The sequence below is a fragment of the Balaenoptera borealis genome (assembly GCF_965194805.1).
Source record: "Balaenoptera borealis genome assembly, chromosome: 19".
NCBI lineage: Eukaryota > Metazoa > Chordata > Mammalia > Artiodactyla > Balaenopteridae > Balaenoptera > Balaenoptera borealis.
In genome coordinates this window covers 280528-558058 of record NC_138878.1, presented here as the reverse complement: position 1 = coordinate 558058, position 277531 = coordinate 280528, and the positions used below count along the sequence as shown (strand labels likewise).

General features: G+C 54.6%; 12 protein-coding genes and 3 long non-coding RNA genes across 75 annotated transcripts in view; 8 read left to right on the top strand and 7 right to left on the bottom strand.

Annotated features, from left to right (window-relative positions):
• Positions 1–59315, bottom strand: part of ANKRD11 (ankyrin repeat domain containing 11) — a 164436-nt gene extending 105121 nt beyond the window's left edge. For 13 of the 15 annotated variants that reach the window (XM_082369566.1, XM_082369561.1, XM_082369553.1 and 10 more), the window contains exon 1: positions 59009–59315. Coding sequence is in view for 2 of the 15 variants with exons in the window: in XM_082369558.1 (XP_082225684.1) it covers positions 39280–39305 (26 nt within the window). In the remaining 13 variants the exon portion in view is untranslated. Of the gene's footprint in view, positions 1–39279; positions 39321–59008 lie in introns of those variants that run through there. The other 2 variants (XM_082369558.1, XM_082369559.1) reach the window with 1 other exon arrangement.
• A 13563-nt stretch (positions 59316–72878) lies between these two features.
• SPG7 (SPG7 matrix AAA peptidase subunit, paraplegin) lies at positions 72879–102794 on the top strand. Its single transcript, XM_082369495.1, is given in 18 exon segments — positions 72879–73096; positions 75281–75383; positions 76555–76644; positions 83107–83348; positions 85627–85766; positions 86767–86869; positions 87974–88099; positions 88366–88528; positions 88759–88932; positions 95050–95174; positions 96298–96400; positions 97010–97120; positions 98354–98469; positions 99603–99759; positions 100268–100434; positions 100961–101038; positions 102471–102621; positions 102624–102794. Coding segments are annotated over 18 exon segments (2379 nt in total). The 5' UTR covers positions 72879–72913; the 3' UTR covers positions 102671–102794.
• Positions 102795–108992: 6198 nt separating this feature from the next.
• On the top strand, positions 108993–111332 carry RPL13 (ribosomal protein L13). Its single transcript, XM_082369549.1, has 6 exons — positions 108993–109127; positions 109304–109424; positions 109550–109691; positions 109893–110066; positions 110559–110615; positions 111149–111332. Exons 2-6 carry the CDS (start codon positions 109321–109323, stop codon positions 111305–111307), a joined length of 636 nt encoding a protein of 211 aa, XP_082225675.1. The 5' UTR covers positions 108993–109127; positions 109304–109320; the 3' UTR covers positions 111308–111332.
• A 2118-nt stretch (positions 111333–113450) lies between these two features.
• CPNE7 (copine 7) lies at positions 113451–123022 on the top strand (the record flags this gene model as incomplete). Its single annotated transcript, XM_082370206.1, is given in 16 exon segments — positions 113451–113643; positions 114329–114603; positions 117030–117104; positions 117274–117348; positions 117858–117941; positions 118377–118445; positions 118449–118466; positions 118693–118791; positions 119049–119212; positions 119398–119569; positions 120202–120286; positions 120289–120521; positions 120525–120800; positions 121709–121939; positions 122457–122532; positions 122535–123022. Coding segments are annotated over 16 exon segments (2172 nt in total). The 3' UTR covers positions 122582–123022.
• A 3388-nt stretch (positions 123023–126410) lies between these two features.
• LOC309617357 lies at positions 126411–132394 on the top strand. The gene is made up of 5 exons (XR_014237948.1): positions 126411–127652; positions 127837–127874; positions 128338–128434; positions 129257–129524; positions 131550–132394. It is a non-coding gene; the product is annotated as an uncharacterized lncRNA (long non-coding RNA).
• A 4266-nt stretch (positions 132395–136660) lies between these two features.
• Positions 136661–142436, bottom strand: LOC309617356. Its single transcript, XR_014237947.1, has 4 exons — positions 140892–142436; positions 138036–138147; positions 137613–137725; positions 136661–137044 (listed from the first exon to the last, which is right to left on the bottom strand). It is a non-coding gene; the product is annotated as an uncharacterized lncRNA (long non-coding RNA).
• Positions 142437–142574: 138 nt separating this feature from the next.
• Positions 142575–156225, top strand: DPEP1 (dipeptidase 1). 3 transcript variants are annotated; one of them, XM_082369534.1, is made up of 11 exons: positions 142575–142664; positions 150289–150452; positions 153767–153899; positions 154114–154246; positions 154397–154547; positions 154692–154761; positions 155080–155256; positions 155346–155430; positions 155504–155579; positions 155712–155847; positions 155925–156225. In XM_082369534.1, exons 2-11 carry the CDS (start codon positions 150349–150351, stop codon positions 156090–156092), a joined length of 1233 nt encoding a protein of 410 aa, XP_082225660.1. In that variant the 5' UTR covers positions 142575–142664; positions 150289–150348; the 3' UTR covers positions 156093–156225. The 3 variants fall into 3 exon arrangements, with proteins under 3 accessions (XP_082225660.1, XP_082225658.1, XP_082225659.1); XM_082369532.1 differs by lacking the exon at positions 142575–142664 and adding an exon at positions 146538–146786 and having other exon boundaries at positions 150289–150417; XM_082369533.1 differs by lacking the exon at positions 142575–142664 and adding an exon at positions 146557–146786.
• A 2615-nt stretch (positions 156226–158840) lies between these two features.
• Positions 158841–165647, bottom strand: CHMP1A (charged multivesicular body protein 1A). Of its 2 annotated transcripts, none has more exons than XM_082369551.1 (7): positions 165518–165647; positions 163737–163756; positions 161978–162055; positions 161229–161375; positions 160847–160975; positions 160458–160645; positions 158841–160211 (listed from the first exon to the last, which is right to left on the bottom strand). In XM_082369551.1, exons 1-7 carry the CDS (start codon positions 165522–165524, stop codon positions 160190–160192), a joined length of 591 nt encoding a protein of 196 aa, XP_082225677.1. In that variant the 5' UTR covers positions 165525–165647; the 3' UTR covers positions 158841–160189. The 2 variants fall into 2 exon arrangements, with proteins under 2 accessions (XP_082225677.1, XP_082225676.1); XM_082369550.1 differs by having other exon boundaries at positions 163737–163783; positions 165518–165640.
• SPATA33 (spermatogenesis associated 33) lies at positions 165523–175364 on the top strand (the record flags this gene model as incomplete). 3 transcript variants are annotated; one of them, XM_082369547.1, is made up of 5 exons in its annotated part: positions 165523–165850; positions 166107–166274; positions 167526–167917; positions 168114–170775; positions 175144–175229. In XM_082369547.1, the coding sequence occupies 3 exons, from the start codon at positions 165523–165525 to the stop codon at positions 167825–167827; spliced, it is 798 nt and encodes a 265-aa protein (XP_082225673.1). In that variant the 3' UTR covers positions 167828–167917; positions 168114–170775; positions 175144–175229. The 3 variants fall into 3 exon arrangements, with proteins under 3 accessions (XP_082225673.1, XP_082225672.1, XP_082225674.1); XM_082369546.1 differs by lacking the exon at positions 168114–170775 and having other exon boundaries at positions 175144–175364; XM_082369548.1 differs by lacking the exons at positions 168114–170775; positions 175144–175229 and adding an exon at positions 173325–174230.
• CDK10 (cyclin dependent kinase 10) lies at positions 175354–185530 on the top strand. Of its 9 annotated transcripts, none has more exons than XM_082369539.1 (14): positions 177327–177444; positions 179428–179531; positions 179661–179733; positions 180382–180453; positions 181274–181376; positions 181516–181597; positions 181698–181765; positions 182628–182680; positions 182849–182918; positions 183544–183603; positions 183991–184114; positions 184190–184329; positions 184567–184619; positions 184821–185530. In XM_082369539.1, exons 4-14 carry the CDS (start codon positions 180435–180437, stop codon positions 184925–184927), a joined length of 879 nt encoding a protein of 292 aa, XP_082225665.1. In that variant the 5' UTR covers positions 177327–177444; positions 179428–179531; positions 179661–179733; positions 180382–180434; the 3' UTR covers positions 184928–185530. The 9 variants fall into 9 exon arrangements, with proteins under 9 accessions (XP_082225663.1, XP_082225664.1, XP_082225662.1 ...); XM_082369543.1 differs by having other exon boundaries at positions 177389–177406; XM_082369542.1 differs by lacking the exon at positions 177327–177444 and adding an exon at positions 177474–177931.
• Positions 185531–185536: 6 nt separating this feature from the next.
• On the bottom strand, positions 185537–189911 carry SPATA2L (spermatogenesis associated 2 like). 3 transcript variants are annotated; one of them, XM_082369528.1, is made up of 3 exons: positions 189776–189911; positions 189248–189551; positions 185537–187543 (listed from the first exon to the last, which is right to left on the bottom strand). In XM_082369528.1, exons 2-3 carry the CDS (start codon positions 189548–189550, stop codon positions 186464–186466), a joined length of 1383 nt encoding a protein of 460 aa, XP_082225654.1. In that variant the 5' UTR covers position 189551; positions 189776–189911; the 3' UTR covers positions 185537–186463. The 3 variants fall into 3 exon arrangements, with proteins under 3 accessions (XP_082225654.1, XP_082225655.1, XP_082225656.1); XM_082369529.1 differs by having other exon boundaries at positions 185537–187378; XM_082369530.1 differs by lacking the exon at positions 189776–189911 and having other exon boundaries at positions 185537–187658; positions 189248–189381.
• Positions 189912–192268: 2357 nt separating this feature from the next.
• Positions 192269–204225, bottom strand: VPS9D1 (VPS9 domain containing 1). 18 transcript variants are annotated; one of them, XM_082369504.1, is made up of 17 exons: positions 204021–204223; positions 202665–202740; positions 201632–201682; positions 201214–201306; positions 200589–200751; positions 199155–199347; positions 199018–199080; positions 198586–198638; positions 198395–198482; positions 198188–198273; positions 197274–197782; positions 196064–196193; positions 195665–195873; positions 195315–195564; positions 193941–194045; positions 193569–193654; positions 192269–192405 (listed from the first exon to the last, which is right to left on the bottom strand). In XM_082369504.1, the coding sequence occupies exons 1-17, from the start codon at positions 204117–204119 to the stop codon at positions 192377–192379; spliced, it is 2283 nt and encodes a 760-aa protein (XP_082225630.1). In that variant the 5' UTR covers positions 204120–204223; the 3' UTR covers positions 192269–192376. The 18 variants fall into 18 exon arrangements, 17 of the variants coding, with proteins under 17 accessions (XP_082225630.1, XP_082225641.1, XP_082225646.1 ...); XM_082369515.1 differs by having other exon boundaries at positions 195315–195418; positions 204021–204221; XM_082369520.1 differs by having other exon boundaries at positions 195315–195399; positions 204021–204220.
• A 29-nt stretch (positions 204226–204254) lies between these two features.
• Positions 204255–245972, top strand: ZNF276 (zinc finger protein 276). 7 transcript variants are annotated; one of them, XM_082369524.1, is made up of 11 exons: positions 204255–204364; positions 209698–210001; positions 210261–210307; positions 210400–210846; positions 211803–211881; positions 213075–213158; positions 217419–217529; positions 217610–217685; positions 217857–217974; positions 219086–219185; positions 219253–219805. In XM_082369524.1, exons 2-11 carry the CDS (start codon positions 209718–209720, stop codon positions 219491–219493), a joined length of 1587 nt encoding a protein of 528 aa, XP_082225650.1. In that variant the 5' UTR covers positions 204255–204364; positions 209698–209717; the 3' UTR covers positions 219494–219805. The 7 variants fall into 7 exon arrangements, with proteins under 7 accessions (XP_082225650.1, XP_082225648.1, XP_082225649.1 ...); XM_082369521.1 differs by lacking the exon at positions 204255–204364 and adding an exon at positions 204890–205244; XM_082369522.1 differs by lacking the exons at positions 204255–204364; positions 219086–219185; positions 219253–219805 and adding exons at positions 204878–205244; positions 218117–218328.
• Positions 218368–219374, bottom strand: LOC309617358. The gene is made up of 2 exons (XR_014237949.1): positions 219236–219374; positions 218368–218905 (listed from the first exon to the last, which is right to left on the bottom strand). It is a non-coding gene; the product is annotated as an uncharacterized lncRNA (long non-coding RNA).
• FANCA (FA complementation group A) lies at positions 219527–268673 on the bottom strand. Of its 9 annotated transcripts, none has more exons than XM_082369485.1 (43): positions 268418–268673; positions 267477–267586; positions 267024–267117; positions 260999–261141; positions 260813–260908; positions 259081–259154; positions 253845–253957; positions 252463–252545; positions 252112–252145; positions 251601–251667; positions 250114–250226; positions 249278–249354; positions 248868–249009; positions 248425–248558; positions 247068–247250; positions 246132–246227; positions 245979–246038; positions 245095–245183; positions 244410–244470; positions 244270–244319; positions 239120–239193; positions 237696–237809; positions 235900–236036; positions 235493–235563; positions 235051–235147; positions 234455–234642; positions 233060–233156; positions 231969–232145; positions 230985–231058; positions 229492–229620; positions 227203–227287; positions 225780–225943; positions 225213–225318; positions 224323–224379; positions 224088–224192; positions 223307–223419; positions 222476–222614; positions 221510–221572; positions 221117–221219; positions 220645–220720; positions 220353–220506; positions 220124–220216; positions 219802–219940 (listed from the first exon to the last, which is right to left on the bottom strand). In XM_082369485.1, exons 1-43 carry the CDS (start codon positions 268578–268580, stop codon positions 219833–219835), a joined length of 4506 nt encoding a protein of 1501 aa, XP_082225611.1. In that variant the 5' UTR covers positions 268581–268673; the 3' UTR covers positions 219802–219832. The 9 variants fall into 9 exon arrangements, 8 of the variants coding, with proteins under 8 accessions (XP_082225611.1, XP_082225615.1, XP_082225610.1 ...); XM_082369489.1 differs by having other exon boundaries at positions 247068–247178; positions 268418–268640; XR_014237945.1 differs by adding an exon at positions 219527–219663 and having other exon boundaries at positions 219800–220506; positions 268418–268625.
• Between the last annotated feature and the right edge of the window lie 8858 nt (positions 268674–277531).

Below are 277531 nucleotides of genomic sequence, written 5' to 3'. Positions count from 1 at the left end.
ATGAAATTAGAACACTCCCTAACACCATACACTAAAATACACTCAAAATGGATTCGAGACCTAAATGTAAGATGGACACTATAAAACTCTTAGAGGAAAACATAGGAAGAACACTCCTTGACATAAATCACAGCAAGATCTTTTTTGATCCACCTCCTAGAGTAATGGAAATAAAACCAAAAATAAACAAATGGGACCTAATGAAACTTAAAAGCTTTGGCACAGCAAAGGAAACCATAAACAAGATGAAAAGACAACCCTCAGAATGGGAGAAAATATTTGCAAACGAATCAACGGACAAAGGATTAATCTCCAAAATATATAAACAGCTCATGCAGCTCAATACTAAAAAAACAAACAACCCAATCAAAAAATGGGCAGAAGACCTAAATAGACATCTCTCCAAAGAAGACATACAGATGGCCAAGAAGCACATGAAAAGCTGCTCAACATCACTAGTTATCAGAGAAATGCAAATCAAAATGACAATGAGGTATCACCTCACACCAGTTAGAATGGGCATCATCAGAAAATCTACAAACAACAAATGCTGGAGAGGGTGTGGAGAAAAGGGAACCCTCTTGCACTGTTGGTGGGAATGTAAATTGATACAGCCACTATGGAGAACAGTATGGAGGTTCCTTAAAAAACTAAAAATAGAATTACCATATGATCCAGCAATCCCACTACTGGGCATATACCCAGAGAAAACCATAATTCAAAAAGACACATGCACCCCAATGTTCACTGCAGCACTATTTACAATAGCCAGGTCATGGAAGCAACCTAAATGCCCATTGACAGATGAATGGATAAAGAAGATGTGGTACATATATACAATGGAATATTACTCAGCCATAAAAAGGAACGAAACTGGGTCATTTGTTGAGACGCAGATGGATCTAGAGACTGTCATACAGAGTGAAGTAAGTCAGAAAGAGAAAAACAAATATCATATATTAACGCACGTATGTGGAACCTAGAAAAATGGTACAGATGAACCAGTTTGCAGGGCAGAAGTTGAGACACAGATGTAGAGAACAAACGTATGGACACCAAGGGGGGAAAGCCGCGGGGGGGTGGGCATGGTGGTGTGACGAATTGGGCGATTGGGACTGACATGTATACACTGATGTGTATAAAACTGATGACTAATAAGAGCCTGCTGTATAAAAAAATAAAATAAAATTCAAAAAAAAATACCAGAAAACAACCCTCGAATTATTAATCCATAAAACAAGGGGATTAGGTTTGATAATCCCTAAAACACCTTCCATTTGAAAAGTTTAAGGTTCTTCGATATCCAATGTAAAATTGTTTCCTTTAAAAATACATCATTTTCCCGGGCTTCCCTGGTGGCGCAGTGGTTGAGAGTCCGCCTGCCAGTGCAGGGGACGTGGGTTCGAGCCTTGGTCTGGGAGGATCCCACATGCCGCGGAGCGACTGGGCCCGTGAGCCACAACTACTGAGCCTGAGCGCCTGGAGCCTGTGCTCCGCAACAAGAGAGGCCACGATAGTGAGAGGCCCGCGCACCGCGATGAAGAGTGGCCCCCACTTGCCACAACTGGAGAGAGCCCTCGCACAGAGACGAAGACCCAACACAGCCAAAAATAAATTAATTAATTAATTAATTTAAAAAAATACATCATTTTCCCTAAATGTGTACTGCTCTTTTCATGGAGAATGTGAGCTCACACCAATAATCTGTACAGCTTAACATCTAAAATGCAACGAATGTGATTGGGGGGGCGGTGTGGAGCAGGCAGGGATGAGCAGCCCTAACACCACAAAACCGAGATGCAGCGGGGTCAGGCGGCCCAGCACAGAACAAGGACAAAGTCCAGGAACTGCTGAATGGACAACTTAGTACCAGGTGTCCCACACCGCAGGCCCCACCCCAGTCCTGCTGGACAGTCCCACTCTCTGCAAGTTCCACCAAGGCACCAGCTGCCCAGCCAGGAAAAAAAGGGACAGCACCCAAATGAACTAAACAGCTCTCTTCAGACAGACAGAAGGCAGTGCGCACTGTCTGGAAGCTCTCCAGCGTCTCTGTGGAGATCAGCACGGGAGCCGGTGCCCACCACACCTTCCCACGTTCGCGGGCATCACAAGCAGGGCACCTGCAGCCGCTGGGCAGGGAGGTGCAGGCGGGAACCCGGCCCCAGCCCAGCCTCTCAGGAGAGCTTTCCTGACGGCGGACTGACACCCAACTCTGTCCTCCCAGGAACCCGCAGTGGTCACAGAGCTCTCGAGCAGCAACGGTGGGCGGAGGGGCCAGCTGGCCACGTGCCTAGCATGTCTCTGTGCCGTCCGCACACACTCTGGCACGCGTCCTGCACAGAAGGGTAGCCCTGCCGCCTCACAGCTGCCCACCCCTGCCCTGCACCTGCTCTCCCTACACTGGCTCATTTAACCCTCATGACAACCCTGACAGTAACAGGATCGGGCTCCTTTTTTCTGTTGAGAAACCAGATTCTGAGATGTTGAATCATTTGCCTCAAAGTCAGGATCAAAGTCAGGCTGCAGAGCCTGTATCCACGAAGGTCACTCACACTACCACCTCCAACCCCACTGTGCACTCACAGCTTCTGGGACGCAGCTGAAGTCTAAAAGTGACCAAGCCCTTCTGACCCAAAATACCGACACAAGGCTGGTATTCACAAGATCGTTCTCAGCTCAGAGACCCAGGGCACGCTGAGCTCCTCCTCCCTCCAAACCAGGATCATGACTGATGCTGCCCTGCCTTGGCCTCCGGGCAGCACCCATCCCGCCGGTCAGCACCCCACCCAGCCTCTCTGCTGGCACCCCACCCGCTCCTGCGGTGTGGGTCTTCCCAACTCTCCCGGGGCCATCCAACCTGCCTCTGAGGTTCTAACAACCATATGGGTAGATCCCAATTCCCGTTCTCCAGCTCAGAGCTCCCCACTGAACTCACAAAGTCCAGCCACACCACAGACACATCCACAGCACACACAAGTGCACAGATGGAGCCCCAAGGCAATTATGACTGTATTTCCTGCCCTGGTTTAGGGTACCACTTTCTAGACGATCCTCCAAGCCAGCAACCTGCCATGCCCCTCTCACAATCGAAACCCAGTCCATTCCAGCTCCAAATCATCACTCTCTCCCCCTCCCTCCGCACCAGCCCGACTCCTGACTCAGGCGCAGTATTTCTGCACCTGTGTCATCACAACAACTTGATTCTCTCCACTTCCCACCACACTGCTGAGGAGTGAACGTGGCACGTTAGATTCACCCCTATGCACACCTCACTCTGCCCCCGGGTGTCACTGAGCTCATGAGGAACAGATTCGTGTTCAAACTTCAGACCCCATCATGGCACAGCACACGCGTACATGCACACACACAGCTGAGGAAAAGGCCTCACGGGACAGAAGCTCCGTCCTGCACGGCAGGCACCCCAGCGTTTCCTGCCGCGCTCCCAGAGCTGGCGGGGGTCGGCTCTTGCTGCAGGCGCACCCACTAAAGGTGACCTCACAGCCCATCAGTGCCACCACCCTGGTGGACAGCCCCAGGGACACAGGTGCTGAAGGATGCTGTCCCCAGCTGCCGCCGTGGCAACTCCAAATCTCGCCAAGTTTCTTGGAAACATCCCGTCTCACTCACAGGAGGCTGCCTCTCCCCTGCTGCCCATCTGGGCAGGTTCCTCTCCACCCTCCAACAGCACACTCAGGCCCCTCGCTTTCTTCCTTAACCTGTCGCTACTGTCCAGGCCGGCTTTCTGTTTTTACGTCACGTCACGATCATGCTGCAGGCCCCACGCTGCACCCTGGTCACCGGCAGGCACGTAATGGGAGGCCCCATGTGGAGGAGACCCTGAGCCTCAGGGGCACCAGAAGAGCACAGCTGATCAGTGGGCAAGCGGGTGTGGAAAGGAGGCCACTTCCCAAAGGCACGGTCAAGTGCTCGGCCCCGCACCTCCAAGCATCTGTGCCCTTTCAATCCACCCAGCTCACAGTCACCCTTTGACACAGATAAAAATTCACCTCAAATCCACGTGGTTTACGGACAAAATTAATCAGAGGTAAAAATACGGACAATAAGAAGCCCTCCCCGGCCAGCGTGTGTCCCTGCGAGCCCCAGCCGAGCGGCCATGCCTGGTGGGCTCCTGAGCAGCCACTCGAGGTCGCTGGCTCGGCGCTGCCTCACCTCCAGATCAGTGCGCGTCCAGGATGAAGTGTCCACGTTCTCCTTTCCATAGTCACCAATTCCTGACAGCACCGCACAGCCCTCCCTGTATGCCACCCCACACACTACATTCCTCCTCCACCTCACTACTGCCATGAGCCTTTCAAACTAGATTATCGAATGCAAAGCAAGTTTTGTTCACTAGCCCCAATTCAAGCAAGATTAAGCGTTCAGATTGACAGCTGTCCCTCAGGGAGCAGTGAGGGGTGGTGTGAGGCAAGGGGACACCGCCTCTGGCTCAGCCTGCAAGGACTGGGTAAGAAAACAACTACTTAATATATACCTGGTCTCTTCTTTAACCACAGTACCTGGGGTGAATGACACAAACAGGACCCTGGCCTCTAAATGCAGGAGTCTCCGCTCCCACCACTTACACTGCGTCTCACCCACCAGGAATTTAAGATCCTACCACCACCTGGCCTCTTCCACACTCCAGGTGTAAACACGTGGCCCAGAAGAAAGAATGGGGCTGCTCGGAAGATACGCCCTTGTACTTCAAAGACTTAAATCACCCGTGACTTGTCTCCTACACATTCCCACCCCCGAAAGATGCTTCAGATTCTGTGTGTCTGCGGTAAGCGTTGCAAAACTGTACTGTTTTATCTTTAATGCTTTCCAAGCAAATCTAATAAATGATCACTGATCTAGTCTCATTTGCCCATCCAAACCCCCAATTACAAAACCATGGAGACAGTCACCAGAAAGCGGTGTTTCTCAGCCTTGAGAATTCTTACCACCCTCACCCTCTAAAATAAGTTGGAGAGAACTAGTTTAAGAAGGAAGACCACAGAAATGAGAAGGTTCCACAGAAGTCACTGAAGCAGGAGTAGCAGGGCTGTGAGAATCCACACACCCACAGAGCCCAGGCTGCCCCGAGCTCAGAGGTAACCCACAGCCCCGTTTGTCAACACAAGGACACAGGGCTGCTAGTTGCTGGCCCACCAACCATGCTGCTTGGCCAAACAAAAGCCTATCCAACAGCCTAACACTATACGTGCCACGACAGACATCTCCTGGGCCCAAAACCTGCTTTGAGGGGTAAGATCCAATCCTTCCTTATTAAAGGGTAGAATGTGGATGGGCTAAATAGACTCCTTATGGCCAAACCACTCATGTGAAGTTAGGACTTGAATCGAGATCAACTTTGGGTTTCCAGTGATTCAATGTGTGATGAGTGATCTATGCTATGATCCCGGGCATGAGAGGGTGTCCCCACCCTGACGACTGCACAAACACACAAGCACAGCAAGAGCACCCTGAAACACCTCTGCACAGGGCTGCAGGGTGCGGGTGTGGTCTAATCAGCAGGTGTGCGCGTGAGCAGGGTGACCTGCCCCCGGGAGCCCAACACCCTCCCGCCAGCCCCTGGTCGCCATCCCTGCACAAACGTGCTTTCAACTTGTCAAGTCAAGGAGTGAGGGGTCTTTCTCACTTCAGTTTCTACGTTTAATTCAGTATGCTGGCAATGTTCTTCACCTCTAAACCACCTCTAATTTCCAGAAGAACAGCTCTGTTCCAGTGACAGTGCTGAACTGTTAAAGTGATGTGCTCATCAGCCAACAGGTCCTGCTACCAAGCAGGGAGACGCTGGCCCTCGCCCGCCACCCCAGTCTCCCAGGAAACCCCTCAAGCAAAGAGTCTCCATTCTGAAAAGTGGAGTAAAATTCTGTTCTGTTAAAACATAAAAATCCAAGTTTCTTTCCTGGTAGATGACCCTCATCAACACGAGAAACTCCAGTAGAAAACACACACTGTTTCCTGACAACAAGTATTACTCAGACCTCAGGATGATCATCCAGCAAGAATAAACCTACAGGGACTTCCCTGGTGGTACAGTGGTTAAGAATCCGCCTGCCAATGCAGAAGACACGGGTTCGAGCCCTGGTCCGGGAAGATCCCACATGCCGCGGAGCAACTAAGCCCGTGCTCCACAGCTACTGAGCCTGCGCTCTAGAGCCCACGAGCCACAACTACTGAAGCCCGGGTGCCTAGAGCCCGTGCTTTGCAACAGGAGAAGCCACCACGATGAGATGCCCGCGCACCTCAGCGAGGAGTAGCCCCGGCTTGCCGCAACAAGAGGAAGCCCACGCACAGCAACAAAAACCCAATGCAGCCTAGAATAAATAAATAAAATTAATTAATTAAAAACAAAACAAAACAAAAATGACACTTACGGATCCTGTGAGCGAGAATACAAGAGAAAGGCCGCCCAAAGTCTTCCATTATACACCGACACTGGAGCACTGTTTGCCTTGGTGCCTGCCTTCCTCCCCAGCAGCAGGCACCAGGCCCGGAAGTGAGGCGCTTCCCCCAGGGCCTCCTCCCAGCAACTGCTCTCTCCTCCACTAGCCCCCACACCTCCCCACCAAGTCCCCACTGGCACCTCTGAGCAAGCAGCCACTCCCGGGAGGTCCCAGTCCCTCCCAGTCTGGCTACACACCTCCACTGGCTTTGCGGACGCAGAGCTCGGACCCAGGCCTCCTGGCCTGTGGGCTTCACTTCCACAGCTCTGCTGCCCCTGACACCTCTGTGGGCACCAGCTTGTACCCTTCCTACAAGTCGCCTTCCGATGCCCCTTCATGCTGCAGCCAGCTTAATTTCCTGAAGATCAACGTGGGGCAGTGCATGCAAGCTCAGACCAGGGACAGTGGAGCGTGACGGCCGTCGTTAAAATTCTGACCCTGCCACTGTTTTGGCAGTGACCTTTTGGTACATTCTAACAGCCTCTGTCATTCTTAAGTTTTCTCATCTGTAGAAAGAGAAGTTCCTGGATACAAAATATAAAATGAATATACACAAGCCAACTGCATTTCTAGACACCAGCAACAATCAAAACTTATGATGAAGACAGGGGACAGTGTCACCAGGATAGACAAGCTGACCAATGGGACACACAAAAGCTCCAACACAACGTGGGCACACATGGGGAGAGCTGATTCATGACAGTAAGCAACGCAGGTCAGCAAGCAAAGAACAGTCCACTCACGGACAAGGCTGGGCCAGTTGGCTTCCGCAGGGAAGACTGTGAGCAATCAGCTCGTACGCAGACATCAGTCTGGGACAGATTAAAGGCTTAGGTGTAAATAGCAGAAGTACAAAATTTTCAGAAGGTACAGGAAGCTATCTCTATGTCCTTGGGACAGGAAAAAATTTCTTAACTAGGAATGATGGTTCATGATCCACAGTTTGAAGACACTGTCCTAGAGGATGTGGCACAGATCCTTCTAAATAAAAGGATTCAATATCCAGGCCACAAATCTAAGTACATTTTTCTGTTCATCTCAGGGGTAAATATCACGACAGAACATCACCTTAATGCATGACCTGTTGTTCAAAATGCATGTATATGCACAACAACAACAAAACTCTTATCTTTCCTCCTCAGCACTGAAGGTTCAAGTAAGTCCCATTGTTTTTGGTAAACAGAAAAGATTTTTGAAAAACTGAACAGTATTTAGGTATAAGCACCTCTATGTATGAGTCATGAGCACAATTATATATGACCTCTGAATATATAACACTAAGTTAATGGTTTTATTTCTAAGAAGACAGAATCAAATACACAGGCCCTTTTAGTGCTAAAAACTGCACCAAAGGGAAAAACCAGTGACAAAGGTCTCCATGTAAAACAGTGATTTATGGATATAAGTGAGGGGAATTTCCTGGAGGTCCAGTGGTTAGGACTTGGCACTCTCACTGCCGGGGGCCCAGGTTCAATCCCTGGTAGGGGAACTAAGATCCCATAAGCTACGCAGTGCCAGGGTGGGAGGGCGGGGTTTGGCTGCTGGCCCGAGTTTGTGTTGACATTGTTATTAAATTGTTAGTAATAAAATTTTAAAAAGCGGGGGCGGGGGGAATGAGAAAACTCATCTAAAATGCAAAGCAAGAGGAAGTTGAAACCTACAAGAGAGAGCCTCAGTACCCAGGACTGTGAAAATGACCACCCCGCCCACAAAGGAGTGCCTGCCCTACTCGGCACCCACATCAGCCACACGCAGCACCAAAGGCAAACCCAGCCCCGTGCAACGTCCACGCCACGTTGTTACACACGGACCCCAGGTAAGCTGAGCAGTGACCGCGGCAGAGGTCAGCTGGGTCTGGACCCACAGCCAGCCTGAGGAGGCGGGCTGGGAGGCACCGCACAAGGCTTTCAGACACAGCACCACGGCCCACGCCCTCTGCTTGTCCTTGGTTTGGGAGCTGAGTCAAGTCCACCATTTCAACTCTGTGATCTGTGACTCTACTCTCAGAAAAAGAGGCGCAGAGGGATTCACTGCAAACCAGGACCAAGGTCCGCAACGTAAAAGTACCCTCACTTCCAGCCCTGCGTTCTTTCTCCTACACCATTCTGCCAGCCTCCTTCTACTCTCTGGTCTTCAAGGGGACAATGGAATGATTCACACCACAGGCCTCCTCCAAAGAATCCAGCGTGCTGCTGTTGAACAATGGGCAGCTAACAAATACATTAATATAAAATGTCAATGGTCCTGGGGGAGGGGCAAATGGGAACAGGAGAACTGAGAAAAGACAACCACCAGACCAACAGCAAGCCGAACTAAGGGCCCGTAGAAGTCGGACCCAAATAGCCACAGGGGCAAAGCCCTGGAGAGGGCTGCAGGGGCCAGCAAGGGGGCTACCCATTCTGGGGGCTGCGGGTCCCGCCAGCACTTCCTGCAGTCTCGCCAGAGCACTGTGCATGTGCTAAAACTCCCTGGGAGGCAAGTCCTAAAAAATTTAAATGAGTTTTCATTCTGAAAAGACTAAAGAAATTCTCAAAACAGAGTCTATTACAGATTTTTTTTAATATTTTTCAAACCCAATGTCAGAATACATTCTGCCACCCAATAACAAATGCAAAGTCATAAAAAAAAATCAATCTTCAAACGAAGAATTATTTCAAAGATGTGCAAACCTGATTCTAAAAAATTAAACCTACCCTGCATAATTAAACAGAAGCTGCACGCAGCAATCTATGTAACCCAGTGTTGCCATAGTGAGCCCTTGGCGCTGGCCAATTACAGCCACTCACGGAAAGCTGCCTTTCCCACATCCTCCCTGCAAAATGCCTTCCTAAAATCAGCCGAGATCTCAGTCTGACAGTGCATTTGTTGGAAAATTTCAAAACAATTTATTCTAGTTTAAATAACTCCAAATTAAAAGTCTGTCACTTACAAATCCTTGCACTGGAAGCAAAATCAAGATGAGTTGTGACTAAGATCCTAGAAATACACTTTTTTTAAAGGTAATAAGCATTAATTCACCGATCTGTGAAGGGTTAGATAGGCCTGAATGTCCTTGGTGGACACCACGAGGGCACAGCACAGGACAAGGGGTGCAGGCACCGTAAAGGACAGAGCAGGGAGGGAGGCAGCTGGGCAGACGCAGGGCCCAAGTGACACCCACAGACGGTGGTGCCTGGGGAAGGTGCCAGGCCCTGCCTCCGTCCTTCTCACAGGGGCTTAATCTCAACAGTCTACATTCTCCTCTAACTCTTTAAAACATAATTTAAAACTATGTTTTTGGACATGATAGATCTTATCTAGACAACGCTTTGTAAACTATCTCAGAACGCTGCCTGTTAACAAGAGACCAAGACTTCTAAGACTCTTCCTTTTCCTTTCCCTAGAGTTTTGCTCAAAACTGATGCTGAATATAGAAAATTCTAGGGAATTCCCTCGTGGTCCAGTGGTTAGGACTCAGTGCTTTCACTGCCACGGCCAGGGTTCAATCCCTGGTCGGGGAACTAAGATCCTGCAAGCCTGTCTTCATCTCTCTCTCTCTCAATTCCTCTAGGTTTTTGGCCAAAACAAATCCATTTTTACTGAGCTGGAGCGTGTCATTCAGAAGCGGTTTTACATACCCTAAGACTTGTTTCCAAAAGACGTTTGTAAGCAGCTCGTGGAGAAGCCTGCGTCTTAAAAAGGGCAGACTGGGGCTGCTTCAGCCCCTCCCCCCACCCCATCTACCAGGAATGCTGGTGGATTCCAGATTCTCACAGGAAACCCGCTCCTGCGGTGCTGGGGTGTGCCCGCGCCACCCCACCCCTGGCAGCACGAAGGCCTGGGCTCCCAGCAGCCTCCAAGCTGTCACCACCACTCCCCCCCCGCTGGCTCCTGGCCACTGTTCGCAGCACTTCACCACAAGAGCCAGTCTCTCTCCCTCTTTCACTAGAAAGATAAATAGGAATTTTTACTCTAGCCAGGAAATGTGTCAAATGTGAAGCATTTGATACGAGGCTTGTTCTTAGTCAGCAAAAACAAACAAGTACCTGGCACACCAGGGCATCAGGTGCCCTCCAGTCAGTGGGGGGATGACACACAAGGAGCAGGTGGGTCCCCAAGGCACACACACTTCCCCAGCACCACCCCGTACGTGTGTGAGGATGCAGCCACACACCCTACCTGCCCACTGCGCAGGGAAACTCTGTAAGCAACACCCTCCCCACACAGGGCCTACCAGACCTGTTAAGACCTTTCAACAAGTTTTGCAACCAAGAGAAATGAATTAAGGACACTGGAGGGGTGAGTGAGAAACACCCTTTTTTACACGTAAAGATACACAAATCCGACGAATTAAATGGGGGCACAAAACAATGACCTATTACCTAGACAAGTTCAGAAGCAGGTCTGCACGTGTGGTGAGGGATGGACCTCGAGCCACATGGGTGCAGAGTGAACGCACTTTGAGAACAGAGGTCTGTCCCTGGAGGACAGTATGAAGCAAAACTGTGCTAACGTGTAACTGCGGTGCAGGGAGTAAGCAAGGACACAGCACCTGCCAGGCTGGACAGGTGATCAAGTCTCAGGGTCAGGTACACAGCCTTACGGGGACATTCAAGGGCCCCAAGGCTGGGTCAAAAGTTGATGGAAAGTTTAAATCTGAAATCAGTAATAACTCGCTTAGATATTTTACCAAGGAAAGTAGTTAAATAAGCTTTATACTCCTGCGTGAAATAGTAACAAGACTCGAAAAAGATAAATAGGGCTGTGCAACTTTTAAAATTACAAACAAAATAAACACACTGTACTGCAAGCCTCCACGTCAAAAAGCAGTGAGCACAAGAATTTATCAGTAAAAAAGGTTTTCATGCCTAGAGATACTCTAGTTATAATTCCCCCCTGAAATATAACTCTGAACAGACGGAAAACTGCAAGTGGCTGCTTGCCCGAAATTTGTTGTGCATAAAAGGCTTTCTGCTGGAAAGGGCAGCTGAGCGTGAAAACATGCTTTCTTCAGACAGCCTACTTCTGAGAGGGGGTTGCAGGGGGGCCAGCTGCCAGCATCAGCAGCTTTACCCACTACGAAAGCCTGGATCTCGGCCCAGAACCCCATCCGTCTCTGGACTGCACCTGAAACCCGACCAGACCGAGAGCACCAAAGGAGCCAAGCAACCACCCTCTCTATCACTGCCTCTTCTCCCAAACGCAGGAAAAGAGAAGGAGGCCGGTCGGTGTGGGCCGCCAGGGGACTCACCAGCATGCAAGCCCTCTTTCCCGAACTCTAACAAACAGAAATCAACCACGGAGCACCGACCAGAGACCCCGGCTAGACTTGTCCCTGCAGGGCACGCATCGGGCCGGCCGAGGGGGTCCTGGGGGCGTCCACGGGAAGACGGGCCCCGGACCACGCAGGCACCCGCACGGCACATGCCAGGCACCGGCCGAGCTCCGAGGCCGGGACGCGTCACGGGGCGCCCAGGCACTAGCTTCCCGAACCTGGATCTCTGCACAGTGGGCTGGGCCCAGCGGAGGAGACTGCAAACGACCGACTCCTCCCTGGAAAGCTGAGACCCTATCTGTGTGGCTTGCTCGCCAAAGGAAACCCGGCTGCTTGGACAGGGCGAGGAGCACCACGATTCCACCAGACACCCGGCGCCCGCTTTGGCTCGAGCGCTCCAGCCGCACAACCCCACGCCCGGAGCGGCGGCCTCGCAGGCCCACGCGCACAGGAAGCGCGCACCCCACACACGCCTGCGCACACACGGCCAGACCGCCGCCCCCACCACCTGCCAGCTGGGGACGCACCTCCCCACACCCCAAGCAGCGAGAGCACAGCCTCTTCGGTCGAACACGGGGACAGGCAGCGACCCAGGTGGACAGGACGTGGGGCAGACGCCGGGACACAACATGGGGAACAACAAGGGGAGTCACGGCGGGAGGCCCCGGCAGAAGACGGCTCCGGGGCACCAGGGCCGCCATGCAAGTCCCACCGCTGACTCCGCAAGTCCAGGGAAGAACCAACCAGCTCTGTGGAGCCCAAGATGCTGCCCCCTGGAGCCATGGCCTACCACCCGCGGGCAGCCCTAACCCCCCAAGCCTCCCTAGGACCAGTGCCCGAGCCCCCAGTGATCACCCCCACCTCCTCCAACTGCCAGAAACAAAAGAGAAGTCATCACAGGCACAGTGACGACACGTCACCTCACATCCCATCCCCACTCTTACGCTGATATCCTGACAGCCTCTTGACTAAAATCAGTAAACAGGTGTGTATATGTATGCATGTATGTATTTTGGCTGTGGTGAGTCTTCGTTGCTGCACGCGGGCTTTCTCTGGTTGCAGCGAGGGGGCTACTCTTCATTGCGGTGCATGGGCTTCTCATTGCGGTGGCTTCTCTTGTTGCGGAGCAGAGGCTCTAGGTGCGTGGGCTTCAGTAGTTGTGGCACACGGGTTCAGTAGTTGTGGCTCATGGGCTCAGTAGTTGTGGCTCATGGGCTCAGTAGTTGTGGCTCGTGGTCTCTAGAGCACAGGCTCAGTAGTTGTGGCACACGGGCTTAGGTGCTCCACGGCATGTGGGATCTTCCCGCACCAGGGCTCGAACTCGTGTCCCCTGCATTGGCAGGCAGATTCCCAACCACTGCGCCACCAGGGAAGTCCCCATTTTTTTAAAAAAAGAAAGATTTTTTAAAAAGATTTTTAAAAAGGAAGGACTAGCCTAACCTAGCATATGTTCTGCAACAAGTGAACAGCAAAGAGAACATGAAGTTTTGTTTTTAAGAAGAGTCTACCTAAAACCACTGTCCTGAGGAACAATGCCCTTACAGCTCTACAGTAACTTTCAAAGGGCCTCCTAACCGCGTTTGTGGAGGAAGTCAGAAGTGCATGGTCAGCTCCTAGTCAGACGTGATCTCAAAGAATGCACCGCCAGGACGGAGAGCCAATGGGAAGCAGGCAGAGGCCCCCCAGGCTGAACTGACCCTGGAGGGGGCACCGGAAGCCAGACCTGAGGTTTCCAGGTACAGCAAGGGCTGAGATGTAGAAAAGGTCCAACACATGAGCTCTGAACAGTCCCCTAAAGCTTGGGCCAGAATCACGAGTGGTGAGAATAAGGAAAAAGAGGTGAGGTTTTTCCTTGGCACTTGCACCTAAAAGGAACTTTTAAGACAAAGTCAATCCGGCAACCAGGTCACTAAGGGCTTCAAGTGAGCTCATGAAATCCTCTGGCAGGAACCTGGAGGTACACTGAGGGTACCCCTGAAGCTCTGCCCAGGCGGAGCCCCCCCACACCAGGCCCTGCACGCGGCCTCTGCCCACACCCATGCTCTGCACCTGTGCGCGCACGTGTGCGCCTCCAGCGGCCCCTCCTCCTGGCCCCCGTCCTGGTTAAGGCCTCCGGGGAGCAGAGCTAGGGAAGAACACAACGTGAGGCCCGGCCCACAGTCCAGCTGCCACCGACGACAGCACCCGACTAGACCTAGCCCCAGCTTGGCCTGAGCTGTCCCCACAGGAAGGGCACGTCCAGCTGGCCACCTCAAGCTCCGTGCTCAACTCTGGTGACCCGCCCACCTCCAGTCCACGCTCCTGCCCTCCCACCCAGCACCCCCCATGCACTTTACCCCGGGGGACCCTTACCAGCAAACACCCTGAGGTCTCCCCTGCCTGTCACTGAACCGGCACGAATGCCAACAACGGGGCCTGGCAAAGGGCTGCAGGAACATCACACAAGTGCAGACTGCAGTGTCCACACCGTGCGGGCGCCCACACAGCAGGACTCCTGCTGGCCCCAGGGCCCCTGTCACGCCTCAGCAAGTCCCAGAGGCGTCGCCCTACTCGGCCCAGGCACCGCCTCTTCTCCCTCTTCCTAAGCAGGCAGCATGCAGGCCCCCGGCTTCCATGATGGCTCGCCCTGTGCTCTTCCAGGAAGGACAGGGACCCTTCCTGCCTTAGGCCGAGCCTCCCCAGCAGCCTTCTCTGCCAAGCTTTGCCTTCTGTACCTCATGCTACACATACACTACCCTAACACGTGGCACCAGGGCCTCTGTAACTAACTCCATCCTCTCCGCAGTCCTCAGAGCCCGCTGCTTTGCCTTGTGCGCCTCCCCCGCCCACCAGCACCCACCCCCCCCGCAGCGCTCACCACACTGTCCTCTTCTCCATGCTGACCAACCTTGGTCCCTTTGCATGCTTAGGCCCCTCGGCCATTCTGTCCACTGGTCACCTCCTTACTCATCCCACAGAGCCCAGGTCAGGAGCCCCTTTCCTCAGGACACATGAGGACAGCCCCTGAGCTGAGGCGATCGCCACTGCCTTGGGCCACGACTCTGCCTCCTGCTCATTTCTAGGACGTTTCTAATGTCACACACCACACTCATCTGCCTGAAGATTCCATCGAGGATGTGGCTGCCAATCAAGGGCAACCGTGCCCTCCGGACGGTCCCGTTGAGCCTCTGCTCCCCTCCCCCGCCCCGAGGGAAGCGGCTGTCCCCTCCTGTCCGTGGTGGTGGTCCTGGGGTGTCACGGGCACTCTTCAGTTACAAAGTTCAGCAAACATTGGTTAATGGGTTCCATAAAGCACTCAACTGCTGCTTTGCAAGACACAGAGAATTGCCGTCATCAGGCCATGCTGCCCGGTGCCGTGCTGGCAGGAACCAGGGCCTTTCTGCACACACAGGAACTTCCCACTTCCAGGCCGAATCTTCGTGTCATCTTTCAGAAGACATTCCAACATCAACTGTACCAAGACTTTTACTACCACAATATACATAACAACTAAATTTAAGCAGTTTAAACAGCAATGACGAGGTCCAGCCAAGTGCAGGGAATTACAACTAGTTAGGACCGCTGCCGATGTCCAAGACATCCCCTTCCAGAGTTGTAAAACATCACACATCTTGGAATCAACATGAAAAGACAGCAGTGATGGATTTATAAAAACTGTTTTCTGATAACAGGCAAAGAGTTCCTTAAGGGCAGCACCTGAGCACTGTTGCCCAGGGCCTGGCACCTAGGGGGCTTTCAGTACATACATGATGAGAAGCTAAGCAAAGCAGAATCTCAAGAGGTGGAAAGTCCCTTCAAGGCCACTCAGACCAGGAGCTCTCATACTTTTCCACACATAATCCATGGTGAGGAACACAACTGACACCCTGACCCAGGATATACCACACCCAAGCAAAACAAAAACACAGTATTTCCATATAGTATGTGTGACACGCTGATGTTTTCTAGTCTATTACCTTAAATTTTTAAAAACTGCCAAGACCCACTCGGCTGTGCTATCCTCTGCCCTACGCAGTCAATGTTTGCAAACTCACTCATCTAGGTACCGTATCCCTAAGTTTTTGCCATAATCATGCATTCATTACCCATGCCACCATTTATCTACTATTTTTTTTTTTTTTTTTTGCTGCGTTGGGTCTTCGTTGCTGTGCACAGGCTTTCTCTAGTTGCGCCGAGCGGGGGCTACTCTTCGTTGCAGTGCGCGGGCTTCTCATTGTGGTGGCTTCTCTTGTTGTGGAGCACAGGCTCTAGGCACACGGGCTTCAATAGTTGTGGCTCGTGGGCTCCAGAGGGCAGGCTCAGTAGTTGTGGTGCATGGGCTTAGTTGCTCCATGGCATGTGGGATCCTCCCGGACCAGGGCTCGAACCCGTCACCCCCACAATGGCAGGCGGATTCTTAACCACTGCGCCACCAGGGAAGTCCCATATCTAGTATTTTCTTTAAATAGAATAACTTTCTTATCTTAACGAAAGTAACTTTCCTTTCATAAGCGTGCCATGATGAATGGGAAACGAGCACCACTCTCTGTACAGAAACGGAACTCTACACTGTGCCGTGCGCCTCACCTTCACAACCGCGCCCCCTACTTGGCAGCAGCCCTGAGAGCCCTCCCGTTCCCTTCAGGTGAGCCCCTCGGCCCCAGGCCCCAGCACCTCCACGCCCCGGCACGGCCTCAGCATGCTCCAGAGCTGCAGGAAGGAGTGCAGGGCTGCTGAGCCCTGGGCCCCCATCACCACCACACACAGTGCCCAGGTGGCAAAGGCATGTGGGCCTCCAAGACTCACCCACCCGGCCCAGGGGTCCCCACAGCCCTGTGCACGTCTCTCCCCATCCTTCCCAAAACTTCCAGCTGTCTGGTGTCAAGGGCATCTCCACAGGCAGGCGGCCAACTCCTGCAGGTGGAGAACTGGGCCTCCCCTCTCGGCGGTCCCCACACTGAAGCACGGCGCAGCCACATGGGCCTGATGCCCCGCTGCACGAGTCCAGGCGGGCCCACCGACCGAACATCCACCCTACAGGTGCCCAGGAACTCACGCCGGGTTACGTTTGGACTTAGGTAGCAAACACGTGCATATTCTGCACAGAAAACACAAACAAGACAGTCTCCTTAAGACCTTCTCAACCACAAAACTAACATACACAGTCCTCTCAAACCAAAAGTTGAAATTAAAAATATATATAATAATATCTAGAAAATACTAAATATGGGACTTCCCTGGTAGCGCAGTGGTTAACAACCCGCCTCCCAATGCAGAGGACACGGCTTCGAGCCCTGGTCTGGGAAGATTCCACATGCTGCGGAGCAACTAAGCCCGTGAGCCACAACTACTGAGCCTGCGCTCTAAAGCCCGCAAGCCACAACTACTGAGCCCGCATGCCACAACTACTGAAGCCCACATGGGTAGAGCCCATGCTCCGCAATGAGAAGCCACTGCAGCGAGAGGCCTGTACACCACAATGAAGAGTAGCCCCTGCTCAATGCAACTAGACAAAGCCCACACACAGCAACGAAGACCCAATGCAACCAAAAATAAATAAATAAAACTGACTCATGATAAAAAATAAACTGATTCTTTTTAAAAAAAATAAAACTGTACACACATATATGGTACATATACACTCACATATATGTTACATATATCCCACATGTGTTCCATATATACGCACACGTGTGCTACATGTGTTACATGTGTTACATATACACCTGCACACATTGTGTGCCCACACATTACGTCATGTTACTTGCACAGATGTGTTACATGTACATCTGCACACGTGTTACATGTACACCCAAATGTTGCGTATACACTCACATTGCATATACACCCCACACACGTATGTCATATATACACCCACAAGTGTTACATAAACACTCACATGTGTTGCATGTACACCCACACACGTGCTACATGTTGGGAAGGAAGTGAGCGTCTTTTAAGGCACAGCACGTCTCCTGCACAAGGTCAGTCATGAAGTGAAGCAGAGGGAGCAGTTGGCGGGTTCAGTCCCAGGGACAGGCCGACCGGGCTGCGTGAGGAGCCCTCCTGGCTCCCTCCACCTGCTGACCCACAGGGTGACCCCTGCCGTGGGGGTGGGGAGCACCTGACGGCAGGCTTGGTCCACACTCATGCATTTATTCCCTCCTTGTTACAGGGAAAGCGCACGGCTGATAAAACAGTGGGCGATTCTAACTTGATCCCTTTCCTCTTCCCCTCCACGCCCAAATCTTGCATCACACCATCACGGCAGATCCCTCACCGTGACCCAGCCCCCACACATCTCAGTCACTGAGCTATCATGAAAATTTCTACCTGAAGGACATGAAGTAAATTATTTTTAATCATTTAAAATTCAAATACTTAAAAAATTCATCCAAAAGTTACACTGTTACATATCAAACTTAAACTTATTACAAACACTGTGGGGCCGGGATCAGGCCTCAGTATCTGTCAAAGCCATTTTTTAGTTCCATGCATCACTTTCCTGTTTCCTTGCATCATGGGTTCTACATAACTTACCTCTAGTTCACTGATTAACAGTAAGATAATCCCATCTTATTGCGCTGACAGAATCACAAACCTTCCTCACTTGCGCTGTCTTCCTGGGACAGTCAGCAGCGATTCTAAGAGAGGATATGCTGGTTGATGCCAGAGGACCTACGAGCAGTGCACACATCACAAAAAGCTCTACTTTGGCGAGGAGTGGAATCAATGAAGATGCCCAGGATGACTACTTATGCGTTTTTATAGAAATTCAGGTATAGATTAAAACGGATGAAGATCACTTCATCTTCTTTTCCTGTAGTTCCTTAGACACAAGAAGTTATCAGAAGGGAAAGTTAAAATATTTGAATTGCATCAGAATATAATTAAATTCTGCCCCCAAAGAAGTCCCAGAAAATCCCAAAGCAAGTCTCAATTCTACAGCACACAGCCAACTGCCCTAAGTCCCACCCGATGCTGCATTATGCATTAAAGAGCAGAAATAAATCAAAGTCAGTCAGAAAACCACCCAGGGCTCTAGTCACAAAGTGGAAGCCAACTTACACAGGGTCCTCGCTGTTAGTGATACTCCCAACGTCCTCCGAACGCCACATTAAAAAAAACAAAGGCCAGAAACCTAACACCCTGAGATGATGGGGGTGGGGGGGCGGGAGACAAACTCGGAGGTCTACACTCTCACTTCACTTCCACCTTCATCAAAAACCTCTCTATAAACACGGCTCAGCAAAGCACTCCTGCAGGAAGTGGCTGCAAAGAGCCCCAGCACCTGGGAAAGCGTAAGCGTGTGCATTAAAGCGTAACTCATGTCCCATGGCCTGTGTGTCCCAGGAGCCACCAGGCAGGGGTGGGAGGATCACAGGGTTGGGGAGACCTCCTCAAGGACCCAGTTCCCTGCAAGCAGGGGTCGCTGCCCCAGCACCTGCCATGGGAGACACTTGTGAGGTGAGGAGGGGCACGCTGCACTCCCTGACTTTAAAAAAATCATCCTGTTTTTAATGCTATCCTGGGAAACTTCTGTATTCTTTCCTCAGATCCCAACTGAACGTCTAGCAATTCAAGATGTGGTGAAGAGATGTGCACGATATAGTAAGATTGGAAAAAAAGAGAAAACAGGGTGTCTTAACATACAAAGGCCTGTGACTTTAGTTCACATTTTTTAACTTACATTTTAACATATACACACACCTGTTCTCATAGGCCCGGGACGGGCACTGCAGCCTCCATAGGAAGACAACCAACCCCCCTCTGCGCCCTCTGTGGTGGGACCACGTGTGCACAGCCGGTGTGTGCAATATACGCCTCACTGTTGCTCACAACACAGCACTTTCACAAACTGGAGACGGGAATTTTTCCACTTTATAAAAAAGTAAATATAAACTGAAGCCTCTGAGACAGACCAAGAGCACACCCGGCTGGTGGGGCAACTCCCACAGCGACGACCCTCCCCCAGGAAGAGGGGCTGCAGGCCCAAACCCACACTTGACGGCACAGAAGGGCTTGTTCTCCCAGTTAAATGTGACTAAGCAATATTCAAAATTAACAAGTTTTGGGGACTTCCCTGGCGGTCCAGTGATTAAGATTCTGCGCTTCCACTGCACGGAGTGCGGGTTCGATCCCTGGTCAGGATATTAAGACCCCATATGCCACATGGTGCAGCCAAATTAATTAATTAATTAATTAATTAATTAATAATACAATTAACAAGTTTTAAGTTCCAAACCCATTCATTTTCACATTTACTGCTGATGAGTGCTTATGATCCTACAAAACCCAAATCCTTTCTCTTATCATTTACAAATTCTCTTTCTAAAACTTACTATACATGCACTCTTTTTTTTTTTTTTTTTTTTTTTTTTTTTTTTTTTTAATTTATTTATTTATTTTTATTTATGGCCGCGTTGGGTCTTTGTTTCTGTGCAAGGGCTTTCTCTAGTTGTGGCAAGCGGGGGCCACTCTTCATCGCGGTGCGCGGGCCTCTCACTATTCCGGCCTCTTGTTGCGGAGCACAGGCTCCAGACGCGCAGGCTCAGTAATTGTGGCTCACGGGCCCAGTTGCTCCGCGGCATGTGGGATCTTCCCAGACCAGGGCTCGAACCCGTGTGCCCTGCATTGGCAGGCAGACTCTCAACCACTGCGCCACCAGGGAAGCCCTACATGCACTCTTAAATTCCTCATTTCTCTGAATCGTCAGGACCATCTAAATTCATGCTTTATCTTCCCAGATATCCTCACATTTTACGCAATTTCATATATCCCCCAGAAACTAAGTATGCTCTCCATCAGCCACCAACATGTCACATGACTGCAGAAAGGTCCAAGCTCGGCTTCTGCAGGAAGTCCCGCTGGCCCATCCCATCTTGGGCGTGTGACCGCGATCAGGGGGAGCCAGGGCCTGGCTCTGTAAAGGGTTTTCCTGGAACACGGCCACACTCATTCCCTCCCCCGTTACCCATGACTCTTCTCGTGGTTCAGCAGCAAAGCTGGGTACCTTTGACAGACACCTGTGGCCCACAGAGTCCAAAACACTGAGCATCTGGCCCTCTATGTCAGATCCCAAGGTCTTACTCAACCAAAGATAAAGTGTGTCTTCAGACAGACAACTGAGGAAGGTGCTACTGCTGCTTTTAAGGGTGTTTAAGGGTTTTCATTTTTAAAGTTAATTATCTGTAAAGACAAATCTATAGAGATGGGAAGTAGACTAGCAACTGCCTGGGGGTGGGGGCAGAAACAGGAACTAACTGATCTTACTCAGTAAACTCAGGAAAAATCACTAAATTATACACTTAATATGAGTCAATTTATGCTATGAAAATTACAACTCAATAAATTAAAGAAAAATTTTAAGTTAGTTATCTGTATAACCATGCTTTTGTCATCTAAGACTGAAGCTCAGGGTGCAATTCACAGTAATTCTCTACAGATTCCTCCCAAACATGTGTCCTAAACCGTAACCCTGTGACAGCACGCAGCTCACTGTGGCTGGAGGGACAGGAGCCACGCGCGCCCTCCTCCCGGCCAGGCAGCCTGCGCATGGCCCACGCCGGTGTCCAGTGCCGCCGTGAACCCCCAGTTCTCCACCCTCCACCCACCCGAGTGCTCGAGGGCTAGGGTATCCACGTTCTGGACCCAGCTTAACCAAATAACGCCTCGCTCTTAGTAACCACAGAGGTGAACACAGCCGTTTAGCTGTCACAAGTCAAGAATACTTCGTCAGGAGAAACACATCTTCAGCACATTTTAAATATTCTCTACTATGTTAGTAGTTAAAAAATCATCCTTTGTCATCAAATTTTGTTTTACTTTGCTGACATCAATGTTTCAAATCTAGGAAATAAGATGATTATCATTAAAGGTAAATACTACACTTTTTTTTTTTTTCTTTTTGGTCACGTTGCGTGGCATGTGGGATATGGGATCTTAGTTCCCCAACCAGGGATTGAACCCACGCCCCTTGCGGTGGAAGTGCGGAGTCTTAATCACTGGACGGTCAGGGAAGTCCCAATACTCCACTTTTTTTTTTTTCCTTTTTTTTTTTTAAGTCTTTATTGAATTTGTTACAATATTGCTTCTGTTTTATGTTTTCGTTTTTTGGCCGCAAGGCATGTGTGATCTTAGCTCCCCGACCAGGGATTGAACCCACGCGCTCTGCATTGGAAGGCAAAGTCTTAACCACTGGACCACCAGGGAAGTCCCCCAATACTCCACTTTTATATCAAAAAAATTCTAACTTAAAACTGAAGCAGGCCCACACCTCTACGGTCAATTAACCTATGACAAAGGAGGCAAGAAAACACAAGGGAGAAAAGAGAGTCTCTTCAGCAAGTGGTGCTGGGAAAGGTAGACAACCACATGTAAATCAATGAAGTTAGAACACCCCCTCACGCCATGCACAAAAATAAACTCAAATGGCTTAAAGACTTAAACATAAGACATGACACCATAAAACTCCTGGAAAAAAACACAAGTCAAACATTCTCTGACACAAATGGTACCAATGTTGGGACTTCCCTGGTGGTCCAGTGGCTAAGGCTCCGTGCTCCCAATGCAGGGGGCCGGGGGTTCAATCCCTGGTCAGGGAACTAGATCCCACATGCATGCCACAACTAAGAGTTCGCATGCCATGACTGAAGATCCCGAGTGCTGCAACTAAGACCCAGCGCAGCCAAATAAATAAATAATTTTTTTTTAAAATTTGTCCAAATGTTTTCTTAGATCAGTGTCCCAAGGCAAAAGAAATAAAAGCAAAAATAAACAAACTTGACCTAATCAAATTTATAAGCTTTTGCACAGCAAAGGAAACTGTAAATAAAAAGAAAAGACAACCTACAGAATGGAAGAAAATATTTGCAAAGGATGCAACCAACAAGGGCTTAATTTCCAAAAGATACAAGCAGCTCATACAACTCAATAACAAAAAAAAAAACAATCAAAAAATGGGCAGAAACAACTACTGAAGCCCGCCTGCCTAGAGCCCATACTTCGTAACAAGTGAAGCCACCGCAATGAGAAGCCTGCATACCGCAACGAAGAGTAGCCCCCGCTCGCCGCAACTAGAGAAAACCCGCACACAGCAACAAAGACCCAACGCAGCCAAAAATAAATAAATAAATAAAATTTAAAAAAAAAAAAAAAGGGCAGAAGACCTAAATAGACATTTCTCCAAAGAAGACATACAGATGGCCAAGAGGCACATGAAAAGATGATCAACAATGCTAATTATGAGAGAAATGTAGAAAAACTACAATGAGGTATCACCTCACAAAGGTCAAAATGGCCATTATCAAAAAGTCTAAAAACAGCAAGTGCTGGAGAGGGTGTGGAGAAAAGGGAACCCTTCTACACTGCTGGTGGGAATGTAAATTGGTGTAGCCACTGTGGAGAACAGTATGGAGGATCCTTAAAAAACTAAAAACAGAGTTACCATATGATCCAGCAATCCCACTCCTGGGCATATATCCGGAAAAAATGAAAATTCTAATTTGAAAAGATACATGCACCCCAATGTTCATAGCAGCACTATTTATAATACCCAAGACATGGAAGCAACCTAAGTGTCCATCAACAGATGAATGGATAAAGAAGATGTGGTATTTATACACACGATGGAATATTACTCAGCCATAAAAAAGAATGAAATAATGCCGTTTGCAGCAACATGGATGGACCTAGAGATTATCATACTAAGTGAGGTCAGAGAAAGACAAATACCATGTGATATCACTTATATGTGCAATCTAAAAATTAATAAAGGGACTTCCCTGGCAGACCAGTGGTTAAAGACTCCGAGCTTCCACTGCAGGGGGCATGGGTTTGATCCCTGGTCAGGGAACTAAGATCCTGCATGCTGTGCAGCATGGCCAAAATTAATAGACTGATTAATTAATTAATACAACTGAATTTGTTTACAAAACAAAAACAGACTCACAGACAGCAAATTTATTATTACCAAAAGAAAAGGGGGGGAGGGATAAATTAGTAGTTTGGTATTAACAGATACACGCTATATATAAAATAGATAATCAACAAGAACCTACTGCATAGCACAGGGCACTATATTCAGTATCTTGTAACAACCTATAATGAAAAAATTCTGATATATATATATACATATCTGCATCACTCTGCTGCACACCTGAAACTCACACACTACTGTAAATCAACTACAGTTCAAATAAACAAACAAACTGAGGCAGGAATCCCTCAAACAGCACCTATATCCCTGTTAACGTTTCTAAGAAGAATTTATAGCTGAGTTAAAGTCCTAATCAGCCCAATAAAAGTTCTCTCCCTCTATAGAAAGACCCTTCTACAAGCCAAGCTGCCTTCCCCTGAGCAGGAACCGGCTGCTGAGGACCCCCTGGGCCAGTGTCCCCAGCAGCTCAGGGCAGCAGCACCGGCTACGTCCACAAGCACAGCCAACCCAGGAGCCAAAAGAGATGTCATGTTACTTCAGTAAGAGCACAAGTCGTCCTTTCGCCAGCAAGAGTGTAAGTGGGAAAGCACGAGACCACAATGTAGTGAGAAGACGTTCACTCGGCGCTCTACTACCTGCTGGAGATACAGCTGCCAACACAACATACGGTATTTACCTGTCCAGAACAGTGCGGGGAGGGCGGTGGATTATCACAGAACGTGGCCAGAGGTGGGGCTCCGGAGCCAGGCTGCCCAGGGCCCAATGCCGGCCTTGCTACTCATGACCTGTGTAACCCCAGGCATGTGGCCCAGCCTCTCTGTGCCTCGGTTTACTCACCTCGACAACAGAGAGATGAGTAGGTCTACCTATGCCTCAGGAGTTACCAGGATTAAATGAGTTGATCTTGTGAAGCACACAGAACAGCACCCGGCAAGGAACGCATGTTTTATAACTGTTCCTTCAATAACGAACAGAAATGATGTGCTCACTAAATGCACAAGGTACATCGCTTCACAAAGGCCTGGACGCAAGCTGCCACGCGGACACACGGAGAGCTGCTCTCAGGCACCCACATCCAGGGGCCAGAGGTCAGGACGTAGCGCAGCGCCACCGCGGGCAGACGGAGCAGGCGGCACCGCGGCCCCGGCCACAGTGTGGGGAGCGGGCCTGCACCTGGCCCGGCACTGGCAGCACCTGAGAACCGCACTCCACCCAGACCAGAGCCCGATCCTTCCATGAGCACTCTTCACAAACCATAAACCGACCTGCTTAAACCAGCCTCTACAGAAAAACGCTCCAGGCAAGACTCCTCAGCAGTGACCAGGACCACAGGGTCCTCAAATCGGCTCCACGTGAGCCACACAGCTATGTGTGTCTCCTCAACAAGAAAAAGTCGCAAAGTACTAACACAGGCGTGTCTCAGAACACAGGCCAGGTGAAGACGTCACCACAAAGGCAGAACAGGGAACCCCACAAGTCCCTCCCTCAAAAGAAAGCAATGGACAAGCTGGCAAAACCATCAGAATCAACTTCTTCAGAACTATGTAACCATGGGATCCCATCAAAAGCTTCCACCTATGGGGACACATACTGAGAAAGCTCCTGAATTTCTGTGGCAGAGCACTGACAGTGGTGGGACTGACCCGCTCACCACACTCTTCGTGCAGGCGGCTGATGCCAGACAGGGCACCGCACACCCGATCCCCAAAGGACTGTGGTTGTGCTTCTGACCTGTATGGTAGGAATGTAAAGCCGTGCAACTGTTGTGCAAAAGAGTTTGGTGATTCCTCAAAAAGTTAATAACAGATCTAGAAAAAATAAAAAAAAATTTTTTTAAATCACTAGGGACACTTCCCTGGTGGTCCAGTGGTTAAGACTCCACGTTTCCACTGCAGGGGCTGCGCGTTCAATCCCTGGTCGGGGAGCTAAGATCCCGTATGCCACTCAGCACAGCCAATAAATAAATAAATAAAAATTAAATTAAAAAAATTAATCACAGGGCTTCCCTGGTGGCACAGTGGCGAAGAATCCGCCTGCCAATACAGGGGACATGGGTTCGAGCCCTGGCCGGGAAAGATGCAACTGCTCGTGGGGAGCCCAATCTGACTCCAACAAACAACTGACAAACTATAGTTTTTCAAGTAAACAACTGTCGTCAGTATCTGCTGTCAAGTATAAAATCTAAGCTTTCAAGCAAAAAATATTAAAACTCTGGAAAATTTCTATCCCAGCTTCCACTCTGACCAAGATGGCATAAAAGGAACACATTCACCATCCCCTTAGCCCTGGACAAAAGTACGGTTTCCAGACTCTGGACACCAGGCGGTGAGGAGTGACCCCCCAACAGATGAGAAGCGGGGAGAGGGAGAGGGCGCGGCATGGGCAGGGGAGCCTGAAGAGGACGGAGCCGGGTCCAGGTGGGCACGTGGGGGACCTATACAGGGACAGAGCTCCAAGGAGCAGAAAAACCAGCTCTGGACTGAACGCTGCTCTGGTCCCACCTAGCAAAGCTGCAAGTAAAGAACTGAAAGAAGCAACTGCTTCAAAGGAGCTTAACTACCCCCAAGAACAAAGCTCAAGGATGTTTACAGTAACACAAAAATATCCAGCAACGACAAGATACCATTAACAATGCCTGGCACACAATCAAAAATGACCAAACGCAGAGGAGCAGGAGAGTGTGGGCAACAACAGGGGACAGCAGCCACACACAAGTGAGAGGACAGCCACGTCGGATGGACACGGACCTGGACGCTGAAGACCCACGTGCTGATCAGACAGATGAAGGTCTAAAACGACCCAAATCAAACTTCTTGACAAAATAAAACTACAATGTATGAGGTAAAATTTTCTGAGACAAGAATGTGTGTCACAGTAGACATCACAGAAGAAAAGCAGTGAGCTGAGAAACACAGTGACAGAAAGTGCCCAAACTGAGAGAGAGGGCCCGGGGCACCACCGTGCTGGGTGACATTTTAGGCAACCCCATAGAAATGAAAGTGGAGTCTCCAAAAGAGAAAGGGAGGGAAAGAAAATTATTTGAAAAAATAATGGCCAAGAATTGGTGGACACTATAAACCCACAGACCCATAAAGCTCAACAAACCCCAAGCACAAGAAACATGAATAGAACTGCTCTACGCTGCATCAGAAACCAAGAGACGTGAGCTCTCAACAGCTTCAGAGGAAACAGCCACATTCCACACAGAGGACTGAGCACCAGAGGGACAGCAGATTTCTGGCTGTAAAGAGTACATGCAAGTCAGAATCAGTGACGTGACAGGACTAAAGCACTCGGAACACAAGGCCAGCCTCCAAAACACCTCTCAAAACAATGGCAGAAGAAACACACAGTGAGGCAGAGAGAAGCTGGAAGAGCTCGTGCCTGAGTCCACTGTGAGAATACCACAGAGAGGAATGAAGAACACCAAAAAACAGAAACCATCCAGTTTCTCTGCAGTTTTACTCCTGAAACTTACAGACCTGAAAAAAAAGAAACCATCCAGTTTCTCTGCAGTTTTACTCCTGAAACTTACAGACCTGCGAACTATACCCTATGATTTAGGTTATCTAAAAAACTTTTCAAGTCTAGGTTTTAAAGTTTTTTCAACTTATTATTTAAATTTAGAAGAATATTAACAATTAAAGTAAAAATAACGTAGCACGTATTCTATAACATGTAGAAGATGTATCACAACAATAACACAGAGACCTAGAGGGGAAGAATGAAGTACAGCACACAAGAAAAGCAGAAGCACTGCTCACAACACCGACGGCCCAGGGATGGACGACAGACACGCTCCACGCGGTCCATCCGCACAAGGGAACGGTATTCTACAGCCTGGACGAGCCTTAACGACAGTACACTCGGTGAGGCGAGCCAGACATAAAAGGACGATGCCGTCTGACCCCACTCACACAAGGTCCCTGGAGGAGTCACGCTCACAGACGCAGAGCAGTGTGGGGGCCGGGGCGGGGGGCAAGTTAACAGTGTCCTGGGGACAGAGCTTCAGTCAGGGAAGATGAAAAAGTTCTGGAAATGGAGAGTGGTGATGAGAGCTGCACAACAATATAGTGACACAAAACTGTACACTTAAAAATGGCTAAGGGCTTCCCTGGTGGCGCAGTGGTTGGGAGTCTGCCTGCTAATGCAGGGGACACGGGTTCAGGCCCTGGTCTGGGAAGATCCCACATGCCGTGGAGCCACTAGGCCCGTGAGCCACAACTACTGAGCCTGCGCGTCTGGAGCCTGTGCTCCGCAACAGGAGAGGCCGCGACAGTGAGAGGCCCGCGCACCGCGATGAAGAGTGGCCCCCGCTTGCCGCAACTGGAGAAAGCCCTCGCACAGAAACAAAGACCCAACACAGCCAAAAATAAATAAATTAATAAATTAATAATAAAAATAAAGGAATTCCTTTAAAAAAAAAAAAGATTCCCATGGGTAAAGGAAACTGGAGTCTTTAAAAAAAAAAAAGGCTAAAATGGGGCGTCCCTGGTGGCACAGTGGTTAGGAATCCACCTGCCAATGCAGGGGACACGGGTTCGAGACCTGGTCTGGAAGGAGCCCACAAGCCGCAGAGCAACTAAGCTTGCGAGCCACAACTGCTGAAGCCCGTGCGCCAGGAGCCCATGCTCCACAACAGGAGAGGCCACCTCAATGAGAGGCCCAAGCACCGCAACGAGGAGTGGCCCCCACTCGCCACAACTAGGGAAAGGCCAAGTGCAGCAGTGGAGACCCAATGCAGCCAAAAATAAATTTTTTTTAAAAAAATGGCTAAAATGGGTTGTGTTACGTGTACTGTACCACAATAAAAAGAAAACTCAAGTTGGCAATAATCCAACTTTAAGGCAGTTTTACTAAATAAAGAAAAATTCACAGAACCATGAATGGTACCATCCTAATTTAGTTGCCTAAATTCTCCAAACTTTTTCCCCTAATCTAGGAAAATAAGGACAAATGCCTCCTCTAACTAATTACCATGGTCATTTCTACTACACTATAAAGCTGTAAACACTAGGGCTCTCCTCTAGGCCATGGTCACTGACCAGCAGTGCAGCTCCTGGATGCCAGAGGACCAAGTCCCATCCTCTCCCCCACCGCCGTCCAGTCGTGAGGCGCCGCCCAGGATGTGCAAAGGCCCCTCAGCATCTCTGTAATCAGTGAGCTACTCCGCTCATCACAGCTTCACTTCACAAGCAGCCTCATTAGTACCAACTCAATCATCATAAATACTTCATCCCAATGTGTTACTCCACAGCAAAGTGTTCAGTTCACATTTAATTCAAAATTAATTCCTTAGGCTGGCATACATGCATGATGACTGTTATTAAGTTTAATATTCCCACAGCTTTCTACTTAAGGAAAAAATTCATTTCTTCTGTACAAGTCAAAACGCACTTTGGGAAAGTGCTTCCTGTTCAGAGCGCAACTGTGTTTACAAAAAGATCAATACTAGTAGATCACGATGGTGGAATGTATCCCCTTAGCCTAAAATTTCTTAAAAGTGACAAACATCTTTGAAAAAATAAATCTAAAACAGCACTGAAAAACAATGATGTATCAGTAGCTGACCAGATCAGATGGACAAATAACCCACATCTAGGGAAACCACAAATCAAACTATACAGAAAGACCAAAGTCAAGACACTGCTGCAGTTAAAAGAAGGCTGCAAGGACAAAAATCAGTGAATTTATGCACTTCCAAATTCAGCTGGTATGACAGGGCTCAGCACACTGAGGCCAGAAGGCCAAATCTGTCCCACTGCTGTTTTTGACACAGTCCACAATCTAAGAATGTTTTTATATTTGTATCTGATTGAAAAAGAAAAGAATATTTTGTGACAACAGAAAATTACATGAAATTCAAATTTCAGTGTCAATAAATAAAGTCTTCCTGGACCACAGCCAGGCTCCTTTGTTACGTATGGTCTATGGTTCCTTCATGGCAGAGCTGAGCAGGGGTAATGGAGACCATGCAGCCTCAAAGTCTGCAAGTTACCATCAGGCCCCTTAAAGAAAACCTTTGAGAAATGAATGAAAAAAGACAAGTATGCATATTCAAAGAGCTACTAAATACTGACCAAGATGAAAAACTCCAATCCAAACCCTAACAAATTAAATGAAATTTCAGACTCCCACAAAAAGGCAGAAAACCCTACAAATTACCATAAAATCCTAAAAGATTACCTACAAAGGATCATGGATCAGATTGGTGTCAGATGCCACATGGCACAGAACAGGGGTCTGGAAAGCTCTGACGTTCAGGGCGCCGGTGCTCAGCCACTCGGACCGCACAGCCGCGTGCTGGCCCGGAGAACAGCTGCCCCAGCAGGCGGGCGGGCGGGCGGGCAGCCCTGCTCCTGCCCCACGCTCCTCCAGTATGCCCGTATCCAGCAACAACCACACGGCTCCTGGTGACAGCTCCAGGCACCAACCACACTCTCAGAATGTCAGGATGCCGACGACAGGGACCAGGACCAGAATGAGCCGGTACCTGAGCCTGGCAAGATGCCAGCAGAGCCTCCCGCTGGCCGTGGGGCAGCCACATCATGTCACTACACAAAGGACACCCTCACGCTCTTTCTGTAACGAGCCCAACTTTGCTGACAGTTCAATTGTCTGAAGAAGAAATGATTCTCTGATTTACCTAAAACCTGAAAGCCTTACTCCTTAACCTCTTCACTAAGCCTCGGTTTGGTCATCAGTCAAGCAGAGACCATCCTGCCAACCACACAAGATCATCGGGGGATACAGAGTACTTGGACGATGCCTGGCACACAAACAACTAAGCACCTGACAAATGCTAGCATTATGTGCTGGCTAAAAGCTAAGTAAATTTTGGAAGAAAATCACACTGACATCAAAGGGAAAAAAACAAAGCTTAACTGCTCCCTAAGCTTAAGAGAGCCAGACCAAGGCCCTCAATGAACATTCTGACCTCAATAAAGTCAGCATCAAAGCAGCTATCAGATTAGGAGTAACAGTGAGCCTTGCACAGGGCCATGAACAGCGCCTGTCCCCACCAGCCCACCTGCACACACACACGTGTGCAGACATACACATATCCACACATGGATACACACATGGATACATAATGCAGGATATTACTGTATGTTTATAAAAGTCACACACAACAACTGAGTTACTTACTACCCATGTTTTTTTGGCCATGCCGTGCGGCCTGTGGGATCTTAATTCCCCAACCAGGGACTGAACCCGGGATCCAGCAGTGAGAGCGCCGAGTCCTAACCGCTGGACCGCCAGGGAAGTCCCGCCAACCCATGTTCTTTAACACCCCTGACTCTGTAGTCAGGAAACCTGGCAAGAAGGAACCGTTAGTGTAGTGTTAACCTGAAAAGGAAAACCAAAGCAGAGAACTAGACAGATGTTAGGAAAACTACAGCAAAAATGAGAGGATCTGGGTGTGGGCCGTCGAGACGACTGTGCCCCACAGCGGACTGTGCACAATGCACCTTCCCTGCCTCGCCATCCACACCTGCAGGGTGACTCCCAGCTCCTCCCATCAAGAGGCGGCGTGGGGGCTTCCCTGGTGGCGCAGTGGTTGAGAATCTGCCTGCCAATGCAGGGGACACGGGTTCAAGCCCTGGTCTGGGAAGATCCCACATGCCGCGGAGCAACTAGGCCCGTGAGCCACAACTACTGAGCCTGCGCGTCTGGAGCCTGTGCTCTGCAACAAGAGAGGCCACGATAGTGAGAGGCCCGCGCACTGCGATGAGGAGTGGCCCCCGCTTGCCACAACTAGAGAAAGCCCTCGCACAGAAACGAAGACCCAACACAGCCAAAAATAAATAAATAAATAAATAAATAATTTAAAAAAAAAAAAAAAAAAGAGGCGGCGTGGCCACAGCTATTTCACACCCCTTAAACCTGGGCTGGCCTCACGACGAGCTGGGCCCAGCAGGACGGGGCAGAAGTGACATCATGCAGCTCTGGGCCTCGGGGGTCACACCGTGCCTGCCCTCTGGTCCACTGTCCTGGGCAGCGTGATGAGAGGCGCAGCCCGGTCACCCGTCAGCCAGCCACCAAGATGGCCTAGCAGCACACGGAACCAAGGCTTTAACCCTAGAATACAAGACTGGTTTCATGCTCAAGAAACAGTCCATGTTATCCACAGAATTTACAAACTAAAGCAGCAAAATCTTAGGACCAACTCGACTGGTGCAAAAAGTTTTTGCTAAAATCCACCATTCATTCCTGATGAAAACTCAGCAAATGTGGAATAAAAGGGAACTTCCTCAACCTATGAAAACCGTACAGCTAGTATCCCAGTTAATGGTGAAAACTGACAGCTTCCCCACAGTCAGAAACAAGCCTCAGACGGGAAGCTACTCTCCCCACTTCTTTTCATCACCACACTGGAGGGTCTGTTCAGGGCAGTCAGACCAAGAGAAAAGAAAGAAAAGGTATCAGAGTAGAGAGGAAGGAGTAAAGCTGACTTCACGTGTGGACAGCACCATCATCTACGTACACAGACAAGCCAAACAAACCTAGCAAAGAAGCACCGGAACTAACAAGTAAGGTTTAGCATGGCTGTAAGATACAAGGTTAATAAAAAATTTTTTGACATCTCTACTAATACAAAATGTAGAAATTTTGGGAATTCCCTGGTGGTCCAGTGGTTAGGACTCCACGCTTTCACTGCCAAGGGCCCAGGTTCGATCTCTGGTCGGGGAACTAAGATCCTACAAACCGTATGGAGCAGCCAATTTAAAAAAAAAAAAAAAAAAAAAAAAAAAAAAGAAATTTGTTAAAAACAACATTTATGGACTTCCCTGGTGGCGCAGTGGTTGAGAATCCACCTGCCAATGCAGGGGGCATGGGTTTGAGCCCTGGTCCGGGAAGATCCCACATGCCGTGCAGCAACGAAGCCCGTGCGCCACAACTACTGAGCCTGCGCTCTAGAGCCCGCGAGCCACAACTACTGAGCCCGCGTGTCACAACTACTAAAGCCCACGTGCCTAGAGCCCGTGCTCTGCAACAAGCCACCACGATGAGAAGCCCACACACCACAACGAAGAGTAGCCCCCGCTCGCTGCAACTAGAGAAAGCCCGTGCGCAGGAACGAAGACCCAACGCAACCAAAAATAAATAAATTTATATACATATAAAAAAAAAAGTCCTACAACACACAAGACAGCCCCGGCAGCAAAAAAAAAAAAAACCATTTACAGCAGCATCAAAATATGAACAACTGTAGGGGAAAATCTGACAAAAGATGTACAATATTCTAACCCTGATGAGTGAAGCCCCGCTGAGGGAGACAGCAGGACAGAGCCAGCAGAGAGAGACCAGTGTCCAAGGCCGGGAGACTCCGGTCTGCTCACCCCGAGAGCCAATGCGACCCCAACCAAAACCCCAGCAGGCGGGCTTCCCTGGTGGCGCAGTGGTTTTGAATGCGCCTGCCAATGCAGGGGACACGGGTTCGAGCCCTGGTCCAAGAAGATCCCACATGCCGCGGAGCAACTAAGCCCGCACGCCACAACTACTGAGCCCGCGTGCCACAACTACTGAGCCCGCGTGCCACAACTACTGAAGCCCACGCACCTAGAGCCCATGCTCCCCAACAAGAGAAGCCACCGCAATGAGAAGCCCTCGCGTTGCAACTAGAGGAAGCCCGCGCACAGCTACGAAGACCCAATGCAGCCAAAAATAAGTAAATAAAATGAATTTTAAAAGAAAAAGAAAAAAAAAACCAGCAGGCTTCTCTGTGCAATGTGACATAAGACAGAAAATAACCAAAACAAGTCTGAAAAAAGAAAAACGAGTCTGCAGTACTGACACCCCAGGACGGCAGGCCTCACTGTACACCTACAGGAACCGTGACGGGTGCTGTGGTGCAGGGACAGACGAAGAGATCAATGTGACAGAACAGAGTCCAAAAACAGACCCACCCACACACAGACAACCAATTCTCTACAAAGATACCGAGTCAGTGAAGAAAAAAGATTACATTTATATTAAATTCTAGAATATGCAAAGTACTCTACAGAAAATCAGGAGCAAGGGAGGGCTGCGGCGGGGGGAATTATGAAGGGGTCCTAAACTTTGGCAGGGTGATAGATACATCCGTTATCTTGAATGTGCCAAAATTTATCAAATTGTACACTTTAATAAGTACAGTTTATTGTACGTCAGTAACACCAGACTAAAGCTGGAGAAAAAAAAAAAAATAGCAGTTACCAGGCATCAAATGTCACCCTTGGCCAAGCAAAATGGGGGGAAAATAAGTAAAATTATTGTTTAGGGCTTATGTGCTAGTCACTGTGCTGGCTGCTTTAACAGTCATCAGCTCACTGAATCAGAGAAAAAAAAAAAAAAGCCCTGAGAGGCAGATGTAATCTCAATTCTCATAAGAACAACAAGAGAGATGCAGTGACTTGCTCTCAGTCCTGGCTCTGACCCTGCCTCCAACTCCTGCAGAACGCCGAGATGCCACACGGCGTGCACGCGGCACAGGGCAAACACGCGCCGCGATTCCAGCCACAGCTGGCGCATGGCAGTCTTAGGACAGGGCACCGAGTGGCCAGGCTGTGGACAGGCAGCCATGGGCTTTGTGTGTCCAGACTAAACGTAGGTAAGGGAAACTGGTTAATCTACGAGATGTAACAGCAAAGGCAGAATATCAGCCTCTAAGGACCAATCGTCTCTCCTCTACATCCTAAATTTAAAAGCACTATTGAACTCCAAACCAGAGACTCTGTGGAAATTCTAACAATTTCCATATCATAGCCTTCGAGCAGCTGAACACAAAACTTAAAGGACTGGTAACCTGAGTCCCTGAGTATCCATATTTCATACCCTCAGAAACACAAATCTGAGAGAGGTGATTACAGCAAGTCAAGGAAAGCTCAGAAGACAGCAAGAACGCACCAAACTGGCCCAGAGGCCTGAAGGAGCCCTGCAGGAAGGGACTCTCTGCCAGAGGCTGCTCTGAGCAAAGCGTGCAGTCACGATGAAGCCACCAGGGAGGTGTTAGAGGTACAACTCATCATCCAAGTCACACACTCAACTCCCACGCAGCACCGCACAGAAGAGGGAAAAAGGAGACACTCCTCTTACCGTGTATTTTAAGGACTTGGCACCCTAGCTGCCGGTCTCTGTCCACCAGGTGCGGGGCAGCTGGCGGTGTACACAGGTCCCTGCCAAGTGCTAGGACACTCACTTTATCTTGATTTTTATAATAATTTTTCTTAACTAATTTATTTTATTTTTTGCTGCACTGAGTTTTCGTTGCTGCATGCGAGCTTTCTCTAGTTGCAGGGAGTGGGGTCTACTCTTCGTTGCAGTGTGTGGGCTTCTCATTGTAGTGGCTTCTCTTGTTGCGGAGCACGGGTTCTAGGCATATGGGCTTCAGTAGTTGTGGCTCGCGGGCTCTAGAGCACAGGCTCAGTAGTTGGGGCACACGGGCTTAGCTGCTCTGCGGCATGTGGGATCTTCCCGGACCAGGGCTCGAATCCGTGTCCCCTGCATTGGCAGGTGGATTCTTAACCACTGCGCCACCAGAGAAGCCCTATCTTGATTTTTTAAAATCTCTGCCAAAAAGTAGCTGAGTGGTAAACTGAAAATCATTAGCACTGTTTCCCACTTACCAGGCGTACGTCATCACTCACAGAAAGACAAATCTCTGTAAAACAAGAGGCCGGAGGACCCAGGCTGAGGCCTCCTCCAGCTGTGCCATCTGCCCAAGCAGGAGTGAGCATGGGGATGGGGACAGAGATGGAAAAAGGCACCTGGTGCAGATCCAACGGCAGGTTTCCCACCTTCTTTCTGAGGCTGAAGCTGCCACGTGAACACACCCAGGGCACAGAAGCGACAGCTCAGCAGGAAGCCAGAAGGCCATGTGCTCCCTTCTCCACGTGCCAAGTCTGAGCACAACACACATTCTTATTTTTGCACAAAAGCGGGAAGAGGGTAGCAACATCTCTAAGTTGGGCGCAATATTTAGAAGATGCAGACGATAACTAAAAGAAGAAATCATTTTGGACTCACACAGCAAACCCAGCAGTGAAGCAAGGAGCCTAACTGACACACGAAGCGAGTGAGAGGCAAGGCGGGTCCAGACAGCCAGAGCCGACAGGCACAGCAGCTGGCACGGCCAGGAACTGCAGGAACCCACCGTGCTCGCCAAGACAGCTTCCTCGGGTGGGAAGACAGCTAAGTAAAGGACAATTACAACATAGAACGATAAACTATGACCAGAGAGGGGAGCAGAGATGTCCCCCTGGAGACGGAGGATGAGAATCTAGCCAACAGGGGCTTGGGCACACCCGACAAAGGAGCAGCCGTGAGGTGGAGAAGGCTGCCTGGGGAGCTGAGGCCTGTGGGTGAGCGGGCAGCGCCAGGCGCCAGGGAAAGTGGGGAGAAGGGACTCCTGGGCAGGAAGCGCCCCATTTAAGACCTGGAAGAGGGCAGTTTCCTTAAGGAAGGGCGTAAGAGAGTCAAATCTTCGTTTTAGAAAATCACTGTGGAAATTGTGTGGAAGTGCCAGCGACTGGTGACAAAACGGAAAGAAGGACCAACAGTAACAGAGGGACGATGGGGACAGACCTAAGTGGACAGACGGGAAGGAAGGTGTTTACGAGGGAGAACAGAGAGAGGCCTCAGAGAACGCCCCGCGCCGACCCCAGCTGGAGGAGCGGGAGGTCTGAGAGCCACAGCCGGGCAATCACCCTCCACTGACTCCGGAAAAGGACCAACCGCAGCCAGGAGAACAGAGGAGGGCTCAGTCCGGAGCCCCGCCCGGGGTTCCCTGACACACCCCATCACCCACCCGTCTCCACCGGCCCTGAGAGGTGCACACTCGAGCCGCCCAATCCCACGTGTGCGAGCAGGCCCAAGAGGGCGGTGAGAAGAGGCACCAAGGCCACAGTCAGATGCAGGGAACCAGATTTCTCGAAGGCCCCCATCGCAGGGGCCACCAGGGGCAGACAGCCCAGCACAGGGCCGGGCCTGGTGTGGACTCCTCCTGGGGCAAGGCGGCTGGCCTGAGGCTCGAGCCAGGGGCTCGGGACGGGGCTCCAGGGCCAGGAGCCTGCAGGGAGAGGCGGCACAGAAACAGGGACTTCTCAGACACAGGGAGGGGACCGCTCCCCACACTGCCCAGCCCGTGACCAGGCGAGGCCCAAGCAGAGGACCCCAGACGCCGTGCAGCAAGCAAGCCAGTATCTGCAGCTGCCACCTCCTCACACACACAAATGACCAGGCAGGTGCTGCCAGAAGCGGGCGGGCCTCTCGGACGCAAAGTTCAAGACCAGAATGTCAGAACCAAAAGTATTCTCGACAGCCTGTCATTCAAAGGGAGACCAAGGTCTTTACAAGTGACCTCGTGGCTTCCAATGGCAACCACACCGCAAGCTGTGTGTAACGGAACAGAACACTGCTCTCCAGGAGGAAGCGGGCCACCACCTCCAACCACAGAGTGACGCGTGACGGGCCGAAATACACACACCCGCAGTCCACAGAAACCCCAGTGAACCCAGCTTACGTCTCCAGTGTAGCCATGCTGGCGCTGTCAGGCGGTCTCCCCCACCGCCACCCCCAGCAGCGCGTGAGGCCATCCCTGCCCTCGCTTCCTGCCCGCTGCTGCAGTGGCACAAGGACCTCAGTGAGGGCTCAGCAGGGGAACCTGCACAATTCAGGACAGATGTGAACACTTCTTGTTTGAGCAGTCACTTTCAACAGGCCCTCCTGAATGCTCCCTGGGAAGCAATCTTCCAGGCCAGGCCGAGAGGCTGGAGGGGTCTTGGGCAGCAGGTGGGGTCGCACAGATCGACTCAGGTAGGAAGGAAATCCATGGCCACTCAGCTGAAGAACAAAAGCCTCTGGCACTTAAGCTGGAGGGAAAGAAAGTCACGCCGTTCTAACCTCCAGAACCTGATGCTCTCGTGACCAAACAGGAGAAGAACAGCGGACAACCCAGGGCCCTCCCCGCGGAGCTGCGCCATGGCTGCGGAGAGCCTGTAATGAGGGCCTAGCAACTCAGCACTCGACGAGTACTCACTACCAAGCTGGACTGTTTCCACAGCAACCAGAAAGGAACTCTAAATCAACCGGTTTTACATGGAAATTATTCTCCATTACAATAAAATGTTGCAGTCAGGAAAAGCATTTTGACAAACAACTAGGTAGGCAACATCAATAACATTAATGCTAATTATTTATTCACCATCCGTACAACTTTTCCTTAAATTCTAAAATTACTTTATATTATATTATTCACACCAGAAGTTTGAAAGCTATTTTATGAGCACTAAATATTACCATCAATAAAGCACGATGGGTCTTCCATCTTTAAATCAGGAGAAAGTGGCAGAAGATATCACAAGAGTAAGTCAACAAGTACAAAAATACAATCAAATCAAAGTTCTGATCTTTGCTCTAATATCTACATCAAGCAAGAAATGCCCTCAGAAGTCTGAAGAAAGATCAGGAACATAAAAACAGCTGAGCAACACAAAGATGAAAAGATAGAAACAAATTCTGAGAACAAAACCACCTTAGCCAAGGCCTTCTCACATCAAAACAAACAAGTTACAAATCCAATTGAGGCGCATCAACCCATTTTCAAAAACTGGAATCAAATTCAAAAGCCCCTGTCTTCGACATCCCTAAAGCTACCGCTAACGTGTCACAATCTGAGGAACTCAGCACAGTGGGAACAGTCACGCTGCCCTGGAGAGAGATGAGAACGCTAGTATTTCACAGTATCCTCTGTTCTTAGGTTGTTCACAGAACAGAAAAGGATTTGTTTTGTAATGATAAAATGATTATTTACATGTTAACATGAGGAAGAAATACAAAGCAACACCTAGGCACACCAGGAAAGGGGTCCAGGCCCTGCTGGGCCACGCCTGCCTCCAAGCGGCCCTCCCCACCGCGGCGGCTGACGGGGGACTGGGCGGCCCAGAAAGACTCTTCTCCCCGATCCCCACCGATTCTTCCGGAAAGAGGCTCTAGCATCTCGCCTGCCAACAGCACCGTGACCACTGCCAGTCCTCACACAGGCCACAGAAGAGGCCAGAGCCACCCACAACCCCCTTACCAAACACAAGGCCCACCACCCCTCCTTGACTGGTATTCCTCCCCCAGACCCACCTGCGCTTCTGGAAACTCCCTGACCCAAAGAGAACAAGGTACCTGCGAGATGCCTTGCCCTTCCTCCTGACCGACAAACTGGTTTAAAGGTGACTGAACCTGGGAGGGGATGAACCGCACGCCACTCACCATGGTCACACGCTCTTTGTGGTCCAAAAGGACTTTCACGATCTGACACATGTGCAGATGCTGCCAGGCATAACTACAAACTAAAACCATGACAACTTTTAATAAGATTAACTGTCTAACCAGTAACTTTTTCAGCCTTTTCTAGACAGAAAGAGAATCTCTGTAAGATACAAACACCCACCAAACAGCACTCCCTCAATGTATGAAAGCTTTCTACCTATTCAGAAAGGCTGGCCATCCTGACGCCCTTCTCAAAAGGTCAGAACTGTGCTGCTTTAAAAGCAAATCAAAAGCACTCAGACCTCATTGGTGAGTGTGAGCCAGCACAGTCTCAGCAGAGAGCAAGCAAAACGTCAAATGCCCATAACCCTGACCTTGGAATCCTAGGGACGGAACCAACAGATGACACTTACACCAGAAGGATGCATAAGGATGTCATTCTGTCACAGTGAGATGCTGGAAACAAGAAAACGTCCGTCAGGAACAGGCAGGTTAGCTAAGTTGTGGCACATCTGTATTATGATGATGGAAAAACTTGAAGCAGCTCCACAAATATTAACACAGAACAAACTCAAAGCATAAGTGGAAAAAAGCAAAGTACAGAAGAACATATATCTGCCACTCATGTAAACCACTCTGCACAGACCCATACACTTGTACACGCAGGGCCACCCCTGCAAGGACACCCAAGGGAAGGGAAGGAAGTGGCCTGGAGCTCGGCACTGGGGGCCAGGAGCCAAGGCTTCCCGTGCCAGCCTACAGAGAAAACCACTGTTTTCAGTGGAAAACCAAGCATAAAGACAAAAGCAAAACAAAACTGTGGGAGGATAAAAGAATGTACAGTTTTAGTCATCACAGCAGGATCAATCTACTCCATTACCATGGATCTTAACAGTCCGAAGCAGAGAAATTTTTGTTTTCTCCTCTTTGATCTGAAAACCCTAGCCAACCTCTATCTGTCCAACTGTTGGAGTTCCTTACATGTTCCCTCTAATGACACACCTGACACACACCCTGGAAGTGTCCCCAGCTCTTCACTCACTGTGCTCACAGCAGAGCAGGCCTCAAGTCCCGGTGAACCGGGGTCTCTCAGGGCATTAGCAGAGCTGGGTGGAGACCAAATGTGGGTATGCACTTCAGAGTCATTCATTCATTCATTCATTCATTCATTTATGGCTGTGCTGGGTCTTCGTTGCTGTGTGCAGGCTTTCTCTAGTTGCGGCGAGCAGGGGCTACTCTTCGTTGCGGTGCACGGGCTTCTCATTGCGGTGGCTTCCCTTGTTGTGGAGCACGGGCTCTAGGCTCGCGGGCTTCAGTAGTTGTGGCACGTGGGCTCAGTAGTCGTGGCTCGCGGGCTCTAGAGCGCAGGCTCAGTAGTTGTGGCGCACGGGCTTCGTTGCTCTGCGGCATGTGGGATCTTCCCAGACCAGGGATCAAAGCCATGTCCCCTGCATTGGCGGGCGGATTCTTAACCACTGCGCCACCAGGGAAGTCCCCAGAGTCTCTTTGGGCAGACACAACACGCACGCACATGGGTGCACAGGCTGGCAACTTGCACCACACGAAGCCAGTCAAACGGGTGCAAGTCTGCCCCATAAGTGTCTTCCCTGGCCTCCTCCACCACAGAGGGGGCAGCAGGTCAGCACAAAGGACATCGCAGGATGTGGACGCAACATGACGTGGATGAGCGTCACCTACAAAGGGCTTTTCCAACACGAGAGGCCAGCAAGGCCCACACACACACAGCACAGTCCCCTGCCAGACTTCCCCACCTAAAAATCATGGGGGCAAAGAGTAATCTACAAACCACGAAATCATTCTCACACCTAAGCAGATTAACAATTCCCATTACCACCTGACATCTGGTTCATATTTATATGCCCAAGTGTCCCCAAAACACTCTTTTAAATTGAGATCTGACACACAGCTCAAAACATTTTTTTAAAGCCCTTTTGTCCGCTCCCTCCAAACCAGGATCCAAGCAAGGTTTCCTCACTGCCTGTGGTCACTAACACAGATGCAGGTTAAACATCAGTTAGAACAGCTCATAGACAAAGCCGTGAGTTGGCATTAGTGATGCTGAGTTAGATCACCTGGCTAAGGTGGTACCAGCAGGTCTTCCTACTATACCGACACACGAGTCCTTCTACAACCAAGAAGTCATCGGTGGGGTGACCCTTTGTCAGTACATGAATACTTTGAACCAAAAATTTTACCCACGAAGGTAAAAAGGTTTAATCCAACTCTAATCCAGCCTTTCAACCTAACTTCCAGTTCACAGGAAACACAGGACAGAGGAGGAACCAGTTAAGACCCCAGAACCCGGACAAAGCCAGACAGCTCAACAATGCCCTTCCATCTACGGTGACTGGTCTCAATTCAGGAAGAAGAAACAAAGAGGGAGGCTGACGCTGAAGACCCAAAGGAAAGGTGCGAACACAGGATGGAGTCCGCCAGGACCTGAGCGCGGTCCCGCAGGCTGTCCCACGGCGCACAACGCTGCTGCTCACAGGAGACTGTCATTTTTTGAAGGCGCTCCTGAGGGGGACGTGTCAGGAGGCTACATCTTGCTTCCAAATTGTAGGGTAGCACGCACACCCACAGACGAAGCAAACAGGGCAAACTTAGCAAGCGCTGAACCCAGATGGTAGCATGTGGGTGATCACGGTGCTCTTCCTGCCTCTCCATAGTTCTGAAAATTCTCATGTTAAAAAACTGGAGAAAAACTAAAACCTTCATTTTTTGCGCTCAAGTTTGCTGGACTAATAAGAGGTACTTACAAAATCAACTAAAAATACTCTTTACGCTAGGTATGAGGGACTTCCCTGGTGGTCCAGTGGGTAAGAATCTGTGCTCCCAATGCAGGGGACCCAGGTTCGATCCCTGGTTGGGGATCCCACATGCCGCGGGGCCACTAAGCCCGTGTGCCACAACTACTGAGCCCTCATGCCGCGAACTACAGAGCCCACGTGCCCTGGAGCCCACGAGCCACAACTAGAGAGAGAAAACCCTCACGCCACAACTAGAGAGAAGCCCGCATGCCGCAACTAGAGAAGCTCGCCGCAACTAGAGAAGCCCGTGCACCACAACGAAGAGCCTGCACGCTGCAACAAAAGATCTCGCATGCCACGACGAAGACCCCACGTACCGCAACTAAGACCCGACACAGCCAAATAAATAAATACATATGTATTCAAAAAAAAAAAAAAAAAGACTGTGCTTCCAACGCACGGGGCACAGGTTCAATCCCTGGTCAGGGAACTAAGATCCCACATGCCACGGCGCGCCCAAAAAGATTTTTTTAAAAAGGGTAAAATACTTCAACAAAATAATAATAAAGCAAACATGGCAAAATGCTAACTATTAAATCTGATACACGGGATGTTCACTTTACCATTCTGTCCTCTTTTCTGCACTTTATAACAAAAAGTCAAAAACGAGTGTTCCTTTAAAAAATAAAAGTGTTACTGGTATAGCTGCTGTGGAAAACACTCCGGCAGTTCCTCAAAAAGTTAAACATAGAATCACCATATGATCCACCAATCCCACTTCTGGGTGTGCACCCAAAAAACTGAAAGCAGGAACTTGAAGAGATATTCGCACACCCATGTTCACAGCAGCATTACAATAGCCAAAACATGGAAACCTAACCATCCGTCAACGGAGAAATGGATAAACAAAACTTGTTATATACATACAGTTCAGCCTTAACAAGGAAAGAAATAATGCTACAATATGGATGAACCATGAAAACATCACGCTAAGCAAAAGAGGCCAGGCACAAAAGGGTAAATATGCCGAGTCCATGTCCAGGGGTCTCTGTGGACAGACTGCTTCCGTGAGGGAAGGTGAAAGAGTTCTGAAACAGATAGTAGTAATGGTCATAAGAACAGTGTGGATGTAATTAATGCCACTGAATTGGACACTTAAAAGTGGTTAAAATGGTCAATTTTATGTTATTTACATTTTATCACAATAAAAGAAGGATGAGAAAAGTTTAAGAACATATAGATCAAGGTAACACCCCCAACTCTACATCAAAGAGTGCCTAGAGAGGACTGCAGCTAAATATGAACACATAAAAGGCAAACTCAACACAGTATGCAAGAGCTTCCTAAGCCACTCCCAGAAAACACGGTTCAGTGCTACAGTACCTAAGACGAGGGTCCCCCCTTTCCTAACAAGCTTGTTTCCACTACAGCTGAAGATACCTCTTCACTGAATCCACATGCCAGATACAAAGTGCTTACCCACGAGTAAGAAACATGAAAACATCCTTGATAAGGAGGACCAGGAATGACTGCCTCCAATTACTGTACCCTGACCTCCCTGGATGTAGGGGAACTGTGGGCACAGAGCCAGAATTCCTTTCTCTCTCCAACTTGCATTTCTTTTCTTTCTTCCTTCACCAAGTTTTCACAACACTGGTGATTGTACATCTTTGAATATGATTAATTGTGCTCCATGGGAAAACAGGTCACAGTAAAAGAGTTTCGGAAATATTAAATATGGCTGATATATTTTAAATGTTAAAAATTAGACCTCGGGCTTCCCTGGTGGCGCAGTGGTTGAGAATCTGCCTGCCAATGCAGGGGACACGGGTTCGAGCCCTGGTCTGGGAAGATCCCACATGCCGCGGAGCGACTGGGCCCGTGAGCCACAACTACTGAGCCTGCGCGTCTGGAGCCTGTGCCCCGCAACGGGAGGGGCCGCGATAGTGAAAGGCCTGCGCACTGCAATGAAGAGTGGCCCCAGCACCGCGATGAAGAGTGTCCCCCGCTTGCCGCAACTGGAGAAGGCCCTCGCACGGAACGAGGACCCAACACAGCCAAAAATAAATAAATAAATAAATAAATAAATAAATTAGACCTCATATTTGTTTCTTGGTATGTATTCTTCTATTTCCAATTTATTATGGCTTCCAAAGAATCTAAGGGGGGAAAATGGCTTACTATGGGGAGCGCTTGATAAGCTGATGCTGCATCTGCCCCTTTCGGGAAGAGTTCCTAACTTAAGTTCAGTCTTTATCAGGACACCCAGGACAGAGCACAGCAGCAGCGGTGGCCTGCTTGGCCAGCCTGCATGTGGATTCTGGGGAGCAGCACACGCGGGGCTCTCAGGGCCGGCAGGTCCCCATGACTTGAGGACCTTACTTTTACGGCCAAGTCTGACAAACTGGAGGGCACATGTGAACAATCACCCTAATGCACACTCTAACTGCAAAAATGAAAGAGAGGGATAGACAAAAACTGGAAGGTAAGTAAAACCAAAGTTCTGGAGTTGATTTTTCTTTTGAAATCCCTCAAATCTGTCTAAAAATAAGACATCTTATCCCAAATACCTCAGTAGAAAAGACAGACCCTACACCCTTAACCAACTTGCTGCCTGCATCCCACATGGCAACTCACGGCCTGGCTGCCCCCTGGAAGCAACCTGGATGTCCTGCCCCCACGAGCAGCGAGCAGCGTCCCTGCTGACAGGACAGTCACACCGGCGGGGGGCTGCACCCTGGCCCACTCCCTTCCACCGCGGCTGGTGGAGAGCGGCGCTCACGTGCACCCACTCCTGGTAAAGTCTGCCAACAAGCAGCAGCTGCTTCCTACCTTTGTCATCAACAATTCTGGATGCTTAGTGAAAACCCCTTATTATAACTATAACTGTAACCTCAAAGGACCACACCTCAACAGAACGAAACCTTGATTATTCTGAAGTTTTCCAGGATGAGGTAGCCTGGAAAGCTCAACGTGCCTGAACTGAGACGTCCCACAGTGACACACTTGAGCCCTTGCATTCAATGACTCCAATCAGGTAAACATCCCACCACTGGTAACTGCATGGATACCGCGTCCCCTGCTCCCCATGTGTCCCCACCCAACACTCAGTCCCTGGAGGATCAGTCCTTAAGGGTTTTGGTGTCAGATAACCAACCTCGGGAAAGTGTAGGGTCACTAGAAGGCAGGTTTGCTCCTGCAAGAAACAAATATGACCTGATAACAAAAAATATCTCACTACTCAGAAGTGACTTTTAATGAAACTGAAGGCTATTTAAAGCAGCCTACTTCCCTAGATTAACCAGCACTTGATATTTGCTTTTGTATAAACGCCGTTTATGAACTATTTGTGTTTACCTTTTATCTTTTTAAGTGAATGCATGTACAGACATACTAACATGCCAGCAACAAGGACTGGGCAGGGGCAGAGTGGTCGTGGGGCACCATGGGGACGGTGGGGGGCAGCAGAGCGCTGAAGGGCCTCACCCTGTGCAGGAGGTTTCAACGGCACTCCCAGACTAGATCTTGTAGTGAACTTCTGTATTCTTTTCCTGTTTTACTGAAAAATAATTGACTTCCATCACTGTATAAATTTAAGGTGTATAGCCAGATGGGTTGATGAACATACATTGTGAAATGATTGCCACAGGTTCAGCTGACATCCATCTTCTCATACAGATACAATAAAAACAAAAGGAGAGAAAAGGAAAACAACCTTTCTCCTTTTCATGAGGACTTAGGATTTAGTCTCCTAACAACTCTCCTGCAGACTGTTCAGCAGTGGCAGCTATAGCTACCAAGTGGTGCACCACACCCCCAGGACTTATTTGTCTTATAGCTGGAAGTTTGTACCTTTTGACCACCTTCCTCTAATTCCCCTCTCCTCACTCTCTGCCTCTGGTCTCATCTCTTTTTCTGAGTTTAGTGTTTTGTTTTCTTTTGTTTTAGATGCCACATGTAAGTAAGATCATACAATGTTTGTCTTTCTCTGACTTACTTCACTTATATAATACCCTCAAGGTTCATCCATGTGGTTGCAAATGGCAAGATTTCCTCCTTTTTATGGCTGAATAATATTCCATTGTATATATGTACCACATTTTCCTTATCCATTCATCTATCAACAGACATTTAAGTTGTTTCTATACCTTGGCTATTGTAAATAATGCTTCAATGAACATGGAGGTGCATGTATCTTTTCAAACTAGTGTTTTCATTTCCTTAAGATAAGTACCCAGGAGTGAAATTGCTGGATCTTATGGCAGTTATTTGATTGACTGACTTATTGATTGATTTAGATCTTAGTTGCGGCACGCAGGATCTTTTACTTGCGACACACAGACTTCTTAGTTGCGGCATGCATGTGGGATCTAGTTCCCCAACCAGGGATCGAACCCAGGCCACCTGCATTGGGAGCGCAGATTCTTACCCGCTGGACCACCAGGCAAGTCCCCATATGGTAGTTCTATTTTTAATTTTTTGAGGAACCTCCATATTGGTTCTATAGGGGCTGCACCAATTTACATTCCCACCAACAGTGTAGGAGGTTTCCCTTTTCTCCACGTCCTCACCAACACTTGTTAGTTGTCTTTTTGATAATAGCCACTCTGACAGGTATGAGATGATATCTCACTGTGGTTTTTTTTTGTTTGTTTGTTTTTTTAAATTTCATTTATTTATTTATGGCTGTGTTGGGTCTTCATTTCTGTGCGAGGGCTTTCTGTAGTTGCGGCAAGTGGGGGTCACTCTTCATCGCAGTGCGCGGGCCTCTCACTATCGCGGCCTCTCTTGTTGCGGAGCACAGGCTCCAGACGCGCAGGCTCAGTAGTTGTGGCTCACAGGCCTAGTCGCTCCGCGGCATGTGGGATCTTCCCAGACCAGGGCTCGAACCCGTGTCCCCTGCATTGGCAGGCAGATTCTCAACCACTGCGCCACCAGGGAAGCCCTCACTGTGGTTTTGATTGGCATTTCCCTGATGATTAGTGATGACGAGCATCTTTTCATGTTATCTGTTCGTGATTCATTATATTCTTTGGGAAAATGTCTACTCAGGTCCCTTCCCATTTTTTTATTTGGGTTATTTGGCTTTTTGCTATTGAGTTGTATGAGCTCTTTTTTGTATTTTGGATATTAACTCCTTATCAGATACATGGTTTACAAGTATTTTCTCCCAACTCCATAGGTTTTCTGTTCACTTTGGTAATGGTTTTCTTTTGTTAATCGAATTATTAATATAAATTCACTAACCTCTAGAACGAACTTGACTTTTACATTTTACATCCCAAAGAGTAGTTTTCGTTATGTAATCAGTTTGTAACATTTGCAAGAGAGGCCCATGGGAATGAAACCTACCAGCACCGCCTCACCCACACCACAGTTCTACCTACCTGGGCCCCCAGCGCACAGGGGCCTCTGGGCGAGGAAACTGGCGTGCTCTCCCCTGTGAGGGGGGCCAGGAGAGCCTTTTCTCCCCTTTGATGCAGTGACAATACCAGGAGAATCTATTCAGCAGACAGTATCAACAATTAACAATGAGGGCTTACTTCTCTGAATTACATGCTAGGCTTCCAAGTCAAACTGTGAATTTATTTCAAGGGAAAAAAGTCATGCACGCTGAGTCTCATCTATGTGACTATCACCTCTAAATCTTATTAGGTGACAAGTTAGTTATATTTTCAGCAGTAAAGCTACAGTTTAGGAAATGTAGCCACTAACGAAAGATACTATTTATGTGGGAAGTTTAGAAAGTACCCTAGCTTTTGATGAGGACACAGGTCCTCGTTCCAACTCTCAAGTGGCTGCCCTGTAAACAGAGGTGTGGGCTGGAGTTAAACACCCAGACACCAGGCCACGCAGGAAATAAACTCATCAACATTAGTCTGTTTGCTACAAATCTCTCCGCCTCCTTTTAGAGGCCCACAACCCACTTCCAGTCTCCCCTAAGAGGGATGCGGTGAAGCTTGGCCCCCCCAGTAGTAGATACCTGGCACCCCTGCAGCTGTTATTTACTGCTCTCAGGACTGCAACCTGCAAGCAACTCAGAAAGAACAGAGTCTGAGAATGAGGGGAGCACAGACTGTTTCTCTTCTTAAACCAACAGCCCACTTGCAAACACCTGGAAACCAAGTAGCCTTCGCCCATTAATCTTAAGTTATTTTTACAGAACCCTCTTAGCTCTCAAAAGCATCCCTGGACAAAGAAACAGTACCAGGCCAGCCTCGGGGAGGGTGAGAAAAGGCCAGAGAGTAGCGAAGCCACTTGAGTCCCTGCCCCATCCCCGATCCCCCATCCCGGTGGTAATGGGGCAGCCATCAAACACTGCAGTCAGGGTCACAAAAACAACTATAGCAACTTGTTCTCTCCCTCAGGTGCAGGGCAGTTGTCAGCAGGTGAAATGCTTTAATGTTATGGAGGGGTGGTAACAAAGGGACTTGGGAGAGCTACGAGCGTTTAAGTGAGAGTGAACGTTCAAAGCCAAGCACCACACAGCCAAGCGGCCCAAAACATCCACTTCTGCTCTCCGTTTATCTCTCCATCTGCAATTAGACTGCATGCAATTCAGGGCCCTGACTGTACTGCTGGCCCAGTAAAGCCTAGAGACCATCCCCCGCTGAAGGCTCCAGGGCCAGACGCCCTGAGCGTAACTGCTGCCGCCCACAGTCCAACCAAAGGACAAAGTCCTCGTGACACAGCACATGACAAGCATGCAGTGACAAAGCAGGACAGAGGCTCCGTTCTGAAGGGCTGAAGCAAACCGCACCTACTCTCAGGCGAGCAGGCGCACCTTCACTGGACGACGAGCTCCAGGCACACAGGGCTCTGTATCTCCTGCCAGGTGCCACTCCTTCCTCAGCCTAGAGCCTAACTTTTAAGATCCGTCTTTCAGGCAAATACTGACTAGGTATCTGATCATACATGCACAACATGTGCATAGAACTATGGGAAATACAAAACAGACGTGCAAGAAAAGCCTAAGATATCGTGGCCTTTCTCCTCTCCACCCACCCGCCTTCACGCCTTCACCGAAGGCTGCTTCTCCAGCTTCAAGTTCTCTAGCCCCTCCTACCCAGACTCAGAGCTACTCTCCTTGGCCTGCAGTTTAACTGTCTGGGAATAAGACCTGTAGGAGCCAATCACAGGCTCCTGGGGAGCTGCCCACTCCTCCCTGCAGGGGACAAGCACCAGAGACTGGGGTGCCTGGGTCTGTCACAGCTCCACAAGGCAGGGGACCTTTTATATAACTGGCCATCCCTCTCAGCTGACCCTCAAGTATTTACATCAACACTTGTCAGCAGGGACTTCCCAGGTGGCACAGTGGATAAGACTCCGCGCTCCCAATGCAGGGGGCCCGGGTTCAATCCCTGGTCAGGGAACTAGATCCCACATGCATGCCGCAACTAAGAGTCCGCATGCCAGAGCTGAGGAGCCCGCCTGCCGCAACTAAGAAGCCCTGGAGCTACAACTGAGGAACCCGCCTGCCACAACTAAGACCCGGTGCAACCAAATAAATAAAGTCTTCACATCTTGTCCAGGCAGCCCACTCTCAAGATCCCCAGGTGCTCTGAGGGCGGCCTCGATGGGAGGCCCTCCCAGCCTCGCCTCAGGCCAGGCTCCGGCAGACACACTTCACTCCTCAGTCACTTCCCTGGGACGGCATCTCTGCCAGTCATTCGAAGTCAGGCATCATTCCTACAACAAAATCTCAATCCCATCACCCATTTCTACTGCTCATCATGCATTTCCCTAGAAAATGGTGTTCCCACTTCTTGTAACAGTTTCCACTAAGACCTTTCTAAACCAGACATCATCCAAAAGCAGAGGATGGTGGGGCTGAAAGAACAGGCCAGAAGACAAGGCAGGGGCCCCTCATGAGCAGTGGCCGCCCTGGCTGGCGCTCACTCCCTCCACCCAAGCCCTAGACGCCACCCCTCTCCTGGCAGCCCAGATTCAGGCATCGCCAGGCCCTGGCCTTCTGCTGGCACCAGCAGACCCCACGCACGGCCTCTGCCGTCCCTCAGCAGGCCATGGCCAGGGCCCTCATCCTAAGTCCCACACACTCGGGCTGTACTCCGTTTCCCTGGCTTCATCTGCTACCATCTCCTTTCATGGGCTCCGTGTTCAAACAGGCCAAGCTGACATTTCTCACGTTACAACCCGCCCTCCTGGCCCTTGTCCAGAGCCTTCCGGCCTGACCCTGCCCTCTGCACGCCCACCGACGCCCACCATGCTTCCAGAGCACTTCCTGCATCACCCCCCAGACCCGGAGCCAGAAATGCCCTCGCCCCCGCGTGCAGTTCCTGCCCCACACCTTGCCCTCATCTTTGCGCTTCCCCCACACAGCCCTGCACACAGTGAGCAACCAACAAACATCTGACTAAGTCAGTGGGACGTGGGGAAAGCTGTCTGTTTAGTCTTAGAAGCCCCTCCCTAAAGCATGTTACGCATTCCAGTCACAAAAAGACACCAAACTGTTCTCCCCGTATACAGCAGGCCACATTCAGGAAAGCAGTCAGAGAAACCAGAAGTCAGCTACACAACTGCCTATACACAGTTGCTTTACAACTGTGCCAAATGGGTGAATGGTTACAAAGACAGAAAAAACAAAGACTGTACTCTTCACAACTGCCAAGGTCATGAAAAACAAGGAAAAGACCGAAAAACTGTTACAGATAGGAGGAGACCAAGGAGACAGGCAACTAAATGCCATGTGTGATCCTGGAGCAGTGAAAGGACGTTAGTGGGAAACAAGTGAAATCTAAACGAATCTGGGATTCAATTAACAGTATAACGCATCAATGCTAATTTTTCTTTTTTTAATTTTCAGCCACGTTGGGTCATCATTGCTGTGCACGGGCTTTCTCACTGCTGTGGCTTCTCTTGTTGCAGAGCATGGGCTCTAGGTGCATGGGCTTCAGTACTTGCGGCTCGCAGCCTCAGTATTTGTGGCTCGAGGGCTCTAGAGCACAGGCTCACTAGTTGTGGCACAGGGCTTAGTTGCTCCGCGGCATGTGGGATCCTCCTGGACCAGGGCTCAAACCTGTGTCCCCTGCATTGGCAGGCGGATTCTTAACCACTGCGCCACCTGGGAAGTCCCAATGCTAATTTCTTAGTTTGGCCAACCTTACCACTGCTACGTAAAATGTTAACCTTAGAGGACCTCGGTAAAGAATATAATGGAACTCTCTGTACTACTTTTGCAACTTTGCTGTATATCTAAAATTATTCCAAAATAAACATTTATTTAAAACAAGACCTTGGGACCTCCCCGGCAGTCCAAAGGTAAAGACTCCACAGTTCCACTTCAGGGGGCGTGGGTTCAATCCTTGGTCAGGGAACTAAGTTCCCCCATGCCATGCAGCGCAGCCAAAAAAATTAAAAATAAAATAAAAATTAAAAAGAAAATAAAAATTAAAAAATAAAACAAAACCTTGTCCAGGACATGTGTTTCCACCATATCCACTAATCCCCTATCAATGCCAAATTATGCTGGCTGATGGACGGCACTGAGTCTCTCCAAGAGCCAAAACAGTTCTGGGGAACCAAGGCCAAGCGCCAGAGCCTGCTGCACACCGACCTGGCCCCACCTCACGTGTTACGACAGCACCGTGGACTCCCGGTGTGGCTGGCAGAATAACGTCCCCAAGGGGTCCACGTCCTAACCCCCAGAGCCTCTAGATATCTCAGGCTACTCATCAGCAGACGGGGGATGAGTCTGCATCATCCAGGTGAACCCCACAGAATCACAAGGGTGTTTCACAGTGGAAGATGGAGGCCGAAGAGAGTCAGAAGAGAGCTACGTTCTTAGCTGTTCTTTTAATTCTTTAATTTTATACGAAGGTTTACATAACACTAATGAATGTACCCACTAAGGTAACAGAATGAAGATATTGACCTGTGATAAGTTCCAATGAGTTATGAAAAGTAACAGTTTAAATAAACGTGCTGTGTTTTAAAAACAAAACAAAACCACCTCCGAAGAAGGTCAGAGAGACACAAGGTTGCTGGCTTCAAACATGGAGGAAGGGGCCATGTGAAGAGCCTCCAAAAGATGGAAGCGGCAAGGAAATGCAGTCTCCGTGGAGCCTTCAGAAGGAACCAGCCCTGCCGACACCTTGCCTTCAGCCTAGCACGATCCATGCCAGGCTTCTAAATTGCAGGACTGTAAATAAGAAAAAATCTGTATTGTTGTAAGCCTTTAAATTTCTGGTCATTTGTTATAGCAGCCATAGAAAACAGTGACAGCACTGAAATATAAAAACCACAAGGGTTTCTCCAGATTGTGAGAGAGCATGTCTTCCTTCCAACCTTCACACCCTCCTGTGGTACCTCTTCAAATCCCCCATCTCCCTTCAGTTTCCCATCTCCCTCTGGACAACATATTTGGAGCCCAGAAGAAAACTATCAAGGCGAGGAAAACGAGATGCTGTGGGTTAAATTCTAAGAGATTCCCTCCCCAGTGTTCTAAAACTTCATTGTGCCCTTAGTCTTTGCTTAAATATCTTTTTTTTTTTTAAAGATTAGAGTTATTGCTTAAACAGTCTTCTTTAAAAAGTTAGTCATCTGATGAGAACCCAGGTTCAGCAGAAACAGATCTGATCACTTCACCAAAGAAAAACAAAGTTCACATGTAAATCTCCTTAAGGTTATATCTGCTGAAAACTACTTCAGCTGTGAGTGAAAGCACATATCACTTTTCTAAGCTTCATACTAAAAGATAAGAGACACAATTCAAAGATCACCTTTCCCAAGTATTTAGGGAAAATTTTTCCCATAAGAAAACATTCTGAGCTTTAGCATATTTAATATATTAACCTCTAAACTAAAACACTTCAAATTCCAGATGGACTCTTCTCAAAGTAATAAAAATACCTATGTAGGTAAGCTAAAGCTAAACGGAAAAAATCATACACCTCAGCAAAGAAAGATTTCACAAAGTCTAAAAATTCTTTGAAATCAGAATCACCTGAGGGCTATAGTTTCAGACCCCTAAAGACTGGCTTTTCAGGACTTCCCTGGTGGCACAGTAGTTAAGAATCTGCCTGCCAGTGCAGGGGACATGGGTTTGAGCCCTGGTCCGGGAAGATCCCACATGCTGTGGAGCAACTAAGCCCGTGCGTCACAACTACTGAGCCTGCGCTCTAGAGCCCACGAGCCACAACTACTAAAGCCCGCGCGCCTAGAGGCCGTGCTCCGCAACAAGAGATGCCACCGCAGTGAGAAGCCCACGCACCGCAACGAAGAGTAGCCCCCGCTCGCCGCAACTAGAGAAAGCCCGCGTGCAGCAACAAAGACCCAACGCAGCCAAAAATAAAGTTATTAAAAAAAAAAAAAAAAGACTGGCTTTTCTCCTCTGTAAGCATCCAAAAAGGCAAGATTTCTTATAGTGTTCTGCACATCCTTTAATTAGTCAAGTGTTTTAGTAATTTTTTTTAAAGTTAATTCCTTCAAGAGTGCTGCTTTGGGGTTTTGTTGTTTTTTTATTTTTACTTCCTGTTTTACAGGATGTAAAACCGCATTTAGAAACATGGTACATACCAGCAAGGCTTAATTTCTTAAGAGTAATAAGGTGCTTCTCTGCTTTTCTCATGCTCTCTATTTTCGATAAGTTTACACAGTACAGCCATAATATTCTCAAGTCTACATTATCACCGAGAATTAAATGAAAATCTTTTTTATTTTACTGGATATGAATGTAGTTAAAAAAAAAAAAAAACAAAAAACCCACTATTCATAACTTTAGCCCAAACCTTATGAACAAAGCACCTTCCCAAAATGTTCTCATTATTTAGAAACGTTCATTATTCCAGGACATTCGCATTCTGGGTCTGAAGACTGCCACTGGAAGGGGGAAAGGGACACTACTAATGAGCTGAGAAAAGTCTATTTGCTGCATTTTAGATGAAAAGTCATCTCTGATATCACAAAGCTATTAAGCATTTACAAGTTAAATTTCAATCCCAGCCATTCTTAAAGGTCACATTTTTTTTTTTAGTTAAACAGGTAACTGAAGAAGGGGGGATTTTATGAATTTTATTTAACCCTGACAAAATACTTTTCTTTGACCTAAGTGATCAAAAATGTTTTAAGTTGAGCAAAGGCCAACATTCTTATTTTGTGAAGAGGTGCACACTGGTTTCTTTGCAAGTGGAGAAAGAGCACCTACAGATTTTCAGGATAATAAATAATTCACTGCACAGATGCCAAAGGCAGGACTGGACACGTGGGTCTCGCCCTCAGCCAGTAGCAAGGACGCTCAAACTCAGACAGCACCGCTCCCGATGGCCACCTACCTCCATCCTGGCTGCGGAGGGGGCATCACAGAAGGATTTTCAGTCCTTTCAGCCTCGGAAAAATCTGAGCTATATTAATAGACCAGACTTCTATTTTCATATTGAAAACCCACTTAACTCTTTATTCAAAGGACCAGAGTTTGAACTGCAGGATATCTCAAGTTCTAGAATGATGTCTTTAAACGTTTTCAACAACCACCAATTCCCCTCACTCATTACCACCTAAAATGTTAAAACCACACAAATCTACTGTTATCTAAACCAAGAACTCAAGTCTTTATCACCCAAATTATACCCACGACTAGGCTTTTCAATAACAACCTTTTCCCAAATATATGTTTCATCTTTTAAATTTTAGAGAACAGAAACATAAGGGGGAAAAAAATAACACACAACTCCATTTTGGTGTATTCCCCCCAAAGAGATTTTTTTTTTTTTCTTCATTAAAATGCCAAAACTAGGGACTTCCCTGGTGGCGCAGTGGTTAAGAATCCACCTGCCAATGCAGGGGACCCGGGTTTGATCCCTGGTCCGGGAAGATCCCACGTGCCGTGGAGCAACTAAGCCCATGTGCCACAACTACTGAGCCTGCGCTCTAGAGCCCGCGAACCACAACTACTGAGCCCACGTGCCACAACTACTGAAGCCTGCGTGCCTAGAGCCCGTGCTCCGCAACAAGAGAAACAACCATAAAGAGAAGCCCGCGCACCGCAATGAAGAGTAGCCCCCTCTCTCCCCAACGTAAAGCCCATGCACAGCAACGAAGACCCAATGCAGCCAAAAATAAATAAATAAAAATAAATAAATAAATAAATAAATATTTAAAGTGCCAAAACTGGGCAGGGGTGAGGCAAAAATGTTAAGGGGCCCGCCTCCATTCTGGAGAATTTATATTGCTTTGGCCTTTTTTATTACAAGCGCTTAGGAAATAGAAAACATAAATCAGAAAATGCTAAACCTTTCAAAAGACTCCATACTGTTCACATGACACGTGGCCAGAGGTGCTTGAAGTTCTCATCACCACGAGCTGCAGCAGCAAACTACACTTGGCGAGCCTCTGACTGTGGCCCCCACACGGCAGTCCTACTAAAGCTGCTTTCACAGAAAGCATTCTTCTTCTTCCACAAAGACAACCGTTCGTTTAATTATTTCCTTTCTCTCTCGTCCTGTGCCAATTTTAAAAGCCATGCCCCACACCTTTCGCAAGTAAACTTGTAATAACAACAAATAGGAAAATGGCTAAAGTGTACATAGCGTAATTCCTAGTCAATCAAATAAATGTTCATGATCCTAAGTATGTCCTTTCAAAATTTCTCAAACACTTGCATACATTGCCTTTAAACAATTCAACAAATACTTCCTGAGCCAATTCTAAGCCCAGAGTTATGCCTAGGCTGGGCCCTGGGTGACAAAGAGACCGTGCCTCTCTTCATTCAGCTTAGAGCCCTGCGATCACACATTTGATCTACTGTGTTGATGTCGGGGGGAGGGGAGGGGAGGATTTGCAAGGGAGACAACGATGGACATTCAGCAAGACCCTGGTCCAGGCAGAGGGTCACCTAGGAAATGAAAGGCCAATGGAACCGGAGCATGAGAAGTTGAGAGAACTTGAGTGAAGGACATGGGGTGGGGGGGGTGGGCGGGGGGTCACACAATCAGGGTTAGGCCAGTTAATAATCCTTTGGGACACTTTCATAAAAATAATACTTGTAGTTCTAACATATATACAAAACACTATTTGGTTGAAAGGTGAATTTAAAGAAAATTTTAAATATGGGGAGGGAGGAGTGGGAGTTAAGAAAAGCACAGAAGAATACTAACAAAAACATACACTTACGTACACAGCTGAGTCTGACTCTGGCAAAGATATCAAGAATAAGATGCATCAAACAACAAAAAAAAGAACCGCTTAGAAACAGAAACATCTCTATAAGAATTAACAGAGAGTTGTTGAAGTGGATCATTTCCTAAGCCTTTTTAAAAAGGCTTTCTGTACCGATTATCTCTAACTGCCTGCGTTCCAGGTGCTAGCGATCGACGCCATCTTTCACAGAGTTTAAGATAAAACTGAAAAAGTTGAATTGCACAGAAATTCCATTTGAAATTCAAATTAACAGAACACACATGAAAACATTTCAAGACAGTAACTTTTGTGTTCATTCGATTTTTTTGTATAAAGTTTATCAAACAGGCCAAACTCAGTCCCCACAGAGCACTGACTGAACAGCAATAGTGAACTGACCCAGCACACAGCCAGGCAGTAAGCGCAGTATCATTCGCACCTATTAACTAGCAAGTATCTTGTTATACAAGGAAGCTCCTCCATTATACTTACATTTGAGAGATGAAGGGACTTACATGGACGAATGGACAGATCAAAACACTTATTTTGGCAACAAATGCAGACCATGCTCTGAACCAGCATTTACTGACGCTCTCTAATTATGTTATTTAGTTGATGATGGGCTCATTGCCATCCTATGCAAAGTAACTCTCCTCTCATATTGGATGAAACGTAACCTTACTGTGTCAACTGTACTTAAAAACTCAAGGCACGCAACGCAACGCCTCTTGAAAAATCTTCTCCAGTACAAACAGCACAGCTTCTTTAACTCTATTTGTAGAAAGTTCTACTTGTCACTGTATCAACACTGTAATTAGAGCTAAGATGACAGCCACTAGTCACAAGCAGCCCATCTGGTTTGGAGAGATGAAAGGCCTGCTGTGCAGTGTGATTATCATGGCTGGCCCACAGCACGCCCAGAGGAAAACATCCAACAGTGGCAGCACAAAGGTACAACTGCAAAGGAGGAATTCAAGGCTATGTGACACCTTTAAAAACAAACTTCTGGTAAATTTTGTTACGTATATTTTCCCACAATAAAAAAAAACGTTTAGAAGAAAAAGATCTTTTCAAAGTTTCAAAGCTGGGTCAAATCTGGCACTATCTGTGGGTAGCTTTTTAACTAACTCAAGAGGCACACACAAAGAGCAGAGGAAAATGTCACAGCAACTTGGTCTTTGTTTCCTCCGTTCAGAGAGCCAGCCTATCAAAGGCAAGCCCGCTCCTGAGCGTGACACCACAGAGGGAGGACAACAGCTGAATGGAGGGCGGGGGATGAAGGGTCACAATCTAAGTTGAGCAAGATGTGTTCCCTTTTTCCTTTCTAACTACAAAGTAATACCAGAGTACTTGTGCAATCATCCTAAAAAACACAAACAGAACTCCAGGTCTTCCAGGACAGCAACACTGAGTAAGTGCAATCAAGGTCCTAAAGGCATCAAACACAGTCTCAGGGTCTCTGATTTAGAACTATCCAAGTTATGCCATTGACTGGGTTTGCACAAACCAAAAATAGTAACTGTTTCAATGGCACTTCTTCTACAAGCAGTATCATCTTACATCTTTTGGCTGAGAGCATCTCATCACCCCCCCAATTCAACAACTGCGCGCACTCTCACTGCTCAGTGGAAAAGGAATGTTAAGGACATTGTGCAAAATCACTTCAGAATACCCTCTCACCATCTAAGAAAGCCTGAAATATGACTTCTCTGCTGAGAAGTCCTGTTCTTGCAAACGAATATAAAACTTCTCATAACCTACAGAAACCATGAAACCTAAGCCTGCTGCATCTGAACTGTTAGAAAGAAAATGGTTTTGAAAGCAAGGGGCCCTCTTAGGACAGCTTCATCTCCCAAAGCCTCTTCCAAAACTCTTCGGAAGTTTGGATACGAGACTAGCTTTCAAAATACAACAGAAGCAGAAAACCTTGATGGGACACCAGGAAAAGAGCAGCTCTCAAGAAAAATTAAAACTCCCCCCAAAATGGCAGAGATAACAAGATTCAACAACACAATCCCTCTTTGAAAGGGGACTGAATCCATGTGGCAGGGCCAACCCTACATACATACATACATACATACACATACACACACACACACGCACGCACGCACACACATACACACTCGCTCTCACAGCTACCGCCCTGCCAGGGAATGATGAAATGAGGAACGGAAATTAACATTTCAGGCAACGTCTCACATTGTTCCTTGAGGCCAAGGGCTGCTGTTGCAGCCGCCGCCGCCTCTTCCCTCCCACCCGCCCCCCAGTCCCGCCTACCCTCCCCCCGAAACACCCCCGCACCGCTGCCCCGCATTCCTGCCCCTCCGCGGGCCCACGCGCCTCCTGCGGCCCCAGCGCCCCCTCTCCCTCCAGGGCCCCGGCTCGCCCTCCCCCTCCGGCTTGGAGCCCGAAGCCGCCTGCTCCCATTTCAAAACAGCGATAATAATAGGACGCTGGGAATAACAACTACAGCCTACACCGCGAAGGCGCCCCTCCCGCGGGTCAGAGGTCGGCGCCCCACTCCCCAGGTGCCCGGGGCCCTCCACATCCCACGGCCGGCCTCTCAAGGCTGCCCGGGCCCCCCAGGCCCGCCCGGAGCCCCCAGCGGCCCGCCGTCTGCCCCTCACTGCTGTCCCGGGACCCCAAGGTCCCCACGCCCACCCAGAGCGCCCCGTCGGCCCCTCCGGCTGCCCAGGCTCACCCAGAACCCACCCTCAGCCCCCTGTCGGCCCCCCAGGCCTGCCCGGAGCCCCTGTCGGCTCCTCAGGCCCCTCGAAGACCCCCGTCGGCCCCCGCCCGTCCAGAGCCTTCTCTCTGCCCCTCAAGGCTATCCCAGGACCCCGGTAGGGCCCCCAGGGCCCGAGGCCCACCCGGAGCCCCCCGTCGGCCCTCTGGGCCCCCCAGGCCCACCCAGAGCCCACTCTCAGCCCCTGTCTGCCCCCCAGTCCAGCCTGGAGCCCCCCGTCTGCCCCCGGCCCCCAAGCCCGTCCGAAGCCCGCCGTCGTCCCTCCCGGCTACCCCCCAGGCCCTCACGCCCTCAGGCCCACCCGTATCCCCCCCCCCCCGCCACCAAAGCCCGCCCGGAGGCCCCTGAGGCCCGTCACGGCTGCCCCGGACCCCGGCCCCCAGGCCCGCCGAAGCCCGCTGCGCTGCTCCGCCCGGCGCGGAAGGCCTGCAGGCCGCAAGGCCACCCCACGTCCCGCACTCGCCCCGACCCCCGCGCGGCCGCGGCTCTCACCGGCTCCGGCTCCGGCTCCGGCCCAGGGCTCAGCGGCGGCGCGCGGGCGAGGCCATGCAGCCCCGGGCCGTCCCCGGCCCGCGGCCCGAGCGGGAAGGCGGCGCGGGCTCCGAGCGCCGGTGCGGCGGCGAGGTGGGCAGAGGCGAGCCCGCCCTCGGCCTGCGCCGCGGCGGTCGGGCGCTCACTGAGGGGGCGTCGGGCCGCGCGCTCGGCCGCGCCTCCCCGCCTGGGGCCCTCGCTCCATCGCGCTCCGGCTCGGGCGGCCTCTGGCTCCGGGACCCGGCGGCGGCTGCGGCGGCGCGGGCCGCATGAGACGTTACCTCCCATTGGCCCGCCGTATCCGCCACCGCCATTGGCCCGCCGCCGTCGGGCACAGGGCTGCGCACGTCACGGCGTCGGGAAGGAAGTGCGCGCGGGGCCACGGGGGACGACGAGATTGACAGCTTCTAGCACAGGCCGGGGCGGGACCAGAAGCACGTCCCGGGACGGATTGGGCAAGGTCTTGCGTCTAGGCGCACGGGACGCTGAGGTAGCGAGCAGCTGGATTGGCTACCTGCGTCGCGGAGGGGGCGGGTCTTTTGTTTTCGGACGTGACGATTGGTCGTCCCAAGTGCCGGAAGCGGCGAGGGCAACGGTCGGGAGCGGGTCTGGGCGGAAGACTCTGGAAGGCGCGGTGTTGCGGTGCGGCCGCGGCGCCAGCTGGTCCGGGGGCGCGCCCGCGAGGACAGGGCCCGGGGCTGGGGCCATCGGTTCTCTGTCCGCTCACAGCGAGTCCGTCCTGTGTTGGCTGCACCTGCCGCTGGCCAAGGGATGCTGGACCAACCGTCCGCCAACCGAGTCAGCTCTCAGACCTGCTTCTTTACAGGAAACTAAGATCCGCAAGCCGCACGGCGCGGCCTAAAAATCAAAAAGAAAAACACTGATCTCAACCAAATAGAGAATTTAAAGTAGGAAATACGAAAAAGGAGGCAATTTGCCTTGAAATAATCTGAAAACATACTAAGGCAGAAGCAAAGCGAAGTTCCACAGAAGCAGAACCCATGGGTAAAAATATACAGTAGAGAAAAGGAAAGAATTAAGCCATTGAATACATTAATTCACAAATGTTTACTGAGTGTCTGCTATGGGCCAGGCACTGAGAACGACCAGGAACAGCAGGTAGTTCATCAAATAGCCATACAATTATCTAATTACAGGCTGTGATAAGTGCTTTGAAAGAGAAGTATAGGGAGTTAAGAATACTGAGTGAAAATCAGGTCTTGTCTGGGGAGCGGCTTGCAGGTTTCCCTACTTAAGTATTGACACTCAAGGTGCTGACAGAAGGTTAAAGAAGAACTACCAAGTAAGATGTGGTGGAGAACATCCAGTGAGGCCGCCCCAGCCACATGTGACAAGTCCAGGTTGACATGGGCTGTGAATATAAAATACTGGATTTGGAAGACTTAGTACTAAGAAGAAAAGAATGTAAAAAAGTAAATTTTTTGTATTTACAACATGTGGAAATGATAGTATTTGAGACAGTTGCATTAAATAAAATATAGTGTTGAAATTAATTTTACCTGTTTCTTTTTTCTTTTTAATTGTGGCCACTGGGGAATTTTACATCATACCCTGGCTGCATTCTATTTCTGTTGGACAGCCCTGGGCAAAGGGGCAGCCTAACCCGTGTCCTTAAGGTAGAGAGAGGGACAGCACCTCTCCTCCCGTGGTGTCTGGAGAGATAGCACTCATCGGTTCAAAACACACTGAGGGCTTTTAAGTGCCTACTGTGTGCCTGGCACCATTCTAAGGCCTGTATTAAATGTGGAGAAATGAGGGCTGGGGAAGGACTCAGATAAGATGACCTTTGAGCTGAATCACAGAGTGAGGAAGCAAGGCCAGTGGATTGAGGAAGAGCACCCCAGGAGGGGGCAGGAAGGAGCCCCGACAAGCACAGAGCAAAGTTGGAGCAAATGAGATGAGGGAAGTGGCTGGTGACGGTCCCAGTTCAGAGTTGGGATTTCACTCTGAATGAAAAGTAAGCCACAGCAGGTCCCAAGGAGGTGAAGGGACCCACTGTTGAAAGGGTCGCCGGACTTCCCTGTGGTCCAGTGGGTAAGGCTCCGCGCTCCCAATGCAGGGGTCCGGGTTCCATCTCTGGTCAGGGAACTGTATCCCGCATGCCGCAACCAAGACGCCCACGTGCTGCAACGAAGATCCTGCGGGCCACAACTAAGACCTGGCGCAGCCAAAGAGAGAAAGAAAGAGTCTCTCTGGAGATGATGGACAACAGAGGAGCTGGCAAGAGGTGGCAGTGACGTCTGGACTGGTGAGACAGTATGATCTGGCATGTGTTTTGAAGATAGAATAGGCAGGATTTTGTGGGCTGTAAGAGAAAGGTGTCTGGGATGGAATCGACATTGGCTGGAAAGACGTGGCGGGGGAGAGCTTAGTTTTGTACAGTTAAATCTGAGATGCTTTGGCCTCCTTGTGGGGCTCTAGGGGGACAGCAGCAGAGAGGTGGCCAGGGCCTGCAAGGCGTCCGGGCACAGGGGTGTGTCTTAGCCTGCAAGCGGCCCCTGCAGTGAAGGGCTAGGAGCAGCGCTGCTGAAACAGTGTGAACAGGACAGGAGGCCAGCAGGGAAGCTCGCATAGTGGTTCCAGAGAAAAGAGACACGAAGAATGACAGGGACCTAGTGAAGGCGGACGATGGCAGGGTGGTAGGGCAGGGGTCAGGGGCCAACCGCCTGCTGGGCCAGAGCCAGCATTGCCACGTCTTCCAGTTTTTTATTGGAAATTAAATCTTTATTGGACATTTCAACAAAAGGAATTAATTTGCCAAACATCGTGTGGCCAAGCAAAACATTAGATCTACAAATTCCTGATCTTGATACCTAAAGGGTAGTTCTCCAGCCCTTGCCTGGGAAGCCTGCTTTCCTTAATGCAGTTACCTGCGCGCACCCCAAGACTCTGACTCGGAAGCTCTGGAGTGAAACCCAGAGCGTGCACCCACGTAGTCCAGGGGCCATCCTCCGCCCCCAGAGCGTCCCCCAGCCCAGTCAGGAAGGCCTGGCCCCGACAGTGCCTGTGCTTGGACATCTTCTCTGATACCGCTCCTCAATTGGGTTCATCACAGCCCATCCGCACCCCACCCAGAGCTCCTGGATTCATCTTGCAAACACTCGTACAGGGCCTACTGCTTGCCAGGCAATGACCTGGGAGCTGTGGATTTAGCCATGAACAAAACCAGGTTCCTGCCAAAGGCACTCACGCTCCAGCATGTCTGTGTCCCTGGAACCAAAAGGAGCTGATTGTTGACCAGACACAAGCCATTCATGGCTCCAGAAAGGCCCAGTGATGCTGGATGCCCTCCCGGACTAGAAATGATGCGTCCTACCTAGTCCTCCCCTGGGCGATGGCACAGAGCACCTTTCCACGCTCCCCTGCCCGCCCACACCCCTGTGCCGTGGCCTGGGAGAGCCGCGGGGCTGCTGCACCTGCTGGTCTCCTCTCTCCCTTGCCGAGTGGCCAGAGCAGGCCCACAGTCTGGCGCCTCCCTTCTTTCTCTTCCCTGCGGCCATGTGATAAGAACTGAAATCTGGGTTTGGGCCCAGCTGGCCCAGCCTCAGCCCTGTGCTCGACCCCAGCTTGCCAGCGTTCTCAGCATTAGAATTTGGAACCCAAGCTCATTTCACAGTAAATTATTACGCGTTTTGCTTTCCAGTTACCATAGCTCTGTGGTGTGTTTTCCCCAAAACCTCAAGAGGAGGAGGAACTGTGGCAGAAAGCCGTATTCAGATATTCCTGGGGCCCATGACCTTGGGACCACCAGAACCACCCTCCAATTTTTAAAGCTCTGTACCCGGTACTTTTCCTGTAGTCCCACCTGCTTTGATGTCATGTTAGAGTCAAAATGTCATGATGTATTCTTTTTTTTAATGAATTCATCACAAATCCGACTAGGAAGCTTGAGAGTAAAAATGTCTTCCTAAGACTTTTTTCCTAGAAAGGCTGTCCCACACTTGCACAATGTGTTTTATGTGATGAATTTCAGGCTGCAGAAGGCAGGGGCCTTGCTCAGCTGGGAGATGAACGTGAACTCATTCAGCAAACGATTGGATGCCTGCTGTGTGCTGGACAGTGTTACAGCCACAACAGAACATGAAAATCTCTTAACACTCACAGTCAGGACTTGAAGCACCGTTTTGTGATAAATGTAACTGGAGTAGAATATGCCAGAAGCTTTGCTAGGCAGACACATTCAAGTAAGTGACATGACACCGCCTGCAGCCCCTCTCCTTGGATTTGTGCAAGAGCCACAGACGTCCCTTCGGGGAGGCCGTGCTCCTCGCCGTCCCTGGAAAGCAGCCCTTGGAGATTACAGCTGAGCTCTGCTGGTGGTGGTGGATGGGACAGCAGCCCTCTGGCTGGTACCAGTTCTGCAACTAACTACAGTGCTTATTTTCCAGGATGGTAAATTCAGAAACTTTTAGTAATGCTGAATTCAGTAAAGACTTTACATTAAAAACAAATTCCCCAAATTGTCCCTTGGTACTTGAAGTTGTCTTAGCTGGAGAAGGGCCCAAAAGGAATAAACTTTTTTTTTTTAATGGTCTTCTTTTTTTTTTGAATTGAAATATAGTTAATTTACAATGTTGTGTTAGTTTCAAGTGTACAGCAGAGTAATTCGGTATACATATATATACATATACATATTCTTTTTCAGATTCTCTTCCATTAAAGGTTATTACAAGATATTTTATATACAGTAGTGTGTATGTGTTAATCCCAAACTCCTAATTTATCTCTCCCTCCCCCCCAGCCCCTTTGGTAACCGTAAGTTTGTCTTCTATGTCTAGGAATCTTCTTTTCGTTTTGTAAATAAGTCTATTTGTATCATTTTTTAGATTTCACATGTAAGTGATATCACATGACGTTTGTCTTTCTCTGTTTGACTTACTTCACTTACTATGATATCTCTAGGTCCATCCAAAGAATAATCTTGAATCTAACTTCCCTTGTTAAATGTATGATGCTCATGGGGAATTCCCGGGTGGTCCAGTGGTTAGGACTCCGCACTCTCACTGCCCAAGGCCCGGGTTCAATCCTTGATCAGGAAACTAAGACTCTGCAAGCCACGCGGTGCGGCTAAAAAAAAAAAAAAAAATGTATGGCACTCATAGATAACTTTGGTAAAAAAAATAATTCTAGTTGCATAAGAATTGCCATGTTTACTTTAGACCACAGCTTGCAAAGCGAGGTTCAGGGGGAGGTCCCCAAGACCCTCTGTGGGTGTCAGCAAGGTGAAACTCTCTTCCTGACAATACTAGGAGGTGTCTATTTCCCTCTGCTCTTGAGTGCACACGCATGACGCGGGACAGCGACGTCCCTCTGACAGCTGAGGAACAAGCCTTCTTGTGTCTTAAACATTTCTCAGTTTTGATATGAACATGGTAAACATCAATAGACACAACCCACGTAATCAAAAAGTCTTGGGCTCTTACGTAGTAGAATCTACATATTGAAAGGCTTAGCTGGAGGCGAGGGTGGTGCAGCTGTGAACGTGCCAGGCCTGCACTGACCAAGCACCAGTCATGCCAAGGTCAAGTCCCGAAGGATATAAAAACATTTTAAGATAATGCATAGGGACTTCCCTGGTGGCGCAGCGGTCAAGAATCCGCCTGCCAATGCAGGGGACACGGGTTTGAGCCCTGGTCCAGGAAGATCCCACGTGCCGCGGAGCAACTAAGCCCGTGCGCCACAACTACTGAGCCTGCGCTCTAGAGCCCGCGTGCCACAACTACTGAAGCCCGCGCGCCTAGAGCCTCTGCTCCATGAGAGAAGCCACTGCAACGAGAAGCCCACGCACCGCAACGAAGAGTAGCCCCCGCTCGCCACAACTAGAGAAAGCCCGCGTGCAGCAATGAAGACCCAACGCAGCCAAAAATAAATAAATAAATAAATTAAATAAAATACTGCATAACGTGTATTTAATACATGAACGGCAAGATGACCATGACTACGGACTCCAGAGTGGGCGTGTGCTCTGTCTTTTGTAGACAAGGCCCCACGGATCCCTCTCCCACGACAGTAGTCATTAAGAGCACACACTCTGGCACCAGACTGCTTGGGTTCAGACCCCAGCTCTGCCCCCTATTAACTGTGACCCGGGGCAGCACGTTCACTCAGGGCCTCGGTTTCCCCACCTGCAATGGGGGATGAGAACACCTACCTGGCCGGATTCTCAAGAAGAATAACCCACCCAGCACGGTTCGCACAACGCAACCGACACCTGTTAACCGTGACCACAAACCTAAGGAAATGCTCACATTAGTGCTGGGAGTGCGCTTCTGTATTTGATTTCTAGAGTTACCCTGCATCAAGCTCCAGCTCTCGAATGCCCACGGGAGTGAGCAGGGTGCACAGATGCCAAGGAGCCTGGGGGCCGTGGCTGGGCTGTGGGGACGGCTGTTCTCAGAGCCCTGGGGTCCAGAAGACGGAGCTGTGTGCCACCAGATGGGCGGGCGGGAGGACAGCAAGGAGGGAGAGAGGAGGCTCGGCCTTGGAGATCATGGGGAGATGGGAAACGGTGAAGCAGCGCATAAAGATGGAGCTCGGCCCAGCCTCAGTGGCTCGTGGGCTTGCACATGGCCCCGGAGCTGTCCTGCATGTCACTCACGCACCTGCCGATGGGTTTGCTGTGGAGGACGTGCCCTGCCCAGGCCCGGGCTGCAGGGCCTGGACGCCAGCCGCCCAGCTCCTGCCCTGACCTCAGCCTAAGAACCGGCCCCTGCCTGCTTCTCGGGGTCCTGGGCGGGTGCTGTGCTCGTGCACCTAACTCCCACGATATGGTAATCTGGGGACAGCGTGGGCATTCGGTGTTACAGGAATTAGTACAGTTTGTCACTGAAACCCAGATTTACTTCACAACTTTAAAGGGGATTCTAAAAGGACAGCTGTGCATGTAGAAGCACTCTGGCTGCCCCTGGGCTCCTGTGTTCGGGGCTGTGACCCCTCTCGCATCCGCCAGCTCCGGCCAGGCCAGCTTCTCCCCGTCCACCCTCAGGGTGCTTCAGTTCTTCCCTTCTGCCAGTAGAGACGATTGTAAACACAGTCTACGGGATTTGTTCTGTTTATTCTGTTTATTAAACTGTAACCTCATATAGGATTGCCTTAGGGCCCAAGTAACAAATAAACTGTCAAACGAAATAAAACATAAAGCAGCAGGGGTGGAGACGGCAAAACCCAAACTGCACACTGCGATCTGAGGCATCTGTGAAGCCAAAGTATCCTCCTGTCTCCAAATAATCTCCAACTTGACCTGATCAACTCTTGTGCCCTCTCCAACCAGGGCTGGCTGGAGGGGGCACAAGAGGAATTCCAGAAACACAGGACCCCTTGGGGGAAGCTGCTGGGAGATCCTGGTGCCCAGCCGCCTGTGCTGGTCTATCTTTTCAACGATCCACGGGGGAGGGGGGAGTATGTGAGCCATGGTTGAAATTCTATGTAGAAGCGGCCACCTCTTCCTCTGTCAAATCAACCCTGTCAATCACAGAGAAAAGGCAGCAATGCCTGCGCCCCGGAGCCTCGTGGCCGCTGCCGCCGCAGCCCAGCCCTCACTTTGCGCCGCATCTGCGCTGAGGCTGTCCTGTGTGCTGACCCTGTGCTCGGCCAGCCTGGCCTCCCTGGGACTGCGAGGCAAGCCAAGCGGCCCGCCACTGGGGGAAACTGGAAGCTCCCCAGGTTTCCAGGGCCTCCTGGAGACCAGCCCCTGTCACCGCACCTCCCCTCCGCCCACGCAGGGTCTTCCTGCTCTCCCCTTCCCCACCTCCCATCTGTCTAGAGTCTGCTCTCCACGAAGCAGTCCAAACCATGCTTATAAAACAGAGCAATTGGGCCTAGGCTCAAAACCCTCCAGCCCCTCCAGCCCCTCCAGCACAGAGGAAGGGTCCTGACCACTGGGCATTCTGGCCCTGGCCTGAGCCCAGCCCTGCCTCCCTCCCCTTCCCTCCACCCAACCCGGCCACAGAGCATCTCCCACCTGCACATTCCCAGCTTCTGCCTTCCCTTCCCTTCCAAGGGAGCAGATTTTATGTTATGCATATTTCACCACAATTTTTCAGATGTTCCCTTCTCTGTGGAGTCTGATCACCCCGCCTCAGGGTTTGTCACTAGAACAGGAGGCCACTGAGACCAGCCATCACTTTGTTCACGGCCGTGTCCTCAGCACCCAGGACACAGCCATGCAGTAAACATCTGTCAAAGGCAATTTCAGTTTATACCACAAAAATCTCCCTTTCTCTCCAGTTCCTTCCTTCTCTGCAACTGCTTTGGAGGCCTCTCACCAATCCCCCCCAAAACTCGCCCCCAGAAACTCCAGCCTCCTACCCCATCTCCCCATCGCTTTGCTTTGGACCAGTAAGAGCACTGGTGTGTCTTCCCCATCCTCTGCCTCTTTCATCCTTTCTTTAGAGCTATTTTTGTCCTTTGTCTTTCTGTTCTGCCCTACAGAGTATCGAGAATGGGCCAGCCACCTCCGAGTTTGAGGGGACGGGACAGGAGGTCGGAGGGAGGCAGGTTTTCCTCAGTGGGCTGGCAGGAAAGGCCAGGACCTCTGCAAGCACTTGCTCGTCACTGTCTTTTCCTGTTTTGCTGTCACTGTCCAACTTCAATGTGGTTTGTGGAACATCTGCAGAGGCAGGCCCACCACTGATGTGCTGATAAATCGTTAACAGCCACAGACCTCTGGGGTCCAGAAGCAGCCAGCCGGTGGCCACTCTGTTTCTTAATATGGAAAAGCACAAAGGCCTAGGACCATCCTCCTTCCGGTAGACGGCATGCTCTGTCCAGCGGGTGAAACGGAGCCTCTCTGTGACAGCTGCTAGCTGTGTGTTATGGGCGCACAATCTGACTAGTGGCTACAGGACCCAGAGCATCCTGTTGGCTACAGGGCACGTCCAATGGGGATCTCCCGGGAGACCAAACACAGACGAGCGAAGCCTTCCTTCTTTCCTTATCTTATCATCCCCCTAACAGGTAACCCGAGGGACCAGAGACATACCAAGCCTGTAACTTTCAGATACTGGCTATAACGTGGACATCCAGACACGATCCCTCTTTCCTGCCAGCGGGACCCAAACAAGGCTGCTGAACAGGTGGCAGGGCGTGGAGGTGAACCTCGGGTGTCTGGCTGTGGCTCCCCAGTGGCTAAAGGACCTGGACAGGCAAACCCCAGTTTGAACAGACAGAAAACCCACTGCAAACTCGCACTGTAGGAAAGGGGTTGGCCCCTGACAAGGGAACGATGGGGGTGCCCACTCACTGTGACTGGATCTGGCGCGCACACCGGGCTGTCTGGAGGCCCCCTTGCAGCCTCCCCCTTTGCTGTGGGCGCGCCCACTCCAACCACAGCTCGGAGGGTGCCGGCAGCACTGTCAACTCACGCCTCTACTCCGTGAGCCCAAAGGCAAAGTCCTCTCCCCGTTTGCAAACACGAGTCCTAGGAACTCCCTCACAGTCCAGTGGTTAGGACTCAGAGCTTTCACTGCCGGGGCCCAGGTTCAATCCCCGGTCAGGGAACTAAGATCCCGCAAGCCATGTGGCTCGGCCAAAAAAAACACAAACTATGAGTCCTAAGGAAGGACTTGGGGGATGACTGTCCTCTCCCTGAACTAACCAATGTGGTGACTAGTGTGACGCTACAAAGGGCTAGGGCCACACGATGGGCAGTGAGGAACCCAGCGGATGGGCTTTACTGAGCAGGTATGAACAGCAGACATCTTCTCCAACCATCACTGCGGGCAGCAGCCTCCAAGCTGGCCCTCGATGACCCCTGCTCCCTGGGATTCATACCCTTCGGTTGTCCCTGCCACGTGGCACCACATTACGTGAGAAGCCCATGGAGTCACACGGTGAGGAGCTGCTGCCACCTGCCAGGAGCCAGGCAAGGGCGTTACCGTGGACACTTGGCAAGTTTCAAGTGACCACAACCCCAGGTGTCACCTGCACTGCAGCCTGGTGAGAGGCCAAGCACTCTGGAACCATGTGGCAATAAACACTGGTTGTTCTAACTTGCTGAGTTTAGGGTAATTTGTTACACAGCAATGGATAACTGATATAATCAACAGAGCAAGTGGTTAAATTAATGAATTTGGCATGTGCTGTCCAGAACTCTGGGTGTTAACACAGACCTGCCCTTTCCAGGCCCCTCCTAAATGTCTGTCCAGAATCCCACGCCCACGTCTGGAGAACTATTGAGGAATACATAGCTACTTAGTCATGTGCGAATTCCTGGACAGGTTTTTTGCTAGTAATAATGGACTTTTCCCCTTTCAAGAACAAATCTGATATTATGAAATCTTGTTGTATGTGTGAGTAAAACCCAATTAGTGAGCCATACGAGAAGAAATCATTTCCTAAGAAAGATGTGCAGTCCAGAAACAAAATTTACCAAAATTCAGAGGGATGATGACTTTATTCAAACATTCCACAGGGGAGTGTATTTTATAGATGACAACCTAATATTGGCCAAAGATCTAGGTATAGGCCAGGTCATTCAAAGCTGCAAGACAGCCTCAGCCCAGCAGCTCACCATTATGGGAACAGTTACAGTCATTACCTTATGCGACAGCCAAAGGGTTCCAAAGGTCAGGCCCAAGTGTGGAGTCACTATGCTTTTTAAAAAATTTTTATTGAAATATAGTTGATTTACAATGTTGTTAGTTTCAGGTGTACAGCAAAGTGATTCAGTTACACATACATATGTGTATATATATATATATATTCTTTTCTATTTTTATTTTTTTAATATTTATTTATTTGGCTGCGTCGGGTCTTAGTCTTAGTTGTGGCGCTTGGGCTCCAGAGCCCGCAGGTTTAGTTGCCCCGAGGCATGTGGGATCTAGTCCCCCAAGCAGGGATCGAACCCCCATCCCCTGCATTGGAAGGTGGATTCTAAACCACTAGACCACCAGGGAAGTCCCTATCTATTCTTTTTTTAGATTCTTTTCCATTATAAGCTATTACGAGTTACTGAATATAGTTCCCTGTGCTATACAGTAGTTCCTTATTGGAACTGTGATTTTTTAAAAAAAGTTTAGCACTTTAGTTGCAGCCAAGCTGCCTAATTTGCGAAGAAGCAAATAATTATTTGCTCTGATATTAATAATGAAGCTTATATCTTAAAACCAAAGATGGCCCAAAAGATCAACCTCTGTCCCAGACTGCTAAAGTGTTATTCCTATTTTACAGACAAGGGGACGGACAGATGTCCTCAGAGCAGCTTGCCTGAAGCCCCTCGGCTGACAGCTGGCGGCACAGGAGCCCAGCAAGGGTCAGAGGGACAGCAGCAGGACGAGGCGCCTTGCTCCCCTGCCCTTCCCGCCTGGTGTCAGGGAGGTGATACAGAGGCCTAGACAAGCCTGGGCCGCAGCCAGTTCACCGTGATTGCCTCTGACACAGTTAAGGGAAGCCAAGACCAAAGGTCCTGATGTGCACAGGGTTCCGAGAGCTGAGGAAGTAGAACTGAGTAAACACAAGTCACAAGGTACAGAAAGAACAGAGAGCAGGTGATGGACAGGAGTGGCTCAGGAAAGTGAAGGCGGTGCCTCAGGAGTGCGGCCCGGGAGGAGCCGGGTCTGCTAAGGCCACCCCTCAACCCCAGGTCCTTCTCTTCCAGGGTCCAGGCCACTGGGCGTCTGAATTCTCTAACTGAACCCCCATCGCCTGAGGCCACTGCAGTGGTGGGACTGAGCAGGGCGGGGTTCAGAGTCAAGGTTCACCTCTCACCCGAGGCCTGGGTTGCAGCCAGTTCTCAAAGCACAGTAGTTCAGTAAATGTGTTTGGATGAGTGAATTAATATTTCCCAGAACCTCATTTCCCACGACATCCTGGATGTGGACGGCTTCCCAGCTGACGAGCTGCTTTCGTGTATTTTTATTGCATTTTATCTTTACAACAACCCCGTGGGACACCCAATATCAGCCTCACTCTGCAGATAATTTTATCCCCATTTTACTGATGAGAAAATTGAGGCTTGGAGAAGGTAATCACTTGCTCAAGGCCACAGACTCAGAAGGACAGAAGCCAGCACTCCTTCCCCAAAGCCCAGCTCCTGCTATCACCCTGCACTGCTTCCAAATGAACCTCCTGCAAAGAGCTTAGGTTCCAGTAACACTTTTTACTTCAAACAATGTTAATAGGACTGCATCTTACACTCTCCCCAAACACGTTCAAATTTGTTAGAGGCTGTGAGTCACAAATTCTCTGTGCTGGGTGAGGAGGGAACCGGGTGAGGGTGGGGCTCAGCCACTTCCTGTTAGGGCGGCGTTGCACAAGCTTTGATAGGGTGCAAGGGGGCAAGAAACTACTTGGAAGCCTGGTCACGGTTACGGCACTGGTCTGGGGAGAGTGGACAGCATAATGTGGGTGGGACAGTTTAACCAGTGAAAGAAAAATAGTGAAGGAGGACACCGGGGAGGATGGATGGATTGTTCAGAGAGAAAGTGAGAAGGCAGGCAGTCCAGCTGTGCAGGTCAGGGGCAGCCCCCTCTCCACAATCAACCACACTCAAGAACCTGGCTGCCAGAGCTGGGACCTATAATCAGGACACTGCATTAAAAAAAATGTCCCTAAACCTTTGTAGCTTCAGGACCGAGGCGGGGAGCACATATGACCTTTACAGCCATAGGGCAAAGAACACAGGCCCTGAGACCAGTCAGACCATCTCTGAAACTCTGTGCCATTAATTCTTAGCTGCGACCTTGGAAAGGTTACTTTAAAGTGTTCTGAGTCTGTTGCCTTATCTGTAAAATAGATGTAAAAGCACTTACTTCGCACACTTGTGAAGATTAAAAGAATGTTTGATACATAGCCAGGCACTAGCTGGCACTCAGTAAGATTGGTTATCGTATAATGACCTTAGGAATTTGGGGATTACAGAAAAACACACAAACAAACTTAAGTCACCATAACACAATCAGCAGTCTCAGAGCTAAGGGTTCAAGCACCAGACCTCCCGGGGACTGGGAAAGAGGCCGGGACCCTGGGGTCCGGAATCCCAGGGATAAAACCACAGACTCCCCCACCCCCTCCCAGGGATAGAGCGGACTACGTCCCCCGGGCTGTGATCCTGGTCTCCAGAGCTGGGCACGACTTCCAGAGGGAGTCAGCCTGCCTCCAGGAGAAAATAACAGTGGACGAGATGGTTACCTCTCCAAAATTAAGCATCTGTAGGCCAAGATTGCCAGCCGCCTGCGCCGGGGGGCTCAGCTACCCTCTCCTGAAGTCCTTGCTCTTACCCTAAGCCCCTTCCTCGTCCGCTCCGTCCGCAGGACCCTCCGGGCACACCCGGGCAGGCTCTGCGGCCAGAGCCCGGACCAGCGAAGCCCTCCTCCCCTCGGCAGCACCCTCTTAGCGCCAAGACCGCGCCGGGGTCCAAGGGTCGGAGTAGGGGTTAGGGTCCAGGTCTGAGGGTCGGAGTCGGGGTCAGGATCCGGGTCTGAGGGTCGAAGTCGGGGTCAGGGCTGCGGGCAGCCCTGCCATCTGCGCACGCTCCGCGCCCCTCGGGCTCCCTCGCTCGCTCTGAAGCCCCGGGACCCGTCGCGCCAAGTCCCTACGGGAGCGGCGGCTCGGCGCGGCGTTCCGATGCTCTCCTTGGCTGCAGCTCTACTCGAGGCGCTCCGCACGAGGTGGCACCTCAAACCGCTAGAGAACTCCAGTCGGATTAGGGGCGCAGCGGACGCCGCGAGCGGCGCGGGAATCCGCGAGCAGGGGACTGAGGCTTGGCAAGCTTGACCGCTCAGGTGCCCCAACAAGGCCCGGACCGCGCAGGCGCCCCGAGGAAACCGCCTCCGCCCCCCCCCCGCCCCGACCGCGCAGGCGCCCCGAGGAGGCCCCCGACCGCGCAGGCGCTGCTTCCGGGTCAAGATGGCGGCCGCGTTCTTGTTGCTTCGCGCTCTCCGCCTGGGTCCCGGGCCAGGGCCTGGGCGGCTGCGGGGCCCTTACTCTGGCTGGAACCCAGGCAGCTCCGCCAAGACCGGGTGGAGGTGGCCGTATGTTGTCCACAGGCCTCTGATGGGTGTCGTCGGGCCTGGAGGCCGAGTCCTGCAGGTAATGTGCGGGGAAGATGCCCTCCCTCCGCCGGGTCTTCGTCGTCCGAGAGGCCGCTTCGGCCGGCAGCCCGGGGAAGGAGCGGGGGCCGAGGCGGGCGGGCAGGCAGCCGGGGAAGGGGCGGGGGGCGAGACGGGCGGGCAGCCCGAGGGAGGGGCGACAGGCGAGGCCGCACAGTTCATGCTTGGACTTTTCTAGTCCTTGTTTCGTGTGTTGGTATTTTCTGCCCGTCTTCCTGGCATTTTGAAATTGAATCGAGTAAGAGTTTCATCCATTTCTGGCAGAGAACTATTAGCTCATATAGATCAGATCCCACCCAGATGAATCCCAGCACCTTCCAGATGCTCTAAGTGGGCTGTCAGAAAGTTTTTTGTGTGAGCAAATTACCTTGTAACTGTGTTTTACTTTTGTCGTGTAGCTTGACATGTTATGGATTCAAATTCATAGACCCTCGATGTGAAGGGTGTGTTCCAGGCACTGTTAATGTTAACATTTCACTCTGAAAACAAATACCCTAAGTTCTAAGCTGAAAAATCAGCTTTTTTTGCTGATTTTTTTTAGCCCTCTCTTAGGACCTCGACTCTCACATTTTAGGTTATAATGTATTATTGTTATTGTATTTCACCATAACTTGAGGACCAATTTCATATCCTAATCCTATTCTAGATTCCTGGCCACCTTTCCTGAGTCTGAGGGCAGCTAAGGCTGCATTACACTTGTTTTTGTTTTTGCTGTTCAGTTATGTTGAGAAGGAAAATCATAATTTATTATTTTTAATCAGATTCTTTGATTATTCTACGAAAATAAATAAGGACTGAAGTGGGCAATTCACACATACTTGTGAAGTCTAAACAGATAACCTCACCAGTGGCTATAATAGTAATAAAACAAAGTCATCTGGTTTCAACAAGCAGTGTTCAGGGCTGACTTTGAAGAATGCCTTTTTTTCCCCCACTGTATCTAACATGGTGATGTTTCTCAGTTATTGGGCCCAGTCCACACTCTGTGGTCCTCCCTTATATGCCTCCTGGTTATCCCTGAGCCAGGAATAGTAGTATTAATTAAATGGGACAATAATTCTATGGACGAGGAATTTTTAACCTGCTGCTGACAGGAAACTACATGTAACATACTCCTTTGGTAAGGAGTTACTTTTCTCCGTAATAACAGCAGACCAGGGATGAACTAAGGGAAAAAAATTAAAACTAAATAAGTAAATAAAACAGAAATGAAGAAATTGCCACCACAGAGATTAGAAGAAATTAAGATGGACCGTTGACCATAACAAAACACATTCAAGCAGGAAACTGGTGGACTACCTGGGAATGTTCTACAAGGAATAGTCGTCTGGAGTTGTGGGGAGCAAAGGGTCTGGGCAGCCACTGTGGCCTTTGCTCCTTGGGTCCTGCAGGAGGGTTGTGAGCCTTGGCTCACAGAATGGCAGCCAGTGTTCTGCACCTTGAGTTCAGCATTTCTTTGACTTGCTCACTTGCTTTTAAGGTTTTTTGTTTTGTTTTGTTTTTTTATCAACATCCCCATTTTATTTTATTTAGTTTTTTTTTTTTTACTATTTTTTTAAACATCTTTATTGGAGTATAATGCTTTACATTGTTGTGTTAGTTGCTGCTGTATAACAAAGTTAATCAGCTATATGTATACATATATCGCCATATCCCCTCCATCTTGCATCTCCCTCCCACCCTCTAGGTGGTCACAGAGCACCGAGCTGATCTCCCTGTGCTATGTGGCTGCTTCCCACTAGCCATCTGTTTTACATTTGGTAGTGTATATATGTCAATGCCGCTCTCTGACTTCGTCCCACCTAACCCTTCCCCCTCCCCGTGTCCTAAAGTCCAAAAATTATGGAACGCTTCACGAATTTGCATGTCATCCTTGCGTGGGGGCCATGCTAATCTTCTCTGTATCGTTCCAACTTTAGTGTATGTGCTGCCGAAGCGAACACTGCTTTTAAGGTTTTGATGTTGTTTGTTTTTTTCTTTTGATGTTATGTTAAAACTTTGCAATAATGCTCAGACTGTTGCTTGATATTTCAGGACAGTGTAAATATTACAAGTAAATAAATGTCAGAGCTTTTAGGAAAGATTTTGCAGCAGGGAATTAGTCTGCATTGCCTGGGCGCGCTGTGGTGTTGGTGTGACTGATTCTCTGTATTGCTCTTTTCAGAGTTTCCAGTTGCGACTGCTAACCCCTACTTTTGAAGGAATCAGCAGATGGTTGGTGAAACAGCATCTCGTCCAGAATCCAGTCGGACTCTGGAAACTTCTAGGTGTGTATCTTTTGAAGACAGAGGTGACAGGCAGAGCCTATGGCATTTGTGAATAAATTCAGAAAATGTTGCTTGTTTGGCATCGTCAGAAAAACGAAATCACGAAGAGGACCTTCGGCCGCTACTCATTGTGAGCCCTCAGATGCTCTGAAATGAAGTTTATGAGGAGGAAATTTGTCTAAGGTCTGAACAAGCCATTTTTGCTTCTTTTGAGTTGTCTCTCTCTTTTTTGTTTTTAATTCTGGTAATAATTGGGCTGCTTGACAAAGGTTTTTCATGTGCTGTAGCCAACTCTAGGAACGTTTAGTAAGGAGCTACAAACTGGCTGTGTATGTCTTACGTACAGAAGGCAAGTAAACACAGCCTACAGATAACGTGCTTTTACACTGGAGTTGCACCGTTTAATGAGATCTTGTGACATCCTGCCATCTCTTTTGATCTTAGGTCAAAGGACCATAAGCGTTGACACCTGTTCTTTTACTCCCCCCCCTTTATTCAGTTGGAACAGGGAAAAAGTGAAATCTCCCACTGCTACATACGTGCCCACCCCGGTCACGGCAGCCTACACGTGCCCCCAGTGGCACAGCCGTCACCTCCAGACACCCCCGTGTCAGGGGGACATCGAGGCAGTTTTATTTGTGATTCTCTTAATGTGTGTGAAGAAAGGTGCAGCCCAATCACGTTGTGAGACGCTTTCCCCGTTTTAAGCAGTGGTTGTTTCAGACCTTGGGCGAGTTAGAGCCTTTGGTGTGAGGAGTGGTCCAGGGGCGCGTCTGGGTGAAGGTGGTGGCCCGGGGCTGCTGTTGCTGCATCGTGCGGAAGCCACTCGCCGCTGTTCATTTGTTTAAAGTCATTTAAAGTGACTGCATGTCTTGAAAGGGCTGTTCTCCAACAATTTCATGACACTTTCTCAAGTTTGTGTTCATCATTTTTATTTCCTCACGTTGGCTAATTTAAATTACAAAAACACGTACTTCAGTTGAAGTAGTTCATTATTTATAATGAGTAGATATTAGAGTAAGAATGACTACCCCAGCTTCTAGATCCTGTGCACGTATCTTTCAGATAGTTTCTGTTTTGTTTTGGTTGTCTGGGAATACACTCTTCTCCTAAGGGTTCTCTTGTAGTTGCAAACCTGTTTGTTGTTAAACACTTTCCCTATTCCTTGTAGGAGGCACGTACTACTTTAACACCTCAAGGTGGAAGCAGAAGACTAAAGGCAGTGATAAAGCCAAGGGGAGGAGCCCTGAAGATGATGAAGGTATATCCATCAGATCTTAAGCGATGGCTGCCTTGGTTGTCTGCACGTGTGTGCTCTAGTCTAAGGAATAGGAAGTCCGTCCTAGGATCACACCTGCCCCCGTCCCTAATGCAGTTGCTGGATTCTTCCTGCCCATCCTTTTGGGGACGGCTTCATCAGTGCCTGTGTCCCGTGTTCAGAGTACCTGAAGGCGGGTGGGGTTGCTGTGCTCTGTGTGGAGAGGGTGGACCTCGGATCCGCCCTGGACTCAGAGCTCTGGGGGAGGAAGGCTCCAGGACTCCCGGGCCGAAGCCCCGCTCTCGTGCGCACCTGACTGGTGTTGGCATTGCCTCCAGGCCTGAGGAGCAGCCCCAGAAGCCAGGATGGTACGGGGCATGGCCCTGGGGAATGAGTGGGGCCCCAAGCCCTGGGGCACAGCGAACTCGCTTGCAAGCCTCCTCTCGACTCTGGAATTAGGACTCGATGATTGTGTGAAGGGGAGGGAAGTGAAAAGGGAACTTTGGACTGAATTGACCTCTAAGATGACAGCTGGCTGCGGGGAGCTGATACACATGGAACTTGCTAGGCCTTAGGAGTGCTTGGAGCGTGTGCTCAGTGATTTGTGCGCTCCCTCTTCAGAGTGACCCCGTCACTGGCCCTTTCTACACACGAGGACGCTGGATGCCTGCTCTGTGCCAGGTCCAGGGAGGGACACACGCGTGGGGAAGTGGCGCCGATTTTGACGTGGCTGCAGTGGGTTGTGGTGCGGGACCCGAGGCCCGGGGGCCCTGGAGGAGGTACTTTACCCAAAGGCCAGCCATGCTCAGAACCAGGCTCCTGTGAGCCCCAGACGCCTCAGGGGGGACGGCAGCCTGAGAAACGCTTTCTTTATCGGACCCGGGGCCTGTCACAGAACTGCACACAGACTGGTCCCGTTCCCCAGGCCCCATCTTTCCAGAGGGGTGCAGCCATCCTGGCAGCTTAGTTGGAACAAGACGGCTTCCCAACCAGGTTTTGGTAACCGTGGGGAGGACCTTCCTCCCTAGTCTGGTCCAGAAACGTCTTCAGGAGCTGGGGGTCTGGAGGTTCGGCCCCAGAGCCCACTGGTTATGGGGTGAAGCCCCTTGTGCTCGACTTTCTAGGAGGGGCTGCGTTTTCCTGATGCTCACGTCCATTCTTCGCTGGCGGCCCCTTCGTTCACCTTGAGAGGAGCTGTAACTTTCCATTGGTCTTGACTCCTGTAGTGCCCTTGGTTGGGTTCAGATTAGACGTTTCTGGTTGTCGACCTCCTGGCCGCAGGCTCAGGGAGTGTGGGTGCTGCAGGCTTCCTTCATCATCACCCTCGGGGGAAAGCCCCCAGGGGACTTGGCTCTTCTTTTTTTTGTCTTTTTATAAATTTATTTATTTATTTATTTTTGGCTGTGTTTGGTCTTCGTTACCGCACACGGCCTTTCTGTAGTTGCGGTGAGCGGGCTTCTCATTGAGGTGGCCTCTCCTGCTGCGGAGCACAGGCTCTAGGCCCGCGGGTTTCAGGAGTTGTGTCATGTGGGCTCAGCAGTTGTGGGTCACGGGCTCTAGAGTGCAGGCTCAGTAGTTGTGGTGCACGGGCTTAGTTGCTCTGCAGCATCTGGGATCTTCCCAGACCAGAGATCGAACCCGTGTCCCCTGCATTGGCAGGTGGATTCTTAACTATTGTGCCACCAGGGAAGTCCCCCCATGCATTCTTAAACATTTCACTGCGTGACCTTTGACCATGGGTATTTTTCTTTATTTTTCCTACTTTTTTTTTCTCCTGGCCTCACCGTGTGGCATGTGAGATCTTAGTTCCCAGACCAGGGATCGAACCAGTGGCCCCTGCACTGGGAGGGCCAGGGAATTCCCTCCTACAATTTTTTTTGATATAACTTTTTTATATTTTTCCTGCAGTTTCATTGGTTTTGTTAGCAGTTCCAGGTCTCTTACGCCACACGTTTCCACGTGAATTTACTTTGCAGATTGTACTTCTTCTACCTTCCTGGGGTATGGCACTGGCGATGCCAGTTTTCCCCGAGGTTTGTCGGCACCTGACTGTTGAAGGGGATCCCGGTCAGGAGCCCTCTGCTCGGCGCTTGGCAAGTAGCACTTTAATAGTGATAACTTGTAGTTTGTCACCGAGATCATAGTTTTCCTTTAAAGCTGATTGTTTGAACACATGTGTCTTCATGTTCTGAAATATGTGATGTGTCTTCAAGTGTGTCATTCATTTCAGAGACATTCTGAGCTGGAGGAGGAAGGTGAGGGCTTGCTTGATGAGAAAATACGCAGGGTTACGGAACCCTGAGGAGGCTGATACTGGCAGATGTGAACATTGTTTCCTCCCAACAAGTCAATGCTGGGTCCAGTAACACATAGATTAATGGAACAAAGTAGGAAACCCAGAAGCAGAGTCTACTTTGTCTAAGAATTAGCAAGTAACTAAAGTGGCATTTCACACGGTGGCAGAAAGGGTGGATTGTATGAGAAATGGTTTGCAACCATTGCTTAGTTGTTTGGAAAGAGATTAAATTAGACTCTCATTCCATGTACCAACATAAATTCTGAGTGGATTGAATCATTAAATTTAAAAAGCAAAACCGGAAAAGAATTAGGAGAAAATAGAGGGGACCATTCCTTAACTTGAAACGGGCAAAGCCTTTAGAAGGAGAAGGTAGGTGGGCCAGAGCAGCTTCTGCGTCTGCCTGGCCTGTGGCCCGTCGCTCAGGCTGGTGCATGGTCCTGCGGATACTGACTTCTGGGAGGAGTGGCCATGGCCACCTCCTTTCTGCAGCTCCTGACCTGCCGTGGCTGTGGACACGTGCTCCCCCCGCTGAATCCCGTCGCAAGTTACCATCAGGCACTGTAGCGCCGGGGACCAGAGGCAGAGTCAATCTGGAGAAAGGGGCGCGCTGGCTCCTTCCGTCCGCCCGTGCCGCCGTGCGCACCTGGTGCACACCTGGTGCACACCTGATGAGGCGGCGGCCCTGGGGCGGGTCTGCGCCTCCCCGCCGCCTTCACGTGGTTGTTGCATGCTTGTTCATTTTAGGCTGAACTGTAGCTTGCTTTGAGAAAACGGGATAAAGTTCATGTCCGTTAAATTTGCATTAGACGATAATTGCTTGGTTAAGCAAAGATTTTTTTTCCGTGAGGGAGTCTTCTGGACTGTGAGGGAGTTGACTGGCCCGTGAGCTCTCAGCTCTGCAGACTGCGTGCAAGCAGCACAGCCCAGCGTCCCGCTCAGACCTGCCCTCTGAGAGCCTTGAATGAGAAAGGCCAGTCCTGAAAGGTTATATACCGTTCGATTCTCCCAACACAAGATTACGGAGCTGGAGAACAGATTAGTGGTTGGAGTGATGGAGTTGTCGTGTCTTGACTGGTGATGGATACGCAGACGTTGACCTGGGACGAAATTGCACAAAACTAAAACCACACAGGAGCGCGGGTCACAAGGGGTGGCTGTGTCAGTAGTGTCCACGTCTTGGTTGTGATGTTGTTTCCGGTTTTGTCAGATGACTGTTGGAAGGCCCTGAGCCCAGTAGATGCGGAAGAGGGGCCTCTGTTACTTCTCACGAGTCCGTGGCGCCTATAGTTACATCGTCGTGAAAGGTTAACAAACAGTGATGGCTGGCATTTCCGGAACACCTTTTGTGGACGGTGCCCCTTTATCCTCTGCGAGGTGCACCTCGTCTCCATCTTCAGGTTTCCCTCCAGGCTGTGGGTCAGGACCAGCCCCGTGGTGGTATTAACGAGAGCCGGGGTATCGCCGCGTCCTCCCAGTGTTCACAGCACAGTGCTCACGGCTGGGGTGAACACCTGGAGGGCTCCTGCAGTGCTCTCCTGCACGTTCAGCAGTGTCGTAACTTGTTCATTTGTCTTCAGGTGGCTGGGTCAGGTGACTCACCGCAGCAGGTGACATCCTCCGACCCCCAAGAAGGACTCGTGGGACCATAGTTTTCCAGCGGGCCCGCAGGCTGCTGTCCAGCGGGTAGACAGTCTAACGGCTTAGGAGGCAGCAGCCTTTCCTGGGTGCTCCGGGCAGTAGAGAGTTTGGGGTGACCCTCAGCTCTCCGCGAGCTGGATGTGGGAGGAGCTGTGCTCACGAAGGCCGGTTCACCCCCTGCAGACAGAACACGGGCACAGGCGCCGGTCGGCAGCCTCGTGTCCCCGAGCCTGGAGGGATGATGGACTTGGTGGGAAGGAGACAGCGGGCCTTCGGAGTGCAGGGAATGTCCTTTTTGCCCAGAGCGTTCACGTGCCTTGTCTATGTAGAGTCTCAGGGTCAGATCTTGTTTCATCTCTTACACCTCAAGAATCTTCCATCTGTTTAGCCGATCCTGTGTCTCACCTTCGTATCTTCCCTTATTGTTTCCCGTTGTCTTTCTTGGAGCGGCCCTCATGATTCCATACCTGATCAGTACTACGGATGTATGTCTTGTTACATTTGGTTTCCTTATGTTAAAGTTTCAGAAATAGAACTAGTTCAGCCAGTTCCGGCTGGCGTGGCAGGGCTGTCGGGAAGTGCGGCTGCCAGCGTTGATGGCCCCCCGCTGGGTTGTTAGCGAGCAGGGCTGAAGGTTAACTATTTGAGAGAGATGGCTTCTCCCCTGAGAACGTGAATCTGCTGTCCACAGTCACAATAAGTGGTCGCCTTTATGAGCTTGAAATATCAGATACACTGTTATAATCTATCGTAAGATAGGGTAATACCTAAAATGTACCTTCGTGTTTTCTAAATGGCTGCTGCGACAGTCTTCTCAGGCTTCAGGTTTTTACTTTTATTTATTTTTTATTTTTTAAATATTTATTTATTTGGCTGCGTCGGGTCTCAGTTGCGGCACACGGGATCTTCAGTTGCAGCATGTGGGATCTAGTTCCCTGACCAGGATCGAACCCGGGTCCCCTGCATTGGGAGCGCGGAGTCTTAACCACTGGACCGCCAGGGAAGTCCCTCAGGCTTCAGGTTTCTAAACCGATTTAAAATGCTTTCGAATTCCTCCAGGCCGCCCGTTGGAGAAGCAGGTGGTGTGTGTGGGTGGCTGCACCTCCAGGCTGTGCAGAGGGCAGGGGGCCTGAGTCCCTCCACAGTCTGTCCTTGGAGAGGTGACCACGGCCAGCTCCGCTGTGTGTGTCGGCGTGGCCTCTGGGGAGGGTGAGTGAACGGTGGAAGCTTTGGTTGCTGAGACAGGTCTGTCTTGGGCAGAGCTGGTGAAGAATTGTACACGCATTTCTCAAAAGGCGTCGTTAACCGCAGGTCTTGCAAAAGCTACATGGAGTGTTAGGAAGGATGGGCCCACCCTGCACAGGTGAGCGAGGCCGGGTTGTTCCAGGGCCTCCTGGGGTGTGGATGAGGTGTCCGGTGGGTGCAAGGACTGGGGAGGTGGGCTCCTGGGGGCGGTGGGCTAGTGAGACCATGTGAAGTGCTGAGTCGACAGCACCGTGTCAGTAAAACGCAGCCCCTGCCCGCGTGTGATTGGTGGGAGGAGCACTGTGGCCTGGCCTTTGCTGGGACCCTTTCCCATCTGTGCTGTGGGCCGGAGGGAGGTGACGCCCCGGGAGCTCCTGTGTCAGGTGTGAATTGGGGGAATTGATCTGGTGGTTCTGATAAAGAACGGGCCTCCAGACTCTGTGTATTGCACTTCTAAGTGTGCTGTTTTTTCCAGTGTTTCTGTGATGGGTGCCGTGCAGCTCGCCTGAGTGTCACTCCCAGGTGGTTGTGTGGGGGGAGGGCAGGTGGTGGTGGAGAGGCTGTTGTCATCAGGGACCTGGGCGTGTGCCGCAAGCACTGGGAACGGGTCGGTATCTGGTCGAGCCTGGAGGGCCCGCGAGGGTCGAGGGTCGTAGTTGGGCAGATGTGCTGTCAGTGAGATGTAGCGTCACTGTGGAGCTGCGCTGGTCCTGGGAGGCTTTTTTTTTTTTTTTGGGCTATGTTGGGTCTTTGCTGCTGCGCGCGGGCTTTCCCTAGTTGTGGCGAGTGGGGGCTACTCTTCGTTGCGGTGCACGGGCTTCTCATTGTGGTGGCTTCTCTTGCTGCGGAGCACGGGCTCTAGGCGCACGGGCTTCAGTAGTTGTGGCACTCGGGCTCAGTAGTTGTGGCTCATGGGCTCTAGAGCGCAGGCTCAATAGTTGTGGCTCACGGGCTTAGTTGCTCCGCAGCATGTGGGATCTTCCCGGACCAGGGCTCGAACCCATGTCCCCTGCATCGGCAGGGGGATTCTCAACCACCGCGCCACCAGGGAAGCCCCCTGGGAGGCTTTTGACTTTAAAAATGGTTCCATGTTATCCGAGCAGGTGGGACCTCAGGGAATGGGATGTTGGTGACCTTGGACGGCGTGTAAGCAGTCACTGTGTTGAGGCATCGGCTAAGACGCAGGATCATACCGGAGACAGACACTGCCGCGGGGATGTGGGTGGGCGGGGCGGGGGCGGGGCTCCGCCCTGGCCTCACACCCGCTCCCCCCCACCCCGCAGAGGAGCGGCGGCGCCGGGAACGCGAGGACCAGATGTACCGCGAGCGGCTGCGCACGCTCTTTGTCATCGCTGTGATCATGAGCCTGCTGAACGCGCTCGGCTCCAGCGGCGGCAACATCTCCTGGAGCGACTTCGTGCACGAGATGCTGGCCAAGGGCGAGGTGCAGCGGGTGCAGGTGGTGCCCGAGAGCGACGTGGTGGAGGTGTACCTGCACCCCGGCGCCGTGGTGTTCGGGCGGCCTGTGAGTGCCGGGCCCGGCGGGGTTGCTTAGAACAAGCTGTGAGTGTCTTGATTTAAGGAGGAGGCCTGGAGGCTTTGAGAAGGGGGCGAGGCAGTGCGGTCCCGGCGGGGCTGTGCAGAGAGGAGGTGGGAGGGCGGCAGGGGCTCTGGGCTGAGGGAGAGGGGGCAGCGGGCGTCCCAGCTCTGCCTGGCGGGTGGGTGGCTGGAGCCCAGCGGGCAGGGGAGGGAGGGGATGGGGCTGTCCGGGCTGAGAGAGGAGAGACGGGTGGGCAAGGGCCGGCCCTGGGCAGGAGCAGGAAAGAAAGGGGGCGGAGGAGAGGGGCCCTGCGAGGGGGAGGGGAGGCTGCAGGCTTCGTGCCAGGTAGAGGGTTGGGCGTCAGGGAGGGGGAGAGACGCCCAGTGACAGCGCTGCTGCGAAGCAGGTGGGTGGGCGCACGGAGCGGCTGTGCAGACCCTCCTGTGAGGATGAGTCCGTGTCCAGCCTGCCTTCCCATCTCCGACCCCTCTCATTTACCCCCAGGAACACGACGCCAGCGTTAGGCCCTGGAAAGGTGACGTCGATACCAGAGTATTTTCTTTTTTTCTTTTAATATTTTATTTATTTATCTGGTTGTACGGGGTCTTAGCTGCGGCAGGCGGGCTCCTAAGTTGTGGCATGTGAACTCTTATTTGCAGCATGCATGTGGGATCTAGTTGCCCGACCAGGGATCGGACCCGGGCCCCCTGCATTGGGAGTGTGGAGTCTTATCCACTGCACCACCAGAGAAGTCCCCCAGAACATTTTCTCACACACTTATCCTGTTTGTGTTTCACAGGTGCCTCTACACTGGCCTGAGAGCCTTCTGTGTTAGTACTTTTAATCCAGGATCCAGTCCAGGATCATGAGTTACACTTAATTGTTGTGTTTCTCTAGCATCCTTCCCACCTTCTGCTAGAAGTTTAGCCAGTGGGAACCCAGGCGCCTCTCTCCACGCGGGGAGCCCGAGGGCTTTCTGGCTGGACTCGCTCTGCTCACTGGAGCTCAGGCTTGCTCCCGTGGGCGGAGCGCTTTCTCCCCGACGGCTCCCTCCCACGGTGCCCCAGAGCACGCCCCGCGGGCACCCCGGGCGCTGCTCTGCTTCTGGGCTGGTTGGGTGCTGGGCTGAGGGGGCTCATCCTGCCCGAGCCAGCGCGGCCATGGGCACAGCCCAGCCCTGCCAGCCTCTCCTTCTTCACGGCTGGGCAGATAGTAGAAGTTAAATTCCAGTGCGCTTGAGAGGCCAGGGGCAATGGTAGCCGCTGCCGGCCCGAGGGCGAGGGGCCTGGTGGGTGCTGCTGAAGCGGCTGATTCGGGCCCAGGGGATCAGAGAAGGCTTCACAAGACGTGGGGTTGAAGGGGCTTGTGGAATCATACGTTTTGCCTTTGGATTTTGAAATAGAAAGAGGATCCTTTCCACGTTTTTCCCTTCCATCCAAATGGGCCAGGGAAGGTGTTTGAGTGATCAAGGATCAATGAAGTTCAGACCAGGCGTTTGGGGTCCGTTAGGTTAGTCCAGCCACTAAGGCCAAGGGGCGTTCCAGTGCCAAGCTTGGTTGTGATGGGTGGGGCCGCTGTGTGCCCCTCCATCTGGCCTTCTGAGCCCACAGAGTGGAGCCTGAGTGGCCACTCGTAACGGTGGTCATCCCGCAAGACTTTCAGGAGACTTCAGAGCAGGGGGAAATCTGGTTGCTCTGTTTAGATTCCAAGAGTGTGCTTAGAATCTGAGCCTGGAACAGTCTAACCCTGGAAAGCATGGGCTGGCTGCCGGAACGACGACTGACGTGGGCTTAGGGTGGAGGTGATGGGACTGTCCCGCCAGCGTCCGGGAGACGCCGCCCGCTCCCTCTTCCGTAGTCTCCCGTCTGCCTGAGGACCGAGGAGCCCACTCGGTTGACTGTCAGACCCAGCCGATGGTTAGACAGGGAACCTTCGCAGGGTGACTGGGGCAGCGGGGTCCAGCACTGCGGGTTCCTCGCCGAGGCTCTGCTGGGCCCTCACAGCGGACTGCGATCCGGGTGCTGAGTTTAAGGCGCACATGCTGCCCTTCGCTTGCTTGAAATGTGTTTCCGTGAACATCTCACTGTAACTGTGTTGGAGAGAACGAACTCTCCCTAGACGTGGAGGGGTTTCTGAGTGGCAGGCCTCTGCTTCTGAAGCCCTGCCGTTGTCCACACACTGTGGCTGGGGCACCGTTCTCTGTCCTCAGGGTCAGTGGTCTGGCCTGTTCATCACTCGCGGTCCCTCTGCTTTCTGCCCCCAGCGGCTGGCCTTGATGTACCGAATGCAGGTGGCAAACATCGACAAATTTGAAGAGAAGCTTCGAGCAGCTGAGGATGAGCTGAATATCGAAGGCAAGGACAGGATTCCGGTTTCCTATAAGCGGACGGGATTCTTTGGAAAGTAGGTTGGTCATTTCTGTGTGCCTCTGAACTAACCCAGGCTTGACTTTGTAATGTGAGAAACAAGCCCCAGTAAAAATCTCACACTGGCTCTGCCTGCAGTGAGCTAGAGCCCCTCGTGGGAGGCGGGCGCGTGAGGGGCAGCATGAGGTGGGCCAGCTTGGAGTCACTTTTAGGTACCACTTCCGCTGTCTGTGGTGTTTCCGAATTCGGCCCAGGTTGGGTTTGCTGTTACCTGCAAACAGGAAGATGAGGCAGGAAAGGGAGAAGCGGGGTGTCCAGTGGAACTTCTTGGTTCCGTGCTGAAGAGAGACGTAGAGACGGTGCAGGGCCTGTGGGCGGCGGGGCCTGCAGACTCCTTGGTGGGAGCACGTTCATCAGCGGGTCACGGGCCATGTATCTGGACGCTACTGTGTGCAGAGGTCTGCGTCCCCTCGTGGTGACCGGCGGCGTCTGTGAGGTGCTGTGTGTCTGTCCCACAGCCTCTGGCTCCCGAGGGTGCAGGGCCCCTAGGCTGTACCTCTGCTTGTTGTAGGGAATGGAGGGGGCACACCTGGACGGGTCCCCCTCTTCATCTGGGGGGTGATGCCCTACAGTTTGCTCTTTTTACTGTTATACGGATTTTGCCTTAGTGACCAAAGTTGATGGCCTACTTTTGAAAACAAAATACGTGGAAGGTGGAGAGCTGCTCTTGGCAGGCATGAGTTCCCCCGGGGCTCTGGATGGCGGGTGACGTTCTGGCTTCACGCCACGGTCGGGTTCTGCGTGCCCAGCGCTGCTGTGCTCCAGATCTGAGACTTCGGGAGCATTTGATGCAGGAGGGTAGTTGGTGAGAATGGGCAAGGAAACCCCTTTTCAGCGCTGGTTCCACAGGCTGATCTCAGAGCGAGGGAGCCCTTCTCATCTTGGGAGCGTCTGCGGGCCCAGCCTGTGTGAGGCCCGTGTGTCGGCTGCCCGGCGGCCGGTCCTGAGCCTGTGCCCACCTTTCTCTCTCGTGCTAGCGCCCTCTACGCCCTGGGGATGACAGCCGTGGGCCTGGCCATCCTGTGGTATGTTTTCCGTCTGGCTGGAATGACAGGACGGGAAGGCGGATTCAGTGCTTTTGTAAGTTGTACGAATCGTCTCCCCGAGCTTGTGGTCCTGGGATTCGTCTGTGTGTGCTGACCCTTTCCCGTCACCTGCAGGATGAGTGCACAGTGGACGTCAGCCTGGACGTCGTCCGGCAGCTCTTCTTTCCTTCCGCTTGGCTGACCTGGGCGGGGCGCAGCACCGGCTCCAGCCGAGGCCCCCCTCCTGGCGTTTGGATGGCTGAGCCAAGGGGTTTACACTGCACTGTGTCCTGCATTTTGCACTCTCAGCTGGACGTGACTATTTGGGGGTTTCCCCTGCTAGCTGAGACAGCTTTAAAGGTTGTCTTTAAAAGGCCGACCTTTATGCACTTCAGAAGTATTCTTCTGTTGTCATGGCATTCACTGTAACATGCACTTTCCCTCCCCCTCAAGTCGTACCTGGCCTGTCAGCCACATCAGCAGAGGGCCGTGGAGGAGCCCCTCCTGGGAACCGGCCGGGGGGACAGAGCACCCCAGTTTCCCCCGGACTGGGGCCCTCGGTAGCTCAGGACGTGCACGCACACTGTCAGTGGCAGCATGGTGTCTCGTGGGGTGCGCCGTACCTGGCTCAGCCAGTTTGATAGTTCTTGCACGCTTTGGGCTGTTTATTGTTGTATTTAAATAATACTGTTTCAAATCCCACGCAGCTGCATCTTTTGAGAGCCTGTCCTGAAGGAGATCGTGGCTGAGGTTGAGCCCCTCACCAAGAGCTTGTCTGTCCAGCCAGGTTGCGCTCCAGAAATTGACCAAGTAACTTTTTTACCAACATTCCCCAGAACTGCGTGTCGTTACATAACTTTTATAATCAGAGAAAGAAATCACACGATAGTGGGGAAGGTCACATAGCGAAATAAGATGGCTCATGCAAAGACGTGGAGTCACCTCGTTGACATGGGGAGTGTTTTCCTTCAAGGCAGATTGCTGGATGCCGGGCGGCTTTCTAGCTGTCAGCGTCCTCGTGTGTCTGGACCGTGCCCTTAGCTGCCGTCTGAGTGAGTGGGGACGGTGGGGCAGGACGTGCAGGTGAGCCAGCACCCGGGGCTCCTCCGCCCTGCCCTTCTGGGCTGCACAGGGCTCTGCCCTTTGTCTTTCTGCCCAGAATCAGCTTAAAATGGCTCGCTTCACGATTGTGGATGGCAAGACGGGGAAAGGAGTCAGCTTCAAAGATGTGGCAGGAATGCATGAGGCCAAGCTGGAGGTCAAGGAGTTTGTGGATTATCTGAAGGTGAGCGCGTGGTGGCGCAGGGGGCGGGGCCGACTGCCCGGCCCGGGGCCGTGCTACACGGTGAGCCCCCTGCTTGGCCGGCACCTAAGTGGTGGCTTCCGTGACCATGGTGCCCTGCGCTGCCTGTCACCTGTCACCGCAGAGCGCTCTGCTTTCCCAGAGCCACTTGGACGTGGCCAGTCCGTGACCCAAACCTCCCGAGAGTCACGTCCCGAAGATTGTCTGGAGCGCCGGAGGTCAGTGCGTGTCCTCTGCTGCTTTTCTAGAGCCCAGAGCGCTTCCTTCAGCTCGGAGCCAAGGTCCCGAAGGGCGCGCTGCTGCTCGGCCCCCCCGGTTGCGGGAAGACGCTGCTGGCCAAGGCGGTGGCCACAGAGGCCCAGGTGCCCTTCCTGGCGATGGCTGGCTCGGAGTTCGTAGAGGTCATTGGAGGTGGGCCCCCCGACCACGTGTCCGGGGCGCACTCCTTCTGCAGTGGCCGGGTTGCCTTAGGGAGTCGTGGGCATGGAGGGAACGGGGCGCTGATGTTCTGGGGAGCCGTGGTCTGGGGGGTCCAGGAGGGAGTGGGCCGGCACACGTGCAGCAGGGTCCGCCTGCTGGGGTTTCCCCGGGAGCAGGGTCCGTGCCCCTGACCTGCCCGCTTCCCCATCCCATGTCCTCAGGCCTCGGCGCGGCCCGCGTGCGGAGCCTCTTCAAGGAAGCCCGCGCCCGGGCCCCCTGCATTGTGTACATCGACGAGATTGACGCCGTGGGCAAGAGGCGCTCCACCACCGTGTCCGGCTTCTCCAACACGGAGGAGGAGCAGACGCTCAACCAGCTGCTGGTGGAGATGGACGGTGAGCGCCGCTCGGGGCCGGGTCGGCGGGGGTGCTCGTGGGCTGTGAGGGTTTGTCAGCACTGGGCACTCCTTCTCCCGCAGGTGATAACCAGAAACACAGCTCTCACTTTCCCACAGGCAGGGCAGTAGTACAAAAAGAAAAAGGAAGAAAAGGTGGGAACACCGTGTCGGGTTGGGTCACGACGGTGGTGGTCAGTCTCAGAGGAGCCCAGGGAATCTTGCTGCTGTGAGAGTCTCTGTGCCCAGCGTGGGTGCGGCTGGTGCCTCAGATGCGTGGCCGGGGGTGCTGTGTCTGCTGCCCTTGAGGTGACCTCTGGACTGGCTTCCACACAATTTCTTTTTCTTTTTAATGGAATTGGGTTTTTTTTGAGCTATTCCTGTAAGATCCTCTTTGGAGTGTGTGTGTGTGTGTGTGTGTGTGTGTGTGTGTGTGTAGATATTGTGTTTGTTTTCATTGTGGTAAAATATACGAAACATAAATTTTACCGTTTTAACCATTTTTAAGTGCAGTGTTTAGTGGCAGTGAGTACATTCCCATTGTTGTATGACCATCACCACCATCTGTCTCCAGAACTTTCTCATCTTCCCAAACACAGATTGTCCCCATTTAATACCAAGTGGGCATTCTCCCCTCCCCCAGCCCCTGCCCCCACCCCCACCATCCTACTGTCTGCGTCTGATTTAAGTGGGAATGTACAGTGCTTGTCCTGTTGTGACTGGCTCATCTCACTCAGCATCATGTCCTCAAGGTTCATAGGGTCTTAGTTCCCTGACCAGGGATCGAACCCACACCCCCTGCATTGGAAGCACAGTGTCTTAACCACTGGACCGCCAGGAAGTCTCAGAATTCCCTTCCTTTTTAAGGTTGAGTAATGTTAAACCTTAACATTACTCAACCAGGTGTGGATGGACCACAGTTGGTTTATCCACTCATCTCTCGATGGACTCTTCTGGCTGTTGTGAATAATGCTGCTATGAACATGGGCACACAGATATCTTTTCAAGTCCCAGCTGCGTAGGATCCATTTTTAATTTTTCTTTAATCAGAATTCTAGTGCTGTTTTAGGTATTGTAGATAAGGAAGACACTTTTTTCTCAAAGTAGTTTTGGTCTAAGAGAACCATTTATTTATATATATATTTTTAAAATATTTATTTATCTTTTATTTTGGCTGCACTAGTCTTAGTTGCAGCATGTGGGATCTTTAGTTGCAGCATGTGGGATCTTTAGTTGTGGCATGTGGGCTCTTAGTTGTGGCATGCGTGAGGGATCTAGTTCTCTGACCAGGGATTGAACCCAGGCCCCCTGCATTGGGAGCGCAGAGTCTTACCCACTGGACCACCAGGGAAGTCCCTATTTGTGTATTTATTTTCCTCTTTAAAGTATTCTCAGCGTTTGGGATGGTGGATCTGGTGGCCAGTGTGTGGACAGTGGAATCTGATTATATGTGGCTAAGGGTGAAACTTTTTTACTTAGCCTCTCATTTTCAAATAGTTTCAGACTTACAAAAACAATGGAAAAGCAGTCAGAGTTCCTATAACTATTCCCTTACCGCACGCAGCCCAGAGGCTGACGTGGATGAGGCCTGACGCAGGTGTCCGGCAGGTGCCTCTGACCCGCAGATGTGCCCTTTCTGGCCCAGGGTCCAGTCCAGCCTCACGTTGCTTACCTGTCCTGTCTCCTTGGTCTCCGCCAGCCTGGGCCTGTCTCTATGCCCTTGTCCTTGTGACTGTGGCACTTCTTCCGGGCCAGGCCCGGGAAAGGACGTCCCCCGAGTGAGGTTGAGCCCCGCACATGTGGCAGGAGCCGCACAACAGCCTCCGTGGCATCACTGCGCACGGCGGTGCCCCCGTGCCCCGACTCTGGTGCTGGGACGCGGGCCTGCAGCGCTGGGCGGGTCGGGGGCTGATGCACGGGAGGCACTTCGTCATCTGAAAGCTCTGCAGGTTGAAAAGCGCAGTGTGATTGCTCACGGCAGAGGAAAGGGCTGCCTCGTTAGGTCCTGAGAATCATTTGCGTCCGGAGCTGCCCCTGGAGACCTGCGTCTCCCTCTCGTCCGGGTGTCCGTCAGGATGGCTCAGGGACTCTGCCCCGTGGTCAAGGTCTGAGGAGCAAGCTTCCTGGGGAGGACGTGCCTGGGAACTCGGTGTCTCTGCACCTGGGATGAAGCTCTGGGGGTCGCTCCCTGGAGACGGGCCCTCCTGGGGCCCCACCCCCGCTGCCCCCGGCTCTGACCAGCCCCTCCCGCGTGCTGGGCTGTGAGCAGCTGGACCCTGAGCGCACCGTCTGGTCGTCTGCACGTGAGACTCCGAGCCTCCGGAAACCCCGGCGCAGGGTTTGATGAGCCTGCCGTCAGAAGTGCTGCACCTCAGCCGTGGCGGCGGCTTCTCTTTAGAAGGACGGGTAGCCCGGGTGGTGCTGTGGCACACGGCAGAGCGTCTCCGGAAGCCACGGTCGAGCTCCACGGCCCTGGCGCGTGTGCCAGACTCACGTCGTCCTGCAGCTGCCCACCCGAGTGCTGGCCCCGGGGGGCTTGTGGGCCATGGGGGGACGCGGCGGGGTGCGCGCCCCTCCCCTCCCCTCCCCTCCTCCGAGCCGGAGTTTCCTGGCGTGTCGAGTGAGGCTAAAGCGCGACCTCACCCATAGTTGTGACTCTGTGTGCGTGACGGGGCTCCCTCGTGGCCCCGCTGTGGCCGAGCACCTGGGGCCCGGGAGCAGTACCCCCCGTCTCTCTGCTCCTGTTGCTTTTTGCGCTTGAAGCCAGAGACTACCCTTCCGGGTGACGTGCGCCCACAGGAAGCGTTCCCAGCTGGCGCCTTCTCTGATGGGCCCCTTTGTGCCGCCAGGAGAGAAACAGCTTCCATCGGCTTTGCTGCAGCCGTGGGCCCCCAGGACCCGCCCCCCGGACCCCCGAGCACCCCCTCAGGGGCCCTGGCAGGGCTGGACCGCCGCCAGCGGGCCTTTGTGCACAGACACAGCTGAGCGTCTGAGGAGCCTTTGTCACCCCTCATGGAGGGGCGGTGTCTGCTCATCCAAGCGCAGAGCGTGCAGTGGGCAGGCGGCAGGGGAGGGAGGAGGCCCACTGCACGGGCAGGGGCAGGGCACCTGCATTCCCGCTCACAGCCCAGTGCGCACAAAGAGGCCTTCGCACCTCGCACCCCACAATGGACGTCTCCATCCACACCCCTGTGACCTCGATTCTGCCTGGAGTCCGTAGAAAGTCCCAGGTGCCTAACCCACAAGGACCTCCTGTATAGCATAGGGAACTGGAGTCAGTATCTTGTAATAACCTGTGATGGAAAAGAAGCTGAAAAAGGATATACGTACATATATACGTAAGCATAACTGAATCACTGCGCTGTGATTCAGTGCTACACCTGAAGCACTATAAATAAGCTATACTTCAGTAAGAAAGTAAAAATTAACGAAAAAGAGGAAACCGCAGGTAGCGCTCACACGGCCTTTTCCCTGTTAGTCTGTGACCCGTGTTCAGTGAATTTCTGTGTGCGGCGTGAGGCTTGGTCACAGCTCACTGTGTGTGTGGACGTCCAGCCGCTCCAGCACCTCTTGTTGGAGTGCCGTCCTTCCTGCACTGAGCCTTCAGCGTTGCGTGAGCCCAGCCAGGCGCCTCTGGAGAGCATGTTCTCGGACCCCGGCTGCTGGACTCTGTCCTCCTCACACACGCGTCCCTGTTACTTAGCTGTGCACTCGGTCCTGAAAGAAGGTAGAGATTCCTCTCACTTCATTCAAAATAGTGGCAAGAGCAGACGTGGTGAGGACGTGAAGCGACTGGATCCCAGGTCTGTGCGTGAACCTGGACTCTAATTTGAGTGAAGCAGCTGCGCAAACGCATCTGTGAAGCGGCAGGGGAAGCGAACCTGACCCCCTGCGGCGGGAGGGGGAAAACGTGCAGCCTCCCGGGAGACAGCTCGGCTGGCTCTGAACACACACGGCACGTTGACCCGGTGTCCACAAAACACGCGTGCACCGGTGTTCCCTCACTTGTAACAACCGAAACCTGGAGAGAGGCCGTGTGTCCTGCGGTGGGTGCGTGGCTACGCCCTGGTGTGTTCTCATGGGGGCACCGGGCAGCAGTGAAGAGACGCTTGCTGTTGTTACGCCCGACTGCCTGGCTGGATCTCGGGGTTTATGCTGAGTGAAAAAGGCCAGCCTCAAAAGGCTACAGACCGTATGCTTCAATTTATACGAGACCGTGAAAATGACAGTTCTGGGAGGGAGAACACGCGAGTGGCGGGGAGGGGACGGGGCTGTGCAGGGAGGTCTTTGTGGTGGTGGGATCTGCCTCAGTCCGGGGTGGAGGCTGGGCACCGCGCAGAGAGATGCGTGCCCGGCACATGGGGTTGCGGCAGCTTCGGCTCCATGTGGGAGTCACCTGACATGCAGCCACGGGGACGTCTGTACGGTTTCTGCCACTTGCGGTGTGTCCACAACTATGCCAGTCCCTAAACAAGCCCTGTGGGCCACTTGCTGACACAGAGGCCGTAGCCGTTACGCGGAGCCCCCGCCTGGAGCTCCTGGCTCGCGCTCACCCTGGCCCGGCTGCTGCTTTCTTCTACACTCGTTGTTCCTACTGTTTTTCAACGTTTTTTCACTGTTGTATAGTCTCAGGATTCTGTGTCCACAGCCCCGGCCTATGGCAGGCAGGCATTTGGGGAATCTGAGTGGGGAGCCCCGGCCTACGGCAGGCAGGCATTTGGGGAATCTGAGTGGGGAGCCCCGGCAGGTGTCCCAGGTAGCACTCTGGGACTCGAGGCGGAGGGGCTTCTCCGTCCCCAGGTGCCCCGGGAAGTGGACCCGGCCAGCTCTGCCCAGGGCCCCTCCCTCCAGCAAGCCTCTCGTTTCCATGTCAGAGTTTCGCTTTTCCTAAGACTTGAGCATAGGCAATCGGGGCAGAGGGGCTGGGGCATCACGTATGCTGGGGGGTGCTTGCTTTTGTCTGAGCTTATTTCAAAAGTCTGGGTTATTTTAAGACGCCGCCTTTGTGTTGGGAAGCAGACGCTTTTCTGCACTGTCCACTCTCGAGCCATGCGTGGGCCCGGGCTCCATGAGGTGTCTGGGCTCACCGCATCCCAAAACGCGGAGCCCGGGCTGGGAGCCTGGTCTCTGGGAGGCGTTTCTTTGAAGTTCTGCAGTGATTTCCTTGGGGCTGGGTGTGGTTTGGGCTGTCCTGGTGGTGTCAGCCCCTGGGCGAGGTGGGCTTGCTGGGCCCCTGGCCGCTGTCCTGGGATCGTGCAGTGGAGTGAAGGACTCTGATTTCACTTCCGTTGAAAGACTTTGTATAGGTGATTTGAAATTGTATTTGTCAATGTCAGTTTATTACAGATTCAGTTAGCAGAAGATGGATCGTGGCATCGTTATTTTTTAAACCGTGTGTTACGGAACTTTTCCGAAGCGGGGAGGGGCCTGCTTTGAGTGCCACGCCCCAGCCCAGCCTCGGTGCCCGTCGTAACTGCGGCCAGTTCTGTCTGCCAGCACCGCTGCCTCTTCCCCGTGGGTTAAAGCAGACCCAGAGTTCTGCACCTTCGTTAGGAGGAATACCTCCATATCACTGTGACACTGGTTCTTACTAGCGTCTAACATCCAGTCGGGGTCAGATCCCCCCGGCTGCTTCGTGGGGCGTTTTTTTGCAATTGCTTTATTCAAATTAGCGTCCAGCCCAGGTTCACACATAGGTGTGGGCCGTTAGTGATGGTTTCTGGACTTGCTTTTAAATTCTCATGAGAGACCTGGGCCCTCAGTCCCAGTGTTGGAGGGGACATGTCCCCGCTGTCCCTGGCAGTGGTGTGGGGAGGTGCCCCTCGCACCCCGGGAACACTCTTCCTGCAGGGCTGCTGTCTGGATGTGGAGGATAGCCGTGGAGGGCAGAACCGGGTTCCAACCTGCGGTTCTGACTCTGGGCCGCGGCCTGGGAAGGAAGCGTTGGGTTCTTGCTCTTGTGGTTTTGGTGGAAGCGCTCAGGAGGGACGGGCCCGGGTGGGTCCACAGCTCTGCGTTCAGGTGCCCCGCCTCTCCCGCCCCGTGTCCCTCAAGGGGGTCCGTGGGGAAGCTGCCGGGTTGGGGGCCCCACCCTAACAGCCGCTGTCTGTTCCTTCAGGAATGGGCACCACCGACCATGTCATCGTCCTTGCGGCCACCAACCGAGCTGACATTTTGGACAACGCTCTGCTGAGGCCAGGCCGACTGGACCGACACGTGTTCATCGACCTTCCCACACTGCAGGTCAGTGCGGCCTGGCTGGTCTGTCCGGGCCTCGGCTCCCTGCTCTTCTGTTTTTTTGTTTTTAATTTTATTTATTTATTTATTTTTATATATTTTTTTGGCTGTGTTGGTTCCTCTTTGCTGCGCGCGGCCTGTCTCTAGTTGCTGCGAGCGGGGGCTACTCTTCGTTGTGGTGCGCGGGCTTCTCATTGCGGTGGCTTCTCTTGTTGAGGAGCACAGGCTCTAGGTGCGCGGGCTTCAGTAGTTGTGACGCGCGGGCTTCAGTAGTTGTGGCTCGTGGCCTCAGTAGTTGTGGCGCACAGGCTTAGTTGCTCCGCGGCATGTGGGATCTTCCCGGACCAGGGCTCGAACCCGTGTCCCCTGCACTGGCAGGCGGATTCCTAACCACTGCGCCACCAGGGAAGCCCCTGTTCTCCTGGTTTTGATCCTTGCTGGTTTCCTCTTTATCCTGAAACGTCTGGGCCGAGTTCTGTGGCACGGCCTTTGCGGAGCCTCAGAACTGTGTGCTGCACGGCTTTGGAGCCCGAGCTGCGTGGCTGCCCCGACGGGGTGGAGGGTGCGAGCCCCAGGGACCTCTCGGCCCCTCTGGCCCCACTGCCTCCGGCCTCTGCTTGGCCGTCCACCTCCAGGGGGTTGGGCCTTCGTGGTGGCCCCCGAGGGAGCAGGAGCGTAGCGTGGCCGAGGACCCAGCAGGGGCAGGGAAGGGTCTGGAGGGTGAGCGTAGCAGGTGGCTGGTGGGTTAACGTTCCCGCAGAGACCAACGTGGGGGGCAGGGCTGGGCCCGGGAACACCCAGCCTGGTCCTGTCCTAGGTTGTGCCCTGCCACTGCTTCCGAAGGCCTGGATTCCCATCTTCCTGACGTGGGAAACGCTTTGTATCACACAGGATACAAAATAACCTTTGCTACCTGTGATGTGCGATGTGCTTTATCTTCTCTTGTTTCCTTTTTTCCTTCCGTTTTTGAAACGCCGCCTGCAGCTCTGAGTTGGTTTCTCAGAGCAGAAGCTGACCTCGCGGCCGGTGGCTCCTGCCTGCAGGGCAGGACGGCGGGCTCCCTAGTGTCAGCTGGCGGGAGCCTGCACCCGTGCCCTTTGACCCGTGTCCCCTGTCCCGTGTCCCGCAGGAAAGGAGGGAGATCTTTGAGCAGCACCTGGAGAGCCTGAAGCTGACGCGGGCCAGCAGCTTTTACTCCCAGCGGCTGGCGGAGCTGACGCCGGGCTTCAGCGGTAGGGGCACTGGTCTTTGTCTGGGGCTGGAGAGGGCGGAGGGGGCCTCCCCAGGGACCCTCCACCCCTGCTCTGGGGCCCACGGCCAGCACAGCCGGGGTGGGAGTGAGGTGTGCACGCGGCAGGCAGAGGTAAGAGGACTCTCCTCCCGAGGTTCTGTCGCCTGTGCACGCCCCCCACCCCCCGCCCCGGCAGTCCTGGTGGTCCTCCCTTTGTTCCACTGCTCCCCACTGGGGGCTGCCCCGCAAGGCCGTGTCTCCTCCCGGGCCCCCCACTGCCCTCCCCCACGGTCTCCGTGTTGTCACAAATCGGGTTTCTTTTCTGTATGGCTCCCGTTTTACAGGGTAATGTAAGTAGAAACCCCTTTTATGGTGGTATAAATTTCTTCCCTTTGGACTTTCTTTAACGTCCTGAAGTAGAACCTCATGGGTGTCAGAGAGCCCTTCTCACCCCTCGACGTGTGTGCGGAGCACTAGGTGGAAGGAGCCAGCGGGGGTCCAGAGAGGCGGCTGACCTCGGCCGCGCGGCCGCTTGAGGGGGGTGGGGCGGCCCCCTCCTCCCGCCCCCCATCTCTCTGCGTCTGCTTGAGTGCCACGCCCGTGCCCACAGGCGCTGACATCGCCAACATCTGTAACGAGGCGGCCCTGCACGCTGCGCGGGAGGGACACACGGCCGTGCGCACGTCCAGCCTGGACTACGCCGTGGAGCGCGTCTTGGCCGGTGCGTGGACCCGCCCGCGGGGGGCCAGACCTAGACGCCACGCGGCGCGGTTATTGCCCAAGAGGGAAGACGGGTCAGGTGTTCCTGTTTTTACGTCAGGCCCTAACAGTGTGACTTACTCTCGTTAGTTTAAGATACTGTCCAAACAGAAATATAAAAGGGTGTCACAAGCTCACATGTGAGTGTCCTCGGCCCATCGGCCAATGAGCGGGGCCTGAGCGCCAGACAGGCCCCTGCCCACGTCGCCAGGGCTTGGCAGCTGCCCCCCGAGCGAGGAGGAGGCCTGCTCTGCGGGAGGCTCCGCGCTCTGTGTTGGGCGGGGGCCGGCGCCCGCGGCTGTGCTCACCTGCTGGGCTGCACGCGGGGTCCTTGGCCTTCTGTGAGGAGAGCAGGACGAGCTCCCGTAGCCCGGGGGCAGCACCAGAGGCCATCAGTGCGCCTCGTCCTTCCACAGGGTTTAGACCGAGTCGTTGAGGACGGCACCGAGGAGCAGGCCCCTCCCACAGATGGGCCCGCCACCCTCAGTTTGAGTTCACACCTAGGACAGGTGCCTCTGCAGCCTGGGCACAAGCCAGCGTCACTGTTTCGCACGTAAATTACGTTTTGTGTAAGCCACGTCTTTTACGTGGAAGGTGGTGCGCTTACAGCGAGAGTATCCGAGCAGGAAAGCCTAGAGGAAACCCGTCCGGAATCCTGCCTGGTGGGTGGTGCCTCGAGCGGGGTGCTCCTGAGCTGCAGCGGCCGCTCCTGGGCCCGGCTCTGGGTGGGGCGATCCGACGGCCACGGCCCGTGCGTCTCAGGACGTGTCCCCTCACAGCAGGCGCTGGGGGTGGTCCCGGTCGCGTGACTTACCAAGTACCCTGAACCTAGAGCTTGTTCAGGGTGCAGAGATGGAAACGTGCGGACGTGTGGACGGTTGGGGACAGCGGACAGGACCTCAGCAGTGACTTGAGGGGGATGAGTGTAAGGTCGCGCGGTAAGGGGTCAGCTACTCGGGCAGGAGGACCGGAGAGCGGGGGCTGCGGCTGCCCTGCCAGGTCGGGGGGCCGGCAGGAGACCCGAGCTCGTGCCGTCGGCCCCGCAGCCCCGTGAGGGCCTTGCCGGAGGGGCTGCTGTTGGCAGTGTTTGCACAAGTGGGGCGAGCGAGGCCTCGCTGTGGCGCCACGAGCACGGGCCTGGCCGCGAATCCGGGTGGCCGTGCGCCCGAGCTCACCTTCCCGGGCGTTCCTTCAGGGGCCGCCAGGAAGAGCCAGGTGCTTTCCAAGGAAGAGCAGAAGGTGGTGGCGCTGCACGAGTCGGGCCACGCCCTGGTGGGCTGGCTGCTGGAGCACACGGAGGCCGTGGGGAAGGTGGGTGCGGCGGCCCAGGCACGGGGCGGGGTGGCCGCGGTCGCCCGTGGAGCTGAGGATTGCCAGGGTTGCCGTCGGCTCCGGGACGTGCTGATTTCGTGACTCCTGAGTTTAGAAAGCAGTGAGTAAAAAAAAACAAAACAACACAAAAAAAAACAAAAAAAAACAAAAAAAAAAAGAAAGCAGTGAGTTAGTGCACGTCGTGTATTTGGCAGGCGTACCGCCGTAACGCCTCCTCAGCTGTGTGCTTTCGAGACCGGGGGGTCCCTGAGTGGCCCCTGCGGACGGTGCCCGTGTTTGGGGCGTGGGTGCCCCGTGTGGAGGGTTGTAACCGTGCCCTCCACGTGGGCCTGAGCCGGGGGCTGGGTCCCCCCGGCTGAGGAGGAGCTGCCTTGCTCCTTGTTCCGTGACCCCCGAAGACGGGGTGTGCGGCAGCTGCAGCCTGCGTGTGGTGTTTCCCGGGGGTGACGGCTGCAGCAGCGCGTTGCTGGTTGGGCTTCGTCGGCCGCTGTCCTGCTGCTTAGGCCGGCCCCCGCTGTGTCCTGGGCAGAGGGCTGTGACGAAGACCCGTGTGTGCAGGAGCCGCCCGCCGAGAAGACCCAGTGATCAAGATCAATGTTTTCATGCAGTATCTCGAAAAATTAACATGGGAAAGCCCATGGTGAAGTAAAAACCCTAATTTAAAATTTCCTGTTCTTAGGGTTTTCCATTCGACGACAGAGAGTCAGGCAGACTAGTCGTGCCGAGAAAGCCCCCTTGCCCCGTGCTCGGCACTCTGCCAGGCGAGGTGGGGACGTGTCCTTCCTCGGAGCCTCAGGGTGGCCTCCTGCTGCCAGAACCCTGCCCCGTGGGCTCACCAGGCGCGGGCTGTGGGTGGGAGCACGGGCAGCGCAGGGCCCTCGGCGGGTCGTCCCGTCCTCGTCACCTTTCCTTCCCTCGCGGACGCGTGGTCGTGTGCAGGGGCCTCACGCCCCGACAGTGTGGGAGCCCTTCCCCGTGATGCGGTTATAAACATGGGGACAGTCACATTTGCTCCCTGCTTTGAACCCCCTGATTGAAGACTGTCTTACTCCACCCCCCGATCTCTGAGGCCTACGTCCTGCCCGCTAACTGGGGCCACCTCTGTTCCGCAGGTGTCCATCGCGCCGCGGACCAATGCAGCCCTGGGCTTCACTCAGATTCTCCCAAGAGACCAGCACCTCTTCACCAGGGAGCAGCTGTTTGAGCGGATGTGCATGGCCCTGGGCGGCCGCGCGTCCGAGTCCATCTCCTTCAACAGGGTCACTTCTGGTGAGGGGCTGGCACCCACACGGCTTCCACACCCTTCAGCCATTCTGCGTGGGGGCGGGGGTGAACCCAATGGCGGGGTCTGAGTAGCAGGTGCAAATGCAGTTTTGAATTTCATTAAGTGTTTCTAAAAGACGAGCTGTGGTCAAAGGTTTGGAACTAAGCCAGACTTTCTAGATGATCTAGTTGTTACAAAAGCTTTTCCCCACGTGCAGACTGTAAGCGGAGTCTCGCTGGGCCGTCAGGAGGTGGAGGAGGTTCCGGGAGACTCGGGGCGCGTGTTGTCAGCTGCCCCACGGACCTGGATGGCGCCAGGTCGCTGCCGGTGCCGTGAATCCAGAGAGGCATCCCGAGGAGTTGTTTTTTAAACAAAAGAGCATTTTTTTAAGTTTTAAGGACAGGATACAGTTGTCCCCGGGTACCCACCTCTGCTCTCAGGGGCCGGCAGGGCCCCGGGTGCCCCGGCCTACACCTCCAGGAAAGAACCCCCTTTTCTGACCCCGCACTCCAGGGGCGCAGGACGACCTGAGGAAGGTCACGCACATCGCCTACTCCATGGTGAAGCAGTTCGGGATGGCGCCCAGCATCGGGCCTATCTCCTTCCCCGAGGCCCAGGACGGCGTCCCAGGCATCGGACGGCGTCCCTTCAGCCAGGGCCTCCAGCAGATGATGGACCATGTGAGTCCTCCCTGGTCCCGAGCTGCGTGCGGGTGGGAGACAGGTCTCTTGTGTGCTGGCTGCGTGCCCAGAGGAGTTGGGCGAGGGCCTGCTGGCGCCCGGTGGGACCGTAGACGACACAGGACTGTGAGGGACGTCGAATAAGTACATGTCTACAGTGATGGAGCCAGCGCCGTGAGCCCTGCTCACGAGCTGCCCACGAGAGACGACCGCAGTGTCGCTGGCACGTAGGCAGCCGTGGGTGTGGAGGACAGATGCGGGTCTGGGGCTCCAGGAGCTGGCGGGCTGTCTGCTGGGCAGGCCTCTGGAACAGGGCATTCCCGGGGCTGGGGTGGGGGCAGGAGGCCCTTGACAGCCTTGCTCTCCTGTTTGTTGTAAGACACGAAAGGCCGTGTTCCTGAACCCGTGTTTCTTCTGTGTACCTTAGCGCCAGGGCCGGGCCGCAGGGGACGCCGGGCCGCAGGGGACCCCACGCACGGTGGCCAGCCACCCTGGCCCATCACAGACTCTTGTCTTCCCTTTGCAGGAAGCGAGGCTGCTGGTGGCCGCGGCCTACAGGCACACCGAGAAGGTGCTTCGGGACAACCTGGACAAGCTGCAGGCGGTGAGCCCCCGCCGCCCCCGGGCCCTGCGCACGCCTGTCCCGCCAGGAGCTGGGCCTGCCGTCACTGCCCTGCTGGCGCGGCCGCTCACCCCTCCCGTGCACAGGACTCCAGAAAACGACATAACCAGCGAGCCCCACCCAGCTCAACCGAACGTAGCGCCTTTCACACCTCGTTTAGCTTTGTGTCATTGGACCTCTCAGGCCAGTTCCCTCAGAGGAGACGGGGGGACATCGCCAATCCTCCTGGGCCCGTTACCCAGTTTCAGCCAGCAGTGGGGTCTGGTCCACGTTGTTTAGTCCCTTTCCAGCTCTTACACGTCTCCTGGAACTTTTAAACCAAATTGTAAAGCTTAGCATAGTTTCAGGTGCCCATGGAAGCACCAGATACAGCACAGAGCCCTCTGCCCCCGGCTGGTCCCCTCGTGTTAACATCTCCCATCAGTGGGGCGCGTTTTCCACAACACAGTGACCAGCCGGCACGGACACGCGGCGTTAACCGCAGTCCACGCTTCAGCCACCTCGCCTAGCGCTCACCCCGCCCTCCGGTCCGTCCTCACGTCCGTCAGGCCCTCCTGGCTGGGACGGCTCCCCCTCCTGTTGCTCATGGCAGTGCAGGAGGGCTGGTCTGGTGTGTGTGGAACGTCCCCCGGTTGGGCTCTGTCTGGTGTCCTCATCGCGAGCCTGGGCTGTTGGGTTTGGAGGCGACCGCAGAGGTGAAGCTTCCGTGGACCCGGAGGGGGGGCAGCTCTCTGTGGACGGGCCGCTGTTCCTTCAGCGTGACGTTGTGGGCGTCGTGTTGTGGGGTCCCGGGAGCCGTGTGGAACCCGCCGGGGCCGGCCCGCTGCTGTGCGGGGCTCCCGTGTGCGCCGTCGGGCGTGCCTGGGCTGAGCACCATACAGCTGGCCCCTGAGCGCCGCCTTCACAGCCGGCCCTCCCTGCCCGCGATTCTGCACCTGCGGGTCGTGGGTCTCGTAGTCCTGCAGTCACGTTCACTGAAGAAATCCGCGTAGGAGCGGACCCGCGCAGTTCAAGCCCGTGTTGTCCCAGGGCCAGCTGTCGGAGCAGCCAGCGTGGGAGCGATGGGAACCCCTCAGCAGCGGCCGTGGCGGCTCTTCGTGGGTCCCTCCCCTGGTCCCATCGAGGCGGTCCTGCACGCCAGCTCCACTGCCCGCATGCTGACGCTCACACGTGTTTGTAAAAGAAATTGAAGTTGCCTAAAATAAACACGCTGGGAAGGGAAGTAGAAAACTTAATGAGGCTGGCAGCTGGCCTTGTCTTTAAGGTGGAGTCAGGGAGCGATTCTGTGCTCGGCCGCCCGCCTGCCCGGGCCGGCGGGTCCGGGGGCTGGGCCCTCCCTCCACCGCGCTCTGCTCTCAAAGGGCTCTTGTCCGGGCCCTCGTCAGCCGCTCACACTGCCCTCTTGTTCTTCCAGCTGGCGAACGCCCTGCTGGAAAAGGAAGTGATAAACTACGAGGACATCGAGGCCCTCATCGGCCCGCCCCCCCACGGGCCCAAGAAGAGGATTGCGCCACAGAGGTGGAGCGACGCCCAGAGGGAGAAGCCGGAGGCGGGGGAGGCGGAGGCGGCCGGCAGCAGCCCCTGCAGGGGGAGGAGCCGTCCTGGCCCCGGTAGCTGGACCACCTTGCTGGCCGCCGGAGCCGGTCCCTCCTCTCAGCCCTCGCTGGTCTCAGCTCAAGGCCCCTGAGATCTATTTATTGACTTCCCTGTGCAGGACAAGTAAATGTCTCTGTAGAGACGCACGGTTTCATTCGTGTTTGTGGGTCGTTCTCGCCTGTGGGAGGGTCACCGGTGCGCACGGAGCGGCCCCGTCTCGTGGGGGCCCTGAACGGCCTCGTGGTGCGGGGCCTGGGCTGGGCTCCTCCGGCTCCTGTGACTTGGTCAGGATTCTCAGGGCTCTGCCGTGAAAGGGCCTCCAAGCCCCTCGTTGCCCATCCTCCGCGGGGCCCCGTCCTGGGCTCGCTCATCAGTGGGTCCCAGGGACAGGCACTGAGCCTGGAGGAGTAAAGCAGCGTCACCTGCCGCCGCGTGGACGGGCGCACACAAGGGGCTCTGGGGGACACCCGGCTGTGGATGGAGGCCTGTGTTTCCTGCATGGTCAGCTCTGCCCCGAGGGCCGTCCTGGGTCACGGGTACTGTATTCACAGGGTGTGATGTCAGCTGCGAGGTGACCAGTTGGGACCCCTCCCTCTTGTAGGACTCTGGGAGGGAGGGCGTGGGACAGACGGACGGGTTGCAGTCGGCCCCCGAGTCCCTGGCGGTGTGACCCACGTGGGGGCTCCCACCTGCTCCTCGTTGCTTCCACCTCCCCTGTGCATCGGCGCCCCGAGGAAGCTCACGGGGGCGGGGCAGCCCAAGAGATGCTTTGCCATCTGCCCCAGTTCCCCAGGTTCCTTCCCAAAGACTGGCCGAGGGTTCAGAGGGTGAGGCTGGCGTCTTCGCCATGGGGCGGCCTCCTCTGTAATCTCACACGGATGTGGCCAAGCTCATCCCCTCGTGGTTTACCATTACAATGGCCCGCGTCTGGTGCCGCTTAGCCAGGAACGGGATGTAAGTGGCGTGAGGCGGGCTGCCCTGCTGTGGTGGAGGAAGGTGCAGCCCGGCCCCCCAGGGCTGCCCGGTGAGTGGGCTCACGGCCGCCCAGCAGGGAGGGCTGCGGGGACAGCGCTCTGCTCTGCAGGAGTGAGGTGTCCTAGGTGACGTGGCCTCCCGGGCCTCAGACACGGCAGCCGGGGAGCGCATGGGGCACAGGGCCTGTGCACCTCTGCTGCCTCTCACGCCTCCCTTACAGGGCTCCTGGAGGTGAAGGGGCTTCTCCCAACAGCAGCCCGTGGTCCCCTGGAACAGCCAGACTGCACTGGGGCAACCTGGCCCTGCCCAGCAGAGCGGGTGTATCGTGGCCTGACGGTAGCTTCTGGAACTGTCTTCGTCCGAGTCAGGTGTGTGAGGGCTCCTCGCTGAGATACACGTGTTCTTTAAGTAAATGTACATTTAATACAATCAGAGCCCCAGAAGACTAGTAAAGACTATTAGATGAATTAACTTACAGAGTTCTTACATCATAATACAAGTTGTTTTCCACTCTCGCCTATGCTCATATAAACATGGGTTTTTGTTACGCTTTTTAAAAGTTTGTTTTTAAAATTTGTTTGTTGAGGTACATCATATTAGTTTCAGGTGTACAACACAATGATTCCTATTTGTTTGTATTGTGCCGTGATCACCACGGTTAGTCAGTTAACGTTGGTCACCACACATAGTTACAGAAGTTTTCTTGCGTGTGATGAGAACTTTTAAGATCCGCCCTCTTGGGACTTCCCTGGTGGCGCAGTGGTTGAGGGTCCACCTGCCAACGCAGGGGACACGGATTCGAGCCCTGGTCTGGGAAGATCCCACATGCCGCGGAGCAGCCGGGCCCACGTGCCACAACTGCTGGGCCAGCGCTCCGGAGCCCACGCGCCACAACTGCTGACCACAAGTGCCACAGCTGCTGAGGCCTGTGCGCCTGCAGCCCGTGCTCCGCAGCAGGAGGGGCCACTGCAATGAAAGGCCCTCGTACCGTGGCGAGGAGGGGCCACCGCTCGCCTCAGTTGGAGAGGGCCCGTGCGCAGCAGCGAGGACGCAACACAGCCAAAGATAGATAGATAGATTAATTAATTAATTAAAAAAAAAAAAAGATCCACTCTCCTAGCAACTTTCAGATATTTGTGATTATAATAACATACTTCCAGGTGGTCACTTACGTTAGGTGTCCCTCGTATTACAGGAATCTCTCAGCCTCTATCAGGTTTACGTGCCGGCTGCGACTTTGGTAAGTTGAGAGGCCGGATGGTTGAGTTCTGTGCTGAAACACTGTAAAATTATCCTGTCCCTGCTGAGTTGTTCGGCTCCTGCTTTTCCTAATTCAACCAGCAGCCCATATTTATGACACTGTTAGCGTGCTAATTTTTGCAAAGTGCTCTAGGAACATGACTTGTGTGTGTGTCAAAACACAATAAAAACATGTTGCCGCTGTGAGATTAATTTTTTTTATTAACTAATTTTTTTTGGCTGTGCCCAGCAGCTTGTGGGATCTTAGTTCCCCCACCAGGGATTGAACCTGGGCCCTCGGCAGTGAAAGCACACAGTCCTAACCGCTGGACCGCCAGGGAATTCCCTGAGATTAATTTTTAAAATCAAGACTGTGTGTCAGGTACTTCCCTGGTGGTCCAATGGCTAAGACTGCATGCTCCCAATGCAGGGGGCCTGGGTTCGATCCCCGGTCAGGGAACTAGATCCCACATGCTGCAACTAAGAATTCGCATGCCACAAATAAAGATGCCACGTGCTGCAGCTAAGACCTGGTGCTGTCAAATAAATAAATAAATAAACACTGTGCGTCAAAGGGCTCCAGGAGCTAGTGTTGACCGTCTTTGGAGGGGGCCAGTCAGGTGTAGGTGTGGGGCGAGCAATTGGGGCACAATTACAAGGAAATTCTGGGAGGCTGTGCATACCCCACCCCTCTAGGGTGCTCCTCCAGGAACCCTGACCCCAGTGAGTGCTGAGTCCAGGGGCATTAGCCAGTCCTTTCAGTGGCCCTTGCGGGCCCAAGCCCAGGACAAAAGCCCCTCGGCAGAGTTGTGCCGTGGAGTTCTGTGGCAAGGAGGCAGGGGTTGTCCCTCTAGCTGAAGACTTTTTTTTTTTTTTTTTAATTTATTTTTGGCTCCGTTGGGTCTTCGTCGTTCGGTCCTCATTGCTGCGCACGGGCTTTCTCTAGTTGTGGCGAGCGGGGGCTACTCTTCATTGCGGTGCACAGGCTTTTCATTGCGGTGCCTTCTCTTGCTGCGGAGCACGGGCTCTAGGCTCGCAGGCTCAGTAGCTGTGGCTCGTGGGCTGTAGAGCGCAGGCTCAGTAGTTGTGGCGCACAGGGGATCTTCCCAGACCAGGGATCGAACCCGTGTCCCCTGCATTGGCAGGCGGATTCTTAACCACTGCACCACCAGAGAAGTCCCTAGCTGAAGAGTTTTAAAACCCTGAGCCAACAAGTCTGTGTGTCAAGAAGGACGCCTACATAACAGTTCACTTCTTTTTTTTTTATTATTTATTTATTTTTAGCTGTGTTGGGTCTTCGTTTCTGTGCAAGGGCTTTCTCTAGTTGCGGCAAGCGGGGGCCACTCTTCATCGCGGTGCGCGGGCCTCTCACTATCGCGGCCTCTGTTGTTGCGGAGCACAGGCTCCAGACACGCAGAGCTCAGTAGTTGTGGCTCACGGGCCCAGTTGCTCCGCGGCATGTGGGATCTTCCCAGACCAGGGCTCGAACCCGTGTCCCCTGCATTAGCAGGCAGATTCTCAACCACTGCGCCACCAGGGAAGCCCAACAGTTCACTTCTTTAATCTTCCCAGCTGGGAAACTGAGCTCTCAGCAGAATGTCACATGGGAACTTTTGGCCTTGCTATTCTGCATATTCCCCAAGGATGTAAGTATGGACTACTCAGGCGTCGAAAAACTGTGTGGCTGGGTTGCCGGGTTGTGTGCAGCAGACCGAGGTCCCCGAACTGCAGCTTCAACTTCTTACCACTAACTGCAGACTTCAAACCCTCTGCGGTACCCCGGGCAGCACCCTATGAGCAGTCGGAGCTGCACGAGTCTGTGGGTCTGAAAGGGGGGATGGGGACAGGAATGGGTTTGAGATTAGAAAATAGCAAGGTATCCTGGTCCATGGCGGGATTACTGAAAGGCGTCTGAGATAGACGTGGGAGGTGTGGGCTAACGTTTGTGTCCGAGGAAATACGTCCCAGGCCAAGGCAACCGTTTATTCAACAGACATCTCCTCCAGGGCCTCTCTGCTGCAGTTAGGCTGCCAGATGGAGTGTGGGTTCAGTTCCAATGGACAAAGTGATTTGCGAAGCAGATGACGACCCCTCGCTCTCCCCCCACCCCTTCTCGCCTGCACTGCCTTCCCTTCCCTGTCACCTGGAAGCAGAGCTGTGTGACCTTGACTTACCATGCATGCGCTGGGCACTGCGCTGTGTTCTGTGGCCTAACGGCAGCTCCTCCCATTTCACACCAATAACTTGCCCGAAGTCTCAAAACTAGTACAAAGATTTTATACTAGCTACTTTCCTGTGGGTCACTCACCTTCCAGTTTAGCTGTCTGTGTCTGTGAAAGGATGCAGAGATTTTTTTTTTTTAATTTTTATTTTTGGCTGCATTGGGTCTTCATTGCTGTGCGTGGGTTTTTCTTTAGTTGTGGCGAGTAGGGGCCGTTTTCATTGCAGTGCGGGGGCTTCTCATGGCGGTAGCTTCTCTTGTTGCGGAGCATGGGCTCTAGGTGCATGGGCTTCAGTAGTTGTGGTGCACGGGCTTAGTTGCTCTGCGGCATGTGGGATCCTCCCGGACCAGGGCTCGAACCCGTGTCCCCTGCATTGGCAGGCGGATTCTTAGCCACTGCGCCACCAGGGAAGTCCCAATGCTAATTTCTTAGCTTTGCCAACCTTACCATTGCCACGTAGGATGTTAATATTAGAGGACCTGGGTAAACAATATAATGGAACTCTCTGTACTACTTTTTAAATTTATTTTTATTTATTTTATTTTATTTATTTTTTAATTTTCTTTTTGGCTGCGTTGGGTCTTCGTTGCTGCGTGTGGGCTTTCTCTAGTTGTGGCGAGCAGGGGCTACTCTTTGCTGTGGTGCACAGGCTTCTCATTGCGGTGGCTTCTCTTGTTGTGGAGCACGGGCTCTAGGCGCGAGGGCTTCAATAGTTGTGGCACTCGGGCTCAGTAGTTGTGGCTCGCGGGCTCTAGAGCACAGGCTCAGTAGTTGTGGTGCACAGGCTTAGTTGCTCCGCGGCATGTGGGATCTTCCCAGACCAGGGCTCGAACCCGTGTCCCCTGCATTGGCAGATGGATTCTTAACCACTGCGCCACCGGGGAAGTCCCTGTACTACTTTTGTAACTTTGCTGTATATCTAAAAGTATTCCAAAATAAAAGTTTATGACCCTAACTTCACAAACACCACTTCCGAGTTTACCGAGAAGTGCTTTCTTGCATTTGCTAACAACTGTCGGCCAAACAGGACTGATAACTGCCCTTGCTTCAGAACTGAGCACGTACCTATTAGGTGGCAGGGCTCCAACCTTCCACACAGCCTTGGCACGTATGTGTTAAAAAACTCCTCTGCCCTTTCACATGTTCTGGTCTCCCCAACCATAACCCTTTAATTCCTCAATGAGTCCCAACCTGATTTTTCTAATACCCGAGGGTGTCTCAATAGGGCAGAAAACTATCAGCATCAGTATCAGCTACCTGTTTACTCAGTGTAGGACACAGGCCTCCAAATTTCTTATTTTGTGTCATGAAATTCATAAAACATTGATTAGGTTTCAGGGGAGGAAGCTTGATGACTGGGGTGAGGGTGGGAAAGGAAAGGGCTTGCTGGGTGTCAAGGCTTACAGGTGGCAGGATGTGTTGGCGTCGTCCCAGGCTGTCCCGGGAACAGGAGGCGCCAGAGCCCAGGTGGCCTGGCTACTTGGTGTTTTTACGACGCTCATCTGCGTGGGTGGCAGTGTGCACAGCGGAGCGCGGGACAGCCGCGATCCGCCATGCGGTTCTTAGTTCCACACTCGCTGCGGGGTACTTGCCACCAACGGCCCGACCGCAGACCTCCGTGCGACACGCGCACGGCGCTCTGGAAGGCCCGCTCCTAAGTGTGCGCTCCGCCCACAGGGAGGGCAAGCAGGATCCACGTGGTGGCCGGGGCCTCAGACCAGGACGCGGAGGGCGAGGCCTACCGTGGTGCACGAGCAGGCCGGCCGGCCCGGGCTTCGTGGGACCCAGACCGTCCGCGGGGCCGGGGGCACGGGAGTCGCGGGGGGCGCGGGGGCGCGGGACTCGCGTAGCACGGGAAACGCGGCGCCATGTTTGTTAGTGCAGCGAGGGCCGCCGAGGGGAGGGGCCTTCACGTCACTCGGCGGCCCTGGCTCTGATTGGTCAGAACGTTCCGTCGCTTCTGATTGGCCGGGCCCAGTATCATCCCAGGGTGCTCTGCGGTGCCCTTTCTTTTCCGCGGCCGTGAACCCTCGGAGGAGGTGAGTACACCCGAGCGCGGCGCCATCGCTGATTTCCGACACCATCCGGCCCCATCTGCCGTCCCCGGCGTCCGCCAGCCGCCGTCGTCGTCGGGCCGTGGCCCGGGCTTTGTGCGCGTGCCGGCGGGCCACCGCGCCCGGGCCCTAACTCGCTCCGCGTTCTCCCCGCTCCCCAGGCCAGTCGGCCTCAGCCATGGCGCCCAGCCGGAATGGCATGATCCTGAAGCCCCACTTCCACAAGGACTGGCAGCGGCGCGTGGCCACGTGGTTCAACCAGCCGGCGCGCAAGATCCGCAGGTGAGCCGCCCCGGAGCGAGCGCGCCCCCTTCTCTCTCTGCGCGCGGAGGGCGGCCGGGACTCGCGCGCCCGGCCCGCTGCGGGAGGGGCGGCGGGTGACCGCCGCTCGGCTTCTGTCTGCGCAGACGCAAGGCCCGGCAGGCCAAGGCGCGCCGCATCGCCCCGCGCCCCGCGTCCGGCCCGCTCCGGCCGGTGGTGAGATGCCCCACGGTCAGGTACCACACCAAGGTGCGCGCCGGCAGGGGCTTCAGCCTGGAGGAGCTGAGGGTGAGTGTCGCCAGTCCGCGTCCTGAGTCCCACGGGTTGTCTCTCGTGGCCCACAGCCAAGTGATGACATTCTCCGGAATCGCTGCACTGCTGTGATGAAAATGCGCTTGAACCCTTTTCCATCTGACGGCTGGGCTCTCCCGGCAGGGGGTGGGGACCGGGGAGCCCTTGGGGCTTCATCTGTGTCTTGTCTCGGGGCAGGTGGCTGGCATCCACAAAAAAGTGGCCCGGACCATTGGGATCTCGGTGGACCCGAGGCGGCGGAACAAGTGCACGGAATCCCTGCAGGCCAACGTACAGCGGCTCAAGGAGTACCGCTCCAAGCTCATCCTCTTCCCCAGGAAGCCCTCGGCCCCCAAGAAGGGAGACAGCTCTGTGAGTACCGGGGTCCCTCTGTGCCCAGCCGGGTGAGGGCGTGGAGGTCTCACTGTGGGTTTAGCTGGGCTGAGAAGAAAACGTATCTTTCTGTAGCTTTTTATCCCTCCAAAATTGGGTCTTCATGCGGGGTAGTAGAGAGTTGGTAGATAACTGGAAGAAAGCCTCTGAGTATCCACAAACTGATCGCTAGGACTGCCGAGATTCACGGCGGGCAAGAGCGGTGGCACTTGGAGCCAGCTGTTTTAGAATTGGGAAAGTGATTTTCCTGTTACTGACCTTTGTGTGAAATTAACAGTCCATCCATATGGGCTTGTGAGAGTTGTTGTACGTGTGTCTCTGCTTCACACGTGGGTGGCTCATTTTCATCTGCCTGTGCCTGCCATCTACTAGATGGACAGGAATCCATCGGCAGGCGGGGGCCCCCAGCCAGGGGCTACAGGCTTGGGGAGATGAGCTGAATCCATCTAACTCCCTTCTCACTGCAAACAGGCTGAAGAGCTCAAATTGGCCACCCAGCTGACCGGACCAGTCATGCCCATACGGAACGTAAGTGGGCATGTTTGGAGGGAGCAACTGAATGACAGGGCGGGGGTTGGGTTGGAGGGAGTCGGGCTGACAGCTGGGGCCCATGTTGAGATTTACAGGTTTGTGGAAAGGACCTTCCTTCCACCCTGGGGAGAGCCTCCTGCATCTTAACAGATGGACTCCTTGAGGGAAGCTTTGTGCACTCTCACTTGTCACCACTCCCTCTGTTGGGTGCTTTTTCCCTTTTCGTTATTTGGAAAGGCCAGGCTGTAAGCAACTCTCGGCGTGTTTGGTGATCCTGTAACCTGAGTGGCAATTGACCAGGCCCTTGAGGCTCCTGCGAGTGGGGCGTGGGCCTGAGCCTCCCCTTCTCCAGGTCCTGTCCAGGCACAGTGCTTCGCCCACCCGTCACATGACTTGGGGTTGTTTTAAATCCACAGGGGAGTGGTATAACCTTTTGGTGGCCTCCATGTAGCCTTTCTTGGGTGGGCAGATACCCCTCCAAGTCCTCTTAGTTTGCTGACAGCTGCTCCTGGGCCTGTGCTCCGTTCCAGGTCTACAAGAAGGAGAAAGCCAGAGTCATCACAGAGGAAGAGAAGAACTTCAAGGCGTTCGCCAGTCTCCGCATGGCCCGTGCCAACGCCCGGCTCTTTGGCATCCGGGCAAAAAGGGCCAAGGAAGCTGCAGAACAGGATGTTGAAAAGAAAAAATAAAGTGCTCTTGGCAACTTGTGATAAACCGGCAGTGTCCATGTGACCTTCGTTGTGTAAGGAACCGGGGCCTGGGGAGCTTTCTCCTTGAAGGGAACCTGGAGCACGTTCTTGTCCCTCGTCACAGCAGGCCTGCTGTGAGGGAAGCAGGTTCGGGGCCTGGGAGGCTTGTGCTTAGTGAGTTTTCTTGTCGGAACCCTCCAGCCCTGCAGGTGCTGTGCATTCGGTACCAACTACCTCAGGTAATTTGCAGGACTATTAAACCACTATTCTCATCTCTAAAACTAGCAGTTTATAAGGTGCTGATTTGACGTCCATGCTCACTTTGTATATTTGGAAGTCATGACCCACAGAAAGGTCAGCTGGTGTGGAGGCCTGGGGGTTGGAGCCTGATGAACCATCTGTGAGAGAGGGCACATGGGGGGCTGCCTCTGGACAGCCTGGAGACACTGGTTCCATTTGCTTTGTGCTCAGAGACCTGGCAAGGAGTTGAGAAGCTACCCGAGGGCAGGGTAGCTGCCCGTCTGCTGGAGCCCCGGCTGAGGTGCTCACAGGGTGGGGGGCAGAGAGGCCTCTGGGTGGGTGTGCAGGGCCGGGGTCCACTGTGCTAGTGTCCACCTGGGCAGAACTGTTTGTGGGTTGTAGGTGCGTCTTCTGGACAGATAACCAAAGTACGTGTGCTGGTGTCACCCCCGGTGCCTGCAGTGGCCACCAGCGGGTGCTGGGGCATTTGTAGGAGACTAACGTTGGTCTGGGCAGTTACAAATAATTTTTGTTTAATATTCCCAGGCTGTGTTTTTCCTTCTTTGATTATTTTTAAGTTACATGGTATTTTTTATTTTGGAGGGAAGGTATGCATCTCTGCATTTTAACCCATGGGAGTGTCACCCCTCCAGGATGAATTTTAATTTGATTCTGTATCCTGTAGTTGCTTTGTTAAAATGTAGATAATTGTGATATTTTTTTTAAAAAATTGAAAATCTAATTCCCAGTTGATTCAAGTTGTTGTAGTTTACAGGGAAACTATAGTCATTTTAGGTTATTTAGGGTTTTTTTCCACTTTACTCAACTTAGTTCAAGCCAAAGAGTAGACTAAGGGGCAGCTGTGCGAAGGGCGAACAATCCTCTTTTCTTGATGTCTCTCGTAGGTGGTTGCACTTGCCATTTTTTTCCTTGTATGTTTTCTGGATGTTACAGGAGAAAAATATGGTCTTTGCGTCACAAAAGGTCCAGAGGAGAGGAGAGGCAACGGCCTCCCTTCCCTAACCCCGGCCTCTGTCCAGAGCAGTTCATGCCCAATTCCAGGAATTTCCCAGTGTCCTTGTTCTTTTTTGCTCCCTCAGCTAGAATCAGTTCTCAGTTGCTTAGAACTAGACCAGAGGAAACTGAATGAGCCGACCCACCTCTGACCTGCCTGGCATGGACCATCCTGGGGACCTGGACGGTGGAAGCTGGTGATGGAGCAGGTGTGGGTGGGCCAGGGAAGGTAGACAGTGATGTGCGGGGAATTGTCTAAGAACAGATTGATGAGAGAACGGGCACTCGTTCAAGTATTTATTGAGTATCTGCTGTGTGCCAGACACAGTCCCAGGCTGCAGGGACATGGCAGTAACCAAAACAACCTATCTTACCTTTGTGGAGACTGCTTTCTGAAAGACCTCTGGCTCTCACTGTAGCGTGTTGGGTGCGTGTCAGCCTTGGGTAGCAGTGAGGACTGCTCAACAGGAGGACCATGGTCCAGGGCCTGGTGAAGGCCTGCAGCCCAGGAAGAGAGGGCTGGCCTTCCAGATTCATCTGTGGGCCCACCCTCCTGGGAACGGCTCAGAGCTTTCTCGGGGGTTACATCTGGGGAGGCTGAGGACCTGAGGAGCAGTGGGAAGGTGTGTGCTAGGCCTTGGTCCCCACCCTCCAACTGTGGTGCCTCAGCTGGGCTCCCCTCCTTTGAAAGCCCCAGTTGCACAGTGCTGGGGGACGAACAGATGAAACAGTGCGTGGTTAGTTCCTGCCCTTTTGAAAATTTCCCCAGGAAGGATGGTGCTGCCAGCAGAGGAGGTAAAGCTGGGTCACTGTTGAAAGGGACTGAGGGGGGAGGGGCTGGGAGCTCCATCAAGGCGGCTCCTGCCAAGAGCATCCTCAGGGCCCCCAGATGAGCCAGGCACGAGGAAAACCAGGCCTCCCTCAGCTGGACGGCCCGCCCGGTGGGCACTGCTGCCACCTGCCTCCCTGGCTGCACTGCCATCACCCCTTTGGGGACTTTGGGCAGCTGTCCTCGTGGTCTTCCCCTCCTGCCCTGGCCCAAGGTCCCACCTTTGTGTCCTTGTCTGTGCTGTCCCTGAAGTGTGGGCTGGACCCAGCAGCTTGCTTCTGCTTGAATGGAACAGAGGTGAAGGATGGCGGGCTGAGGTTGGGTTATGAAAGATTTCACTCCCCCAGGGAAGCAGGCCACCATCCTGGGAGCAGCAGTATTGGGTGCCCAGGGCCAGCCCTGTGCAGAGTGGTTCCTGGTCAGGGGAACCCAGGAGGGGGATAGCCAGACTTGGACAGTGTCCCTTGTTCCATCTGGCCCTGGGCAGGTGCCCTGACTATGACTTCACAGGGGTTCAGGCGGCCCTGCCAACTTGTGAGGGGGAGGGGTTGGTGCAACAAAGCTGCGGAGACACGTGGGGCCTGGAGGGTCAAGGGAGGTGAGAGTACTGGGTTCTGGGTGGAGACTCGGGTCCAGGTGGAATCCCCCTGCTGAGTGAGTGACCTCACAAAGGCCCTTGGACACCCCCTCCCCTCTCCAAGCCTGCCTGCCCATCTGTGGTGTGGGGATGAGAAGGCCCTCTGGGGGCCAGAGGACTGCCTTTGTCTCAGGGAGGAAGGTGCCCAGGGGTCGGGGCAATGACCCCCTGGGGCGTCCAGAGGCCTCCGCAGCAGGTGGTGGGCGGGGCGAGGGGGAGGGGTTGTCTTCCTACAGCAGGGCCTGGAAGCAAGTCCTCCAGGACCACCTGAGGGCAGATGGGTGGGAGAGGGGGCTCTGAGGGCTAGAGCCGGGGCGCAGGGCCTCGGGGAGTGCTCAGGTGGACAGATCCCACCCCCACCCTGGGGGTCTGCTCACCCAGGGCTGCTTGCAGGTGGACAGAACCGAGGTGGTCCAGAGCAGCCTGCATCTGGTCTTCTTCAAGGTCTTCACACTGGAGTACTACTTTGAGGAGGTGCAGAAGCTGCGCTTTGAGGTCTACGACACCCATGGGCCCAGCAGCCTTAGCTACCAGGATGATGACCTCCTGGGGGACATGGAGTACACCTTGGGGCAGGTGGGCGCCCATCCCCTTGGGAGGGAGAGGGAGGAGGGCAGCATGGACACCTCAGCTGGTCCTGAGGGCCGGTGCGATGGCAGTGGTGGCCTGGGGACAGCATGATTACACACAGACTGTGTACCACGTGGTCTGTCTGACTCCATAGCTCCTTAAAAAATTTTTTTTAGTTAAAAAAAATGTAATTTTGAACTGGGTAATACATTCATATGGACCTAAATTCAGAAAGTATAACAGGTACACCCTGGACCATATCTCCCTTGTGCCCTGTCCCCAGGTTCGTTACATCCTTCTGGAGAGATTTATTCTTAACAGAGCGAAGGAACATAGTTTTTTCTCTAGATACACTTTTAAAAACAAAAACGACATATACTGTTCTGCAGCTTGCTTTTTTTCACTTCCATGATATAAGGGAGCCCTTCCCTTGTCTCTCCCCATGGCAGTGACCGGTCTGAGGTCCAGCTGCCACCTGAGGGACACTGCATCCTCTGGTGAGGTCATTCCCGATTAGCTCTACCATTGTCAGTGTAACGGGAGCTCTTGCCACCAGCCACCAGCCGGACTGCTTAGCGCAGGCTCTGGGCCAAACACTCGATGTGTCACACATCAGATTCTCGTGAGTGCTCTGGGGGTGCTTCTTTTTTATTGAGGTGTAATTTACATACAGTAAGATGTGTAGACCTTGAGGGTTGGGATTGATGGGCTTAGACAATTGTATACACCTGACCATCACCCAGATCACACAGGACATTTTTGTCATCCAGCAGGTCCCCTGCTCCTCTCAATCCCCTTCCCCAGTAGTTTTGCCTGTTTTAGAATTTCATGTCCATGAATCACACAGTATGTTCTCATTTGTGTCCGACTCCTTTTACCCAACGTGAAGCCTGTGTGACTCATCCCCATTGCTGCCTGGGTCGGAAGCCGGCAGGGTAGAGCCTTCCATCAGATAAGAGTACCAAGATTTAGGCAGGGCACAGCCCCACGTGAAAGCAACAGGGAAGAGTTCTACCCAGTGTGGGCCTCTTACCTGCCCTCACGAGCATGGAAGAGGACAACACACAGGGACACACATGCACGGACACACGTGTATCGGCATGCATGCACGGACAAACATGCATGCACACGTGGGTGCAGATCCACGGACACACACAGATACGTGTATGGACACATCTGGACATACACGTAAACTTTAGTTTATGGAAAGGACCCCCCAGAACTGCCAGGTCTGTGGGGTCGTCAGGGGCGCTACAGTCAGTGGCCAAAGGCTAGGACCCTGGCTTCAGATTCCAGTGGTGTGCCCTTGAGCAAGTCCCTGACCTCTGCTTGAACCTCTCCTTCCTCATCTGGGAAACGGGGACCATGACAAGGCCACCTCCGTGGGAGCTGAGGAGCTCACAGGAAGCATGGTCACTTGTCAAACCAGCTAAACCAACTATCCTATTACTCCTAATAGGAGAGCCCAGAAGTGAGTCTTCAAATGGGAGAATCTGGGGGGCCTGGCACGTGGCCCTTTTTGGCCTCCGCTTCCCCCACCGGGGATGGGTTTCTCTTCTGCACAGGATGTTCCTGTGTGCTCGGAGCTGTTAGCCAGGCACATCCTGTTGGGGGTGGGGGGCGGTCCTCTGTCCCTTCTGTCTCAGCTCGTCGGACAGGAGCCTGTGTGGAGCAGGGTGAAGAGGGTCAGCAGTGCCATCACCCACCACGGCCATAGCTGAGGACTGTCTTCGCTGGCCAGTGGAAGGGGGGGAGTCCCCACACAGACAAAGTCCCTGGTCCTCCAGCAGCCACGAGGGTGGTCGTCCTCTGTCTTGTTTGCAGACCACTCTGAGAGCTGCCCCTGGTGAGCCGGTGTTGCTGGCTGTCAACTCTTAGCCCAGTCAGGGGCTCATAGCCCAATGGGGAATGCAGCCCCGGGGGGCCTGGTGAGGGAGGGGGAGGCCTGGGCAGGGGGCTGAGACCCCAGGGGGGGAGCAGCCCGGGGGTCCTGGATGGGGCTGGGAACCCCCATGGCCGCTCGCTCGCTGGCCTTGGGCTGTGGTAGGGGTTGCGCTGTCCTTGGCCTGGTCCATGGAGGGTGATGGGTTCCCAGGGCTCGGCTTCTGCTGCAGGTCGTACACACGCGCTCACCAACGTGACTCTGGGCGGTCTCCCTCCTCCCGAGCCTCCCTTTCCTCACCTGATGCGTGGGCGGTGGGAGGGCCCAGGAGGCGGTGAGGTGCGCTGAGCTGAGGGCCTGGTGGAGAGAGAGGGGCCCACGGGCTGGCCGCTGCCAGGCGCCGAGGGCGTGGTGCCCTGGGTGGTAGGTTTGGGGAACCAGGCCACCGAGGGTGAGTGGGGGCGTTGGGGAGGAGGCAGGGAGACCCAGGGCGGGGTTAGGGTCCTCAGGGGAGCAGGTGCGGACCCCTCCCTGAGCCTCTGACTTCCAGATCGTGGCCCAGAAGAAGGTGACCCGAGCACTGTTGCTGAAGTTCAGCAGGAACGCCGGCAAGTCCCCTATCACGGTGAGGCCCCGCCTTCCACCAGCCCCGCCCCCTGCAGGCCCACGCCCCTTCCTCGCCGAGGCCGGGGCGTCCAGACACCTGCTCGAGGCTGGGCTGCAGCCGGGCAGGGAAGGGTGGGGTCAGGCCCCTCCTCCCCAGCCTGGAGCCTTGGCGCTCTCCCTCCGCCCGGGTGATAGCCGGGGACATCTCTGGGAACAACGGCCATGTGGAGCTCTCCCTCCGTGCCAGGAAGCTGGATGACAAGGTGAGGGGCGCCCCCCTGGGGCCCAGCTTTCCCTCCTGTCAGGAGGTGTAGACAGAGCTACACCGTGTCCGCAGGGAGACAGGTGGCTGAGGAGTGGGACGCACTCAGAGCCGTGGGTGGGGCTGCCCGTCCAGGCGGTGTGCTGCTGTCAGGGTCCTGTACGTGTTGCTGCCGTCAGCTCATCCTCAGCTCCCTATGCCGGGCACTCGGAGGTTCCCGTCCAGACAGTGGAGGAATTGGATCTGAAGTCGGTTCTGGTCCTGCTGGCTCCTCACATGGGGTAGGGGCACAGAGCAGGGGTCTGACCTGGCGTTGCCTGCTGCCTCCCCTGGATGGAGACTGAAGCGGGGGTGGGGCAGGTGGGGGGCGGGGTGGGAGCTGGACGCGGGGAGCCAGGGACGCTCCAGAGGGGAGGGCGTTGCTCTTCGGGAGGGCTCTGCCCTCACAGCCAGCACGTGGCGGAGCCTGGACCCCACCACTTGCCGAGCACACCCTCTGCTCCCCTGCAGGACCTCTTCAGCGAGCCGGACCCCTTCCTGGAGCTGTACCGGATCCACGATGATCAGCGTGAGCTGCTGGCGTACAGGACGGAGGTGAGGGGTCCCTGGCCAGCACCCAGGGACAGCACGAAAGGACAAGGGAAGGAGTCACCCCGGCCCTCCCTCATCTCCCTGGCCCCCCATGGCTGTAGGGTCTTGACCTCCAAAACCGCCATCCCCCTTTGAACAGAGAGCGGCTAGGTGGGCATGCAGCTTCTGTCCTAGAATGAAGAATCCGGATTTGTTGTCACTACCTGCCCGTAAAACAAGATTTCAGTTACACCAGTGGGAAGGCGTTTCTTTTTGAGATAAATTAATTTGAGTAAAAAAAGGCTATTTAAGGAAAAAGAAGTCCAGGTGGTCCAGTAATGTGGGGGGTTAGGAAGGTGGCTCTGGAAGGAACGAGGTTCGGAGACGCAGCTCTGGGCTCGCAGGGTCCTGCCTGGAGCCTGAGGCAGGACCTCCTGAGCCGCCCCTCCCGGTCCGCAGGTGGTGAAGAACGACCTGAGCCCCACCTGGCAGCCTTTCAAGGTGTCTCTGAGCAGCCTGTGCAGCTGTTAGGAGCTTCGGCCTCTGAAAGTGGGCGGGGCGGGGCCGGCTGGCGGAGGGTGGGTGCTGGGGAGGGGACAGGGCGGCTGGGGGCGGGGCTGGGGGTGGGGCGAGTCCCTCCAGACCACACCTTCCTGGAGTTGAGGTACGTGGGGAGGGGTGGTGGGAAGGGGGCGGCCTTCCTGCAGGGGCATGGAGACACCCAGGCTGGGGGCCTCAGAGGGGCAGGCGGGCTGAGGGGTCCCGGGGTCCCCAGTGCCTCGTCTGGGATTATGACTCCCGCGGGAAGCACGACTTCATCGGAGAATTCTCCACCACCTTCGCGGAGATGCAGAATGCCTTCGGGGAGGACCAGGTGAGAGAAGGGAGGGCCCGCCTGTCCCCCAGAATGCGCTGGGGCGCTGGCCCTGGGCTGGGTTGCCCCAGAAATTGTTGTGATGGCTTTAGAGAGGCTAAAGATGATGACAGAGCAGGACACCCACACCCACCAGGTGGCTGGAGTAGGGACCACCAGCCTGTGGTGAAGTTGAAGTGACAGATGCCGGTGGGGCAGGGCTTTCAGGCCTTCCGTGCCCCTTGCGGTGGGTGTCTCTGCCTGTCCCTGTCCCCCAGGCCCAGTGGGACTATGTGAGCCTCAGGTACACGCAGAAGAAGCACAGTTCCAAGAACTCGGGGGTGGTCATCCTGGCAGACCTGAAGGTGGGCCTCGGCCCAGCCTGCAGCCCCTCCCCCCCGCAGTGGGTGGAGGGGGTGCTCCCGCCTCAGCTCTGCAGAGAGTGAGCCAGGCTGGGGTGGCCGGCCACTGCCTGGAACCCCCCGTAGTCAGATGGACCCTCACGGGCCCCCATCCCACAGGTCTGGTGCCCCCAGTGTGTGGAGGTGGGAGGGATGGAGGGGAGGGGGAGACAGAAGGGAATAGGTGGTGGGGGGAAGATGGGCATTCAGGCGGCCTGAGGGCCTGAGAGGAGGGGACTGAGGCTGCTGGGCTCCTGGGGGAGGGCAGGTCCCAGGAGCCCCAGAGGTCCCGACCCGAAGCCCTGGCCTCAGTGTTCCCGGGGTGCGGGTGCCGGACGTTCTACAAGGTGTACTCGTTCCGGGACTACATCGTGGGTGGCTGCCAGATCCACTTCACGGTGAGTCCACGGACCGTCCACACAGCCTGCTGGGTGCGTCCCAGCAGGATGGGTGTCAGTGCCCGGGCCCCACCCCAGGGCTCCCAGCAGCCCCTCCCCACCCTGGATGTAACTCAGAGCCCGTCTGGCACCCAGGGTGGATGGGTGCAGAAAAGGCCCTTCGGCAGGGCCTGCAGGTCCCTTCTGTGTGGCCTCTGCACTCCTTCTCGTGACAGCCAGAATGGCCTCAGGAAAGTGAGTGGGCGGGGGGCACACAGGGACCCCAGCTCAGGGCTTGCTCCTCCCAGGCCCTGCCTAGTTTCTCCGCCACCCCCGCCTCCACAGCCCCCGCTGTAGAAGGAGGTGCCGAGGGTCCGCTGTGACCGCGCTGGCTCCCTGCAGCCGCTGGCTGGTCTTGCCCTCAGAGGCGCTGGCCAACCCTGGGGACCCGGAGCTTTGGGGTTGGCACGTCCCTTCTGTGATCCCGCCAACACAGCGCTGGGCCCTCGGCCTCACGCCTCCGGGTTTCCCTGCAGCCCTGGGCGAGTGGCTCCCCAGGCCTCAGTTTCCCTTACCTGTCAGATGGGGGTGCAGGTGCCCACCCCAGCCCAGGAGGGAGGGGCTCCTGGGTCTTCGCACTGTGGCCTCTGCAGGTGGCCGTTGACTTCACGGCCTCCACTGGGGACCCCAGGAACAGCTGCTCCCTGCACTACATCAACCCCTTCCAGCCCCACGAGTACCGCAGGCCCTGGCGGCTGTGGGCGAGACCTGCCAGGACTACGACAGTTGTGCCAGCCCACCGCCTCCCAGGCTCTGCGAGGAGTGTGGGTCAGCACCCGCAGGGCCCGAGATGGCAGGTGGGGCCGCCCCCCAACCGTGGTCCCCTTGGTCCTTCACACAGACATGGCGTCCGAATCCCACCTCACAGACCGTGAACTGGGGCTGTGGCGGGGCAGAGCCCTCGCCTGGGAGGTGATGGGGGCAGAGGTCCCGCATCCCGTCGGCTCTGCCCCTGCCTGCCTGCACGCTGGGTGGCTTCTTCATGGCTCTGGGCCTCAGTTTCCCCCATGTGGCTCGGGGCGGGGCCTGGACCCCCGTAGAGTTTCATCCTGGTCTCCTGGCTCTGTCGGTATCTCTCCAAAGTGCCCACACCCACCCCCAGGGAGATCAGGGACCCGGGGTGATGGGGCCGTCTCTCTTCCAGCGGCAGGAGGCTCTCTGCTTTGGGGTTCTGAGCCTGGATCCCTCCCAAGTATGAGGTAGGCGAGCCCGGGTCCCAGGACCCCTGGCTGCTGCCTCTCCTGCTGGGAACCAGCTACCGTGTGACCGGCGGTGGGCAGGTTGCAGGGACCGCCTGCCGGCCAGAGGGCTGACCTTTGACCTCCCAGCCCTGCAGCCCTGTCAGGCAGAGGGGGCCATTAGTCTGGAACCTTCCAGTTAGAAAGGACATTCAACTGGCTTAAGCAGAAAACTTGGGCGGGGTGGGGGAGGGTGGGGTGGCGGATTTATTGGCTAATGCAACTCAGAAGCTTCAGGTCCCCCTGGCTCCAGGGCTGGAGCGATGCCCGTCACTGGTCTGCCCTTCCGCCCTCTGTGCGAAGGGTCTTTGACCTTCTTCTCTTGAATGTTTTCTCTCGTCCAGATTTTTAGGAACGATTTCTGAGTCGTTTTGGTTTTTTCACGCTGGAAATGGACCTTTATTTGAAGCAAGTCCCAGTCTGTCTTCTGCAGATACACTGGGCACCGGGCCAGGCTGGACCAGAGTGTGTCCTTTCCAAACTCTGTTCCTCGAATCTCAGCAACTCTTCAGGGTGTGGGAGCCCCTTCCTACCCAGGGCCCACAGACCTCTCCTCCTCCGGCCTCAGACCTGGGTCAACCCCGGCTCCCCCAGCCTCGGTCTCCCCATCTGTAAGGTGTGGCCGTTCCAGTATCCGCCTCAGGGTCAAAGAGAGCATGTGCTCACGGTTCATTGTGATTGCGTGTGTGTGTGTGTGCGCGCGTGCGTGCGTGGGTTACGCTTCAGCAAATACGCTTTTAGGAAAGCTTGGAAACCATGGTCACCCCCAGGCCATCTGGTTGGTGGACTTGGAGTTTGAGTGGAGGGAGACGCAGCTGCCCTGCAGGGTCCCTGTGGCCCCTCCCCGCTCTGTCCCCAGCAGTACTACATCCTGCTGATCCTGACAGACGGCGTGGTGGCCAACACAGCGGACACGCGTGAGGCCATCATGCGCGCCTCCCACCTGCCCGTGTCTATCATCGTGGGGATGGGCAGCGCCGACTTCACCAACATGCAGGCCCTCGACGGCGACGACGGTGTCCTGCGCTCCCCACGGGGCGAGCCTGCCCTCTGTGACATCTTGCAGTTTGTGCCCTTCTGGGAGCTCAAGAGCGTGAGTGCTGGGCGGGTGGTCGGGCGGGTCCCTCGGGCAGCGCATTGGGGCCCCGGGCCCCCCGCCGTCCTGAGCAGCTTTCGGCCCCTAGAAACTTTTGCATTAGAGAAGTGTCACACGGATGCCCCAGAGGGCAGGGCTCCTCTCAGGCAGCTCCCCCCTCCCTTTGTGACGTGGTAAGAACTGCCTGTCCCGTGGACACACACTCAGCTTCACTGGGGACCCGGGCCTCCCCTCCTGCCTCAGCCGCTTTGCCCCGTGCCCAGAGCAGGGTCACACCGGCCCAGAGGGGCCCACCTGTGCCACCCGCAGTGCCAGCGCGGACGGACTGCCCCGCGACCGCAGTCTCATCGTTAACACAGGCTCACCCGGCCGCCCACTGGGTGAATTCCTGGTCGTGGTCCCAGGAGCTGGTGCGTGACCCATAGCGGGTGGAGGTCATGCTGTGAACGGCGGCTCTAGGGGAGGGGGCTGAGGGATGGGAAGCCGGTCGGAGGCACACTGTCCCCACCCGCAGGTGTACCCCGCGGCGCTGGCCAAGAGTGTGCTTGCCGAGGTGCCCAGGCAGCTGGTTGAGTATTACAGCCACAAGGAATGCCTCTGAGAGACCTCGGCGAGACCAGCCCGGGCTCCGCTCCGTGAGGACACACGGTGGGGGGCCGGCCAGGACTGTGTCCACCATCTGTCTCTAGCACCCTCCACCCCGACTCCCCAGGGGGCCTCCCGTCCCCCAGCCTACACCCACCATTGGCTCCTGTGACCCTGCTGCCTGGTGGGCCAGCCTCCCTCCGGGTTCCAGGGCTGAAGGAGGGACAGGTCCCCCTGGGCACGCCTGACCCTGCCTGAGCCTGGTGGGTGGGGGAGGGGGTCTGGGGGATTCCTGCTTTGCATCTGATCTTCATGGGGGAGGGGGCAGCAGGCAGCGCCCTGTCTCTGAGAAAACCCAGACCCCCCCGGACACCCATCCCTATAGCCAGATTCCTCTTTGTCCCAGCTGCATCCCCTTGTCTCTCGGTGTCTGTGGGGTCTCTGGGGGTGGGGGCAGGAGGCTTAGGCAGAATAAAGTGTCATCTTGTCCTTGCAGCGGCTTTGCGCCTTTACTGCGCCCCCAGCAGAGGCCTGCAACCCCTGGAGGGTTGGGGCGGTGCACGTGTGCCCTGCAGCTCCCACACTGGAGCCGGGAGCTTCGAGTCAGGCTCACCAGCTCCTTCCTGGACTGACCCGAAGGCCGTCCCGGGAGTGAACGGGCGCAGGGGCCAGTGCTTGACCGTGGGAGGGGCCAGACGGTGCCATGGCCGCCCCTCCCCGAGCAGCCTCCCCTTGGCTCCTGTGATTCCCTGCCTGAAATCTGCCGCAGCCAGGCTCGGGTGGGCAGGGGCTCCATGCACTGGTCTCTACGAGGACCCACTGCGGGCTGTGTGCTACGGGCTCTGTCAGGGGAGGGGGCACCACCTGCCAGCGCCTCCCAGCCCTCTGGGGGTGGATTTCCAATTGCGATTTCCCCTAAATTATCTTGTCGGGGAGAAACAAACTGTTCCGACCCTGAATCCAGGCCCACCCACCCCTCCATCCCTCCATCCATCCACTGTGGGGGCCTATTTTTAGCTCCTGATTCATCTCCCGTTCAGCGGGGATAATGGGTATCGCCATGGTAACCTGGCTACCACTGCATTCCAGAAGGGCCGATATTGGTCTCTTCGGGGATGCGAGGACACCCGAGAAGCAGCCCCTCCATCCACACCTGGGCGGCAGCAGGGCTGCGGAGCGGCGGTGACGTGTTCCCGAGCAGCGAGGGCGAGTGTCAGCAGCAGCCCAGCCGCTGAGTCCTGTGGGAGCGGGTCGCCATCTCAGCGGCAGAAAGCCTTGGACAGTTCCTGGGCCCGGCTCAGGGGCGAAGCCAGCGGAGGCTGGTCAGCTGAGCTCCCTGGGGAGGCAGAAGCCAAGAAGAATGGGAGGGGTCCATGCACAGCACGGGGGCGGCCGTGATGGCCCCGGGAGCTGTCGCCTTGGTGGGACGTAGCCTCTCCCAGAGCACGTGGAGCAGGGAGGGGGCCGAGGTGTGAGACCCCAGCCTCTCACCTCTGGCCGACAAGAAGCAGAGAGCAGTCGGGCGGCAAGGGGGGTGGGGGGCAGCCCTCAGAGGATGCCCTCCTGGGGCCAGAGCAGGTGTGGACGCGAGGACGACGGGGGGCAGTCGTGGGGCCCGGCCAGTGGGTGGTTTGGCTGGGCACGTGCAGGTGTAGGGGGGCCGCTGAGGGTGGTGGGGGCAGGAAGGTATCAGCTGGCTTAGCTGCACAGATGTGGTGATTTTACCAGCCGGTGCCCAGCCTGAGAAGGCGGCCAGCTCTGCCCACAGGCAGTAAAATAATAAAGTGATTACTGCCCCAGGGGCGGTTCAGATGGGCACCGACTGCTCTTGCCGGCCCGGCATCCGTTCCCACCTCCTTCCTTTGGGGGCCATCTCTCAGTCCATGTATTTCATGGGCCTGGACCACTGTCCAAATCCCAGGGTGGACACGACCCAGGCCTGGCCAATCAGCGAGCGTGCTGTTCCCTGGCCACTGTGATTGGCTCTGGGTGGGCGCTCCACCTGGCTGGCCAATGAGACTGGGTCCTGAGACTTTCCCGCAGGTTGCTAAGCTGATGGGATGGGACCCAGGAGCAGCTGGTGACCACTGCTGCCACGTGGGCAAGGCCTGCCTGAGGAGGAAGCCGGCACAGAGGAGGTGGACAGAGAAATGGTGCTGGGGGCACGTGGATCCGGCTCTTCCCTTTCCGCTCAGGCCAGCTGGGGCTGGGGGTGGGGCTTCTGTCCCTTGCCCGCCGAAGATTCTGGCCCAGAGGGATGGCAAATACTCGCAGTTCACAGACAAGAAAAGCAAGGCTCAGAACAGTTAAGTGACTTGCCCAGGGTCACACAGCTGGCCAGTGGCAGAAGCGGGACCCGCCAGCCTCTTGCAATTCCTGGAGGTACAAGTCCTTGTACCTTTCAGTACAAAGTCCTCCATCAAGGGCTCTGGAATCCAGATGGGATCCCAGGGAGGGAAGCCCAGGTAGGGCTGGGCTGAAACCCCGGCGGCTGGCGTGGAGACCGGCAGACGAGACCGGCCAGCCCCCAGCTCTTCAGCACCGCACGTGGGGTTCTCAGCAGGCGGACCCAGAAGGTGCGCCGTGGCCTGGGGCCCCCACGGAGGCACCTGGGCCTGAGTGTCTTTAGAAGTTGCCTGCAGCACACTGCTCGGAGGGTGGGTTTGGGGTTTGCAAAAGCCTGCAGTGGTCACTGACTTAGGCACCGGTCCAGAGTCAGGTGGACGCCTGGCCCAGCTCTCAGTGGACGGTCTCCTCAGCCTGCACGTGAGCCTCTGCTGTCACCTGGGGGCGCGGCAGCTTTAAATCACGGCCCTGGAGTCCTTGGCCGCCCCTCCCCCCGAGAGGTGGGGTGGCTGCGCTTCTCCCTGAGTCCAGGTGGCCTTGGTGCTGTGTGTCTCCAAGGCTCCGTCCTGAACACACCACAGGGCTGCCCTGGTCCCTTGCTGCCTGGGTAGGGGCTCCCAGCTCCTACGACACCTTCCTGCTCTTTCAGGACGGAGCCGGCCGACCCACAGAAACGGGCGGGTTCATCCGTGTTTGCCAGTGTTCTAAGCCACCGAGTTTTGGTGTAACTCTGCACCCTCTTGTAAGGACTGCATGGGAGGGTGTGCGCAGGGCCTGGCGCAAAACACCTGTTGGTAAATAAATACCGGTCTCCCGCGGGAGCGGCTGCCTCTTCCTCGTTCTCTGCAACCCTGGCTGTGGATGTGCCCCCAGCCTGCTGGCCATCTGCCTCGCCCTGGAGGGGGCCCAGGGCTCTGGGCCCTGCGCCCCGCCCCGCCCAGTGTCCTCAGAGTCAGCCGTGGGCTGAGGCAGCGGGACTGGGGCGGCTCGGCAGCTGGGCTGCTCTTTCCTCTGCTGTGGCGGGGAAGCGGCAGCAGGCAGCTGTGAGTGCTCTAACTGACGTGGGCGGCAGGGCCGTCAGATGCCAGGCGTGCGGCCTTGGGCCCGGGGGGCTCTGGGCGAAAGCTTCCCCTGCTTTGGCGTCTGCCCCAGAGCAAGGGCACCCTGGACCCTTGCCCAGCACACACCTGCCCCCACGCAGATCTGCAACAGCTGCCAAGCCCCGGCTGTGAGGACTTGGTCCTGGCTAGCTGCCGAGCGTGGCTCAGACCCCAGCAGCAACCCCGGGCCAGACTGGTGGGTGGCATCTCACAGAAGGGGACTGAGCTCAGAGACAGGAAGTCATTGGGCCTGGGATGCACTGGAGTGGGGTCCTGAGTTGGGCCACCCAGCCCGGTTCCCAGGGCCCAAAGCCCACAGCCAATAGGCCTCAGCTGTGGTGTATGCGTGTGTGCGTGTGTGCGTGTGTGCGTGCGTGCGTGCGTGCGTGTGTGTGTGTGTGTGTTCCTGGGGACATGGGGAGGGGTCCGGGGGGGGGGTCTCTGTCCTCAGCTGCTTTACCGAAGCCTCTTTCTGACCCCCCTGGCCACCCTGGGCCCGGCCAGTCAGCCTCCCTCTGTGGGCCCTGTCTCTCTCTGGTCGCTGAGCTGGGAGTCATCCAGAGCAGGGTGTGGGCTGGTGGCCGTGAGCGTGTCTTTGGAGCTCTGTGCCCTGCCCAGCATGGACACTTGTCACTCAGTGTTGACCAGGATGTCCCTGAGAACATGAGACGTGATAACTTTCTCCAGCCCTGGGAGGGGCTCCAGAACAGTGCCCCAGGCTCCGTGCCCCAGGGGCAGGATGGCCAGACCCGGCCTCCCTCCCTCCCTTGCCACGTGGCTGAGGTGAGACCCAGGGATTTGGCTTCAGAAACTGGACAGAGCCCAGTGCCAGGTTGAACCAAGCCAGGGAATTGCAGGTTACGTCTTAAGGAACAGAAGTCACTCCCTGCCAGCCACGGCCCGGCCCTGGGCGCTGGCCAACCCCCTCCCAGGCCCTATCCCCAGACATTGGAGTCTGGTCATTCTGACCCTGCAGCTGGACCAGCAGAGCCGGACAGGAATCTATATCTGAATTCTCGCCCAGGAAAATCAGAGGAGACGCCGCGCTGTGGCGCCCTAGGCAGCCTCTCTCCGGGGATTTAACTTCCAGGGGCCCTCATGCCTGATGCTCCGTGGAGGCTCCTGGAAGCCTGGGACCCCGGGAGGGGGCAGCCGGCCAGATGCAGGCTCAGGTGGTCCCAGCGAGGAGCCCAGCCCCCATCCCACCGTGGCAGTCAGCCACAAACCAGGGACGTGGCGGTCCTGCCTCCTGTGGCTGGGGTGGGAGCCACCAGCTGTCAGCCCTGGCGGGGCAGGGCAGACCTGTGGTGTCATGACCGCCCCCCGCCCCAGTCGGTGAGTTTTTCAACTATGGGCCCCTCAGGACCCCAGCTCTTCATTCTGGGAGAAACAGTGGGTGTGGCTACGAGCTCTGGACCTGGAGGCTCCAGGTTCTCACCTGCTTCCTCACTCTATGTGCAGACGTGGGCATCTCCTGTCACGTCCCCCACCTGTGTCTGTCTGTGGAATGAGTGGGCTGACCCTGCAGGGCTCCGAGGGTGAAATAAGACGGCGAGCGTGGCCCACGAGGAGCGTCACTGGTGTTCCAGCCTCCATTCCCCCCCCAACACCCGACCCCCGTGGCTCCTGTTACTGACTCCAAGCTCGCTACTCGACAGGCCAACAAATCAAGAGGCGAGGTGAGGGGCAAGGAATAGGGACTTTATTCAGAAGCCAGCAGCCTGAGAAGATGGTGGACTCGTGTCCCAAAGGACCACCTTCCCTGACTTAGAATTCAGGCTTCTTTTATAGTAAAAGGGGGGAAGGGGGGAAAGCCCTGGTTTTGGCCAGGCTCGGGAGGGATGTGAATTTCTTTCCTCACAGGTGGGCTGGTCAGGAGGTTTCCAGGGAGCTAAACAAAGGTATTTTACCTTAATGCTCATTACCTGGGAGGCAGGGTTCCCTGGGATGGGCCATCATGTATAATTTAAGCTATAGGCAATGTCCCTCTCTTATTTTTTTTTAATAAATTTATTTATTTATATGTATATTTTTTGGCTGCGTTGGGTCTTTGTTGCTGCGCGCGGGCTTTCTCTAGTTGTGGCGAGTGGGGGCTACTCTTCGTTGCGGTGCTTGGGCTTCTCATTGCAGTGGCTTCTCTTGTTGTGGAGCACGGGCTCTAGGCACGCGGGCTTCAGTAGTTGTGGCACACGGGCTTCGTTGCTCTGCAGCATGTGGGATCTTCCCGGACCAGGGCTCGAACCCACGTCCCCTGCATTGGCAGGCGGATTCTCATCCACTGTGTCACCAGGGAAGTCTGGCAATGTCCCTCAGAGTGATTAACTCGTAATAGAATAAAGGCTCTTCCCTCTTACATGCCTCCAGGCTGACGTGGCTGTACTGGTGGCCCCAGAGCTTGAAGGTGACATCGCCACGGTGTCCTGTCCTGCAGAAAAGAGGTTGGGCCTTGGTTCCATGAGAGGTGAGCTTCCCATGGGTGACAGTGGGGAGGGTGGGGTCCTCAGAGTGGGCCCCCCCTCTTACTGTCAGGCCCAGGTGCAGGTCAGCACTGAAGGCCCTGGCTGGGTGGCCAAGGGTAGGCCAGGAAGAAGCAGGTTGAGGGTCAGGGATGGGGTCAGTCTAACGTCCAGGGGAGGTGGAGGCCGGGTCGCCCATCTTGGCCTTTAGACAGCACTGAGTTTCGAGCTTGTGCTGGAGTAATGTGTTCAGTCCCCACAGAGGCGGGAGGGAGGGCAGATGGAGGAGAAAGCTCACGTGGTCCTGGGGGCCCCTGGGCTCCTCGGGGGGAAGGCCAGCAACCGTCTCCCCCGTCCTTAGGGGACACGCTCAAGTCCTAACCCCGGTCCCGCGGATGGGGCCTTCTTTGGAAATAGGGTCTTTGCAGGTGTGATCAAGGTCAAATGAGGTCATAGGATGGGCCCTGAGTCCAGGGATTGGTGTCGCCATAAGAGGAGGAAAGTGCCAATGATGGGACAGGTGCTGTCCCCGCCCCCCCCCCCCCCCATGGCAGGCTGCACAGGGAGCGTGCCCCGACACCTTGGTTTTGGACTCCCGGCTCCAGGACCGGGAAAGAGTGAACTCCTGTTGCTTGTGGTTTTGTGCGGCAGCTCCCAGGAGGTGGGGAGGCTGGGGACCCAGGGGCTGCCTGGGCTTTGGTGCGTCAGGGGCGTCAAGGGACATCTGCGCTTTGTCTTATTTTTCAAATTTTCTAAAATAGTTTATTGTTTAAACAGAAGGACTCCATAACCGCACTTTGTTTTGATACACTATTTTCTCACACCAGGCATACGGACCTGTGATATGGACCAGTTATGACCGACTCTCCCTCCCAGCCCTGCCGGCCCTGGGGGGCGGCCACCTCCTGGGGTCCAGGGCCTGGGGTCCCTCAGGAGCTCCGTCCACCCCTACACCCAACGCTGCACAGAGCGCGAGGTGGCAGGACGCTGGCTTCCACTAGGGGGCGCCCCAAACCAGGCACTCACAGGACCCCGTTCCACGCTGACAGCAAATCTGCAGCTTCTTCCCCAGCTTTACTGAGACGCAGCTGGCAGGTAATATGTGTGAGTTTAAGGCGTGCGATGTGATGATTTGATACACTTACACATTTTGGGACAATTCCCACAGCAAGGCTGGTTACCACCAGCATCACCTCCCATAATCACCTCTTCTTTGTGTGTGGTGATGAGATGTAAGATTACTCTCTGAGCAGCTTTCAGCTATACACACAGTATTGTGAGCTGCAGTCACCATGCTGTACATCAGATCCCAGAGCTTACTCACGACTGGAAATTTCTGCCATTTGACCAACACCTCCCCGTTTCCCCTCCCCCACAGTCCCTGGCCACCACCCTCTACTGCCTGTTTTTATGAGTTTGGCTTTTTAGATTCCGCATGTAACTGAGATCATACAGTGAGAACAGAGGGTTTTTTTCTGTGTGGCTTATTTCACTGAGCATAATGCCTTCTAGGTTCATCCGTGTTCTAGAAATGGCAGGATTTCCTTCTTTTCTATGCTGAATGCTATTCCTCTGCATGTGTGTGTGTGTGTGTGTGTGTGTGTGTGTGTGTGAGAGAGAGAGAGAGAGAGAGAGAGGGTGGGGGTGGGCAAGGAGGGAGAGACAGTCCTCTTTATCCATCGTCCACTGATGGACACTTAGGTTGCTTCCATGTCTTGGCTATTGTGCTGCTATATTGGAATATATATTGGAATATATATTGGAATATATATTGGAATAGTGCTGCTGTGGATGTTGGAGTGCAGATGTCCCTTCGAGGGTGATTTCATTTCCTTTGGATAAATACCCAGGAGTGGAATTGCTGGATCATACGGTAGTTCTGTTTTTAATTTCTTGAGGAAACTCCATACTGTTTCCATAGTGGCTGCACCAATTTACATTCCCACCAACAGTGTGTGAAGGTTCCTTTTTCTCCACATCCTCGCCAATGCTTGTTTTTTCTTGTCTTTTTGATAATAGCTATTCTGACAGGTGTGAGGGGATATCTCACTGTGGTTTTGATGTGCATTTCCCTGATGATTAGTGATGTTGAGCACCTTTTCATGTCCCTGGTTACCATCTGTATGTCTTCTTTTGGAAAATGTCTAGTCAGGTCCTCTGCCCACTTTTTAATTGGGTTATTTGCTCTTTTTTTGCTGTTGAGTTGTGTGAGTTCCTTATATATTTTGGATATTAACCCCTTATCAGATGGATGGTTTGCAAATATTTTCTCCCTTCTGTAGGTTTCATTTTCATTTTGTTAATGGTTTCTTTTGTTGTGCAGAAGCTTTATAGTTGTATGCAATCCCACTCATTTCTTTTTGCTTTTGTTGCTTGTGCTTTTGGTGTCATATCCAAAAAATCGTTGCTGAGACCAATGTCAAGGAGCTTTTTCTCTGTTTTCTTTTCAGGGTTTTGTGGTTTCAGGTCTTACATTTAAGGCTTTAATTCATTTTGAGTTAACTTTTGTGAGTGGTGTAAGATAGCAGTCCAGTTTCATTCTTTTGCATGTAGCTGTCCAGTTTTCCCAACACCATTTATTGAAGAGACCATCCTTTCTCCATTGAGTATTCTTGGCTCCCTTGTCAAATGTTAGTTGACCAGATATGCAGGGGTTTATTTCTGGGCTCTGTATTCTGTTCGTTGGTCTATGTATCTGTTTTTAGGCCAATACCATGCTGTTTTGATTACTGTAGCTTTGTAATATAGTTTGAAATTGGGCTGTGTGATGCCTTCAGCTTGGATCTCCTTTCTTAGGATTGTTTTGGCTATTCAAGGTCTTTTGTGGTTCCATACAAGTTTTAGGATTTTTTTTTTTCTGTGAAAAATGCCATTGGAATTTTGATGGGGATTGCATTGAATCTGTAGATGGCTTTGGGTAGTATAGACATTTTAACAATATGAATTCTTATGATTTATGAACATGGGATACCTTTCCATTTATTTGTGTCTTCAATTTCTTTCATCAGTGCCTCATAGTTTTCAGTGTACAGGTCCTTCACCTTCTTGATTAAATTTATTCCTGGGTATTTTTATTGTTTTTGATGCTATTACAAAGGGGATTTTTTTTTTCTTTTTCAGATAAGGAAAATTTATAATAATTTTTGTCTCAGAGTGAGTATTCTAACATCTCAAGGCAGAAACAGTCATGTGTGTTGTCTGGTGGTAGCTGCTGCTCATTCCCCACTGGGCATTACAGTAGCTGTGGAAATGGGTTAACTCCGAATTCCTAAACACACTTGTTTCCAAGAGCTTGGGATGAGGAATTGTGGACATGTGAGAGGTCAGCCTTGTAAAACCAATTTAAAACATGTGACTGAGAAATTGATTTCAAAGTGTGATTTAAAGTTGAAATCTTGGGCTTCCCTGGTGGCGCAGTGGTTGAGAATCTGCCTGCCAATGCAGGGGACACGGGTTTGAGCCCTGGTCTGGGAAGATCCCACATGCCGCAGAGCAACTGGGCCCGTGAGCCACAATTGCTGAACCTGCGTGTCTGGAGCCTGTGCTTCACAACGGGAGAGGCCGTGATAGTGAGAGGCCCGCGCACTACGATGAAGAGTGGCCCCCACTTGCCGCAACTAGAGAAAGCCCTCGCACAGAAATGAAGACCCAACACAGCCATAGATAAATAAATAAAATTAAAAAAAATAATAAATAAAAAATAAAGTTGAAATCTTACTGGGTACATACAATATTGGACCAGCTCAGAGAGCTTTGGGGGCTCCAGCTTCACAAGTGTAATTTGCTAGATGTACAAGTTTCTACTTGTTCTGTGAGACAACTGTAGGAGCTAAAAAGAAAGTCAAATGGATTGAATATTAATACAATTAAACAAGTTTATAGGAGCTTGTCTACGTTTATAAATGGAATCAAACGTGAATCAAAGACTTTAAAAGTGATGAATAAGCAGAATATTAAACTTCGTAGACTGAACGTGTAAGAAACTGGGATTGAAAGTTTATATCATTAATAAACTGAATTTTATTAAATGGTAAAAGGCACAGTGAACCACATGAAAGCCACCAAATCTCACAGTTGACGTCAGTTTTGGGAACTGGAACCATCCCTTTCCCAGGACAAGTGACTCAGGCCTTTACCCGCCCCCCCCCCCCCCCACAATGAACTGGCAGCCAGAGCAAGGGCTCCTGCATGGACCCTGCCTCTGAGGTCAGGTTTCTGCATGTTCGCCCCCCAGCCCCCTCTCTTCTGGGACTTGTGGATGAAGTGAGACCCCAGAACCCCCAGACTCAGCTCTGATTGGGCCGCTCGGAGGCCAGCCCCTTACCCAGCCTTGGACTCCTTCAGAGCAGGGCCAGGGCCCTGCTGGAGGTGGGTAGTGAGCGGGTGATGTCAGGAGGGTCCAGCAGTGGCGGGGGGTGAGGACTGGGGGCGTGCATGCTGGGCAGGCGCCGGGGTCCTGCCGCTGCTCTGCCTGGGGCATTCGTCGCCCGTGGAGCTGGCTGCCGGCTGGGAGACAGGCCAAGGGCAGCTCTGGGCCGGCGGGCGGCGGCTTCCACCCTCCTGGCAGATTCCCGAGTCCTGCCCGCACCTCGCGGGCTTCCCTGAAACCTCCCCCCACCCCCTGAGGGGCCTCGATCGAGGCCAAGGAAGTGTGGACGCTGCCTGGAGACCCTTTGTCTTCAGGTGCGTGGGGGCAGGGCGGCGGTGCCCCGTGTGAAGGGGGAGACGTTCAAGCTCAGCCTGCCTGGCAAACGCGCAGGAGCTGTGGGAAAACGCTCCTTGGATGTTGCCGCTCGGGGCAGCCTTCCGGCGGGTCCCCGCAGTCACCTTTGACCCACAGAGTAGCGCTGGGAGCTGACCGGGCAGGTAAGGGCACACTTCGAAAACGCTCTCAGCCGCCCTCGGGCGCTGGTGAGACGGGGCCCGCTGGGGGCTCCAAGCCACGCCGTATGCTGCAAACACCCAGCACCCACCGTCCTGACAGACAGCAGGGTGCGTGAGGGCGCGCACACACACGCACGCGCGCACACACACGCACACGCATGCGCGCACACACGCACGCGCGCCTGGCTGAAGAAACGCAAGAAGAGGACACACACAAAGCGCGTGTACGGATGAAGTGCCCTACCAGGCGGGGAGTGAGGGTGGTGTGGGCACCAGAGACGGGGGCGCGATTTCCCGGGGTGTCCGTGGGGACAGAACGGCCCCCAGAGCTGCCACCCCTGATTCCCAGAACCTGGCGCAGGAGCCCCAGGTGGGCCCGATGGAATCGTACGGCGTTAACCGAGCACTTCCCCCAGCCGGTAATCAGGAGTCGACTCACGCCCAGCCGTGGAGCGGGTCGAACCCGCTGCTCTTCCCCGGGACCTCCGGGTCAGGGCCGCCTTGGTTTGGCCTGTGAGACCCAGGGTGGGAGAGCCGGCCAGCGCCCCCCGGACTCGGACCCACAGAACCAGGTTCTGGCAGCCTCAGCGTTTGTGGTAGTTTTTCGGCGGTGATAGAAAACTCCTGAAGGTACCGTTTAAAATCATCTTGATTTTTTGGAACCCTGTGAATGTATTACCCGTTCAAAACAAAGAGCCAGACACAAAAGTCAAAATTAAAAAGGGAAGCCCTGCCGAGGAGGGGGAGCTGGTGCTCTGGGCCGTGGGCCCCTCCCAGGCAGGGTCCTCCTGGAGTCTCCCTCCCGTGGCCGCTGGTAGGACCCACGCTGGCACTGAGCTCCGGTGGTTACCCCGAAGCAGTGGTGGCAGCGGACACGGGGGTAGCAGCTCTGGGACGTTTTGCCCAGAGGCCCCACTGACCGGGCAGAACCCTCCAGCCGGCGTGCACCAGCCCCTCGGTCTCCTACAGCAGCCAAGTCGACCTCGAGGCCGCGGGGCCTGACCACCTGGCACAACCCGCCCATGTTTGTTTGTGTGCGTGTGTATTTGTGCACATGTGTGTGCGTGTGCGTGAGCTTCTACGCCTGTGGAGGGTGAGTGTGGCTCAGGGGCAGCTCCCAGCCCAGGGTGAGGTCTGGGGAGCCCTAAGGGAAGGGTCGAAGTGAACTCTGGACCAGTCAGAGGAGCTCGCAGGGCAGGGGGTCTGCTCAAGGCCCTGAGACAGGCTGGTGAGGGGGCGGTTCCGGGGCCTGGAGCAGTCCCATTACAGCCACGAGGTGCCGTCAGAGGGCAAGAGCCTACACTTCCCAGGCCGCCAAGGAGGAGAAGCAGGGGCTTTAATGTGTATGCTCAACGTTGACCACGCTCGAAACACAGCACAATATAATTATGCCCGTCAAAAGTCTTTAAGGAACATTTATAACAAGTGATTCTGTACACGGCCCAGCAGGGGAGTGATGGGTCCTGAGATACCGCTGAAAGGGCTAAGCTGAGCCTTTTTCGTCCTGTCTGACGACCCCCGGCATGAATAGCCCACCATAAAGACAGAAGTCTGGGAGCATGAATGGCGCTCCCTGGGTCTGGGGTCCCTGAGAGCCCCCCATACCCTCTGTAGCTCCAGGGGGAAGACAGAACCCCCGGGCACCCCCCGAACCGTCCGAGACCCCACCCACCAGGCAACTCTCCTGGCTCTGCCTGTCTGCCAGCCTTGGAGGATGCCTTACCCACTCAGGTTGGCCCAGAAAGGCCCCAAACTGGAAAATTCTGGGCTTGCAGCCAGGGGGCTGGGACTGAGCTGTATTTGGGGTCAGATGACAGAGGCGGGCCACCCAACACCCCCCTCCGGCCCCCTGGGTGTGGACGCTGCTCTGGAGGGGAGGTGGGAAAGGGCCAACCCCGACCCCACCAGGACCAGAAGAGCGTGCGGCCCCTTCTTGAGGATGATCGAGAAGGGAACCATGGCTTTGCTTTCCCGTCTCGAAGTGCTGCGCGGGGGGACGGGCACAGAGCCGGCTTCCCTGTTGGTCTCAAGAACAGAAGAGGACAGACACGTCTTTACCATCTAAAACCATGGCTGTCACCTAATTAAAAGACATATTTGTTGTAAGCAGTGAGCACAGTAACACCCTCACGTGGTACAAAGAAATCCAAGTCCTGGCAAGGTGGGTCTGGACATCCTACTGGTGGCCTTCCCGCCACTTTGGGCCTCCAGCCAGGTACCATCATCTGCAGTAACTAATTACAGGTGTGTCCACCCCTCCCTCTGGACCGTCCTGCTGACTTCTGCTCGTCAGTATACAGAGAGTGTCCTCATTTCTCAACAGCTGCAGAGAATACCTCAGTTTTTAAATCATTCTCGTCCAGGTGAACATGGGACAGTGAACCCTGTGGCAGAGACACTGTCTTGTGTGTGTGTGCGGTGTGTCTGTGGGGTCGGTTTCCCAAAGTGGGGCTCCTCGTTCACAGGGCAAATGCAGTTTGATTTTAACTAACTTTTGGAGTTTGCCAGTCAGATTGGTACAAGAATCTTGCCATAGTTTAAGTTGCCTTTTTCTCATTCAGCTTTTTTTTCTTTTTGGTCATCTCTTTGTTCATGCCCTTTGCCCGTTTTTCTGTTGGATTGCTTCTTTTTAAAAAATGACTTATTAAGGCCTTTTGTGCTGTAAGCATTATTAGAAATGTGTTTTCCTAGTTTGTCACTGGTCTTTGATACTCTCCTGGGGTGTGTTGTCCGTGCGTCTGTGTTTTTCTCTAATGCCCTCTATCTGCTCCCTTCCAGTGCTTTCTGATTTGTAGAATATGAGGCGGGGAGTCCAACCTGACCTGTTTTTCAGATGGTTCTATCCTTGTCTGAATACAATTTACTAAAATCCCACGGGTTTGTTGGGCTGTTGTCTCCATGGGCTGACCTTTCTCGCGTGTCCTAAGCAGGGCAGTGAGTCCTGAGCGGCCGCTGTTCAGCCGGCACCCACCCAGCTCTCTCACGTAGCACGGCGCTCGTTAAGGAGGCAAGCGCTGGGTCTGGGCTTCCCTGGTGGTGCAGTGGTTGAGAATCCGCCTGCCAATGCAGGGGACACGGGTTCGAGCCCTGGTCCGGGAAGATCCACATGCTGCGGGGCAGCTAAACCCGTGCACCACAACTACTGAGCCTGCGCTCTAGAGCCTGCGAGCCACAACTACTGAGCCCATGAACCACAACTACTGAAGCCTCTGCGCCTAGAGCCCATGCTCCGCAACAAGAAAAGCCACTGCAATGAGAAGCCCACGCACCGCAACAAAGAGTAGCCCTTGCTCGCTGCAACTAGAGAAAGCCCACGCGCAGCAACAAAGACCCAAGGCAGCCAAAAATAAAAACAAATAAATAAATTTATAAAAAAAGAAAAGGAAAGAAAACGCTGGGTCCATCCCCCACCCCGTTCCCTCACTTTTGAACATTTGGTGGATAAAAAATAGCACCAATTTTCCCACAGATATTCTTCCACGTGATAAAGTGGTAACCAAAGCTGTTAGCAATCTGTCCACTGATGTTTCTGGAATGTATACTTTATGCCTGGTTTAGAGATACAGTTGTGAGCAAGACAGATACTGCCCGTGACTTTGGGGGGCTCGCCAGCAAATGGCGGTCAGGCCACAGTAGCAGACGCTCACCAAGGGGTTTGAGGGAACTTCGGGGTCTGTGGGGTCAGAGGTCAAGATTCCTGTTGAGCGGTGGTGTTTGCTATGCATTACTGTCTGGAGAACAAAGCAAACAAGAAAAAAGCAAACAAGAATTTCTTCAACGTGGAGAGGTCGGGCTGGGGAGCAGTACCTCCTTCTTACACCCCAAGCACCCTGCCCTTTGCCAACTCCCAAGGCCAGTGCCTGGGGGCCCCTTCCCGCTTTTGTAGATTCCTGCTCCCCAGTGGCTGAGCCCGGCTCACCCCTCAGCCCCCTTGCTCGGCACAAACGCAGTGACTGCAACGCGGGGTTCTTGCCCTTTCGCGATAGTTATCACTGATTGAAATCTGGCTTCCACAGTCGGTCGGTGCCCCGTTGACTCGGATTCAGTCCAGCTGTTTCCATTTAAAGGGCCTGGAGGCCGAATTCCAGCCTTATTTTTCCTGAACCGACGACCCTCCTGTAGTGACCCCAGAGAGCCAGCCCCTGGCCCCGCCTTGATCACTAGCTCGCGGTGTGACTCGGATAAGTCACTCCTGGGCCTGGACAGTCCCACCAGCCGGGCCCTGCGGGCAGCGGGTGGGGTTTGTCCCCTCCGGGCCCCCAGCAGGGACAGTGCCGCCCTCCCCCCGCCCACCGTCACCTTCACAGACAGGCCACAGGCGCGTCCAGCACCCCCGTCCTCAAGTGTCCCGGGGAGCCGAAGTGCTCGGGAAGAATTATCCGAGATAAAAGGTGGAATCTGATGGCAACATTCTGCGACGAAAGGAAAAGAAACGATCGAACAAAAAGTCCCCAGAGCAAGCGGGGAGGACAGGGACAGCCCGCTCTCCGGCCTGGCTGCAGGGCTTCCCTCAGGAGGTGTGGGCGGCAGCCCAGCTCTTGGCTCCCGGAGAGAAGCCCCCCCCTTTGCCGGCCCCCACCCTTGGGTCCCTGACACCCAGCCCGGGCTGGTCCATGGGGCGCCTCGGGGAGCCCGGCTCTGCGATGGAGGTGCCAGTGCAGGCCGGCCTCCGAGGCTGCCCGGGGGTCTCAGCAAGTTTGTCCCCCATCGGGGGCCGCTCACCTCTCCCCTCTGTCACGCTGCTTTGCCCTTTTCCTGTGACATCTTCCTCCCGTGAGAAGGACGTGTCAGGGGTCTCCTGGGCCTGGCATTTCAGGGCCTGTGTGACACCCTCCTGCGTGGAGGGCAGGGCAGTGTCCCAGAGTGACCTCAGGGCACACAGCCCCCTCGTGCCCCGCCTGGATGAGGCACACGTCCCTGCGAGGGGGGTCCCTGTACTGGTCTCTGCACCCCCTGGTCTGAAGCTCACCTGCCAGCTGGGTGGCCTCTGCAGGCCATTTGGCACCCATGAGCCCATCTGTGAAATGGGGCACTAATTAGACCCACCTGCAGTGGTTGGGGTGGTGGCCTCCAGAGGTGTGACCTCCAGGCCTGTGAACGTGACTGTGTTTGGGAAAATGCAGCTGTAATCAGGCCAGCATCGGCATCGCTGGGGCCTGGCTGGCGGGGAGGGAGGGAGAGGGTGACTGGGTTTGTGGGGTGGGGGGAGGCCAGCCTTGCGAGGGGGTGCGGGGGGCGGGTAGCGGGGGAGGACTTGGGCTCTGACTGGACCTGCAAGCGGCCCTGGGGCGGGGCCCAAGCCCAAAGCCGCTCTGCCTCGTGTGGGCCCTTTCTCCCCCTTGCCGGCATGGCCCGCAGCTGGCCCCTTGGCCTCCCGGGGCCCAGGGAAGGCGCAGGCCTCTAGTCTTTGTCTTCCTTGTCCACCAAACTGCAAAGTGCACCCTGACCTGCCTGCCACCTCCTGAACCCTGTCCTTCAGATTTTCCTAGAGAAAGTCAGCCCGTGACCCTCAAACCTCCAGGGACAGAAGTCCAGTTCTCTGAGTTTTCACTTGTTCACACGTGACGTGATCATTACGTAGATGAGACATGACACATCTCCCCCAGAAACTTCCCTTGCGCCCTCACCAACCCACAGCCCCTCCCGACCATCCCACCGCCCGGGTTACCCATCCCAGGACCCTGCACCCAGGGACTAAGGCTGAGTGTCCTTCTGTCCTTCTTCACGGCGTTCAACCATGTTGTTGTGTGTCCACAGTTCCCGTTCATTCTGTGTCAGGCTCCACGCGTGGACGCGCTATAACCTGTGGGTCTGTTCACCTAGGGGTGGAGGTCACGGCTGCCCTCTGTGCTACGGTTGTGACGGCCTGGTTGCAATACAGCTCGCATGCTGTCTGCTATGCACTGAATGTGCACACCCCCTGACAAGGCGGGCTTGAGTCAGTAGCCCCTCTATTGTCCTTAGGGTTCGGTCCAGACCCGCTGAGGCCAGTGAGGCCCCTGCAGGCCCCTGCAGCTTTCCCTCTCCCACATCTCTGCTGTCCTCTGCCTAGAACCTTTCTCCCTGGCCACCTGCCCTTCGAGATTCAGCTAGCTTGCCTCCTCCTCCAGGAAGCCTTCCTGTTCTGCAGTTCTGCCTGGCTGCCCTGGTGTCTGCCCTGCCCACTGCCGCCCAGGAACCTGCAGCTCTGAGCCACGTGGCCTGGGTGCGCGCGGCCCGTGCCTCGGTTTCCAGGGCTGGGAAAGGGGGGCCGCACCTGTGCTGCCCTCCGGACCCTCAGAGCATGCAGGGGGCTGCCCCACAGGCACGACCTCCGGGCAACACCGTGTGGCCCGACCAGCCACCAGAGGACAGCAGTGGAGGGGCGGGGGTGGGGACAGCTGCCAGGGCCACCTGGGGCCCATGTTGCGGGGTGTGGGTCTGAGGACCACGGGTGGCCCTAGGGGGCCCCCCCGAGCCCCTGGTCTCACCCCCGAGTGTCCACCAGCCTCAGGCTGAGCTCGGGGCTCCAGGCCTGTTTCACAGACAGGACAGGGCGGCCGCCACACAGCGCTTAGGAGACCCCGAGCATTTTCCCACGAGCGTCTCCTTCAAATCTAGAGGGTCCCTGTGCCGGGCACCGTTGTCCCCATCCTACAGTTCAGGGGGAGGCCGGCCCCAGCGGGAGGCCCTCGCCTGCCCTGCCCTGGTCCAGCCCAGTGACTACCCTGCCCTGTGGCGGGGCGGCCGGGCCGGGACACGGCTTCCCTGTTGCCATGCTGGACAGGGGGTGTAAACGGGCGGCGCCCCAAGGCGGGGGTCTCTGCAAGGAAGGGATCTGCTGAAGGAATAGCTGGTGGGGCCCCCAGACCTAACCCCCTTGTGGGAGGTGCTCCCAGCCTCAGGATTGCCTATGAGGCCCACAGGGAGGGTAGCCTGGCAGCCCTGGGCAGGACCTCGGGCACTGTCTAAACGTTCCTGGGATGTCTCATGCTCAAATACAGAAGCCCACCAGCCAACAGGAGACCCGGTGTCCCTCACAGGAGCTCATCCAGTGGCCACAGGCGCAGGAGGGGAGGAGCCCGGAGGCCAGCCTGGAGGAGGGAGCGCACTGGAGGCTGCCCCCACCCCTGTGCCCGCCTTTGCTTTGTCACACATTCTGTGGTCCTGGCTTGTCCTAGAAGCTGAGGACACACGAGGGAGTGAGACAAATCAAACCCAGTGAGGATGGGGCCTCGGGGGCGACAAACGGGGAGCCTCTGCCCATCACACATCCTGCCAGACCCTGGCAAAGGCAAGACTAAGAATGTCAGCGCGCGTCACACAGCCCGGTTCTGACTGCGAGCCACGCGGCCTCTGTCTGAGCCTGGCAGCCCTTCCCAGGCCCCAGCAGCCACCCTGGGACAGATGGAGATGTCTCCCTGCCAGGCCCAGGTGCCGGCTCTGTGAGCTGGACCGTGCTGGCCAGTGTTTGGTGGCCCAGGGCACCCCAACCCCAGAAGGAAGGGCAGCCGGCCGTGGCGGTGTGCGTCCTTTGACCCCAGGCCTCCCGAGGAAGCCTCTCCGAGGGGCGTCCCCTGGAGATTACCGCTGACTCACCCATCTGGGCGTTCCCCAGGCTCAGGCTGACGAGGCATGGTTTCTCTCTGGGGACTTTCAGAAGGACAGATGTGTCGCCCAGGGTCACAGATGTGAAAGCAGGAAGGGTGCAGTGCAGCAGACGGGGCCCCCGTGCCCACACACTTGCTGGCAACCCCTGAGCCTCCTCCCTCGGGGGCTCCTGGCCGGCCAGCCCCACGGTGGCGGGGGAGGTGGGTGAGGGGGGAGCCTGAGCCAGCAGGTAGGGTCTCACCTGACACCCCTGTGAACGGAGGGCTCAGGGCTGGGTTGGGGCCCTAAGGTGCCCAGACCCCCATCTCTGTGCAGAGCCCGCTTGAACCCTCTGTTTCTGGTTTAATTAATTTGATTTTTCCGTGTTAATGCACATGCTAAAATTTTCAAACAGTACAAAGAGTAATAATATCAAAGGCAGAAATCTCCCTCCCGCACCCCGTCCTCAGTGCCTCTGGCCCTCCGGCCGTCCGGCTATGCCGGGGCCCGGGCAGACCCAGTGGGGAAGTTCTGCTCTCCAGCCTTTCTGCCCCCGGAGTGGTGCCACCCCACATGTGGAACTGGGACGTCGTCCTCCAGGGAGGGGCTGCACCTGGCTGCCTCCCCCGGCCCTGGTCCACAGTGCCCAGGGGGGGACACTCAGCCCTTCTCCGCCCTGACCCGCCTCTCCTCCCGGGCCCTCCCTTCCCGGTGCCATTCACCCCGCACCCGCGCAGGGGAGGGTCAAGGGAGTTGATTTCCTCCAGAGCCTCAGCAGGGGGCCTCCTAGCTCTGCAGCCTCTGCTTAGATCCCCACCCCCTCCTCACTCTGGATCCCCTTGAAATTTGAGGTGGGGAGCGCCCCCGACCCAGGCCCCATGGCCACGTCCCCTTCCTCGCAGTACTGGCATCTGAGCTCCTCACAGCAGTGCCCCGACTAGGGGGCTGTCCCCACTCAGAGTCGGCCAGGGCAGAGGGCAGGCAGGAGTGCGGCTGTGCACGCCCCCCTGTGCCCCCGCCCGGGCTTCGGGGAGCCAGGGTGGGCCCAGCTGTGTGTGCCCTCCCCGGCTGGCGATGGGACTGCCAGGCGCCTGCCAGCGCTGACCAGGCTGTTCCCCACTTCCCACCCTAACCCCAGAACCCTGAAACCAATGAGCGCAGCCAGCCCCGAGCTGGGCCGGGTCACCACCCAGACCCTTCCCTGGGTTTGAAAGTCCCGTGTCTCTGCCGAGGACATTCTGATCCCTGATTGCTTTTGAGCCTCCTGTAGCTGGGAATGTTACATATATAGAAACCAGGGCCCCCTGCCTCTGGGCCTGCCCGCAGCCGAGGATGCCTTCCAGCCCTGAGACACAGCGGTGTTCCACCCCAGCAGTGAGGGCGGCGGGCAGGGGTGGAATCCCAGGCCCTCAGGTGCCAGGCTGCCCGCTGCCTGGTGACGCTGTGCGCCAGGCAGGAGGCACCCGGGGCCCAGGTGTCCCCCGTGAGCCTCCTCCCCACAGCTCCTAACTCAGCCCTCCCACCGATGCCAACAGCCTGCCCAAGGCGGCCCCCACCCCAGGACCGCCCGGCGCCCAGCCCAGCCCCGGCCCGAGGCCCGAGGCCCAGCCCGAGGGTCAGAGGGCGCTGAAACCCGGTGGGCCGTGCGTGCCGGGCACGCCTGGCTCACGTGTCTGCAGAAACGCGGACCGGCTGACACGTGTGCGGCATTCAGCCCTCTGTCCCGCGCTCTGAGGTGTGTCGAGAAGGCCCCCGGGGGAGTTGCTGTTCTGTGTAAGGGAGGTGAGGCCGCCTGCGGAACTCGGGTAGATGGAACTTGAGAAAAACAGAAACAACCCCCCAGGCGTCGCGGGGAGCCCGGCGCTGTCTGGGCTGCAGGATGGCTGTCTCCTCCTGCCACCGCGGGCCACCTGGGCCAGGGAGCTGTGGAGAAGCCACCAGCCTGAAGGCCACTCCCGGGGGCTGGGTGGACGAGGTGTCGTCCATGAGGAAATTGGGCAGTGAGGATCTGGGGGCAGAGGTCCAGGTGGTGGCTTCATGGCTGGGCGTGGATGGTCGAGGGGCCTGAGGACAGCCCAACCCAGACGTAGCCAGGTCTGACGCTGTCTGTGCCCCAGGGCCTCCTAGGACACACCCCACAACCCACCAGGGGTGGTCACGGGCTGAGGGCATGGCTGCCGGCCCTGAGGTGGGCATGGGGGCTGGGTGGGCACAAGGACAAAGAGATAAGGGCGTCTGCAAGGATAAGCATGTGTGTGTTGTGTGCTGTGTATGTGACAGGACAGGCCTGGTAAGAGTGTGTGTGTGAGTGTGTGATCACATCTTTGTACTTACGTCTGAGTGTTTGTGTGATCACATCTGTGTACTTATGTCTGAGTGTGCGTGCTTATATTTACGTGCTAAGTATGTGTGTCTCTGTATGTGCACATCTGCATCTCTGAATGCATATGTGCTGATCATGTGTACAAGTCGGCATGTGTGTACTTGTAAGCATGTGCTGTGTCTGCACGTGCAGGTATGGGACGTGTCTGAGCATTCTCGTCTGCGATGTTCAGGTGCGTACGTGTGCAGGTATGGGGATCACGGGTAGGTGTGTCTGCACGTTCGCTGTGTTGGTGTCTCGGGGCACAGGCGTCTGCACGCAGGTGGTTGTGCGTGTACACCTGTGTAACTGTGCATTGGATGTGGGTGTGCTCTGTAGCCTGGGTGGTGTGTGGTTGGCTGTGTTTGCACGTCTCTCTGTGTTTGCTCACGCACATAGCGTGTGTATTCCTGAGGGATGGGCTGTGGACTCAGGCCCTGCGTGCTGCTCTGGGCTGTGTCGGGGCCTGGGCTCTGGTCCCTCCTGGCTGGTCGACAGCCCGGCCCACATGGGTGGACCCAGTCTCGGTCCTGGGAGCTCGGGTGAGCGTCTGGCCTGCCGTGCAGGGGCCTCGGGTGTGTGAGGATCCAGCTGGGCCCTGACTGCCCCCCGGACGCAGAATCTGCTGTCTCTTCATGGGCCGCCTCTCTGTGGCTCTGGCCGAAATTTAACAGCGCTGTTTAGTTTCTGTGTGTTTATTTTCCTGTGTTCCTTCTGTTTATGGCAAGTGACATTGATGTTTCCAGTTAATAATATGACTCTCCTTATTTAAATAAAAAGCGATAATGCTTTAAAGCAAACTATTAAGCGGCTCGCCTGAGAGCTGAGCTGGCTGCAAGGCTGGGGCGTCCTCCCAGGGACCCGCCGGGGAGAGCACGTGTCCTCGGCCGCCACCGATGTGGGGCTTCTCGTTACTAAGGCGACTGTGGGGTGCGGCCATCTCCAGCAGGCCGAGGCAGTTTGGATTACTCACCCCATTTTACAGACCAGGACACTGGTCACCGGCAGCGGGAGAAGGGCCAGCGGGTCAGCTCCCTGTCGCCGCACAACACGTCCTCGGCGGTCTCCCATCGCTTACGTTTCCGGGCCCGGCGGGGCCAGCTGGTCTCTGGCCCGCGGAGTCTGGCCTCAGCCGGGAGCTGGCAGGGGGGCCGGCGGTCGGCCAGCCGGCGGGGAGCTGGGCTGGTGTCTGCCTTCCCGATGGAGTGTCCAGCACAGGAGCCAGGCGGCAGCACGGAAGTCACGCCCGCCGCCTTCTCTCTGCGGGTCAAGCCAAGTGCCCCTTCTCTCGGCGAACAATAAGGAGGGCGCGTGGATGGAGACGCGGGTGCTGCCAGCTCCGGAAAACACAGTCGGCCACGCGGGAGTTTGAACCCGGGGTGGCCTGGTTTCCAAGCTCGTGCCCTTAACAAAGCCTGTTCGCACCTCCTGAGAGCCAGTCTCTAAAATCAAAGGACGGGGGCCAGGCCGTCAGGCGCGGCTGTGTCTCTGAGGCTCACGTCCCTGGGCGCCGAAGCGGAAACCCTGTGAGAACCTCCATAGCGACACCCACCGCATCCTCCAGGTCAGAAGGTCAGCCTGGGATGGGCATCTCCTCGCCATGTCTGTCAAGGTGGGAGGACTTGACTCAAGCAGAGCCTGCTGTGTCAGAGAAAGGAAGGATCCTCAGCAGGAAGGTTCAGCCTGTTTCTGGGGACGAGAAGCTGGACGGAGGTGGCCCCTTCGGGAACACGTACAGAGGGGGCGGCAGGGGGGCAGGGGGCAGCGACCCAGCAGAAATCGGAGAGGAACTCGGTTCAGACGTCACGGGAGGGGGTGGGAGTGAGAGACGTGGCTGAAATCGGGCTTGTGGTTGGCTGGATCGTGGACCAGCTGACCCCCAGCGCCCAAGTACACAGACGCATGACCCTGGTTGGCCCACGGCCAGGCTGACTCTGGGGGAAAAGACACCAGTGGGTCCTTCCCTAAAAAACCATTTGTTTTGAGAATCAGGGTTGCTACTGACATGCTCATGTTAGATGCTGACATTAAGGGCCCCCACTGTAACGGCGGCCCCCGTCTTGAAGCTGGGAGGTTGCCCGTGTATCCACAGCACAGCAGCTTGGCTACTGCTACATCCTTAAATATTACGTATGAAGTGACCAAGACCTCCAGCTGGTTGACGACAGCCTGCACGTGCAACAAAAGGTCCAGATAAACAATGGAAAAAAAAAGGTCCAGAGGAGGGCTTCTCTGGTGGCACAGTGGTTGAGAATCTGCCTGCCGATGCAGGGGACACGGGTTCGAGCCCTGGTCTGGGAAGATCCCACATGCCGCGGAGCAACTAGGCCCGTGAGCCGCAACTACTGAGCCTGCGCGTCTGGAGCCTGTGCTCCGCAACAAGAGAGGCCGCGATAGTGAGAGGCCCGCACACTGTGATGAAGAGTGGCCCCGCTTGCCACAACTGGAGAAAGCCCTCGCACAGAAACGAAGACCCAACACAGCCAAGAATGAATAAATAAATAAATAATAATTTAAAAAAAAAAACTGTGATCTTTAAAAAAAAAAAAAAAAAAAGGTCCAGAGGAAACATTATCATCCAGTAAACAGGAGAAAACGAAACTTCTCACTGATATCAGACAATATGGCTTCCGTAACAAGAACAAGGTGCAAAGGAAAAAAAAAAACCCACCACCAACAGAAACACAAGAAAGCACTCTTGGGAGATTAAGTATATAATTCCTGAAAGAAAACTTTGGATAAAAGTGCTCGAATTCAGAACTGAGGAAATTCATAGAATAAATTCAAAGAACAGAATTTCTATTCTATTCATAAATTCACAGAACAGAAATGCATAGAATAAAAGCACGAGGAAACCTAAAACAGGAGAGAAAAACACAAGAGACAAAAAGGATCAGCGCGGGATGGCCAGCATCTGACGGAGCGCCGTGCCCAGGAGAGTGGGCAGAGAGGAAGCAGGAGAGAAGGGACTCCAGGGCGTGTCCTGGGACCAGAGGCAGAGCTGGTGAAAGTGGGTGCAGGGCGGTCGGATGAAACAGAGTCTCCAGTGAGGCACGACACTGAGAAAGTGCAGAGCCCACGGAGAAAGAGGGGATTCCAGGAGACTGTGCAAGAAAGCAACACGCCGCCTACAAAGACCTGGATTCCCGGCAACAGTGCGGTGCAGATGGCCCCGGAAACTTCACTTTCAGAGAGGAAACGGTTTGTGACCCAGAACTGCATGGCCAGCAAAACTGCTGCTCAGTTATGAGGGCATAATAGTCATGTGCAAACCCTCCAGGACTTGGAAATCCGCTTCCCGCACACCCACTGCTAGGGGTGGTTTGGGGACCAGCTCTACCAAAAAGGACATAAACTAAAAGGCAGAGGGCTCAGGGCAGAAATTAAGTGGGAACCATAGATCCGAAGCCAGGGGCGGTGAGGTAGGAGGCCCAGAGCTTGGAAGATTGTGAGGACATGGTAACAGCACCCAGTGGAAGGAAAAAAAGGCAACCAGAGACCCCAGGATGGACACTCAGACTCCAGAGCACACAGGTTCAAGGGTGAGTTTGGGGGCCTGACCCGCGGGGCCACAGGGCGGCGATCCCAGCAGGAGGTACCACGGTGACTTGTGTTCCGGAGAGCTGCTGCGGCTGAGAAGTGTGAGCGCTCACACAAGCGGCCTGACCCTGAGCGCCCCGGCCAGCCGCAGGCTGTGAGTCACCAGAGGGAGGGTGTGGAGCACACGCTGCACAGCACGAGCCCCCCTGGGCGTGGACTTGGGCCCTTTGAGTGTCATATTCCAGGGCCGTCGCCCTGGACATCCTCTCCTGTTTGAACAAGGGTGTACCCAGCCTTGAGTCTTCTCATGCTCGGGTCACCCTGGCAAGTGTGGTCACGCCCTCAGCTTAGCTCCTAGAAACGCCGGCCTCTGTCACCAACCTGCAGGAGCGTTCCGCAGCTGATGTCACGAAACCTAATGTGAATGGCCCGGTGAGACCAGCTGTGCAGAACCGCGGGGGGGAGCTGGGACCAGAGGAAAGGTCAGATGTGGCCTTGACTCTATCTAAAAGTTTCACATTTCGTTCATCATGGATTTTTTGGGGGGGCAGGAATTTTTGATTTTTAAAAATGTTGCTTTAAAATACTAGTTATCTCCATGACTGAGGTTCCTAGTGTCCCCACTTTGAAATTTGCCCCCGAGACAGTGCCCCTCTCTCCCTGCCCTCGCCCGGCCCGGGCACCTGAGCTGCAGAGGTGGGAGGCTGGGGCCAAATCTTACCCCGGGGAGGAGAGAGTCCGTAGGTGACGTGCAGAGTGGATGGTGGGGGGCCCGTCCCTCGGTGACACGGCGACAATGAGAAAATAACATTGAAAGTCCCCCTTCCGCAGTGCAACTGGGCCGTGGGCCCCTCTCCTTCCTTTCTTTCCACTGGGCTGTTAAACTAATGAAGTATTACAGAGGAATGAGCAGAGAATTTAAAATCCTTTAAGCAATTAAATGAATTCTGAATTTAAAATGAAAAGGTCAAAATCAAGTGTCTGGCAGATTTAAAGAGACAAACCCATGGAGCCACCTGGGGAGGGTGGAAGGGGTAAAGGAGAACTGGCAGACCTGGAGGGCCCGCGTGCTCACAAAGGAACAGTCAGTCTGCCGCGGGGGTCGTGGCTGCAATGCTGAGAGATGGCCCCTCAGCCACGGAAGCAGAGACACGTGGATCGCACAGGATGCCACTATTCCCAGGGAAATGGCCAAGGAAGTGCCGCAGACAAATGAGAAAGAAATCAGAACGAATATCTCAAGAGAGGAGGAGACAAAGTATACAAGACACAGCAAACCTAGGAACATGTGTGGTTACATTTAAATGAATGTCATGCCCCGTGGGCTGTAACTCTAGTGGTAAGGAGTTTATATGTTGAAAGAGACACACAGACTTCAATACGACTGTTACAAGTATGAGGGAAGACACTAGCAAAGTAGTGACACGCAGAGGAACTTTCTAACCGTGGTAGGAAGGGAATCGAAGTAACACGAAGAACACCGCAGAAGCAAGAAACGGGAGGAGCAGGGCCGGCCGTAGCTTGGGAAGTAGCAAGGCTAAGGGAGGATGCAGTGCTGTCACCGTTGTACTGGCTTAAACGGTCACATTTACAGACAGAGACGCTCAGATGAGGTGAAGAAATAAAACACAGTTATATGCTCTTGCAACTTCCCTGGCGGTCCAGTGGGTGAGACTTCGCCTTCCAGCACAGGGGGTGCTGGTTCCATTCCTGGTCCGGGAGCTAAGAGCTCATGAGCCTCGTGGCCGAAAAAGCAAAACGGAAAACAGAAGCAACACTGTAACAAATTCAATAAAGACTTTAAAAACGGTCCACATCAAAAAAAAAAGAAAATTGAAAAAAAATACAATCACATGCTCTTAAAAAAAGCCAACTCTGAAACAAAAACGATAAGGGGAAAATGTTGAAAATACGTAGAGACAAATGGAGCGGGCCGGTGTGAACAAGGGGGGAACGTGTGCTCACAGCCGTGTCAGAGAGGAGGGTTCCGGGGAGAAGCCCCCCCAGCTGCAGACGGGCATCGCCCGCCACAAAGCAGCAGCGTCGGGTCACAGAGACAGGCCAGGGAGGTGGAGGGGGCTGGACACAGAGCACGGAGGACCGTCGAGGTGTTGGGGTCATGGGGACAGTGCGAAGGGCAGGCGGGGTCCTGGCTCGGCGTGGCAGAGGGAAACCCTCGGCTTTAATGCCCGTGTCCTGGCCCAGCACCTGCTGGGCCACAGTTCCCAGGCAGCGTGGTCGGAGCCCTGGATTCCTCACCCTTCAAGGGGGTCTTTTCTGCACAGAGTGGTGAAGAGGGTGGAATCCCAGGGCCTGGCACTGAGGATGCCCCAGTGCGGAGCGGGGGCAAGTCCTCGATGGGGTCTGGGGCTGGCGGCCTCGTCCCCGGGCATCTGGGTGGAGGACACCCCGGAGCCCCTCCTCCCGGGGTGAGTGGTGGGTGGAGGGAGGGAAGGTAGACGGCCCCACCTCTTCTCAGTCTCCCCTGCAAGCTGCCGTTTCAACAGGAGGGAAACGGGGCTGGAGGCCCAGGCCCCGGGATGCACAGCTAATGACGGCAGAGCCAGGGTTGGGACGTGACCCCCTTCCCAGGCGGGAGAAAGGGCCTGGAGCTGGGCCCGTCCTGTCCTTGGGGCCAGGTCGGGGCTCAGGGAGGCCACCGGCCTGGGACCTGGGCTCCACAGGGCTGGTCTGCGTGAGGGTCCAACGCCATCCAGGGACAGAGGTGGCAGGGAGCCCAGCGAGGGGGTAGGGTCTCCACAGCTCAGCAGCCCTGAGGATCCAGGGTGGGCTGGGTCCACCCAGCTGCCCAGCAGAACCCTGGATGCTGGCCCAGCCCTGGGACCGGGATTCATGATGCACTGGGCCCAGCGCTGCCTGGGCATCCGGTTCTCAGAACCGTGCCCCCCACCCTGCAGCCCCTGCCTCCCCCAGGAGGCCTGAGTGTGCGCCCCCCAGCAATAAGGAACTGCAAACGCTCCAGGCTTCCGACCCCAAGCCCCAGCATCCAACGTGCTCGGTCAGAAGCCTGCAGCCGGAGCGTGGGTCGCTGTGCAGACGCCCCCAGCACTGCGGTGGGGTGTGGTGGGAGTGCGCCTGCCGGGCTGTGCCCCACCTTCCAAGGAGAGTAACAAAAAACTACTTCACAGGCAAACAAAGGGGTACATTCAAGGACACAAAACTGAATCTTGTTTGCAGACCTCAGACACCGGGTCCTGGGGGCAGGACACAACAAACACTGGCGGCCCCTTTCCCTGCGCTAGCCCATCCTCTGCCCCGCCTCTGGGCACCAGCCCCGCCCCTGGGCACCAGCCCCGCCCCTGGGCACCAGCCCCGCCCCTGGGGTTTTACTACACTTGGCCTGGCCCAGACAGCGACGCCCAGCCTCAGGGGCGAGGAACTCCCATCTATCCACCCTTGCGGGGAATGTGCTGATTACTGATAAACAGGGGAGGTCCTGGCAACAATCACCTGGACCAAAGCCGTCTGTCTTCTGGCGCCCAGGACGGCGGTCAGGACAGCCGCACAGGAGCAGCAGGGGAGCGCGTCCCTGGGGAGCGTGGCATGTGGACCAGCTGGTGGTTCTGGGCCCTGGCGGCCGTCTGCACTGCAGACCAGTTCCGGGACTCAGCGGTGAGGCTCATGCAGGCCACGCCTGTCATTGACGGGTAAGCCGCCACCCATGTGATGGGGCCGGGGGTCCGGGCCGGGGGAGCTAGGGTCGAGGCTCATGTGCCCTTGACCTGAGACAGGAGCTGCCCTGTCTCCAATGGGACTCAGTTCCTCCAACTGCACTGTGGCCTTTGCCCTTTGCTGGACTCAAGTTTTTTTGTGGGCTCTCTCAGGGCCCCAGAGACTTCAGTAGATGAGGGCCTGTGGGGAACGCGGCAGGAAGGAGGTGAATAGTGAGGCCCCCAAGGCCTCAGCAGCTCCCGGGACACCCCACAACCTGGACCCCTGGGGGCTGGATCCCAGCTCAGAGTGGGGCTGGGGCTGGGGGCCGTTGGGGCCTGGCCCAGGGTCCTGTGTCACAGGAAGTGCAGGTGAGGGTGGCGTCTGCTGTGGCCCTTGGGGGACCCTGTCGGCCCTCTTGACCCTCCTTCCTGAGACCCTCTCGTCAAGCCTACCCCTCGCTCCATCCACCTGGGGTGACCCCATCAGGCTGTGTGCGCCGGCTTGACCTCACCGAGGCATCTCACGCTTCAGTGCCCCAGGCCAAGCTCCTGGGTGCCCACTCCCCCTGCCCCCCTTCCAGCCAAGACCCTGGTGACACCTTGTCACTCTTTCCCTGATGTCACAGCCAACTTGGCCATGCCTGTCCCCTTCACTTACTCTCCACCCCCACCCCTGTGCCTCTGACTGCCCCCTCCTGCCACTGGCCTGAGGTCAGGTCTCCGCACGGCAGCCAGAGGAAGTCTTGGAGACACAAGTACCAGCACCTCCCCTTCGAGCTCCAACTCCCACAGAGCTCAGAGCAGTAGCCGGAGTCCTCCCAGCGGCCCCCAGGACCCCTTGACACTGCAGGCAGGCCTGGCACTGCCCTTGCCGCCCTGCCCCCCGCTCCCACCCCCAGCTCCTCGGGGCTCTCCCAGCCCTGGGAAGGACGCCACCTGTACACACACACTCCTGCCCCGCCTGCTGTTTCCCACCGGGTGCTGGGAAAGTTGGCGTACCCACTTGCCCAGCCTTTATGGGACAAAAGCTCTGCAAGAAAAGTAGAGAAAACGGGTGTCTCATCACATAAGACTGGCAGGGATGTGCGGGGCAGCCCTAGATAAGGAAGTGGCCATCAGGAGTCAGAGTGCACCCTTCCCTCCCTCCCTCCCTCCCTCCCTCAGTCCTCCCCTGGTCCCTCCCCTCCCCCTCCTTCCTGGACCTCCCATCCCCCTGCCTGCATCTGAGGGTCCTCACATGGCTGGGTCTCCTCACAGGCATAGGAAGTTTGCTGCAGAGGCTGCTGCCCTTTGCTCCCATCCTGGAGGCCCTGCTGTCTGGCAGGTCTGGGCTCAGGGACCAGGCATCCCAGGCCAGCAAGGGCAGGTAGAATATGCCAACAAAATGAATGTTCCTTCCTTCCGGGGGACTCAGGGCAGCTGGGCACAGGGAGAGGGGGGTCCGAGTTTAGGTGCTGGGAGCTGTCCAGAGGTCCATGTGAGGGGTAAGATGGCTCAAAGAGCCCAGACAGCCAGGAGTACTCAGGAAGCTGGGATCTGGGGAGCTAGGATTATCCAAGGTCTTAGAAAGCCAAGACTAGGCTGACAGAATCAAAACCAGTTAGTATTAGCTACTCCTGTGGGTAAGAGAGACCCAAATAAGTAGCTTCAACAACAGAGAAGTCCAGACGGAGTCCTGGCACGGCATTCCATAATGGTGTGGCCACCATTCCCACAGTTACCTCATGGTTTAATGTGGCTGCACCAGCTCCAGCCATCACATCTGTAAGCCATAGCTGGCCTAAGTGTGTGTTTGGCTGTCGTTTCTAGCACTTCCCAGCACTCGGAATCCTCCCCTCCCCTCTTTGGGTAGGATGGCAGGGTCCTCTATCACAGCTGAGGATGCTACCCAGGCCACACAGATAAGGAGGGTAGATCCGTCAGGCTCCAGAACAGACTCCAGAATGTGGTGTTGACCTTAGTGCCGACACCTACAAAGGGAGGACAGGCTGAGGCGAGGAGGGAAGAGCAAAGTGGAGGCAGCTGGAGCGTGGGGCTGGATTTCCTAGAGGAGCAAAGGAGTAAGGTCCTGCTCAGCGCCCTGGCAGCTGCTGAAACTGTTCAACAATCAGCTTCAGGACCCGAGGGCCAACCTGACCACTGAGGCAGTGACCTCGCCTCGCTGGAGTTCATCCATCCCTCAGTCAGCAAAGGCGTCCTGACCACCAGCCCATGCCCAGCAGTCAAACCTCACAGCTGGGACAGGAGCTCCCCAGGAGACCAGGGGAAACTTCCAGGATCTGGAGCCCTGTGTGGGGCCCAGGGAGCCCTCACTTCCCACCGGGAGCCGTGGCCACCTTGCTGTGGAAGAGCCCACCCCAGGGGGCCGGACGACCTGGGCCGTCACGATGTTAACATTGTTAGTGACCCTCACAAGGCAGCCCCGTGTTACAGATGAAGAAACAGACACCGGGGAGGGAGCCAGGGCTGGGGGTGGGAACTAGGTGTGGGCGAGGGTCCTGGGGAGAGTGGGCATGGCTGCTGGGCTGGGGAGGAGGGGTGGATGGGAGGGCCCGCAGTGGGAACAAAGCCCCCTCTGGGCTGTCCTCACAGTCCCCTTGTCACCAGACTAGGGATCCGCTGGTCGGCTCCCTGGATGTCCCGTGCGTGTGTGCCCGTTGGCTGGTAAAAGCCAGATGCTGGGTGGGCCAGGGCTGGGCCTGAGACTCTGAAATTCTAACCAGCTCCCAGGGGCCGAGGCCCCTTCCGGCACCTGGAGCTTATGGCTCCAGCGGTCTCTCCCCTGGGGGCTGCTCCTGGTCCCCCTGTGACAGTTCCTGGATCCAGGGAGGAATGTGCCCCATGGCTGCCCCCCAGGGTAGGCCACGCCCCACACTTCCCCACCCTCTCCCTGCAGCAGAAGGATTTCATCTTTAATCTGTGAATCTCCCCCAGGCCTACACTCAGGAACCCCATGTCAACCAGCCTTGTTCATGGAGACTGTTTCAACTCCAAGCTCCCCCGACCTCCACAATTTTGAAGCCAGGCCGGCATCTGCCCTCCCTCTCCCCCAGTGAAAGGCTCCGGGAGGGCAGACCTGTCCACTTAGGGCTCAGCTCAGTGACCTGGCCTGGGGGTGCGGCCAGTTGAGAAGCTCACCTGTGCTCAGGTGTGTTCAGATAACAGCAATCACCCTGTGACCTTCCTAGTCCTTAGCACACGAGAAGAGGAGCTGGAGAGGGGCCAGCCTGACCGGGAGGGAGCTCGGGGGGCCCGGATCCAAGTGGCCATCCTGACCTGCCCCTGACCCCTCCTCCTGGCCCCTCTAGGCACAATGACCTGCCCTGGCAGCTGCTGAAACTGTTCAACAATCAGCTTCAGGACCCGAGGGCCAACCTGACCAGCCTGGCCCACACGCACACCAACATCCCCAAGTTGAAGGCTGGCTTTGTGGGTGCCCAGGTACGGTCCGGCCCGGAGCCTGAGGCACTGGAGCCCATCGCCTCCTCCCTTGCTGCCCTTTCCTGGTGGTGGCGTACTGCCCCGGGCCCTGAGAGGGGGCTCCGATAGCCACTCAGACTGTGGGGAGGGCTTCCGTGGCCGGAGGGAAGCCAGAGCCCGTGTGCCTGGGGCCCGGCTCCTCAGCTCCCAGCGCCTCCCCCCGTGACCCCCCCAGTTCTGGTCTGCGTACGTGCCCTGCGACACCCAGAACAAGGATGCCGTGAAGAGGACGCTGGAGCAGATCGACGTCATCCAGCGCATGTGCCAGCTGTACCCCGACACCTTCCGGTGTGTCACCGACAGCACAGGTGGGTGCCAGCGCCCACCAGCCCCGGTCCTGAGCAGGGTCTCCTGCGCCGCTCTGCGGTTTGTTTCACGTGGAAGCCAGTCCCCACACCCGGCACCCGGGCACACGTGTCGCCCGGTGCCCACCGCCCCTGGCCGGGCTCTTCTCGCAGGCATCCGGCAGGCCTTCCGGGAGGGAAAGGTGGCCAGTCTGGTCGGCGTGGAGGGCGGCCACTCCATCGACAGCAGCCTGGGCGTCCTGCGGGCGCTCTACCACCTGGGCATGCGGTACCTGACTCTCACCCACTCCTGCAACACGCCCTGGTGAGCAGCCCCGGGGGACCGGCCGGGCGGGAGGGTCTCAGGGCAGGGACCACCCCGGCACCTGTCTCTCCTCCTGCGGGTCCTGAGGTGGGTGGGCCCGGGCAACCACGCTGCCTCTCGGGCGCCTGCTCTCTGCTCTCCCAGGGCCGACAACTGGCTGGTGGACACGGGAGAAGACAAGGCCCGCAGCCAAGGCCTGTCACTCTTTGGGCAGGTGAGTGGGGCGCGGGGCCTCGGTCACCCTCAGAGGACCCGGTGCGTCACCTGTTTCCTCATCTGTGAGATGGGCCAGCAGGACGGGTCTTCCACTGGAACCCACAGGTCATTAGAGTGGCCTCCAGTCTTCCAGCCACTGAAGGGCTTGTTAACGCCTGGCCAGTGCCCTTCCCCACACCTGGACTTCCCAGGCGGCCGCCAGAAACCCCAGAAGGTCGTGTGAACCCGAGTGTGCACGGCACAGCCTGCCTGGTCCCAGGGTGCCGGCTGAGACCCTCCAGGCTGTGCGGGTCCCCTGAGCCCCGTCCCCCCTCAGAGCGTCGTGAAGGAGATGAACCGACTGGGCGTCATCATCGACTTGGCCCACACGTCCATGGCCACCATGAAGGCCGTGCTGCAGCTGTCCAAGGCCCCCGTGGTCTTCAGCCACTCCTCGGCCTACAGCGTGTGCCAGCACCGGCGCAACGTGCCTGACGACGTGCTCCAGCTGGTGGTGAGAGGCTGGACCGGGGCCGTCCGCTCCTGGGCTGGCCCTCGCGGCCTGGCCGCCCCGCCCACAGTGCCACCCTCTCTCCCGAGCAGAAGCGGACGGGCAGCCTAGTGATGGTGAACTTCTACAATGACTACGTTTCCTGCAGAGCGGAGGCCAACTTGTCCCAAGTGGCAGGTGGGCGGGGGTGAGCGGCCAGGGCGCCGGGCCGGGGCCTCTCTCAGGGCCCTCACGTGCTGCCTCTCTGCAGATCACCTGGACCACATCAAGAAGGTGGCGGGGGCCGGAGCCGTGGGCTTGGGTGGGGACTACGACGGTGTGTCCAGGTGAGGCGAGACCCCCTCCACGTGCTGTGAGGGGCGGGGGGGGGGCCGCCGAGGACGCCGGGGCACGGGATGGGGGCCCCCAGGCCCTGCCCCCTGGGATGCAGAGCCTGGCTCTCTCCACCCGCATCTCAGGCTCCCCTCGGGGCTTAAGGACGTGTCCAAGTATCCAGACCTGGTGGCGGAGCTGCTGAGGAGACAGTGGACCGAGGCAGAGGTCAAGGGCGCCCTGGCCAACAACCTGCTGAGGGTCTTCGAGGCGGTGGAGCAGGTGAGGGGCCCCACACTCCCCGCTTCGCCGCCCACCTCCTGCCCTCAGGCAGGCGGCCGACCTGTGTCTCTCCCCAGGCGAGCAGTCACACGCAGCCTCCTGGCGAGGAGCCCATCCCCTTGGACCAACTGGAGGCCTCCTGCAGGACCAGCTACGGCTACTCAGGGGCCCCCAGCCTCCACCTCCAGCCGGGGGCCCTGCTGGCCTCCCTCGCGCTCCTCGTCCTCTGCCTGTGTCCCCTCTGATGCCCTGGCGGCTGGGACGGCAGCGACTCCCTGTGCGCTCAGACTGGCCTGTCCTGGGCAGGCACCTGTGCTCCCCTGGGCAGCGCAGAACACAGGCACAGCGGGACCCTCAATAAAGTCGCCGATCCTTCGAGTCTCGTGTCATCAGCACCCTGGCCCTGGAGGGGGCTCCTGGCTGGACACCAGACACAAGAGTGCCTGAGTCCTGAAGGTCAGGGCCAGAGGGATCAGGGTCTGAGAGGCTTTGCGTAGACGTTGCTGGAGGGTCTTTAAAATAACACACAGTCCAGGCACCAGCTGCCACCTCCCCACACACATCTGTACACAGGCGCGTGCACACACACAGGCACGCACACGTGTGCACACCTGCACCCCACATCCTTATACCGGTGCACACCCATGCACGCACATATACACACCCACACGCACTCACACACGTGTGTGCCCACGGCCCACCCCTGGGGCCAGCCTCTCTTGGCAGACAGGAAAGCAAGGTCCGGAGCAGGGAGGACCCCAGCCCTGCAGGGTGTCCTCACACACCATGAACAAGGCCCCTGCAGGGCAGGGCTTCACGCAAGAGGGGCTCAGTAGCGTTCCCCCTGCCACCGGTCATTCGGTGCATGTGTCTTGAGATGAATAACTTAGTGGGTGACAGACCCTGGACAAGACCCCCAACACATCCCTGCTGGCCTCTTTCCAGGCCAGATCCCCTGAGGATGCCCCTCTGTGCCGTTACCCACCGGTGCCTGCCAGCCTGGGCCCTGGGAGCCAGCGAGGACCTCTGGGCTGGGGCCCTGCCTCTCTCTCCCAGCAAGCACTCTCTCCAGGGAGAGCTAAAGCCACCAGCAGGGACATTGTGGGTATTTGCTGATCACTTAGGATCAGTTTAACGTTAAAGGAGAAAAAGCAAGTCGAGGGTTTCTGTCCTAAGTTGGCCGAATCCTGCCCAACACGCCAGCCTGCCACGGCTGGCTGATTTATCTGCCGGGGCTGTTGGCAGCTGGAGGGCCCCCTGGTGGGCTGCAGGTGGGCACGCCTAATTTTGCTAACTGGGAGGGATTTTCCCATAAGAAACGCTTTACTATTTGTCAGAAAGAATCTTAAGCACATTAGAATCACACCAGAGGCCACGCCTCAAGTGCCGTCCCCAGAATCTGGTTCTGGGGACCCTTCTGCTCGCCCCTCATTCACCCTGGGAGACACAGGCCTGCAGGCCTTCCCTGGGGGTCCTGGTGAGGGGCTCCGGGAAGGCGGGTGCCACACCCGGGCCCACCCAGCAGCGTGGAGTCTGCTCAGAAGACCCTGGAGGGCTGTCTCCCCAGGCAGGGCCCACATCAGCGATTCTCCAACCAGGCAACAAGCAGCCCCAGGCCCTGTTCAAACCCAGACGTGCTCAGAGGGGACCAGGGGGGCCCAGAGTCACAGGTGGTCACTCTGGCAGGTGGGCTGGGCACAAGGGGCAGGGACCCCACTGTGGTTCTGATTCTACAACCCTGGCCACGGTTCACATGCCCGAAAAACTGATCAAGACCAGCCAGGCTGCAAAGCACCGGCGTGAAACACAAGCCAAATAATCTAACAGACGCCAGCCACTTTGAAGAGGGCGTGGCTGAGAGCAGAGCCTTCTGACGACACATCGAGGGGCCCCGGCAAGGCCTGCGACAAACCCAGTCCTCTGGTGGGTAAGGGCGTCTCTCGGAGTGGGGTGGGGGGCAGCCAGCAGTGCTGAAACTAGAACTTTGTGCGGGGAGCAGGGGCTGAGAACCTGAAAACGGGGTTTTCACTGCCCAAGGAGTAACAAACCAGAGGGGGAGGCCTGACAAGTGCAAACTTGTGGTTCCCGTGCCCACGGGGTATGTGTGTGTGTATGTGTCTGTGTGTATCCGGACGTAGTTTCTGGTGCACACAGTGGGGTGCCCGGACGTAGTTCCTGTGAGCACAGAGGGGGGCCCACAGACGTGCTTCGCGTGAGCGGTGGGTTGCAGGGAAGGTGCCCGGACGTAGTTTCTGGTGCACATAGGGCGGTGCACCAGCATGGTTCCGGCGCGCACAGAGGGGCGCGCTGACGTGGCTCACGTGTCCACAGAGGGGAGCACCGACGTGGTTTCCGGTGCGCACAGCGGGGTGACCAGACGTGGTTCCCGTGAGTACAGAGGGGCGCCCGGTGGTAGTTTCTGGGGGCACATAGGGGTGCGCACGGATGTAGTTTCTGGTGCACGCGGGAGGGCACAGGGACTTGGTTTCTGGTGCACACATAGGTTGCCCGGACGCGGTTTCCGGGGCACACGGGGTGGGGGGGCGCCCGGACGCGGTTCCCGCGAGCACACCGGTGCAGACGCCCTGGCCTCGAGACCGTCCCGGTCACGTAGAGAAATGGGAGGGCCTGTGCCACATTCGGGGCTGGAGGGAACCACAGGGTAATAACGTGAGGGCGGTTTCCTGATTTGGTCGGTTCTACGGTAACTAGAAGGTTGACATGAGGAAAGCTACACAGAAGGATACAGAAGTTGTGTACTTGGTTTGCAGCTGTTGCATAAGTTTAAAAGTATTTCAAGGTAAAATCGTAGAGGAACTGTGGATCTGATTCGGCCTCACCAAGCAGGGCCTGGGAATCCCACTCCTCACACCACCCCATCTGCCCTCCTTCAGGAACCCGTCAGCCTCCTACTGGCGGGCTGGACCGCAAGCCGACCGTCCTGCTTAAGGCCCCCACCCCACCCCAGGCCATTAAAGCAAAGATGGAGACAGTTCTCAGGGATCAATCTCTTTATTCACAACAGCATTTCAGGAAAAGGCAAACTTTGCCTGCTGCCCTTTGATGCGGCGTGGCCTCTGCCCCCAGCAGGCGTCTCCGTGGAGCTCTGCACCCCCTGGGGACCTTCTCTGAACCCCAGCACGTGGGAGCCCCAAGGGATGATGGCCAGGGAGTAAGGCGAGGTCGGCATCACAGAAGAGACACCAGGTGGCTCTTGAACCCCATTCTCTCCGGCCTCACACCACAGTCCAGAGCGCCAGGCAGCCCACAGCACAACTTACTGTACAGAACACCCAAGGGCTCCAAGTCCAGGAAGACTCAAACGCAGAGAGCCAGGGAAAGCTCTCCCACGTTTCTGTCCATGAGAGCCAGTGCTGTGAGGACGGACGGCCAGCCAGAGGCCTCTGGTCAGCACCGACGACCAGTGCGCTCCAGCTGACGCTGGGGCGGGGCTCAACCCAAAGGCTCCCGATCTACTTGCTCCTTCTCTTTTGGCAAAAAAAAACAAAAATCCCTGGAAGCTTCAGGAAAACGAAGTAAACTTCAGGAATTGGAGAAAACAGAAAAGTGCAGCCTGTCTGAAGCTCCCCTCAGGCCAGCCCAGCACGTCGTCAGAAGCACTGCCACTGCTGGCCCCACTGAGGGCGGCTCTCCCATCAGCCGCTCCAGCTTCAAGGTCAACAGCGTGAGCCCACAAGGCAGCAAGAGCCAGATGGGGGAGGCACCCCATCACTTATAGTGACAGGAGAAAAGCACCCCACCCAAGAGGGGAGGCGCCTGCTCCTTGGCTGGGGGGGGCCTCAGCATAGACTCTGGCTTCCTAGAGGAGACCCCGCAGGGCAGTGAGGATGCAGAGGCCCAGGGGGCCGCTGGACCGGGAGCTAGGCGCCTGACACTGGGGAGCCCGAGCGGGGCCCATCCCGCTGGCAGGACCAGGTTCTAAACGGAGGCGGGGGCCTCCAGGGGTGCCCAGCAACAGCCTGCAGTCCTGACCCCCACCGGCTGCCCACTCCCAGCACGCCTGCCGTCACATGGAGTCTGAAAGCCCCCAGATCCACGTGGCAGCCACCAGCCAGTCCCTGGGGGTGTCTCAGTGGCGGTGGATGGAGGGGAGCCTGCAGATCGCCCAGCTGGTGGCCCGGAGTCACAGAAATTACCCACAGAAGTCAGAAGTTTGTGCAAACTCGCCCAGCTGGACACAGACCCACACCCGTGCTCAGAGAAGAGGCAGAGTCCCAGGCCCGGCGGGTGAGAGGGTGAGAGCAGTGGGGAGGGGGCAGAGGCGGCCTTCCCAGCCCTTCCCCTGTGAGGCCGGGATGGGGCGCGCTGCCGCTGGGCTCCGCTAATTCCTCAGGGCGGCCAACCTGCAAACGACAAAGGTTCCCTGAGGCCCTGGCAGTGGCTCCACCCCGGCTTTCCAGGCCCTTTTCCAGGCCGTCCTAGTCCTGTTCCTCCCCTTCCAGGGGGAGCTATAGACGTGAGCAGGGTCTGAACGAGGCGCGGGGACTGAGCCGCTCCTGGGCCTGCAGGCACCGAGGCCGGGGTTTCTGCATCCCTCCCGAGCTCCCGCCCAGCACGCTGCCCGCCCAGCCCAGGCGCCCCTGGCCCACCTCCGAGACAGCTGGTCCTCCTGGCTGCGCACGGAGCTCTCGCCCACGGCAGAGGCGCCCTCGGGCAGCTGGCTGAGCTGGTCCAGGACCTCGAGGCCGTTCTCCTCGGCGATCTGCAGGATGAGGCTGTCCACCTGCTCCTGTGGTGTGGTCAGCGTGGTGGCCGAGCTCATGGAGTCCTCCATCACCTGGGGGTCGTGTGCCGGGCGGTCAGGGCTTCCGGGGCACGGCTGCCTGCACGGGCACCCGCCCCCGGCCGCAGGCCCCCCTCTGCCCTGCCGGACCTCTGCGGGCCGGTCTGGACTCCCCGCGAGGCGCCGGGCCCCCGGGCGGGGCAGGGGGCACAGGCCTGGCCGCCACCCGCACACCCGGGCCCCGGGCCGACATACCGACGTGTGCACGTCCAGGTTCTGCACCTGCTGTTCAAATCTGTCCATCACCGCGGAGACCTTCTGCAGGTCCATGGTGCTGAGCGCCCGGTCCAGGGCTTTGGTCACCTGCGCCATGTTCTTGGTCACCTGGCGGAGGCGGGAGTGAGGAGGCAGGCAGGGCCCTCAGGGCCCCCGCACCCCCCGCCCCCGGCATGGCACGTCCCCAGATGGTGCCGTCAACGGAAGGACGGACGCCGGGGAGAGCCTTCGGGGTGCGTCTCCCGCTCTAGCACCGCCCTTACTGTAGGGAATCCCGGCCTGACCCCTTGCGCCGGGCCAGCCCCTCGACTCTGTCAGCAGAAGCCGGCCCCGGGCACGTGGCCCCCGGCCCAGCACTCACCCCCTTCATGGTCACGGCCGTCTGCACCTTGGAGGCCACGGCATCCACGCGGGACGCCATGCGGAGCCAGTTCACACCCTCGTTCTTCTTGCGAATGGCGTTCTCGGCGTACACCCTCGCGCACTCCACGTTCTTCTGCTGAAGGGCCTGGAATGCAGGGGGAACGCCAGCTGCGGCCCGGCCCCGGCCAGTCCCGGGGCGCCGTCTGCTGCGGCGGGGCAGCCCCCTCTCAGCCTCTCCGCAGGGTTCTCATCAGAAATGTCTCAGGAGCGAGGGTGTCCAGGGCAGGGCCCCCGACCCGCCCTCAGAGAAAATCAGACAAGAAAGCCGGGCTCAGGAAAACACGGCCACCCTTCCAGGCCTCTCCACTCCCACTGACACACTCAGCTGCCCTCACACGACAGAGCTCCGCCTGGAAGCAGCAGAGCTTGAAAAGCCAGCGCAGGCGATGCCGATTCCAAAGGAATCACGACTACGGCGGTGACATGGCTTCAGACTGGGGAGTCGGCTGCGTTTCCTTTCTGCCCTGGGAGCCTCAGTCTGGGTGAGGGGTCATCCGAACCCAGCAGCCCGGGAGCTACTCTAGCCGTTAGCCAGCCGTAAGAAAGCCCCCCCCACGGAGAGCACGGCAACCCCAGGGGCCTCCAGCGCCGCCCCGCCCCGCAGAGGGGTTTGGCTCCTGCCCAGGCCCGAGGAGCACAGGACCGACCGGAGGAAAGGCGCGGCCCGGCGGCAGCGCCCGCACTCACCTTCTTCACCTTGGCCTGCTCCGCCTTGGCGTCCTTCTCCGCCTTCTTGGCCAGCTTCTCCAGCTGCTTTGCCGTGAACTGACGGACAGGAGGCCGGGTCAGCACCCCGGCCTACCCCCCACCCCGCTCCCCGCCCTCCTGGGCTGTACGTTCCTGCCGAGGGTGGACATCACTGATCCCTCACGACTGCTGCCTCTGCTGGACAGTCCGCTGCCCGCTAGGACGTCAGTGCCCGTCCGTGCGCTTGTGCCCCTCAGCTGCTCCCCTCCACACGGCCCAGCTCCCAGCGGCCTGAAGCACGACGCACCGGCTCCCTGTTCCACTGATAGCAGCTGGGGGCACGCTGAGAAACTGCCCACAGGCCTTGGCCAGCGTCACACAGATGCTGCCACCGTAAACCCCTCCCTCTCTGACCGCCTTGGTGTCCAGGCCTCAGGCTAACGTCTCCCCTGCTCCCGTGGTCCAGCCTCTGTGCAGATCAACGCTTCCCTAACCTCAGGCTCACGGGCACAGAGTGCTCTCTGCAAAGTCATCCCCGATTCCCGGTCATCAGGCTCAATTCTGAGGGGCCTTTAAATCAATGTCTGCAGCACCTGACTCTCTGACCATTTTTTTTTTCCTGCACCGTCCCATGCAGTAGCTACTAGACACACGTAGCTACTTAAACTTAAATTACCTAAAATTAAGTGAAAGTAAAAAATCAGTCCCGCAAGCCACATTCCCGGTGTCTGATGGGGCCGGTGTCAGGCATCGCCATGTCGGCTACCCTAGCCCGGCTCTGCGCCCAGAGCCCCACTCCTGCCCCACCCACACGGGGCCCCTCCTGTCAGGGGCTCCGTGGCCCGCTCTGCGTCCAGGCTTGCCCAGCCCCCGGCCCACTGCCCTCCACACACAGCCTGAAGTACCCACCGGGCCACCATCCGCCACCTCTAAACAAAGTCCACCACTCTGGCCAGGTGCCCTGGGACCCGCTGGTCAGCTGCAGCAGGGACCACCTGGCATGACCTCGCACACCCCAGCCCTGGTCAGTGGCCCTCCACAGGCCTCAGCTGACCAGAAGCTGGCAGGGAGAAGGCTCAGGTGACCCAAGGCAACAGCAGCCTTCCAGAGGCCAGTTTCCTAACTCTGGTCCTGTCAGCACTGTTCTCTCAGCCAACGTCACTCACCCACCTGGGAGGGTCCCCAGCCCTCGGGCCCCTCCCGCAGCCCTGGGTGCCCCCATGCACTTGGGACGTTTCGTTGTGGAAAAAAAGTTTCTTGTCTGTCCACCCCCACCAGCTACGTTCCTCAGGGAAAAGTCCAGAGTTTCCTGAGCTGGGAATCTGGCCTGGAGGCCCCACAGCAGAGCCAGTGCAGCTGCTACAGGCGGGGGCCGAGGCACACCACTCCTCCCGTGCTTCAGAGCCCACCGTGGATGGGTACCTAGGAGGGCCCCCACAGGAACTGGGGCAGGAGCCTGCCGACACCGCCCCAGGCAGGACTGCTCAGCTGCCCAGAACGCCCTCCTGCACGTGCTTCTGAAGGACTTGAGGCAACCGTTTTAAACGCCTCGTGGACCATTAAGGGGTGCACACACTCGTGCTCTCAAGAATGAGGCCAAATGACCTGCTTCCGCTCAGCCCGAGACAAGCTAGCAAGCCACCTCACTGATCCCTCAGTCATCAGTCTGGCTGAGCACTATCCTGAGTGTGACGCACACCATCTGTCCCCACTGACAACCACCAGGACAGGGCGGGGTGAAGGGCCATCCAGTACATACCTTCAGCTGGAACAGGGTGTCTGCAAAGAGAGGAGATGATTTGAGGACTGTAAGAAACGTGAGAAGCAACACTCCTAACCAGCTGGTGGGGCACTAAGACCCTCCTGGACGTGAAGAGCTGGCACAGAACTGGGGCCTTCAGGGAGGCCTACTCACACCAGCTCCAACCCTCCTTAGCCTCCCTGACTCTCCAATTCAGGAAAACACCAGGATGGCACCAGCTGACCTTAAGGGTTAGCATGCAGGGGAAGGTCATGGGTGCAGCGTGTGGCCCATGGGGAAAACTCTAGATGCTTTGTAATCAGTGCAGCTTTACAAAGGGTCCTTGGGAGTCCTCCCCAATTTAGTAAGGTTTAGTACTTGACAGTCTATTCTTTATGGATAAGAACAGCAGGGCGATGACTCTTACGCCATAAAAGAGCTGGCCCACAGAGACCACTCTCCATGGGAGCTGCCATTTCTGAGCCATCGAATCAGGCTCAGGTGCCCCCCTACCCTCAATGAGGAACTGGAGACCTGTGTGTGTTACTACTGGCTAAGTCCCTTGGTATCTGAACTTGCTACTCACTTACCCAAACTCAAGAGCTCGGTAGATTCAGCTTCATCTTAAAACTATCTCAGTGTATATCCCGTTCCTAAATTTGGGGAATGATTTCTGAAAGGGTGTACCACACTAGCCCGGAATGAAGAAACGAAATCCTGCAACCAGAATCCAGAACTACAAAGGTATGTGAAGGCTCCCAGCTGAGAGCCCAGCGGAGCTCTGTGCAGCTCTCACCTGTCACTGCGGGCCCTGGTCAAGGCCAGAGCTGTCTGCATCTCTGGAGAAACAGGTGGCAGGCAGTGTGCTCACTGCAGGGAAAGCAAGGCTGGGCTGGGTGTGGCCCAGACTTGAGTGGGAAGGACAGACTCTGAAGGGCAAAACCTAACCCTGGAGAAAAGGGATATGGGCAAAACAGAATTCCCTGGAGAGCTGAAGCTGAGCGAGCTGTGAGGCAAAACCCAACGTGTGTGTGTGTGTGTGTGTGTGTGTGTGCGCGCGCGTGCGTGGGGTGGGGGTGTGCTGTTCATCTTCTCTCTGAGGCAATCTGCATAGGATTTCCTTCATGACAATAACATTGCACAGCCTCTCTGTCACACTAGCACTTAAACATCCTGGCAAATGTAGGGATCTTCATTTTATCCCTGATGCTTCCTGTTCTGGAGCAGAGCAGGGCAGAGGGCCCTGAGGGGGTGCTGCAGGCAGTGGAGGACCAGGCCGCCTGGGGCCTGTGCCTGCACAGACTCCTCAACCTGTTTTCCCATCTGCAGAATGGGCGCATACGGTTCCTATCTCAAGAGCTGTTGTGCCTGTACATAGTGAGGGCTTTCTGCCAGAGCTCTTCTTATTTCTCTTAGCGGTGTTCTGGGGGCAGTGGTGCAACTGTCTCCTTTTCGGGTGCCCTCTGACCCGGCAACCCAGGGCCCCAAAGGCCGATGTCCCTCACCAGTACCGCAGCTTGGCGGGGCAGGGGCAGACGGTCGTTGAGGAGGGCCGGGGAAGGGGGTCGGGAATCAGGGAAGGGGATCGGAGTCCTGGGTCGAGGCCCCGGGGTCGAGGTCGGGGTCCTGGGTCCCGGGGTATGGTGTCGGGGATCGGGGTCCCGGGTGGAGGCCCCGGGATCCGGCACCGGGGATCGGGGCCCAGGGTCCGGGATCGAGGCCAGGGGCACCCGCCTGAGCCCCGCCCACGGGAGAGGCGGCCCCGCCCCGCGCGGCCCCGGAGGGTGGTGGCCTCTTACCGTCCATGGCCGGTCCGGCAGCGGCAGCCCTGGCAGAGGCGGACGGACTGGATCTCCCGGCGGCGTCAACCGAACAGACCGGCGCGGGCTGGCGGGCTGGGGGGCGGGTAATGCCGGGTCGCCGCCGCTTCCGGCGGCTGGGAGCTCTCGCGAGAGGACGGGCTGGTCTCGCGGGCGGTGGCGTTGCCGTGGCGACCGCGCGGGCCAGGGAGGCGGCGGCCAGGCCTCTTGTGAGTCAGTGGGCTGGGCTCCCACCGAGGTGCAGGGCCCGGGGCTGCGTCGCGGGGAAGTCACCTATGGGACTTGCCAAAAGCAAACACAAACTCCGGAAAGGTAAAGGGCCGCCGCCCCGCAGTCTCCCCGGCGCGGCCCCGCTCCCACAAATCTTCCTGCGCCGGATCCTCTCTGATGATCGTGCCTCGGGGACCTTTTCATCCGGGGAATATCCACGTGTAGGGAAATGGAGTGACCCAAGTCTTTCAAGCTATCTTATTTCATTCCGGACCAAAGCAGGCAACTGAAGAAGGATGGAATCCTTTGCCCTAGACTCAGTAAAATATAGGTCTAATTAATTACCCATATATTTCAGGTGGGGAGCCAAAGTCGGGGCGCACCTCTTCAATCCCAAAGGCTACGGAAAGGCCGGTGGACAGGCCTTCACAAGAGTCTGAGAAGCCTGCAGACACCAAGCCTGCAGAGAGCTTCCGTGAGAAGAAAGGGGCAGCTAAGCGGCAGTGGCCTTCATCTGAAGTGGAAGGTAGGACACACCCAGGAGGGGACAGAACCTGAGGTGCGTTTGGGGATGGGGCGGACAGGAGCCTGTGGTGGGATGCTAGTAGCAGGGGGCGTGCCCTAACGGCGGAGGGGGTTTTAGGACCTTTAATATCAGAGTTCTAGTTGGAAGATGTAATAAGTTCAGTAAAGGTTTAGGTGAGTTCCCAAGTGGTAGATGCGGAACACACAGTCGAGAGGGCTAAGCAGTGCGCAGATCCAAAGCAGGCCTGCTGTCCTCCCGAGGCCTGGACGCCTTTGGCCCCAGTGTCGTTCCTTCGGCATTCCACAGACTGGGACAGAGCCTGGGAAGCTGCTCCCCTGTGGAGCACGGTCCCGTGGGAGCCCTCTGCCTGGCCACAGAGATCACGGAGGGGATAGGATGTTGGTGAAACAGCTGGGCAGAGTTACTCACCGTAACAGCCTTTGGGTGTGGGTCGGGGTTGAAGCCACAGAAGCAGCAGAATGTGAAGTCTTTCATCAGGTTTATCATGTGGGGCGCGGAAATGGAATTGTTAGGTAATTAAAGCAAGGGAGGAGCGATGGGGTTTGTGTCTCCAGAACGGAGGCCTCTCCCAGGCCCATTGCTGTAACTGGGTAGGAGCCAGTGAGGCTGCGGCAGCGGGAATTGCCGAGTGACAGGGTGTGAGGGCAAAGCAGGGAGCCATGCCCGTGGGCTCCGGTGCCTGTGAGGACGCATGGCCGGTGGGTCGGACAAGGAAGGGCAGGATGGATGCCCGCCTGGCAGGGGAGAGGAGCTGGGCACAGACAGCTTCAGATCGAGGCCCCTCGGGGTCATCAAGGGCAGGAAACGTTTGAGATGAGAGCTCAGAGAAATAGAAAGTTCAACAAGTCAAAAATTCTGTGTATTATACAATTAAAAAAGTAGGTTTTACTACTGTTGGGTAGAAATCAGAAAATGATTGCTGGGCTGGGGCCGGGCCAGGCTAGCCGACTGGAACAGGGCCCGTGGGAGCTTTGTGGGGTGGAGGAAAGTTCTGCGTCTCATTTGGGTGATGACACGGGTGCGTACAGTTGTGGAAAACATGGAACACGCATGAGTCCTTGTCTCTTAGAGCCGCACCCGAAGTATTTTAAGGGCAAATGGACGCGCTGGGTGGGGATTTGCTGCCACGGGAAGGGGTGCACCTGTCTCTGCAGGTGCTACAGCCCCTCCCAGCCCACGGGTCCTGTGGTGTGACCTGGGGGTCTACGTCCCATCTCCAAATCTCTGCAGGCCTGACACCCTCCTGTAAGCACTGGAGTGGCGGAAGTGACTTGTGGGCTGGGCAGCCTGGCCGGGCTCACAGGGACGCTGGCCGTGCTGGGAGCCACCGTGCTGGGAAGCGCTCGGCCGCGGGGGAGGCCACAGGGGAGCCGCAGCCCGCGGCCCTGATCTCGCAGCCCGTCCAGCCCAGGTGCCGGGCTTGTGACGAGCTTGTCGTGACTCCAGCCCCAGGCTTGCAGTCTCCCCAGCCGAGCCACTGCCCAGCACGCAGCAGCCCTGCGAGCGGACATCCACGTGCCCAGCCCAGCTGAGCCTTCAGACAGCATCGGACTGCAGCCCCTGGGAAACCACAGGTGGTAACTGCCGGTCGAACCTTTCCTGAATTCCTGAGCCATAAAACGGTAAGAAAATGGTTGTTTCAAGCTGCTAAGGTCTGGGTGAGTCACTACTCAGCAGTAGTAGTAACCAGGACACAGGGTAAGAGCTGGAGTGGAGATCAGGTTTGGCTGGGGTTTATGAGGATTTGGGCAGCTGGGCGATGGGTTGTATTGTACTATTCCCGCTGCTTTTGTCTGTGCTTCACATTTCGCGTTACAGAATCCACAAACATACATTGTACAGACCGAACACCACAAGCTGGCAGTCAGCCAATTCCAAAATGCTGCAGATTCTTCTGAAAACATAACTCTGATTTTTCTACAAATAAATGACTTGAAAAAAAGGTGGTGTCTTATAAGTCTGCTCAGGTGGCCATCACAAGTACCATGGGCTGGGGACTTCCCTGGCGGTCTCGTGGTTAAGACTCCACACTTCCACTGCAGGGGGCGCGGGTTCCATCTCCGGTCAGGGAACTAGATCCCACGTGCCACGTGGTTCGGCCAAAAAAAAAAAAAAAAAGAAAGAAAGAAAAAAAACCAACCAAATACCATGGGCTGGGGGGCTTAAACAACAGACTTTGTTTCTCATCATTCTGGAGGCTGGGGAGGCCCTCAATCTGGCTGTGTTCCTGCAAGGACGCCTCCCTGGCCCGTAGACAGCTGTCTGATTGCTGTGTCCTCACGTGGCCAGAGAAAGAGGGCTCTGGTCTCTTCTTCCTCCCAATCCCTTTCTGGGGGCTCCACCTTCACGGCCTCATCTAAACCTAAGTAATTCCCAAAGGCCCCACTTCTAAATACCATCACATTGGGGATTAGGCCTTCAACAGACGAATTTGGGGGATACAGACTTTCAGCCACAGCAGAGAGGACTGTTAGAAGGAGCCTTGAGAGTCCTAGGAACACAGAGCGGTGCGTGGACCTGGGCTACATCATTCCTGAGATAATCCAATTGGGTATTAGGCGATAACAAAGGATCGATGATAATATCCTTAGATGTGACAGTGCTATTGTGGTTATGCTAAAAAATATCCTCATCTGATAGAAGTACTGCATTTTTGTTTGTTTGTATGTTTGTTTTTTTATACAGCAGGTTCTTATTAGTCATCAGTTTTATACACATCAGTGTATACATGTCAGTCCCAATCGCCCAATTCGTCACACCACCATGCCCACCCCACCGCCGTTTTCCCCCCTTGGTGTCCATACGTTTGTTCTCTACATCTGTGTCTCAACTTCTGCCCTGCAAACCGGTTCATCTGTACCATTTTTCTAGGTTCCACATACATGCGTTAATATACGATATTTGATTTTCTCTTTCTGAAGAAGTACTGCAGTTTTAACTGTCAAAAAATATGCTGAAGAAAGCCAGTTTCAAAAGGCCACATGCTGTCCGATTTTATTCATGTAACATTCTCCAAATGACAAAATGATACAGATAAGAACAGACTAGGGACTGCCAGGGGTTAGGGATGGCGGGGGCCGGGGGTGTGACTGTAAAGTGTAGCATGAACGTGATCGTTGTGATGCTGGAGCAGCCCTGTGTCTGGATCGTGGTGGTGGTTACACGTGATCACATGGTACAGCACACACACTGTGCCACCCTGAGCCTTATTCTACTGCAGTTACCTAAGGTGCTACCACTGAGGGAGAATGGACGGAGGTACGGGGATCTCTCTGGACTACTTTTGCAACTTACTGTGAATTTATAATATTAAAGTAAAATGTTTTAAAATACATCAGAAATTATAATAATTAAAATAACATGATTCCCATATAAGAATAGCAGGTCAGTGAAATAGAAAACATGGACAAGAGTGTGTGTGTATGAATGTTATGTATGTTTATATATAATTAGAGTACAATAAAACTGGCACCAAAAGTAAGTGGGAAAAGGAAGGATTATATAATAAATTGTGCTAGAAGAACACCTTAACGTTTTAAGAGAAAACGTAAGCTGGATTGTAACCTCCGGCTGTATGCTCTGATAAATTCCAGATGGTTTAAGAGTGGATATAAAAAGTGATTACATGTACATCAACTATACTTAAATTTTTTAAAAAGGTAGACTTACTATCAGCTGATACAGGTGACTCAAAGGGTAAAGGAAAAGAACGGCTAGAACCATCTTCCAGATGACAGTGTGTGGTCATCTAAAAAAAAATTTCCTTGCTGGAAAAAAAAGGTGGCTGCAAAAAATAAGACGTAAATTTTATTCTGATTCCTCAAAGATATTACAGAGCAATGTTGAAGGATTTGACTACATTAAAATGTAAAACATCTCCCTAAGCCCTCTATAAACAAATGTAAAACAAATGGTAAGCTCAAAAAGTATTTGCAACAAAAACGAGAGGCCAGGGAATAACACATGATAGATGGAGAGCCTGGACACACTGTTGGTGGAAGTCAGGCTCCTTCCTGAAGGCAGTGTGGTAGCGTGGAAGGCAGCATTCCAGAGCCCCATCACTGCCCTCTGAACAAGGCTGTAGGAGCCCCTCCCCTACATGGGGGCAGAGCCTGTGAGTAGGATGGGCTGGGCTCCTGGGATCAGGGTAGTAACCCGTCGGTTTTGACTTAATCAAAATGGAGCTTCTCCTGAGGACGCCTGACCTCATCAGAGAAGCCGTTGAAAAAGGTGAAAGTGTCAGAGACATGGCTGTGAAGAAGTCAGCTCCCATGATGTGAGAGCCGCCAGCCAGCAAGGAAAGGGGCTTCGTCCTTGGCACACAAAGAAAGGAACTCTGCCTACAACCTGAGTGGCCGTGGAAGGTCCCCAGGTCCAGATGAGGATGCGGCCGGGCTGACAGCTGGATTGTAGCTTGGACTCCGGACACGTGGAGCCCGAGGTGATGTGTGCGCTGTTTTAAATTGGCCACTAAAATGAGGTAACTTATTAGGCAGTAATTGAAAACTAGTACAGGTCCTGTGTATTAAGAACCCTAAAAGGATTCATGTTTCTTATTTTATTTTTACTTTTTATATTTATTTAATTAATTTGTTTTTATTTTTTGCTCTGTCAGGTCTTAGCTGCCACACGTGGGATCTTCGTTGTGGCATGTGGCCTCTTTTGTTGCGGCACGCGGGCTTCTCTCTAGTTGTGGTGCACGGGCTCCAGGGCGCATGGGCTCTGTAGTTTGCGGCACGTGGGCTTAGTTGCCGCGCAGCACGTGGGATCTTAGTTCCCCGACCAGAGATCAAACCTGCGTCCCCTGCGTTGGAAGGCGGATTCTTTTTAAAAAAAAATTTTTTTTAATTTATTTATTTTATTTATTTAATTTTGGCTGCGTTGGGTCTTCGTTGCTGTGCCCGGGCCGTCTCCGGTTGCGGCGAGCGGGGGCTACTCTTCGCCGAGGTGCGCAGGCCTCTCACTGTGGTGGCTTCTCATGTTGTGGAGCGCAGGCTGTAGTGGCGCTGGCTTCAGTAGTTGTGGCTCACGGGCTCAGTAGTTGTGGCGCACGGGCTCAGCTGCTCTGCAGCATGTGGGATCTTCCCGGACCAGGGTTCGAACCCGTGTCCCCTGCACTGGCAGGCAGACCCCCAACCACTGCGCCACCAGGGAAGCCCAGAAGGCGGATTCTTTACCACTGGACCACCAGGGAAGTCCCAAAAGATTCATGTTTCTAAATGAAGAAGCTTTAAACCTCTGAGGAAGATAAAAGGAGTCTTGTTTTGGATTAGAAAGTCTCAGTAACATAAAGTTGTTAATTCTCCCTTATTCTAGCAAATCAGTATGACCCCAAACAAAAGAGCACAGGTGGTTTTGGGAGCCAGACCAAATTATCCCAAAGGTCACCTAAGAGGATAAAAATGTAAGAATGGCAGGAAACATCTGGAAAAGCAGAGGGATTGAGTCCTCTGACATGGAAGCGTGTTGCACAGTGGTGAACACATAGCACAGCATGCTCGCGTGGGGTCCCAGAGAAGTGCCATGTTGCAGACATGGGGGAAGGACGGATGTTCCCCGAGTGCTGGGGCAACTCAGTTGACAACTGAGAAAACAAACAGTTAAACATGCAAAATAAAACTATGAAAGTATGAAATGGAAATGAGTAAATGTTTTTGTAAGTTTGGAGCAGGGGATGCCTTTTCCAGTCTGACAAACTCTAAAAGCCATTAAGGAATAGATGGATGAATCTGTTGCAGAAAGCAACAAAGGAAGCTAAAAGCCAGGAGCTACTTGTAGTATAAATCACTAAGGGTGAATTTCCCAAATATAAAAAAGCTCACCGGGCTTCCCTGGTGGCACAGTGGTTGAGAATCTGCCTGCCAATGCAGGGGACACGGGTTCGAGCCCTGGTCTGGGAAGATCCCACATGCCGCAGAGCAACTAGGCCCGTGAGCCACAATTGCTGAGCCTGCGCGTCTGGAGCCTGTGCTCCGCAACAAGAGAGGCCACGACAGTGAGAGGCCCGCGCACCGCGATGAAGAGTGGCCCCGCTCGCCGCAACTAGAGAAAGCCCTCACACAGAAACGAAGACCCAACACAACCAAAAATAAATAAATAAATTTATTAAAAAAAAAAAAACAAAACTCACCAAAGGAAAAAAAAAAGTCAATGTAGAAAATGCAGAATGACATGCATTCACAGGAGGATACATGCCACGGGCCCATGAACGAGTGACAACGAGGTGAGATGCCCAGCCTCCCCATGGCGGGGGTGCCCAAAGCTCAGGGAAGCTGGCGGTGACCAGTGACCAGCGGGGGTGGAGTCAGCACTTCCACTGTCTCTCTAACCTGGGAAAAGGTTTAGAAAAGTGACAAGAAGCAGGAGAGTGTGGAGAAATGTTCTGCTGATAGCCTCCTAGAGGAAAGATAAATCTATATAATCTTTTGGCTGCACAGGGTCTTTTTTTAAATAAATGTATTTATTTTGTTTATTTATTTTTCGCTGTGTTGGGTCCTCGTTGCTGCACGCGGGCTTCCGTAGTTGTGGCACAGGGGCTCAGTAGTTGCGGTACGTGGGCTCTAGAGCGCAGGCTCAGTAGTTGTGGCTCACGGGCTTAGTTGCTCTGCGGCATGTGGGATCTTCCCAGACCAGGACTCGAACCCGTGTCCCCTGCATTGGCAGGTGGATTCTCAACCACTGCGCCACCAGGGAAGTCCTGCACGGGGTCTTAGTTGAGGCACGTGGGATCTTTGTTGTAGCATGCGAACTCTTAGTTGCAGCATGTGGGATCTAGTTCCCTGACCAGGGATCGAACCCGGGCCCCCTGCATCGGGAGCGTGGAGTCTTAGCCACTGGACCACCAGGCAAGTCCCAAAATTGATATAATCGTTACGGAAAACAGTTTGACAATATTTGCCAAAGTTTTCCTAGTAACTTACCTGACAGATAAACCTCCACAACTGTATAAATACATAAATGCAGGAATGTTCATTGCAGCATTGTTCAAAAAATAAAAATTGGAAATAACCTAAATTATGTTCATCAAAGGGAGCTGGTTACGCACATGATGGGCCCCCGACAGTGAACTGCAGGCTGCCGTGGAGGAGGGGCCGCACCTGTGTGGATGTGGGGCTCAGCCGACTGCGTGGTCACTGCAACACTCAGCCTTGCACAGCGTGATCCCAGCTGCACATGTGCGTGTGCGTATGAAGTGTCCGCAAGGAGAAGCGTCATTCCATGTGCAGTCTCTAACCAACATGTATTATTTTTATTTTATTTTAAAATTATTTTTTTAATTTTATTTTTTTATACAGCAGGTTCTCATTAGTTATCTGTTTTATACGTATTAGTGTCTACATGTCAGTCCCAGTCTCCCAGTTCATCCCACCACCACCCCCCCATCACATTCCCCCCTTTAACCAACATGTATTATTTTTAAATTAAATATTCATAACCTTTTAAGTAGTCTTAACATGTAAAAATGCTTGTGTAAATCAACATGAAAAAATGATCTCAATTTAAGTTAAATTCAAAAGGGACTTCCCTGGTGGCGCAGTGGTTAAGAATCCGCCTGCCAATGCAGGAGACACGGGTTTGTGTCCTGGTCCGGCAAGATCCCACGTGCCGCAGAGCAACTAAGCCCGTGAGCCACAACTACTGAGCCTGTGCTCTAGAGCCTGCGTGCCACAACTACTGAGCCCCTGTGCCACAACTACTGAAGCCTATGTGCCTAGAGCCCGTGCTCCGCAACAAGAGAAGCCACCACAATGAGAAGCCCATGCACCACAACGAAGAGTAGCCCCTGCTCACCACAACTAGAGAAAGCCCGCGCACAGCAACAAAGACCCAACGCAGCCAAAAATAAATAAATTAATTAATTAAAAAAAATAAATCCAAAATACGATGAAATGCACATTTGGCTTAACGATAAAAACGAAAAGAAAGGAATACTGTCAGTGCTCAGTGCAGGCCGTGGGCCATCGGCAGCGGGTTAGAACGACTGAAGCCATGCTTGCAGCGCTGAAGGTCGAGGTGGCTCTGGACCCGACCGCCTGGGACCCGGCGTCTCCCTCTGCCACCAGCCCTGGGCAGGTGACTGAACCAACCCTCTGTGCCTCAGTTCCTTCGTCTGTAAAACGTAGTTCCTAAGAGGACCTACCTCAGAAACGTGCGGCTGTTATTCTAGGGCTCAGAGCAACGTCTAGCACAGGACGGGCACCTGTTCATCCCCCGTATAGCTGAGTTCCTGGGGTATTCAGTGTTCTAATTCTGTGCAGTACACGTGTGTGCACACGGGGACACACAGGCCTGAACGGACGGAGCAGGCCAGGAAGTGAGGCGGTGGAGGCAGCGAAGGGGCTTCTGCTTTTGTACTTTGTAACGTTTCACACGTCCCGTGCGTTCCTGGTAATCCTAACAAGTCTGAGAAAACGCTGTGGCGTCCGTTTCTAGAGCGCCCTGCCTGCTGAAGCTCTGTGCAGAGAGCTCCCACCAGGTTTAGAATCCTTTGCACGCTGTGTGTCTGAACCTTCACCTCTGGGGCAGACCCTGCCTTTCCCAGGTCTCGCTCCTGCGTTCGTCGCCCGGGCCGCCCGGCAGCTCCGGCTTTCCACGCGGATGGCGCGGGGGCCTGGCCGCTCCCCTCCTGGGAGGAGGCCTCCAGGGTCACCACCGCGTGGCTGCGTTGCCGACTGGTGTAAGCTTTGGAATGTTCACTTACGGTTTTGACTGCTTTCAACCTCACCCATTTCTTTTCCTGAGCCACAAACCTAATTCCTTTGCTCTGGCCCTAACACAGACATTGTCTGTTTTACAGAAGAGTTTTTCCACAGACTTATGAAATACCTGGATGTTTTCTTCCTTCTAGAGAAACCTGATGTAAATTCAGAAAAGAAGAAATTTGCCATCCCCCAGATCGTCGTCACCACAGCCTCAAAAGAGACTCTGATCAGCTACGGTTCCACAGGAATGGAGGAGCAGAGGACCATTCGGGAAAGGGCTGAGCCGGGCCCGTTCTACCGACACAGGAACCCCAGTACGGTAGACGCCTATAATTCACAGACCAAAGAATAAACTGGCACCCCAGCAGCTGCAGTCACTCCCTGCGCTCCGAGTCTCAGAGGTGATGGCAAAGGGCTGCCCTATCCTGTGGAGAGCTGCAGGTGCCCCTTCAGTAAACAAGGCTCTCCCCAGCTTCTCCAAAGCCGCAGGCAGCTTGGCAGAGGGCAAGAGTGACTCTGGGGTAATCGGTGAAGAGATGACCCTGTTGGCGCTGTCTGGCTGTGCAGAGTTCTAATGCCCATCTCTTGCTGCCTCTGGATGGGCATTAGAACCCTTCCCGTTCGCTTCGGAAGGAGCGTGGTGTAAGCACTCAGCAGTTGCAGTGGAGGAGGTGTCCCCCACCCTTGAACAGAAGGTCGGACTCTGAGGACGAAACCTTAAGGTGTTAGGTCCCAGAACAGGGAAGTGCACAGTCACCTTGGAGGGTCCAAGGGCTCCTAGCTTGAGTATTAAGGATGCAAGGTATTATAGGATCCAGAAGAAGAATGCGGATGCAGGTGTGGTGGCAGCCATGGCACTTAGAACTGTGGAAGTGGCTTTGTCAGAGCTGCCCTGGGAGAAGGTGAGTTGAACTGATGACTTCCCCTCTTTCTGGCTGTGTTTGAGGGCTCCTGGTGGGGAGGGGCCGTTCAGGGGACCCCTAGCCTCAGCTGTCCCTCCTCACCAGCAGCCCTTGGGTCAGAGTCCCCTCTCCTCCGGGGTGGCTGGAGAGAGTGCCCTGCCCGTCCGAGCGCGTATGTTTAGTCTGATGACAGTACACGTCAGCTTCCTTCGTTCCTGGAACGCTCAGCAGGCCGTCCACGTGGTCTGTCTCTGTCTATTGATGAGGGTCATATTCCTTAGTAGTAAACAGTACAAGTGACTTCCAATCCATGAGTTTTGGTATAACCCAAGAAAAAAGAAATCTCATATTGACATTGTTTACTAACATATTATCAACATCCTTATTTGTATTTATTTAGTATGTTTATTTATGCATCCTGACTTCCACGACTAAATATTTATACAGAAAAATCAAGCCCATACAAAGGTGAATTTGAACCCATTGGGTCAGCATGCCTCTCTTTCTCTATAAAGTTTCTAGTAGCTGTTGCATTTCTATTATTTGACCTAGAAATTGCCCTCCTCCTACCCCTGCCCTGAGCATCTCAAACAAATAATCCAAAAACTGTACTTACCATGGCATTAATTCTAATCTCATTATTGGCCGTGAGCTTAGCTTATCAGAATTCTAAAAACCAGAATGAACTGAATGTGGTAATTAGGTTAAATTATATCATTTTGACTCATGATTATTTAATTGCATAATTATCAAACGCCCTGAACTTAGATTCGCATCATTTTAGCATTTACAGTACAGTCCCCGTGACAGGAGAAGCTGCACCCCTCCTCCTACACGGGCCACTCACTGCCCTGCCTCGTTTTTCTCCTTAGCACGCCGTCTGCCTTACTTACTTGTTGACCGCCTCCAGTTAGAATGTAAGGTCCGCCAGGGCAGAGCTTGACAGGGCCGAGCACGTAGTGGGTGCTCAACACGGATGTGTTGGGTGACCCTTCGGTCCCACAGTCCCTCCGTCGCCGCGTCCTGTCAGTTCTTTCCACAGCTCTCGGACGCGCCCTCTGCTCTCGGTCCTCACCGGCCCTGCCCGAGCCTCCTCCCTCCCTGGCTCCAGGTCAGCCCTCCAGTGCTCCGAGGGAGAGCTCTACAGCGCAACTCCCGCGGCCCCCGCAGCCGCCCCCCAGCCCACTGCAGCCCCCCGGACTTCGGCCTCCTCCTCCGGCGGCCGGTACTCAGCGCCCCAGCGCGGTCACGTGCCCGCACTTAAAAGTAAAGCTAGAACCTTGCTAGTCCCAGTGCATCGTAGGAGTTGAGGTCCTCGTGGGTGGGGTGGGGTCTTCGGGAGGTTTCCTTGGTAACCGTTGTTGAGGAGGGGACGCCCCGGAAGTAGGCCGTGCGCTTGCTCCGAGGAACACCCGTCTGCGCCTGCGCACACGGGAAGTGGGGGACGCTGAGCTCGGCATGGGGGAGCCGGAGCCGGAGCCGGAACAGATCCGTCTGAAGTGTATCCGTAAGGAAGGCTTCTTCACGGTGCCTCCAGAGCACAGGGTGCGACGAGGGGCTGCTCGGGGTAGTTGTGTCCTCGCCGGCGGCAGGGCGGAGCCGAAACGCACTGGGGCCCTCAGTGTCGCGCTGAAGCGCCAGGTTTCCGGCACGAGCGGGAACGACAGTCCCAGAGCTCCTCGCGACAGGCGCGGAAGCCGGCGGCGGCCGTCCGGGACTCCGGTCCCGGCCGGTGCGCAGACCCCGGGGCGTGTCACGCCCGCGCGAGGGAAGGGCCGGCTCTCTGGCCGCCGGCCGCCTCGGCCAAAGCGCGCTCCAGCGCGGGCGTTTCTTAGTTTTGCGCCGGGGACAGGCGCCTCGTGTCGGGAGACAGTAGCCATGGGAAGAGTTGGAGGCGTGTCTCCCACCGGGCTGTGGGTGCACCGGGCGCGGGGCCCTACCTGTGACCTGGCAGCTTCGTTTGTGCCTTACTCCGTGTGGGGCCTCGGCGTGTGTAACTGTCACTTAGTCGTCTCGGGGACCTTTTGTAGAGGTGAGGAGGGTGAAGCTTAGGGGCGTTGGGTGGTTTCTCCAAGGTAGACGGCTAGTGCAGGGGTAGGTGTGAACCGTGGCGGCGGATTGTTTTAACCACTTGCTGGTGCTCTGAGAGGCCGCCTCAGTGTCCAGTAAGGATCCCAAAAGACTGGCTGAGTGAGCGCAGGACCCCCCTTGAGCCGTCCGCTGCCGTCGTTCATCACCGAGACACGCAGCAGCTGCTCTCGGTGGGGAGTTAAGACATACCCGGACGAGGACAGTGCAGGATAGTAGGTGCTGCGAGACGAAGTGTTGGGAATTTTCAGAGAAAGAATGTTTTCAGCTGGGGGCCAGGAAGCAGTTTTGAGAAGCGGTAGCATTTCTCCTGGGCGGGGAAGTGTGACTGCGTTTTGGACACGCAGAGATGAGGAGGGTTCTTGCCAGGCCTGGGGAGCAGCAGGGGCAAAGTCCCGCGAAGTACAGAGTGTACGGGAAGCGCCAGGGGTGCAGCCGGGAGGGAGAGAGGACACTTAGGTCGAGCTGAAACCGTGGAAGGGCTTCAGTACAGGCCAGGTGACTCTGACTTCGTTCCCCAGGATGGAGGGCAAGGTAAATAGAGGCAGGGAGTCCAGAGAAGGGCTTTTAGAACTTGAACCTTGCCGCACGTGCTTCTCCGACCCAAGGGGAGGTGCTCATTCAGTCTGTTACAGCTGAAGGTGTATTAGGGTACAGGCTCTCTGCTAGAACATGGAGACCCCAAAATACAGTGGCTTAAGTACAGGACTTTATTTCTGGCTCCCCTAACGTCTCACAGGTGGGCCAGGCACTCAGGTTGTCTCTTTGCTCCACCTGTGCCCCACCCAAATCCCAGCCTGCCTCAAGGGGCAGGAAGGAGTGAGCGGCAAGCAGCCTCCTTTGATCAGAAAGTTGCGCTTGTCCCTTCTGCTCACATCCCATTGGCCAGGATTTAGTCACATGGTCACACCCAGCTGCAAGGGAGGCTGGGAACTATGGCCACCAGCTGGGTGGCTATGTGCCCCTGGGCCGTGTTTCATAACCCAAAGGAGGAAGAAACATGTGGATGATTGAGACAGTTTTTGCCGCAGAAGTGTTTCCACTGTGCTTGGTAGATGTTTCGTGAAGTTCTTCAAGCTTTTTCCACGTCCAGAGCTTGCTTGCTTCTTTATTTATTTATTGATGGCCTCACCCTGCAGCTTGTGGGATGTCAGTTCCCCCGGTCAGGGATTGAATCCAGGCCCTCGGCACTGAGAGTGCGGAGTTCTAACCACTGGGCGGCCGGAGAAAACCCCAGAGCGTCATGTAGAGGGGCGCTGCGCAGTGGACTTTCTGTGATGGTGGAAATGCTCTGTTTTCTGATTCGTCCAGGACGGTCACCATAAGCTGCATGGGGCCATCGAGCACTTCACATGGCTTGTGCAGCTGAAGAAATGGACTTTGAGTTTCATTTTAGTTAATTTTAACCAAATGTGGCTGGTGGTTCCTCTTTTTGGGCAGCACACATCGGGACCGTGGAATTGAAAGGGAGTGGTTAGACCGTCTTTGATCTCACATTCAAAGTGGCCAGCATCATCACCCCGTTTTCTCACCTACAAACCCAGGTGTGTGGTCACCTTTCTGTTTGGTGAGCAGGACATGAGCTGGCTTTTTGGTACAAATTGAGTGTCCATATCCATCTCTGGTTCCATTAGCTGCCAGATCCCCTCACCGCCAGCACCTCTCTCTTTCAGCTGGGACGGTGCCGCAGCGTGAAGGAGTTTGAGAAGCTGAACCGCATTGGGGAAGGCACCTACGGCATTGTGTGTGAGTGGCCATGGTGGGAGGCCTGGGGGCCCAGGGACTGTCCCAGCAGCAGCAGCTGTGGCAGGGCTGGAAGGAGGGGACAGGTGACCTCTAATCCCTGGTGTAATTGCCATAGATTTCACACCACTCCTGAATAAACGCAAGCATCGGATTGCTAATGTGCGCCCGTGAGTAGAGGTAGCTATTACAGCCATAAAGTACACACCTCAGAAAGCGGCCAGAGCTGCATCCACAGCAGCTGGGGCATTGGTGTGCGTCAAACTGCTGCGGGTTTGGAAGATGCGCAATTCAGCACAGTGCTTTGGGGAGCCAGCTTTGACAAAATAAGAGTTCCTTTTTCAAGAAAAGCTACCTTATTTGCTATTAGAACATAGTAACCACAGAGCACAAAGCAGTGATCTGCATACCAGCTCTAAGAAGGAAAACTTACAGGGAGCTTCTCACAACCAGGGGCCCTGTACCAGCTCAAGCCAGAGGACGCCCCAGGGAGCACATCTCGCAGGGTCGGGTTCTGCTTGCAAGGAGTGTGGACGGGCTGTCACAGGGTACCCAGCAGTCAAGGGGGAAGAGAAAGGGAGCCCCCGTGGGGCAGGAGGCCACAAGGTGGGGTCGGGCTTGGATCCTATCCTGGAGGAGTTTCCATTCCAGATAGGGCCCGGGATACCCAAACGGATGAGATTGTCGCCCTGAAGAAAGTGCGGATGGACAAGGAGAAGGACGGTGAGCGCGGAGGGGCCGCGGACCGCTCTGAGCTCGCGTGGGAGGGGGAGGAAGATGCGAGTTGCCTGAGGCCCCCCCCCCAAGTCGCGCCTACTTTCCCAAGGGTGTCTGCATGATGGTCAAAGGAGGCTAATCTCTGGGGGCTGCAGCCTGGCCCCTCCCACACACTCTAGGCCTCAGCCCCCACCAAGCCCTGTGCAGTTCATCCCCTTCACCCTCCCATTGGGCGACTCTGCCTCATCTTCTGTCTCAGCTCAGCGTCACCCCTCCACAGGGCTTTCCCACCCAAGACTGAGCCGGCAGCCCCTGTGTGCTCCACACCCCCCTGCCGACAGCCCCTTGGCTGCCTGTGCAGGCGGGGCTGTGCTGGGCTCACTGGGGGCCACCTGCCATGCATAGGGGTCAGTAGAGTGCTGCTTGCATTTGATGAAGGAGGGAAGGGTTAAAGGTGCTGGTTAGGATGGCCTTGCTTCTCCCTGAGGTAGCAGGCAGAGCCCTGACAGCGGCGGGCATGGGGGTCCCTGAGAGCTGATGTGGACTGGGGTTGGGGGCTCACTGAGGTAGCTGGCTGTCAGGGGTCCCTGTCTGCAGGGCTGGGCATCACAGAGGCTGTCAGGGGTCCCTGTCTGCAGGGCTGGGTGTCACAGAGGCTGTCAGGGGTCCCTGTCTGCAGGGGGGGTCACAGAGGCTGTGAGGGGTCCCTGTCTGCAGGGCTGGGCGTCACTGAGGCTGTCAGGGGGTCCTGACTGCAGGGGGGGGCTCGCGGAGGCCGGGCTGGGCTGCAGTGGGGGGGGCTCGCTGAGGCCGGGCTGGGTTGCAGGGGTCCCCATCAGCAGCCTTCGAGAGATCACGCTGCTCCTTCGCCTCCGCCATCCGAACATCGTGGAGCTGAAGGAGGTGGTGGTGGGGAACCACCTGGAGAGGTGAGTGGTCTGCTTGCTGCCCCCACGTTGGGTCCTGCCCAGCCCCCTCCCTCTTGCCCTTCCTGCTGCCCCAGGAGGGTCCCTTGGCCCACTTGGGAGGAGGTGGGAGGTGGCCTGCGTTTCCCCCTCTTCTTTTCAGCATCTTCCTGGTGATGGGTTACTGTGAGCAGGACCTGGCCAGCCTTCTGGAGAACATGCCGACACCCTTCTCTGAGGCCCAGGTGTGAGGCTGGGGGCTGTGGTGGCGGGCTTCCCAAGTCCTCGTTCGGCACATTGTGGCGAACGCAGGCTGCCCTGACCCTGCGTCCTGGCCCCCTGCAGGTCAAGTGCATCGTGCTGCAGGTGCTCCGGGGCCTCCAGTACCTGCACCGGAACTTCATCATCCACAGGTGGGCGGGGCCACGGGCCTGGGTGGGGGCAGGGCCTCAGGAGGCCTTTCTCCAGAGGAGTGCTGGCTTGTGACGTGGGGGAGGTGTGACTGCCAGTACTGACCCAGTGCCAGTCGACGTCGCCCAGTATGCAGGAGAGCAGCAGGCGCAGCCTCGAGGCAGTAGAGGTTCTGTAACTGCTCCTGGGGGTCGGTCCAGGACCAGGTAATACCTGTTTCCTTCTCTGGGGGGCCGATGGTGCGAGCGAGTCGGGCTCTGAGAAGTGCTGCCGTGGAGAGAGCCTTACTGGAAGGCGGGCCAGGAAGGGCAGAGACTGGAGGGGCAGAGGGGAGGGTCCTGCAGGCCCGGGCAGGACCTTGCAGGCAGCAGCTCCGTGTGCCCTCGGTGGCTCGCATGGCCTGGTTGGGGATCAGACACAGCGCTGGAAGTCAGACCTGGGCTCACGGCCTCCTCTGCCAGGTTCTCAGAAAATTACTGAGAGCTCTCTCTGGTGTTCCCAGTTGCCAAATCGCCTTGCACTGCCTGCCGTCCTCATTTTTAAGAAGTGCAGGGACTTCCGTGGCGGTCCAGTGGTTTAGACTTCGCCTTCCAACGCAGGGGGTGCAGGTTCGATCGCTGGTTGGGGAGCTAAGATCCCACATGCCTCGCGGCCAGAAAATCCAAAACATAAAACAGAAGCAATATTGTAAGAAATTCAGTAAAGACTTTAAAAATGGTCCACATAAAAAAAATTAAAAAAAATAGAAGTGCAAACAGGAGGAGACGTATGGGGAAATGTTCTAAGTATCACTGCGACGGTGACAGCAGCCTCTTTACCCCATGCAGCTTCCTGGGAAGCACTGGTGTTCTCTTTCTGTCACAGGGATCTGAAGGTCTCCAACTTGCTCATGACGGATAAGGGCTGCGTGAAGACAGGTGGGTGCAGGTGCTGGCTCTGTGGTGGGGGCCTCCATGAGCGCCACCTCGACGGGGTGGCGGGCCGGTCCCGATAAGCACCCTGCACGCTACAAGCTGGCTGCAGACGTCAGTGGGCAGCCTTCACTGGGTGACACTCTCCCTCCCGTCTGTCTGCCTCTGTCACAGCGGATTTCGGCCTGGCCCGGGCCTATGGCATCCCGGTGAAGCCAATGACCCCCAAGGTGGTCACCCTCTGGTGAGTCCCTGGGGACCATGGGAAGTGGGGGGGGGGTCATGCTGAAGCTGCACAAGGACCTTGGAGGTTTTTAAACTGTGGGGCTGCACACACTCGGAGGCTGGGTGTGGATGGCTCCTGAGGCAGAGCAGGGCTGTCACCGGGAAGGACCTGCCCCGTCCAGATGGGGCGCCGCTCTGCCCTGCGGCAGCCAGACCCCCAGCCTGGCTCTGAGCTGCTCGGAAGGGGCGGTGGCTTCACTGACGGGAGGACAGGAACAGTGTATGTCCTCTGTAATTATTTCTCACTCGACATTTTGAAGAAGAACGGGGTTGTGGTTAAGGGCAGGATGCCTTCTGCCATGTGTCACTCAGCCCCGACCTGTATAGAACGGGCCAGCACAGGACACTGCTGCACGCGGGAGCCGTCCAGTGACAGCAGCTGCTGCCTCGTGTGCTGTCGTGTTTGGCGGGTTTAGTGGAAGGGACAGCCGAGCTGGCCTTCATGCTCCTTCGTCCAGGCCGATTCTGGCTCTCAGGGAGGGTGGCGGCCGGTGGGTGGGCTGGTGCAGAGCCCACAGTGCCTCGCGGAAGCCGGGCCGGAGGAGAGGAACTGCCAGGCCCAAGGTGGGGGCTTCTGTTCGCAGGTACCGAGCCCCTGAACTGCTGCTGGGGACCACCACGCAGACCACCAGCATTGACATGTGGTGAGGGGTGGATGCGCCCAGGGCCTTGGGAAGGGCGGGGTGGTCTTGTGGGAGCTGGCGGGGCAGGAGTGGGGCTGGGGTCTCGCCAGCCTCCCAGCTCCCAGGAAGGTGGGCCTACGCCTGGGGTCCCGAGAGGCAGTGTAAGACGGCTTCGGCGTTCACGGCCCCCGTCACTGAGGACCCGCCCTCGTGGCCACTCAGAGAGGCCTGCTGGTGCCAGGTCACATGGCCCGGGGGGAGAACCCAGTGGTCACCTGCCCTTCCCGTCGTTACCTCCTCCCAGCTCTGCCCCCGTCCTCTGACCCCAGCACACGGGGGACGGGTCCCGGCGGAGTGGTGTTCTGCAGAGCCGGAGGAGCTGAGCTGAGGCCCCGTGCTCCTCTGCAGGGCCGTGGGCTGCATCCTGGCCGAGCTGCTGGCCCATAAGCCCCTTCTCCCCGGCACTTCCGAGATCCACCAGGTGGACCTGATCGTACAGCTGCTGGGGACGCCCAGTGAGAACATCTGGCCGGTGAGTGCCGGCCCTGCCCTCCCCTCTCCTGCCCCCTGCCGGCCACCAGCCTGCAGCTGCCACTCCCCCCCACAGGGCTTCTCCCAGCTGCCACTGGTCAGCCAGTACAGTCTGAGGAAGCAGCCCTACAACAACCTGAAGCACAAGTTCCCGTGGCTCTCGGAGGCCGGCCTGCGCCTGCTGAACCTTCTCTTCATGTACGACCCCAAGAAAAGGTGCTGACCCGGCCTGCGGCGGGCAGGGGTGCCGTGACCGAGAGGGCCCCTCCCAGACGGACGTGTGAGGCCTGGGCCTCTGCCCACCCAGGTCATGAAGCCCTTTCTGAGTCTCCTGTGGATTTCTGGGTCCCCGGTCCCTATCTGCCACCCAGCTGTCTGCTGTGTGGGGCGGGTGTGAGGGAGATGGGCCTCGGCCAGGCCCGGGCCCCACGAACGGCAAGGCCTTCTCTCCAGGGCGACGGCCGGCGACTGCCTGGAGAGCTCCTACTTCAAGGAGAAGCCCCTGCGTGAGTCTCCCCCGCCCCCTGGCCGGCGCTTGGCTGGGGGCCCCTGTCCGGGGCCGGGGCCGGTGTCGGGCAGGTGGGCGGTGGGGCCCGAGCAGGCACGGGCTGCTCTTGCCGCAGGAACCGTGTGCAGGGTCAGGAGGGGCGCAGAGGGAGGCGTGGGGGGCCCTTCCCACCTGGCGCTGAGCAGCCCCCTCCCTGCAGCCTGCGAGCCGGAGCTCATGCCCACCTTCCCCCACCACCGCAACAAGCGTGCTGCCCCGGCCACGTCCTCAGGCGCTGAGAGCCAGAGCCGGCGCTGCAAGCCCTGAGGGCGGGGGCCCCTGGGGCCCGGCCTGTCGCTCGGCCAGGACCGACCAGCTGCTCCAGCTGACTGCACCACTTCCTGCACCTCCTCTGCCCACCGCTGCCCCAGAACGGCAGGGTGGGGACACGGGGGGATGCCAGTGGGTGCGCCCTGCAGGCCCAGACACCCTGAGGCTGGCCTGCCGGGCGCCACCTGGTGGCTCTGTCGTCTCGTGGCTCTGCCATCTGGTGGCTGGGCTGGGTCCACCTGTTACCAAGCCCTCAGACACTCACTTCCCAGGAGGAAACTTGGCTGGGCCCATCTCAGGAGGTCTCTCTGGCTTGGGACGAGCCGATCCCACATGGTCACTTTTGTCCCCACTTGATCCCCAGGGTCTGCCTGGGAAGGGAGAGGCTACGGTGACCCCCCCGCTGGGGCTGCAGGACTCAGTGGGAAGGAGGGGTGGGGGGTGGGGTGCAGCCAGCTTGGTGGACTGGAGTCTGGGCGGCTCTGAGCCCACCAGAGGGACGGCCTTGGGTTGGGGGCTGTGCCCTGTCCCCACTCCCCACTGAGCCCCCTGGGGAGGGGCATGGTTGGGCCTCGGAGAGATAAACGCTTTCCTCACAGACGCAGCTGGATCCAGCGTCCTTTAATGTACTTTGAGCTTGTGATTCGTGTGACAGACAGGTGTGGGGAGGAGGAGCCACACACAAGACTGGCCCCGCCCCAGGCCCAGGTGGGCAGACCCACCCCCTCCAGCCCTGTGAGCAGGCTGGCGGCTGGCAGCTGGTGCATCTTTACCACTGGACCCAGGTGGGCTCTGGGGTGGGAGCCTTGGAGATCTCCCATCCTGCCTTCCGGAGCCGGACAGCAGGAAGATGTAGCAGGGAAGCTGCTGGGGTACTGATTGCTCAGAAGCCCCCATGCTCCACCCGGAAGTGGGGTGACAGCCTCTCGGGCTCTGTGGCTCCCCATCTCCCGCCTGCTGTTCTCTGGAACTCGTGGGCACTCACTCTGGTTGGAGACTAGATCATTTCTCTTCTGTCCTTCGGTCCAGCTTCCCCACCCAGCTCTGACTGGAGCCCATGGGGCTGGTCTCAGGCCAGCACTCAGCTCATTCAGTGCAGGTCTGTGACACCCGTGGGGGGCCAGGTCCTCTTAGCCGGATCAGCCATGCACCTGGCAGAGCCCCTAGAATGGTCTTAGCAAAGCTCAGGGGCTCTTGAGGTCACCTGAGCCCCCAAGGACACTCCTTTGTGGAGCACCCCCTTGGGCACTTGCAGGGAGCAGGTCAGGAGCTGCGGCGCTGGGGCCAGTGGTGGGGCCGGGGAGGGTTGGGAGAGGAGGGGGAGGGTGCTCCCTGGGGGCAGGCCAGCAGCTTTCCCAGGAAGACTGGGCCCCCACCTCTCACGTAGCGGGGCTGAGACGCCATGACCCCTGACCCGCTGCTGTGCTCAGCACCCCTGGGGGGCAGGAGGGGCAGGGTGGCCAGTGGCCCGGGCCTGAGGAGGGATGAGGCCCAGAAAAGCACCGCGGAACATGTCTCCAGAAAGCCCTGGGCCTAGGGCCAGGCGGGCCTAGGGGCATCGTAGAGCAAGGCGTCCACCTGGGCTCGCTGAAGCCACAGGCGCCGCTGGTGGTTTCCGTGCAGGGCGCGCAGCGGGTGGCCCAGGCGGCAGGTGGCCAGGGCGGCACATTGGGCAGTGTGCAGCTGGCGACACGTGTCACAGCAGAGGGCGGGGAGGGCGCCAGGTCCCAGGCAGCTGTGTGTCTGGTAGCCAGGGGGCTCGGGGACTCGGCGGGGGCTGGCCTGCTCAGGGGTTCCAGGGGTTTGGGGGGCGGCCAGGTCTCCGGGCCGACTGAGCAGCTCTTGGCGCAGTGAGAAGAGGGAGAAGACCTCGGCCTCGGGCTCCTCCTCCGAGGCCGGGCTGCTGGCCTCAGCCTCCCAGGCCCCGCCCCCCACGCCCCACAGTCTGGCGCTCTGCTCCCAGAAGAGAGGCTGGCAGGCTAGCTCCGTGGGCGGTGAGTCGGGGCCTGGCGAGGGTCTCCCGTATAGGGTGGTCTCGTCTGAGCCTTCATCCTCCTGCAGGTCCCGGTACAGGTCCAGCCGGGCCTGGCACCGGGCCGGGGAGCCACGGGGGGGCACAGGTGGCGGCTCTTCTTCACGGGCTAGTCGCTGCTGCAGCCAGGCCACGCAGGAGGCCACGTCCGCGCTGGCCCGCCGCGCCTGCAGCAGCTCCTCGGCCGGCAGCACGCTGGTGCCCAGCTGCGCCAGCACCTCGCCCAGGATCTCACACTCCAGCCGCAGGGCAAAGCAGCCCAGGGCCACCTGCACAAGCTGGCGGGCGGGGGGCGTGGCGGCCACCATGAGGCGGTGGTCGTCCCTGCGCACATAGCCCATCTTCTGGAAGCTCTGGATGAGGAGGTCCTCCGAGAGTGCGCCCTTCAGCACGTGCACGTAGCCCCCTGAGAAAGTCTGCAAGGGAGGGGGCCGGTCGGCGGCAGCCCACCGTCCCGCAGACCTGCCCTGCCCTCGGCTGCACTCCCGGCTGTGGCCTGCTTTGGGGGCCACCATCCTCACCCCAGGGGGCGGCATGGCCCCAAGGCGGTCTGGGATGTGCTGACACTCCCTCCAGAGGAGCTGTTTTAAAAACATACATGCTGGGAGTTCCCTGGTGGTCTAGTGGTTAGGATTCGGCACTTTCACTGCTGGGGCCTGGGTTCAGTCCCCGGTCGGGGGACTGAGATCCCGCAAGCTGTGCAGCCCAAAACAAAAAAACCGTAGATGCTCAGGGCCACCCCCAGAGACTCTGATCTCACTGGCTGAGGTAGGCCCGGGCATCACAATTTTTTAATCTAACACATTTCACCTGGGTCATAGAACAAACTAAATAAAGAGCCCCTACGTTGAGAAATCTCGCTGCCCTCTGGGTCCCCTCCACCTCCTCTCACCTGTGGGGGTTTGCTACTCTAGTTAGTTTCCTGTGTACCTGCTGAGTGGTCATGCAAACACACAAAGAATACAGGTGCTTATTTGCTCTGAGCAGGTAGCCTCCTGAACGCCTCATTCTGAACTCTGCTTTTCCAGTTTCCGAGAGCTTTCCCTATCACGACAGAGGCCTAGCCATTCACTTCTCCAGCTGTGCAGCTGTCCACCACACGGATGGAACATCTGTAGTTTTTGGAGGCTCCAGGCTGCAAAGGAACTAGAACGGTTCCTAGGATGGTGATCACGTGTCTCTCACGTGTCTACAGTTCCTTGATTCTGGGACCCTGTGAGTGTCCCTTTGCTTACAGCTGATGACAGTACCTCCACAGATGGGGCACTGCTGTGTGTAAGATTGTTCTCAGAGCTGTGCCTTCACCCCTTACAATGGACCTTGAGCTGGACTGTTCTCATGTTTGCTTCATGGAGGAAGGAATGGATTCCAAAAGATTAGGTAACTTGCCCCAAGCTACAGACCCGGCAGAAGCAGACCCCGTCCAGGTCTGCCCAGTGCTGAAGCCCGTGAGCATCTCAAGATCAGGCCTGTCTGTTCTGCTCTTGGCCCCCCATGGGGCTGCATCCTGCCCTCTGGTCTGAATGGATGAATGAAAGTCCTAGAACCTCAGACCAGCAGGTGTCCCAGTGGAGCAGTGGGCTCCGAGGCTCACCTCACTGAGAGAGGCTGCTGCTGCCATGGCAACCAGTGGAGGCAGCCGCCCACGTGCCCAGTGACATCATTACCTTCCCACTCTTCTGAATTAGCTCAGAGCACAAGGCAGCCTGCCCCCTCCTGCCAGCCTGCAGCTCACCTGGAGGGGCCCGGCCGGCCCCGGGCTCAGCTCTACCCAGGCTGGAGGGTGAGCTAGGTTCTTGTTTAGCCCGGCTCCCCTAGGACATGCAGGGGCACCCCCAGCCCCTGCCTACTTCATAGGGGATAACCCATCTCATGTCCTCTTCCACAAATGGGATCAGCCCACGCCCTGGAGAGATTAGAGTGACCCTGGAATGCCCAGTCCTTCCCTTGTGCCTGTCCTAGGATTTCTATGGTAACTGGGGCCACAAAGCCACTTTGGGGAGGGCAGTCATGCAAGCTTTAAGGAGCAGGATCCCCCTCGGAAGGCAGGTATCCAAACAGGTGACCTCCACCCACCCCATGTTCTCAGCCCCAGGAGTACGAAGGGGAACCTCGGCCAAGAGATGCTCCAACACGCCCAGGACCCCTCAGCACACTAAGCTCTCTGAAACCCATCAGCCTCTGAGAACACCTGAAATCCTTTATGCCCGACGGTAGCCACCGTCCCGATGGTAGCCAACCCCCAGTAGACTGGGCAGGGGCCCCAACTCGGCCCGGCGCCCTACCTTGATGGTGGTGAACTCTTTCCTCCAAGGCAACAGATACAGGTGCACGGCGGCCAACTCCAGCAGCTCGAAGGCGCGGGCCAGGCCACGCAACGCAGGGGCCAGGTCGGCGCGGCCCCACAGGCCATCGGTGAGTAGCGCCAGCGCGTCATCCTGCAGCGCCCCATGCAGGTCGAAGTCTTCCACCAGGATGTGCCAGAGCACGGCGCGCAGCGATGGGTCCCCGCACACGCCCGCGCGGCCGTGCCTAAGTTCGCGCTCCAGGCACAGACGGTAGTCCTCGGACAGCGAGCTGCTGCCCATGCTTGCGGGCGGGAATAGGGTATATCAGGACCCAGAGGCCCCCCCCTGTCCGCTGCGCGCCTCCAGAGCCCCCGCCTGCATCCACAGGTCCCCCACCAACTGTGCGCCCCTGGTATCTACAGTACCCCCTTCCCTGGAGACGTGCGCCACCTGAGTCTCCCTTCCCGAGCAGAGACCCCCTTGCCCACCAGATCGTGCTGTGGGCCCGGAGGACGACAGCCCTACCTGTCTGTCACCAGCAGTCCCCGAACGCCCGCTGCTCTGTTCGGGCCTCTTCAGCAGAAGCTCGCTTCCGCCGGGGCCGGCTCCGCCCTTCGGCCGTGACGTTAGGGGCGGGGTCTCTTCGGGCACCGCCCCCTCCGCCAACGCGGAGAGGGCGGGGCCTGGTGAGGGCCCGGGAGCACAAACGCGACGCATCTCCACGGCCTGCGGAGCCGAGGACAGGGGAAACACCGTGGACGCTCCCACCGAGGCGGGCGCCGACCTCCCGAGCTGGACCCTCGGGAGCGCCAGGGTGCCGAGGAAGCAGGTACCGTGGCTCTTCGTGCGCCTTCCAGGAGCGGGGCCATCTCCGGGGGGCGGGGCTACCCAACAGGGGCGGGACCCTTCTCGTTGCCTAACGGGGATTGACCAGATACGGGAGGGAGGGAGGGGTCGAGCCGCCCTCTGGCGGGGCCAGCGCTCCAGGTGGAAGGCGGCCGGGCGTTTCAGCGTGACTTAAAACTGCAACCTCAGGGGACTTTCCTGGTGGTCCAGTCGCTTAAGACTCCGCGCTCCCACTGCTGGGGGCGCCGCACCCTCCCTCCTCCCCCCCCAAAAAACAAATCAGCAACCCGGGCCTCTTTGAGGCGGCGTGAAGGCGCCTTTCTGCTTAGGTCAGAGTCGCTTCCAGGCAGCGGATCCGATGTTCTGCTCTGTATCCAACTCTGCTTCTCCGCTCCTGTTCTGAGTGCTGTTTGCGTGGCCCCAGGTGTTCGCTGTTAACTGTTGTGTGCTACTCCAGGGAGCATAGCTCTGTCTCAGTGTGCCACTCGAACCTGGGCAGGTCTTTGCACCGTCCTCCCTTAGAGGAGTAGTCGCATAGACGACCCGTTGAATGGAAGTGACGTTGCGTGGCTTTCCAGGTTAAGTCATAAAACTGCCTTGTTGTCTTGAGACGCTCAATTTTGGGACCTAGCCACAGACTGGGAGGAAAGCAGCTGCATGAAGGGGCCGAATAATGAAGGCTGAATAATGTCCAAAATCCATGGAACCCGGGAATGTGAGCATATTTGGAAATAGGATCTTTGGAGATATAACCAGTTAAGATGAAGTCAGACTGGATTAGGGTGGACCCTAAACCCTGTCAGAATGATGTCTTTGTAAGGAGGAAGGTTACATACTTCGGGAGGAGGCATATGATGGATGCAGAGACTTGCAGCTACAGGCAGAGACTGCAGGAGCCCCCGGAGCTGGACGAGGCAGGAAAGGGTTCTGGTCTAGCACTCTGCTGGGCCACGGCCCTGTGGACGCCTTGACTTCAGACTTCAGGACTTTGAGAGTAAATTTTTGTTGTTTTAAGCTCCCCGGTAGCTAGTTACAGGAAATGAATGCAGGCCTCCCACGGCTGTTCCCACAACCCTGAGGCCCTCACTGATGGCAGACGTGTAGACAAATCTCCAAATGACCCCAACCCCTTGACCTTGGGTCACCCCAACTTGGAAGGTAGCTGACCTAGCTGAAGCTGCAGGTGGGGCAGAGATAAGATGTCCCCACTGAACCCTGCCGAGATGGGAGTTTCACGAGCAAAGCAAATGGCTGTCGCATGTTTAAGCCAGTGAGTGGGCTGGTTTGTTACACAGCAGGGGGGTGGACGCCACACTGCCTCAGCACCAGCTGCGTAGGGGTCCTCCTGTGACCCTGGGCTATAACCGGGAGGAGCAGCTGGGTGGGAGGGTCAGTGAATACCTACCTCGGCCAGGACCGCAGCTCCCTGGACCACCGCCCAGCACGCTGCACACCGTGCGGCTGGGTCCAGTCTCCCAGGCAGCGCCACTCTCCTCATCATCCAGCTGTCTCATCTTCACCAGTTCAGTGCAAGGGAAGGTCTGTCTTGTGTTTTAATTTGCATTTCTTGATTTTTAAAATGACTTTAAACACCTCTTCTTATGCTGATGAGCTTTTTAAAGTTCTTCTTCTGAAGACAGCCTGTTCACAGCCTTTGCTATTTTCCTGACTGGGGCTCCTGCCTTTTTCTTGTTGATCTGCAGGATTTTCTGTGTGAAGAATCCATCACTCACCCGTCTTACGGAAGGCTGTAGGCTGGGAGAGGCTGAAGGACTGGCCCAGAGTCAGCAGCAGGAAGGCCGTCTGATCAGCACCTCCAGAGAGCTCCCCAAAGCCAGCAGGAGCGCCCACGGTCAGGCTTCACTCCACCGTCCACCTGCTCTATGAAAGGGGGCTTAAAATCCCATCCTTGAGACCGCCAAGGCCTGGAGCAGGTGGGTCAGCCTCCCCAGGCTTCATGGCTGGCTGGGCCTTGTGTCCAGGGCTAGGGGGCTTCCTCTGGAGAGGGCAGGGACTCAGGGACTGAGAGCTTTGAGGGCAGGGCAGGGTGAGCAGGCGGGTGCCCGCCTGTCGTTCCTGGGGTGCTGGTGGGCAGGGGACCCCTGCCCACAAAGGCTCCCGAAAGAGGCAGCTGCCCCCGGAACTCGGGTTGGCCTGCCCTTGGGGTCACGTCCCCGGCCCTCTCTGGCCTCCGGAGTCAACCTGCTGGGCTCGAAGCGAGCTCTGCCACCGGGAGGTGTGGCCTGGAGAAGGCGTTTCCCCTTCCGTGCCTCACTTTCCTCACGAGGTTCCCGCACAGCCTTGGGACACTGCGTGCACAGAACACACAGTCAGGTCCAGCTGAGCCTTCCCCAGAGACCCCCACGCTGCTCCCACACCACTTTCTGCCATGGTGGCAGGTGCTGCCCGAGGCTGGGGCCGGGCCACCTGCATGTGTTCCCCACCTGGAGAGCAACATGACTCCTGGGAACCCTTCGGGAGGAGTGGTCCAGGCTCAGGTCCTGCCCAGTGATGACCTCTGACCCTGCCAACCTGCTAGGCCCCCCAGAGTGTGTCCAGTGCTAGAAGGAGCAGCCCCACGGATCCCACTCCTGGGCAGAGGTCTGGGAGGCGAGCTGGGCTTGGCGATGGCCCCAGGGGCCTCTGGGACTGTCTGGCTCTGGCTGGTTGGCTGGGAGTGGCTGTGCTGCCCAGGCCTCCGCCTGGCCAGTGGGATGGGGAGCAGGTGAGCCGCGCTGACGGAGACACCAGTGACCTCTTTATTTCCAGCTGGGTCATTGGTTGCCCAGGGGCCTGTAACAGTCAGGGTGGGCAGGTGGTGGGGCTACAGGCAGGCGCCGACCCTTGGGTTCACACCGACCCCGAAGGGGCTGAGTGGGAGTGGGGATTTGCCAGGGGTCTCAGGATGTCCATGCCCATTGCCAAGGGTGGGAGTGTGGCTCAGAGTTCCCACACATGGGCAGGTGCCCTGGGGACACCTGGGTCTCCAGGACAGAGTGGTCAGTGACCAATAAATAAATAGCACAGTCTAAACCCACCTGGGCCCCAGGCCTCTTGTGGGGTGACAGGCTCTCTCCTCGACTCAGACAAGAACCTGGCTCAGGGAGCTCCGCGTGTCACGGGGGATGGGAAGGGAGAGAAGCAGACCTGCCCTCAGTCAGGCCCACGGCCCCCCTGTCCTTGGGCTGGCGGGGCCTGCGGGGCATCAGCGGACTGAGCCGTCGGACTGTGCAGGCCCCAGGGGAGCCCAGTTTCCCTGCACGGGGCCTCTCACAGGTGGGGACAGGAAAGAGAAGGGCCTGGTTCCTGGGAGCTGACTCGGGTCAGCCCCATCCTATCAGGAGCAGAGGGGGCCTCCTTGAGCCCTAGGGGCTGATGTCAGGCGGGGGCGAGAGCCCCACCTCGGCCAGCCCACCGCCCCATGCAGGTGCCTCCGGGCCAGTCCTTGGCCAGCCCGTCCTCTGCTACTTGCCCAGGGCCCGCCGGGGCAGCAGCTCCACGTAGCTCAGGGCGCTCTGCAGTGACGTCAGGCAGTAGCCCTCCTCTCCGATCAGGTACCTGCACGGAGGCGGCACAAGCACCTGTCACTGGAGGGATGCAAGGAGACCCCGACGTTCTGGAAGGGGCACCTGCCCTTGCGGGGCAGAACCTGGATGCTGAGGTCCCATGGGCTGTCAGGGCGCTGGGCTGGGGGACGGCCCACTCCCCAGGCAGACGCTGCTCAGGGGATGGCCCCCTGGCTCCTCTGGGCGGCGTGCTGGGTGAGGGGCAGGGAGAGGGGCCGTGGGCCCCATGCATGGGTGGGAGCACGAGCTCAGCCCCCACGCTGGCCCGAGGCTCCCACCTCTCGTGGATGAACTCCTCCAGGGCTGCACACTCCGACACCAGCTGGGGGAGGCCACTCCTCAGCGCCACAAAGGACAGGATGGGCAGCAGGTCGTCGGCGCCACTGTTGGGGAGATGCAGAGCCGGCCAGGAGGCTCCAGGGACTGGGGGCGCTGCTCAATCCCCACAGCCCTGAAGCCTCCCAGCTTGGTCCCTGGAGCAGCCTTGGGCTTGCTGGATGCTGTCCCTGTGCCCCTCCTGCCCGCCGGCCTCAGGGGGCTGGGGGTGGGCTCGGGTCAGCGTGACAAGAGACCACCTGGGAGCGCCGCGGCCATCCTGAATGGGGACCCTGTGCCGCAGAGCCCAGGGCTGGACCAGGGAGGCCCCACAGTGAAGCTCTCCCGTGAGCTTGCCCGAGCCCGGGGACGGGGTGACGGAGAGGACAGCCCATGTCCCAGGCAGTCTGCTCACTCCTGGGGTCAGGGTCACTCACGTGCCACTCCAGGTACCCCAGACCCTCCGCAAGAGGCACCTAAGTGAGCAAGGGAGGCCCTGGGGGATGCTCAAAACCCTGGCGAAGGGCCCACGGGCCAGTACTCTGAGCGAGGAGCACGGAGGCAGACTGGTTTGAACCTGATGACCAACCAGGGACTCCTGCCCCCACCTCCCTGGGTGCCACACACCTGCAGGGACACACAGCGCCCCCCCCCCCCCCCCCCCCCGCTCCTCGGATGTCCTGAGGAGAGAGCTAGCATGGGGTTGCAGCTGGGACTCAGAAACACTTTCAGTCCTGGGGCCCTTTCACCTGCTGCAACTTTTTCGGAGACCAGATGGTAATAAAATAGTGATGGTGGCTGGTGACAGCCAGGTGGGTCCCCCGGCCTGACCCCGCCGCCCACCCAGCCGGCTGCAAGGACAGGTGCTTTCAGGGTGACCCCGGTCTCTGGCATAGGGTGAGGGTTCGCCAGCCCCAGGTGGGCGCCAGGGCCAGGGAAGGAGGCTGCTGGCTACAGGCCGGTCCAGGTGAGGTAAGGCAGGACCCAGGTGGGGAAGACCCCTGCCCGCCTCAGGAGGCTGGGGCAGGGGCGGTGCAGGAACCCCAGGCTGGGGCTCAGCACAGGACCAGGGCGGCTTCCCCAAGTGTGCGCCTGAGGGGGGCCCACGCCACCGGGTTAGCAAGGGGCTGGACCGCGTCGTCAGCACGGTTGGAGCCCGGGGTCTTTGGTGGAAATGGGCCGCACTCTCCCCAAGGAGAAGCAGGGCCAGGCGCCGGGCGGGAACCCGAGGTCCCAGTGCCGGGGCCTGGGGGGAAAGGTTCCCGCTCCCCTGGCCTCTGAAGGCAGCCCCTCCCGCGCCCGGTCCCCACCACAGGCCGCGGCCTCCTGGGACTCACATGGCGGCGATGCCCGGCTGGGGCGCAGCCTCGCGAGCCCGGTGGTAGTCCTCCGCGCAGGCACAGATGACCCGCAGGGCCCGCACTGCGTCGCAGAAGCCAGGCTTTGGGTGAGGGGGTGGGGATCGCGTCCCGGTACGGCCCCGGGCACTGCCCCACCCCCATCGCGTGCAGGGCTGGGCAGAGCCTGGACGATCACCACTCATGTCCCACGGGACACACCCCCACCGGACAGGAGAAGGGCCTGCCGCTGAGGGATGAAGGCGCAGACTCCAGTCGCCCTCTGGGACGGGACTCTGTCTGATCTGACCCCCTTCTCCCTTTACTCCAACCAAACCGTCCCCCCTCACCAATGCACTCCAGCTTCTTCTGGGGGCAGCTCTCCAGGACCAGCAGCCCTAGCTCCTGGGCGGCGGCACAGTAGGGGTAGGCGCCGGCTGCCGTGGCCTCGGGGTCCCGGGGGAGGAGCTTGGTGGGGACGCCGACGGCCGCCGGGGGCGCGTTCCCGTACAGCTCCATGCTCCTGCTCAGGGCGGCCTCCCGCAGGCGGTGAACGCTCCTGGGACAGAGAGAGGCCAGGCTCAGCGGCCCAGGGCCCCGCCCGGGAGGGGACAGGGGCGGGGCTGGGGAAAGCCGGCCACGCCCCGAACCGTGGGCGGGTGGGCGTGGCACCGCCTGCACACGCGCAACACCTGAGGAGGCCTGGAAGGAAGGCAGCTCAGGGATGCACACACGCGGCGGGGCCGCACCTGTACACGGCCAGCAGCAGGGGCCACAGCGGGGAGAAGAAGGGCTCCTCGATGCAGGCCAGGCAGCGGTCTTTGGAGGCGGCCGTGTTCAGGCCTTCAAAAGCCAGGAGGGTCAGCGAGAGCAGCCTGTCTGCCGGGAGCAGAGCCGGTACAGCGGCACTGTGGGGACAGCTGGGACCTCCAGCCCCGCTGGCAGCCCCTGGAGGCCTCTCCCACCCGCAGCCAACCTGGGGTGCCCAGGAAGGGTTCCCCACCTGCCTGCTCCTCCCCGCCGCCCCAGAGCCAGCCTTGGGATGGGCAGAGCCACAGGTAGCTTCCTGGCTCAGCAGGAGGGGCTCTGCCTGGCCCTGCCTACCCCGACTTCAAACGCTGCGGCCCAGGTCGGTGCAGGGAGTCGGGGCCCTCATCCCTAGGGGTCACAGGGTCATATGCAGCTCCCCCAGGGGGCCAAGGAGACAAGCCTGGGAGGAAGGGCATAAGACAGCTTCTTTCTGAAAAGGGTCTGTACCCCAAACTGTGGCACCCAGAGGAACTTCAGAAGCATATCTGAAGACAAGAAATCTGAGGCCCAGGGAGATGAAGGAACCCGCCCCCCACCGGGGAGGAGGGGGTACTCACCCAGAGTCTCTCACACAACACGGGCCCCAGACTGCGAGGCCTCTCTCGCTGCTTCTTAGGAAACCCTGACAGCCTTCCTCCTTGGAAGGGACGTGAAGTCCCCTGCCACCCTGGGCCCCTTACGGAACCCACACACTCTTCTCAAAATGGAAAAAGCTAAGAAGATGAGCCGCCACCAGGCCGCACACAGCTAGAGCCCTGGGTTTGGAAGGGCGGGGGTCGGACCTAACGGGGCAGCTAGGACCACCTGGCAGCCAGAGGCTCTGATGGCAGACCCTCCCCCAAACACAAGAGTGAAACGGACCCGGCTGTTCTCCCCGTGTGGCCCCGTGAGGAGACAGCCAGGGATGGAGGCAGACCCTGGCCACTGCCGGCCCCAGCAGCTCTCTGGGGCAGGGTGTGTGCCTCTCTGCTAAACTGGACGCGTGGCCCCAGGGGAGGGCTCTGCAGAGCAGGGCCGGCCTGGATGCCACCCAGAGGAAGCCTCCGCCGGACCGGGCCCATCCCTGGCCTGTGACAAGTTTTCCGAGGGTGCGGGCTTCAGACAGAGCAGTTCCCCCACCGCCCACCCGGCCCGCGCCGCGGGCCTCACCGATGGCGTCGTGTATGTCCTGCACGGTGCCCTTCAGCTGCTCCAGCAACGGCTCCTTCGTTACCCCTGGGGGCTGGGGCTCAGGCCGCCCCCCAGGGCCCCGGCCCCTCCTCTCAGGAGTAGCCAAGAACTGTTCCAGGTCCCCGAAGGAGCTGTCCTTGCCCGGCAGGTCGGATGAAGTGTCCGCCAGGGGTGAGGGAGGCCCCGCGGGGCTGCCGTCTGCCCCGCTGTCCGGGTTGCCGGGGTGGGGTGGGGGGATGGAGGCGCTGGCGGAGGTGCCGTCTGTGGGCCTTGGGGCTGGGCTGGGCTCCGGGGGGGAGGGCATGCAGTAGAGGCTCTGAGAGGGCCGGAGCCGCCGGCTTCCAGGAGCCAGCAGCCCGTCGGCGTCGGGGGGCAGGGAACGGCAGCCCAGGGCCGAGGCGGCGCCCCTGCTCACGATGGGGTACAGCGCCCGGTACACCGCGCACTGGAGCTTCTTCAGGAGCTGCGAGATGGGGTGGTCGGGGACGCTGTGAGTGGGGGGAGAGGCAGCGTGTGAGGGCAGCCCCGTCGGGCTGGGGCTGCAGTCCCCTCGCTGGGTGACCCGGGGGGCTGAGAAGGCCCGCCGACCCTGCGAGGCCCTTACCCGACCCCCACCCAACGGCCACGTGGCCCCGCCGTGAGGGATTTCAGAGAAGGGACGCACGGACTATTCCTCGTGGCTGAATGTTGCAGGTAAGGCCTGTCCCACCCCTCTGAGAAGCCAAAAGGCCATTCGCGGACAGGCGGCCCCGGGGTCACAGGCGGGGGCCTCCGAGAGAGCCAGCGTGGCCTGCTGCCCGTGCGGTCACCCCAGACCGCCTCGCTCCTCTCTCCTTCTTAATCCTTTCCTCCGCCATCAGCCTGCAGCCGGGGGAGGGGCTGACGGCCGGTACCTGAGCAGGTGGGAAACCAGGCTGGTCACCAGGGACAGGTCCCCTGGGCTCCTCTTGAGCTTGGCCTTCCAGCGCTTTGGCCAGTCCTGCAGGACAGGAGACCTTGGGGGAGAGCCCGCGGGAAGCCCCTCCTCCCAAGCCAAGGCCACGCCCAGGGGCCCAGGCCTCCCTGCGGACGCCCCGCCCCGCCCCGCCCCGCGCACTCACGTGGTCTTGCTCGTACTCGAGGATGGCGGCGTAGAGGGCCCGCTGCTCCCGGTCCTCGGGGGTCAGGGCAACCTGGCTGCAGAACCTCCTGGGAGAAAGGACAGGTCTGGGGGCCTCAGGGCTGGACAGGCGGGCGCGGGAGTCCCCACCTGGCCCCCCCAGGAGTCCCGGGACCGAAGGCGGAGACGCACCTGTTGGCGGCCTCCTGGAGCCGCAGCCGGCGCTCCTCCATCTTCCTTTGCAGCTGGGGCGGCAGAGTCAAGGCCCTTCTGACGCGGCGTGCACGAACCCCCCGGCGTCCCAGCGCCCTGCCGGACACCGGGCCCTTTGGGATGGGTGGGAGGAGGGGCTGGGCCAGAGGACAGGCCCGCTCAGGGAGGGAAGGCAAGTCCTAGTCGACCTGAGGGGTGGAGAGGAGTCTGTGGGTGCTGGGAGGGGCAGGGTGGCCTGTGTAAAGGCCGGGAGGCGAGAGGAAGCGGGGCTGGGCAGGAACCACCCCCTGAGGACAAGTGTCTCCGAAACTGGAAGAACTCTGTTTCCACACCTGAATCCTGGCATCTTTACTTCCCTGCCCCCTCCCTCAGCTGAAGCCTCTGCACACTAAGGATGGACGGAAAGGATACTGTCTTCTCCCGGGCTTTAGCGATCACCAGGTTCTCCATCATCTGCCGCTGCAGGGACAGGGTCTAGGACGGGAAGGATGGAATAAGGCCTACTTCCCCCACCGCCCTCACTCCAGACCCTCCTGGGCTCCGCTCACCAGGGATGTCTTCTGCATGGCCTGGCTGGGGTCCAGACGGGCCATCCGGGCCTCATAGGCAGCCTTCAGCTTCTGATTCTGCAGGGACGCCTCCTCCAGGGGTGTCAACTCCCTGGAATGGTGACAAGCTGCTGTCCAGGCTCCAGGAAGCCCAGGAACGCTCTGGTCACCTGAGGTCCCTTCCTGACCCTGCCTTGAGACCAGAAGGTGAGGAGGTGGTGATGGGGGCAGGCAGGAATGTAAAGGAGGGAGGAGGTCTGGGGTGGGCGGGAGACACCTGCCTCCCTGAAACATGGCCCTACTGCCTGGATTCCAGACCTTTATACACACCAGTCACATGTGTTTCTTAACAGCCTGAAACTCTTTGAAGGCACCATGTGAGCCAAACAGCGAGATTAGTTTGCAACCCATGAAAGCGGGGTGGGGGTGGGGGGGTGTCTCACAGCTACTCTGTAACAGCCACCAACAGCCCCCTCACCATCAAAACGTCTGGTCCCACGTCTTCCTGCTTTCATGGGTGGGAGGAGTAAGTCATGGGGACACGAGACTATCCTGGGACGGAAGTCTGGTGCCTGGCCCTGCCCCAGAACTGCACATGCAGAGACAGGGTGTAGCTGTGGCTCAAGGCCTGGCAGCAGCAGCAGGAAGAGCCCATCCTCTTGCTTATCCTGCTGGGATTCTGGCATCTTTGTCTCAGTGTCTTTCACCAGTTCTAGAAAATTGCTTTTATCTCTTCAAATAATGCTCCTCTCCCATTTTCTTTCTCATCTTTCTTTGGAATTCCAATAACCCGTTAGACCTTCTATGTGTTTTTGTGTGTGTGAGCTATTCAGGGTATTTTTTAACCTTTTATCCAACTCTCTAATTCTGTCTTTAGCTGTGTCTACTCTGCTCTTTTAAACTTGTCCCCTTCTTTTTGTGTGCATGTGTGTATGTTTACAGGAGAATAAAATTTGTTGTCGTTGTTTCTGATTAGTGTTTAAAAATAATTTCAGTATTTTTAATTTTGTTTCTACTTGGTTCTCATTTGACCCCTATTATAAATTCTATTTGACCCCTATTATAAGTCAGATTTTATAGCTTCTTGTTCCCTGCAGGTATTTTCAAACTTGCTTTTTATTTCTCTAAATACAGAAAGCGTGATTGTATTATAATCTGTGTCCCATAACTCTATCTGAAGACTTTGCAGGTCTGTTTCTGCTACCTACCTCTCGTTTACAGTTTCTTGATTCTTTCTGTGCTTGGTTATCTTTGACTATGTACCACTCATTTTATGAAAGTTGAAGGTGCTTTGCTCCAGAGACAGTTTGCATTTGTTTCTGCCAGGCACCAGGTATTTCCATTCTGGGATCCCTTTTGACTAAATCCACCACGGTTAGCTCACTTTGCCTCCAAACCCAGGCTTAGCCCACCTTCCGTTCTGACCCATCTTACTTCTTAGAGCTTTGTGACTCTACAACCTGAAGCTTCTGGAAGATCTCAGGCGGCAGAAATGGAGAGAGCTTCCCTCCCTCATCTGAGTATACCCGGCGGTGTCGGCTGGTCGGAGAGGGGACGGGAGCAGCCACAGGCATGGCTGGCCTCAGGCATGTTTTCCCTGTAAGACATACGTAGCCAAGGGTCTGCACAGGGGCCTGACATTCCACAAAGGAGATACAGACTTGGGGCTTCCCTGGTGGCTCAGTGGTTAAGAATCTGCCTGCCAATGCAGGGGACAAGGGTTCGAGCCCTGGTCCGGGAAGATCCCATGTGCTGTGGAGCAACTAAACCCGTGTGCCACAACTACCGAGCCTGCGCTCTAGAGCCCGCGAGCCACAACTACTGAGCCTGCATGCCTAGAGTCTGTGCTCCGCAACGAAGAGAAGCCACTGCAATGAGAAGCCCGCGCACTGCAACAAAGAATAGCCCCTGCTCACTGCAACTAGAGAAAGCCCACGCACAGCAACGAAGACCCAACGCGGCCAAAAAATAAATTAATTAATTTAAAAAAAAAAAAAAAAAAGGAGATGCAGACTTGGGGGGGGTGATGTCCTAAGAAAGCTTTCTGCCGGACACCCACCAAGTTTGGCAGCTGTCGACTGGGCCCTCTCCAGACACTGCTCAGCCAGCTTCAGCATCTTCGAGGTGTCAGGGGTCACAGTTTCCCCAGCTTCTGGGGAGCAAGCGACAAGAAAGGTGGTCACCATCACCTCTACCGCTAATCAGATTCTTGCTGGGATAGAAACAAAGGTGAGCCCACTCCCTCCTCATCTCTGACCATCTGCCTTGGGTTTACCTCCTGGCCCTGTGTGTGGCTGTCCTGTCCTGTCACCTGGACCATCAGAGCCTTCTCTATAACTAACTGGGCCTTCTCTCCTCACTGACGGCTTCACTTTACTTACAGCTCCTCCCCCAGGTGGGCCCTGCAGTCAGCATGGCTGTTTCACAGAGACAGTTTCAAAACCCATCTCCCGCCCTCTGGCTGTGTCCACGCTCACCCCTGGTGCGGCTGGAGGACTTCTGTTCTGCACTCCCTCTGGGAATCGCTCCTGTCAGCAAACTCATGGTGTAGGAGCTGCCACCTGACACTCTCCCCTGGACACCAGCAGCCCCGGCTCCTGATCCACCCCTGTTCCCTTCACGGCCGGACCCTCACCACACCCTCGTTCAGCCACGTTACTCCCAGTGCAGTGGCCCTCACCCACTCAGTCCTGCCCTTCTCTCAGGTCTCTCCTCTAGGACGTCCCCTCGCGGCTGCTCCCACCGTGCCCTCCTCTCAGTGCCCAGAGCTCTGCTGAGCTCCCTGGCTCCCCCGGGTGGAGACCCCCACCTCTCCCTGACTGCTGTCGGGCTGCTGGACACCTCGAGCAGAATGTGCTCCTGACGGAGGCCTCAATTCTTCCCTCACGTCTGCTCCTGCTGCCTCCTGCACCCCCCACTCCGGGCAGCTCACTGACCCCTTGGAATGTCTGGTGAGGCCCATCTTTAGAGAACACGCCCCAAGCCCTTCGCTCCTTCCACCGGAGGCAGTCCCACCACTGCTGTCCTCACTGTGGAAGCCTCCTGGAGGATCTGCTCCCATGCCGGCCTCTCCCCACAAAGCCTCCACGAGCTTCGCCTCGTGCCAGAACAACCCCAGGTCCATCCCAAGGACCTGCCGGCCCCAACTGCACCTTCCCCTCTCCAGCCTGCCTACCCTTCTTGTATCTGGCACCCACTCTCACCTCAGGGCCTTTGCAACGCCCTCTGCTGGGACGCTGCCCCCAGCCCTCCACCATCGTGCAGCTCACTCCTCCCTGGACTGGGGTTCAGTGTCCAGTCTTTGGTCATGTCCCAGCCCATCTCCATCCCCTCAGTCACAGCAGCCGTCCCTTCCTGCTCCCTGTCACGCTCATGCTTACTGAGTGCTCAGCCGCCCACCTTCTACTAATGGCCCAGCAGGTAAGACACAGGACAGCCCCAGGCCTGGGGTCCTGGGACCCATCAAAGGCTAAGCTGTCCACAGTCTGCCCGGCCTGGGAGGAGCTGTACCTTTGGAGGTCTCCACTTCTTCTAGCAGCACCTGGGAGATGTAGTGGACGCTCCTCAGGTATTCTGTATATGCCTCCTGTGCCCAGGGAAGAGAAATGGCAGCGGTCAGGCCAGTAGAGGCGCATAATTCCATCATGCCTGCTCAGTGCCCTTGTGGAAACACAGGAACGGTGGTGCCTGCTTATCTGTGAGATACACCTGCAGTGGCCGAGCGGGTTCACTGGTAACTGCTCTGCTGGGGCATGGAGAGTACCCCTCTTCTCTAGACTTGAAGCTGGCATCACGGCCTTTCTCTCCAGCACAGGAAGGAATGGAGGTTCTCTGTCAGTGGGCCAGGGTAAGGAGCCTTGGCAGGTGCTGCCATTCTCCACTCTATGCAACAAGTTCTCTTCCTGTGTAACTCAGGGGCCATTCACTCAGTGGCTTTAAAAAAATATTTCCTGGGAGGTGAATCAGGGAGTGTGTTGTAAATCTCAGAATCACTTTCTGACTCGGATTCTGGGAAACCCTTTCCCGAACCCCAGAGTAAGTATTCCCTGGGCACGCAGCAGTCTGACACTAGAATGTCAGTATTTTCAAGAGGGTGATCGTACCGTCCTGTTCAGGGCTCCCTGACAGAGCTCAGGGCGTTTGGAACCATAGCATGGTGCTTTGCTTTTTGTTTGTTTTGCTGCATCCCCGTTCTCAAATTACCCACCTTTAAGTCTACACCTCAGATAAGGATAAAATGGGTTCCGGGAAGGATTTCTGACTTGTAGGGGCATTTGCTGCCCTAGGATCCCGACTTGGGGAAGGCAGCGGATGGAAGACCGGAATGCCTTTCGGAGGCACCCGCGGCCTCCTCCCCTCCTTGGGCGGCCCGGTGTGACTCAGCCGGCTTTTCCACGCGGTCGCCACCCTTAGGATTAACACTCGTTCTTGGAGACAAGCCACACCCCTCCCCCGCCGGCATTTCCTTCCAAACAAGCTCTGAAGGCGACTGGAAAGCCGCAGCTAACCTCTTATGGATACCGTCCCCTTCGGGAATCTGACTAAAGCTACAGGGCCCGCCCCCAAACTATACAAACACACGGGATTGTCTGCCAGATACACTTTGGAAGGCTGCTTCACGGACCCTCCTGAGTCCCCTTCACAAATGAAAACACCTCGGCTCATATTCCCGACTTGCTGAACAGACGGGAAAACTGAGGGCAGGAGCCGGCGGGAGCTGTCCAAGGTCACGGCCGAAGCCCGAGCCCGCGCCCCGGAGCCTTCGGAGAGGCCTGGAGGCGCCCACCCCGCAGCCCCGCCCTCGCCCACGCCCACCGGGCTGGCCGCGGGTCGGCGACCGCCCCCGCCTCGCCCCGCCCGCCTCACCCGGGGCCGGTTGCCGGTGTCCAGCTCGATGGCCCCGTTGGCCAGCTTCATGGCGCATTGAAGCGGTTTCACCGCGCCGTCCCCGACCGCAGCGGCCATGGCGCCGGCGGGGGAGGCGGTGGCGGCCGAGGGGCGGGGCGGTTGGCCCGGATACCGGAACGCGGCGTGCGCGGGCGCGGGTGCCGCCCGAGCCCCGGACCGCCGGAAAAGGCGGTACCGGCGTGCGGCCACTTCCGGCAGCCCCGCCCCCCGACGCGCGGCGCGCTCCGCTCCTGGAGCTGAAGGGGCGGAGGTGGGGGTGACGGAGCTCTCAAATACTCTCCTCCCGCAGTTGCCACGACAGTGTAAGTGCAACTACCGATGCCATCATTCCTTGTCGGTGACAGGGCAACCGCGTACGCCCCGCCCCTTTCCCGCCTCATGCCGTGCTGCCCCGCCCTCCTCCGCCCCTCCCCTCCGCAGTCCCCTCCTCCCCTCATCGCCCCGCCCCTCCTCGCTACGCTTCTCCCCTCCCCTCCTCCCTTTCCTCGCCACTCCCCTCCCGCTGTCAATCCGTCCAATCCCTGTTTCCTCACCCTCCTCGCCCCCATCACTCGCCCCGCCCCTCCCTCATCGCCCCGCCCCGCCTCCAGTGAGTCCCGCGGAGCCGAACGGCGGAGTCGAACTGAATGAGCGAGCACAGTCCAACCTAGCGGACGAGAGGCTCTGGGCGGAGCAATACCTAGCCCTGCCTCTTGGCCCGGCTAGCCGAGCGGGGCCGAGCGGGGCCGAGCGGGGCCGAGCGGGGCCGAGGGGGGCCGAGGGGGGCCGAGCGGGGCCGAGCGGGGCCGAGCGGGGCCGAGCGGGGCCGAGCGGGGCCGAGTGGGGCTGAGCGAGGAGGAACGGGGCGGAGCGCCGGGCCGAGCAGGGCCGGGCGGGGCCGGGCGGAGCCGAGCGGAGCCGAGCGGGGCCGAACGGAATCGGACGGGGCGGAGCGCCGGGGCCGAGCTCAAGCCGCCGCCACAGCGATGAAGCGGGACCGGCTCGGGCGCTTCCTGTCGCCCGGGGTGTCCGGGCAGCGCGGGAGCTCCGGTGGCGGCAGCTGTGGCCGTGGCCGGGCCCGGGGCCGCCCCTCCCGCAGCGGTCCCGACGTGGCCGAGGCGGCGGCTTTGGTGGCTGCGCGGCTGGGCTGGGGCCCGACGCGGGCCTGCGCGGACGCGGGCGAGGACGGCGCCGACGAGGCAGGTGGGTCCTGCCGTCCGGGCTCGAGGGGCGGCGGGCGGGGGCCCCCCGTGACCGCCGAGTGCCCCCGCGACCCCCCAGGCTTCCGGTGACTACCCAGCCCCCCGTGGCCACCCGTCTCCGCGACCACCCGGCCCCCGGGGAGCACCGGCCCCCCGTGACTCCCCGGCCCCCCGCGACCACCCGCTCGCCCCCGCGCCCCGCGACAGCCCGGCCCAGGGTGCCTTGGCTCCTCAGAAAGCGGACTAGGCCTCCCCGCCTGGAGGGTGTGAGGCGGTCTCCGCGGCGGACGCCGCAGCTGCGCTGGGTGATGTTTCGCAAGACAGCTGTCCTTTCGGCGCCCACTCTGAGCTCACTGAGTAATTAGTGCTCAAGTCTTGCCGTCTGTCGGGCAGGCCTGAGTTTCAGTCGTGGTTTTGCCCTGTGCTCCTTGGATAATGGCTTAATCTGGCCTGGGCCTTAGCTTCCTCTTCGTTAAAACAGAACTAAGAGGGTTAAGTGTAGGAGTGCCGGGGCCCCCTCCTGGCAGGCGGTATGGGCGTTAATATGCACTTTGCCTTCGTGTAATGCTTTTGCCCCCTCGAGAAGGACTTCACGCTTCTCTCATGCAGTCCTCCCCCGGGGCAGAGAGGGAGGTGGCATCGTCTACACTTGCAGACAGGAGACCCCCGGAGAAGCAGAGCATGGGCGCGGCTCTTTCAGTTCTGGTCGCAGGAGGGTGATGTGAAGAGGAATGAAGTTTCCAGCTTAGTTTATGAAGTTCCATAGCTGTGGAGGCATTTATCTATTTACTCAAACTTTCTTTTTTATTATTATTTTTTTGGGGGGGAGGAGTTTTTTGAGGTATAATTGGCACATAACATGATATTGGTTTCAGGTGTACTAGGTAACATCCATCACCCCTTGTAGTTAGAAGTTGTTTTCCCTTCTAAGTTCTCTAAGATGAGAACTTTTAGGATCTACTTTTAAGATCTCAGCAATTTTCAAATATACAACGCAGTATTATACTGAAGTATCTGTAGTTACCATACTGTATAGCACATTGCCAGGACTTATAACTGGAAGTTGGTACCTTCTGACCACTTCATGCATTTCACTCACCACCCCACTCCCCTTCTCTGGCAACCACTAATATGTTTTCTGTAACTATTAGTTCAGGATTTTTCTTTTTTTAGATTCCACGTATTAGTAAGATCATATGGTATTCATCTTCCTCCATCTGACTTACTTCACTTAGTGTAATGCCATTAAGGTCCATCCATGTTGTTGGAAATGGCAGAATTTTCTCACTTTTTCATGGCTGAGTAAATATTCCATTGTGTATATGTACCACAGTTTCTTTAAACATTCACCCATTGGTGGACACTTCGGTTGTTCCCATACCTTGGCTATTATAAATAATGCTGCAGTGAGTATAGGGCTGCATATATCTTTTCAAGTTAGTGTTTTCATTTCCTTAGGATAAACACCCGGCAGTGGAATTGCTGGACCGTGTAGTAGTTCTGTTTTTAATTTTTTGAGGAACCTCTATACTGTTTCCATAGTGGCTGCACCAATTTACATTCCCATCAACAGTGCGCAAGGGTTCCCTTTTCTCCACATCCTCACCAACACTTGTTATTACTTGACTTTTTGGTGATGGCCATTCTGACAGGTGGGAGTGATATCTCATTGTGGTTTTAATTTGCATTTCCCTGATGATTAGTGATGTTGAGCACCTTTCCACGCACCTGTTGGTTATCTGTATGCCTTCTTTGGAAAGAGGTCTCTTCAGATCCTTTGCTCATTTTTAAAATCAGATTATTTGTGCTCTTATTATAGTGTTGTATGAGTTTTTCACATATTTTGATTATTAACCCCTTATCAGATACATGATTGGCAAACTTTTTTTCGTATTCAGTAGGTTGCCTTTTCATTTTGTTGATGGTTTCCTTTGCTGTGCAGAAACTTTTTAGTTTGACGTAGTCCCATTTGTTTATTTTTGCTTTTGTTGCCTTTGCTTTTGGTGGCAATCCAAAAAATCATCTCCAAGACCCATATCAAGGAGCTTACCTTTATGTTTTCTTCTATGAAGCAGTTTTATGCTTTCAGGTCTTTCAAATCTGTAATACATTTGAGTTTATTTTGAGTATGATATAAGGTGGTGGTCTAGTTTCATTCTTTTGCATATGGCTCTCCAGTTTTCCCAGCACCATTTTTTTTTTTTGAATTTTATTTTTTTATACAGCAGGTTTTTATTAGTTATCCATTGTATACATATTAGTGTATATATGTCAATCCCAATCTCCCAATCCCAACACCATTTATTGAAGAGACTGTTCTTTCCCCATTGTATATCTTGGCTCATTTGTTGTAAACTAATTGGCTCTATATGCATGAATTTATTTCTGGGCTCTCTATTCTGTTTTATTAGGTTACATGTCTATTTTTATGCTAACACTGTACTGTTTTGATTACTGTAGCTTTGTAGTATAGTTTGAAATCATGCCTCCGTGATCATGCCTCCATATAGTTTGAAATGACGCCTCCAGCTTTGTTCTTGTTTCTCAGGATTGCTTTGGCTATTCATGGTTATTTTTTTTTTGGTTCCATATAAATTTTAAGATTGTTGTATTTTTGTGAAAAGTACCAGTGGGATTTTGATAGGGGTTGCTTTAAATTTGTAGATGGCTTTGGGGAGTGTAAACATTTTAGCAATATTAATTCTTCCAACCCACGAGCATGGACTATCTTTCTATTTATTTGTGTTTTCAGTTTCTTTCTTCAGTGTCTTATAGTTGTCAGTGTACAGGTCTTTCACCTCCTTGGTTAAATTTATTCCTAATGATTTTATTCTTTTTGACACAATTATAAATCTGGTTGTTTTAGTTTTTAATAGTGTGTTAGTATTTAGAAGTCAGCCAATTTTTGTATATTGATTTTGTACTCTACAACTTCACTGACTTTGTTTATTCTAACAGTTTTTTTGGTGGAGTCTTACAGAGTTTTCTATATATAATATCATGTGCAAATAGAGGTTGTTTTACTTCTTTCTTTATGATTTGGGTGGTTTTTATTTTTCTTGCCTAATTGCTCTGGCCAGGACTTCCAGTACTATGTTGAATAAAAATGGTGAGAGTGGGCATCCTTGCTTTGTTCCTGGTCTTAGAGGGAAGCTTTTAGCTCTTCACCATTGAGTATGATGTTATCTCTGGGCTTGTCATATATGGCTTTTATTATGTTGTGGTACACTTTCTGTCTGTACACAATTTATTGAGGTTTTTATCGTGAATGGATGTTGAATTTTGTGAAACATTTTTTCTGCATTTATTGATATGATTGTATGATTTTTATTTTTTATTTTGTTAATGTGTGTCACATGGATTGATTTGGGGAGGTTGAGCCAGCCTTGCATCCCTGGAATAAATCCCAACTGATCATTGTGCATGATCTTTTATTTACTTATTTATTTATTTATTTTATTTATATATTTTTTTGTTGCATCGGGCCTTGGTTGTGGCACACGGGATCTTTCGTTGTGGCTCATGGACTTCTCTCTAGTTGTGGCATGCAGGCTCCAGAGTGCATGGACTCTGTAGTTGTGGCGCGTGGGCTTCAGAGTGTGTGGGCTCTGTAGTTGTGGCGCCGGGCTCAGTAGTTGTGGTGTGTGGGCTTAGTTGCCCCGTGGCATGTGGGATCTTAGTTCCCCAACCAGGGATCGAACCCGTGTGCCCTGCATTGGAAGGCGGATTCTTTTTTTTTTTTTTTTGGAAGGCGGATTCTTAACCAATGGACCAGCAGGGAAGTCTCCATGATCTTTTAAATTAATTGTTGAATTCAGTTTGCTGTTATTTTGTTGAAGATTTTTACATCTACATTCATTAGGAATATTGGCCTGTAATTTTCTTTTCTTGTTGTGTCCTTGTCTGGTTTTAGTATCAGAGTAATACTGGCCTTGTTGGGCTTCCCTGGTGGCACAGTGGTTAAGAATCTGCCTGCCAATGCAGGGGACACGGGTTCGAGCCCTGGTCCGGGAAGATCCCACAAGCTGCGGAGCAACTCAGCCCATGTGCCACAACTACTGAGCCTGCGCTCTAGAGCCTGCAAGCCACAACTACTAAGGCCACGTGCCACAATTTCCGAAGCCCATGTGCCTAGAGCCCGTGCACCGCAACGAAGACCCAATGGAGCCAAAAAAAAAACCCCAAAAAACTGGCCTTGTTTTGGAGGCATTTAGAATTCTTTGAAAGGTTTTCTAGCCCAGAAGGCCCTCCACTGGCCATTCTCCCCAAAGGCTGTGTATTCGCCTGGGAGATGGGAGCCAGAGGCCTGCCTTTGGCCCAGACCTGCGCCTGTGTTTAAGGGGCATGTCTGGGTAGGCCCCGCTCCGGGAGCTGGGAGGCTGGCAGAGTGTGGGCCTCACCTCCCCTGGGAGCTGTCTTGCATGCCTGACTTCATGTTTCCTGTGCTTGCCCAGGAACGGCCCGGGCCCTGGCCATGGGGCACTGTCGCCTCTGTCACGGGAAGTTCTCCTCCCGGAGTCTCCGCAGCATCTCTGGCAGGGCGCCTGGGGAGAGCTCAGAAAGGCCGCCCCCTGGGGACCGTGTTTTTGTCCGGGATTTCCAGCGCCTCCTGGGGGTGGCCGTCCACCAGGACCCGGCTCTGTCCCAGTTTGTCTGCAAGAACTGCCACTCCCAGTTCTACCAGTGCCACGGCCTCCTCACGTCTTTCCTGCAGAGGGTCAACGTCCCCCCCACGGGCCGCCGGAAGCCTTGCGCAAAGTAGGCGCCCTCTCTTGTTCGCTGGGGGCATGCAGGAGACCCCGCAAGCGGGGCCGCGTGGGCACAGGGCGGCCCGGGTGGGAGCCTCCGCACGGGGAGCCCATCGTGCCGGGTGAGGCAGACGCTCGTGAGCACCAGTGCGACGGGTGTGTGGGCAGGGGGGCCCGGCGGGCGGCCTTGGAGGAGAGGACTCAGACTGCCCGCGGAGCAGCCGCCGGGCCCACTCCTGCTCTCAGTGGGCGGCACTGCTCCTTTGCAGGGTCGGTGTGCAGCCTCGGACGGGGGCGGAGGAGGGAGCGTGTGTGGGTGAGTGCAACCCTGGGGTGGGGCGTGGGGTGGGCGGGGTGGGAGGTGCGCGTGCTGACCGGCCACGCCCTGGCGTCTCTGCCTCTCCTCAGTGGACCTGATCGCTTCGAGCCCCCAGGGCCTGCGCGGCTTGGTGGGGTGGGTGCACGGACACGCGGCCGGCTGCGGGGCCCTGCCCAGCCTCCAGAGGACCCTGTCCTCCGAGTACTGTGGCATCGTCCGGGCTGTGTGGGGCTGCGACCGAGGGCACGACTACACCATGGACGCCGACTCCAGCTGCGGGGCCCTCTTGCTGGACGGTGCCTTGGGCGTCAGGCGGACGTGGGACAAGGATTCGGCCCCGGGGCTCCCCCGGCATCGGGGGTCCAGCCCCAGCGGGGCTGCCCCTCAGAGCTCCCAGGGCAGAGCGACTGCGGCCGGGGCCGAGACCGAGATGCTGCCCAGCACGGACACAGCCCGGCCTCCTTCAGATGGCGACCCGGTGGGGCCTGGGCCGGGCCCCCCGCCTCAGCCAAGCCTCCCCCACAGCGGGGCCCCAGGTAGGAGGCACCTCTGGGCTGTCTGACCAGGATTCCTAGTCCTGGGCCAGGCAGAGCCCTCGACAGGAAGCGTGTGTTGGGGCGGTGGCTGCGGTGTCGTGCGCGGAGGGGCCGGGGTGATGCTGGGGGCCGCCTCAGCGCCGCCTCACGGCCGTCTGACAGCAGGGAGGGGCCAAGGACCCTGTTCCAGCACTTTCTGTGAAGGCACCCTCGTCTGCCCTCCAGGCTTCCTCTAAGCCTGCGTGGGCCCAGGGCACGGAGGGTGGAAGAGGATGGGGGCCTCGTGGGGCACGACAGCAGTTGGTGTCTGAGGCTCTCCTGAGCCAGCTGCAGGTCACTCCCTGGGCCTCAGCCAGCGCCCGGTGGGACCAGTGTGGACGGGCTGCTCTGGGCGGCCCCTTGTTCGGGGCCCGATCCCACGGCACTGTGGGTTGGGCGCCGCTGTTCGCAGACGTCGTGTTAGGAGGGCCAGGCTGGCTTCTGGCCCGTGTCTCTCGGCCCCCATGTGGGCGCCTGTTGCCGTGTGGGCACCAGGCTGCCCCGTGTGCTGACCCTCAGCCGCCGGACGGTTCAGAGTGAGGGCGACGCTCACGCTGGAGGGGAGAGACTTGTGCTGCACGGTTCTTAGAACTGCTTGGGTTTCTAAACTGTGTGCCTGCAGTACTCGGATAACAGTGATTTTTTTAAATGTCCCAAAACATCCACAAAGTACAAGTCATCCCATCCCAAAGCGGCTGGATCCGAACCCCTGGGGAGGGGCTGGGCTTGCTGGTGTTGCTACTGTTGGCTCGACATGGGGGTGGCCCGGCGCTGGGGCCACCCCCATGTGGGGGATGGGTCGGGAGGTGAGTGACTTGGAGGCAGGGGGACCCCAGGCTCCCCGTCATCCTCACGGGGAGCGCCGCCTGGCCGTCTGGGGGTGATGGGTGACTGGAGTCTTGTTCTTTGTTTCTCAGGGCAGTTGGGTGAGAAGCAGGTTCCATCTCCAACCTCGGATGATCGGGTAAAAGACGAGTTCAGTGACCTTTCTGAGGGGTGAGAGAAGAGTGGGTTTACATAGCCTAAAATTCCTCCTTGGAAACCAAAGGCTGCCATCCCAGGGGCCGGCAGCCTGGGTCTCGGCCGGCCTCCCCCCTTTCTCTGTTGGGAGGAGGGGAGCGGCGGGGGGTGCTTCTAGGCTTCCGTTCCTGACTGGGGGCTCCTGGGTCCCCGGGGCACCTCAGACCTGATGGAGCTGCAGGGGGCCTGCCCAGGGGGGTATGGGAGTTACTCTGCTCGGATGGGCCTCTGGCGGGTCCTTTGCTGCTGCCGCTTGTCTCGCCCTCCAAGGCCTGAGTTTTGAGCCAACCCCAGGCATGACTAGAACAGAAGCCAGCCTCTGGCCCTCTGTCATGATGTGTTGGTGACATGGGGGTGGAGGCTCCCTACAGGAGGACAAACCTTCCTGGAAGGGGCACCTGTTTGCTCCTGGGGCCACCCTCGGGCTCCAAGACCAAACCTCTCGGGATGGAGGCCGCACACCGGCCAGCCTTCCCACCCTGCCCTGCGAGCTCTGGCTGGACTGCAGATGCACTTTTGTCCAAACAAGTAGAAGGACAGCGTGATTTTGGTGCCAGTGACGGATGACCCAGGTGCTGGAGGAACCCCAACGTGTGCGCCACAAACTCCCCCGGGGTCAGGAGGCCGTGGCTGTTCCGTAGCCACCAGCCAGCCTTGGGCCTTTCTCCGTGGGGAGTGTGGCAGCTGGGCTCTGTCCGCTGCCCAGCAGAGCCTGTGTAGTGACTCACACTTCAGGGTAAAGGTTACAGACGCACAGATGTTTTTTTGGCCTTTGTGACCTTTGAGATGACTGACAGCTGACCTCTCATCTGGGCAGGTGCTCACAGTTACGGGGGTGAGGTGACATTCTAAAAGCCCACTTCCTGAGAAGCCCACCTCTTGTGAGGGTCTTCACACCCTGCCTCGGGCCCCGGTAGAGAGGCTCTTTGGGAGTTCGGGGTCCTGGTGTCATGATGAGAAGTGTGGCTTACAGGGGATCGTCAGCTTGTGACCCTGGCTGGCGTGCCCTTTCTGTTAGGAGATGGGGCTGGAGACTTGGGAATTTTAGGCCTTTTGAGGAGAACTAAGACGTGCAGTGTGGGGATCCACATGGTGTCTTTAGACAGGAAGGTTCACTGGCTCCGTCACCGGCCCCAGAGCTTCGCTAAAGGTTCTCTCTTCTTTCCTAGAGACTTCCTGAGTGAAGACGAAAATGACAAGAAGCAGAATACCCAGTCCTCAGACGAGTCCTTTGAGCCCTACCCGGAAAAGAAGTAAGGGGGACAGTGGTGCTGTAATCTCGCGGGGTGTGGGAGGTGTCCAGTGGGTGACCTGGAGACGTGCGTCTGCCCGGGGGGGCAGCGGGGACTGGACGGAAGCTCGCCGCCCCTGTCTGCCTTGCTCAGCACATGCTTTCTGCTTCTCTGATGGCCTGACCTCCCCAGCTCAGCACAGTGTGGCTTCTGGGTGACCCGGGAGGACCTGCCCAGTTCAGCGCAGGGACCTGGCCTGGCATCACCCAGGGGGACAGCAGCCAGCTGTGCGAGGAGCCCTGTGGATGTGACCCCGCCACCCACCCGCGTCTGCTGTCGGCCCCACTTTGCCGGCTCATCATCTGCTCTCGGGTCCGCCTTTGGCACCGATTCCCGCGCCACTTCCTCGTTGAGGCAGCCTGCCCCCAGCAGGGCCTTGTGTCCTCTCTCCATTAGAACACCGGCTTGTGGCAGAGAAGGCCGATTTTCACTTGTGTGCCCAGGAACACCCCAAACACCTCCAGTTAGTAGATGCCCAGCCTGGGCCTCTGACATGGAACAAAATCACGGGAGCACCACACCATCAGCCAGGAAAGCACAAAACAAAACAGAGAAGCAAGAATGACTTCCTTTTCTCCTTTAAGTTCCCATGTGGGCTGTGGGTAGAGAGACAGGAGACGAGGCGGCTCAGGAGATCCCAGTCAGGGTGCGGGGCTGGCTGAGTCACGAGCCCTCGAGCAGGCCTGAGTGGACAGACGCTGCCTGGGGCCAAGAGGGGGCGTCAGGTGGGCTAGGCTGGGGAGACCACATCTCTCTGCCGCCCGGGGCCGTGGCAGGAGCCCCCGCTCCCGACCCTGAACTCCCTGAACCACCTCTTATGTCCTGCTGCCCAGCAGGCCTGGGGCCACTGGTGTGGGGACAAGGACAAGGACACCGGTGTCCCTGGGTTTCCAGGAGGCCCCTGGGAGGGCACACAGACACATGCTGTAAGACAGGACACACAAGGTATGTGTTCAGAGGCCTGTGGGAGGTGGGACTGGGCGGCAGTGGGCTGGCGGAAGCTCTGGGCTCAGCCCTGACGGCCACTTGGTGCCTCAGGTGCCATGATGTGAGTGCCAGCTGACGTCCTAGGATGGGGCCTCTGAGCAGCCGTGGTCCATGTGACCTTGCAGCAGACGTGCCTGTCGGGGTCCGCAGCCGGGCGGCAGGGGCCAGGGCTCCAGCAGGGAGCGGGAGAGAAGGAGCCTGAGCGGCGATGGGAAGGAAGGGCGCCGGCAGCCCCGCGTTGGGCGCTGTGGGCACGGTCCTCCTGCGTCTGCAGGGACCTCAACACCTCGTCCTTCAAGGACTCACCTGAGACACCCGTGGGCTCTCTGAAGCCTCCTGCTCTCAAGAAACGCGTAATCCTGTGCAAGCACTGGCTACGGTTCAGCTCTGACTGGGTGTCCAAGCCACACAGCAGAGGAGGAGGGTGGAGGCCAGGCCGGAAGAGCAGTTATTAGACAAAAGGAGAAGCAGCCTGTACAGTTGTCGAGAAGGTTCTTGTTAATACACTGTTTAAAGAGGAGGGCAGCTGTTTGTTTTTAATTGTGGTAAAATATACATAAGAAAATTTACTGTTTCACCAGTTTTTAAAGCGTACAACTCAGTAGCATTTAAGTGCTCTCACGATGTTATGCAACTATCACCACTATTTCCAAATTTTTACTGTCCCAAACAGAAACTCTGTCCCCATGAAGCAACGACCTCCCCTCTCCTCCCCACAGGCCTTGGCAACTCCTAATCTAGGTATCCATTCTGGGGACTTCATACAAGTGCAATAACATGTTATGTGTCCTTTTGCTACGGGCTTCTTCCACTTAGAATAATGTTTTTGAAATTCATCCATGTTGTAATGTGTCAGTTTGATTCCTTTCTATGACTTGAGTAATATTCTATTGTAAAGGGACTTCCCTGGCAGTCTCGTGGTTAAGACTCCACTCTTCCACTGCAGTGGGCATGGGTTTGATCCCTGGCCAGGGAACTAAGATCCCGCATGTTGCACGATGTGGCCAAAAAAAAAAATTCTATCGTATGGATGGACCATGTTTTGTTGATCCATTCATCTGTCAAATTTTGGTTGTTTATACTTTTTTGGCTATTGTGAATCATGGTATAAAGGCTGTTGTAACAAGTATCTGTTTGAGACCCTGTTTTCAATTCTTTGGGTCATATGGTACTTCCTTAACTTTTTGGGGAACTGCCACAGTTTTCTACAGCAGCTGCACATTCTACATTTCCTACTAACAGTGTACAGGGGTTCCGATTTCTACACATCCTCACCAATATTTGTTATTTTCTGGGTGTGTGTTTGTGTTTTAATAGTCATCCTAATGGGTGTGAAGTGGTATCTCATTGTCATTTTGATTGGCATTTCCCTAGTGATGAGTGATGTAGAGCATCTTTTCACATACTTGTATCTTCTTTGGAGAAATGTCTATTCACGTCCTTTGCGCACTTTTTAATTGAGTTGTTTGCTTTTTTGCCATTGAGTTGTATATTTTCTCCCTCTCTTCATAGTGCCCTTTGGTGCACAAAAAATTATTTTGAAGTCCAATTTACCTGTTTTTACTTTTGTTGGCTGTGCTTTTGGTGTCATATTTAAGAGAAACCATTCCCAAATCTAAGGTCATAGAAGATTTACCCCTAAGAATTTTAGTTTTAGATCTTTGATCCATTTGAGTTAATTTCTACGTAGGGTGTGGGGTAGGGATCCAGCTCCATTCTTTTGTACGTTGGTATTCGGTTGTCCCAGCACCTTTTGTTGAAAAGACTGTCCTTTCCCCAGTGAGTGGTCTTGGCACCTTTGTCAAATCAGTTGGTTGTACTTGCAAGGGTTTATTCTGGTCTCTCAATTATTCAGTTGGTCTGTATGTCTGTCTTTTTGCCCATACCACACAGTTTTGATTATTGTAGCTTTGTAGTAAATTTTGGAATCAGGAAGTTTGAACTCTCCAGCTTTGTTGTCTTTCAAAATTGTGTGGTTATTCAGTGTATCTTGAAATTCTATGTGAATATTTGGGGGTTTTTTTTGGTAAAAAAACACCATTGGGATTTTGATAGGGATTGAACGTATAGATTGCTTTGGGGGATTACTGCCATCTTTACAATCCATGGGTATGAGATATCTACTTATTTAGGTCTTTAACTTCTTTCAGCAGCATTTTGCAGTTTTCAGAGTACAAGTCTTTCACCTTGGTTAAGTTTATTCCTAAGTGTCTTATTCCTTTTGATGCTATTAAAAATGAATTGTTTTCTTAATTTCCTTTTTGGACTGTTCATTGTTAGTGTATAGAGATAGAACTGGTTTTTGTGTGTTGATTTTCTACCCCGCAATGTTGCTGAATTTATTTTTCTGTGTGGGTTCTTTAGGGTTTTCTACATATAAGATCATGACATCGTGAAGAGGTAATTTTCTTTCCTTTCTAATTTAGATCCCTTTTTTTTTTTTTTGCCTAATTGCTGTGGCTAGGACTTCCAGTGTTCTGTTGAAAAGTGGTGAAAATGAGCATCTTTGTCTTGTTCCTGATCTCAGAGGAAAAGCTTTCAGTCTTTGACCACCAAGCATGGTGTCAGCTGTGGGCTTGTCGCTATGGCCCTAGAAGTTTCCTTCTATTCCTGACAGATTTCCTTAAACTCCTGGATCTAGAAAGAGAAGTGTGCATGTATCTTTAAGTCTTTGAAGGACACCACAGTGGGGGAAGTTGCTGTGTCTGGCCTGGTCCTCTGGGGCCTGCGAGACTGGCTGAAATGCACGACCCCACACGTGTGGAGGACAAGGTCCTCACTGCCCAGGGGCTGCGGAGTGGGGGACGGCAGTGGGCACAGAGCTCTCTCCTGGTTGCCGTGAGTCTCCCAGCAGGTTCCAGAAGAGTGGATCCTGACCTTTTTTCTAGCTTAACGATTGTTTTGTTGAGGGACTGACCCCCGAGTCTCCCCTGCCCCACCATTTTCCATGCTGTCTCTAAAATTATGGTGTTGATGTTTCAGACAGGGAGTGAAAGCTGTCATGAAGGCCCACTGCTGTGTCCCGAGGGGGCAGTGCAGGGCCTCCACCTCCCTGAAGAGCTGTTCTAGCTTTGGTGGCCAAGGGTCAATTTGAGGGCCAGCCAGTCAGCACGGGGACTGAAGCAGGTTAGCCCTGGAGGCCCGAGGAGACCCACCTCCTGTTTGAAGAACAACGAGCAGCGCATATGCAAACAATCAGAAACATCACCGACTGGTGTCCTCTTTTTCCCCCAGGGTCTCTGGTAAGAAGAGTGAAAGCAAAGAAGCCAAGAAGTCAGAAGAACCAAAAATTCGAAAGAAACCTGGGCCCAAGCCGGGCTGGAAGGGCAAGCCGCGCTGTGAGAGGTGAGGGGCCGGGGCTGTGCAGCCCGTTGGGGCCGTGCAGCCCGTCGGGGCCACGGCTCCACGTGTGCTCTGCGTTGCAGGGAGGAGCTGCCCACCATCTACAAGTGTCCTCACCAGGGCTGCACGGCCGTGTATCGTGGGGCTGACGGCATGAAGGTGAGGGCCCCGGCCTGTGGGGAAGTGGGGGAAGCCGGACAGGCCCGCAGTGCTGGGATCTGTTCCTCTGGGGAGAGGAGGGTGCTGAGCAGGGCCTGTGGGAGGAGGCACGTGCTGTGACCAGGGGTGTCGGCCAGGCCGAGGCACTCAGGTCCCCGGTCCCTCCTGTAGAAGCACATCAAGGAGCACCACGAGGAGGTCCGGGAGAGGCCCTGCCCGCACCCCGGCTGCAACAAGGTGTTCATGATCGACCGCTACCTGCAGCGCCACGTCAAGCTCATCCACACAGGTGCGTCTCCCCACCCACCCCCATGGACAGGGCTGCCTCCTGGGAAACTGGCGCCAAAGAATCCTGGTACCTCTCTGTGGGTTTGTCATGTTTTTTTAAATCATTACTAAGAAAATAACGTGTGGTTTTTGGATTATAAAAGTGACCCACATCCAGTGTAGAAACTGGGGGAGGAAGCACAGTGAAGACAGTGCCCTGGTCATCACCGCCCCCTTCTCTCTCTCAACACGCGTTCATACCTTGGAATCGTTCGTGCCTGGTGCACGTCGCCGCTGCTTCTGCGCAGAAGGCAGCTCTCCCAAACCACACCCCCTTCTAGATAGATTTGTTACCTGTGTCTATCCCTGAGAGAGAGTTTTTTGTTTCGAACTTTGTAAAAATGATTTACTTCACTCAGATTTGACAGTTTAATTGTCGGCGCACATTTACTTGTTGTTTCCACAGCGAAACAGTTTTCCTGTGTTTTTTGCTCCAAGTGTTCTTGTCTGTGTCTTCTAACGAACACAGTAATTCTCTTGGGTTGGGTCAAGCTGTTCTCAGTCTGGATGCCAGTGGTCGTGACCACAAGCAGTTTTTGGTTTTAACACAGAAGAGGCTAGATCGGGTGCTGTCGGGACGGCTGCCCCTAGTGAGGGAGGAGCCTGCCTGGGAGGCTGGTTCAGGTACTGGTAGATGAGCAGCGGGACGTGCAGTGACGCGGGGCGGGAAGCGCGTGGCAGCTGCCCCGCTGGCACGGCCCGCAGTGGGACCACTGGTGTGGGCGTGGCGGTTCAAGTTCTGTTCAGGAGCGTTAAGATTGCCTTTGCAGTGGGTACCCCGCAGTGGGCCCAGCGTGGCGGTGGGTCTTAAGAGTAGCAGCAACTGTGATCAGTCATCTATGAAACCTTACTGATTTGGCTTCCTCTAAAAATTTGTGCTCAAGGAAATCGGCCTAAAGGGCAAAAAACAGGCTCCAGATGAAATGTACACAGTAGTTGGAGAGGAAGCCGCAGCCAGGTGACAATTTCAGGCGGCACGGAGGGCTCTGTATCAGAGCTGTGTCACCTGTAAGGCACTCGGGCACCGAGGGGAGGGTGTCAGGGCCTGTGGTCACTGCCTCTCTGGTCCCCAGAGGTGCGGAACTATATCTGTGACGAGTGTGGGCAGACCTTCAAGCAGCGGAAGCACCTCCTGGTTCACCAGATGCGCCACTCAGGAGCCAAGCCCCTGCAGTAAGTGTGGGGGGCGGGGGGTTTCTCCCACCAGCGGTGCCCTGGCTCACCTGCCCCTGGCCCCCAGGTGCGAAGTCTGCGGGTTCCAGTGCCGGCAGCGGGCATCCCTGAAGTACCACATGACCAAGCACAAGGCCGAGACGGAGCTGGACTTCGCCTGCGACCAGTGCGGCCGGCGGTTCGAAAAGGCTCACAACCTCAACGTGCACATGTCCATGGTGCACCCCCTGACGCAGACCCCGGACAAGGCCCCGGAGCCCCCGCCTGGGCCCGCGGCGGGGCAGGCCGTGAAGGCTGAGCCCACCTGAGGGCACGCCCGCCCCTGAGCTCAGCACAGCTCAGCAGTGACGGGGGTTCAGGCCTGACGGCACAGCTCTGCACCCCAACGAGCCCCCGCCCCGCATGCTGGGTGGCAGGGGCTCAGCACACAGCTCACGGGGCCTTGTGGCTTCTGCTCCGGGACCGGCAGTTTCTTCTCCTGTAAACAGAGTGACTTGGGGCCAGAGGCAGACTTCAAAGAATTGATTCCTCTTCCCCGCTGATGCAGTCGAGGTTTGTAACCCACATTTCAGGGCAACGAGAGCTCCACGTTACGCTTGTAATAAATTATTTACCGAGGAGCTGGGCTATGCCCTGCGCAGATCCTGTCAGAAGAGACGGGGCTCCTGGCAGAGGTCAGGGTCCAGCACGGCCTGCTGCCTGCTGAGGAGGGCGGCACGCACTTCCGGGTCACAGTCCGCACTCGCGCCCAGCAGCTGCAAGAAAGCCCGTGTGCTGGGCCCGTGCTGCCCCACGGCCCCCAAACACACACCCAGGGCCCGAGGAGATGCCAAGTGCTGGACGCCGCATGCTCGTTTTCCCGAAGGTGTTCAGCACCCTCACAGTGAACAGTGATGGGGACTTAAAGACAGACAGCAAGGTGAGCATCTGGGCGTTACCTCTGCCACGTCTGAGAAGCTCCTTTTTGGGCACCGAGGTATCGACTGCAGCAGAAAAAGACGAGCATTTGTTATCAGGCTTACGGGGTCGCCCTGGAGAGAAGACAGGCAGAGCCGCGGTCAGGGTGCCCACAGCTGCGCGCTGCGCCAGGAGGGGCTGCCCAGGCCGCAGGCCCCCAAGAGCTGGCCGCCCGGGTCCATCTGGAGACAGGCCTGGCCCTGCACCTGCCTGGGCCTGGCGCTCCCCACCGTGGGCCGGAGTCCAGACTGCACCAGTCTCCCCAGCCACGAAGAGGCCCACGAGCTTCAGGTACATGTTAACAGCAACGTGCAGGAAGGCATCTTCCTGGAGGAGGGCGTCCTTGTCAAAGTAGGACAGGAGGCTGAAGGCAGAGACGGACGTCAGGTGACCCGGACCTCACAGACCTCACTGAGGCTGGTGCAGGCAGCAGAGGAGCAGCCTTTCCCATCTCGAGGGAGCCCCGCCGCCCCTCCCCTGACCAGCAGGCCCCGGGGGTTACCTGTAGAAGGCGACCGGCAGCAGCCTGACCTGGTGGTCAGGGGCCAGGCGGAGGAGGGTGCGCCCCAGGCCGGCATCTGCAACACAGAGGGCTCCGTCAGCAGCGCGGGTGCCTCCCTGCAGGGTCAGGGTCTTCACGGGCGTCGTGTGCCTGGTGACGCAGGGGTGATGTCCTCATGCTGCAGAGTAGAGCTTGGGGGCCGGGGTCCCTGGGATCCTCGATACTCCACTAAATTATTTTGCTTAAATGAGTCTATATACTTACCAAGAACAAAAACTTGCAAAAATGAGTTTTCAAAGTGAGCCCCAAGGAGAGGCTCATGTTTAACCATCTGAAAGTTGCTTCTGAAGAGAAGGACTAAAGAACGAGGCTGCAGTCTGACCCTGCCGCCCCCCTGTGCTCCCTGCAGAGGGCTGGGAACCAGGATAGACACAGGCCGGCCGGCCGGCCGGCCGGTCTCCGGATTTCTCACCCGCTTCCGTCAACTGAAAGAGCGGCAGCCAGGAAATCCTCTTCCTCTGCAGACACCCCAGGACCTCGGCACAGACGTCCAGGGCCTTCAGGGAGCCAATGGCCTGTTACCCACAGAAGAAGAGGGAGAAGGACCCTAAGGTGACAAGTGTGCAAGGAAGAGGTGTCCACCTGGGGCCTCTGGACGTAAGACACCAAGAGGCAGGCCAACGGCCTGGGGTTTTCTCTCCTGAGAAAGCCTTCGACACAAAGGTCCCAGGTGTCCCCCCCGCCCCGCCACGAGACCCTAACTCAGGAGGTCTCGGGGGAGATGGGGACCCATGGTTTCAAGTGCCCTGGGGGGTCGTGCCAGCTGCTCGCCGCCCTGCCTATGGCGGCAGAGGGTCTGACCTACCTGCGGGGTCAGATGTGAAGAGAGCAGGCCCATCAAGGAAAAAAAAAACAGGAAAACCAACAGCTGCAAATAAAAACAGGTCCACTCGCAACATTAAACTACCTGTGCTCTGTTCCCTTAATAAACGAGGAAAGAACACATTCCTCATTAATTGAACATTTACAGGCCTAGGTTATAAATCTCTCGTAAGTGGATCTCCAGAGAAAGAAAATTTTCCAGTCACTCTTACAGAGAGAATTTAATGGGTTATAAACTATTACTGCTTGGGGACCTGTCTCTGCTGATCCCCCAGGCCAGAGTGTGTGGAGGTGACAGTGGCCTGGAGGCTCTGGAGCCACTAAAATCCTTCCAGCAAAAACAACCTGAAAACTCTTAAAAATAGACTCTCCCTGGTAGTTTCTTACTTTAAATTATAATCACTAAAAACTCACAGCTCAGCAACTGTTCTCAGGCAGGTGTGTACGGCCTGAGCTACTGGGGGACCCTGGCTTTCATAGAACCAGGGGTTCAGCTGGAGGAGACACAGGGGAGCACTCCACAGCTCTGGGTAGGGGGCCCCGGGGGGTCCCACAGCTCCCAGTGGGGCCACCAGCCTGCCATCCGAGCAGCCCTCTGTACACCCTTGGTCTCTGCCAGCAGCTAACTGGGGTGCGGGTGCCTCGAGGCTATGAAACGGAAGGTCCCGCTGGACAGCTGACAGCCAGCCCTAACCCCCCACCCCGGGGTTGCGTTGATAAACAGGCCAAATAAAAGCACTTGAGGATGAAATGTAAAGTACCCTTTTTATCAGCAAACCTGAGAATCTAAGCCTTACTAAACCTACAAACCCAGTAAGTTTTTGCTTCCAAATAAAGTTATAAGCACCCCAAACTCTTGTCTGTCCTTGAAAAGCACAGTGTGGTCAGAACCCTGAGAACCAGTGAGGCTGCTGGAAAAGGACACGCAGGGAAAGGATCTCATTCTTACCTCCTCTCCTTGGCTGTCCAGCTGCCCCAGCTCCTGTCGGATGCTCTCCTTCCCGGCCCGTCGAATCACGAAGTGCAGGGCGGCCGCACAGAGCCAGGCCGGGCTAGGAGCGGGGGGTGCCACGAGGGGGGAGAGGACGCTGCCACAGACGGAGGTGTGTGTCACCACAAGAGCCCCCAGCCCGTCACAGCCAGAACCCAAAGCACACCCCCCCGGCCCCACAACCGGTCTCCACAGGCTGGCCCTTGGCTGTCAACATGCCCCTCTGCCCCGGACACAGGAAGTGGTGTGCCTGGCGGGGGCGCCTGGTCCCGGCAGCCTCAGCTTTGCAAGGAGTCCTCCCCCCAGAGTCTGCACCCGCCTTCCGCTCAGCCCCCGCTCCGACTGCAGTGTGATGTTCCTGGTTCTCCAGCAGGTTAAAACTGGGCCAAAAGTTAAAAATGGAATATAATGCAGTGATTTAAAAAAGTTCTCTGCTCTTGCAGAATTAGACTCAGTGGGCAGACTTGCTTTTCTCGTTTTCTGAGATTTCGAGCATCCCTGACCCTTGTGGGGGGACACAGGTGCCTCGGATAAAAACGGGTCACAAAGGAAGATGTAGGGAGGCTGGATGGGGCCAGCAACCCCTGCTGTGACCTCCGAGGACAGCACCCACTCGGATGTGAGAGGAGACGGGCAGGTGGACCCCGGACGCCAGTCTGATGGGAACGTGTCCGCTTGGCTCTGCTTCCCCCTTCCACACGTGGGCCTCACAGAGCCTCCCCAGGGCCCCCTCCAGCTCCCGAGACACCATGCACATAACCTAGAGTGGGTCCCGCTGCCCGCACTCACCTCGCGGCAAAGTGCTGGGCCTCCTGCAGCCTCCGCAGCTCTGTAGGCAGCGGGCTCTGGGAGCATCTCCTCCACCGGTGGTGAAGCTCGGGCTCCAGGTGCGGCCACCACAGCTCACGGGAGAGAACGGGCACCGACAGGTCAGTTCCCCCCCTCACCAAGAAGATCGGGAAGCCTCGGCTGACACTGGCGATCTGTGCGGGCAATGTCTGCCCGCAGGCCGACACCCCCAGGGCCTGTCTCCCGCTCATCAAGTGCTTCATAACCGCGAGGACAGCGTCTCATTTAAGGCCCAAAGCAGCTCCGTGAGGCACGCTCATCCTCATCCGTGGAGGACACGGGATGTGGACAGAGGAGGGCCCGGTCCTTGGACGCCCCTGCTGAGCTGCAGAGCCGTGAGCCAGAGGCCGCTGCCGCCCAGGGAGCTCAGCAGGGGACGCGCAGCGTCCTCCCTCCTGACAAAACCGAGAAGGGGTGAGAAAGCCCGCGTGGGAGCCCCACCCACGGATCGTCATGAGAAGGCCGGGCCAGCACGGGCTGGGGCGGCAGCCGGGCCAGCAGAGCAGCAGTCCCCGCTCAGCTCCAGTCAACACAGAGCAAGGAGGAGGAGCGTGAACGGCTCTGGGCACAGACAGACTCCTGAGGAGCCCCACCACAACTCCTGTGGTCTGTCCCCACTGCTCCTGGTGCATCTTCCCCTGAATCACACTGGCAGGAAGCCCTAGGCAGACCCCCGGCTGCACCAGGTCCAGGAACACCCCTGAGAAGACGGGGAGCCTACCAGAGCAGAGGTCAGAAGCAAGGGGCACTGGGTCTGGCAGGCAGTCAGGGTCAGGTCGGCTGCCAGGGAGGGGTCTCTGCTTCGTGAACAGGCGTTGAGGAGCCCCTGCGGGAGGAGACACGCCCGCACACAGGGTTTGCACGTGGACCCAGGCCCCAGGAGCTGCCACGCACGCAAGGGCCCAGCCCTGGGGTCTGAGCAGCGATGCTGGAGGGGCAGAGGGAAAGGAAATTACCCTGAAGAAGTGGGCCGTGATGTCGTGGGTCAGGGCGCCGTCGTGGGAGAAGTTTCTCTGCAAAACGGTAGAGGCCAGTGAGGAAGGCACGTGCAGGACAGGGCGGGCAGCTGCTGGAGGCTCCACCACGTAAGGACACACGGGAGGATGGCACCGCCATGGCCCACGGAGGGCTGGCTCCGTGCAGCTTCGCGTCCACCCCCATGCCCGCCAGCTGTGGCGCAAACCCCATGGGCCCAGGCGGGCGGGCCAGGTGCTGTCCCGCCGTGTCCTCACCTGGCTGCTTTCACAGGCCGTTCTCAAGGCGCGAAGGGAAACAGCCTTTAGAACGAACTTAAAGAAAATCTCATCTCATTTCTGCTGCTTCCCCAGTTACCTTTTAAAGTTGCACACAAACGAACAGAGCCTCAGGTCAAGCTCTAGTCACGTGTGCATTTTTAAACAGCGGGAGCCCATCTTTGGCGTCGACGCCGCTCCCCTGCAGTGGGCGGGGAGCACTTACGCACGACGCTGACGAGAGCCAGGGCACCGTGTGGCTTCCGTGCCCCCAAGAGAGACCGACGGGGGGGAGGCGAGGCGGGCAGGATGGTCTGCACACGCGGGGCCCAAGGTGATCGCCCTGGGGAAGGTTCCGTGAAGGAGTCGTGCTCCGGAGAACGGGGCTGCCCGGTCTCTAGCCTCGCAGGCCGGTGCCGAGCCAGATGAAGGGCTCACCCGCGGCTCTGAGCGCCATGTCCTACCCTCAGAGACCCGGCGTGGGCAGGCAGGACACGCACTGAGGCCGTTGGCTCCACGTGACCACGGATGCACTGGTGAGTTTTCCAGAGCCAGCCTGAGGTGCCCACGTGGCCCCTCGACCCCATACCCCAGCTCACTTGCCCTGCGCCTACCAGCTCCGAGTTGACCAAGTGGAAGAAGTCATCGCAGTCGGGGGCGGCCAGCTGCTCCAAGCAGGGGCTGCCGACAAGCACGGAGGGGGGCAGGCCGAGGAGGATGCTGGGAGGAGGGAGGCATGGACGGTGACCCCGAGAGCTACGCTCGGAGCGCAGCCAACCCTCCCAGCCCGCTCGGAACTGGCCCTGGTCTGCGGCCTGTTGCCCTGCTGGGCCCAAGGACACTCACTTTGTGTCCCCAAACCAGCTGTGAAGTTACACGATGACCAAGGGCGGGGAGCAGTGCGTTAAACAACCAGTTCACGAGACCGGGAAGGACATCACAGCTCAGCCGCAATGCAGTGAGGACCCTGAGCGCACATTCCACACGAGGTCTTTGAACTGAGGGGCTCCTGAAGCCCAGGAGGAGAACGTTCACCCCCAGGTGCTTTCACACCTCTAGACCCTGCTCTCCAGGGGACCCAGGGAAGATGCCGTCCCAGGCTGGGGCGGGGGCCAGAGACAAGTGACTGGTGGGAAGAGAACCCAAAGTGAAGACAGACCCTGGGGCACGAGCCATGTTACCGTTTGCACATGAGCAGCTCCCGCTGTCGCTGCAGGCGGCTGGCCACGTCCCACCCTCGAGCCAGGGCCTGGAGGCGTCTGCAGAAAACTCCGAAGAGGAAGTGGCCCCGGGGAGCAGCATGGCCGAGGGGCGCTGGGCCCTGCTCCAGGTCAGCAGCCATCTCCTGGAGGAGAGCACGGCCAGAGGCAGAAATCCTGGGGCCTCTCACTCCCAGCAGGCCCCTGAGGTGGGGCCGGCAGAGTGAGTGCAACTAGCCTTTTCACTTGGAAATGACTGAACAACTGCAGGATTTTGCGAAAATGAAGAAAGAACAGTGCAAAGAATACCCTTCCCCAGACTCTCCATGGCTAACACTTTACCCGTTTATCACCTGCTCCCCTGTGCAGGTGGGTGTGTGTGCACAGCCTGAGGGTGAATCACACAAGTGAGGTGCACACACGGCCTGCAGGCACACGTGCTGTCTCACCCCCCAGATGCAGAGCACCCGTCTCATCATCGCCCCGTCATGTGTGACCCCAACCCCACGTCTCCCGCTGTGTCTGCCCTCACAGGTCACCTTCTTCTGCGTTCAGTTATGACGGACATGGAGGACAAAAGTCAAGATGAGGGCTAGGGGGACTCGGGTCCTTTTTTTGTGGGATGTTTTACTCATTTTTAAGTAAATTTTCCCAGTGCTCCAGACCACATCCTCCATGATTTCTCTTTCATTCCCCACGTTTTAAAGTCAGGCACTTTTTAAGAGTGACAGCGGGAACACCGAATCCTATAATACAGAATTGCACGTACACTTCCAAAGTTACAGACCCCCAGTGCACTCAGTGGACGAGGATGCAGGATGGGGCCTTGCTCCGCACTCTGACCCCAGAGCTCACTCTCAAGAGATCCGGGGAGAGCAGGATGCTGACAGAAATGCACCTTTCATTTCAACATGAGAAACACGGTTTCTGCACTCTCCTAAAAGTGCTCCTGCCTTGGTGCCGAGTGACCCGGGAAACAGGAGAGTCTCCCAGCCTCCGATATCTGCAAACTCTTGATCCTCAGGCAAGTGGAGGGTTATTTATATCAATTCTCAGAGCCTGACCTCCCAATGCAGCACCAAGAGTTAAAAAGCAGAAAACAGGAGCAGCAACCATGTTACTACCAAAGTCAGTATTTTTACTTCCTGTCTTCAAATTTTAAACGTCCTAAAGCCTGGAGACGCTTCCCATATTACAGCTTTCGTTTCCATGTTCCTGTGATGTTCACAGTGAGGTGAGTTCACAGAGCACGTGGTCTCTCTGGTCTAAGCCATTGTGTATGTGACTCAAGCTTTCATTCTGGTCAGGTTCCTTAGGACTCACTGTGGATATTCATAATAAATATCTTAATAGCACGTGGCTTAAACACAGTGGACACACTTGAGTTTTACATCTTCTAACTCACCTGCAATCTGGAAAAAATATCCCGATTTCCTGTGCAGCCACCAACAACCAAATCAGAATTCTCTGAGTGATCATAACTCCTTGAACTGAAATGAAAACACAGTGAAAGCCTCCTAAGTGTCTCCTAACTGTGCTGGGCTGCCTGCTTCTCTTCCTGCCTCCAGAGTGGCCTGTGGTCACAGGGCCAGGAGGTACCCAGAGACTGCAGGACACTCACGGTGTCCCAACAACAGCAAAAAGCCAGCAACCAACTCAAGCAACACATCAAAACAATTACATGCCACGACCAAGTGGGATTTATCCCAAGAATGCAAGGTTGGCTCAACATGCAAGAATCAATTAATGCAATAAACATATGAGTAGAATAAAAAACCAAAAACCACACAGATAAAGCATAAAATTAAATGCTACACCCTTTCATGATTTAAAAAAAAAAAACCCAAAAAACTCAACTAGGAGCAAAAGGGACCTTCCTCAACCTGGCAAAGGGCATCTATGAAAAACCCACAGTTCACACCGTACTTAATGATGAAAGACTGAAAAGTGTCCTCCTAAGATCAAGACCAGGACAAACTGTCCGCTCATACCACTTCCAGTCAACACTGCCCTGTAAAGTTCTGGCCAGGACAATTCAGCAAATAAATAAATCAGTACATATAAGGCATCCAGATTGGAAAAGAAAAAGTTAAACCATCTCTACTGGCAGATGTCAAGACCTTATATATAGAAAATCCTAAAGAATTCACAATAAAAAACCATCAGAGCAAATAAGTGAAATTAAAGCAATGAGCCTATGGTGCTAAAAAGAATAAAATACTTAAGAATAAATTTAATCAGGGAGATGCAAGAGTTGTGCGCTAAAAACTATAAAACATTGTTGAAAATATTAAAGATGACCTAAATAAATGGAAAGCCACCCCATGTTCATGGATAGGAAGATGGCAACGCTACCCAAACTGATCTACAGATACAGTGCAGTCATTATCAGAATCTCATCTCATTTTGCAGAAAGTGATTAAGTTGATCCTAAAATTCAGGTGGAACTGCAAGGGACCCAGAATAGCCAAAAACAATCCTGAAAAAGGACAAAATTGGAGGATTCACATTTTCCAATTTTTAAAATTTATTTATTTTTGGCTGTGTCACGTGGCTCGTTGGAACTTGTTACCCGACCAGGGATTGAACCCAGGCCCTTAGCAGTGAAAGCGCAGAGTCCTAACCACTGGACCGCCAAGAAATCCCTACATTTTCCAATTCTAAAACTTACTACAAAGCTATAGTAATCAAAATGGTGTGGTCTTGGCACAAGGATAGACGTATAGATAAGTAGAATAGAATCAGGAGTCCAGAAGTGAACTCTCACATGTATGGCTAATGGACTTTCCACAGGAGTACCAAGACCATTCAACAGGGAAAGGACAGTCTCTACAACAAAAGGGGACAACTGGATAGCCACATACAGAAGAATGGGGCCAGATCCCTACCTCACACCATATAAAAAATTAACGCAGAATGGATCAAAGGCCTAAAAATAAGAGCTAAATCTAAAAATAGATGAATAAGGCTTCTTCAAAATTTAAAACTTTTGTGCATCAAAGTACCCCTTATAGGGAGTGAACCGATGACTCACAGAATGGAAGAAAATATCTGCAACTCATATATCTGATAAGGACTGAGTATCTAGAATATATAAAGAACTCTTATGACTCAATAAGCAAATAACCCAATTTTAAGTAGGCAAATGATCTGATTAGACATTTGTCCAAAAAAGATACATAAATGGTCAACCAGCACATGAAAAGATGCTCAACATCATAAGCCATCGGGGAAAAGCAAATCAAAACCATGAGATAACACGGCGTACCACCTCAACACAGCAACCACAAGGACGATGAGAAAAACAGGCCACGTCAGAAGGCCACACCTGGCACAGCCCATATGGTACCAGGAACACCTGCCTTTCATGGCAGGCAGTTCATGCCAGTGCTTCCTGCACTGTGGGTGACAACACTGGCGCCCACGACTTGCCTGAGATTTCATTCTCGTCACATTTGCTAATAACCCTGATACCAGGAGACAAAGCAAAAAGACCAAGTCACTGCCACTGGCAAATCTATGCACAGAGAGAAAGCTGATTCCGGAAGCTTGCCTTTATCTCGAAAACCCAAACTTGCGATCAGGATAAGTTCAACTGTGCTCTGTATAACACAAACTGGACTGAGAGAAATAAAAACGTTCTTAGAGCTACCAAAATCAAAAGACGACTCTTCTGGGCACAAACGTTCCTAACCTTTGGCAGAAGTCCATGAGCACGTCGACAAGCGTGGTGCAGGCGACTTCCAGGTCTCCGTCACAGCCCCCGGTGGCAGAGGGCGCGGGGAGGAAGTGCTGGTGGATGGCCCACTGGTGGAAGTCCCGCCTGCAATGCAAATGCCAGGGGGTCTGTGCTGAGGGAGGCACGGGCCAGGGTCCGCTTCAGCCAGGGGTGAGAGGGACTGCAGGTCCACAGCTGCTGAGCTGGGGGTGGAGGGGGTGCCTGCACTGTCCCAGGTCCACCAGCAAAGCATCCAGATATCGACCAGGCTCCGTGGTGCTGAAGCTGCAGCACAGACAGCCACCAACACTGCAGTCTGTTCCTGCAGGAATAACAGGACCCAAGCAGGACCTCCCCACGTGACCACGAGAGGCAGGAAGCGAGCCGCCAAAGCCTGTTTGGAACTGCAGTCAGGAGAGAAGGAAGGAGGCCCTGAACAGGACCCCACACCATCAACACACAGTGACCTGAGAGTGAGTTAAGAAGGGGTCCTATGGATCCGCAGGCCAGAAAACTAGTTCCTTCTTTCCCTCCTGGCAAGGAAGGAAGCCCGGGCTCGTGAGCACGTGAAGGAAGCGCACAGGAGGCAGGCCGCGCACAAACCTGAAAGGTGGAAGCGCCCACCGAGCTGGGAAGGGAAGCGGGTCGTCCCTCCCATCGCCCATCGCTGTCCTTCCTCATTCTACTTGTTCCATCAGAATCTAACACCACGCCACGGCACCCCCGTGTTCAGGGACGTCTCTGACCACTCCAAGTGCGGTGGCTTGAGGACAGCCACCTCTGGCTCCTGGGCCCCCTGACCCACGGCCCCTCAGCACCTGCTCGAGGCCAGAAGAGCACACCTGACGTCTTGGCGGTCTCAGTCACCAGCCCTGGGACTCACATGGGGCTCAGATTCTGATCCGCTCACCCCTGGTGCCGTGCCTCAAAGCCAGCACTCGGCAAGGCGCTGCCCACCCTCCCCTCTGCTTCCCTGGTTGGCCGACACCAGCTGAGACCCTCCAGGGCTTCCCCACTGTGGCCCTCACCAGGCGCAGCCTCCTCTGCTCCTTGCCCGCTGGCACCAGCTCCCAAAGCCCCGTCTGGTGTCTTCAACGCCCTCTAATCTGCCTTATTTATCTCCCTGCCCGCCCCCAGGCTCACACAGGGTCCGGTTCTGCACAGTTCCTCGGCAGAACGGTTTAGGGGCATTGGGGCAGAAGTGCAAGTGGGAAGCCCTGTATGTGCCTCGGGTGCCCCATCTGTCTTGTTCACGCTGCATCCCCAGCTTCTAGAACATTCTAGAAGTGTCTGGCAAACTGTAGGTCAATAAGTGTTTCTTGAATAAAAGAATGAATGAATAAAATTGTACTCATACACTGTTATGTTAAACTGAACGTTAAATTGAGGATATAATGACAAAACTTAGACTTAAGACAGTGTACAAAACTGTATTAACATTTTAAAGGGTAGATCCTTTAAACACTTACCTTTCTGTATCTGAAAGAGAATCAACTTCAGGCTGAATTTCTAGTTCCAGCTGTAACCAGTCTCTGTAAGTCAACTGAGAGAAAAGGACCAAGTGACCACCACAGCAAGGACAGAGCACAGAAGCCACAGGTTGGGGCTGTGACGCTGCCCTCTCGTTATAGCTGGAGGTCTCCTGTGTGTCTGTCAGACATATCGTCCTACGCCATCTCCCAGGGTTAGACTGGGAGGCTGGCACCAAGCCCAGATGAAGAATCAGTCATTTAACTCTGAACGTGAAGATAACCAAAACTGTTCAAACTGGTTTTTAAACTCAGTCCTCCACACTGCTGCCTGGTCCTGGACAGCCCGCGGCATCTGCACAACAATCACGTTCTAGCTCACCGAGTTGTGCAAATAACCAAATGGTAAACTTGATGTGAGAACATGCTTCCAATAGTCACAGCTCCACACGTCAACACAGACTAACCTCAAAACCTCACACTGTGTTTAACAACGTGTCCCAGGGACATGCATGCAGCACACGCAGTGTGTGTAAACGCCGGAGCCGTGTGGCGCCAGCAGGGACGTGTGTGTGGATAGTGATCGAGGCACGGCTGCTCCTGCCTCATTGCTCCTGGTGTCAGACAGATGGCCAGACCTACTCTTGTATGACTGATAATTAACGATAAAAGAGTTGAAAAAAATATACAATAAAACGACACAACTTTTTCTCTAAAGACCAAAACAAGCCGGCAAACATCGAAGAAATAAATGAGAAGTTATGAAGAGGTGGCAGAAACAGTCACATGGGCACGTTGTCTGAGTGGCCAAGCTCCCAGTGACTGTGCTTGGAGACGCCCGGCCCCAGCTCGCAGCCTGACAGGCGTGTTTAAAATATGACGATCCCAGGAGTGATTTCCGTCGCGTCAGGCCCGCCCATGTCCTGCGCCCACAGAGCCCAGAGCGTGGAGGAGCGAAGCAGGGGAGGGGCCGGCGGGACCTACGCGGAGCCCCTCCCGCTGCAGCAGCTCCCGCGAGGTCCTCTGCTTCCACAGGCAGAGGGCAGCTCGCCGCCAGTCCGCGGAGGGCAGGCACAGGGGCCTCCAGGGGGAGCTGGCCGGGTCCTCCCAAGAGGGCGGGTCTCGGGCCTCTGAGAACCATCTGAACACGATGAACTGGAACTGAAAGAAGACAGGGGCGTGTGTGCTGTGAGACTGAGGAGACAAGCAGGGGCCGGGCTGCGCTCGGCTGGCAGCGAGGAGCCCCTGGTCTCAGTGGGCAGCCAGCCCTGACCACGCATCTCTGAGCTGCCACGTCCTGCAGCCACGCACGGCCGTCCCCCGCCTTCTCACTAAGTAGTGTGCTCACTGGCTACAGGAGATGCCCCCTTGGTGATGCACTGAGCCGCACATCTTTGCCTTAGGAGGTCGGACCCCCGCCCTCATGCTGACAGAGCCACAGGCTGCTTGAGGGGACCTCGGGGAGCTTGCGACACAGGGCAAGGACTTCCTCTTCTGGGCCACTCCTCCAGATCTCCATCCCACACTTTAAAATGTTGGCACCTGGGACCGGGAGCACAGGGGCACCTGGACCCCAGGCTGCTCCTGACGCGGTGGAGCTCCCAGCAGCGCCCAGGAGTCCGACGCGGAGCCTGGAACTAAGAACCAGGCTCGAACCTCATGGGAGACGTTCCCTAAAGCTCTGCAGGTGCAGCAACACTGGTTCCCGCTGTGGCGGCACCGCCGCCTTTGACACTGAGGGTTCTAACACAGTTTCCCAGGCCATCTTCGGAGGAAGTGCAGGGTGCTTCGTTAAATGCTGACACACTTTCTATGAACGTCAATCTTTTAATTTGCCTACTTCATAAATAAGGAGGGACATCTGTAGTTGTCACCTTCCAGCCCCTCCTCTTAACTCAGATGGAAGGAAAAGGCAGCGTCCAACCCAAGCAGACGGCAAGTGGCGCCAGGAGACAGTCTGCTACCAACGAGGCCGGTGCCGAGCACCGAGATGGAGGCCACGCAGGCTTCAGGCCAGAAACCCGTACAAAACTGGAGGTTACAGGAGAGCAGAAAAAGGAACCCAGAAGACTCACCTTTTTTATAAGGCCTGGAGACAAACAGCTGTACAAGATGTCATGTGACTGGGAAGAAAACTTACACAAAGAATAAGAAATTGCCGCTGTACAAAATCTGAAAATAGAAAACAGAAATTATAACACAGAAATGGGATCCATGCAAAATAACAGGTGAAAGAAGAGCGTGAACTGCACGAAGTGAACTGAGAGCCTCGCAGCCCGACGGCCGCTCGGTGCTCAGCCTCAGGCCCAGCCTGGCGGGCTCCACCGAGCCCTCGGGAAAGAGCACCCCAGTCACGCCGTCTGGCCTGAGCTCTTTCCACGTTGACGAGAGACTCAGAAAACACATGAACACGCAGGCTCTGCACGTAAGGGCTTGCTTTCCCAGCGTGTCAAAAGCCACGGTCAGAACAAAGTGAATGAAGTGAGAAGGTGCGAGGTGGGTGTTCCCTGTGTGATTGCGTAAGGCTCTCGTTCACCTGCGTGATGGCAAATTATTCACTGTTCCTACCTAAAAGAACCTCAGAGCCAGAGTGAAGCACGTCCTGTTTCCAACTCAGCCTCTGCCCGCCCATGGTGGGCTGTGCCGTGTGGGAGGGAGAGGCTGCCGAGAACAGAGGTGACCATGAGGCCCAGAGAGTCAGGACTGTGGCGAGGAAGGGGCCCGACTCCCAGTGGGGACTTGTCAGTGGCGCTGCTGTGGACGGCGCGGACAGCTGGCGGGCACTGGTCCCAGGCCGCGTTCCTGTGCTCAGCTCTCCCCGTCTCTCCTAATGCCAGCTCAGTCCGTGAGCCGCGACCCTGGTCCCAGCCAACATCTCCCACCAGAGTCTCCGGCTTCTGTCCTGACCTCAGCAGCCACAGTAAGCCCTTCGGACCCGAGTCACACGTGGACTCCCCAGGGCTCTGCCCATGGGATGGCCACTCTCACCCAACCCCCGCTCATCTCTCACACCCGCCGACCCCAGGCTGCGGGCTCCCTGCGACTCACCGGGTCCCGGGAGGGGGCCTAGCACGCAGTGTGCACTGAGCGGATGAGCACGTAACTGGACGATGGGTCTCAAAACCCTCTGGATGGGACAGCTGTGTGTGTAGAAACGTCCCCCAGAGAAAGCTGCTCACCACAGGGAGACCCCGGAACCTAACCTGAGGGGCAGGTCCAACCAGCCGCTGGCCACCTGACCTGGAGAAGGGCCCCTGCAGCCCATTGTGAGCATCTTGAAAACCAGGTCGCAAAGTAGGGTGATCTCACTTTTATAACCAAAGATACCAACACACACATAAATACACCCAAGATAAGGTTCTGGAAGGGTACAGACCAACATGGTAAAGAGTGGTCATCTGTAGAGCATGTGTGTCTGTGCTAATTTTATCTGATGAACGTGTGTTACTTTTGACAAGAGGGACACTCACTTCAGACACAGGGCCGAGGACTCCTGGGTTCTACAGGGCAGGAGGATGTCGAAGAGCTCGGGGACGGGCAGGCCCCTGGCAGGGGTGGGAGGGCCCACATGCACCTCCGGGAGGGCAGACCTGGACTCGCCGAGGTGGACGGCCAGGGCAGCCAACCCCACCACATGTGAGGCACTCAGGCTCGGGCCCTAAAATAGGAAAGAAGAGTGGTTCAGGGACTTCCCTGGTGGTCTAATGGCTAAAGACTCCGCGCTCCCAATGCAGGGGGCCAGGGTTCGATCCCTGGTCAGGAAATGAGATCCCACATGCCGCAAGAGCCCACATGCCGCAACTCAAGATCCCGCGTGCCGCAACTCAAGATCCCGCATGCCGCAACTAAGAGCCCGTGTGCCGCAACTAAGAGCCCGCGTGCCGCAACTAAAGATCCTGCATGCCGCAACTAAAGATCCCGCATGCCGCAATGAAGACCGGGCACAGCCACATGCATACATACATACATACGTAGATAAGTACAGAAATATTTAAAAAGAAAAGAGGTTCAACGTTGGGGGACAGGAGGGAGCCCGCCTCCTGGCTGGAGGAGGTGGCAGCCCTACCTGGTGACGGAGCAGTTGGCAGAGCCTGCTAAGCAGAGCCGGCAGGAGCCTGCGTCTGCACAGGGTCCTCACGAAGTGGGCGGCCCAGGGGCCCTGCCTGTGGGGACAGCCACAGAGAACAGTGGCAGCGGCCAGGTCTGGCCCTGCACTGCCCGCCTGGAGCCTGGTGGACGAGCAATCAGGCACCAGAGACCGAAGAAAGAACCAGGCTGTTCCCCAAACAGGAGGGTCTCCTGTTGCGACGCTGACTGTCGCCACGTCCCTGCTGGACAAGTCAGCCCCCACCCCACCCAGGCCCTTCCCCAGCGCAGCGCGAAGTCGGGGGGCAGGACCAGGGCCCAAGGCTCAGAGCTGGACCAGGAACGACGGCCACTCTCATCACGAGCACCCAGGCTGCCCCAGGACAGCTCCAAACCACCCGGTGAGACCACCCAGCCTCTACCTGTCCGGTGGGGCAACGCTGGAGGCCGCCATGAGGTTCTGACAGAAAGACGTCAGCAGGAGGTCCACGACCTGAGAGAGGAGAGGTCTCAGGGCCGCAAACGCACGTCACAGCGTTTCCAACCTGGACGCACAGGGCCACAGTGGAGCTGACGAGACTGGAAAACGGGCCTCCATCCGGAGAAGAGGCTGCAACGCCTCGGCACAGGAATCCCCAAACCCTGGGAGGGGCCCCCAGGGGTCATCACGGAGCTTCTCAGCAGAGAGCAGGGTCAGCAAACCTACCCACAAAGGGCCATGAGCAGCCTCTGCCACAACTTCCTCCCAAACACAGAGTCTGTACGCAAACGGCAGCACCGGCCCAAAACCCTCGACTCACATGTGGTCTCCCTGGCGCCCCACACTCACCCTCTGCTCCCATGGCTGCAGCTCGGGGGCCCGGACGCTGAGCTGAACCTGGGCCCCCTCGATGTCACTGTCATCCTCGCTGAGGCCCAGGGCGGAGCGGAGCTGTTCAGAGATCACTGCCATCTGAGCCGACAACGCTGCAAGGCAGGGACCAGCGCCATGAGCAGGGGCGTCACCCACCACCTCAGGGGCCACACTCTCAACTGACCCTGGGGCCGCTCTCGTCCCCGCCCGGCCAGCAGTGGAACTTTTCTGCAGTGCAGGTGGCCAGGCTTCTCCGAGGGGCTGGCATAGCTCTTCACGTCACCAAGGCCCCAGTGTCTATACCCCGCGCCCCTCACCCGCCAGCCACCTCTGCACACACTGACGCCCGCTGCGGCCGCCCGGCCCTGCCTCGGCGGCTCTGCCAGCACAGGGACTCGCAGGCCTGGCTGGCTGACCATCTTGCGGCAGCGCTGGGGCCCCACACGGGCCTTGACCTCCCCAAGAACCACGTGCTGCAGGAGCAGAGTTCGGAAGGGCCACGCTGGCCACGAGGGGACATCCTGGGCCCTCAGGACGACCACGGCGGAGGCAGAGCTAACAGTGCAGAGCTGGGGCTGCCGACCCTCCACCACAGATGAAAATCTGTGCGTAACTTCTGACCCCAAGCTTAACTCCTCACAGCCTTCCGTGTATTTTGCATGTCATGTGAATCTACGTATATTTTATGCATTCACGACATACCTAATTTTCTCAATATTTCTAGGCAATGTGGTTTATCTGAAACTTTCGAAATTGTCATTTATCTTCAAAAATTTTCCAGTATATTTACTGAAAATAATCTGCACATACTGAGTAGACCCACACAGTTAAAAACTGTGTTGCGGACTTCCCTGGTGGTGCAGTGGTTAAGAATCTGCCTGCCAATGCAGGGGACACGGGTTCGAGCCCTGGTCCGGGAAGATCCCACATGCCATGGAGCAACTAAGCCCCCGTGCGCCACAACTACTGAGCCTGAACTCTAGAGCCCGCGAGTCACAACTACTGAAGCCCACGTGCCTAGAGCCCATGCTCCGCAACAAGAGAAGTCATCGCAATGAGAAGCCCGCGCACTGCAACGAAGAGTAGCCCCCGTTCACCGCAACTAGAGAAAAGCCCACACGCAGCAAAGAAGACCCAACGCAGCCAAACATAAATAAATTAAAAAAACCCAACAAACTGTGTTGTTCAAGGGTCAACTGTATTTCCTCCGTGAGACTCTCATAGGAATTAAATGAATTCATGATAAATAAAAATCTAGTGAAGTTACTAGGTAAAAAGATGCCTCATGTATTTTAGTTTCTGCATTTAGCATAGGAAAAATCTAAAAACACTGGAACCTGTGGACCACTGTGGCCACGGAGCGCTTTGAACTGCTCATGCTTGTCCTCCAGACCCCCTCATAGGAAACAGTCCCAGAAGCAGAGGCTCAGCGCTGAAGAGCACAGCCACCCAGGAGTAAAGGAAGGAGAGAAGCCCCACAGCCAGCAACGCAGCTTTCCTCCTCTATGTCTCCTGTCCCACCGGGACGCCAAGTAGCAGAATATCCGTATTCTACCCAGACTCTGGGACAGCCTGAGTGTCAGAAAGGAGGCATGCTCCACACCCACCAGGCCGTGGTCGGGTTCACTACCAGATGCTCAACTGCAGGGAAAACGCACTGACCACTGCCACTATGGGCAACAGAGCAGCTACCAGCTCTGAGCACGTCAGGACTGGCCCGTGCACCCACGGACACACACTGCGGACGGCCCGACCCACAGCCCCGTCCTCACCGTCGTGCTGGGGGGGATCTGTCACTGAGGCCCTGAGCTCTCGCAGGGCAGTTGTGAGCAGGCCCAGCGGCTCCTCCGCACAGCTGGGCTCCACCTCCCTTCGCGAGGCTGCATCTGAGAGACAGGAGGTAATTTTAACAATTAAACAGGTTAGATCAGATAGGAAGCGCACAGACCTGACGCTGTCCCTGGCTTCTCCCTGCAGAGGGCACACAGAGGACTGGGGCCCTATGAGGAGGAAAGTGAAACACTCTCCCCTGACGGCGGATGTTAATGTCCTATCAAAGTTAAAACATTCATAAGGAAGTTTAAGAAAAACCATGGTTCTATACACACTATCGCCACAAGTGTAAAAAGCAGGTATGTAATGAATAAAGACCAAATGCATGTGGAGGGAGGCTGGGCGGGGAGAGCAGAATTATGGACAGATGATGGTTTAGTCCCTGTTTCTCAAACTTTTAAGTAACATTGTGATATTGTTCTTTACAACAGGATGTTAAGATCAGTATATTAGAGGGGATTACCAGTCCTCAACGTACATTTAATAGGTTTACTAAAAAATATTAGCCCTGTGAGATGCAGCATTAGAAAACATTCTAGAAGCCCCCAAAAGCAGGACCATGGGGTTAGGAAAGGAGGGCAAGGCCTCACTCAACGGTGGACACAGCCCTATGGCCCCCTTGGCATCCTGTCTGCAAGATGTTTCGATACTGGTCCAAACAGGTGTGGGTCTCCCTGGCTGTCAGAAACTGTGGAAGATTATGCAAGGAGGGTTCTGGCAGACAGAATTAGAAAACAGAGCTGCAGTCGCTCATGCAGCCTAACTGGCCCTGCAGGCGTCAGAGGGATTGACCAGCAAACAGCTGCACCATTTCAACACCGACAGACCAGGCCCTGTCCTGATGGCGCCTCGTTCCTGGGGGTATGGGGTGCGGACAGCCTACCCAGCTGCTCCAAGCACTGATGCACGCTTTCACACACTGGCCCAGGTCTACATCACTGTCCCCTAGAAGCAGAAAGATCCCCAACAGTCCAAACGGCCAAAGAGCCATGGCAGACCCCCTACTAGGACACGGTGCAGAACAAACACCACGGGCCTCGGGCCTGGCTGGTCACCTGACTTTAAAGCTCGAATTCAGACGGGCAAACAGAAACCACATCACAACCTCAGCGGGGCACACAAAGATGAGAAATGGTCAAGTGGATTTTGTACTGCACGCGTGTTCAAGGAATGACGTCACAGGCAGCCCTCCTGGTGTCACAGCTGTCCCAGGGCCGGTGCTGGGCAGTCTCTGAAGCCACAGCTGTGGCCAGACCCAGTATGACAGAACCAGACCAGATGGACCAAGATGCCACCGACACGTCTCGTGATCAGGGAAGTGGAGATGGGCACGTCTGGGGACCAAACGACCCACTGACCTTACCTTCTGGCTTCTCTCTGACAGTGGAGCAGGCTTGGCGGTAGGTGGAGTATAAGGAGGGGGGAATTTTCTCCGCTCTGGATCAGAAGAAAACATGAAAATAGTCAACTAGGACTCGGATTAATTCTCAAGCTTACAATCCCAAAGACTATCATAAAACAGAAATATGCAACAGAGTAAATCTAAATAAATTATACAACACCCCACAGCATGACCCTGTGCTTAGGAAAAACATTGTCCATATGGACTTAAACGGTCCTGACTACTTCATACGTCCTATATAAACATCTACCAACAGTGGGTTTTGTTGTGTAGTGAGATTATAAATGATTTTCACTTCTCTCATTCAAGTTTTGGTAATTCCCAAATTTTAAAGGTGAACTTATATTACTTTTAATGAAAAATGCTAACTAAGGAAAACATCCAATTAATGTCATTAAAAATACAAGTCCTGTGATGAGGACACGGGGCATCTGCAGGGCACAGACACGGCTGACAAGTTCTCATGGCACAGCAGCAAGTACAAGAGCCACAGAGCATTGCCCGCCCAACAGTGCTGCAAACCGTGACAACGAGATTCAAGCAGAAGAACAGAGACATGGCTGTGCTCCAGAGTGAGAATCCACACCAGCACTGGAGGGAGGCAGGGAACTTGGCTGGAGACTAGGAACTGAGGGCACGACCCACTGCCCTGGGGACTGGAAAGCCTTCAGTTTAAAAAACAGAAACCAATGCAAATAAAAAGAAAGAACAAATTCAAGGAAACAGAGAAATTCACAGAAAAGAAACTGTCAGTCATCACTTTCATTAATATCTTCAGAGAGGTAAGACAAAACACTGCAGCTGTGAAACAAGAATGGACTGCTGGGGGCTTCCCTGGTGGTGCAGTGGTTAAGAATCTGCCTGCCAATGCAGCGGACATGGGTTCGAGCCCTGGTGTGGGAAGATCCCACGTGCCGCGGAGCAACTAAGCCCGTGCACCACAACTATTGAGTCTGCACTCTAGAGCCCACGAGCCACAACTACTGAGCCCAAGTGCCATAACTACTGCAGCCCACACGCCTAGAGCCCATGCTCTGCAACAAGAGAAGCCACCACAGTGAGAAGCCCGCACACGGCAACGAAGAGTAGCCCCGGCTCATCACTAGAGAAAGCCTGTGTGCAACAACAAAGACCCAACGCAGCCAATAAAAAAAAAATTAAGAAGCTATACCATGCAAATACCAAAAAAAAAAAAAGCTGGTTTTAATAGCAGACAAAATAGAAATTAAAGTAAAAAGCCTAACAGAGACATTACATAATAACAAAGGGAAAAACATCCAGCAAGAGAAGCCTGTATTTTAACAATTACGAACTTTCTTGCAACAAGACAAATCTGACAGAATTATAAGGAGAAACTGACAAAATCACAACCACCTCCACAATAAACTGATAAACCAAAGACACAGAAAACTATTCAGGATACAGAAAACTTGAGAATAAGCACAATTTAACAGACAGACCTTACAGTCCAAAACTGAAGGACATGTGTTGTTTTCAAGGATGCGCGGAATGTCTGCAAATTCCAAGCAAATTCTGAAAGGAAGTCTTGACAAGTAGAAAAAACTCCATACAAAGTGAATCATATTCTTTGCGAAAAATGCAATTAAATTGGAATTCAACAATAAAAACTCATGGGCAAATACCTAAATGTTTAAAAATTTTAAAAATTTACTTAAAACTAACTTACAAATTATGAGAAAATCATAGCACAATGGTTGAGTATTTAGAACTGACCGACAGTATAAGAACTACACATTGAAACTTTTGGAAGGCAGCTAAAGTGATATCTGCAGGTAAAATTTATTAAAATATGCCTGTTTTAAAACACAAGAAAAGTTATAAAACAATAAACCACCACTTTAAGAAGTTATAAAAAGAACAACATAGTAAACCCAAAGAAAACAAAAGGTAAATAATAAAGTTAAAATCTAAAAACAAATAGAAGATTTTTTAAAAAACAGCAGGGAGGGGCTTCCCTGGTGGCACAGTGGTTGAGAATCCGCCTGCCAATGCAGGGGACACAGGTTCGAACCCTGGTCTGGGAGGATCCCACATGCCATGGAGCAACTAAGCCCATGTGCCACAACTACCGAGCCTGCGCTCTAGAGCCCGAGAGCCACAACTACTGAGCCTGTATGCCACAACTACTGAAGCCCGCGCACCTAGAGCCCATGCTCCACAACAAGAGAAGCCACCGCAATGAGAAGCCTGCGCACCACAACGAAGAGTAGCCCCGGCTCACCACAACGAAGAGTAGCCCCGGCTCACCACAACCAGAGAAAAACCCACATGCAGCAAGGAAAACCCAACGCAGCCAAAAATAAATTTAAAAAAACCCAGCAGAGATGGGGTTTCTCTGGTGGTGCAGTGGTTAAGAATCCGCCTGCCAATGCAGGGGACATGGGTTCGAGCCCTGGTCCGGGAAGATCCCACATGCCGCAGAGCAGCTAAACCCATGCACCACAACTACTGAGCCTGAACTCTAGAGCCCGCGAGCCACAACTACTGAGCCCACGTGCCACAACTACTGAGCCCACGTGCCACAACTACTGCAGCCCGCGTGCCTAGAGCCCGTGCTCCACAGCAGGAGAGGCCACCTCAATGAGAAGCCCCCACTCGCCACAACTAGAGAAAAGCCCATGCGCAGCAGCAAAGACCCAATGCAGCCAAAAATAAAAATAAATAAAATAAATAAATTTATTTAAAAAACCCAAAACAGCAGGAAGGACACAATATAAAAGACTGGTTATGTGATAAAATTAATAAAACAGACAAGTCTTTAAGTAATGAATGAGTCATAAAAAAAGGCAAAATTAACACTAGCATGAAAAAAATTTTAAGAAGGGATGAAAAGTACAGATTTAAAATTTTTTAAATCACAATAGAATATCATGAAAAATGATACATCAATAGATTTTCAAACTGAGATGAAATGGACAATTTTCTAGAAATATATATAAAAGCTAACTCAAGAATAAAAAACCTGACTAAACCGATAACCATTCAAGAAACTGAGTCAGCAGCCAAAAGTCTTGCCTCCACAAAGACACCAGGAACAGATGATTTTGCAGCCAGATTTTACCAAACCTTAAGGGACACATGATCCCTGTGTGACAAACTATTTCAGGGGACAGGAAAGAGGGAAGGCTGCCCGGTTCGTTCTATGAGGAACCAAATACCTTAATGGCAAAGCAGCCAAGGTGAGTCTAACAGAATGAGACACAGATGCAAGAATCCTAAATAAAGTATCAGTAAACCAAATTCAGCAGTTTATAAAACAAAAAACTGTTACCAATTAGGGGGTATTCCAGGAACGCAAAGACAGTGGAAAAACCTATCAATGTAATTATCACATAGCTGATGACAGGAGAACAGCACAATCATCTCAAGGGATGCCAAAAAAAAGCATGAATTCCTGCTAAAAGTCCTTAGTGAATTCACAGAGGGAACTCTTTTAATATGGTAAGGAGTATATATATATATATATATATATATATATATATATAACTATATAAAACTACAGCAAATAGAATTAATGGTAAAACTCTAGAAGCAGTCCTATTTCAGCCAGGAACAAGACACGAGGCCAGCTTTCACTTCTACGATTGCTCATGGTACTAAAATCCTACCCAACACAGTGACACAAACACTGAGAGGCATAATAATCTGACAGGAGGAGGCAAACTTGCTCTTGTGGATGGCATGATTGCATAGAAAATCTCACCACCCACTGGGAGTAAGTTCAACAGTTAATGGAAACAAGGGCACCTACACCTCAGCAACAGCCAATGAAGAAGACAGAAAAGAACATGCAGTTCACAACAAAAGCTAGGTACCGAGTAGCAAGGCTGACAAAAATTTACAAGAGTTTTATGAAGAAAAACCACAAAACACTAGTAAAAGACCTGAAAAAACAAAGACGTACTATGTTCCTGGAAGGAAAAACTCAGTACCATAATAAAGCCAAATATCCTCAAATTAATCTATAAAATCAATGAAATTGCACTCAAAATTTTAAAGTTTTCATGGAGATATAGCCAAGGATGTTCACTGAAGCACTGTTAACAAAGCATAAAAGTGGAAGTAACCTAAGGGTCCAACTCCAGGATGGTAAGTTAATCTATTTATTCCGTAGGCATGTGGCCTGCACCCTGGGGTGTGCGACGTGGCAGTTTGCAGACACAACAGAATTCCACACAGCATTAAACAAACCAGAGCACACGACCAACGGGGGTAGTGAAAATGCAAGTCACAGAACAACACACACTGCTATCAAATCCACTTTGAAAACACACAAGACCAAACTGTGTGGTGTGTTTGTGTGTGGACATAATTTACAGTTATAAACATACAAAACAAAAGGATAAAAAATAGAGAAAAACTTTATGCACCAACTTCAGGATAATGATTTTCTTGGAGGAAAAGGGGAGGGGATCAGAGACCTGGGGTAAGATGTATCTGGACTATTTCAAGAAAAAAAAGGAAAGATAGCAAAAATATTAATGTGAATGGGGCATAGGGGTGTTTTTTTACTGGTCTCTTTACTTTTGGAATATCTTATGCCAAAAATAAATAAAAGTAAGGATCCCAGAGAATGGCCTAATCATAAGATGAAAAAGCTTATTTTTACTTTCTAGGCCCTTTATCTTTTCAATCTTCTCACAGGACCCATCACTTCACATAAGACACTGGAAAACAGGGTTTATAGTTTTCTGTTTCTGCCACCTCTCTGCTCCTGGAGGTCCACAGTGTGAGCCGGGGGACGGGACCCCCGTTCTACACGTGGTCTCCACTCTCCCCAAATCATCACAGTGGGAGGCTTTCACCTCTCCCTTTTCCTTCTTTCCTTAAATTCTCCTCCTTTCCCAATGATTATGTAGCAAAAACACTATTTTCTTTAATTCCCAGACTAATCATCCTAAAAGTTCATTGAAAAATGTTAAGTTGTGATATTCAGAATCAAAGAAATTTTCTTTTTAACATTTTAACCGACTAATTTTGAGCCAACTTTTTATAAGCAAAGCATACATGTGACAAAACACATTTCTCTACAGAAGAGCCACAGCTCCTTGCGCTGTTAGCCCCCAGATGAGCCGCGCTGCCATGCGTACCTCCTCAGGGACTCTATGAGAACGGCCCGGGAATCAGGGACCCTCGGGAGCTGAGAGGGAAGACAGGACTTGGGTGAGACGCCGACAGGGACCCCGCCCTCTGCCGACCCGGCCCCACGTTCATGGCGACATGTACTGACCACTCGCGGTGTGAGCAGGGCGGGGAGAAAGTGGGACAGGTAGTAGGACCTCCGGAATATGCTGCAACAGAAAAGGCCAGGCTCAGAGGTGCCCCACCTCGACCAGAGGACCCTCAGTGAGGGCAGTGACCGTCCACGTCCAGGGCCGTCCCTGCAGGCCAGAGCGTGGGCCACGTGCTGTCATGTTTCAAGGCTATGACACTGTATCACGTTTTCAAGTATTCTTTCCCACTGTTTTGGGACACTTCACACAAAGGGAACTCTGTGCTGGTGACCACCTGCACCCAGAGAGTCTGGAGGATTCCAGATGCATGACCCTGGAACCTGGGTTCATCCGCGGCCACGAGGTTGACCGTGGGAGCTGGAAGCTGTGCGCGTTTCTCAGAGGCAAAGCCTTAAGAAAGCTACCCCACAGCTACCCCGTACTGGTAGCAACCAGAATTCAACGTGTTTTGGCATCACACCAAATTCAACAAAATTTTGCTATTCAACTCCCTGTGCTGGCTTCACACGGTCACCGTTGAAGCATGAACAAGAAAAGTCATCGTGGCCAAAGGGAGGGCCTGTTCTGGTCCCTCTGTACAGTCTGTGCTATGGGGCACCTCGGCTTTCCGCAAGGGAGCTCATGTCACAGCAGGGGCTCGGCAGCACCTGCCCACCAGCCCTTCAGGCAGCGTAACCCCACCTGGCCTCCAGGACGGCGGCGGGAATCTTCCCCGTGTGTTCAAACACCATGATGGCCTTCTCAACATCCTGGGACGTTTGGCGGTGGGGCTGGCTCCAAGCAGGGAGGACGGAAAAGAACAGAAGATTTAAAAGAAAAGGCAGGAGCAGAGCAGGGCCACGGTTCTGTGGTCGGGCGATAGGCATGACAGAGTAAGCGGACATGCAGACAAACTCCCTGATACCAGCAAAACCACAAGGAGGGATCAACTGCTGCCCCGGCCCCAGAGAGCTCAGCACCTCCGGGAAGCCACAGCCACCGCCAGGCTCCATGTGTCTGTGCCCTCCACCCCGCTTCCTGCTGCCCTTCTGGGAGAGACAAGGATCCCAATGCAAGATTTTCAGGTGGGAAGGTGCCAAGACCTAATTTTTGAGATTTAAAAAAATTATGAAATGGCAACTTGTGAACAGCAATAAATCTTAAATAGAAAACTATGTTAAATATTTTAAAGTATTCGCCTAACAGTCCAACAGGAAGGGCTCTCCAGAGACTCGCAACTTTGAAGTAAAAGTATCTTAGGAAAGCACACACACACCCCATACGGCCATCCAACATTTGGTCTACGTAAATATAGTTCACACTTTTTTCTGTAATTCCTAGAAAAACATGACACCGCCCTTCCCCAACTGTTTTACAGACCACTTTGTCCGCGAAACCACGGGAAGGGGGACCTACTGGAAGAAGCATCCCTGTAAAAGGTGACCCTTGCTGCTGCTCTGAACAGTGTGGATACGACAGGACAAACAGTGGAGCACAGCTCACCCCGGCTGCCGCACACGCACTGGGGCCCAGACAGAAAAGGCTCAGACACGCAGAGACGCTCAGCGACGAGCCCGGGACGTTACCTCGGTGACGTCCCCAGCTGAAGACAAATCCTCATAGAGCCCCATGTTTTCTATAGAAACCTGCAAAGACACGGGCGCATGTGAGGACCCAGACAGGCACTGGCCTCCGTGCAGAGAGAGGAGGAGCAGGCAGCAGGGGAGGCTGGGACTCGCCTTGAGGTCGGCCAGGCGCGTCCTGGCCAGCGCCACGTAGTCGGTGAGGAGGGCACGGTACTTGCTGGGAACCAGCGGCGGGTGGAGGACGTGCACCTGCGGGCAGAGGGCGGAGCAGGTCCATCAGCCCATCAGCTGTCCTGACTTTCTGGGGGAGACACTCGTACTGACGGCAACAAAGTTGAAGAATTAGCCAAAGACCCCAGGGGGGTCTGGAGGTGGGGCAGACGGAGTCCTGGGTGAGGGTCTCTGCACGGGGCCAGGAGGAGCAGCAGGTGCCCTGCCCCAGAGCCGGCCCCGCCCCCACACACGCAGCCCTCCTCCCCTCAGAGGGAGGCGTCGGGGCCCCAGGGGCAGCAGGGACTGAGCTGCACGGGGAGACCGGACTCCAGGCTGCGTGAGTTACGTCACATGTATTCTTTGAAATGAAATACGCATTTCTTAATTAAAAAAAGGTGAGATTCCTTTTCCAAGTGCCCTACCCCTCAAAGCAAATGCTGGTTATGTCATCTGATTACAAAAGAAAGCTCATTGCAAGGCACTTTCTAATCATGAGACTAATGTACATGGTGATAAAGAACACAAACTGGAGCGTGAAGTCTTCCACTCCCAGAAGGAACGTCCACAGCCACTGGGGGCATATTCTTCCAGATCCTTCTCCTTCAATATAAAAATATATCATTTTTAAAAACCAAACATGGGACCCAGGACACTCACTGGCCTCAGTGTCCGTGGTATGGGGACCCCTTTCTATGCAGGCACCAGGCCCCCTTTGCTCACTCACCAGCTCCTAGGACCACACGCGGCTGGTTTCTGAGCATTTACTGTAAGAAACATGCCTCCCCAGGAGTGCACCGACACCCCCGGGTGGCGTTTGCATTCTGTGACTGTCACTTGCGGGGCTGCCCTGAGCCGAACGTGCCGCCGGCCTCTCACCTGCAGGTACCGGGGGGCCTCGAAGGGCACGAGGTCAGACAGGAACTTGAAGAGGAAGACCAGCGCCTTCTTGCTGCAGCTGTGGAAGCCCCTTGCGCTCCCGAAGGCGGCCTGTGTGGAGGATGGGCATGAGGCGGGGGCGACAGGAGGACCTGCCGTGGGGTGGCCATGGCTACATCCCGGCTTCAAAAACAGCAGAAAAAGGGAAGCAAAGCCACTTCAGTTCATTTGTCTTTAGGACGACATGGCTGTGGCCTAGCTAAACAGATGGACTGAAAATATATTTAAAAAATTAAAAATATATTGCTGTAGAAAATGGTAAATATGGTGCCTTTCTATGAACGTTAGAGACAGGATTTGTTAACCACCCTGCAAGAGTCCCTTCCTCACAGGTGAATTCATTCCACTCCAGCCCCAAGCCCGTCTGAGTGGACGAGATCCCTGCAGGGGTGGGGCCTCGGGCAAAGTGCCCAGGCCACAGCAGGAGAGTGGACTCTTACAGAACCCAGGGCGCCCAGGGGTGCCTGTGGGTGCCCAGGGCAGGGAGGTTCTGAAGAGGTGTCGACCCTGAATATGTCCCGATGAGCCTGCAGAGACCAGCACTCGCCTCACGCCAGCCACAAGAGGCCCACCTGCCACACCACGAGGCCCACGGAAGCTCCTCCTCCAAAGCACACCCTGTGGTTCTTCGGAACAATTGTGCTGTCAGACAGACGACAGGCACGAAGTCCTCAGAACGAGCTCACAAGGCCGACACCACTGGCCCTACTGCCGGAGCACTGAGTGCACTCTGGTAAGCCCCTCGGGGCCAGGACTGTGGACGCAGTCACCGAGTCCACGTGCCTCCAGCAGGAGCCCCTGGCCCGCTGTGTGGAGCTGGGGTAAGCGCGGGGCCAGGAGGGAGCTTCATTCCACAAAAGAAAGAACCACACCCACCATCTCTACGGCACACCAGGCACAGAGCCAGGTGGATGCAGAGAGAGGCGGGCTCTCCAAGAGGCCACAGCTACACCACCCAGAGCTTCTGCAAAGAACAGGGCTCGTAAACCCAAATCCACACACGCCCAACCTTCAAAGCTGATGTCCCGAAGATGCCCCCTAGGCCCAGCAGCCTGGGAAGAGCGGCAAACACGCGCAGGTGGCGGGAAACAGGGAAGAGAGGAGGGCGCTCCCCCACAGACGTGAAACCAATCACAGCGCAGCACACTGTGCAAAAAAAGGCAGCTGTGTTCGCTTTCACCCTTTCCTGCTGGATTTCACTCATTTTCTCGTGAGAGACGGCAGGAGGCCCAATGAGGCAGACGGGAAGCTGAGCAGTCTCGCAGAGCCGACCCCAGCGGGAGCGCAGGCGGCTCACCTGGAACCAGGCGGCGTAGGACGGGAAGGCAGCTGGGCCCTCCAGCGCAGCCTGCCGCGCAACCAGGAACGCCAGGACCATGCTGTCCAGGTCACAGCTCTCGAACGCATGAGCCAGCAAACGCGACACCCAACCTAGGTGAGGACAGTGGCACGGCTGTGGACGGGGACTGGGGCGGGGGTAGGGGGCAGGCAGGACGGTCCGCTCATCCAACACCGACCCCCGGGCCCTGGGTGGCGGCCCGCACGCAGCCTGGCAGCGGGTACATGGGCAGGCCGACAGCAGAGGGCGGTCCAGAGGGCACTGGCTGGGCAGGTGGGAAGGGCTTCCATCCTCACTGAGCCAGACACAGCGATTCGGCCCGCAGGCTCGCCCCAGCGCCGGTCCACGGATCACACGCGCACACACGCACGGAACACAGCGGGGCTCCCATCCCCACGCACCGTTAACCAGCTGCTGTGCGTCTGGCAAGCAGATCACCAGTGTGGACACGCAGGACAGCACGTGTTGCCAGTTCACCTCCCGTGTCTCCAGAACTTCTTGTAAGCAGTCCACTAGCTCCTCTGGGCTCAGGATCACGAAGAGCTGCAACCAAAGTGTCAGAGCTGGACCCTCGCCTCCCTCCCCCTCTGCATCGGACACAACCTAGACTCAAGACACCTGCCCCTCCTGACCCCCATGGCCAGCAGTGGCTGGAGGGAGTTCTCATTTGAGGACAAGGTGCTTTGCCCACATGACAAGTTCAGTCTCTGGACCCGGGCGGCGGTCCAGCCACGGACAGCCGTGGCTGTGGCATCTTCTGGGACCCACAGAGCCCGTGCAGCAGGTCTTGGACCCCACCCTGTGCACTTACCCTACGGTACAGGCCACTGAGCAGAGGCGGGGTCCTTGCAAAGCTCCACTCTCTCTGCATCTGAACAGCGTCGGAAACTTCATTCAGGAGGAAACACACAAAACGTCACATCAGTAATCATCAAAAAGTTCAATATCAATAAAGTACCTTGTTTTAATTTGCACTTTTCCAAATGTTATGTGAACTTCACCATTTCCCCATTTTCCAGCCATTTTTTTATGTCATGAAATGTCTGTGTCTTTGGTAATCCTTGATCACATCTGCTATAAATATCCTCCAACCCATCAATTACACATTAATTTTGCTGCTTTTAAACTTTCACTATGAATAAGCAGTCAGCGAGGACGTGTTGAAAGGACACAGTTGGAAAGCATGCATCAGCCAGGCCAGGCCCTCCGGAGGGGCAACAGCCTCTGTCGGGGGCTTCCGTGGGCCACTGGATGCAGCACCACAGAGAAGGCGCCATCAGGAGCCTCACAGACCGCCCAGCCCTCACGGGACAGTGCATCAGGCAGAAGATGACTCGGGTGTTAGACACCTTTCAAAAAGCCATGCACCCACACAGAAAATGCTGACGTGAGCCGCAGAAACAGAACCTTGGAATTCACAGTATGAGCACTGTTTTAAAAACCTATCTAGAAAAGACAGGAAGGGCTTCATATTAAAGATATTCTACTTTGGCAATGGGTGACGCTTCTTTAATTCTAAATTTTCTTTATGGGAAAGTGTTGCTTTCAAATGAGAAGATGTTTAATGACAAACGGACTGTCCTCCCCGTGTTAACATCCGCGGCCCGAGCTTCTGTCAAGGGAGGCACCCAGGGCACCAGGACCCACCTTTCAGCACAGGCTTGTGGGTGAGGATCTGGGTCAGAGTGTGACAGAAGAACCTCTTGGGAGACTCGGTTGAAATTATACTTCGATACATGTGTCCACTGAACACACTGAACCTGCAGATGCAGCAGAGGATCTCAGGGGAGGGGACCCCTGCAGGTTGCCGCCACTCAACAGTGCCAGCACCTGACAGCGGCACCTCATGCACGAGGAGCGGCTCACTGGCAAAGCAGCCAGGGACCTGCAGGCCCCCGACTCCAGACCCCCAGCTCAGGCTCACAGGCTGGCCCTGCCCACGCTTCCCCAGCCAGGCCTGCAGCCAGGCTGCCATGCCGCAGACGGAAATGGAATCCAGGGGAGCGTCGCTTCAACAGGACAGAATCAAAGGCAATGGAGTCGCTGTCACATGGAGAAGCAAGAAGGTCAGAGTGAGGTCACAGAGGGCTGGGCCTCGCAGGAGGTGACGGAGGTCACAGTGACCACAGCCAGTGGCTGGACCCAGGCCCAGCACACGTCGCAAAGCCTCGGTCTCCCCATCTGTGAAATGGGAACCAGAGGTGGCAGGGCCATGGTTCGCACTGAGCACCTGATCCTGCCCCGGCACATGGAGGCTCTCAACCGCACCTGGAGCCAGGGATGTCCTTCTCCCGACAGGAGAAGCAAGAAAAGGAGAGGGAGCAGGATGTCACTGACAGGTCAGGAGGGACAGAGGGAGACCGGGACCGACAGCAGGGTGTCATGATCAGCCCCACCCGATCCCTCAGGGGAGAGAATCCAGGGCCCTAGCAGCCATGTGAACTGCCCATGTCACACGTGCAGTGAAGAGGCTCCAGGCAGGACAGCCACCCAGACTGGGAGGGGACGTCTGATTTTACTCTAAGTGTTGGCAACTAATTAAAAAACGTGAAAAGTCATGATCTGACTCTCGGGACAAGTCTGAGCACGGACTCAGCACATCGTGAAAATGCATAAAACATAGAACAGAGCAGTGTTTTATATGCTGATTAGTAAAGTACTCACACAGCAGGTTTGAGGACTATTAAAGTAATCGTGGAGAAGAGGTAATCAGGAGCAAAATAATTGAAAAATGGAAAAAGTAACAAAGCCTGGAAATGCTGGGAAATCTCCTGGGTTCCCAGGAGAGAGCCAAGGCCCAGGTGGCCTCACCCCATGTTACTCTGAAGCAAACCTGACACCCCAACGTTTGGTCCCCAAGTACCTGGATGCGCCTCCACAGAACCAAGGAGAGCAAGTGGAGGGTCCTGCGGGGGCAGGCACGACAGGCAAGGTCTCCCTGGCTGGGACCCCGAGGACCCCCTCCCCTCAGACCCGGAGGTGGCATGGGTCCCACAGGAAGGGCCTCATCTTCAGAGGACGTCTAGTGCTTTCCAGCTCCTGATGTCACCACAATGGCAAAGGATCACTGGGCCTTTGGGGGCGACCAGCATACCTGGGACCACTCAGCCGGCAGGCCCACCTCCAGAACTTACCAGCAGCTCACTGCCTTGTGTGCTGCGGACCCCTCCTGTATCCCGGCCGCCAAAGCTTCGAGCGCGGCTGAGGCAGAAAAGAGACAGACACACATCATCACCGTCCATCATAAACAGCCCCGACCAAGTGCTTCTGGGCAAGTCAGGTAACGGACACCTTGCCATCACAGGCCTCCTAGGCCCCCGAACCCCCCTGACGCACAAGCCCTGCAAGATCCCAAGTGTCTCAGTGGTACCAGACTTAAGCCTTGAAAATCAAGCACAATATGTAGGCAAGAAAATGCTTCCCTAATGAACCATTCAACTGGTCACCACTGCTGCTCTGGAGATCAAATGTGAAGCCACCAAAACTGACAGCAGGAGAAAAACAAGTAAGTTGGTGAGTTTAGACCCAATCACAACCGTGCAAGAAGCCTGCCAGGAGCAGCACTGAGCTGGAAAGGCGGCGAACCGCAGGAATCCCTAACCAGCAAGGGAGGCCATTTACAACGTGGGCCACAGAGCCACTCACAAGCCAGCATCCTCTCGAGAACAGCAACGGCCACCTGTGGGGACAGAACACTGCAGTTACACAGGGGCACAAGCGAGCCAGCTGTCACCCCAAAGTAAAACAAGACTCGACTTTACAAAGAGCTCGTCTCCAGATTCCCCCTCAGGCACAGCCCAGGATCTGGGCCGTGGGGAGGGCTGTACCCTCGAGAGCCGTGGGGGAGAGACCACCGCCCAGGCCCGTGCCCTCACATCTGCACTCAGGGGCGCCCTGTGGTGACAGCAAAGCGGACTTCCCCGTATAGAGCTGACAACTACAGCGTGGGTCCCTCGTGCTGCAGCCGCTGCCCCACGAGGCCTGGTGTCCTCCCACCTGGGTCATCCACTCCGGCTCCACGGTTCCTCTCACATCCACGTTCTTCTGGAATCCCCTCAAAACAAGCATTTGCACAAAATCTGAAAGCCACAAAACCAAAGCATTTACATACACTGTGGTCTCTGAACAGCCGTGAATCACACAGACCACCAGCTTCAGAGGGGCCGGCAGGGTGAGGACCTGCACGGAGCTGGGGGGACACCGGCTCCTGGCCCCAGGGAGCCCACCGACCACACCACCAAACCCAGCCAAGCAGAGCCTCTTCCCCGAGCCACACTCCACGCGAAAATGAAACACAATCCATCAAGTTTATAGGAAGGATTTTCTCACTGAAAACAAAAAAGTATCTTCTAAGGGTTTTACGTGGCCTTCCTCTCAGCCAATCTCCTACACCAACCATACACGGACAGTTCTAGGGCCCGGAAGCATTACATTGCGGGGAATGAGGCAGGAAATGGACTCATGCCTTCTGAAAAGGTTACGACCAATGGGACTGAAATTAAAAAGATTTTGTCAAATTTCAATTTAAACTTAATCTGGGACCAGATTACAGGATTCAGGAATTGGAAATAATTCACATCACCAAGAAAGTTTTAGGAAAAAGGAATGCACATTTTGCAAAGGAAAACAGTCCACAAGCCAACTAACTGTAGGGAACCCCTCCCATCGAGGTTTCCATTTACTTGTGGACTGCATTCCTTCGGCATGACCGGTGACGGCGGGCCTGCTGACTCGGAGAGAACGGGAAGGTGCCAGAAGAACAGGGTGTGGCGCTGCCCAGGCGTCCACAGCAGGGCAGCCCTGCTCACCCAGAGTCCCCACATTCAGATAAGGATTCCTGCCCAAGCTCCCACTTTGCTTCTCCCGGGCACCTTGTAAAACCACTGCCTAGAATTGAGCTGCGGAAAGCCAGTGGCCACCGTACAAGCACTGGTGCCTTCCGCTGTGCTCTCTCCCGCTCGCTTGTGACCTGGACGGAGGACGGCCCATCCCCAGCTCCCTGGGATCTGTAAATAACCAACCTGTGACCCTACGTCCTTTGCACATTGTCTAGGAGCTGCGTCTTCAGTCAAATCAGCCCTGGACTCTCACTTCCCCGAAGTGGGAGCTGGGATGCCGGGGGAGCCACCTGCCTCTGCTCGCAGGTCACAAGGTACACATCCTTAACACACCAGCTCCGGCCCAACCCATCGGGTCAACAGGCTGACATTTGCACACAACTCAAGTTCAACGCAAACCCACAACGACAGGTACAGACTGCAATGACTTCCTGTTGGAGTGTGTGGGCCGCTCTGCTTCCCACAGATCGTCATAGCAGAAAGCATTCCCACTGGTCTAAAGCAATTGTACCCAAGAACCCACCTGTGCCGTGAACTTACCAGAAAGCATAGCCCTGGCGACGTCGGCGTGCTGACAGGGTGCCTCTGTCTGCTCACACAGCAGGCGCAGGTCCCTGGAGAGCCAGGCCACCACGGCCTGAGAGTCGGCATGGCTGGGGGCACAAGCACACAGCTCACCTGACCCCATTATTCCACTTTCTTTCACACTCACTCCACTGACAGCAAGATGGCGACTACCTCAGCCTTCCCGTCCCAAGTCACAACGGGGCCAGCAAATGTACAAGGGGCATCAGGAATGGCTGCCACTGATGTTAAAAATCATCACTTTTTTCAAATAGTTTATTTATTTGGAGTAGCTTACTATTCTTGGGGGAAAAAAGAAATTTCAGTAATAACAAATAGTGAGAGTAGCGATAATGGGCTCTAGACACCAGCAATGCAGCAGCCCTGCAGGACAGCCCTTGTCTGGGCGCAGAGCAGCGGGGTGGGGGAGCCCTCACCCGCCTCCCCTGTCAGATTTTTATTTCCCTGGAGAATAAGGATGATGAGCATCTTTTCACGTGCTTGGCTATTTGTAAATCTTCTTTAGAGAAACGTCTACTGAAATCCTTCGTCCATTTTTTAATTGGATTATTTTTCTTCTTGTTGAAGTTTAAGAATTCTTTTTTTCTAGATACTAGGTTCTTACCAGATATATGATTTGCAAACAATTTGTATGCATTGTCTGTTCATTGTTTTGATAGGGCCGACACACTAAAGTTTTAAAACTTGATGAGGCCTAAATGACCTATTTTTTCTTTTGTTGCATGAGTTTTCGGTGTCATAGCCAAGAAACCCCTGCCTGATCCAAGGTCATGTAGACTTACCCTCAGATCTTCTTCTATGAGGTTTATGGTTTTAGCCCTTAGGTTTAGGTCTCTGATGCACTGAGTTAGTTGCCATCTGTAGTGTGAGGTAGGGTCCAACACCATTCTTTTGCATGTAGATGTCCAGTGGTCCCAGCACCACTGTTGAAAAGACTGTTTTTCCCCATTAAATGGTCTTAGCACCGTTGTCAAAAATCAACTGACCATAAACGTATGAGTTTACATCTGGATCCTCAATCCTACTGTTTATCTATACGTCAATTCTTATGCCAGGACCGCACTGTCTTGATAATTACAGTCTTGTAGTAAGCTCTAAAAACCGGATGTGGGGACTTCCCTGGCAGTCCAGTGGTTAGGACTCCACGCTTCCACTGCAGGGGGCACAGGTTCGATCCCTGGTCGGGGAACTAAGATCCTGCATGCCGCATGCCATGGCCAAAAATAATTAATTAATTAAAATAAAAACAGGATGTGTGAATCTTCCAATTTTTTTCCTTCTTTCTGAATAATTTTTGGCTATTCAGGGTCCCTTGCATTTCCATATCAATATTAGGACAAGCTTGTCAATGTCTTTAAAAATGCCAGCTGAGATTTTGAAGGATCCTGACTGAGTTCATAGCTCACATTGGGGAGCAGTGCCATCTTGACAATATTAAGTCTTCTAATCCACGGATATGGAACGTCTATTTATTTAGGTCTTAATTTCTTTCAATGATGCTTTATATAGGGCTTCCCTGGTGGCGCAGTGGTTAAGAATCCACCTGCCAATGCAGGGGACACGGGTTTGGGCCCTGGTCTGGGAAGATCCCACATGCCATGGAGCAACTAAGCCCGTGCGCCACAACTACTGAGCCTGTGCTCTAGAGCCCGCAAGCAACAACTGCTGAGCCTGTGCGCCACAACTACTGAAGCCTGTGCGCCTAGAGACTGTGCTCCGCAACAAGAGAAGCCACCGCAATGAGAAGCTCACGCACCGCAACAAAGAGCAGACCCCACTCACCGCAACTAGAGAAAGCCCGTGTGCAGCAACGAAGACCCAACGCAGCCAAAAATAAAGAAATAAATAAATTTATTTTTAAAAAAATGATGCTTTATAGTTTTCAGTGCATAAGTCTTGTTCTTCTTTAACTTTATTCCTAATTTACTCTTCTTGATGTGTTATTAGATGAAATTACTTCTTAATTTCACCTTCAGGTTGTGCATTGTTATCATACAAAAATACAAGTGATTTTTGTGTATTGGTCTTGCATCCTTCAACCACACGGAACTCATTTATGGCTCCAGAACTTTTTTATGCTGTGGATTTCTTAGGATTTTCTGAATGGAAGATCATGTCATCTGCAGAGAGTTTTACTTCTTCCACTCCAATCTGGATGCCTTTTTCTTTCCCCCTTGCCTAATTCCCTGGCTAGAAACTCCAGTGATGTTGAACAGAAGTGTTAAGAACATTCCTGATCATATGAGAGCCTTCAGTCTCATGACATTGATGTGAGCTGTGGGTTTTTCACAGATGACCTTTATCAGGTTGAAAAGTTCCCTCTACTCCCAGCTTGCTGAGTTTTTATCATGAAATAGTATCAGATTTTGTCAATTGCTTTCTGCTTCTATTAAGACTGTCCTTTTATTAAATATGTTAATTAATTTTCAGATGTTAAACCAACCTTGCATTTTGGGGATACATCTCCCTTATTATGGTGTTTAGACCTTTCATATGTTGCTGGATCCAGTTTGCAAATATTTTGTTAAGAATTTTTGCATCTATATTCATTAGAGACATTGGTCTGTAGTTTTGTTTTGTGACATCTCTGTCCAGCTTTGATATCAGGGTATTACTGGCCTTGTGGAGTAAGGTGGGAAGTGTTCCAGCCTTCTTTATTTTCTGGAAGAATTTATGAAGGGATAGCACATTTCCTCTTTAAGTGCTTGGCAGAGTTCACAAGAGAAGCCAGGCCCTGAGATTTTCCTTGTGGGAAGCCTTTATATTATTAGTAACTCAGTTTCCTTTCTTGTTACAGATCTATTCAGTTCTTTTCTTTTCAAGCCGGTGCAGTCTTTTGCATTTTTCTGGAAATTCATCCATTTTATCTGTTTTCTAATTATTGGCAAAAAATTGTTCACAAGGACTTCCCTGGTGGTGCAGTGGTTAAGAATCCGCCTGCCAATGCAGGGGACACAGTTCAAGCCCTGGTCCGGGAAGATCCCACATGCCACAGAGAAACTAGGCCCGCGTGCCTAGAGCCCGTGCTCCGCAACAAGAGACGCCACCGCAACGAGAAGCCTGTGCACCACAACAAAGAGTAGCCCCCGCTCGCTGCAACTAGAGAAAGCCTGCGCGCAGCAACCAAGACCCAATGCAGCCAATAATTAATTAATTAATTAGTTTTTAAAAAATTGTTCACAGTATTACCTTAAAATGCTTTTAATTTCTGTACGGTCAGCAGTGATAACCTTTCTTTCATTTTGATTTTAACCATTTATGTCTTTTTTTCATGCTAAGTCTAGCTAAAGGTTTATCAATTTTGCTAACCTCTTCAAAGCCCTTTTCTTTTTTTCATTGATTTTCTCTATTACCTTTCCTATCTCATTGATTTCTGCTCTAATTGTTACTATTTCCTTCCTTCTGCTTGCTCTGGGTTTGGTTTGCTTTTCTCTCTCTAGTTTCTTATGGTCAAAGTTTAAGTCACTGATTTGAGGTCATTCTTTTTTCTCATGTAGGTTTTTGCAGCTATAAATTTCCCTCTAAGCACTACTTTAGCAGCATCTCATAACTTTTCACGTGTTGTTCTCCTTTTCATTTGTCTTGAGGTATTTTCTAATTTCCCTTGTGATTTTTTTCACTGACCCATTGATTATTTAAAAGTGTATTGTTGGGTTTCCCTGGTGGTGCAGTGATTAAGAATCTGCCTGCCAATGCAGGGGACACGGGTTCGAGCCCTGGTCTGGGAAGATACCACATGCCGCGGAGCAACCAAGCCTGTGCGCCACAACTACTGAGCCTGCGCTCTAGAGCCCACAAGCCACAACTACTGAGCCCAAGTGCCATAACTACTGCAGCCCGCACGCCTAGAGCCCATGCTCTGCAACAAGAGAAGCCACCACAATGAGAAGCACGCACACCGCAACGAAGAGTAGCCCCCGCTCACTGCAACTAAAGAAAGGCCTCACGCAGCAATGAAGACCCAACGTAGCCAAAGATAAAAATAAATAAATAAATTTATTAAAAAAAAAAAAAAAAAGTCTACTGCTTGATTCCCAATATTGTGGATTTCCCAAATTTTCTTCTGTTGATTCTATTCAGTTCCTTTGTGGCTTGAGAACATGCTTTGTATGGTTTCAACGCTTTTAAACTTATTCCAACTTGGTTTATGGCCTGAACCGTGTGACCTATCCTGGAGCTGGGCACCACTGGGTGGGACGGTCTGAGGGCGTCAGGTACATCAGCTGCGACTGGGGCTCTCTCTTGTCTCCGGGTCGTTGCTGGTCTGAGCAGGTGATCCACCCGTTACTGAAAGTGGGGGACTGAAGGCTCCAATGATCATAGTTGAAAGTCCATCTCTCCCTTCAACTGTCAGGTTTTGCTTCATGTATCTGGTGCTCTGACATCAGGCGTGTATGCTACGAGATACGGTTTTCACGTAGTCAAACTGATCAACCTTTCATGACTTCTGGATGTGACCCACGTGTCATGCCACCACTGGTTTCAATACAGCATTTTCAACTGTGCTTGACAGTCCCCCAAACTAGACATTCTCTATTTTCCCTGACCAGAGAATAAACACGTAAACCTCCAGCCTTCTGTCGACCAGGGGAGGAGTGATTGCCTGGCTGCCTACAGCAGAGAAGACAATCCACCTACAGCTCCAAATGCTTCTCACGTGTGTTCTCAGTCAGCTCATTCTGAGCCCCCCTCCCCTTCACTCTCTCACCCAGAGGCACCGGGCGCCATCGCACCGCCAGCTCACTTGCTAAGTCATTCACCACCAGCCCCTCCGCCTCCTGCTTCTCCTCCCCTAGACTCTCCCAACCTTATGGGGTTATTCCTTTTATAAAACCCCCTTTCTGACTCTTGGTGGGATTTCAGGAGGTAAGAGTTGTACACATTCTATCAACCATATTTACCTGAATGTCTCTCTTTTAGTTTTTAAAAATATTTTATCGCATTGTACATCTTATACAAAGAAAACATTACCAAGTCTGTGCATGATGAAGACTTCAATTATAACAAATGTTCTCTTTAAATAATAAAGCAACTGCTTCTCTGGGTGATTTTTGGCTTTACATATAAATAAATCATACTAGATTAGAAAAAAATAAATTATGTAATATTAATTAAATTTCATGTTACATAAAATTTTAATTTTTAATTTAAATGTTCAATTTACTTTAATGGTAAATAATCACTGGTATACCTTTCCAGCAGCTCTTGGAGGCTTACAATGTTTTGAACATGAAGGCGCCACACAGCTTCAAGCAGCAAAGAATTCTGCAGAAAATCACAGAAACTATGAGTCCTTCACGCACACATTATCCTACAAGACGTTCAGCCTGTGCGCTTAACCACGTACTCTCCTGAAGACCAAGCCTCCCAACACTCCCATCACCACCTTCGCCCCCCACCACTGCCACCATCATTCCCAGGTTCAGGCTCAGGCTTGCTCTCTGCCCAGCCTCTAGCTTAGTCCACTTCCAGGTCTTTCTCCACTATGGCCAACACAAGATTCCAAAACGTAACTGGCCAGGCCAATCTCTCCTCTTCTTTAGAACCCTTCCGTGGCTCCTCCCAGCTTTCAGGACAAAGTTCAGACTCTCGTCTGTCCTCCCAGGGAGGCCCTCCAGGCTATAGCACTGATGCGCCCACCCCCTTGAACAAGGAGCCCCAGTCGGACTCGGCCCCAACACCCACAGTGCCCTCCTCTTCACCCAGGAACTCATGCCTCACACCCCACGCAACTTCCTTCCAGGAAGCCCTTGCTAACCACCCAATCAGCCATGGCCGCCCACCCTTCTCTGCTACCTGCAAACACTGGGACCATCCCAATCCACGTGCATTTAGCTAGTTACCAACGGGCGCAGGGGCCATACCAACGCCTGACAATCAACTGAGCTCTACACTGTATGCTGGATAAAAGGGGGGAAAAAACCATGAATGCACCATCATCTTGGTTTTTTTCCTTCCTTCTTCTATATACTTAACTGATCTCATTTAGTAACTAAGCGATAACTTTCAACTGTTCAAAAATCAGTAAATCAACTACACTCCAACATAAAATTAAAATGAAAGGGACTTCCCTGGTGGCGAAGTGGTTAAGAATCTACCTGCCAATGCAGGGGACACGGGTTGAATCCCTGGTCTGGGAAGATCCCACATGCCGCGGAGCAACTGAGCCCGTGCGCCACAGCTACTGAGTTTGCGCTCTAGATCCCGCGAGCTACAACTACTGAGCCCACGCGCCGCAATAACTGAAGCCTGCGCGCCTAGAGCCCGTGCTCCGCAACAAGAGAAGCCACCGCAATAAGAAGCCCATGCACCACAACGAAGAGTAGCCCCCAATCGCCGCAACCAGAGAAAGCCCGCGCACAGCAACGTAGACCCAACGCAGCCAAAAATAAATACATAAAATAAATAAATTTATAAAATTAAAAAAAAATCTATAGGCCTACTGAATTCAAAATGTTTTAAAACCGAACAGATAAGGGAATTCCCTGGCAGTCCAGCAGTTAAGACTCCACTTGCTCCCAATGCAGGGGGCCCGGGTTCAATCCCTGATAGGGGAACTAAGATCCCGAAAGCCATGCAGCACGGCCAAAAAAAAAAAGAAGGATTTTAAATCACTTTAAATCACATTTTTCTAGTTTACTATGCTACCCTGGGAAATGGTTCATCATAATATACCTAAGAAAGCAAAACACGATGTTTCTGTGCATAGTCTATTCTAATAAACATTACTAATGATGGATGAATATTGACAAGTATGGTGATTGACGGTCCTTCTTTCCCATCCACAGAGGCACCCCAGTCTCTGTAATTAATGCGATGCTTGCTGGAACTCCTAACAAAACATGGGGATTTTACTGGCTCCACCAAAATCAACAGGACACTGCTTGAAAACCCTAGAGTCAGAGTTACAATCTCAACTTTACCTGTACTTTCCATAATTCTTGACAGAAGGAAAGACGGGAAAACATGCTTTGTGCTAATAAATTCTGAGCGATCTCAAACAAGGAAGACAGTTTCTTCTGAAAAGAGAGATTAAATCTTTTCTAAGAAACGGTATTAAATGTCCAATTTTCCCAAACAGCTGAACAGCAACTCGTGCTGCGTCTTACCCTCTGGTCCGGCGTCATCAGCACCTTGGGAGGGGGACCTGCATCTGCTTCACACACCTGCACGAGGCCAGAGGCCACCACCTGGCTGGACAGGACGGCTGCTGGAACACCCAGCTGCGCAGCTTGGTCCCGCAAAGCAGAGCCTTAAAGATGAGACAAAACACAGACACACACAACAAAATGTACAACTGAAGTAGATTGGTTAAATGCCTTCTCCGAAGCTCTAGCACCACAGAAAATTGCATTTTGAAGGGGAGAAGAGATCTGGGGGGAAACACGAGGTATGAAAGTAAGACGACTTCAGTCTAATTGAAGAAGCTCACAAGAATCAGGGCAGCACCTGAAGCCCATGGTTGCATATACATATCTGTGCGTTTTGTATGACAAAAACAAGGGAGCTTGGCAGATACATTCCGACCAAGAACTTTAGCAACTCTTTCCAAAGGAGCACAATCAACTGAGAACTTTTAACAAATTTCAGTTTTTTATAGTTACCACTCCCACAACCGTACGTTGATGTTTGACTGGACACGGGGTCTGGCTTCCTGATGCCAGCCACACACATGGTGGGCATCGCATGCCACAGGTGTGCCCGGTCTCTGGGCTGCCAGGTGGAAGCTGGGCCCACAGGCAGCCACCCGCCTCCTGAGGATCAGTCCCTGGTCTGCACTCAATAAAAGGAGAAATGCTGGGCAGCCTAGAAATAGATGATGCCAACAAGAAAATTGTTTTCTAGTTTATGTGACTTCCAAAATTAATTTAAAGAAACCAGGAAACTGTACCACATGCCCATTACCTTCAAGGCTTGAAACACAGACCACTACAGAAATGAAAACATGTGCAATAGTTGTAAACGTTCCAAGTGACAGTACTAGATACTATCCACCACTGTGGTCAAGAAATAACTCATGGGGCTTCCCTGGTGGCGCAGTGGTTGAGAGTCTGCCTGCTAGTGCAGGGGACACGGGTTCGAGCCCTGGTCTGGGAAGAGCCTACATGCCGCGGAGCAACTAGGCCCGTGAGCCACAACTACTGAGCCTGTGCGTCTGGAGCCTGTGCTCCGCAACAGAAGAGGCCACAATAGTGAGAGGCCCGCGCACCGCGATGAAGAGTGGCCCCCGCTCGCCGCAACTGGAGAAAGCCCTCGCACAGAAACGAAGACCCAACACAGCCATAAATAAATAAATAAATAAACAAATAATTTTTTTAAAATCTTAAAAAAAAAAAAAATAACTCATGGTAGAAATGTAGAAAATGCTCATTTCTAGCCATTTATTTCCAATTTGTGTCTATGGGAAAGTTTATCCCTGTTTTTATTTACAAGGCTTTTATTTTTATACAAATATGAATATGTGTGATAGCCACTACCTTCAGCAGGAAAAACAACTGAAAAATTCATGAGTTGAGAGTCTACTTCTATTTCTGTGGTCAAGGTGAAGAGCTGCTTATCTGAGTTCTCACGCTCTGATCCACAAGTCCACACAAGGAAGCGTGTGGCTGAGCTGGTTCCCTGCACCCCGCACAGTCTGCGAAATCCAAGTACAATCCCGGCCGAGAGAAGCAGCACCGTGACCTTGAGGGATCAGCTGCCAACGCAAGCCTGGGGTGCAAGGTTATCAGAGTAGAAATTTAAAACAAATTAGTGGATTAGTTAATACAGTCGTCCCTCAGTATTCCAGGGGGATTGGTTCCAGGGCCGCCCGTGGATACCAATATCCGCAGCTGCTCAAGCTCCTTACACAAGATGGCGTACTGTTTGTATATAACCTACACACATCCTCCAGGACACTTTAAATCATCTCTAGGTTACTTATAATACCTAAAGCAATGTAAATGCTGTGTAAATAGTTGCTGGCACACAGCAAATTCAAGTTTTGCTTTTTGGAACTTTGTGGAATTCTTTTCTCCCCTGAATATTTCCATCCAAGGTTGGTTTAATCCAAAGATGTGGGACCCATGGATACAGAGGGCCGACTGCATCTTTCTGAAATGACAGTCATTACATAATAAAAATGTGAAAGACCAGAAAATAACTTATTTTTGTTATTCCCACAGAACTCTCCCTGTCTCGTATTCTCAAAGTGGGGCGGGAGACCTAGAAACATACAAGCAGACCTCGATTTATCGCACTTTGTAGAGACTGACTTTTTTTACAAACTTAAGGTCTGTGGTGACCCTGCACCCAGCAAGTCTATCAGCACCATTTTTCCAACAGCACTTGATGTCTCTGTGTCACATTTTGGTAATTCTCACAATATCTCAAGCTTTTTCGTTATTATCACATTTGTCATGGTATTTGTGATGCGTGATCCCCGATGTCACCACTGTAACTGTTTTGGGGCATCACAAACTACACCCATAGATGATGGTGAACTTAATCCAAAAACATCCTGTGCGTGCTGACTGCCCCACCTCCCGGCCGCTCCCGTCTCTCTCCGTCTCCTCGGGCCTCCCTCTTCCCTGAGACACAGTACTGAAATTAGGCCAATTAATAACCCTACAGTGGCCTCTAAGTGTTCCAGTGAAAAGAAGAGTTGCACATCTCTCACTTTAAATCAAAAGCTAGAAATGACTTAGCGAGGAAGGCACATCAAAAGCTGAGACAGACCTAAAGCCTCTTGCACCAAACAGTTAGCCAAGCTGCGAAGCCGAAGGAAAAGTTCTTGAAGGAAATTAAAAGTGCTACTTCAGTGAACACATGAATGATAAGGAAGCCAAACAGGCTTATTGCTGATATGGAAAAAGTTTGAGTGGTCTGGACAGAAGATCACACTAGCCAAAACATTCCCTTCAGCCAAAGCCTGATCCAGGGCCAGGCCCTAACTCTCTTCAATTCTATGAGGGATCAGAAAGGGGAGGCAGCCACAAAAGCAAAGTCTGAAGCCAGCAGGAGTTGGTTCATGAGGTTGCAGGACAGAAGCCGTCTCCACAGCACGAAAGTGCCAGGTGAAGCAGCAGGTGCTGATGGAGAAGCTGCAGCAGGTTCTCCAGAGGCTCTAGCTCAGATCACCCATGAAGGTGACTACACTGAACCACAGATTTTCAATGTAGAGGAAACAGACTTCTACTGGAAGAAGATGCCATCCAGGACTTTCATAGCCAGAGAGGAGGAGTCAATGTCTGGCTTCAAAGAAGAGGTTGACTCTCTTGTTAGGGGCTAATGCAGCTGATGACTAAGTTGAAGCCAATTCTCATTTACCATCTGAACATCCTTGGGCCCTTAAGAATTATGGTAAATCAACTCTGCCTGTGCTCTAAAAAAATGGAAAAACAAACCTGTATGACAGTACATCTGTTGACAACATGGTTTATTGACTATTTTAAGCCCACCGTTGAGACCTACTTCTCAGGAAAAAAAGATTCCTTTCAACTGCTCGTTGACAATGCACCTGGTCACCCGAGAGCTCTGTTGGAGATGGACAATGAGATTCATGCTGTTTTCATGGCTGCTGACCCAACACCCACCCTGCAACCCATGGATCAAGGAAGAATTTCAACTTTCTACTCTTATCATTTAAATAATACACTTCGTAAGGCTATAGCTGCCGTAGATGGTGACTGCTCTGGTGAATCTGGGCAAAGTGAATTGATGGCCTTCTGGAAAGGATTCACCATTCTAGATGCCATTAAGAACATTTGTGATTCATGGGAAGGATGTATCAAAATCAAAATGTTGACATTAACAGGAATGGGGAAGAAGTTGATTCCAGCCATCATGGATGACTTTGAGAGGTTCAAAAATGCAGTGAACGAAGTAACTACAGACGTGGAGGACATAGTAAGAGAACTAGAATTAAAAGTGGAGCCTGAACACCATTTACAATAACCTAAGCGACGTAAGTGTCCATCGACAGGTGAATGGGTAAAGAACATGTGGTACATATACTCAATGGAATATGACTCAGCCATAAAAAAGAATGAAATAATGCCATTTGCAGCAACATGGATGCACCTGAAGATGATCAAAGTGAGTGAAGTAAGTCAGACAAATGTGGTATGATATCACTTACTTGTGGAATCTAAAAAAATGATACAAATGAACCTATTTACAAAACAAAAACGGACTCACAGACATAGAAAACTTATGGTTACCAAAGGGGAAAGGGGGGCAGGGTGGGACAAATTAGGAGTTTGGGATTAAAATACACACACTACTATATATAAAACAGATAAACAGGGACTTCTGGCAGTCCGGTGGTTAAGATTTCACCTTCCAATGCAGGGGATGTGGGTTCAATCACTGGTTGGGGAGCTAAGATCCCACATGCCTTGTGGCCAAAAAACCAAAACATAATACAGAAAAAATATTGTAACAAATTCAAGAAAGACTTTAAAAATGATCCAGGTCAGGGACTTTCCTGGTGGCACAATGGTTAAGAATCCACCTGCCAATGCAGGGGACATGGGTTCGAGCCCCGGTCCGGGAAGATCCCACATGCCACGGAGCAAGTAAGCCCGTGAGCCACAACTACTGAGCCCACGTGCCACAACTACTGAAGCCTGTGTGCTTAGAGCCTGTGCTCCGCAACAAGAGAAGCCACCACAATGAGAAGCCCGCACACGGCAACGAAGAGTAGCCCCCACTCGCCGCAACTAGAGAAAGCCCACGCGCAGCAATGAAGACCCAACGCAGCCAAAAATAAATACATAAAAATAAATTTAATTAAAAAAAAAGGTCCACATCAAAAAATCTTAAACAAAAACCAAAACAACACAGATAAACAAGGACCTACTGTATAGCACAGGGAACTATACTGGATGTCTTGTAATACCCTATAATGGAAAAGAATCTGAAAAAGTGTATCTAGAGAGAGAGAGAGAGAGAGAGAGCTATCTATATATGTATAACTGAATCACTTTGTTATACACCTGAAACATTGTTAACTCAACTATACTTCAATGTAAAAAATTACAGAAATTGAAAAAAAAAAAGTAGAGCCTGAAGATGTGACTGAATTGCTGCAACCTCATGATAAAATATGAAGGATGAGGAGTTGCGTCCTGTGTCTGAGCAAAGGATGTGGTTTCTTGAGATTGAACATACTCCTTGTGAAGATGCCAGGAAGACTGTTGAAATGACAACAAAGGATTTAGACTATTACATAAACTTAGTTGACAAAGCAGCAGCAGGGTTTGAAAAGACTGACTCCAGTTTTGAAAGTTCTACGGTGGGTAAAATGCTATCAGCCGGCATTGCAGGCTACAGAGAGAGGATCTGTGAAAGGAAGATACAGCAGACTTCACTGCTGTCTTGTTTTAAGAAATGGCCACAGCCCCCCAGCCTTCAGCAACCTCCACTCTGGTCAGTCAGCAGCCATCAACACTGAGGGAAGACCCTCCACCAGCAAAAAGATTAACTCTCTGAAGGCTTAGATGATGGTTAGCATTTTTAGCCATAAAGTAGCTTTTTGAATTTTAATAATACAGCATTTTTTAATTAAGGTATGTACATTTTTTTTTAGACATAATGCTGTTGTATACTTAGTAGACTACAGTATTTATTGTGTAAACGTAAAGTTTATATGCATCAGGAAACCGAAACATTCGTGGGACTTGCTTTCCTGCAATAGCCGCTTTCTAGCAGTGGTCTGAACCCAAACCACAGTCTCCCCAGGTCAGCCTGTCTCTCTGGCTGCTTGCTGCACTTCCCTGCCCAGCAGAGCCCGTTCTCACCACTTCCAGAAACGAGGGGCACGTTTCTGTCCCGTTTTTCCAAGGGTAACTTTGGTTCCTACTGCTTCTGAGTCCCATGCTGAGTCACTGTTTTTAAACAAGAGCCTCATAACAAGCCTCAAGCAAGTCACAAAAACTTGTGGCTGGTGACCACACATATAAGCAGAAAACCATTACACGGGGGAATTTACACATCTGCTTGTTATAAGCAAATCAAAGTCACTTTACATACAGCAGAAACTAACACAACATTGCAAAGCAACTATACTGCAGTAAAAATTTTTTTAAAAAGTCACTTTACATAAAGCTCTTCCATAACTCAATCTGTTAAGAAAATGAAGCTCTAACTTACCTATCAATGAACTGGAAAGGTCAGTGTGGGCCCCAGGACCATCATAATCAATCAACCGGTTGAGACACAGCTGTTTACGGGGAGGACCGTCTACCTGGAAACCAAACACCAAGCGCTCCATTTTAAAATTCAAGCCACGTCCTGAAAACAACCAAAGTGTACACAGTGCTTGCCCACTGCGCTATTCCCAAATGTTCTGAAGTAAAAAAGCATTTTAAAAGGTGAAACTTACGGAAGCCTTTGAGAACTACCAGATTCCTCTCCGGACTGTTCTACCTCCAAATAGATACATGCTCCCGGTTCCTTTCCTCACCTAGACGGCAAACTTAATGGGTGCTTCTCCCAGATACTCATGAGGCTTGCCAGGTGTCCCTTCATGAAGACGACGCTTGGCTGGGCTCACAAACCCCAAACCCAAATGTGCTCGCGAAGGCGAAACCAACCGCCACTCACCTCAAGCACGAGGTCGCCCAGGTTTAGGTGTCTCCTCAAGAGGCGCACAGCCGACTCCCCGACCTTCGGCTCACCTTCAGGACCCCGCTGCTGCCTCCTGACCCTTCCCGCTAGGGGAGAAAATCAGTTTCAAAAAATTACAGCACTCTTTAAAAACTCAGGCAAGGAGACACCGTGACACCCTGTACCCCTGGAGGGGACGCACCCGGGAATGTCGCTTCCATGGGCTTCCTGCCGAAACCACACAAGCTTAATCTAATCCCGAGACACATCAGACACATCCAACTGAGGGCCACTCCTCCAAACACCCAGGTCGGGAAGACCCAGGAACTGCCACCCTCTGGAGGAGACCGAGGAGACGGGAGTAACTGCCACGCGGGAGACTGGTCAGAAAAAGGACATTATGGGGAAAACTGGTGAAATCTGAGTAAAGTGTAGCTGAGCTGGCAGGATGGTACCAACGCTAGTTTCTTGGGATTGATCCTTTCAAAGAGGTTACGCGACTCTGGGGCCAAGCTGAGCTGCAGTTACCGTCATCCAGGCTACTGGGGGCGGGGGGCGGTGAATCTTAACTTCCTACCTTCTGGAACCACCCCTCCTGGCCACTCGTTGGACAGAGTGGACAGAGGGCTGCCAGGAGGGGACAGCTCGGGGTGGGCGTGGGGGAGGAGGAGGGCGGGGGTCGGGGATGAGGGGGGGACGGGCCGGGGTGAGACGGGAACGGGTCGGCGTGAGGCGGGGACAGGCCGGGAGTCGGGCGTGAGGCGGGGACGGGCCGGGGGTCGGGTGAGGCGGGAACGGGTCGGCGTGAGGCGGGGACAGGCCGGGCGTCGGGGGTGAGTGGGGGACGGGCCGCGGTCGGGGCTCAGTGAGGGGGGGACGGCCACGGGCCGAAGGAAGCTGGGTGGGGGAAGGGGTCTTGGAGCCCCGCGCCCACCTACCCAGCAGCTCGACCCAGGCCCTCCTGCGGCCCCCGTGCCCCGGGTCCGAGGCAGCGCCCCGCGCCCGGGAGGCCGACATGTCGCGAACGAACCACGGGCGACGTCTCTCGGCTTCTGGCCCGCGTTGCCTTCCCATTGGCCGCGGACAGGCGCGCGCGCCCATTGGCTGCCAGCTGCCCGGCCACACCCTGCAGGGGCGGAGCCTCGGTAGCCATCTTTGTGGCGGCGCGCGGCGGCCATCTTGGTGGTGGCGGGAACTCGGGAAGACCGACACCTGGGCCAGGTAGGTATCACTAACGTTGGAGGTTTGCGGCGCTGATTCAAATGGCACCACGGGCGAGAAAACTGTGCCATCCCTTGTGCATTATTCCTGTCGAGATGACCCAGAGCTGGGCATGAAGAAACAATCCGACAAACCCAAATCCAGGGAGACGCTAAAACCGCGGTGCCAGTTGGGAACCGTGTAGGACGAGTCTGCGCCCTCGTCTCCCGCGGAGCCCGGGCCGGCGGTGTGACTGCGGAGCTGAGGCTTGCTCTGCCTTGACTTCAATTAAGTGTAAACGAGAGGCCGCCTGGTGGACAGCGCAGCTCACCCCGGCCGAGCACGCCCAGGGGTCGCACCCACAGGGGACACACCCACAGGGGTCACACACATGAAGTCCATTTCCAGCCCCTCTCCCCTCTCTGGAGGATGGGGGGGAAGGAGGGCTGAAAATCCCAAGCTTGTAACCATGGCTTGGCCTTTCTGGCCTTCAGCCCCTGTGCCGGAGCCAACCAGGAGCCCACCCAGTGTCCACTTGTTAGAGAAAAAGATGCTCTTGGTATTCTTCCCACTTAGGAATTTACAGGGGTTTCAGGAGGTCTGTGCCACGATAGGCACAGAGACCGACATGCATTTCTGTTATCTCACAAACACTGTGCAGCCCCGTGTCTCAGTGTCCAGGTTTTCACACACTGTGGTCCCATCGGCCGTGAAGACCTTGCGGGTGCAGGATGCCCTCAAAGAGCGCTCACTGCCACCTCCTGAGCTGCTTCCAAGTGGCTGGAAACTCCGAGTTTTCAAGTTTGCCTGCACGCCATGACCACCCTGCATAACTGCTGCTGCCCGACCCAGATTGGGGGCTGCTAAACTTGGGTAAACAAGGGTCCACTGGAGGTGGGCCCTGCTAGACAGCACGTGGCCCTTGGGGATTGCAAAAAGCGGCCACGAGTCCTCCCCCCGTCTCCGTCCCTTCCGTTTGGGCTGGTAATGGCACAGGAGTGATGTGACACAAACAGGAGTTTGAAAAGAGCTGGTGCTGAGAGCCAGGTACCTCCAAGGAACACACCTGAGCCAGCCTGCTGAGGACCACCCACGTGGAGGAGAGGTGGCCGCCCAACCAGCAGTCCCATGCCCTGGCCAGCAGCCTGCCTGCTGCCAGAACCTGGAAATTAGTCCATCACAGGCCGTCCAGCTGCTGACTACCCACCAGTGAGGTAAACAAGGGGGAGAGGCTGGCTGAGACCAGAACTGCCAGAGACACACACAACTGCGCACTAAGCAAACAGCTTAGGAGGGGAGGGGAGCACCCACGTGGCCTTGTAAGCACCGTGAAGACCTCGGCCTTGACCTCGGCAAATGAGCAGGGCCCTGGCGGGTGCACGTCATGAGTTATGCAGCTGGTTGAAAAGAGACTGTAGGGAGGCAAAGGCAGGGCACAGAGGCCAGGGAGATGGACTCAGGCTATTATTTGGCAATGGACAGGGGGCTTGACCAGCATGGTGGTCATGAGATGGAGAGAAGTGATGAGATCGGTTCCTACTTCGAAGGTTGATCTGCCAAGTGAGGAAGAAGTGCAGAGTTTTCTAACCCGAGCCATTGGGAGAGTGGAGATACACATACATCATACAAACATATATAATACACACATACACATACATCATATACACACATATACATCATACACACATCATACATACACATGCATCATACACACATGGATCATATACACATACACCATATACACACATCATACATCATATACACATACATCATACACACATACATTATATACATATACACATACATCATATACAGAAACACATCATGCACACATTCACACATACGTCATATACACACGTACACACATGCATCATGCACACAAACATACATCATGCATACATACACTGTACACACACATACATGCGTATATCATATACACATGCATACATCATATATACACGTGCATCATATACACATACACATACATCATATACACACATATACATCATACACACATACATCATACACACATCATACATACATGCATCATATACACATACATCATGCACACATACATCATATACACACATCATACATACATCATATACACATACATCATATACAGATACACATACATCATTCACACATACGTCATATACACACATACATTGTACACACATGCATCATACACACATGCATCATATGCATACATACACTGTACACACACATCATATACATACATGCATATATTATATACACATGCATACATCATATATACACGTGCATCATATACATACACACATGCCTCACCTGAGAGGTGGAGACACTGGGAGGACGGTTTGAGAGACAATAACAGGAGGGGCTCAGAGTTCAAATGTGAGTGTGTCAGATTCAAGATGCCAGAGCCCTGAATGGGGCTGCCAGGGGAAGTAGGTCGTAGAAGCTTCAACACACACGTACATACATACACCTGCACACGCATACACACACCCCAGGCACACCAGAGCTACCCCTCACTGCCCATCACCGCAGTCCTCATCCTTCTGCTTCAAAGAACGATGAAAAGCAGCTATTTGAAGCACATCGAACATGCCATTGTCATGACTGCGTGCCTCCTGTGCTGGGTGAGACCTTCTATCAGAAATGGGCCATAGCTCAGTGTTTCCAAAGCATCACTCGTGTGTGTGCCTTCCCAACGTCCACTGATAATCAGCATTACTTAGGGACTATTTTCCGTTAAATTTAATCACTTCTTAAAAACCAAAATCTGATTTAAAAGAAAACTGTATGTGCCAATATAAATGGAAAGCCATTATTCTCCTGTATCATAAACTAAATATGAAACAACTTAAAGAAATTTGTTCAAAATTTGCCTTTGTTTCACCTGAAATCACCTCGCGAATTTAACTTGCATCTAGGATGTGGAAAGCTGCAAAGACCATCGCTGAGGCTGGACTGGGACAACAGAAAACACCGCTCCCATCACCACCAAGCTAACAAGTGCTGAGTGACAGCAACAGCAGCCACCACTCCAGGTGAGGCCAACGTGTGCAGAGACAAGGAAGGCTGTAAGCGGAGAGTGGGCAGCTGCACTGAGAAAATCCCTCAGCAACCCATCCCCACCATTAGCACAGGGCAGTGCTGGAGGAGTCTTGTGTGGAAGGTGGCCACAGCACACTGAAACGCAAATCCAGCTCAACTCCAGACCAAACTGACTCACCCCCCACCCCACTAATGACTGAGCAGAGAAGGAGGCATGAACACTACCTCAGACTCTCCTGGCCCACACACAATGTTGGGCATGCAATCAAAAATTACGAGACAGACAAAAGAAGCGAGAGAAAAAAAATCAACCCATCCCTAAAAGGCAAGGTAGGTAACAGAACCAAACCCAGATGTGGCCCAGATGTTGGAACAGTCACGCAGGGAATTTTAAGTAACTATGATTCATATGCAAAAGTCTCTGGTGGAAAAGGTGGGAAACGTGCATGAAGGAATGAGGACATTCAGCAGACACGTGAAAAGTATGAAAGAGAAAAACATGGTCACAGAGATAAAGAGTGCCTTCAGTGGCTCATCCGTGGGCTCAACACAGGTGAGGAGAAATAAAAATTACTCTAGGGGCTTCCCTGGTGGCGCAGTGGTTGAGAATCTGCCTGCCGATGCAGGGGACACGGGTTCGAGCCCTGGTCTGGGAAGATCCCACATGCCACGGAGCAACTAGGCCCGTGAGCCACAACTACTGAGCTTGCGCGTCTGGAGCCTGTGCTCCACAACGAGAGAGGCCGCGATAGTGAGAGGCCCGCGCACCGCAATGAAGAGTGGCCCCCGCTTGCCGCAACTAGAGAAAGCCCTCGCACAGAAACGAAGACCCAACACAGCCAAAAATAAATAAATAAATAATAAAATTAAAAAAAAAATTAACTGGAAAACAAAGAGGAACTTAAGAAAAAAAAAAAAGCCTCTAAGAGCTGTGGGATAGTACCAAATGGTATAACATACATGTCACAGGACTCCCGAAAAAAGAAGAAAGAGAAAACAATGCAGAAAAAATATTTGAGAGATAATGGCCAAGAATGTTCCAAAAATAATGAGACAGCAAACACCAGATCTAAGAAGTTCAGAAGACACAAAATAGGATAAACATGGGATCACACACACACGCACACACACACACCCCATATTCAAACTGCTGAAACCAAAGAAATAGAGAGTCATGAAGGCAACTAGAAAACAAAGGTGCTTTAAATGCAGAATAACAAAGATAAGAATTACAGCAGATTCCTCTTTAGAAACTATGCAAACAGAAGACAACAAAGTGACATATTTAAAGGGTTGGGGGGAAAAATCAACCCACATTTCTATACCTAGCAAAGACATCTTTTTAAAAATAAAAGCAAAATAAAGACTTTTTCAGACGTGAAAAAGTTTATCACCAGACCTGCACTACAATAAATATTCAAGAAAGCTCTCCAGTCAGAAGGAATGTATCAGACAGACACTTGGATCTACACAAAAAAAAATGAATAAATTGAAGGTAAATATAAATCACTCTAAAAGGTAATTGTCTGTTTAAAGCAGAAACAGTAGCGCTGTATTGCAGGTTTATTGCATATGTAAAAATAAAATGTATGCCAGTGCTAGCCCAGAGGACTGGACACAAGAACTGGAAGTGAACAGCTGTAAAGATCATGGAACATATCAATTGTGACAGTGGTTATATGACTGTGTTTGTCAAAAATCATTAACGTGTACATTAAAATGGGTGGATTTTACTGTCTGTATGTTATACTTCAATTAAAAATTTAACTCTCAAGGGGGATCACTGAAGGTGGCGGAGCAGGAAGACCCTGAGCTCACCTCGTCCCAAAGGCACTCCAAAATTACAGCTATTTACAGAGCAGCTATTGATGAAAAAGACTGAACCACTAGAAAAGATCTTCCACGACTAAGACATAAAGAAGGAACCTCAACGAGATGGGTAGTCAGGCGGGGTCGTGGGTTAGCCAAGATCCATATCCCCAGCTGGGCAACCCACAAATGGGAGGATAATTACAACTGCAGAGGTTCTCCCTAAGGAGCGAGGGAGCCCCACATCGGGCTCCCCAGTCCAAGGGTCTATACCGGGAAGACAAGACCCCAGAGCATTTGGCTTTAAAGGCCAGCAGGGCTTATTTTGGGAGAGCCAGAGAGCAGTGGGAAAGAGAGGCTCCACTCTTAAAGAGCTCACGCAAAACCTCACACGCTCCAGGACCCAGGGCAGAAGCTGTAATTTGAAAGGAGCCTGGGTCAGACCCACTGGCTGATCTTGGAGAGTCTCCCGCAGAGGCAGGAGGCACCTACAGCTCACCCAGGGGACACAGACACTGGCTGCGGTCTCATTCTACCGCTGGAGTTCATTCTACCATGTAGACTCTGGTGCTGGCAGAAGCCACTGTGGAATCCTCCTCTAGCTTATTAGCCTCAGGACCCAGCCCCACCTGGGCCCACCAGCCTGTAGGAACCAGTACTGGCCAAGCAGCTATCTAGGCAGGGACATGGCTCCATCCACCAGCAGACAGGCTACCTTACGACCCCGAGCCCACAGCCGCCCCTGGACACATCCCTGCCCACCAGAAAGCCCAGGGCCTGGCCCCGCATACCAGTGCGCAAGCACTACACCTTGGACCCCAAAGCCCTGCAGCCAGAGAGCCTGGGACCCAGCTCCACCCACCGGTGGGCGGGCACCAGCTCCAGGATACCCTGGGCCCAGGCCCCACCCACCAGTGGGCCTGCTCTAGACTCTGGACCAGCCTCACCCATCAGCAGGCAGACAGCGGCCCCACAGCCGGCCTTGGTAGGATCAAGCCCAGCTCTGAGACACCTTAGGCCCCTCAACTAGCCACCCAGGGATCCAGCCCCACTCTCCAGCAGGCACAAGCTTCGGGACATCCCCGGACCCCGCAGCCAGCTGTGTCAGGAACTGGCCCCTTCTATCAGCAGCCCAACACCACCTCTGGGACCCCAGAGCCTGGCTCTGTCCACCAGTGGGCCTGCACTAGCCCCAGGACCTGGCTTCACCCATCAGTGGGTGAAGCCCTGGGATCTCCTGGACCCTGACCCTGCCCACCAGTGAGCCAGCACTAGACCCAGGTTCCGCACCCAGCCACCTCATGACCCAGCCCCGCCAAACACTCACCGGTGAGATTTCCAAACATGGTCTTTATGCGAATTGATAGTTCTTTTCTAGTAAGCTATTCCATGCAGGTAGTTTGTGTTTGACAATTTATAACACTGATCAGACAAGAGTAGGGATATGTTTACGTCACAGAACAAGGTGATTTTAGGCAGTGTTCTCATGTGTCCAGACCAGCAGTAGCCTCAGCACCACCCAGGTTTTGTTCGACGTGCAAATTCTCGGGCCACATCTCAGACCAAAAGAAACAGACAATAATCTGGGAAGGGTTCCAGACCCCTAGGTCTTAACAAGCCTTCCTGTGCATTCTGATGCATGCTCAAGTGTCAGAGCCATTGCTCTAGGAATATAAAATAATTGTGATGATCCGCAAGCCTCAAGTGCAATGGTTAACATAAAATAAATTTTACCCGAATGGTCAGGGTCGTCACTAAAAATGTGCTGTTGCTTTGTGAATGAGGAAAGGTCAGGTTTATTTCATTCACTGCTATACCCCTATCAATTAGAACACCGTCCAGCATTTAGAAATGCATTGATAAATCCTAGTTGAGTTAAATAATTTTTTAAAAGAATCTGTTGTTCAACTTCACTCCAATAAGAGAAATGCAAATTAAGCCATTTTTCACCCATCAAAGATTCAAAGTTTGATCACACTCTGTGTCAGGGGAGCTTAGGGAAATAAAGACCCTCAAACATTACTAGTGGGAGTGTATATTGTACAGCCTCTGTGAAGGGCAGTTTGATAATATCCTTTGCCCCAGCAAGTCCATTTCTTAGAATTTATACTGCATAAGTATCAGCTGTGCTCTTACACTGTCCAAGATACTTGGGGCAGCAGTGATTATGCCAACAAAATCTATGCCCTCACGAATCACTGCGTACAAAGTTATCCATTCAAGACTGGAAAAAACCTGCCCCCCACCCCCCCAGCAGGGATATGCAGCTGTACAGAGAACGCAGAAGCTCTTCACGTCCTGATACGAACCATTCCCCACCACCCACCCCCACTGATGAGTAAATAAGCAGAGCACAGGACAGGGTGTATGGTGTGCGGACCTCAGAGTATAAAGGGGACATGTGTGCTTGAAACAGGCATATGACAGTTCTAGAAGGATAAACAAAAGACCAGATACAGTGACTGCCCCTGGGGCCAGTGTCTGGTGGAAGATTTTGCAGTTTACACCTTTTTGTACTTTTGAACATCAATCCATGTCAAATTAGCCAACAACAATTTACACAGTTATTTCTACAATCTTACCAAGTTCAGGCCCCAGCAAGCCTTTGAGGCTGACCCCACCATCCAAGATCACATGTCAGCTCTGAGGTAAAGCTTGCTTCACTCCAGTCTGTGCAGCGGAAGACATGGTACAACAGAGAAGTTCATACAGCAGCTAGTGTGTGAGTGTACATTTGGAAAGCGTTTGATTCATTTTTAACTTCCCTGCATTACCTGTTCAAAACACTGTTGACCTAAAACAATGAAACGGCCAGTTATTTTACCAGCAAAATGGGTTTACTCGGGAATAGCAAAAAATTGCAATTCAGGACATGCAATCTATGGCGAACCCCAGGCAAGCCCAGAGGACAAAGGAGAGGAACTTCTTTTATAGAGGAGAGAAAGGCGTTTGCGGAGGGGATGTTGTAAACAAAGGGTCCATTGGAGGAAACTGGGAGTTGGAAGTGTAGTGGCTTTTCATTGGCTGAGCTGTGGTGGTCTCTCATTGGCTGGGCTGTTGCGGGCAGGGAGAAATTCTTCCTTCCCCTGATGGGTAGGAAAGTAGTAAGCTTCTTCCTGTTGGGTCTGCAGTTGAGGTGGGGTCGTAGGGCGTGAGTGTTCCCCCTTCTGGCCTCCCGACTCCATTTTAAATGAGGCTTCTGTTAATTTTCACAACATAAATAAAACTGCAAATGACCGCCAATGTCATCAATGGGGAGTAAACAGTGTTCTGGAGTATTTTCTTGGCTCCTGATCAGGAATCCAGGGTAAGCGTGTAAGTGCTCCTCATCCCCTGCCTCACAGGACAGCCCTGTCTGCCTCCTCTCCTCTTCCCATCATCTTGTGGGATTTCCTCTCTTCACCTGGGTTTAGCTCTGGGTCCCCGCCTCTTCTCCTGTCTCCACCTCTTCCTAATACCAGCCTAGAAATCCTGCAGCCATGCCAGCCCCAGAGCCCTTTCCCCAGAGCTGTACTGGGCTCCCTTTTAGAGATCAAGCACAGCCTGGCCCTATCTGGCATCCCTGGGGATTCGTGGGCTTTATCATTATCCCAAAATAATCCTAAAGCACAAAACCACAGCCTCTCGAGTTTCAGCTTTTCCTCCCGGACCCCTGAGCCCTGCCTCGCTGCAAGGATCGTGACAAAGACGGCATTCAGGGGCCTCTGAGTCGTGGACACAAGGGCCTGGTTGCTCACAGCGTTCAGTGTGCACAGGTCTCTTGGGAGAAGCCGACCTGTTTTTCAAGCTGAAGTGGAATTCAGTGCAGGCTGAGAGCCTCTGCCTTCCCCTCACAGCAGGTGAAGTGGTTCTACCTGTGTCTGGGGGGAGTCGAAGGGCCTTTCATCTCAAGTTGTCTTTGATGTTTAACCCAATTGCTCATATGCCTGACTCACTCTGACCTTTGTCTCAAAACCCTCAGCGCGCTCTCGGTGTGGTACCTTGGACCCTGGAGCCCTGCA

Bases quoted from the DNA above. Each gene is read 5' to 3' on its own strand.
- DPEP1 (XM_082369532.1), top strand. From the start codon at position 146,701: ATGGTAACAGCACCCAGTGGAAGGAAAAAAAGGCAACCAGAGACCCCA. The intron at 154,247-154,396 runs GTGGGTGCCAGC...CTCTTCTCGCAG, and splicing joins GTGTGTCACCGACAGCACAG to GCATCCGGCAGGCCTTCCGG. The intron at 155,431-155,503 runs GTGGGCGGGGGT...GCCTCTCTGCAG, and splicing joins CAACTTGTCCCAAGTGGCAG to ATCACCTGGACCACATCAAG.
- FANCA (XM_082369482.1), bottom strand. From the start codon at position 268,580: ATGGGCGCGCGCGCCTGTCCGCGGCCAATGGGAAGGCAACGCGGGCCA. The intron at 246,228-247,067 runs GTGAGAGGCCGG...CTCTGCCCGCAG, and splicing joins AGGCCCCCCGGTACCTGCAG to GTGCACGTCCTCCACCCGCC. The intron at 246,039-246,131 runs GCGAGTCCCAGC...GTGTCTTTGCAG, and splicing joins CGCGCCTGGCCGACCTCAAG to GTTTCTATAGAAAACATGGG.
- CHMP1A (XM_082369550.1), bottom strand. The intron at 161,376-161,977 runs GTGAGTGCGGGC...CCTGCATTCCAG, and splicing joins AGCAGGCCAAGGTGAAGAAG to GCCCTTCAGCAGAAGAACGT. The intron at 160,212-160,457 runs GTGGGCCAGGGG...TGTCGTTTGCAG, and splicing joins GAGGACCAGCTGTCTCGGAG to GTTGGCCGCCCTGAGGAATT.
- CDK10 (XM_082369535.1), top strand. From the start codon at position 177,358: ATGGGGGAGCCGGAGCCGGAGCCGGAACAGATCCGTCTGAAGTGTATC. The intron at 180,454-181,273 runs GTGAGCGCGGAG...GCTGGGTTGCAG, and splicing joins GATGGACAAGGAGAAGGACG to GGGTCCCCATCAGCAGCCTT. The intron at 181,766-182,627 runs GTGGGCGGGGCC...TTTCTGTCACAG, and splicing joins CGGAACTTCATCATCCACAG to GGATCTGAAGGTCTCCAACT.
- VPS9D1 (XM_082369504.1), bottom strand. From the start codon at position 204,119: ATGGCCGCTGCGGTCGGGGACGGCGCGGTGAAACCGCTTCAATGCGCC. The intron at 197,783-198,187 runs GTACCGGCCGTC...CCCCACTCACAG, and splicing joins CTGGTTTCCCACCTGCTCAG to CGTCCCCGACCACCCCATCT. The intron at 193,655-193,940 runs GTGGGAGCCTCG...GCCTCCGTGCAG, and splicing joins GAGGAGTTCATCCACGAGAG to GTACCTGATCGGAGAGGAGG.
- ZNF276 (XM_082369521.1), top strand. From the start codon at position 205,028: ATGAAGCGGGACCGGCTCGGGCGCTTCCTGTCGCCCGGGGTGTCCGGG. The intron at 211,882-213,074 runs GTGAGAGAAGAG...CTTCTTTCCTAG, and splicing joins TTCAGTGACCTTTCTGAGGG to AGACTTCCTGAGTGAAGACG. The intron at 219,186-219,252 runs GTAAGTGTGGGG...CCTGGCCCCCAG, and splicing joins TCAGGAGCCAAGCCCCTGCA to GTGCGAAGTCTGCGGGTTCC.
- RPL13 (XM_082369549.1), top strand. From the start codon at position 109,321: ATGGCGCCCAGCCGGAATGGCATGATCCTGAAGCCCCACTTCCACAAG. The intron at 109,425-109,549 runs GTGAGCCGCCCC...CTGTCTGCGCAG, and splicing joins CCGGCGCGCAAGATCCGCAG to ACGCAAGGCCCGGCAGGCCA. The intron at 110,067-110,558 runs GTGAGTACCGGG...CACTGCAAACAG, and splicing joins CCAAGAAGGGAGACAGCTCT to GCTGAAGAGCTCAAATTGGC.
- SPATA2L (XM_082369528.1), bottom strand. From the start codon at position 189,550: ATGGGCAGCAGCTCGCTGTCCGAGGACTACCGTCTGTGCCTGGAGCGC. The intron at 187,544-189,247 runs GTAGGGCGCCGG...TTTTTAAAACAG, and splicing joins AAGAGTTCACCACCATCAAG to CTCCTCTGGAGGGAGTGTCA.